At 39.8% G+C, this 242367-nt stretch overlaps 2 protein-coding genes across 2 annotated transcripts; one reads left to right on the forward strand and one right to left on the reverse strand.

Annotated features, from left to right (window-relative positions):
* Positions 1-7524: 7524 nt before the first annotated feature.
* On the reverse strand, positions 7525-51264 carry SHCBP1L (SHC binding and spindle associated 1 like). Its single transcript, XM_059074844.2, has 11 exons — positions 50866-51264; positions 50147-50566; positions 48458-48607; positions 39469-39683; positions 38462-38548; positions 38174-38392; positions 30262-30367; positions 11844-11997; positions 10155-10405; positions 8945-9067; positions 7525-7887 (listed from the first exon to the last, which is right to left on the reverse strand). The coding sequence occupies exons 1-11, from the start codon at positions 50911-50913 to the stop codon at positions 7636-7638; spliced, it is 2025 nt and encodes a 674-aa protein (XP_058930827.1). The 5' UTR covers positions 50914-51264; the 3' UTR covers positions 7525-7635.
* A 62000-nt stretch (positions 51265-113264) lies between these two features.
* On the forward strand, positions 113265-241578 carry LAMC1 (laminin subunit gamma 1). The gene is made up of 28 exons (XM_059074762.2): positions 113265-114890; positions 191586-191890; positions 196485-196615; positions 198454-198620; positions 201149-201337; positions 202164-202281; positions 202745-202843; positions 202935-203071; positions 203664-203786; positions 203878-204067; positions 204385-204497; positions 206607-206828; positions 206949-207137; positions 218496-218741; positions 219234-219387; positions 219993-220135; positions 221100-221278; positions 223192-223348; positions 226356-226561; positions 227226-227305; positions 228846-228983; positions 229530-229674; positions 230924-231073; positions 231340-231454; positions 232894-233093; positions 233929-234087; positions 236529-236628; positions 238539-241578. The coding sequence occupies exons 1-28, from the start codon at positions 114476-114478 to the stop codon at positions 238793-238795; spliced, it is 4827 nt and encodes a 1608-aa protein (XP_058930745.1). The 5' UTR covers positions 113265-114475; the 3' UTR covers positions 238796-241578.
* Positions 241579-242367: the final 789 nt, after the last annotated feature.

A 242367-nucleotide genomic window follows, 5' to 3' on the forward strand; every position in this document is an offset into this window, starting at 1 on the left:
CTGGTACGTATTCCTCCAACTTCTTTAACTAGAAATGGGAAATCAAAAATGGCCAAAAGGGATATCAAATTACATTCTGTGAAGCTTGGAAGAACCACTCAGGCAGGCATAGTTCTCAGAATTTAGCTAGAAACCTAAGGCAGTTGCTATGCAGATTTCTAGAACTCTTCTCTCTGCAGCTGTGTCCTGTATTCTGCCCCACAAATTTTAACTACCCTCCTCAAACTCCAGTGTCTTTTAACTCAGTGAGACTGCTCTTCTCCGCTTGTTCCTTTCTTCCTCTGTCATGATCCAGAGTGCCTCCACACAAAGTCAGGGTGGTCTTAGGCTCATCTAATTTTTCCCCTTATTTGGGGGATCACAGTTCTACATTGCCTGTTGTCCAATGTCTGAAAGCAGTTGACTCACATATATAATGTTTTGTTGTCATTTCAACAGTCTTCACAGCATCTTTACCAACCAGGTGTAGATTCCATCTTAAGAAACCACTTTCTTTGCTCATCCATAAGAAGCAGCTCCTCCTCTGTTCAAGTTTTATCATGAGATGGCAGCAGTCGAGTCACATCTTCAGGCTCCACTTCTAGTTCCCTTGCTGTTTTCACCGCAGCTGCAGTTACTTCCTTCACTGAAGTCTTGAGCCCTTCAAAGTCATCCATGAGGGTTGGAATGAACTTCTTCCAAACTCTTGTTAATGTTGATATTTTGGCCTCTTCCATTGAATCACAAATGGTTTTATATATATATATATATATATATAAATTTATTTTTTTGGTTGCGTTGGGTCTTTGTTGCTGTAGGCAGGCTTTCTCCAGTTGCGGCGAGTGGGGGCTACGCTTTGTTGCGGTGCACAGGCTTCTTGCCGTGGCTTCTCTTCATTGCAGAGCACAGGCTCTAGGCTCACGGGCTTCAGTAGTTGTGCCTCGCGGGCTCTAGAGTGCAAGCTCAGTAGTTGTGGCGCACGGGCTTAGTTGCTCCGTGGCATGTGGGATCTTACCGGACCAGGGCTTGAACCCGTGTCCCCTGCATTGGCAGGTAGATTCTTAACTACCGCACCACCAGAGAAGTCCCACAAATGTTCTTAATGACGTCTAGATTGGTGAATCCTTTGCAGAAGGATATCAACTTATTTTGCCCAGATCCATCAGACGAATCACTATCTGTAAGACTTGAAAGTTGAAATTACCCCTTGATCTGTGGTCTGGAGAATGGATGTTGTGTTAGCAGACATGAAAACAATATTAACAGCTTCCCTGGTGGTGCACTGGTTAAGAGTCCGCCTGCCGATGCAGGGGACACGGGTTCGTGCCCCGGTCTGGGAGGATCCCACATGCCGCAGAGCGGCTAGGCCCGTGAGCCATGGCCGCTAAGCCTGCGCGTCCAGAGCCTGTGCTCCGCAACGGGAGAGGCCACAACAGTGAGAGGCCCGCGTACCGAAAAAAAAAAAAAAAAAAAAAAAATTAACTTTTTGCACATCTCCATCAGAGATCTTGGTTGCCCAGGTGCGTTGTCAGTGAACAATAGTATTTTGAAAGGAATCTTTTTCTGAGCAGTAGGTCTCAAAACATTCAGTAGACCATTGTAAGCAGATGTGCTATCATCCAGGCTTTGTTCTGTTTTTAGAGCAGAGGCCAAGTAGATTTAGCGTAATTGTTAAGGGCCCTAGAATTTGCAGAATGGTAGATGAGCATTGTCTTCAACTGCATTATCCCCTAGCAAGAGAGTTAGTCAGTCCTTTGAAGCTTTGAAGGCAGGCATTGGCTCCTCCTCCTAGCATCTTCCTCCAACATAAGGCTGTTCTGTCTACTTTGAAAGTCTTGTTCAGCGTAGCCACCCTCATTATCTTAGCTAGACTTCTGGATAACTTGCTGCAGCTTCTATGTCAGCAGTTGCTGCTTCACCTTGCACTCTTATGGAGACGGCTGCTTTGCGTAAACCTTATGAACCAACCTCTGCTAGATTCACACTTTTCTTTAGCTCTCTCACCTCTCTCAATCTTCGTAGAATTGAAGAGACTTAGAGCCTTGCTGTTGATTAGGCTTTAGTTTGAGGGAATGTGGCTGGTTTGATCTTCTATCAAGACCAGTAAACTCTCCTTATCAGCAGTGAGGCTGTTTCAAGCATTCATTGGAGTAGCACTTTTAATTTCCTTCAAGAACTTTATCTTGGGGCTTCCCTGGTGGCTCAGTGGTGAAGAATCCGCCTGCCAATGCAGGGGACACGGATTCAAGCCCTGGTCCTGGAAGATCCCACATGCTGCAGAGCAGCTAAGCCCGTGCCCCACAACTACTGAGCATGCGCTCTAGAGCCCTCGAGCCACAACTACTTAAGCCCGTGAGCCTAGAGCCTGTGCACTACAAGAGAAGCCACTGCAGTGAGAAGCCTGCGCAATGCAATGAAGAGTAGCCCCCGCTCGCTGCAACTAAAGAAAGCCCAGAAAGCCCGTGCGCAGCAACGAAGACCCAATGCAGGCAAAAATTTCCATTGAATACATTCATATGTTAAGTAATCTGTTTTTAAAAAGAACTTTACATTCACAACTTGGCTAACAGGCGCTGGAAGCCTAGCTTTCGGCCTCTTGGTTTTTGACATGCCTTATTCACTAAGCTTAATCATTTCTAGCTTTTGATTTAAAGTGAGACATGTGACTCTTCCTTTCATTTGAACACTTAGAGGCAGGCCGTTTTAGCCTTATTAATTGCCCTCATTTCAATATTGTGTTTCAGAGGGGAATGGCCCATCAGTGGAGCATTTATCAGTTCACTTATTGAACTCATTATCAGTTCACCATTTTTTATGGGCATGGTTGGTGGTGCTCTAAAGCAATGAGAAACATAAAGATCACTGATCACAGATCTCCATAACAAATAGAATAATGAAAGAGTTTGTAGTGTTTCACGGCTTACCAAAATGTGACACAGAGACATGAAGTGAGCAAATGCTTTTGGAAAATGGTGGCAGTAGACTTGTTTGATGTAGATTTGCCACAAACCTTCAATTTGTATAAAATCCATCTGTGAAGTGTGTTTAAGCTAAGCGCAGTGAAAGGAGGTATGCCCACACTATTGAATCTCTCAGAATTAACTGATTGAGGTCACCTGAATTTATCAGACTACTTTAGTGATAATTTAATTTTTAAGAAAAGAATCTATTTCCTAGGAACTAATTAGGGTGACCAGATGTTCCCAGTTTACCCAGACTGGTTTTCTGAGACATGGGAAATGCTAGAACAAGGAAAGTTGTAGGCAAACTAGGATGAGTTGGTCACATTAACCTTAATGGGGGAATCTTTCAGAAATTTCAAGACTTTGAAATTGCATATTTCTTTCAAACACAGAAATAAACTTAAGGTAAAGGCAACAAAGGATTTGGCTACAAATCCAGTATTTTAATGTTTCTCAACTGGTAAACCTGTATAATACTTTCTGTGTTAACCTGTAAAAATGTGAAATACATACTTGGTGGTTATTTTTAATACTATAGTAATTTTAACTTAAATAATTGAAAGTTTGAGCTCTTTTTAAAATACCAGGAAGCATAGGAGGCGTAGATTAACCTGCTGACCTAAACAGAATCTAAGTTTTAGGGCATTAATAGTTCTGTTTCCAAATTAACCTAGTATTCTAATGATACCTGCCAATGGCTTCAGAATTTTATTAGGAAATAAAGTAAATTTATCTTGTGCAATTGCAAAATCTGAAAAATATCGAATTACCAAAAAACACATGGCATTAATATTTTTGTTTAGTATTAAAATAATGATATAAAGTTGCCTGAATTTTCTACAGAACAAAGCAGAGTATTCTGTAGACAAAGCAACACATTTCGTTAAAAGCTGTTTTAGGCCTCAATTGAGTAATAAGAAAGAATATGTAAAAGGAAACTTAAATACTACCTAGTTCAGTTGGCTTAAGCTTTGGGGGACTGAGAGGCTCCTTTGAGAGTGTGAAAGTTATGGACTCTTCTCCAGCAAAGGGCATGTACACAAAAGTTTTTTACTTAAAATTTCAGGTAGTTCACAGACTCTTGGAGCCTGTACTTCAGTTTAAGAATGGCTGATTTGGTTCAATCGCTGAAAATATAGTATATTTGTATAATCTTCTACTTTAATACTTTGGAAGAATTAGACCCCTGTCCTCAAGTTTATTGCTTTCTGATTATAACTGTTAAATCTATAAGATAACGTGCATCTTGGGTGTCTCACAGAGAATAGGAACTTGCTCCTTTTTTTTTTTTTTTTTTGTCTATGCCAGGCAGCATGTGGGATCTTAGTTCTCTGACCAGGGGTTGAACCCATGCCCCCTGCATGGAAGCACAGATTCTTAACCACTGAACCACCAGGGAAGTGCTCCTATTATATTAGCAATTTCTCTGTACCTTGTGCTGCTGAGGAGTGCCTCAGTCCCTTGGTTTGTAGCCACCTGCCACTTTCACTGCTTCTAATAAACTGACAAGAGGTTCTAGCATTATAGTTCCCATTCTTTTCTTCAATTGAGACTTTACCATAGCTGCTGCTGGCATTGCAGTGGGGCAAAGGAAATCACCACTCCTACTGCCAGTTCCTTACAAAAAGGCAGAAAGGGGTTCTAATTCATCCCTTTTCATTCCACACCAGGGCCACTCTTCTCATCTTGATTTGTCTAGTCCTCTCCTCCAGAATCCTAACATTTCCATCCCCAGCAACTGTGATGAAATATCCTTAAAAATCCTAGATTGTAAATCGCATTTCAGTCTTTTGCATAAGCAGAGACCCATTGGTAGCATTCTTTTAAAACTTTTAGCAGTTATTTCTTGGAATGCACAGCACAGGGAATGCACAGGGAATATAATGGTTACTAAGACCCAATGCCTATACTACAAAATTACTGTCCAGTAGGCAAGCCAGATATGTGCACGAATGGGAAAGGACAGCGGAAATATGGAACCACCTCTTCTCTAAGTTCTAAATTAGAATCTCTTATTTTTATACATCTTTATTGGAGTATAGTTGCCTCACAGTGCTGTGTTAGTTTCTGTTGGACAACAAAGTGAATCAGCCATATGCATACGTACATCCCCATATCCCCTCCATCTTGCGTCTCCCTCCCACCCTCCCTATCCCACCCCTCTAGTTTGTTGCAAAGCACCGAGCTGCTCTCCCTGTGCTATGTGGCTGCTTCCCACCAGCTATCTATTTTACATGTGGTAGCGTGTATACGTCCATGCCACTCTCACTTCACCCCAGCTCCCCCCCCACAACCCCCCCGCCAGTCCTCAAGTCCATTCTCTACATCTGTGTCTTTATTCCTGCCCTGCCACCACGTTCATCAGTACCATTTTTTAAAATTCCATATATATGCATTAGCATACAGTATTTGTTTTTCTCTTTCTGACTTCACTCTATATGACAGGTCCATCCACCTCACTACAGATAACTCAATTTCGTTTCTTTTTATGGCTGAGTAATATTCCATTGTACATATGTGCCACATCTTTATCCATTCATCTGTCGATGGGACATTTAGGTTGCTTCCATGTCCTGGCTATTGTAAATAGTGCTGCAGTGAACATGTGTGGTACATGTTTCTTTTTGAATTATGGTTTTCTCAGGGCATATGCCATTGTTCTAAATTAGAATCTCTTTTAAATGTATAAAAGCTATGCATTGGTTGGTCCTGGTGGAGGAAACTTCTTAAATCCCATTTGAGGAGTAGAATTAGGATTTGTCTTTCCTTGACCTAGAAAATTGGTTAAGACAAGTGGTAAGTAGAATAATGGCTCCTCAAAGATGTCCACATGTTAATTCCCAGAGCCTGTGAATGCATATCTTACATGGCAAAAGGGACTGCAGGTGTAATTCAAGTTAAGGACCTTGAGATGGGGAAATTATCCTGGATTATCCAAGTGGGTTCAGTGTAATCATGAGTCCCTAAATGTGGAAGGGAGGGCGCAGAAGAGTTGGCTCAGAGAGAGAAGATTGAAGACGAGGCAGAAGAAATTACAAAGCAGAAAATGGACTCAATCCATTTTTGCTGGCTTTGAAGATGGAGGAAGGAGGACATAACCCAAATGCAGTTAGTTGGTCACCAGAATCTGGGAACAGCCTTCAGCTGACAATCATCAAGAAAACAGTCCAACAACTGCAAGGAACTGAATTCTGCCAGCAACCCAAATGAGCAAGGAAACAAATCCTCCCCTAAAGCCTGCAGAAAGAAACAAACCCCTGTCAACACTGATTTTAGGCTGGTGGGACCTATGCCAAAACTGCAACCTACAGAACTGTTTGATGATAAATTGGTGATGTTCAAACCTCTAAATTTGTGGTAGTTCGTTATGATGGAGAGAAAAATATAAGGGTGGGAAGGTGAAGGAGGGAGAAAAATAACTAAGTTCAGATTTCTTAGAAAATCTTAAAAATGCTTTGTGCATGCTTTAGAGATATGAGATAGGAGGAAAAAAACAAAAAAAACCTATATTTTGAAGTAGGCCTGGGGAAAAAAGTAATTGGTTGGAAACCAATGGCAGCAACAGAAAGGAGGCAAATAACTAATGAATGAGAAGTTTGCTCCTGTGAGGCTATGCTTTCTGCTTACTCAAAAGAGCCTATCTTTGTCCATCACATACTCTTCCTAAAGCCAAAAGCAGGGAAATAGAGGAAGAGGATTGTGAAGGAAAATCCCCACTTTTACAGCTTATCAAATTCATTATAGAGAGATTGTTCTTGTTTAAGGCCTCTTCTCTGGAATTACATGTCACCTGGCTAAGAAGACCTTGTGTTTAAAAAAAAAAAAAAAAAAAAGCAATGAAACATTGAAGAACAGTTACTATATTCAATCTCAAGAGATTCTCTATAGCAACACAGGGTCACCTTTGCTAAGTTACAGATAACAAAGTATTGAATAAAAGTCAAATTGTGGAAGGAAAGATTAGGGGCTGAAGCCTGAGTGCTTATTTTCTTTTATATCCTAAAGTCAATGTAAGCTATGCTGTGTGAAAAAGACCAGTTGTTTCTTACAAAACAAACACCCTATTTTAGAGGACACCTGGCCATCCAATTTAAAGATTATATTTCCTAGCTTCATTTGCAGTTAAATATAGCCATGTGATCAGATCCTAGCTGGAGGGAGGCATGAAAGTTGAAATAATGTGTGTGACTTTGAGGGAGAAATACATTTCTTTGTTTTTTGCCTCTTATTTTGAATTTTCTTTTTCCTATAGTTAAGCCTAAACATAGTGCTATCTTATCTTATTCCAGTTACCTGCACAGATAAATGGGAATGAATCAGATATTGGCCATAAACATTTTTTTTCAATTCTCTACATAAAACACCCTAAAGCTTCTTATTGGACTAAGACTATATAAAACAATATTTAAAACCACAGTTGTTTTTGGAATTAGTGATGATGGTGTTACCATATACTAAAAATATACTAAATACCACAATTATATACTTTAAAGTGTGAATTTTATGATATGTGAATTATATCTTACAACTTATTTTAAAAAACATGTTAAAATGAATCATTCAATGAAAGAGCATTAAATAGTTAAATTTTAAAATTAAGTTTCAAATTTAATTAAAATTACCATTTCTGTGGGATATGGGAATTATTTATTAAATATCTGAAACATAAAACTTTAACATAGATCCAGATGCTTTAACTTGTTACTATTCTGATATCCCCCTTTAAGTTTGCTTCTATTTTATTATTATTCATTTCCAGATTCAGATTTTGCATTACTTTGGAGAGCATATTATCATCTTTTTTATCTCCTGAAGCAGCCCCTTTGCTGAGGGCTTCTTCTGCTACAATAAAAAACTGTTCAGTTGGTTGAAGAATGCTTACTCCATAGCCATTGTTGTTGTAAATATGATTATTGGTCATCTTCAACTTGGGTGCTGGAAGAACCTGTTAAATTATTCAAGGAAATTAGCTTTTCAATTTCTATGAAAATAAAATATGAACTAATGAACATCTCATAAACTCTAGAACTTATTCTTGAGTTTACACGTCTTTTTTTTTTTTTTTTTTTGCGGTACGCGGGCCTCTCACTGCTGTGGCCTCTCCCGTTGTGGAGCACAGGCTCCGGACGTGCAGGCTCAGCGGCCATGGCTAACGGGCCTAACCGCTCCGCGGCATGTGAGATATTCCCGGACCGGGGCACGAACCCATGTCCCCTGCATCCGCAGGCAGATTCTCAACCACTGCGCCACCAGGGAAGCCCTACACATTTTAGAACAACTGAATCTCTCGGTTTTGACCAAGTATTATTTTCCTCACTGGATTAATGTAATACAACAAAAAGTTGTAATATTAAATGGAGTTTTCAATTTTATCCATTCTTGATAAAGACAACTGATTCTAGATGGGGATACAGCAATATCCCATTAAGTTGACTTTTAATATAACATGATAAATATGAAAATTTCAGATAATGAAAATGCTAATGATGAAAATAATTTAAAATAATGATATGTAAGTTAGTGTTCTAGGGAAAACATTAACTGTATGAGTCTAGAGAGGGACCTAGAAAGGTAGAATTTATAGAAGTAGAAAGGAATGGGAAGGCATTTCACTTATAAATTATTGCTATTAATGTTTTAATTGGTTAGCTTAAATTATTTTACAAAGTTTGAAAGTAAGACTTAAAATATTTAATATATTTATCCTCTTAATTTGCTTTGCCTTGGAAAATGTATTACAAGTCTTCTCAGTGAAAAATTAAAACATTTATAAGAGAACATCCCTACTTTCTCATATTCAAAGTTATTTACGAAGAATTTAAGTTGAAATTATTAAATAAGACTAAACTTGTTTCCTATCAGCCATCATTTAAACCATATTTTAATTACTTGTACCATACTTTTCCAAATCAACAATAACATTTATACTAAAATTTAAGACTGAGGGTATCTTTCTAATATTTATAATTCTTAAAAATTCTATGTTAAAAATATGAAAATACCTTCATATTAACTCCACCTAAGGTGCTTTTTGAACTGTCAGTTGTTCTGAGGTTATTACAGTGATGAATTTCATTCCTTTCCAAAATAGCTATGCTTCCAGGATACAGTTCAACACCAGCACCCTGTAAATTAAAAGCAAATAAAACAATCTATAAAACACATGCACCTCTCCAAAATTTTCTTTAGATTGGAAAACTGTAATTCTGTATTACCAATCTAAACACACTAAGTTACATGAAAATACATGATAGTGCAAACAATTTTGTGGAGATAATGTTTAAAACAAACTATTTGTGTCAGAATCATTAGGCCTAGAAGGAAGGTTGAAGTCATATGCCATATAACATTGCTCTCCTACCCAAATCAAGTCTTAGAAGGGGGTCAAAGATCTCTTTAAGCGATTATTTTCAATAGTTACAAAAATTCATTTATATATACACTCTAAATCCCTCATAATTCTGCTTAAGTATTTCCTCATTTTAGTGGGAACTAAGAAAAAGTCATTCTATAAAAAGGTCTTATTTTTCTGCTTCCTTTTATCTTTTTTCATTCAATTTTCTAGTCCCTTACTGGTCTTTGTGATTGTTATCTTTAGACTCAAGCTGTCAGAACTAATCACAGTACATTATAGCAATGTCTGATAGCTTATAAGTATTTACATCTTTTTTTCTTTTCTTTTTTTTTTTTTTTTTTGCAGTACGCGGGCCTCTCACTGTTGTGGCCTCTCTCGTTGCGGAGCACAGGCTGCGGATGCGCAGGCTCAGTGGCCATGGCTCACGGGCCCAGCTGCTCTGCAGCATGTGGGATCTTCCCGGACCGGGGCACGAACCCATGTCCCCTGTATCAGCAGGTGGACTCTCAACCACTAAGCCACCGGAGAAGCCCAGTACTTATATCTTTTTAAGTAGACCATCAAGTAACTGACTTGTGATCTGTTTTACAGCCACTGATTCCTAGATTTTTTTTAAAATCACACATAAACCAAATCTAGTAACTTCGTACTTTGGACTTAGGCAGTTTACTTTTCCTAAATGTACTAAGTGTATAATGACACACTTAACACTTGTTCTCATTTTATTTACTTTTATCAGTTTCTAAGTTTAATTATAATTCAATTCAAAGATAAAATAATTGTTACCCTTTGTTTCCATATTAAGATCACTCAAAGTTATCAATAGCCACATCCATAAATTTTATAAAATAAAATACCTGGGCACCAGTTATTTCACTGTCTGTAATTGTCAAAGCAGCTCCTGTAAGAACACACACTCCTGTTCCTTCACATTTTAATACACAGTTTTCTAGAGTCATGTGACCAGACTCCACCACCACAATACCATCAACTGTCCCTTGTTGTATCAAAGATAGATGCATTAATTTCACATTATCAGCTTTGGACACCACAAAACTGTCATAAGAAGGTTCAGAAGTAATCATAATTTCCTCTCTCTTTCCAATTCCTGATGTATAAAGACAAAAATACATAATTAAATCACTACTCCCAAAGCTTAAAGCCCTTTAGTCATTCAATAATACTTGCTCTTACTAAGTTTTTCTTTTCACACATTTTAAATAAGTAACATCTGTAATTATTCAGTCAACTAAATAGGTACTTAACTATAATGTAGTCTTTTGTCCTTATTTTGATGCCATGATGGAAGAATCTGGGTTTATAATCGATCTAAATACCTATGGTACTTATTCAACATACTCCTTCCACTGTGTATTTCCCTATATTATATAGTAAGCAGTCATCTACAAAATGTAGAAGATACCAAAACCTCATTTCAAAGCCATTATAAATTACCATAATGAAAAAGACAGGCGGAGACTTGAATTAGGTTACAAGAGTAATTAATCATATCCATAATTTTGTTCTAGAGTAGTCTGAGCAATCATCTAAACATCAATCCCAAAATAAGAGGTTGAGGGCTTCCCTGGTGGCGCAATGGTTGAGAATCCGCCTGCCAATGCAGGAGACACGGGTTCGTGCCCTGGTCCGGGAAGATCCCACATGCCGCGGAGCAACTAAGCCCGTGAGCCATGGCCGCTGAGCCTGTGCGTCCGGAGCCTGTGCTCCGCAACGGGAGAGGCCACAACAGTGAGAGGCCCGCATACCGAAAAAAAAAAAAAAAAAAAAAAAATATACAAAAATAAGAGGTTGGATCTTTAAGAAGACTACCAATTTTTAGAATTATAAATATGATCCTTATTACCCATATAGTTCAGCAAAATATAACTGATTACAGTCATCAAAATCTAGTGAAAACTTTGCTCAATTTTTGAATCGATAGCAAAGTTTAAGTCATCTGTCTTTTGGCTAGACAAGGGGAATAACCTTACTTTAATGTAAAAGGGCAAAATTAAAGTCACTAAATATGTTCAGAACCTAAAAGAAATTAGTAAACACTGCTTTTTACTTCTATTTTAGTGAGTTTGCATGTGAATTAAACTTTTTGAGAAAATGCTGAGCATATTTTAATATAGCCTTACATTTAGGTTTTCCTACTAGAGTGCTATGAAGTGCTATGGAGACAGAGGAGACAAAAGTAGTTTAGGTAAAAATATAGAGCTAATAGAAGATATTGTGAACTGATTTTTTTTTTCTGATTTTGATTATTTATTTAGAATCTCTGCTTGTAGTGCTACATTATCATGGGGAAAAAGTAATCTCATTGATTGATTTGCTTTGGTACAGTATGTCCAAATGAGGTCACCTGTACAGATAATATACCACTGAACAGGTGAGAAAATCTTAATTGTAAAAGGCACATAAGGGATTTTTGTGAAACATAAAACCCTGTTCTAATTTCTAGTAATCTGATTAACTATGTTTATAATATACAGTTTGTCCAGCATACACTGCTGTTAAAAAATTGCAAAGGATGCCTTGCTAACCCTTTATAGTGATGTCATCAGTCAATAAAGCAAGATTTACAGCTTGATATTCTCCTGGAAAAATAACTACTGTATCTCCACTATAACAACTATCCAAAGCCAAATCCAAATCATCATGCTGTTGGAGAAGTGTGTCTGAAGATAAGTCCTTTACCTGAAAAACAGAAATAAAACAATAGATCAAGCTGAAACAGGTCATTTTAATCAGTTAACTCATTGGTAACATGTGCTTTTCCCAAAGACTGACTTTGTATAGGTAGTGCACTGTAAATACTGTATGTATTTATGTTCATTAAGTGCTCAAAGTATCAGTCCATCAATTAAGGAATGATGAAGAGATTTTCTCATTACAGTTACATTCACTAGTGAATGATTACAATCACTAGTAATTTTACAGCTATTAAATAGAGCCAGAAGTTAAAATTTAACCTTTACACATTACCTCCTTAAGCCTCACAACAGTTCTTTGGGGTAAAGTATTATTATACCCTTGTAATGTTAAGAAATTGAAACTCCGTGAGAGTAAATGATTTGCCCACGGACACAGAGTTAGTGAAGCTAAGTTTTAGATGTAGGTCTTGATGACACCAGATCTCTTTGCTACTGGAAACTACTACTTCGTTTTAACTCAAACTGACCCTAAAATTTTGCTAAACCAACAAAAATTTATATATTAAAGATTCTAGAACTAAAATAAAAAAAGTACCAGAAATTTGCACTGGGAGTAGGAAAGAACTTCATTATTAGTGCCATGAAGAATGAGGAACTTTAAAAATAAAATCTGGTAACTAAAAATATACTCTGAAAAACTGCCTACACTTTTATCCCAAAAGAAATGGCATCATCATTCATATATCATTTTTCTTATTATATAAGAGGCACTTATTATAAAAAACAAAATGAAACAAAGCATAACAAAAGTGGAAATTTTAACCTAAATTATATATATATATAGATATTTCCTTCTTGTCTTTTTCCCATGCATATATTCATTTATTCATAATACCAATATATCATACCATAGATGCATATGGTTTTGAATCCTGATTTTTCTCATTACATTATATCACATTTCCCCATGTCTTTAAATATTTTTTCAAAGCCTAGCCCCAATTTTTTTTTAATTGGGGATATAGTTTTACAATGTTGTGTTAGTTTCTACTGTACAGCAAAGTGAGGTGGAGTTCCCTGTGCTACATAGCAGGTTCTCATTAGTTATCTATTTTATACATATTAGTGTATATATGTCAATCCCAATCTCCCAATTCATCCCACCCACACCCCTTTACCCCCTTGGAGTCCATATGTTTTTTCTCTACGTCTGTGTCTCCAAAGCCTAATTTTTATGAGTTACATAATAATACATCATACAGATGTGTCATAATATGATTTTCTTACCCTCATTTAGATAGCTTACAGTTTTTTTCGATATTACAAAAATACTACCACAAATAAATCATTACACACATCTCTAGTTATTTCTTTAGGATAAACTAGATTGAGAATTACTAAGTCAAAAGGTATAAAACATTTTAAGCCTCTCGGATACAAATTGCTAAACCACCCTCCAAGAAAGTTTAACCAACTGAAACTTGGTCTGAGAACTCACTTTTCTGCAAGCTCATCAGCATGGGGTATGTTAAATGTATAAAAATATTTGCCATTTTAATAGGCTCACTGCCTCATTTTAATTTTCTTTGATAAGCAGGAGTGAACATTTTTTTCCAGCTATATATATGAAACTCAAAATCCTCACTAAATCAGCAAACCAATACAGTCATTTGTGCTTGTATTACATCTTACATACTCTAAATACTTCTGTAGCAGACAGTACGAGGACTACCTCTGTAAATACTTCGGAAGAACTCTAGAATACATCTCATTTATATATATATATATATATTTATTTTTTATTTATTTTTTTGGCCGTGCCATGTATGTGGCTTGCAGGATATTTGTTCCTCGACCAGGGATCAAACCCATGCCCCCTGCAGTGAAAGCGCAGAGTCCTAACCACTGGACTGCCAGGGAATTCCCATCATTTATATTTGCTTTATTCACTGAAACAGGAAACACGAGAAAAATGTTTGATAGGGGAAGATAATGAGTTTAATTTTGGTGCCAGTTAATTTGACGTACCAGTGGAGTCACTCAGAGATATCCAGCAGACCATCTATATAAGGATCTAGAATACAGGACTGAAATCTGACAAGGTATAAAGATCCTAGAATTGTTTACTTGTATGATAATTCAAGCATGGGAATGGGTGCGATTACCTATAAGAATGTATAAAAAGGAAAAGGTAGCACCCTTGTACAGAACACTGAGGAATAACATTTAAAAGGTAGGCAAAAACGATATTACAAAGAAAACTGAGGAGTGGCCAAAGAGGTGGTAAGAAAATCAGATCAAGATGTCAGGAAAGGAGAAGTAGTTGATCATATCAAATGCTGCTGAAAGATTAAAAGAGATGGTAATCCCTACTGCATTTAGCCATAGCTTGGTCCCACATGACCACAAGAGCATTTTCCTTGGTATTCTGGAGGCAGAAACCAGATCACTGAGTAGCGGCATGAATGGGAAAGAAGTAAAGACAAGTGCAGCCAAATATTTCAAGAAGTTTGGCTCTGCAAGGGAAGAGACAAAGATGTATTTAGGGTAGATATTGTTACTTAAGATAAAACAGTATTGAGCATCCCTCAATGCATTCAGAAAGGAGAGAGCAGAGAAAAAGGTACAAGAAAGAGGTGACATCCTGGAAATAGTGGAGTAAAGAGCTCCAAGAATTAGTTCTTCTAAAGCAAGCAAATTGGCAAAAAATTACAGAATCAATGTTTTTTGTAACTGAAATCTAATTAAACATAGCAGCCAAGGAACTCCTAGATGAAGAAGTTGTTAAAATTCAGTAAGAAAGTGTTTTGGTGTTTTTACTTACTTGCCTACCATACCCCATTCTCCAGACTGGCAGCAGTTGAGTGAATAGCGACAGCCCATATTTCTGATGTGGCTTGCTGGCACTGTGATGGGTGAGGGGTGGGGGAAATAGGGACCTTATTCTCAAAAAATTGTGACTGTGCATTTTGACCTGTCTGATGATCAGTATCTCAGGAGAGGGACTGGCAAAGAAACTGACCTTTGTTTCACCTCCCTCAGGATGGAGGAGCTTTATAAGTAGCATCTGATGAAAGCATTTAAAGACATACTCTACCCAAAGCTACCTGGGACAAAGGATGAAAGAAGGGCAAGGAAAAGCCTACAAATGAGGAGGAAGATTCTTGGGGAAATAAGAGCTACCTTATATACTGGGAAATCTACAGTAAAATGCACAGTCTCAGGGATGGATGCATACTCAAAAGAGATCTGTAAAGACCTTAAGCTTGTGCTTCTGGCTGATCACTGGGCCTTGTGGAAGCAGGAGGTGAAAACTAAGGCAGAGTTGTAGGCAGCCTGACTTAGTTTGAAGGAGTGCCTCAACTCAGAGCTAATCTGCAAAGACAAGGAGTTTTTTGTTTTTGTTTTTAGCTGCAGGTGTTTAGGGAAATTTCTGTCAGGTCACTGACTAACTGCTGAGATAACAGAGACTTCAGCAGCCACACACAAAAAAGAACAGAGCCTTTGCAAAAACAGTTTGGAAAATTCACTAAACATATGGACTACAGTCTTAAACAACCAATACAACGAACCCTGGGGATGGGGTAGAATCCTATTTCCAGAGTTACCACATTATAATATTAAAAATACCCAGTTTTTTGGGCTTCCCTGGTGGCGCAGTGGTTGAGAGTCCGCCTGCCGATGCAGGGGGCGCGGGTTCGTGCCCCGGTCCGGGAGGATCCCGCGTGCCGCGGAGCGGCTGGGCCCGTGGGCCATGGTCACTGAGCCTGCGCGTCTGGAGCCTGTGCTCCGCAACGGGAGAGGCCACAACAGTGAGAGGCCCGCGTACCACCAAAAAAAAAAAAAAAAAAAAAAAAAAAAAATACCCAGTTTTCAACAAAAATTATAAGACATACAAAGAGACAGGAAACTATGGCCCATTCACAGGAAAAAAAAAAAAAGAAATTGACAGAAACCATCTCTGAGGAAGTCCAGAAAAGACTTTGGACTTAACAGACAAAACTTTAAATCAACTGTCTTAAATAGCCTCAAAGAGCTCAAGGAAACCATGGATAAATAATTAAAGGAAACTAAGAGAACAACAGATGAATAAACAGAATATCCATAAAGGGATAAAACATAAAATGGAACCAAATAGAAATTCTATAGCTGTACAGTAAAAGTACAAAAAAGTACAATAGTTGAAATGAAGAACTCACTAGAGAGGTTCAATATCAGATCTGAGCAGGCAGAAGAAACTTGAAGATAGGACAATTGCAGTTACTGAATCTAAGGAGCAGGAAGAAAAATAAAGTTGAAAAGACCAGTGGTGTCCCATCAAGAACACCGATATTATGGGAATCCCAGAAGAAGACAGAAAGAAAAGAGCAGAATATTTGAAAAAAATAATGGTTGGAAACTTCAAATTTGTTGAAAGATGTGAATCAACACATCCAAGAAGCTTAATGGATGCAGAATAAATAACAAAGAGATCCACACCAACATACATTATAATCAAACTGTTGAAAGCCAAAACAGAGATTCTTGAAAGCAGCAAGAGAGAAGCAATTCAATGTGAACAAAGGATTGGCAATAAGATTAACATGATTTCTCATCAGAAACCATGGAAGCCAGAAACCAATGAGATGACATATTTAAAGTGCTGAAAGGGGGGAAAAAAAACTATCAACCAAGAATTCTATATCTGGCAAAACTATTCTTCAAAATAAAGAAAACCTTAAGACATTCCCAGATAAACAAAGGCTGGATCTTCCCTATGCTAAAGGGAGTCCTTCAGACTGAAGGAAAAGAACACTAGATAGTAACTCAAAGCCATATGAAGCAGCAACTACAGCAAAGGCAGCAAATACATGGGTAAATATAAAGCCAGTATTATTATAATCTTGGTTTGTAACTCCCTTTCTTTGTTTCCTGTACGATTTAAAAGAGCAATTCATAAAACAATTATAAATCCATGTTAATGGGCAGACAATGTATAAAGATGTAATTTGTGACAATAACAACATAAAGTAGGAACAGAGCTGTAAAAGACCAGAGTGTTTATGTGCTATTGAAGCTAAGTTGGTATCAGTCCAGACTAGATTGTTATATATTTAGAATGTTAATTGTAATCTCCATGGTAACCACTAAGACGATAACTAAAAATATACAGAAAGGAAATGAGTGAGTCAAACAAAATATTAGAAAAAAATTCATCAAATACAAAAGAATATGACATATAGAAATCAAATGGCAAATGGCAGAAGTCCTTTCTTATCAGTAATCACTTCAAATGTAAATGGATTAAGATCACCAATTAAAAGACTGGTAGAATGGATAAACATGATCCAATTATACAATGTCTACAAGGGACTCACTTTAGATCCAAAGACACAAATAATAGTAAAAGGGTAGAAAAAGACATTCCATACAAATAGTAACCAGAAGAGAACTGCCGTGACTATACTAATATTAAACAAAATAGACTTTAAGTCAAAAGATTTTACCAGAGACAAAGAAGGACATTATATATTGACCAAAAAGAATTTATTCATCAAGAAGATATAATAAGCACGTATTCAGGAAACAATGAGGCCCCAGAATATATGAAGCAAACACTGGCAGAGCTGAGGGGAGAACTAGACAGTATAGTTGAAGACTTCCATACTCCATTTGCAATGATGACTAGTACATCTACAGAAGATCAATAAGGAAACAGGATTTGAACAACACTATAATTCAGCTAGACCTAATACAAAACTCAACACAGAAGAATACATATTCTTCTTAATTGCACATGGGACATTCTCCAGGATACACCATATGATAAGTTACAAAACAAGTTTCAATAAATGTATCCTCTCTGACCACAATGGAATTGATTTAGAAATAAATAACAGCAGGAAAAACTGGAAAATTCACAAATATGTGGAAATTAAACAACATTCTTAAGCAACAAATGGGTCAAAGAAAACCCAAAGAAAAAATGAGAAAATGCTTTGAGGTGAATGAAAACAAAAACACAACATACCAAAATTTATGGGATGCTCAAAGCAGAGTTCAGAGTGAAATTTATAGTTATAAATGCTTACATTAAAAAAGAAAGATCTTGGGGACTTCCCTGTTGGTGCAGTGGTTGGGAATCCACCTGCCAATGCAGGGGACACAGGTTCGAGCCCTGGTCTGGGAAGATCCCACATGCCGCGGACCAGCTGGGCTCGTGCACCACAGCTGCTGAGCCTGCGCCCTACAGCCTGTGAGCCACAACTACTGAGCCCATGTGCCACAACTACTGAAGCCTTTGGGCCTAGAGCCTGTGCTCTGCAACAAGAGAAGCCACCGCAATGAGAAGCCCGCGCACCGCAATGAAGAGTAGCCCCCACTCACCACAACTAGAGAAAGCCCATGTGCAGCAATGACCCAATGCAGCCAAAAATAAAATAAATAAATTTTAAAAAAGAAAGAAATCAGTAACCTAACTTTATATCTTATGGAACTAGAAAAAGAAGAACAAACTAAATCCAAAGTCAGCAGAAGAAAGAAAATAATAAAGATTAGAGCAGAGATAAATGAAATGGAGAACAGAAAAACAATAGAATTAATGAAATCAAAAGTTGATTCTTTGAAATTATCTATGAAGTTGACAAACCTTTAGCTAAACTAAGAAAAAAGGGAGAAGGCAAAAAATAACATCAGAAATGAAAGTGGAGACATTACTACTGAACTTCTAGAAATAAAAAGGATTATAAGAGAATATTGTGAACAAATGTACACCAACAAATGCTCCAACAAAATGTACAACAAAATGAAGTGTACAAATTTCTAGAAATACACAAATTACCAAAACTGAGTTAAGAAGAAATAGAAAATCTGAACAGACCTAGAACAAGTAAAGAGATTGAATCAGTAATCAAAAATCTCCCAACAAAGAAAAATCTAGGACCAGATGGCTCCATTAGTAACTACTACAAAACATTTAAAGAATTAACATCAATTCTTCTCTCCAATTCTTCCAAAAACAGGAGAGAACAACTCTTAACTCCTTCTATGACGCCAGCATCCTCTGATAACAAAGCCAAAGACATCAGAAGAAAACTACAGGCCAATTTCCTTTATGAATATAAATGCAAAAATCCTCAACATATTCTAGCAAGCCAAACCGAACAGTATTTTAAGAGTTATACACCATGACCAAGTGGGATTTATCCCAGGAATTCAGGGGTAGTTTAACATATAAAAATCAATCAATGCTACATTAATAAAATGAAGGGGGGAAAGAAACTACAGGATCATCTCAATTGATGTATAAAAAGCATGACAAAATCCAATACCTTTTCATTATAAAAACCACTCAAAAACTAGGAATAGAGGGAAACTTCCTCAACACAATAAACGTAATTTACAAAAAGCTCACAGTTAACATCATAATCATAAAAGACTGAAAACTTTCTTCCTGTATTAGTTTCCTAGGGTAACAAAATACCACAAACTTAGTTAGCTAAACAACAGAAATTTATTTTCTCACAGTTCTGGAGGCTGCAAATCCTAGATCAAGGTGTCAGTAAGTTTGGTTTCTTCTGAGACCTCTCTCCTTGGCTTGCAGATGGCCACCCTCTTGCTTCCTCTTCACATGGTTGTCCCTCTGTGCATGTGCACCCTGGTACCTCTTTGTGTGTCTAAATTTTGTCTTCTTATAAGGACGTCAGGCAGTTTGGGTTAGGACCCACCATAAGGACTTCATTTTAATTTAATCTTTTCTTTAAATACCCATCTCCAAATACATGTAGTTATATTTTGAGGTATGGGGATTAAGACTTCAACATATGAATTCTGGAGAGACACAGTTCATCCTGTAACACTTCCCTATGATCAGGGACAAAACAAAGACACCCATTTTTACCACTACTATTCAACACTGTACTAGCCAGAAGAAATTCTAGCCTGAGCAACTAGGTAAAAATAAATAAAAGGCATCTAGACTGGAAAGGAAGAAGTAAAACTACTTTTATTTGCAGACAACATGATTCTACATATCATATACCTAGAAAATCCAAAAAAATTCACCAAAAAAGTATGATAGCTAATAAATTCAGCAAAGTTGCAGGACACAAGATCAACACACAAGTCAGTTTTGTTTCTATATACCAGCAGTGAACAATCTGAAAAGAAAATTAAGGAAATAATTCTATTTACAAGAGCATCCAAAACAATAAAATATCTAGGAATAATTTTTACATACATGTAAGGTGAAAGCCTTTATGTAAAAACTACAAAACTTTGCTGAAAGAAATTAAAGAATGCCTAAGTAAATTGAAAGGCTCCATGTTTATAGATTGGAAGATTTCCATATTGCTAAGATGGCAGTACTACCCTAATTGATCTACAGATTCAATGTAATTCCTGTCAAAATTCCAATAGCCTTTTTAGCAGAAATGGAAGACCTTATCCTCAAATTTATATGGAATTGCAAGGGACCCTGAATATCCAAGACAGTATTGAAAAAAAAGTTGGAGAACTCACACCTCTGATTTCAAAACTTACTACAAAGCTATAGTAATTGAACTGTGTGATACTGTCATAAGGATAGACAGTATCTGAAACAGAACTGAAAGCCCAGAAATAAACCCATACAACCAAGGCCAACTGATTTTCAACAAGGGTGCCAAGACTATTCAGTGGAGGAAAGAACAGTCTCTTCAACAATGGTGTTGGGACAACTGGATATCTACATGCAAAGAAATAGAATTGGAATCCTCACTCACACCATATACAAAAATTAACTCAAAATGGATCAATGACCTAAATATAAGAGCTAAAACTATAAAACTCTTAAAAGAAAACATAAGGTTAAATTTTTATCACCTTGGATTTGGCAATGGATTCTTTGGTATGATACCAAAAGTATGAGTAATAGAAGAAATAGGTAAACTGAACTTCACCAAACTTTAAAACTTCTGTGCATCAAAGAACATTATAAAGAAAGTGAAAAGACAACTATGAAATGGGAGAAAACATACATAAACATACATCTAATGTGGATCTAGTATCCAGAATATACAAGGAATTCATAATCAATAAGAAAAAGACAAACAACCCAGTCAAAAATGGGCATAGGACTTGAAGAGATATCTCTCCAAACCAGAGATATAAATGGCCAACAAGCACATGAAAAGATGAACTGAAAATCAAAATCACAATGAGATACCACTTCATATCCACTAGGATGACTGTAATGAAAGAGACAGATAAGTGTTGATAAAGATGTGGAAAATCAGAACCCTCAAACATTGCTGGTGGGAATGTAAAATGGTTCAGCCGCTGTGGAAAACAGTTTAGTGGTTCTTTAAAAAGTCAAACATATATGGTTTAACATATGTAGTTGACTGGAAGGATATTTAGGATATTAACTCAATAGAGAATACAGGAGGACTAGGGATAGGATTTATTAATAAGTTAAAAAAATTAATAAGTTCAGGTCGAGGAACCAACATGGCGGAGTAGAAGGACATGCTCTCACTCCCTCTTGTGAGAACACCAGAATCACAACTAGCTGGTGGACAATCGTCAACAGGAAGACACTGGAACTCACCAAAAAAGATACCCCACATCCAAAGACAAAGGAGAAGCCACAATGAGATGGTAGGAGGGGCGCAATCACAGCAAAATCAAATCCCATAACTGCTGGGTGGGTGACTCACAGACTGGAGCACACTTATACCACAGAAGTCCACCCAGTGGAGTGAAGGTTCTGAGCCCCACGTCAGGCTTCCCAACCTGGGGGTCGGGCAATGGGAGGAGGAATTCCTAGAGAATCAGACTTTGAAGCCTAGTGGGAATTGATTGCAGGACTTCTACAGGACTGGGGGAAACAGAGACTCCATTCTTGGAGGGCACACGGAAAGTAGTATGTGCATCAGGACCCAGGAGGAAGGAGCAGTGACCTCATAGGAGACTGAACCAGACCTACCTGCTAGTGTTGGAGAGTCTCCCGCAGAGGCAGGGGGTGGCTGTGGCTCATCGTGGGGACAAGGACACGGGCAACAGAAATTCTGGTAAGTACCCCTTGGTGTGAGCCCTCCAAGAGTCTGTCCTTAGCCCCACCAAAGAGCTCAGGTAGGCTCCAGTGTTGGGTTGCCTCAGGCCAAACAACCAACAGGGAGAGAACCCAGCACCACCCATCAACAGTCAAGTGGATTAAAGTTTTACTGAGCTCTGCCCACCAGAGAAACAGTCAGCTTTACCAACCAACAGTCCCTCCCATCAGGAAACTTACACAAGCCTCTTAGATAGCCTTATCCACCAGAGGGCAGACAGCAGAAGCAAGAAGAACTACAATCCTGCAGCCTGTGGAACAAAAACCACATTCACAGAAAGATAGACGAAAAGGCAGAGGGCTATGTACCAGATGAAGGAACAAGATAAAACCCCAGAAAAACAACTAAATGAACTGGAGATAGGCAACCTTCCAGAAAAAGAATTCAGAATAATGATAGTGAAGATGATCTAGGACCTCAGAAAAAGAATGGTGGCAAAGATCGAGAAGATGCAAGAAATGTTTAACAAAGACCTAAAAGAATCAAAGAACAAACAGAGATGAACAATACAATAACTGAAATGAAAACTACACTAGAAGGATTTATAGCAGAATAACTGAGGCAGAAGAACAGATAAGTGAAAGACAGAATGGTGGAATTCACTGCTGTGGAACAGAATAAAGAAAAAAGAATGAAAAGAAATGAAGACAGCCTAAGAGACCTCTGGGACAACGTTAAACGCAAAAACATTCTAATTATAAGGGTCCCAGAAAGAGAGAAAGGACCAGAGAAAATATTTGAAGAGATTATAGTTGAAAACTTCCCTAACATGGGAAAGGAAATAGCCACCCAAGTCCAGGAAGCACAGCGAGTCCCATACGGGATAAGCCCAAGGAGAAACACACCAATACACATAGTAATCAAATTGGCAAAATTAAAGACAAAGCAAAATTATTGAAAGCAGCAAGGGAAAAACAACAAATAACATACAAGGGAACTCCCATAGGTTAACAGCTAATTTCTCAGCAGAAACTCTACAAGCCAGAAGGGAGTGGCATGATATACTTAAAGTGATGAAAGGGAAGAACCTACAACCAAGATTACTGTACCCGGCAAGGATCTCATTCAGATTCGATGGAGAAATCAAAAGCTTTACAGACAAGCAAAAGCTAAGAGAATTCAGCACCACCAAACCAGCTCTACAACAAATGCTAAAGGAACTTCTCTAGGTGGGAAACACAAGAGAAGGAAAAGGACCTACAAAAACAAACCCAAAACAATTAAGAGAATGGTCATAGGAACATATATATCGATAATTACCTTAAACATGAATGGATTAAATACTCCAACCAAAAAACACAGGCTTGCTGAATGGATACAAAAACAAGACCCATATATATGCTGTCTACAAGAGACCCACACTTCAGACCTAGGGACACATACAGACTGAAAGTGAGGGGATGGAAAAAGATATTCCATGCAAATGGAAATCAAAAGAAAGCTGGAATAGCTACACTCATATCAGATAAAATGGACTTTAAAATAAAGAATGTTACAAGAGTCAAGGAAGGACACTACATAATGATCAAAGGGATCAATCCAAGAAGAAGATATAACAATTATATATGCACCCAACATAGGAGCACCTCAATACATAAGGCAACTGCTAACAGCTATAAAAGAGGAACTCGACAGTAACACAATAATAGAGGAGGACTTTAACACCTCACTTACACCAATGGACAGATCATCCAAAATGAAAATAAATAAGGAAACAGAAGCTTTAAATGACACAATACACCAGATAAATTTAATTGATATTTATAGGACATTCCATCCAAAAACAGCAGATTACACTTTCTTCTCAAGTGTGCACGGAACATTCTCCAGGATAGATCACATCTTGGGTCACAAATCAAGCCTCAGTAAATTTAAGAAAATTGAAATCATATCAAGCATCTTTTCTGACCACAATGCTATGAGATTAGAAATCAATTACAGGGAAAAAAAATGAAAGAAACACAAACACATGGAGGCTAAACAAAATGTTACTAAATAACCAAGAGATCACTGAAGAAATCAAAGAGGAAATCAAAAAATACCTAGAGACAAATGACAATGAAAACACGACAATCCAAAACCTATGGGATGCAGCATAGCAGTTCTAAGAGGGAAGTTTATAGCTATACAATCCTACATCAAGAAACAAAAATCTCAAATAAACAATCTAACCTTACACCTAAAGGAACTAGACAAAGAAGAACAAACAAAACCCAAAGTTAGCAGAAGGAAAGAAATCATAAAGATCAGAGCAGAAATAAATGAAATAGAAACAAAGAAAACAATAGCAAAGATCAATAAAACTAAAAGCTGGTTCTTTGAGAAGATAAACAAAATTGATAAACCTTTAGCCAGACTCATCAAGAAAAAGAGGGAGAGGACTCAAATCAATAAAATTAGAAATGAAAAAGGAGAAGTTACAACAGACACCGCAGAAATACAAAGCATCCTAAGCAACTACTACAAGCAACTCTATGCCAACAAAATGGACAACCTGGAAGAAATGGACAAATTCTTAGAAAGGTATAACCTTCCAAGACTGAACCAGGAAGAAACAGAAAATATGAACACACCAATCACAAGTAATGAAATTGAAACTGGGATTAAAAATCTCCCAACAAACAAAAGTCCAGGAGCAGATGGCTTCACAGGCAAATTCTATCAACCATTTAGAGAAGAGCTAACACCCATCCTTCTCAAATTCTTCCAAAAAATTGCGGAGGAAGGAACACTCCCAAACTCATTCTACAAGGCCACAATTACTCTGACACCAAAATCAGACAAAGATACTACAAAAAATAGAAAATTACAGACCAATATCACTGATGAATATAGATGCAAAAATCATCAGCAAAATACTAACAAACAGAATCCAACAACACATTAAAAGGATCATACACCATGATCAAGTGGGATTTATCCCAGGGATGCAAGGATTCTTCAATATATGCAAATCAATCAATGTGATACACCATATTAACAAACTGAAGAATAAAAACCATATGATCATCTCAATAGATGTAGAAAATACTTCTGACAAAATTCAACACCCATTTATGATAAAAAAAAAAAACCCTCCAGAAGAGGGCATAGAGGGAACCTATCTCATAATAAAGGCCATATACGACAAACCCACAGCAAACATCATTCTCAATGGTGAAAAACCAAAAGCATTTCCTCTAAGATCACGTACAAAACAAGGATGTCCACTCTCACCACAATTATTCAACATAGTTTTGGAAGTCATAGCCATGGCAATCAGAGAAGAAAAAGAAATAAAAGGAATACAAATAGGAAAAGAAGAAGTAAAGCTGTGACTGTTTGCAGATGACACGATACTAAACATAGATAATCCTAAAGATGCCACCAGAAAACTACTAGAGCTCTTCAATGAATCTGGTAAAGTTGCAGGATACAAAATTAATGCACAGAAAATCTCTTGCATTCCTATACACAAATAATAAGAGATCAGAAAGAGAAATTAAGGAAACAATCCTATTCACCATTGCAACAAAAGGAATAAAATACCAAGGAATAAACCTACCTAAGGAGGTAAAAGACCTGTACTCAGAAAATTATAAGACACTGATGAAAGAAATCAAAGATGACACAAACTGATGGAGAGATATACCATGTTCTTGGATTGGAAGAATCAATATTGTGAAAATGACTATACTACCCAAAGCAATCTACAGATTCAATGCAATCCCTATCAAATTACCAATGGTAGTTTTTACAGAACTAGAACGAAAACTCTTAAAATTTGTATGAAGGCATAAAAGACCCTGAATAGCCAAAGCAATCTTGAGAAAGAAAAACAGAGTTGGAGGAATTAGGCTCCCCAACTTCAGACTATACTACAAAGCTACAGTAATCAAGACAATACGGTACTGGCACAAAAACAGAAATATAGATCAATGGAACAAAATAGAAAGCCCAGAGGTAAACCCATGGACCTATGGTCAACTAATCTATGACAAAGGAGGCAAAAATATACAATCAAGAAAAGACAGTCTCTTCAATAGCTGGCAAAACTGGGCAGCTACATGTAAAAGAATGAAATTAGAACACTCCCTAACACCATATACAAAAATAAACTCAAAATGGATTCGAAACCTAAATGTAAGACCGGACACTATAAAACTCTTAGAGGAAAACACAGGAAGAACACTCTTTGACATAAATCACAGCAAGATCTTTTTTGATCCACCTCCTAGAGTAATGGAAATTTTTTAAAAAATAAATGGGATGTGATGAAACTTAAAAGCTTTTGCACAGCAAAGGAAACCATAACCAAGATGAAAAGACAATGCTCAGAATGGGAGAAAATATTTGCAAATGAATCAATGGACAAAGGATTGATCTCCAAAATATATAAACAGCTCATGCAGCTCAATATTAAAGAAACAAACAACCCAATCCAAAAATGGGCAGAAGAACTAAATAGTCATTTCTCCCAAGACATACGGATGGCCAAGAAGCACATGAAAAGCTGCTCAACATCACTAATCATTAGAGAAATGCAAATCAAAACTACAATGAGGTATCACTTCACACCAGTTAGAATGGGCATCAACAGAAAATCTACAAACAACAAATGCTGGAGAGGGTGTGGAGAAAAGGGAACCCTCTTGCACTGTTGGTGGGAATGTAAATTGATACAGCCACTATGGAGAACAGTATGGAGTTTCCTTAAAAACTAAAGATAGAATTACCATATGATCAGCAATCCCACTACTGGGCATATACCCAGAGAAAACCATAATTCAAAAAGACACATGCACCCCAATGTTCATTGCAGCACTATTTACAATAGCCAGGTCATGGAAGCAACCTAAATGCCCATCAACAGACAAATGGATAAAGAAGATGTGGTACATATATAAAATGGAATATTACTCAGCCATAAAAAGGAATGAAATTGAGTCATTTGTTGAGACGTGGATGGATCTAGAGACTGTCATACAGAGTGAAGTAAGTTGGAAAGAGAAAAACAAATGTATATTAACGCATGTATGTGGAACCTAGAAAAATGGTACAGATAAAGCAGTTTGCAGGGCAGAAGTTGAGACACAGATGTAGAGAACAAACGTATGGACACCAAGGGGGGAAAGCCACAGGGGGATGAGGATGGTGGTGTGCTGAATTGGGTGATTGGGATTGACATGTATACACTAATGTGTATAAAATTGATGACTAATAAGAACCTGCTGTATAAAAAAATAAATTAAAAAATTTTTAAATATTAGTAAGTTCAAATTTAGGATTGTTGTATGTTAATGAGACATAAGGTAAAGATGCTGAGAAGAACTTGTAGTAATGTTGGTCAGCAAAGAATACAAGCAAGGAAGGAAAGAGAAAAGGCAATGAATTTACTGAAAAACCACTCTGTGCCAGACACTGCTAGGTATTTTATACATAGCATCTCATTTCATTCTCAAAAAACTCTATAAGGTGTCAGTGGTGGTGGTAGTCGTAATAGTAGTAATAAAACATTTATTTAGTACTTACTATGTGCTGGCCATTATTCTAAGCACATCACAAATATGAACTCATTTAATCTTCATAGCTCTATAAATAAGGAACACTCATAGCTCTATAAATAAGGAAATAAGGTATTATCCCCATTTTACAAATGAGGAACTAAAGCACAAATGGGTAAATAACTTGTTGAAAATCACATAAGTAGTAAGTGCCAAAGCCAGAATCTGAATCCAGGCAGTTTGGCTCCAGAGATCATCCTCCTCATCAGCACAGTACACAGTTCTTTCTCTTTCTAAAGCACTCTGCAAATAGAAATTGAGGTTCAGAGGTTAGGCAGCTTGCTCAAGATAGGCTATTTACCTGACTACAAAGTCCATGCCTTTTCGCTATACTACTTGTGAAGATCACCAGCATAAAGATGATGGGCATGGATAACACTGTTTAAGGAGAGAGTATAGAGGACGAAAAACATCAAGTAAAGAATCTTCAAAGTTGAGAAAATTGTTAAAGGCTTATGTACATAGCTGCGACTACCACCAAATTAAAATATTTTGTCAACCTCAAAGGTAAATCTAAAATCAAAGATCTAAGCAAAGTGGAAGTTGATGACACTGCCTTCTCAGAGTAGCCTTCCTCTCATTATCCTGTCCTCTGAAGTTCATCGATATTTACTTACACAAATGAAGACAGGGTTGCAAAGCACTGAATAAAAATCAAAGAAATTTCTTACTGCCATATAGGAAAATAAAGCCAAAACAGATTTAAAAACAAACAAAAAAGATAAGTAAAAATAAAAATATTTTAAAAGGCTGGAGATAAAAGCAAAATCTATACCTTACTTTACAATGATGTTTTAAAAGATGTTTACAAATATAATTGGTGGAATAATTAATGTTATTGAAAATCTGATCTTATAAGCAAATCAAAGGAAAGTTAAATTTTGTTGAAAATAATAAAAATGGGTAGAATAGCAGATAAGACCAGTCTAATAGTCCAGCTTTATCTCTAACCACTCTCCTCCTAGGTATTAAACACCATCCTTGCTGGACTTCTTTTAGTTCTTCACATATACCCCATATTCTCTTGTCAAACATGCATTCATTTACTAATTCAACAAAAACTGCTCAGCACCTACCTCGTGCTAAGCATCATGCTAGGTGATTGGATGAATGGTAAACATACACCCCTTGCTCTCAAGAAGCTCATATTCTAGTAAAAGAGACAGACATGCAATAGATAGCCACAAAAGTATTTAATACAGTCATGATTATGAAATCATAATCATAATAATTTCATGATTATGAAATCATGATTTCCATGATTAGGAAAAGTGCCAATAAGGGAATGTTCAGGGTACATGGGTATATGTAGTATAATGTATTCTGGAAGGTTGAGAAAGCCTTTTTCTACGGAAATGACATGTAAATTGAGACCTAAAGGATGTGCAGTAGCTCTCTGAAACAATATGGTGTACACCAGGATATGGTATTAATTAGGAATAAAAGAGAGTACATGGGGCTTCCCTGGTGGCGCAGTGGTTGAGAATCCACCTGCCGATGCAGGGGACACGGGTTCGTGCCCCGGTCTGGGAAGATCCCACATGCCGCGGAGCGGCTGGGCCCGTGAGCCATGGCCGCTGAGCCTGCGCGTCCGGAGCCTGTGCTCCACCATGGGAGAGGCCACAACAGTGAGAGGCCCGCGTACCACAAAAAAAAAAAAAAAAAAAAAAAAAAAAAAAGAGAGTACATGAAAGTGATGAGGGATAGGATTAGGCTAACTCTCAGAAGATTGTAATTAACAACTGTGTAGATAGTGGTGCCATTTACTGAAAAAGAGAATTCTAGAATATAAACAAGTCAATGGATAAGATCATGAATTTAATTGTGGACATCTGAGTTGAAGTACTCATGAGGTAATCAAGGGGTGATGAGTAATAGGCAGCTAGACATATAGGTTTGGGTCTCAGAATGAAAATGTGGGCTGTGGATACACATTTTAGATTATCAGTGTATATAACTGAAGTCATGGGAAGAGATCAGATAAATCACTTAGGGATATTATAGTGAAGAAAAAAGATAAGTTCCAAGCATTTAGAGGACAGAAGGATAAAAAAACTAGAGAGACTGAAACCAGCAAAGTATTGTAACAGAAGACAATGAAAAAGAGTATTCCAAGGAGAGAGCTGTGAAATGCTACTGAGAGGTCAAATGAGATAGAAATATTTACTCTGACTTAGAACACTTTCACCTCTTGGGCTGGTTAAATTTACACTCACCCTTCAGGTTTCATCTGGTTATTTCTTCCAGTCAGCACTGCCAGAATTCCTAACTCTGGCTTATGTACCCATCTTATATGCCTTCTGTACATACTCCTATCATAGCATTTATCATTTTGTGTTGTAATTGTAATAGCCTATTTACTTGTCCATATCTCCACCATTATTCAAACTTGTCAAATGTATGGAAGGAGCAAGACTGTGGGTCTGGTTCAAAACTGTATCTCCCTGAAATGCAGTATTTCTCATGGTTGTCTCCCGTAGCTACTAGCTTAGCTCCTGGCAACAAGACTAGTACTCTGTAAGTAGTTGCTGACATATATTTATTTAGTACCTATTAATTGCCAATCTCTGAGCTGGACGTAATGGAGGAAATAAGGCATTGCTGTCAGATAAGAATCTAACCTTCAAAGAGCTTCTTTTCTGATTATATACAGCTATATAAATGAACAAATAATAATAGTGTATTTCTTACCATGTCAGTAGTCATCACTTTTGCTACGATATGTGTTATAGTCTTTCCAAAGTCTCTTTTTCCTTTCCTACGCCTCAGAATTCTTGGAAAGAAAGGCCCATGAACTCTGAAGTTGAAAACATTTATTTATGATTAAATTAACATGTAAAAGACTCAACATATACTTACTTAGAAAATTAAAACTTGGTACTAAGCATCTTTGAGAAATAGGTTTCACTAATTTTAAGCTTCTTGAGAGCAATGAGCAACTTCAGAGCAATGAAACAACTGAAATCTTTTAGATAACTGAGTGTTTAAAGCTTTGAATTCTAAAATCTTTTCATTTTAATGAAAATCTGTGTGCAACCCACTACAATCATCTCCACTTTTCAATACAGTAGAAATTTTTCTTGATTGTACTTTCATAATACACTGAATTGTAGACTCTTGAAGCAGCGATAGGTTATGCCTGTGATACTGAGGTATAAGAATGTTTTGGGACATGCCTAATTTGAGATACTATGTTCATTTAACAGATTGTTTTTGTTTCAAAGGTTAAGTTCTCCATAGATATAGTTGGCTGCTGGCCTCCCAGCAGAACAATTCTAGCTTCCCTCTTCATTGCTTTTTTTTTTTTTACTTCCATTTTTTTTAACATCTTTATTAGAGTATAATTGCTTTACAATGGTGTGTTTCTGCTTTATAACAAAGTGAATCAGTTATACATATGTTCCCAAATCTCTTCCCTCTTGTGTCTCCCTCCCTACCACACTCCCTATCCCACCCCTCTAGGTGGTCACAAAGCACCGAGCTGATCTCCCTGTGCCAAGCGATGTTCAGCACTTTTAGTTAATTCCATTCTTTATATTTTTTCTGCTTTTCTTTACAGTTCCTGTTTCCTATCAATCATTTAAGTGTCATCAAAAGAAAGAAAAAAAAATTGAGTATAACTTTTACCATTACTGTCAGCCAAAAGGGATACTCCTTTTTCAACATATTTACCAGTAGTCTCCTTAGGTGTAATCTTTTGGGTTCTCTGCAGCACTTTGATTATTGCTTGATGCTAATGGGATGCAGCATTAATACCAATATTTTTCAGCTTATATTTCAATTGTTAATATTTTTGTAAAGCTTAAAATTTCAGAAGACTGTTTCTAAGAATTTATGACACCAATTATTAAATTTTGAATTTTAAGATAGTAGCAATGTCCTCCAAAGCAAAAGTTTCATTTAACTTTTCAAAATCAAACCCATTCAGCATTTTTATACCTATTTAAGCAATTGGTTTTGATTTTGAGAGTACTCATACATTTTTTGCACTGTATAGCTAATTACTAGTTGCTCAAAGAATAAAGCATCTTACATGCAGGAAATAAGTAGTTCCTCACACAATCTTAGTTTTGAAATTAAAGGTATATGTGATTTCTTTTTTTTAGAAGATGTTGGGGGTAGGAGTTTATTAATTTATTTAATTTTGCTGTGTTGGGTCTTCGTTTCTGTGCGAGGGCTTTCTCTAGTTGTGGCAAGCAGGGGCCACTCTTCATCGCAGTGCGTGGGCCTCTCACTATCGCGGCCTCTCTTGTTGCGGAGCACAGGCTCCAGTATTTGTTTTTCTCTGTCTGACTTATTTCACTAAGCATAATACCCCCAGGTCCATCCATATTGTTGCAAATTGCAAAATTTCATTCTTTATATTGCTGAGTACTATTCCATTGAATCTATATGGACTTAGGTTGCTTACATATCTTGGCTATTATAAACAATGTTGCTATGAACATTGGGGTGGAAGAAATTGACTTTTGAATATTAACCTTGCATCCCGTGAACTTGCTATACTAATTTTTTTCCAGGCTTTTTTGTTATTGTGGTTGTTATTTAGGATTTCCTATGTAGACAGTCATGTCATCTGTAAAGAGTTTTATTTATTCCTTCCCAGCCTGTATATCTTTCATTTCTATTTCTTGTCCTATTGCACTATCTAAGACTTCTAGTATGATGGTGAATAGAAGTGATTAGAGAAAATATTCTTGCCTCATTTCTAGCGGGAAAGCATACAGTTTCTCACCAGTGAGTATGATGTTAGCTGTAGAGTTTTTGTAATGTTCTTTTTCAATAAGAGGAATTCTCCTCTAGATCTATTTTTATTATTGCTTGATCTATCAACTATTGAAAAAGGGAAGCTGAAGTCTCCAACTATAATACTGGATTTGTCTATTTGTCCTTGCATTTCTATCAGTTTTTGCCTCACATACTTTGATTCTCTGTTGTTGGGTGCATACACACATTAAGGATTGTCATGTCTTCTTGGAAAATCAAACCATTTATGATTATGCAATTCCTGATAATTTTACTGGTTCTGAAAGCCTACTTTGTCTGAAATGAATATAGCTACTCCAGCTTTTTAATGGTTGTGTGAGCATGAAGTATCTTTCTCTAACCTTTTCCTTTGAACATTTCTAAGCCTTTATGTTTAAAGTGGGTTTCTTGTAGATGACATATGGTTGAACCTTGTCTTTTTATCCACTTTGACAATCTCTTATCTTTTGATTTATGTATTTAGATCATTCACATTTAAAGTAATTATTGAGGGACTTCCCTGGTGATCCAGTGGCTAAGACTCCATGCTCCCAATGCCAGGGGCCTGGGTTCAATGCCAGGTCTTGGAACTAGATCCCACATGCTGCAACTAAGAGGTCACATGCCGCAACTAAAGACCCTGCATGCCACAACTAAAAAGATCCCGTGTGCCACAACTAGGATGCAGCACAGCCAAATAAATAAAAATAAATATTTTTTAAAATAAATTATTGATATCGTTAAATTAATATCTACTACACTTGCAACAGTTTTCTATTTGTTGTACTTCCTTTTTTGCCTCCTCTAGTTTTAGTTAAGCATTTAGTGATTCCATTTTATCTTCCCTCTTAACACATCAATTATTTTTTAAAGTTTTTTAGTGTTTGCCCTATAGATGGCAATATACATTTTAAACTAAGTCCACCATCAAATAACACTATACTACTTCATGTATAGTACAGGTACCTTTTAACAGAGTATTCCCATTTCTCCCCTCCCATCCCTTATGATATTACTGTCACTTATTTAACCAATCCATACACAATTACCACCAAATACCATCATAACTACTATTACTTTAAATAGTTATCTTTTAGATTGATAGAGATCTATTGAGAATAAGAAAAAAAAAGATTTTACCTTCATTTATTCCTCCTCCAAAGCTCTTCTTTTGTATAAGTAGATCTGACCTTTAATAATTTTTCTTCTTCCTGAAGAACTTCCTTTAGCCTTTCTTGCAAGGCCAATCTATTGGTGACAAGTTCCTTTGGTTTTTGTTAGTTTGCTCTTCTTTTTTTTTTTTTGATCTAAGGAAGCTATTCCCCTTCACTTTTTTTTTTTTTTTTTTTTTTGCAGTACACGGGCCTCTTACTGCTGTGGCCTCTCCCGTTGCAGAGCACAGCCTCCGGATGCACAGGCTCAGCGGCCATGGCTCACGGGCCCAGCCACTCCGCGGCATGTGGGATCTTCCTGGACCGGGGGCACGAACCCGTGTCCCCTGCATCAGCAGGCAGACTCTCCTGGGAAGCCCTCCCCTTCACTTTTGAAGGATAATTTCACTAGACATAGAATTCTTGGATGGTGGTTTTCTTTCAACACTTTGAATATTTCATTCCACCATCATCTTGTTTACATGGTTTCTCATAAGGAGCCCACTGTATTTCTCATTCTTGTTCACCTATAGGTAGGGTTTCCTTACCCCCCTAGGCTTCTTTCAAGATTCTTTCTTTATCTGTGGTTTTCTTCAGTTTAAATATAATATGCCTATTTATACAATTGGGGGTATTTATCCTGCTTGGTGTTCTCTAAGCTTCCTGAATCTGTGGTTTGGTGTCAGCATTTAATTTGGAAAATTTTCACCATTATTAATTTAAATTTTTTTTCTGCTGCATTTCCTTTTTCTCTTCTGGTATTCCAATTACACATATGCTATATTCTTTGAAACTGTTCCACAGTTTTTGGATGTTTTGTTGTTTTTTCATTAGTTTTTCTCTTTGCATTTCAGTTTGAGACAATGCAATTGACATATCTTCAAGTTTTCTGATTCTTTCCTCAGTTGTGTCCCATCTACTGGTGAGCCCTTCAAAGGCATTCTTCATTTCTATTTACAGTGTCTTTGATTTCTAGCATGATCTTTTAATTTGTTCTTACAGATTCCATCTTCTGCTTACATTATCCATCTGTTCTTGCAGGTTGTGTACTTTTTTTCCATTAAAGTCCTTAACATATTAATCATAGCTTCTTTTTTTTAATTTTTGGCTGTACTGCATGGCATGCGGGATCTTAATTCCCTGACCAGGGATTGAACCTGTGCCCCCTGCAGTGGAAGCACGCAGTCCTAACCACTGTACTGCCAGGGAAGTCCCAATCATAGCTATTTTAAATTTCCTGTTTGGTTAATTCCAAAATCATACTTGAGTCTGGTTCTGATGCTTGCTTTCCCTCTTCAGACTTAGTTTTTTCTTGCCTTTTAGCATATCTTATAATTTTTTGTTGAAACCCACGCATGATGTATTGGCTAATAGGAAGTGAGGTAGATAGGCTTTTTTTTTTTTTTTTTTTTTTTTTTTGGCGATACGCGGGCACAGGCTTCAGACGCGCAGGCCCAGCGGCCATGGCCCACGGACCCAGCCGCTCCGCGGCATGCGGGATCCTCCCCGACCGGGGCACGAACCCGCGTCCCCTGCATCGGCAGGTGGACTCTCAACCACTGCGCCACCAGGGAAGCCCTAGATAGGCTTTTAGTGTGAGGTTTTATATTAATCCAACCAGGAGGTAGCCTGTGTTTGTTTGTTGTAGTTTTAGGTGTCAGAGGCTTCAAATTCCTGTAGTTTCCATATTTCTGTCTCCTCTATATATCTTTGGGCCTCCTTTAAAACTACTCTTGGAAGAGTCTGTGTCTTACAGCTCTTTTAACTATAATCTAGTTATTATACTGGAATCCTGTTGGTGTGGTTTTAAGTTTTGGCAGAGAGGAAGTGTTCTATATTCTTATGATTGATTATCAGGCTTTTACTGAGTCTATATCGCCAAACTGTGACCTTCACAAGTGTTTCTTAGTCCCCTCTTTCCCCAGATAAGAAGGCTAGATGGGGCTAGAGTCAGGGAAATGCCCTTCATCTAGGTGGGAAAAAGCTCTGGTAAAGTCTTTTCCCCTGGAGAATAGATCTTTGTTATGGAGAATGCTCAGGGGTATATTTCACAATGGTTACTTTTCCCTTCACCCACAGTCTTAATGGGATCTTTCTTGGCTCTTAACCTGAGAATCTAGTGAGACTCCTAGAGGTAAAACCCCACAAAGGTATGAGGTCTCCCTAAGAACTGCAGCTCCCCAGGAGTTTCTCTCATACTCGTTAACATTCAGCTCCCAGCAATCTATCAAAATTACCATTTAAGTCTTTTACAATTTATGGCTCTAGTGGGTTCTGTTCAAGGTAAGCAGATCTTAGCTGTGACTCTTACCTTTCTCCAGATTTCAGGGTGGCAGTTTGTCCTGTGACCTCAGTTCTCTGATGGTTCCAAGAAAGTAATTTTCAAGTTTGTTCAGCTTTTTTCTTGTTGTAAGGATAGGAATGATAACTCACAAGCTCTTTGCATGTTAGAGCTGACTCTGGAAATCCTTGGTTCTATTTCGTAGTTTTCATTTCTCTGTTGAGATTCTCTGTATACTTATTAACACTATGCTTTCCTTTAGTTCTCTGATATAGTTATAACAGCTGCTTTGAAGTCTTTGTCTGACAAATCTAACATCTGGGCCCACCCAAAATCAGATTCTATTAACTTCTTTTTTTCTTGAGGATAGATCTAAAATTCTGGTTTCTTTGCATATCTATTAATTTGGGGTTGAACACTGGAGATTTTTTTTTTTTTTTTTTTTTTTTTTATGTGGTACGCGGGCCTCTCACTATCGCAGCCTCTCCCGTTGTGGGGCACAGGCTCCGGATGCGCAGGCTCAGCGGCCACGGCTTACGGGCCCAGCCGCTCTGCGGCATATGGGATCTTCCCGGACCGGGGCACAAACCTGCGTCCCCCGCATTGGCAGGCTGACTCTCAACCACTGCGCCACCAGGGAAGCCCTACACTGGAGATTTTGGATAATATATTCTGGTAACTCTTGTGTTATGTTCTTCTGAGGATTTGGTAGTCTTGTATTTTAGCAGGCAGTTAACTTGCCTGGCCTCAAAATGTTTTCCTTGAGGTATGTAGCAGCTGACCATCTCTGCTCAGTTCTCTTAACTTCCATGTTTCACTCTTATACTTCCTTATTTAGCAGAGTTCCCAGATTTCTCTCCCCTGCCATTGCTAGCAAAGTTTAGTGGACAGCCAAGGATCTGAGCAGAGTTTATGCTCAAATTTTGGGTCTCACTCCTTTTGCAGCTCTCTCACTTTCAGACTATCCCAACTAAATTTCCAGCAGCTCTGCCAGCACTGTCCTTTGTCACCTTGAAACAGTAAGATGCCATTTTTTTTGCTGCCTGAGCTATGAGAACTGGTGATGACCCTCAGACCAGAATGCCACAAGTTCCCATTTCTTACCCATTCCAAGGATAAACTTTTCTGGTTCCTGCTGCTTTTGGTCATTTCACAGTGCCTTAAAATATTTGGAGACTTTTAATATATTTTTCCAGATATTATAATTGTTATCTATGGAAGGGTTTGACCAATTAACTCACTCCACCACCCCTGGAATAAGATTCTCTGTAATTATAACTTTTAAGATGAGAGGACTCTGTGTTGCCCTATACCATTAGAATATAAAGTCTAGTGATGATAACTTGTATTAAAATTCAACTTTCATTGAATCTGGATTTCTAGATAAGTGGATTTCAAAAATCTTATCTATACTGATTCCCCAAAGTAATCCTAAGGTTTTGTTACACAGGAATCCCAATAACAATGAAACATCAAAAATGGGCACTAGAATGAGAATCTTAGTGATTTTTTAAAAGGGCAAACTTGGGGACTTCCCTGGTGGCACAGTGGTTAAGACTCCATGCTCCCAATGCAGGGGCCTGGGTTCAATCCCTGGTCAGGGAACTAGATCCCACACGCGCACCACAACTAAGAGTTCCCATGCAGCAACTAAGACCCAGCACAACCAAATAAATAATTTTTTTAAAAAAAAGGTCAAACGAAAGAAAATAGAAGAAGAATATATTTAGGCTAATAATTAATTGTTAGACAAGTAAAATATGGCTCAGAAGTCCCACGGCAAAGAATGAGTAAAGGTGGAGCACAAAGGAAGGAGCTTAACAACTTAGTATGAAATAGCCAAAAGTCCTGTGGCTCCAATCAAGATTTTCCATTAATTTTGGGGTCATGAGCAAGAATTCCTCTTTCCCCTCTATTTCAAACAAAGACAGAAATATATATTTTACTGCACAGTAATGTAAAAATATTTTATTACATTTTGAAGTATTCTGGAGAATGATGCTGGTTAAATCTGCATTATTTTATTTAAAACATCAAAAAACTTATCAAATTATTTTGGTTAGAAAAGAAATTATGAGGCAGCCAAATTAGTCAACTCTCTCTTTACTTTTCATTTTATATGTAGATGATGTCTACTTACTCTTTTCTTATGCTTTGGCCAAAATTAAGAAGGTAAAGAAGAAAGGTAAGGAAAGGTCTAGATTTATGAGATTTTTTTCCATCAAAAATACCCGAAACAATGATTTCAGTGAATTCAGCTAATATAAAAATAATTTTCCAATATTGGTAGTTGCACCTGTGCTTATAAATTGGACATCTACTTTTATAATCTATTTCAGTTAGGGTAACATATATGACAAGTGATATGATAAAAGAATGACTATGCAATCTTTTTGTTTCCATTTAAAATAGAACAAATTATTACCTGAGGCGTAAATCTTCCCACATTTTCAATAATCCACAGAGCATTACTATCTCGTAGTACTTTTTCCAGCATTCAACAGTCTCTGCTGCAGAAGGATCTTCTTTAATATTGCTCTGATACTCAATGAGCTCGATTCGCTTGTTTTTATACTTCTCCAAAGTTTTTTTGAAACGTTGTGCAATAGGACCAGGTATTGTTCCATCTTGTATATCACACCACCTGAAAAGTATCAGTATAGTTACAATGTTTATCTTACATAATGTGATGAATGCTTTTAACTATACTTACAAATTAATTCTTTCTTCAATCAAAGCAGTATAATTCTCACAACTTTCTTCATCATCCCAGTCCCTCCAAAGAAAGTCATAAAAAAACCTATGATAAATCAAATTGAGATGACAGTGATCAAAATCAGCCAGTACATGTTTAGAATTAAAAAGACATTCTGATGTCAGAAATCTTTATATGAATCTTAATTGTTAAGAAAAATATTTCAAAATGATCTTTCAGAGAACTAATATTAAAAGTAAAACTTTATACATTAGATGATCTGCATTCTATTTCAAGTTACTACAGATAAGATAATGTTTCTTGAAGTGGGATTGTAAAATTCATGCTCCACATTTCACAGATTGTGGCTATGATTTTGTTTACCAAAGAAATAATACTTGAGATATCATCATATTTTTATATTGGGGGAGCATTAGGAAAACAAAAACATGCCCCCAATATTCTGTATTATGCTTATGTATAGTTTCTCTCAAATTGTATCAACTTGTAAGAAGCAGTCACAATGGGGATGATGACATCAGGTATTTGTAATGCCTTTAAATGGGAAAAATGAAATCTAATATATTTAAGATGCTTAAATATGAACAGAATTTAGTGGTTTTGTTTTTTGGATTTTGGGTTTTTTTGGCTGTGCCATGCAGCTTCCCAGATCTTAGTTCCCCAACCAGGGATTGAACCTGGGCCCCGGCAATGAAAGCGCTGAGTCCTAACCACTGAACCGCCAGGGAATTGCCTAGAATTTAGCATTACTTATCTCTAGAACTGTTCAAAATTCAATTTTTGTAAAATGCAAGATCAAAAAACAGCTAACTTACTGCCCATATATAATACTTCCATAAGAGAGAATGTTTTGAGTAAAAGTTACAAGTATGTTCATTAAAAATAGAAAAATTGAATTCAGCAGTGAGTAAAAGTTAAAGTGCCTGTATGAACAAGACTTACATATTAAATTAACTTTTTGAATATGAGAACTTGAACTTTCAGAAGAAAAAAACCTCTAATACCTTACAACTTCCAAGGCCAAAGCAATATCATGTAAATCAGAATCTTGTCCTTCAACAGGGTACACTTCCAAGACAGGCACACTATGCTCTAGTTCTTCCAAAATCTCATCGACCAAATCCCTTGGAATATTTGCAATGTTAGAAGAAAAGGGCTCAGCAACAGAAACAGTAACTTTGAAACAAGATGATGCGCTTTGGCGTCGTTTACAAGTTACCTAAGATAAATATTATAAAATTTGTAATTATAAATGAAAGTAAAGCACAAGAATTCTTTCTCAAATATGAGCTACTTATAAAATTTCTTCTTTTAAATTTTTATGACTTCTTTAACAATCAACATACATAATAATAATAGATCAATATTGAATATCAACACAATTTTTCAAACTAATTCTTAAACAACATTAATTTTAAGGTTCATGAGAGGAATTGCCTATCTCCCACATTATTCTAAGTTTTGAGTTGCCAGACTTTGGGGTTTTATAAAACAGTAGTATTAAAAAAAGTTTTTGGACTAATTTTGCCATAAAAGTATGTTTTTAAAAATCCTACTATCTATATTACATTATTTTTAAAAGAAAGGCTAATAAAGTACCAAAAAAAGTAGAATGGACATAATCAAAAAATGAAGTCCTAAAAAACAAGGTAAAGTCCTTAGGTTGAATAAATTTAGTTTCATAAACGACACACTATATTGTGCTTACTTGTCTCATTTCACCACAATAGAGTGATAACCTCCAGCACGTCTGAAAATCAGTGCTTGAGAACCACTGAGTTGACAGTAGCTTTAAAAATTATTATGCTAAGTATTAACACAAAATTTAAAATTATAGAAGTTGGTAAAAGGGTACAAAGTTTCAGCTATAAGGTGAATGAGGTCTGAGGATCTAATGTCTAGCATAGTGACTATAGTTGATAACACTGTAGTATATATTTGAAATTTCCTAAGAGAGAACTTAAATGTTTTCACCAAATAAGGGGGGGTGGTAAATATGTGAGGTGATGGATATGTTAATTAACTTAATGAAGGGAATCCTTTCACAATGTATATGGGTATATATATATATAAAATCATGTTATACACCCTATCCTATAATTTTGTTAGTTATACCTCAATAAAGCTGAAAAAAATACACTTCCAATAATCAATTTTAAACATTTTCAAGTACATCTCCAATAAAATTGTTTATTTTTAAGTAGATTTTATTTACCTGATGCTACTTATAGCAGCTTTATTCATAATTGCCAAAACTTGGAAACAACCAAGATGCCCTTCAGTAGATGAATGGATAAATAAACTGTGGTACATCCAGGCAATGGAATATTACTCAGTGCTAAAAAGGAATGAGCCATCAAGCCATGAAAGGACATGGAGGAACCTTAAATGCATATTACTAAGTGAAAGAAACCAACCTGAAAAGGCTGTATACTATATGACATCCTTGAAAAGAGAAAATTTTTTCTACTCTTATACTTAACTGATAGTGTGACTGGGTATAGAATCTAGGTTAGGATATCACTTTTATTGACAATATACTTGCATAGCCTTTTAAAGTTAAGAACTTACTTTTGAGAAGTCCAATGCTATTCTGCCTCTTATATGAACTTATTGTTTTTCTCTCTGTAATACTGCTCAACCTTCTCTTTGGCTCTCGTGTTCTCAAATTTCACTATGTGCTAGACAATCAGTGGGCCTTTTCAATGTAGAAATTCATGTCCTTTTGTTCTAGGAAACTTTCACAACTTGACAATTTTCTTTCCTCTGTTTTTCTTGTTTTCTCCTCTTCCTATTTCTCTCTCTCTCTCCTTCTCCTCTTCCTTTCCTCCCTCCCTCCCTCCTTCCTTTTCTCTCTCTAGAACATTTAATTGGATGTTGGACCCAATCCCCTAACTACTCTCCTCTCTTTCCTTTCCATTTCTTAGTCCTTCAGCTCTACTTTATGGGAGATTTTACTCCACTTTATCTTCCAATGCTTCTAGTCCTTCTATTCAGTTTTTCACTTGCTGTTGTATTTTTATTTTCCCAAAGCTCTCTTTCTTTCTTGGAATTTTCCCATCATATAGGATCCAGTTCTTGTTTCATGAATGCTTTAGCTTGTCTCTTCTTTCTGAGAATATTAATAGTTTTATATATGCGTCTGTTTTTCTTCTCCCTGTAATCTGTTTCTTCCAAATGTCTTCTTTTCTGCTGTTTTAACCACTGTTTTGATATTAAAGTTTCATCAAATGTCTGGTGACCTTTGGCTGTCTGCTCATATTTAAGAGTTGAGCACTATAAAGGTAATTGGAAGGTCTGTGTGGAACAAGTCTACTATGGATCCACTGTAAGATGTTCTGCCCAGGCTCTTTCCACGGGAACTTCATATATCAGTATCTTTAGATCTTTTCTTTTGAACTGATCATAGAAGAATCTTTCAACTCTAATGTCTAGAGAGATATGCCTTAGCTGCCTGTGTTCTAGAAGGAGAATCAGGGTAGAAGGCAGATGATCCTAACATTCAGTACCAATCACAATCTTTTTTTCAGTGGGATACTCCCATCTTTAACCATGCTTCTCAAGCCAGCTACTTAAATCTGTAGGTTTATGTCTTTTGCCAAATTTGGGGAATTTCAGCCATTATTTCTTTGAATATTTTTTTCAGCCCAATCTTTTCTTGTAGGACTCTGAAGTCATGAATTGTTATAGTCTAACATGGCCCTGAGGCTCGGTTTTTTGTTTGTTTGTTTTTTGGTTTGGGGTTTTTTTTTCATCTATTTTCTCTTGGGTGTTCAGTTAGGTCATTTCTATTATTCTACCTTCAAGTTTACTGTTTCCTCTGTCTTCATTCTGTTGTTGAGCACATCCACTGAGTTTTTAATTGCAGTTACTATATATTTTTCAGTTTTAGTTCTAAAACTTTGTTTTGGTTTTTCTTTGCATCTTACATTTCATTTTCTTTATAACTTTCATTTACTTACTTTCTATTTCTTTGCCAAGACCAATTTTTTCATTTTGCATGTGTTCATAATTGCTCATTGATGCATTTTTAGGATGGCTGCTTTAAAATCCTTGTCAGATAATTCTATCACTTCTGTCATCTCAGTGTTGATGTCTATTGGTTTCTCATTCAAGTTGAGATCTTCCTGGGTCTTAGAAGTGATTGAGAGTGATGATAAGTAATTTTCTATTGAAACCTGGACATTTTGTGTATTACATTGTGAGAGTATTGATTTTATTTAAATCTTTTATTCTATCAGTCCTCTTCTGACACCAGTCTGGCATGGAAAAGGGGCTTTGTTACTGCCAGATAGGGATGGAAGTCCAGATTCTCTGCTCAGCCTCTGTTGAGCACTGAAGGGTGAGGGGGTTGTTCATTACTGCTATTGAGGGGTGGGAGTTCAGGTTCTCTATTATGCCTCCACTGATACCACCGTGGCTGAGAGAGGAGAGCACCTCATTACTGTTCCCTACGTTGTCTCCACTAACATCACGGGGGGTGGTAGTGAAAGTTCTGATTCTCCACTAGACCTTTTCTGACACCATCCTTGCAGGGAGTGGAAGGAGTGAGTCCCTTTACGAGTGGGGGTGGTAGTCCGGGCTTCCCATGTAGTCTACACTGACACCATGGGAGGTAGGGAAAGTTCCTTATCACCCAGCTCCCCATTTTCTTCCCACTAGATCTTCTCTAACACCACTCTAGGAGTGGGGTTAATGTGCCTTGTTACAACTTGGCAAGGGTGGAGGTGTAGGTTCTTCATTTTGTCTTTTCTTGCAAGATGGGAGTGAAGAGCAGCAGTTTGTCTTCTGTATTGTTTGGCTGTCCCCTTCCTGAATTTGACTAGAGAAAGAAGGCTTTTGAGGGGAAGTTTTTATTTTTTTTCCTACACCTGTTGGTGCTTCCAGATTTCCAGCTCCTCTGGTACACAGTCTAGGATATATGAAGCAAAGCCCAGAGAACTCATCATCATGTCATTCCTTGTGTCACAAGGTCCCTAGACAATCTGCCTTCTCTCCAAATTTCAGAGTCTTATGTTTATTTATACATATAATCCAGGGTTTTTAGCTGTACTTGATAGGAAGAATAGGGAAAAGTTTGTCTACTCCATCTTCCTGGAAGGGAAGTCTCTGTTTCTTAAATAGCTTTCAAGCAATTCTTCTTGAATTCAAGCTCCATCTTCAACGCAATTCAAGTTCTAAGTACAGTCAATTCCTAAGCCTTTGGGGTTATGCAGTGTAAATCAAGTGTTTGGTTTGTTTTTTTTTTTCCGGCTTTCCCTGCTGTAAACAGAATTCAACTTTCTTAGCTCTACTAAGTCAGTTGTCATTTATTTATATGTTTTACACCTTCTAAATTTGTTGCTATTGTCTCCTTTTCTATCTCTTTTCCTTGGGTACCTATTAAAAAATTCCTTTGCTATCATTTTGGTGGAGGACGCTGGGGACAATACTATAAGAGAAGATACTACAAGTTTTCAGACAGGAAAAAATATATCATTTGGACTTCCCTAGTGGCACAGTGATTAAGAGTCTGCCTGCCAATGCAGGGGACACGGGTTCGAGTGCTGGTCCAGGAAGATCCCACATGCCACAGAGCACCTAAGCCCATGTGCCACAACTACTGAGCCCACGCACCGCAACTACTGAAGCCCACAAGCCTAGAGCCTGTTGCTCCACAACAACAGAAGCCATTGCAATGAGAAGCCTGTGCACCATAATGAAGAACAGCCCCTGCTCGCTGCAACTACAGAAAGCCCATGTGCAGCAACGAAGGCTCAACACAGCCACAAAAATATATACATATATTTTATATCTATATCTATATCTATATTTTTATATATATATATATATATATAAAATCAAAGAATCAGTGGGCTTCCCTGGTGGCACAGTGTTTGAGAATCTGCCTGCCAATGCAGGGGACACAGGTTCAAGCCCTGGTCTGGGAAGATCCCACATGCCGCAGAGCAACTGGGCCTGTGAGCCACAACTACTGAGCCTGTGAGTCTGGAGCCCGTGCTCCACAACAAGAGAGGCCGTGATAGTGAGAGGCCCGTGCACCGCGATGAAGAGTGGCTCCTGCTCGCTGCAACTAGAGAAAGCCCTCGTACAGAAACGAAGACCCAACACAGCCATAAATAAATAAATAAATAAATAAATAAAATAAAAACTGTTGATTCGTTTATGTAATTTTTAAAAAAAAGAATCAGTGACACTGGATTCTCAACCAGCAACACTGGAAGTTTGAAGACAATGGAATAGAATTTTACAAATTCTGGGCATGAAATCAAACCTAGAATTTGTGTACCCAGTTAATCTGTCAAGTAAACTTGAAGATTTCAAGCACACAATATCACAAAAATTTTATCTACTTTGTGCCCTTACCCGTGAAGCTATTAGGATAAGATCCTTGGCCAAAATGAGAGAATAAACTAAGAAAAAAGGAATTTGGAGAAATAGGTTATTTACACAAGAATGATGAAAGAAATTTCTAGGATGATGATGGAGATCCCAAAAGCTGTCCAGCGGGTCTAGAGATCACCAAGTTTTCAAACAGGCTTTAAAACCAAGGAGCCTATTACTGGAGTTGGGAGTGTGTGGAAACAGCCACGATGCAAGCTGTGAATGTTGAGCACAGCTCAAAGTTACTATTTCCTCTTTACAACTATGATATAGCAGAATCAGGTAAATAACCAATTTCCAGAATCCACTGAGAATTCCCTTAAACATCTGCAAATTAAAGATTCTCTAAGCCTTCATCAAGGGATATAAACAAAATTTTAAAGCATGTTGTCCAAGAAAGCTTACTGATGGTGACTAGACATGCTTTTTTTACAAAATTTTTAAAAATCAACGAAAATTCTGTCATCAGAGATAATCACTGTTAACCTTTTGCTCTTTATCTTCCAGTTTTATTCCTATGTACTTCGTTGGATCATACTGTATATTTAGTTTTGTGTCTCCTGTTTTACTTTATGTACACAATGAGCACATTCCAAATCATTAAGAGTTTTTTTGTTATCATAAGTTCTATAACTCATGATATTCTATCTTATGAATATATTATCATTTATTTGACCCATATCCTATTATTAAACTTTTATGGTCTTCCCAATTTTTAATTTTATAAATATGACTTGATTACCTTAAATACATAAATCTTTTTCTACATTTATGATTTCTATACAATGAATTTCTAGAAAAAAAATGAACATTTAAATTTTTATTTATTTTTCTGTGCAGTGGGGTCTATTTATTTATTACTATTTTTATTTCTTCCAGCTTTATTGAGAAATAACTGACTTAAAACAAATAAACTGTTTTAAAGTTCTTAATATATTTTACCAAATTGCTTTTTACAGAGGTTATAAAAAAGTTTCCTTAATATTTGGCCCAGTTTTTAACAAAGATGATATGTTAGATTTCCTTCCAATCAAATATTATATTGCCAAGTTTTTTTCTTTTTTGTATGGATCTGTATTAGGCAGAAGAATGGCCCTCAAATGGTCCCCTAATACTTAGAACCTGTGAATATATTACTTTACAAGGCAACAGGGACTTTGCAGATGTAATTATGGTTAAGGAATTGAGATGGGAAAGTTCTCTTGGATTACCCAGTTTGGCCCATTCTAATCATGAGTCTTTTAAAATGGACTTAAAAAAACAAAAGATGCTTTTAAAAAAAGCATCTTTCTAGACTGTAGGGAACCAGAGAGATAGTGTGAGAAGGACTTTGAAAAGGATAAAGGGGGCCACAAGTCATGGAATGCAGGTACCTTATAAAGGCTAGAAAAGACAGGGAAACAGATTTTCCCCTAGAGCTTCCAGAAAGGAATGAGCCCTGTCTACTCCTTGATTTTAGCCCAATTAGTCCCATGTCAGATTTCTTTCCTATAGAATTGTAAAATAACAAATTTATATTAAGCCACCAAATTTGTGGTAATTTGTTGCAGCAGCAATAGAAAAACTAATATAGCATCTAAAGCTAAAGCCAGAGATTGAGGTCCATAGGAATAAATTATTGTGACTTCAGAACAAGGAGCATTATATAGCACTATTGGTATTTCAATCCAAGTAAGACTACAGAAGTAGAGGCAGACAAAACCACCAAATCTGAATTGTGCAGCACAATCTTAAGAGGTCCCAAGAGGTAGTCTCAATGCCTTGGAATGCAAAGAATTAGAATCTGCCAATATGTTACTCTGCTTTTCTTTTGTTCTCACCTTTCTTACCACCTTTCTAATGTTTAAAGGACGTTAGCATTTCCTAGAGAATTTTAAAGCAATCTAATTATGTGTAATCTTGTTTGTTATTTTTGGAATAAGGAAGAGAGCAAATATATTGCATGTAAAACCTTAGAACTTGCCAGAATTTTTGTATAACCTAATCCAGTGAGTTTCCATGTAACTTTAGGGATCTTGAAAAGTTTTATGGAATGTAGGGGCTATCATGTGATGTTGAGAGAGAAGCCAAGCAATTGCTATGATACCATCCCTCATTTCAATCAGAACTGTTCCACTTCAATATGTTGTATATGTGGGACTTCCTCATAAAACTTGACTGAAAAAACCCAAACTTATACTGTTAAAAAATTTGGGGGGGCTTCCCTGGTGGCGCAATGGTTGAGAGTCCGCCTGACGATGCAGGGGACACGGGTTTGTGCCCCAGTCTGGGAAGATCCCACATGCCGCAGAGCGGCTGGGCCCGTGAGCCATGGCCACTGAGCCTGCGCGTCCGGAGCCTGTGCTCCGCAACGGGAGAGGCCACAACAGTGAGAGGCTCACGTACCACCAAAAAAAAAAAAAAAAATTTAAGATACTATAGAGTCCACCTCCTCTTAGTTTAACCACATGAAAAAAGTCCAAAGAAGTTATGAAAGTTCTAGGCAAAATCTACTCAAAATCTGAAGTTGGTCAAACTTCAAAGAACCACTAAAAATAGGGTATTATTGGAAAATTAATCCCAAGACTTTCATATTCTTCTGTAGCATCTAAGACTGAAAATATGCCATCCTTTACTGTAAAAATACCACTAATTTACTTTTCCATATAACACAGAATTGAATTGTTTTCAGGCAGTGTGCAATGTAATAAGTTTCAAACACAAATTTTTCTTGTCACCGAAACCACAGATTTGAAATATCTATCTGAAACAGAGGTACCATTTGTGATTGTAAATATTGATTTCTATACAAGGATAATTAACATTTAAATGAATCGAATTTATGATGTCAAATATGCTACAATATTTAACGTATAGACCTATAAAAGCAAAATTGTATCAGCTGAAGGTTTGGAAGTGGATGTATTATACTAAAAGGGCACTTTTCATAGGAAGATATTTCAAATTTTACCAATAGTTTTCTGGTCTATTTTTTTCTTTCCTAATGTAACTAAACCTCATAATTCAGATAAATGAAGATTAAAGAGAAATGATGGGGAAAAAAGGCCCAAGTTAATTAAAGCCTAAGTTACTAAATTTTAAGAAATGCACTTCAGTTATTTTTATGTTATGTGAACAATTGAAACTAGGCTAATAAATATTATGTAATACTACTAGATTTGATTTAATGACAACTGTTTATAGGTAAATGGGTGCTAATATCCCTCCTTACCTTCTTTTTACACTATTAATTTGCTTAGAAACTTAAAATAGAAGTAAACTTTTGTCAATCTTTGTTTAAGTATCAAAGCCTCAAATTAATAAGGTTACATTTTGGTCTTAAAAAGAAATGATAGGGGCTTCCCTGGTGGCGCAGTGGTTGAGAATCCTCCTGCCGATGCAGGGGACACGGGTTCGTGCCCCGGTCCGGGAAGATCCCACATGCCGCGGAGCGGCTGGGCCCCTGAGCCATGGCCGCTGGGCCTGCGCGTCCGGAGCCTGTGCTCCGCAACGGGAGAGGCCACAACAGTGAGAGGCCCGCATATCAACAACAAAAAAAAAAAAAAAAAAAAAAAAAATAGGAACTGATAATTTCACTCAAAGAACAAGGATCAGGTGAAAATTATTTACCTCAACCAGTATACCAACAAAAGAAATAGAAGCTTCTTCATATTTCACAAAGAATAGCTCAGGATTAGTTTTCCAGACTCCAAGCCATTTGCCTTTCAACTTTAATTTTTCTGATAGGTATTTACTCATAGCATCATCAACATCTTCTGCCTAACAAAAGAAAAAATAGATACATATAAATATATGAAATTATAGATTTATATATATTTTTACTGATTTCTATTTAAATATGAAGCCAATATACCCTTAAATAATGAAAAACCTCGGAAATGATAGATTTTTAACTGAATCTATATTTAATGGAAAACAGAAACATTAAAAAATTAAAATAAATTGAAAAGAGATCTATTCACTCAATAGAGTAACTCAGAGATGAGACATCTACTTATTATGTTCTAAGTAATTTGTTTTATTAATCTACTGAGCAAAAAGTATACTGTAATTATACATATAAAAACATAGTTATTATCATGTTAAAAAACTTAGTAATGATTTTTTCTGAACTTTAAAGATTTATTGACTTTATTTAAAATTTATTCAGTACATAAAAATTTAAAATAGAAATCCACTCTATAAAACAAATGAGCATATTAAGCATTCAATAAATTACTGCCCATTTGATTTTCTACATTTCAATTCAGCAACCTCAGGATGATAAATAATATAAACTATTATGAAACTCAGTCATTAGACCCTGACTGATTAATGACACTGTGATTTATATAAATGTTTTTCAATTGCCTTTAAGAGGTCTAGCCTTCTCCAACCCCGAATATCAAATATAAGTTGGTCATTAAATACCATTCTAGTTTTACGGTAACAGTATTTTTAAATTTTTTCTTCCGATTATAAAATATGGTTAACCTACAGAAAATCTGCAAAATACAGATAATATAAGGAAAACAAAAACCACCCCTAATTCTGACAGCCAGAATAACCATTGTTGATATTTTGGTGCATTTCCTTCCAGTCTTTTTTCTATGCATATATTCATCCATACATATGAAGCATATGTTTTGTCTTCTGATTTTTTTTCCTTAACATTATAGTATAAGCATATCTATAGTTTCTGAAAACATAATTTTTACAGCTGCATGATTTTCCATTACATGAAGCCACCACAAGTTCTTTACAGCCCCCATAGTTGGAAATTTAGTTTCTAGTTTTTAAATTTTATAAACATCGGTGCAATGAAATCCTTGTACACAAATTCTTCTGCTATAACTTAAAAAAAAAAAAAAAAGGTTAGAAAAAACAATATTTGCTCTATTCAGTATTACCAGGTATGTATCTTCTTTACAAAACCTCATTCCACATCCTAGACTGATGGCTGGGAACCACTCTTAAAGTGTAAACGTTTTGAGTTATTGTAGTGTAAAAGTCAAGGCTAAGTAATCTCATCCTTATGCTTGGGCACAGTTAACGAAAACACTAAGATGCATACCTGGGCACTGATAACCTCTCAGAAAACCAGAAAACACGATCTGTGATCTGTTTGAAGGAAAATCGAATTGGAACTCCTTTAACAGGGCCTGGGAACCTCTAACAAGGTGGAAGCCCTGGAAGTGTGGAGTAAATTTGCTTTTTGAAATGCAGGGTCTCTTTGTGCCCTCTGTACCCCCATCTGCATAGGAGGAAGACCCGAGTCCCTCGGTGCTGGATTCCCATCCGTTTTCTTCTCCTCCTCACCTTGCAGCCCTGCAGCACCTCGTCGCAATACAGCGCCACCTTCTCCTCCCGCCACATCCCCCTCATGGGGGACACGCAGACTGGGGGCAGTGGCTGCGCCTTCTCGTCATCCTCCTCCGGCACTGAGAGAAGGGGCTCCTCTTCCTCCTCCTTGAGCCCTTGTCCCCGGCCCTCGGCCTGAGAGCCCGGCAGGAGCTGGAGCCGCCGCTGGGCCGCCTCCCGGCCGGCTTTCCGCTTCACGGGGCGAGGGGAGGCCACCACCGACCGCACGGCACACGCGGCGCTCTTCAGCGTCCCCGCCTCCACCGAGTCCCCGCTGAGCGCGGAGACAGCCTTCTCGCCTCGCCGGCCGGGGCTGACGGTTCGGACCAAGTCTTCAGGCACCGTGGCTCTGGATCCCGACGCCATCTCCTCAGCACCCTGCGGGCCAGCGGCAGCCGTTAGTCGCTTCTCCCGCCGGATCGCGCGGGCCAACGGGCGAGCAACGAGCGCGGCGGCTCGAGGGTATCCCTCTTGGAGGGAGTTGGGGGATGGGGTGGTGGGCGCGGGTCCGGGTGTCGCGGGTGGTTCTGGGGCTTGGAGGTGGGTGGGGATACTGTGGGGCGCGACGGGGCGGGGGAGGGGAGGAAGGTTCTGGGCCAGCTGTTGGCGGGCGGGGGAGGGGCACCACTAGATGATGCCCACTCCGCGGGCGCTGGCTCTGACCTCACCCTGCTCACCTCAGAACCATCCAGAGACAGAATTCTCTCCCCATGGCGGGTTTTCATAGGGTCCTCACACGTTTTCAGGGTGATTGTGTGTCACCCTCCGGGTCCTCATGACCTAACGAATGTAGGTGGTACCTAACCTTCTACACACACGTGTCTCTGCACAAACAGAGCCTGGAGGACCATTTATTTTTATACTGGGTGGTGATGATAACTATAACTTTCTGGTTATTACTAGAGGAAACTCCAGTGTCAAATCCGACGACCTAGGTTTCCTCCAACGTATTCACAGGGTTCCCAAAATAAAATTTATTTTGCATTTTAAGCAAGACACTTTCTGCCAAGAAAGGATAGGTTAGTCCATTTTCATGCCCCTATTGTGTTGCTCAAAGTTTTCACGCGAAAGATTATATTATGCAACTGTTAAACTGGGCGCAAATTTCCAGCTGGGAGTAATGTGTCAAACTATAAACACTTTCACAATAAAAGTCTGCTCAAGATAGTACTTGGGAGAACAGAGACCATTCGTTTCTGTGATTTTACTATTGAATGTACGTTGAGCCAACTGGAATAACTTTTGTTTACAGTCTAGCTGTGAAATACTGCATTGGGGCTGACAGCAGCCAGGGAGAGGAACGCCATTGGGAAAACACCTGCCCGCCCTCCCCTGATCTGGAAGGACACAATGTTAAATTTGGAGCTTATTTTGAGGAAAATATTAGTATTAATATCGTGTAACTATAGTTCAGGGAATAATTACAACATTCATCATGTTTAACTCTAAGTTTATTTCTTTTGTCAGAAGTCCTGGATTTTTTTAAAAAAATGATCCCACACTGTAGATTTTACTCACCAAAAGTAAAATCAGTTACACAAGCATCTCTTGAAAAAGTTTGTTTTTAATAACATTTGGGGTTTTTATTCTTAGGTTCAGAATAATAGAGACCACTTGTCTTAGTCAGAAGTTAGAAAACAACAACAACCTCCCACCAAAAAAAGAGAAAGAAAACAAGCATTTGTTAGGAACCTGCTATGTGCCAGGCAGTGCATAAATGCCAAGTCACAGAAATAAAAGACAAAATTCTTATCCTCATAATCCTAGTGAAGGGTGCAGATAGGTGAACAGATGATTGCATTTGGTAAGGACCATTATAAAAATATATATACATATATTTGTATACACATATATATGTATATACAAATATATGTATATATATATATTTTTTTCCACATTGTGAGAAAAAGGGACTTTTCTTCCCAGAAGTGATACTTAAGCTAAATCTTGATTATGAAAGCAGTATCTGTTCCCTGAGCCAATTTTGCAGTACAGAAAAGCATAAGAAAGAAGAAAATTTAAATAACTTTTTCTTCTTATTGCAAATGTAATGTAATGTAAATGAAAAGCCACTAAAATCGTGAATTTACAGCTTCAGCAGGTATCGGCCTCTTTCCAGGGGCTTCAACAAACTAAATCAAAGCCTTCAAACTCTAAAAAGGTCTGCCATTTTTGTAAGAAACATGGCCATTGGAAAAAGGATTGCCTTAAACTAAAGCACTTTAAACAATCTTCCCGTGTTAAACCTTCAGCTCCTCTTATGGAGTGAGCCTGCTCTGAGGACAAACAAGGGGTTTTTCCAATCCTTCCCTTTAGTCATCTGGACGAAACTTCCCTTATGATTGGAAATGAAGTCCTTACTGTCTTAATTGACACTGGAGCCACACTATTCGTACTCAACCACACCAACCTCAGACAACCCCTTCCTCAGAGCACTGAGAAAATTCAAATGGTGACAATATCTAACCCCTGATAGCTTATAAGTCCCTTAACTTTCCTTTCCAACTGGGCTCCCTCCAGGACAGCTATTTCTTCCTATTGGTCAATTCTGCGCCTGTCAACTTCCTAGCAAAAGACTTTTAAATACAATATCATGCTGCCATCGTTTTTCTCTAAAGAGGGACATTAGCCTCGAAATTGATTTAACCCCCTCAACAACTAATGGCATTCCAAGCTCCTCAATCCTATTAGCAGTTTTTGCCCTTAAGACAAGCTTCTAAAATGACATAAACTTAAAACTCCTCAAAGAAGTCCCTGAGAAACTCTGGGCAAGCAAAGTCCACAGCCAACATTGGGTGGATTCATTCAGCTTTCCCAATTCAAATTTAAATTGACCCTGGTAAGCCTTCTCCTAATATTGAACAATATCCTTTCAATCTTGAGGCCTTAGCAGGGATTAAACCAATCATAGAGGAATGTAAGACACAAGGCCCCGTAGTCCCTTGCACCAGTCCTTGTATTATACCCATCCTCCCTATTAAGAAACCCGAGGAAGAGGATAGAGATTTGTCCAAGATTTGAGGGCTATTAATAACATTGTTATCTCCTTCTTGTTATCCAGTTGTCTCCAACCCTCATACTGTTTTAACGGCAATGCCTCCAGAGAGTAAATTTTTCACCATAATAAATCTCTGTAGTGAATTTTTCAGCATTCCCTGTGGATCCTGAAAGTCAATTTTTATTCACTTTCATGTGGGAAGGATAATGGTACCCCTGACTATACTGAGAGCTTTTTCTACTTTTCACAGATCCTAAAAGCAGATTTAGCAGATGTCCTTTTTCCACAAGGGTCTACCATCTTTCAATATGTTGATGGACTTCTTTTCTGGTCCTCTTCCAAGGAAGCAAGTGAGCAAGATAGCATCCGTCTCCTCACGCTGTTAGTAACTAAAGGTCTTTAGGTCTCTAAAGAGATTACCGCTTACTCAAATTCAGATCAAATACCCAAGACACTTGATCTCAGATCAAGGACTCCTTTTAGACCCTAAAAAGATTCAAAATGTCTCAGATTTCCCACAGACCAAAAGACAACTTTAAGGATTTGGGGGTCTGGCCAGATACTGTAGGAACTGGATACCTAACTTTTTCCTAATTGCCCAGTCTCTTTATGCATTGCTCAAAGCTGAAAGACCAGATCCCTTAGAGTGGGAAGAAAACACCTTATGGCTTTCCAGAACCAAAAAAGCAGACTTCTCAGTCCCCCCTGCTTTAGGACATCCTAATTACCAGCTTCCTTTTTTTCACTTTGTGTAGGGAAGGGAAGAGAATGCCTTAGGAGTGCTTATTTAAAAGGCACAGAGGTCAACACCGACCCCTTGGCTATTGCAGTCAACAATTAGACCCTGTAGCCAGAGGTCTTCCCCCATGAATGAGAGCTACTTCAGCTGCAGCAGCCAGAGGTCTTCCCCCATGAATGAGAGCTATTTCAGCTGCAGCCGCGCTTACAAAATCAACTGAAGAAATAGATATGGGCTGTCCATTCATCATCTATGTTCCCCTTGCAATAAAAGCCTTGCTCAATTCTCATCACACTAAACACCTTTCTGCAAGCTGTCTTACCTCGCACGAAACATTGTGACTACTCCTCACAAAACTCTTTCCCACTGCAACAACCTTAACACTGCAAGCCGTGTCCCTTTACCTACTGACAAAACTCCTCATGACTGTCTGACCCTGACTGATCAAGAGCTGACTTACAAGAAACCACTATTGCTAATGCAGAGATTTTATGATTTATTGATGGTCCTTATTTGAAAAATGGCAAAGGAAAATATTGTGCTGGTTATGCAGTCACCTCATTTTGAAGCTGTTTTGAGGCAGCTCTGCTGATGACTGCTACTTCAGCACAACACATAGAACTCCATGTTTTAACTAGAGCTTGCACCTTAGCAGAAGGCAAAACTGTGAGTATCTATACAGATAGTCACTATGTCTTTGGGGTAGTTCATGATTTTGGCATGCTTTGGAAAGTATGGGGGCCGGGGGAAACCAGGTTAAGAATAGAAATTGGAATTATCCAAGTTCCATTTGTTCTAGCCATCATTTAGGTGCTTGTACGTTCAAAACTAAATTCTGATGAAACCAAAGGAAATAATTTGGCTGATCAGGATGCAAGGACAGCTGCCTTACAAGCCACCCAACCTGAAACTGTTATAGCAAACTTTAAATTAAAATTTAATTTAAAAAATTACTAGCATCAGACGACATCTGATGCTAACGGCTTTCCCAAGATTCAGGACCAGGCAGGTATATACATACAAACTGCTCTAACCTCATTACTGATCCTTTTCATATGAGATCTGCTCTATCACACTGAATAATTTACTGACTTTAATGATACTAATTCAACATTGTTGCTAAAAAAGGCTCACTCAATTGGCTGGTGGTTTCAGAATATCACTTAATGACTTCCTTTATTATGTCCAAGATGTTGACATTTTGTTGGAATCTATTTAATCTTAGCTGAAGTTTTTACCTTCACTGAGGGTGCTTCTTTTGAAAAATGGGAAAGATATTATTCTAGTGAACTATTCCCAAAATAGAGCAACTGGGGGACCTCTCTCTGAGTGCTTTGGTATGTCTCCAAAGACCACAAGCATCCAGATCTAAGGACTTTGTAGGTATACTCATCACCAATTAATTTCTCCTTGGTTTCCAACACTCTGGTAGATTTTAAGCATCCAGCCCCTAAAACTGTCTACAGAGTAAAACTATATGATAAGGTGTCTCCACCTTGCTTTCAGTTGACACAAAATATTTCTCTAAAGCCCTATTCATCTAACGTTCCTACCACCTGTACCCTCTTTTTCCTTTACCTCTGGCATCAAGCAAATGACTGACCAAAATTTGTAAGAAATGTGATCTCATCAGTGGATGCCAAGCCTTTTGTCATACTGGGATCAGATGGTCGTCAGCCGACCCCTTAATGGTCTGTAAAGGCCGCACTGATCCTTGGCTAGAATGTATCCCTAAGTTCACACCTGTCACTGAAAACATGAATAACCACACTCTTGGCAACATACTATGTGCCTCTTCTAGATACACCTCTGTATGTGGTTACAAAGGAGAGAACCATGGGCTTATGAATATCTAGAAGCTGGCATATGACAGGACAATACCTTTGGGAATACCATAAATTTAGTTTCAAGTTTTTGTTAAAGAAAAAATCCAAGGAGAGACTTGGCAGACCCTTTTTATACCCAATCTACTCTCCATTGATTACTGTTGCCAAAGGACTTGTTCCCTGGATTGGTGCAGTCCATAATGACCTGCTGATAAAGAACTTATCCCTAAGCATAGCTAAATTAGAAAATTCTACTGCTCGAGCCTTGGCCCAACGGCAATGATCCCTGGATTCCCTAGCAAGGGTTACATTTAGATAATCGAATAGCAGTCGATTATCTCCTTGCAGAACAGGTTGGTATCTGTGCCATGGCCAACACCTTCTGCTACACCCGAATCGATGCTCCTGGTGAAGTTGAATTAGAACTCAAAAAAATGAGAAAAATAGCACAAGACCTCTCTGGGCCAATATCCTCTGGTTCCCGATTGGTGTCTTCAGCTGGTTTCCTTCAGGTACAGGCTCTCGGCTAACAACAGGACTTCAAATTTTGCTCATTCTTTTGTTACTGGAATTTTGCTATGGGTGCTTGATTTAAACTTCTTATGCTACTCCTCGCTCTCTTCTGCTCCAAAACATCTATGAAAACCAAGATTACGGTTGCTCAACAGATTGAAATGATAGATAAGTCTTATTCACCTGAACCTTCACATAACTTGATGAAATTCCCAGACAAGGAAACTGCCTAAGAATCACTTCCTAAACATCTCCCTGTTGCTCAGATGTGGCCTAACCCTTAAGATACTGACTCCTTGAAATAACCACGGAAGATTAAAACTTCCCCCCAATGTAGGACATGACTTTCTGGGACAGGTCCATCCCAGCAATGTGAGACAAAGCAAATCTGTAAGTTGATTAGCAATGTTTTAGAGAAAGATCTTGATCAAGAGGGGGAAATGTGAAATGTGAAATAAAATGAAGCCACTTATGTTGAGGGATTTTTAAAAAATGGAGCCAGGGGGCCATTAAGGAGGTGGATCTTACGCATGTCCTCAACTGGTGGATCCATGAACTCTTGAACTGGCCCAAACAACAAATACTTTTGACCCTGAACAGTGTTGGGGGTTAGGGGCACCCACTCCCACACAGTCAAAAATCCTTTAACTTTATAGTAGGCCCGCTGTCTCTACAGTTCTGCTTCTGCAGATTTAACAAACCAATTAAAGTATTTGTAATGCAAAACTCCCTTCTTTGCCTTTAAAAGCCCCTGACGTTTACTCCCTAGTGGGACACCGAGTGGGTTGCAATTCTTTGCAACTTTTTGATCCCAAATAAATACTTTTTGCTTGATTATTGCCTCCTGGGTTAATTTAGGTCTACAGAGTCACCTTTCTTTCTTCCTAGTGATGACTCACCTGACTTTAGGCAAAAAGTTGGAACCAGAATTAAGAGGAACTGAGGGAGCCCTTGCTGCAAAATATTGTCTTCCAAAAAGGAGAGAGGAAAACAATTTATTTATTTTACAGGTATGTATTGAACATCTACCTTATGTTGGCATGGTATTAGATGCAGGGGATATAGCAAAATATTCAAAAATCTCTGACCTTGCATTCTTGTTGGGGAGACAGACAACAAACATGATTTTTTAAAAGGAAGTAAAATTCCCAAGAGAAACGAAAACATACATCCTCACAAAAACTTGTACATGAATGTTCATAGCAGCATTATTTACAATGGCCAAAAAGTGGAAAGAACCCAAATGTCCATCAGCTGATTAACAGAAAAGGAAAATGTGGCATGGCCATGCAAAGGAATATTATTTGGCCACTGAAAGAAATGAAGTCCTGATGCACGCTGCAACATGGAAGAACCTTGAAAACATGCTAAGTGAATAAAGTCAGTTACTAAGGTCCATATAACATATGATTCCATTTATACGAAATGCCCAGAACAGGCAAATCTATAGAGATAGAAAGTAAGTTAGTGGCTGCTTAGGAGTAGGGTCAGTGGGATGGTTTGAGGGGAAATGGGGACTGACTGCTAATGGGTTCAGGAGTTCTTTTGGGGACAGTGAGAATGTACTATTGTATGATTGTTATGTTAGTTGTACACCTCTGAAAATAATACTAAAAACCATTGAACTGTATGCTTTAAGTGAATGAATTGCATGGTATGTGAATTATACCTCAATTTGAAAAAGTTATAGTACATTCAGTGGTGGTAAGTACTATGGAGAATGTTAAAAAAATAAGGGGGAAGGGCAGGCCTAGCAGGGATGGGGGAGTTTTGGAGGGTGGAGCTGGGATACAATTTTTATACTGAGTTGGGAGGGTAGTCACCCATTGGTGACTTGAGTAAAGATCTAAAGGAGGTCAGAGGAAAACCTTCGACTCTGACAGCTGCAAGGGAAGGAAAGTTTTTTCCATCACTCAGTCATTCCCAGAGGGCAATTCAGATATAAAGAACACTAGTAAATAAGGAGTAACTACAGTTTTATAAAGTTCTTAATATTGCTAGCATATTATTTTCATTTTTCTACATGTTAAGCATTTAAATAAGGCTGGCATTGGTCAGAAAACACTAAGTGAGTGCATCTGAAGATTTAGGAATTTTAGAAGTTTTGTATGGTGGAGATTTGGTTTTTATTGTTTCGAAGGTACACACAGTAGGATGCTGTAAAATGTAGTTGTATTTTTTTTTCTTTTGACTTTCTCAATTGAAAAAAATAAATATTAATAAACACTGCAGTCAGCAATTTATTCCCAAATACTTTAATTTTTCTCTCTTAAAACACTGAATTTTCCCTCTTCCTTAACTCTTTGACGTTAACTTTGTAAACAAGTACTCTGAATGTTGGGACGATACAGCAAACGTTCTCCGGTTAGCATGTATCTCCTCATTTTGGCCAGAAGAGGGCACTAGAGAGCTTTGGGGCTGCTTAATCCCAAAGGGCTGGGTGGAGCCTGAAGCATTCTTTTAGCCCCGCCAGCTCCAGCCCTGACTCAGAAGCAGGCTACACACCACTTTGCTGAAGGACAAGCTCAGACACAGCTTTTTAACGTCTAACACTTCTTTAACCTCAAGCTTGATGTTCTGCGAAATCTTCAGATTCTGACAATATGTGCTTATCCCCTGACACTTGTTTTGTGTTCTGCTTTTGTTTTTAGCTCTTTTTGAGGTAAATACAGGATTTTAATTTCATTTTACATAAACCACACAAAAGAAGCACCAAACATGTTTCAGGGCACATGCGTTCCACTAAAGAGAGGCAATACAGGATATGGACAAAGCACTGCCTAAAACTGCTGACTATAGCTCCTCTGGTAAAAATCTGGTGGCCTAAACTTGCCTTGATACCCAACAGAAGTCTTACATTTCAGTCTTGACAGTAAAGGACACTGAGAATGACAATAGCTAATTAGCCTAAGTTTTGAAAAGTGCACAGATGTCTAATAGTAGAGCAAACATATTTAAAATTGATAGTGACCGATGTAATAAGATAGGCACTCTTTTTTTTTTAGAGCCTCTCACTGTTGTGGCCTCTCCCGTTGCGGAGCACAGGCTCCGGACGCACAGGCTCAGCGGCCATGGCTCACAGGCCTAGCCGTTCCGCGGCATATGGGATCTTCCCAGACCGAGGCACGAACCCGTGTCCCCTGCATCGGTAGGCGGATTCTCAACCACTGCGCCACCAGGAAAGTCCAAGATAGGCACTCTTAACCACTGTGGATTAAAGTATAAATCGTTAAAGACTTTTAGGAAGACAATTTGGCAAAACCTTTCAAAATTTTAAATGTGCTTAACTTCAACCCAGTAATTCCATCTTTAGAAATCAGTTCCCTTGTATATGTATGTGCACAAAGCTGTTATATATAATAATTATAATAACGATAATAGCGTTTAGCTCTTACTATATGCCAGACACAGTTGAAGAACTCTACATATGCTGACTAATTTAATTCTAAAAGTAGTCCCATAATCCCCACTTTATTAATGAGGAGACTGAGGCACAGAGAGGTTAAGTAACAGCTATGAAGTGGTGGAACCAGGATTCAAATGCATGTAGCCTGAGTCCAAAGTTCATGCTCTTAACCGCTATGACATGCAGTACAGGGTATTTGCCGTTGCACTGTTTACAATAGTGTAAAACTGGAAACAACCTGTGACGATTGCTGGTGGAATTGTTAAATAACTGATGGTAACAACCATTTTATCAAAATAAATTCAGTTTAGATATGCTGACTCAGAAAGAGCCCTAAAGATATATTGTAGGGAAAGGGGGGAGAAGCAATTCTCAGAATAATACACATAATATCCCATTTATGGGTTTTTAAATTACAAATTTGTATTTGGACATATATAAAAGCATAGTAAAAGGATGGAAGGACCTACAGACATCAAACTATACTAGTTGTAGCCTTTGGGGAGGAGAGTGGTACTGGGGATGGGGGTGGTTGTAAAATGGAAATTTCATGTTTTACTCTATATAATTCTGTATTACTTAAATGTTTAAAAAAAAATAGGGCTTCCCTGGTGGCGTCCTGGTTAAGAATCCACCTGCCGATGCAGGGGACACGGGTTTGAGCCCTGGTCTGGGAAGATCCCGCATGCCGTGGAGCAACTAAGCCCGTGTGCCACAACTACTGAGACTGTACTCTAGAGCCCGCGGGCCACAACTGCTGAGCCCGCATGCCACAACTACTGAAGCCCATGCGCCTAGAGCCCATGCTCCACAACAAGAGAAGACACTGCAATGAGAAGCCCGCGCACCACAAAGAAGAGTAACCCCCGCTCGCCTCAACTAGAGAAAGCCTGCACACAGCAACGGAGACCCAATGCAGCCAAAAATGAATTAAATAAATAAATTTTTAAAAATATATATATATGTTTATGTACTACAGTAACACCCTTTCAAAGAAAGAAAATGATATAGTGTAAAAATAGAAGTGAATCTTAGCGAGCAGTCCAATCAACCCCTTCATATCACAAATGAGGAAACCGAGGTATTAAGAAGTAAAATGGAGTGTGTACTGTTATATGTACAATGGCTGAGCAAAGCTAGAGCCTGCCAGCCTGACTCCTGCCCCAGGGTTCTTTGTGTTATATCATTTTGTCTTTCCCTGGTAAAACTTTAGAAAATGAGTTATGTACCATTTTAATGTGATTTCACAGTTACACTTTATTTCAGAGATTCATAATTATGTGGACTTGAAAAAGTTTTGGAAGGATATATAACGTCAGTCATTCAATCAACTAATATTTGTTAAATCAAATAATTAGACCTTACTAATTAGATGCTAATTGCTATATGCCAGGTACGGTGCTAGGCCCTGGAAATATAACGTTGATCCAAATAAACATAATTGTTGCCCTCAAGAATTATGAGAAAATGTTTACCACATTACCATACATGAAGAAAACAAAATGTGAAGCTGTATATGCTGGAAGAAAATGCACAGAAATGTTAACCGTGTTATCTCAGGAGTTACGTGGTTCTTTACATCTTTCCGTGTTTTCTTTTTCTTAAAAGTTTTCGCTTTGCATGTATTTCTGTCATAATCGGAAAAATATACTTTAAAGAATCAACTAGGGCTTCCCTGGTGGCGCAATGGTTGCGAGTCCGCCTCTCGATGCAGGGGACGCGAGTTCGTGCCCCGGTCCGGGAGGATCCCATGTGCCGCGGAGCGGCTGGGCCCGTGAGCCGTGGCCGCTGCGCCTGCGCGTCCGGAGCCTGTGCTCCGCGACGGAGGAGGAGGTGTTCTTTAAAAAAAAAAAAAAAAAAAAAAAAAAATCAACTAGTAACTCCTTGTCTAAGTTTTGAAACATGGAATTATATGAAAAGGGAAGAAGGCCATTGTACTAGAGGAAATCAAATGTTTCCTGGGGGAAAAAAGGCTCGGGCTAGCTCTTCTATTCCTGACTCTAAACCGTAAATCTATGGAATTCCCAGGCTTCTCAGAGGGCACAGCGTGGAGGTGGGAGACATCTTTTGTCGCATTACTAGGGAACATCAAGGGTAAACTTCAGAAGAAAGAGCACTGGGAACCACTTCAAGCTAGCAGCTTAGTCCTCAGGCTCTGGAGAAAGACAGCTCAGCTCGGCCCCTTTCCAGCTATGCAACTTCGAGAAATGTACTTGCCTTTCTGAACTTCGGTTTCTCCATCTGTAAATGTGAACAAGGTAGAAATTATATCATGGGGTGGTTATGAGAATTAAATGAGATAATGTCTATAAAATGCTCAAAACCATGATCGTCACATAATTGTGCTTAGTTTATTTTACCTGCTGCCAAGCTCAGCGGCAGGAGCTTATTCTCACTTCCCTGACTCTGACGTCCATACACAGTCCACACACATATATGGACCCATACACTGAAAAACACAGGCTAACCCATAGAGAAAATGTCATCAGTGCACTTTTAGGCCGTCATACAAATTAGCTCCTCTACTTAACAATTGGACTAGAAAGAGAATTGCCCTGAATATTAAAATATAATAATAAATAGAGAATGATCCATTAGAAGAAAATTTTCACATTATTGTTTAAGCTTCCTCTACGTCCATAGAAATAGGTCTTAATATTTTACAATATCCATTGCTTCATTTTCCAAGTCCCTTAAAAATCATGTTTTCTTTTTTTAAAAGCATATATATTTTTAACATTTATTTATTTATTTTATCTTTGGCCACGTTGGGTCTTCGTTGCTGCGCGTGGGCTTTCTCTAGTTGCAGCAAGCGGGGGCTGCTCTTCACTGCAGTGCACGGGTTTCTCACTGTGGTGGCTTCTCTTGCTGCGGAGCGCGGGCTCGAGATGCACGGGCTTCAGTAGCTGTGGCTCGCGGGCTCTGGAGCACAGGTTGTGGCGCACAGGCTTCGTTGCTCCGCAGCACGTGGGATCTTCCCAGACCAAGGCTCGAACCCATGTCCCCTGCATTATATTAGCAGGTGGATTCTTAACCACTGCACCACCAGGGAAGTCCCTAAGTCCCTTGAAAATAACCAGTAATGAAAGGACTCTGAAGAAAACTGGCCATATGGTAATGCAAGACGGCTTAGCCCTGAATTCCAGAGCGCCCAAATGTCCACAGCCCCCATGGTGACTTAACCCTCATTCATTGTCCAGAGCCAGAAGTTGGTGCTTCAGCGCTCTGACGCTTTGAAGAACCATTTGTCAAATACACAAATGCCATTTGTGTAATAAATGCAGCACCTGCTAGATGTTGAAGGAAAGTCAAAAAATTCAGTAAGCCTACAGTGAAATCATAAGATCATTTTCCAACATGTAGCCCTACTGCTGAGATCCCTCTTACAGCCACGAAGGAAGCCAACACCAATAAGGACAGAAAGAAAGAAAACCAGAGCCCTGAATCAACAATGCTTGGAGCTTGGAACTACCTCTGGACTCTTCAATTCTATGGGCCGATAAATCCTCATGCTTTAAAAGAAATAACCTATAATGGATAAATAGTGGTGAAACAAGTGAGTTTTTTTTTTTCTGGTTTTGAGTCGTAGAACCAAATTTTTTTTCTTCCAGTTTTATTGAGCTATAACTGACATACAGCCCTGTATAAATTTAAGGTGTACAGCATAATGATTTTACTTACATACATCATGAAATGATTATTACAATAAATTTAGTGAACATCCATCACCTCATACAGATACTGAATTAAATAAATTCTCGTGATTTACTCTCCTAACAGCCTTCATATATAACACACAGCAGGGTTAAATTATATTTATCATGTTGTACATTATATCCCTAGTACTTAGTTATCTTACATCTGGAAGTTTGTACCTTTTGCCTTCATCCAATCGCCCTCCCTTGCCCCCTGCCTCTGGTAACCACACATCTGACCTCTTTTTCTATATTTGTTTGTTTGTTTGGTTTTGAAGTATAATTGACCTACAACACCATGTTAGCCCCTGTTACACCACATAATGATTTGATATTTCTGTACATCTCAAAATGATCACCATGATTAAGTCTAGCTAAGATATGTCACCATACAAAGATATTGCATAGTTTTTAACTATAGTCCCCACATTGTACATTTCATACTCATGATTCATTTATTTTGCAACTAGAAGTTTCTCCCTCTTAATCTCCCTCACCTATTTCTTTCCTCTTCCCCCTCCCCACTGGGGCAACCCCCTATTTGTTCTCTGTATCTGTAACTCTATTTCTATTTTGCTATGTTTGTTCATTCATTTTATTTTTTAGATTTCCACATCTAAGTGAAATCATACAGTATTTGTCTTTCTCTGTCTGACATTTCACTTGTCATAATGTCCTCCATGTTCATACATGTTGCTGCAAATGGCAACATTTCATTCCTTTTTGTGCTGAGTAATATTCCACTGTGTGTGTATATATACAGACGTAGGGTGTGTGTGTGTGTATATATATATACACACACACACACCCTACGTCTGTCATACAACCAAATTTACGGAGCATGGACTTAGGTAGAGTCACACCATCGTTTTAACAGTAGTATGTTCATTCCCTAACACTAGGAATTCCAAATCCTATTCTTTTGGAATACTTTTTTTTTTTTTTTTTTTTTTTGGTACGCGGGCCTCTCACTGTTGTGGCCTCTCCCGTTGCGGAGCACAGGCTCCGGACGCGCAGGCGCAGCGGCCATGGCTCACGGGCCCAGCCGCTCCGCGGCACGTGGGATCTTCCCGGACCGGGGCACGAACCCGTGTCTCCTGCATCGGCAGGCGGATTCTCAACCACTGCGCCACCAGGGAAGCCCTGGAATACTTTTTAACTCAGATTCATCTCATATATATTGAAAGTTTAAGCCATAAGTATGTTTTACTGAGGAACACATTACGTAAGTCAACTTCCTGTTTGCACATTTGGAAGGCTGTGCGAGAGGTGCCGGCCGGAGTGCTGGGCTGACGGAGCGACTTACGGCCCGAGGCAAGTGCGTGAAGAAGTACTGTTCCAGGGAGTCACTCATCCATCTTTCTTCTGGGTTTGTCGCCGGCGGAAACATACCGAACACTGAGGCAAGGGGGAATGAGGTATCAATACGTTTTAGATAAGGAACTGCTTGACCTAAGCGGAATTTCTCCATTTCCTTCTCTTTGCTCTCAAAGGGAGTAAGAAGGAAATAATGTGCTAGTAAAGAGGTGAATGGGAGAGCGGTCATGTTTTTACCTTATAAATGCTGAAAAACTTGGGTCGCTTAATACCTTTAACTGGCTTTTGCCTGTTTAGATAACAAAAACCATATTCAGGCAGTCCAGGGAAGAATGGGGTAATGAGGATTTGGAAAACTCCAAGCAAGGCCAGTTCAAAGCAGGTTCCAATTTGACTTATAGATGTACTTCATTTTATCTTGTAGTCTTGAAAAGTTGATATCCTTCTAAAGAACTTGGAATCGGAGGGTAACTAACGAAGGAGAAGAAAACGGAATGGTCTGGGGCAGAATAATCTGGCATGGGTTGGGAACTCCATCTCACCCCACCCCACCAGACAAAACAGTTGAAGATTCCATTGCCTTCATAGTCAAGTGTATCTCCCTAGCCTAAAATTGAAAGCACTCCACAAATTGGTCCGTACTTGTTTCAAGCCTTGTTTCCTGCTAAACTTTATTTAACCCATACAAACACAGGTGACTCCTTTCATACCATTTCTTAGCTTTGTGCTTTTGTTCAAGTTGCTCCATTCCTGCTTGGAATGCCCTCTTCCTCTCCCTCCCCCCAGTACCTGCCCATCAAATTTAAACTCTTAAAGCATAGCTCAAAGCTGACATGCTCCAAAGTGCCTTGCAAGGGTCTTCCAGCAGGAAAGAATCTCACCGTTCTTAATATTTCCATAGTATTTTGTGTGTACCGATATTGTACACTTATTGCTATCTGTCTTGTATCACATTTATTTATGTGTTTATCTTCCACACTTGGTTTCCAGCTCAGAATGCAAAGGCCATGTGTCCCTTTCACCTTTGAGCCTCCATCCATGAGCTTTTTTTTTTTTTTGGCGGGTACAAGGGCCTCACTTTTGTGGCCTCTCCCGTTGCGGAGCTCAGGCTCCGGACATGCAGGCTCAGCGGCCATGGCTCACGGGCCCAGCCGCTCTGCGGCATGTGGGATCTTCCCGGACCGGGGCACGAACCCGTGTCCCCTCCATCGGCAGGCGGACTCTCAACCACTGCGCCACCAGGGAAGTCCCCATCTATGAGCTTTGCACATATTGTATAGCTCCTAGACTCAGTACTTTCCTATTTCCTTACAGTACATATGTTCTACCTATAATAATAACTCACTTGTACTCATTTAAGCACTGTTTTAAGAGTTCTACATATATTGACTCATTTAAAACACACAACACTGCTATGAGGTAGGTTACCATTATCATTGGCAGTATACAGTTGAAGATACTGAGATGTTACATAAATTGCCCAAGGTCACACAGCGAATTGATTGCAAAACTGGGATTTGAATCCAGTTAAGTCTGGTTCCACAGTCATACTCTTGGCTTCTAAGAGATGTATATATATATAACCGTTAATCTTTTTTTATTTTGAAGTCAGAACTTTATAAAAACTCAAGTTTTATATGTAACAGGGGCTGTGTTTGGGGTTTCTGTTCTTCTTCATTGACTGTTTATTCTTGTGCCATCATTGCTTTGGTAATTGTAGCTTTGCAATACATTTTAGTGACTGGTGGTGCCCATTACCTTTCATTAATCTACATTTTCAATTGTCCATGTCACAAGTATTTCATTCTTTCATGTGGACCTAACAATCATTTTTTTAAGTTTCAAAAATAAATTCATTGTTTTTTGTTAAACATTTTACCATAAAAATTTTCAAACACTCACACAAAAAAACAGTAAATACTTTTCTGAGGCCCTGTATACCTATCAGCCAGATTCAACAATCAACATTTTTCCCAGCTTTGTTGAGATATTAATTGACATACAACATTGTGTAAGTTTAAGGTGCAGAGTGCGATGACTTGGTACACATATATATTACCTATCACCATAAGGTTAGTTAACACATTCTTTTTTAAAAAATTTATTTCATTGACGTATAGTTGATTTACAATGTTGTGTTAGTTTCTGCTGTACAGCCAAGTGATTCAGTTATACATATATCTACATTCTTTCTCATATTCTTTTCCATTACAGTTTATCACAGAATATTGAATATAGTTCCCTGTGCTATATAGTAGGACCTTGTTGTTTATCCTTTCTATATATAATGTTTTGCATCTGCTAATCCCAAATTCCCAATCCATCCCTCCCCCGCTTTGCCTCCCAGCAACCATAAGTCTGTTCTCTATGTCTGCAAGTCTATTTCTATTTTGTAGATAAGTTCATTGGTGTCATTTTATTTATTTACTTATTTTAAATAAATTTATTTATTTTATTTATTTATTTTTGGCTGCATTGGGTCTTCGTTGCTGTATGTGGGCTTTCTCTAGTTGCGGTGAGTAGGGGCTACTCTTTGTTGCCGTGCGCAGGCTTCTCATTGCAGTGGCTTCTCTTGTTGCGGAGCACGGGCTCTAGGCATGTGGACTTCAGTAGTTGTGGCACGTGGGCTCAGGAGTTGTGGCTCGTGGGCTCTAGAGTGCAGGCTCAGTAGTTGTGGCGCATGGGCTTAGTTGCTCCATGACATGTGGGATCTTCCCAGACCAGGGCTCATACCCGTGTCCCCTGCATTGGCAAGCAGATTCTTAACCACTGTGCCACCAGGGAAGCCCCATTTGTGTCATTTTAGATTCCACATATAAGTGATAGCATATGGTATTTGCCTTTCTCTTTCTGATTTACTTCACTTAATATGATCATCTCTAGGCCCATCTATGTTGCTGCAAATGGCATTATTTCCCTCTTTTTTATGGCTGAGTAATATTCCATATATATATATATATATATCACATCTTCTTTGTCCATTCATCTGTCAATAGACATTTAGATTGTTTCCATGTCTTGGCTATTGTGAATAGTGCTGCTATGAACATAAGGGTGCATGTATCTTTTTGAATTAGAATTTTGTCCAGATATATGCCCAGGACTGGGATTGCTGGGTCATATGGAAACTATATTTTTAGGTTTTTGAGGAACCTCCATACTGTTTTCCATAGTGGCTGCACCAATTTACATTCCCACCAACAGGGAACACATTCTTTAACTCACAAAATTACCATTCTGTGGTAGTTATTGTTGTTAGGGTGAGAACATTCTTTTTTTCTTTTTTTGTTTTCTTTTGCATCTGGGATGATGAATGTTAACTAAACTTATTGTGGCAATCATATAATCACCTTTAATCTTAATTATTGTATTCTTTTGGATAATTCAGAGACTTTGATAAGCCACACATTGTATGTGGAATTCTAGAGGTCTGATATCATAAGTATTAGATTAGGAGAATTTGACTGAACATGGGTAAATCCACTGAAAATTAGAAGCTGTTGAAATGGACATTTCTTACATTTTCAGGCTGCCAGCATCTTTTGATCACTCTTGCTATGTCTAGCAAGAGTGGCTTTAGGAGTCCTGCTTCCCCAAGATAGAAACCCAGAAAACTCAATTCCTCAGGATCCTGTGCAGCTAGCGCATAGGCATTTGAGACTTTATTTCAGAAGCTGCATTAGGAGACAGGTTCTGTCTCCAAGGGCAGAAGCGGAGGATGGCTGTGGTCGTAAGGTTGAGTTCTGACCCAGGAGTTAGCCTGTGCTGCCAGTAGTATGGGCACAGTAAGGTCAATCCCTGGCAGAAGGGCCATGATGTGCCCTCCCACAGTGGGGAGAGCAGGGCCAGCAGCAGCAGGTTCCTCATCAGACCAGTTCTGCCCTGTGGTTTTCAGGGTTGTTCCTGGAAGTGTAGCCTTAAGTCTGTTTTCTCCAGTCCTTCTACTGATTCTGTGAGCCAACCTGTGATATTGTGATTTATAATAAGCAATATATATATCTGGTCTTTGTCTCAGTGATGACAGCAATATTTTATTATGTTAATGAGGTGACTTTTGGAAAGCCCCAAGATAACCTAAGGATGGGAGCTAGTTGCTAGGGGAACCAACAAAGTGATTAGAGGGTTGGTGGCCCTCCTAGTCCCCTCTCTACTTCCAGGGAGCGGAGAGGGGCTGGAGACAGACTTCCATCGCCAACAGCAAGTGAGTTAATCAATCATGCTTACGTAATGAAGCCTCCATAAAAACCCAAAAGGATGAGCTTTGAAGAGCTTCCGGGTTGGTGAATACTTGGAGCTGTGGGGAAAGTGGCATCTCAGAGAGCATGAAAGCTCTGTGCCACTTCTCTCATACCTTGCCCGTGTGTCTCTTCCACCTGGCTGTGCCTGAGTTATATAATAATATAATTCTTTTATAATAATCTAGTAAGGAAATTGTTTCTCTGAGTTCTGTGAGCCATTCTAGCAAATCTGTCGAACCCAAGGATGGGAGCTTGGGAACCTCTGATCTGTAGCTGGTTGGTCAGAAGCACAGGTGACAGCCTGGACTTGTGATTGCTGTCTGAAGTTGGGGGGGGGGATGAGACAGTCTTGTAGGACTGAGCCCTTAACCTGTGGAGTCTGATGCTAGCTCCAGGTAGACAGTGTCAGAATTGAGTTAATTGCTTGGTGGTGTTGAAAAACACACATTAGACACCCAGTATCCTCTTTTACAGCTTTATCAAGCCATGGTTTGCATACCATAAAATTCATCTGCTTTAGCCCGATATCTTTTCACAACTTCTTTTAATAAACTGCTTAAATATCCAGATTCAGTTTCTATTGTTTGTAACTGAAAACTCATTGAGTTTTCTATAATCATAAAATGATTATGGCATTTTCTTTGGGATGATTTATTGCCACTTTTATTATCATAATTCTTAAATTATTCATGAGTCTCTCTTTGTTCAATTGCATTTCTTTGGTACACTTTATCACACCCATGATATATTTGAAAAATAAGGACTATCATAAAAATGGCATAAGTCAACATTTAAGTAGACTCTCTTTTAAGGACCTCCACCTAACTGACTTACCAGGTGCTCACAACATTAACTCTTATGGCGAGGTGGCTGCTCTATTATGCTTGAGGTGTTTGTTCTCAGACCTTTTTTTTTTTTTTGGCGGTACCGCGGGCCTCTCACTGTTGTGGCCTCTCCCGTTGCGGGGCACAGGCTCCGGACGCGCAGGCCCAGCGGCCATGGCTCACGGGCCCAGCCGCTCCGTGGCATGTGGGATCTTCCCGGACCAGGGCACGATCCCGTGTCTCCTGCATCGGCAGGCGGATTCTCAACCACTGCGCCACCAGGGAAGCCCTCTCAGACCTTTTAATGTCAGTTATACTTTTTATTGTTTAACCTATATCTAATTTGACAACTAAACAGGTTTAAGTGATTCGATCTTATTGCGTGTTTCCAAGGTGTTCAATTTACATTTCACAGAAACAGTTTTCTTTCTTTTCATTCTTTATTATATTTTATTGATTTAGGTAACTTAAAAAATTAAACTGTGTACTTAAACACTAATGGAAATGTCAGAGTGAAATGTTACCAGTCAAGAAACCCATTCTTGGAGGCTGCTCCTGCCTAATGTCCTTGTGATATATTAGGTACTGCACACCTCATCAGAGAGCAAAGCCTGTCCCTGTATCTGTGTTGGAAGCTGGGTTGCTCAACGGACATACCTTGCTTATCACCAAAAGGGAAACTGAAGACCAACTTAGAAGCCTGAAGCGGTTTAGTCCTTTAATTAAAAAGTGACAGGTATCAATACAACAGAGGAATGAAGAGTCCCATCCAATAGAAGAGTCTGGTATCTAAACGATAACAAAATTAAATAAGAAATGACAAGCTGCTGGGTTTTCCTGTTGTGTTTTTTTTTTGGTAATCTGAGGTCTCAGGTCTGTTTTTTTTTTTTTTTTGCCGTACGCGGGCCTCTAACTGTTGTGGCCCCTCCCGCTGCGGAGCACAGGCTCCGGACGCGCAGGCTCAGCGGCCATGGCTCACGAGCCCAGCCGGTCCGCGGCACGTGGGATCCTCCCGGACCAGGGCACGAACCCGTGTTCCCTGCATCGGTAGGCGGACTCTCAACCATTGCACCACCAGGGAAGCCCTGTTTGTTTTTTTAACATCTTTATTGGAGTATAACTGTTTTACAATGGTGTGTTAGTTTCTGCTTTACAACAAAGTGAATCAGTTATACATATACATATGTTCCCATATCTCTTCCCTCTTGTGTCTCCCTCCCTCCCACCCTCCCCATGAGGTCTCAGGTCTTAAACATTAAATCAGTTTATCTAGAAATCTTGTGTAAAAATGGACTGGGATGAATTCAGTAAGACAATAAGATATGGATAGTATTTTCAAAAGGTATTTTTAAGATAAATCTAATCATCCCTTCTCAGCATTAGAAACTCAACCTACGTCCCACCACACAAAGCTATACCACAATAAACAAAGGTCCAGGGCCTAAAGAGATAGAGGAAATGAATACTCTTTGGAAGTTCTTTCTAGCCAGAAAGTAAATACGGCCAAACAATGGAGTATGGTTGTGGTATTTTTCAGATATGAGCCACATTCAGCGTGGTGTTTTACCAAGCACAATTTACTCAGCATGAAATGTTCCAATTCATAAGGACGTGTGAGGAGGAGCCCCAGTTTACCTGCCACCATACATTTTAGAGGAAGATCAAGTCTAAGGTTTACTTTTGGTTTCTAAGGACTCCATGTATCTCAGGGCACTGAGGCCATGAATATTTTGGTTTTCACTGTAAAGTTACAGTAACTAACTCTGGTGGTTTTTAGAAACACATAGAATAAGGTTGCCTTTGTCAGCAAGCTATTAGAAATAGACTGTTGATTAACCCCTGCACAATGTCTGATGTTGAACTTCTTGAAGTAAACACTTGCAGGTCACAGCAGTGACTTGGTAGGTTTTATATATCACTTCAGGTGGAGAGGTAAAGGTATTAATGGCAAACTACACATTTGATCAATGTATCTGTTCCCTGTGTTTAAGAGTTGAAAGTGAATTAAACTTATGAATGAAATCAATCTCTTAGATTCTAAACTATAAATTCATAACAATTTCAAGAAAAATGTTTATAACTTTACAATTTCAATACAAAACCATGATTTCTGAAATTAAAAAGCATAAAACTACAAAATCTTTTAAAAATATTTTAAGTGTATTGGTTAAATTTGTAGGACCATGGTAGGAATGGAAACATTCTAGTAGTTGCTAGATTTCTGGAAATAATTACCTGCAAGGAGATTAACACCTCTCAACTAGTTAGTGGCCCAGCTCTATGCTATTGTTCTTTGGTAAAGGGGCTATTCATTCATCAAGCTGGACCCAGCCAACCAAACAAAGAGACTCTTGGTGGCTGTTCAGGTGGACCCCAGGACAAGAAAAAGGACTGCTCATTTCCTCAAGATTGAACTTTTGATCAGTGCTGTGTGGCCAAGCTAAAAATTTTGATAGGATTTTAAACAAGGCTTTAATGGCTTTTCGGAAGCCACCACCAAATATCCTCCACTAAGGAAGCAAAGTAACGAGTTAGATGGAGCCAGACAGGAATTTATTAAGGAAATTCACCTCTGTTACTACAATGTGCATAGAATTCTTTTGGCATCTACAGTCATGGCTGATGAATATTTTACAAAAATATTATTCACTTTGGCAAATCTGAGGATGTGAAAGAGGTCTTATTCACAAATGTCAAGTTTTTAGTATCTAGAATGGGGTTGAGTTTCCAAGATGCCAGGGTACAACATAAAAATGACTGACAAAGCTTCCTTTCTCCTGAACCTTATATTCTAGTGGTGGAGACAGACTGTAAACATCTTTCTACAATATATTTTTACAAACTGTGATTAGTGTTTTGAAAGAAATAGGTACTGAGAAGAAAATAGCAGAGGGGAGCTAATTAAATAGGGTGTCAGAGAAGTCCTGAGTTGGGGACTTTCTTTTTTCTTGTATTTTATTTAGTTGAAGTATAATTGCTGTTCAACATTATATAAGTTACAGGTGTACAATATAGTGATTCATAATTTTAAAAAATTATACTCCATTTATAGTTATAGAATATTGGCTCTATTCCCTGTGTTGTACAATATATCCTTGTAGCTTATTTTATACATAATAGTTTGTGTCTGTTAATCCCCTACCCCTGTTTTGCCCCTCCCCCTTTCCTCTCCCTTCTGGTAACCACTAGTTTGCTCTCAATATTTGTGAGTCTGCTTCTTTTTTGTTACATTCACTAATTTGTTGTATTTTTTAGATTCCACATGTAAGTGCTATCATACAGTATTTGTGTTTCTCTGTCTGACTTATTTCACTTAGCATAATGCCCTCCAAGTCCATCTATGCTGCTGCAAATGGCAACATTTCATTCTTTTTTTACTACTGAGTAATATTCTGTTATATATTTACTACATCTTCTTTATCCATTCACCTGTTGATGGACACTTAGCTTGCTTCCATATCTTGGCAATTGTGAACATTGTGGGTGCATATATCTTTTCAAATTAGTGTTTTCATTTTTCTCAGATATATACCCAGGAGTGGAATTGCTGGATGATATGGTAGTTCTATTTTTAGTCTTTTTTTTTTTTTTTTTTTTTTTGCGGTACGCGGGCCTCTCACTGTTGTGGCCTCTCCCGTTGCAGAGCACAGGCTCCGGACATGCAGGCTCAGCGGCCATGGCTCACGGGCCTAGCCGTTTCGCGGCATGTGGCATCTTCCCAGACCGGGGCACGAACCTGTGTCCCCTGCATCGGCAGGCGAACTCTCAACCACTGCACCACCAGGGAAGCCCTATTTTTAGTCTTTTGAGAAACCTTCATACTGTTTTCCACAGTGGCTGCACCAATTTACAAGCCCACCAACAGTGAATGAGGGTTCCCTTTTCTTCATATCCTCGTCAACATTTGTTATTTGTGTTCTTTTCATTGATAACCATTCTGAGTTGGAGACTTGTAAAATGAGACCCAAATGATGAAAAGAAACCATTCATGGGAAAGCCAAGAGGATCAACACAGGCAGAGGCACTGCACGTGCAAAGGCCCTACAAGTCAAAAGGCTGGACATGTTGTAAAAAAACTGACAGAGGCCTGTGTGACTGAAGCATCAGGACCAGCTGCTGTAGGAAGAATGAAGTGAAGGGTTACAAAAATGGAAACGTTTATGATCAGTTATGGTATTATTGCAGAGGCCCAGGTTAAAGATGATAGTAGCTTGGGTAGGGTGGTGGCAATTAAGGTAGAGAAACATGTTCGGATTCAGGATATATTTTAGAGGTAGAACCAGCCGTTCATAGGCGTCAATGCTTCCGGTTGTAATAACTGAAAGACTGGTAACCTATTTATTAGGATGAGGAAGTCTGGAGTAGAATAGGATATATGGGAAAAGAAAAAATTCCATCTTAAACATATTAAATTTGAGATGACTGAGTAATCTAGGCAGTTAATCATACAACTGGAGTTCAGAGAAGAAAGCTGAGGACCAATAAAATCAGGGTCTAAAACAAATAAATAGCATTTAGAATCATGGAAATGGATGAGTTCACCTAGAGAAAGTATGGATAGAGAGGAAAAGAAGAAAGGGCTCAGGGAGGATTCCAAGGAACTCGAGTGCTGAGAGGTGGGGTAGAGGGTATTAGGAGGAGCTGGCAGAAGAGATCAGGAAGGAGCTACCATTGGAATGTGGGCAATGTCAGCGGACTGTGCTGTCCTGACCTGGGCGGAGCATTCCAAGGAAGGAAAAGCTGAGTTGAAAACTGTTGAGGAACCAAGCATAATGAGAACAGAAAATTACCCATCTGGCACTATGGAGGTCTCTGGTAAACTTAACAAGGGTGTTCAGTTTAGTTGAAGGAGCAAAAGAGAGAGTAGACCCTATAACCCAGAAATTTCACTTCTCAGTTATTGGAAACAAGAAACTCTTGCACGAGTGCACCAAGAGACTCATACACAAGATGGTTATAACTGCTTTGTTTGCTGGAGCAAATTACTGGGAAAGACCCACACTTGCATCCTTAGGAGAATAGATAAATTGTGCTATATTCATAGAATGGAATAGTATAGAGTAATGAAAGTGACTGCTTTAACATGGGTAAATCTCACAAACTTAATGTTGACCAAACAAACTCCCGAAAGACTCAAAACATCTGCAGTATAATGCCATTTATATAAAGTTTCCAAAAATGAAGAACTAAATAATACCTTGTTTAAAGATACATAAAAAAGGAAATGATAACACAAAATTCAGAAATCCTGTTACATAGGACATATAGGGATGCTCAAAGATTATATATGTGTTATATATACACTTTGGTGGCCTAAAGATAGCTACCTAGCTTTGTCCACTGTATAGGCCTGAATGCATGTATCAAGCCAGTAGCAATGAGCGCTGCTAGGACCCAGACTGTGATCCCCAAATAGTATCTCGTACTAAAAGTAACAAGGACACTTTGGGAAAAGAACTGATTTCGGGTATAGGACAGGGAATGTACAGGACAGGCTTGAAAATTTTGTCTTAGACTGCAAGGAATGTTTTGAGATTGCTAAGAGTGTGTCAGAAGAACACAGAAGCCTATCTGAAGAGGCTCCCACTGACAATGATAGGAAAGTTTAGGCATCCATAAGGATAAATACTGCACTGGACTGAAAAGCACATCAAATATATATGTTTACCTACTTTTCTTATGTCAACTACTACTGTTGGTTACCTAAATGGTAAATAAGGGAAGTTTCTCTTTATCGTATTCCAGGTAATAAATGAAAAAGAAAGAAGAAAATATAATGATTTTGTGATTTGTAATAAATTACTAGCACTGCTCGTCAACTGCTGCTAACATCACACAAAAAAAGAGAATCAGACATATATGCCTCCTGATAGAAGGACAAAACCCAAACTGTGATGTCTAGCCAAAAGAAATCAAACCTGACTTTGATCAAGCCTCTAGATCCAACTACCAATTTGCAGGAAATGCAGAGGACAAAGGAATATTTTAAACTACACTACAAGGATGCAATCGGCAAAATCCATACCATGAAAAATTCTTAAAGAAAAATAACTTGGTTTTTTCAAGAACAACCATAAACTGGCAAAGGAAATATGAGAGGTGGAGGAGGAAGCTATGGATTCAAGAGATTTAAAAGATATCTCAACCAATACCAGTGTGGAACTTAATTGGATTCTGATTTGCTTAATTAACAATTAAACATTTCCAAGAAATGTATGAGATTAATTAGAAATTTGAATACTGTGAGTAATTAGGATATTAGGAAATTACTAAATATTTTAATAGGTGATAGGGTATTATGGTTTTTTGAAAATTAATTTTACATCTAAAATGAGGTTAGTTTGGGGGTAAAATTAATTATAAAAAAGAGCTAACTTAGGTTAAATAAAGAAAAGAAACATAACATAGCTGATTGAATGTAGTTTTACAGCCATTTCCTCCCAAACAAGCTACAGTGATAGAAAAGTATATACAAACATGTATGAGCTTTAAAGTCCTAAATCCAGAAGGACAAAAGATAAAGGGAAAAAAACAACAGAATTTTGGACTTGGGGACACAAGGTCCATGTAAGTGTGGGATATACCAAAAAAGGGATTTAAGTGAAAGCTTCCTTGGCCCATTCAGCTTGGGGAATGTTGGTTTCATCACTTGAATTTGTATTTCCCTAATTAAGCGTGAAGTTGATCATCTTTGTTATTGACCACTTAGTTTCTTGTTTTGTGATTTGGTTGCTCATATATTTTGCATAATTTTCTGTTGGGTAGTTTGTTTTCAAATATTCTGAAAAATAATCCTTTACTGGTCATATATGCTGCAAATATCTTCTCTGAGGCTGTCACTTGTATTTTAACTTTGTTTATGATATCTTTTGTCATATAGGTATTTTTGATTTTTATGTAGTCAAATTATAGATATTTTCCTTTATGATTTATGGTTTTTATACCATGTTTAAGAAAACTTTCTCCTTCTGAGGTCATAAAGATTTTTCCTATATCTTCTCCTAAAAATTTTACCTTTTATATTTAAATCCTTGATCCATCTGGAACTGATTTTTGTATAAGATTTGAAGTAGAGATCTAATAGCTTTTTGAAAAAATGTGAATTATCCAATTGTCCCAAGATCATTTATTGAATAGTTCATAATTTCCCCATTAGTCTACATAGCTTCTTCTATCACATATCAATTTCCCAAATACTCATTAATCTGTTTTTGTTTTTTTCTATTCTGTTTCATTGACCTATTTGTCCCTTTGCCTATGCTTCTTTTACCTGTACCTATGTTTGAATTACTATAGCATGAGAATGAATCTTGATATAAGTTGGGGAAGTAAAAGAAGGCTTTATTTTTTAAAGTGAAATCAAAACATTAGAAGAGAACAGAATTAGATTGAGAAAGGGGGGGAAAGGCCATAAAATGCTACACTTTAAATCATTTATAACGTCTCATTGTCATTTTTAGTCTTTAGATAATTAACTTTGCAGAGTAGAATTTGTTCTGGAACAAACTGAAATTTGTGTTACAACTAAAAATGAACAAAGAATTCATACTAGACAGGAAATTGCCCTTTTGCACCTAACTGTTTATTTTTGTAGGAAGTAAACATATTATGAGTAAATGATCTGGGTGAGTTACTTAACTTTTTATCTTAATGCTTAAGTGCAACTTGCTACAATGAAGTATATCTCAAGCCATGATTAGGAGAAACAGATATTTTTGTTTTGAAAGATTTCAAAATTTAATAGAACTAATGATTTCCATTAGTGGTCTTTTAAAAATTGTCTCACAAATATCTCAAATCTGATCTCTACTTGAAAAAAAAATCACTTTTATAAGCATAATTTTTTAAACAATAGAGGCAGTTTTATGACAAATCAGTATATTATAAACTGATAACTGTAGTATGGAAAATTTGGAAAACTAAGGCCAAAAAATCACCCACAATTTCAGTGCCCTAACACTACTTTACTATTATTTTAGTGAACATTTTCAGTATATTTTTCACCTGAATATATTTTTACTAATAACTGCTTATTACATTATACATAGGCACATATAAATGAATTATTACAAAGTGAACACATCCTGTAACACCACCCAGAGGAAAAAAGCACCCAAGAACACACATATATGTCCTCCTCTTCCCACCGTTGACTGCTAATGCCTTCTTTCTCCTAAATGGGATCACTGTCCTGCCTTCTAGAGCCAAAGATTGTTTGTCTGTTTTAAAATTTTATGTAAATGTAACTAAACAGTGACTTTTCTTTTGTCTCTGGTTTCTTTTAGTCAATATTATGTTTGTTTCATCCATGTTGCTGCATGTAGAAATGGTTGGTTCTTTTTAACTGCTTGGTTCCTTATATTATATTTATATAATATTCTATTGTGTGATGAATATAATTTAGTATATTAAATATATTTAATATATATGTTGCAATGTATAATTATTATTATAATTTATTATCTTTGTGGACATCTGGATTGTTTACAGATTAGGGCTAAGAAGAATAATGGTGCTGTAAGTTTTCTTTTTTTAAATTTTTATTTATTTTATTTTTGGCTGCGTTGGGTCTTCATTGCCGTGTGCGGGCTTTCTCTAGTTGCGACGAGCGGGGGCTACTCTTCGTTGTGGCGCACAGGCTTCTCATTGCGGTGGCTTCTCTTGTTGCGGAGCACAGGCTCTAGGCACTCGGGCTTCGGTAGTTGTGGTTCGTGGGCTCAGAAGTTGTGGCTCAAGGGCTCTAGAGCGCACGCTCAGTAGCTGTGGCGCACGGGCTTATTTGCTCCGCGGCATGTGGGATCTTCCCGGGCCAGAGCTCGAACCGGTGTCCACTGCATTAGCAGTCGGATTCTTAACCACTGCGCCACCAGGGAAGCCCTATAAATTTTCTTATAGTTGTCTTTTTACTGTACATATCTATTTATTTCTATTGGTTATAGATCTAGGAGTGGATTTGCTAGGTCATGCATATGTTTAACCTTAGTAGAGAATGCAAAATAATTTTACAAAATAGTTGTACCAATTTACTCTCAGCAACGCATCCTCACCCAACTCTTGGTATTGTTGGTTCTTCTCATTTTAGTCATTCTGATGGGTGATAGTGGTATCTGATTATGGTTTTAATTTGCATTTCCGTGGTGATTAATGATGTTGAGCACTTTTTCACGTTTATTGCCCATTTGAATATCTTCATTTTGAAATCTTAAATCTTTTTCCAATTTTTCTATTAGGTTCTTCCTTTTTCTTACTGATGTATAGTTCTTCATATATTCTGGCTACAAGTTGGTATATCAGTTGCAAATATCTCCTCCCAGTTTGTGGCTTGCTTCCCGCCCCCCCCCCCCCGTCTTAATGCTGTCTTTGGTGATGAACACAGGTTCCTAATTTTAATGTATTCCGATTATAAATGGTTTCCTTTATCATTAGTGCACTTTTTGTCCCACTCAATAACTCTTTCTTTAAGGTTATGAAAATATTCTTCTAAGTTATTTTCTTGAAACTTTATTGTTTCACCTTTCATAGTTAGATTTTTAATCCACCTAGAATTAATTTTATATATAATGTGAGGTAGAAGTCAATATTTACTTTTTCCTAAATGACACTATCCTAGGATCATTTGTTGAAAATACTATTCTTTCCCTACTACTCTGCAGTGCTGCTTTGGCATAAATCAAGAATCTATAAATGTTTGAGTCTGTTTTTGAATTCCCTGTTCTGTGCAGTCTATTTGTCTATTCTGTGTCATTGCTACATTTAAAAAATATATATATTTATTTATTTGACTGCGTCAGGTCTTAGTTGCAGCACGCAGGATCTTTCACTGCGGTGTGCAGACTCTCTAACTGAGGTGCGCCAGCTTAGTTGCCCCGCGGCATGTGGGATCTTAGTTCCCCAACCAGGGATCGAACCTGCGTCCTCTGCGTTGGAAGGCAGATTTTTAACCACTGGACCACCAGGGAAACCGCTACATTGTTTTTATTATTGTAGCTTTATTTTGATATCCAAGGGTATATATCTTCCAAATGTGTCTTCAAGATTTTTTTGGTTATTATAGAATAGCCCTTTGCGTTCCTTCATATATTTTAGAATTGGCTCATCAATTTCCGTGAAATAACAAGCCATCGGTATTTCTGATAAGGGATTACACTGAATCTTTGGATTCTTTGGGAAAAAAATAACTTTGCAATGTTGATTCTTCTAACCCATGAACATGGCATATCTCTTCATTTATTTAGGTTTTCTTTAATTTCTCTCAAGAATATTTTATAGTTTTCTGTGTAAAAGTCTTTCCTTCATAGGATTTATTCCGTGTATTTGATGATATTCTTGGTATTGTGTCATTTTTAATATTCATTTTCTAATTGTTCTCATATGGAAATATAATTGATTTATGCATATTGACCTTGCATCCAGAGACCTTGTGAAATTCTTTTATTAATTGTAATAGTTTATCAGCAGTTTCTTTGGGATATTTTTACATACACAGTCATGGCATCTTTGAATTAAATGTGTTTTATTTTTATCTTTCCAAACTTTTGGCTTTTTATTTCTTTTCCTTGCCTTCCTCCACTGGTTATGGATTCAGGGCTATGCTAGATGGAAGTTGTGAGAATGGCTTCCTTATTTATTACAAACCTCAGGGGAAAAGCTTTGAACTTTTCACCATTAAGTTAGGTGTTTGCTATATGCTCTCGATAGATATCTTTTATCATATTAAGAAAATTCTGGGCTTCCCTGGTGGCACAGTGGTTGAGACTCTGTGCTTCCACTGCAGGGAGCATGAACAGGGACATGGGTTCGATCACTGGTCAAGGAACTAAGATCCCACATGCCTCGCAGTGCAGCCAAAAAAAAAAAAATTCTCTTCTAGTCTAGTTTGTAGGAGTTTCTCTTTTTTAAAATTGTGAGTGGGTATTGAATTTTGCCAAATGTTTATCTTTTACATCTATTGTCATGAACATCTGATTTTCTCCTATATTCTGTTAATATGGTAGATATAGATTTGGTAGATATATATATTTAGTAGATTTAATATGGTAGATATATATAGGTAGATTTATACATGGTACATATATAAATTTTCAAATGTGAAATCATTTTTGCATTCTTGGAATGACTCCAACTTGGTCATAATGTATTATCCTTTTTATATATTGCTGGATTCATTTGCTAATACTTTGTTTAGGATTTTGTTGTAGTTCATCAGAGACATTCTGTGGGCTGTTTTTTGTTTTCTTTATATGTCCTTCTCAGTTTGGATGTGAAAGTTTTCTGACCTCATAAAACAAGTTGGGAAGTGTATATACTGTTTTTGTTGTCTAGAAGTGTTTGTAAGATATGTTATCTCTTCTCCAAATGTTTCATAAAATTTACTGGTGAAATCAAAGGGGCTTAGAATTTTCTTTGTGGGAAGGTTTATAATTAAGAATTTAGCTTTTTTATTAGATGTAAAACTATCCATTTTTTAAAATTGTTTTTCTAGGAATTTGTTCATCTACATTTAAAATTTTATTATCATAAAATTATTCTTAATATTCTCTTGTTGCCTTTTTAATGTCCATAGCATATACTGGTATCATTTTTAGTTTTCTAGTCTTGGTAACTTTTAACTTTTGTCTTTTTTTCTTTGTCAGTCTTGCTGAGATTTATTAATTTTATTTATTGTTTAAACAACCAACTTTGGCTCTATTGATACTTCTCTATTCTGTGTTATTTTTTATTTCTCTAAAATTTGCTCTTATCTTTATTATTTTATCTCTGCTAATTTGGGGGGGATGTTAATTTGCTGTACTTAAATTCTTTTTGAGATGTTTACTCCAATAATTAACTCAGTTTTTCTTCATTTTCAATATATGCTTTGAGGAAACTATACTGTTTCCATAGCAGCTGCACCATTTTACATTCCTACCAACAATGCTCAGGGTTCCAATTTCTCCATATCCTTAATAATACTTGTTATTTTCTGTTTGTTTGTTTGTTTTGGTAATAGTCACATCTTAATGGGTGTGAAGTGGTACCTATTGTGGTTTTTGATTTGCATTTCTCTAATGATTAGTGATATTAAGCCATTGTTGACCTTTTAAAGTATCTGATACAAATCATAACTTTTACTTCTTCCCAAATCGTGGAAGGACCTTAGAATACTTGATCTCCATTGTCCCTCTTACTGCCTTATGGTGCTGCTATCATTATATAATTTAATTTTAGCTATATTTTAAAATCCCATGAAGCATTATTATTGGTTCATAAAGTCACTATTTATTTATTTTCCTGAAAATAAAAGCTAAGAAATGTGCTCTGTGCCACATTTGCTGTTTGTTCTCATATCCATTTTTCTCTGCTCCCCTGCTCTGTATCACAAGGAATTACATTTCCCAGGCTCCCTTGCTAACCGCTCCTGTTAGGTTCACCCAAAGGGGTGGCACTGGTAAGAGATTGGAAGGTAAGAGGAAGGGAGAAGCCAAAGTATTTTTCTCTTCTTTACTCTGCTTCAGGTGATATCTCCAGCAGTCACTGTGCCTTTCCTATAGCTGCAGCTCTTATGGAGCAACCCTGTCCTCTGGGGTCCTGGCCCTGGCCTCTAGGCCCTAGTAAGCCCTCCCCATCCCATTGCCTTTGCTAATACCTGTGCTGCCACCTTATCCCTGTGAGGCCTATCAGTGCCTCCATCACCTACATAACCAATGCCAATTGATTTGGAAGCTCCAAATCAATGTTTGCCAAATAGGAAAAAATTAAATACATTGGTATTTAGGGGAAGGAAATGTTATTTTTCAGAGTTTAAGTTAAAACAATAGAATGCTTAAAAAAGAAAATGCTAAGAATATATAAAAATAAGCCAGTTTCCTCTGAAATACTGCAGATCATTTTTTCCTTTATGAAAAAAAATCAGTCAATATCTATTTAGAAGATTAAAAATATTCAATCATGTTTTTAAAAACAAGTTTAAATTTATTGTTTTAAATTTTAAAAATAATAAAAATATATGGGGCACCTGCTTTGTGCTAGGTAAGTATTATGAAGCATACAAAGACAAGACAAAAATAATTTAAAAGATAAACTACAGGAAGAAAAAAATGTACATGTCTGATGATGTGTGAGTCCATGTATAAGATCTCTCTTCACTTAACTTAAATTTAACTAACTTTATATAATACCTATTATGTTTTATCATGGAATCAGAACAAAAATTTAATATTAGGATACTAGTGATATAGTGCTAATTTCATCTTCTACCATTTTGCCTTTTATTCTCCCATTTCTGCTCTACTGGATTTATTTCTATCCCCTGAACAAGCTAAGCATGCAGCAGAGGCAATGGGAGATAATACATAAAATACAAATATAATATGTAAAAATAATGAAATATATTATTGATGATGGGTGCCAGATTCTTCCATTTTTTTGGAGAAAGGAGTTACAGGTATGGAAAAGGAGTAAACTAGAATGAACACTGTAATGGATTGGAATTAGAAGTATTCGTGTGAACTTGTGGATTTCAATGTATATAGATGGTACGGAAATAAATATAGATATAAGAGACATACATGCCCTAATTCTGGCTGAGAGCAGCACCCCTTTCCCCAACACCCAATAGCAACAAGCACACCAATGGTGCAGAAGTTGGCTTTTACACACCATTCTCCACTAAAAGGAATCAGGACTCCTTATAAAAATGGCTGATTCCAGAGTTGGTGCAGCAAAAGTGAAAGATGAGCCTGGAATATTTTATTCTGCCAGACAGAAAGGAAATACTCAAAGAATGATGGGGACATGTTAAAAGGACACAGAAGTCAATTTAAAGAGAGTTCTCATTGGCCAAAACGGGGACTGCTTGAACAACAAAATAATGTTTGTAACAAGTTATGAATCCATAGTCCTTATTAACATAAATTAGTAAATGAATACATTGAAGGTTTGGTGAGACTTTACCTAGTTTTAAAGTACTGCTTTACAAACTATTTATTAATGACAAAGGGAAAAAGAGTAACTGTAAAGTGGAGAATTTTGGCAGACATCGCTTTAATCAAGTGATCAGAGTTAAACAGAACAAATCAAAATTCTGTACACTTGGATTAGATGAGATGAGAAGAACAGAGTAGTACGTCTGTGATGTTCCTGACAAAGGTGCAATACTTGAACTCATTAGGAATCTTGGACAAATCCAAGTTGAAGGACATCCTATGAAATAGCTTAAAAAATCAAGGTCATGAAAATCAAGGAAAGACTGAGGAACTGTTTGATATTGAAAAAGTCTAAGAAAACATCACCTGTAAATGTAATAGGTGATTCCAGATTGACTCTGTCTCCTATAAAGGAGATCATAAGTGTTAATTTCCTGATTGTAATGGTTGTATTGTGGATATGAATTCATAAAGTATTCCTAGTATTAGGACAACAAGTCAGCAACTTAACTCTCAAATGATTTGGGAAAAAGTTCTTTGTAGTGTATTTGCAACTTTTAAGTTTGAGATGACGTCAAAATAATATGATGTACGCAAACAAAAAGAATGCAACTCTCACAATTCTTTCAGTTAGGGATTCAGGCAGGACTCAGCTGGGCCTCTTTTGTGCTCCATGTAACAAAGGTTACGGTCACTCACTCAGCTGCATTGAGCTGTAGCTTGGGCTAGAAGTTCCAAGAAAGCTTCACTCACTGTCTGGCTCCTCTGTGCTTCTCCACATGGTTCCCTTTGCCTCCACATGGTGTCTCATCATTCAGGAGTGTAGCCCAAGCTTTATTCAGCATGATGGCAGGATTCCCAGAGTAACAGAAGAAACAATGAGGCCTCTTAAAGTCCTCTTCACCCGGCTGGTGGTTGCATAGGTGTGTTTGCTTCGTAAAACATCAGTCATGCTGTATACTTAAAATTTTGTGCACCTTCTAGTACGTAGGATATACTTCAACAAAAACAGTAGAAAGAAATTATGGTTACTGTTTTTCTAATTGCACATCCTCCTTTTTTACCTTTCCAATGAACACCATGTGGTAGGCAAATTCTTCCTGGGATGAAGCTAAGATAGTAATATAAGCATATGCATTTGATGACCTTACTTTTCAAACATCTACTAAAATAGTCTAGCAAATATAAAATGGATATATTTTGCCTAACCCTGGAAAGTAAAGACCTATCTCACTTACATATCTCAAGACTCAAGGAACTTTCACAGAGCTAACATAAAGCAGGAAAGGAGCACAAAGCTGTTGGCAGTTTCTTTTAACCATTCTCTCTAGGACAAGGTAGAGAATGGCTTTGATTCATCCTTTTTGCTTGCTAGGAGAACTGGCTGGTTCACAAATACTTATTAGCCTCCCACCCTGGAGGAAGCCTCTTTACAGGTTTGCCCCCAGGGAAAGACTTGCCTGACCCTGTTCTCTAAACCACTCAACAAAGAGGAAGCCTGCTTGGAGACTTGCCCCCCCCACCCCCGCCGGAGATTGCAATCACTGTAGCCAAGACGGCTCCTGCTCAGAGGAAGCAATCTGAGAATAAGCAAAATATATTTTAAACAAACCCAGTTAAGGTAGATTGTAACTGAATGAGCATCAAATTATGGAAAATTAAATGTGTGAATTAGGTCTTGGTCAGTTATCCCATAAAGGAGAACAAAAAGGCTGATGGAGATTATTAGATAAAAGGTAAGAACATGGAATGTAGATGTTAGTAAGCTAATGTTTTTACTGAATTGCAGAAAGAATAAAGGCAGAGAAATAAAAGAGAAAACAACAAAAAGACATTTATAAGTAGATATGTAATCAGGATCACTGAAAAAGATGTACACCTAGATATGTTCTGATAAAATTTAGAGTTCAAAAGTAAAGAAATGTTACATACATCAAGAAAGAAAAAAACTTTTCTACAAAGTAAAGATACTCAGATTGGATTATTCCAGATGTTCACAAAGATGGATGAAATATTAGAAACAAATTAAGTACTTCTTGATAGAATTAACAGGTTACTCTTTTGAAGGAATGAACACCTTCACAATATTTAGCCTTCCTATCCAGGAACATGATCAATCCCTCCACATGTCAGATTGTCTTTTGTGTCTTTGAGTAAAATTTTTAGTTTTTTCCATTTGGGTCTTGATCATGTTTTTTGTTTGTTTGTTTGTTTTAAATTAATGAATTAAGTTTTGGCTGCATTGGGTCTTCGTTGCTGCACACGGGCTTTCTCTAGTTGCAGTGGCGGTGGGAGGACTACTCTTCATTGTGCGTGGACTTCTCATTGCGATGGCTTCACTTGTTGTGGAGCATGGGCTCTAGGTGTGCAGGCTTCAGTAGTTGTGGCACGTGGGTTCAGTAGTTGTGGCTCACGGGCTCTAGAGCACAGGCTCAGTAGTTGTGGCGCACGGGCTTAGTTGCTCCACGGCATGTGGGATCTTCCTGGACCAGGGCTCGAACCCACGTCCCCTGCATTGGCAGGTGGATTCTTAACCACTGCACCAACAGGGAAGTCCCTTGCTCATGTTTAATAGATTTAATCTTTGGCATTATATGCATTTTTGTGTATTTATTTGTTTTTCTACTGTATCTTTTTTCATTATATTTTATAAGTGACTGTTACTGGTACATAAGGCTACAAATAAAGACCATTTGTCTGTTCCATTTCAAAATGTATACTTTATTTTTTCTTATCTTACTGCAGTGCTTAGCACCTCTAGTACAATGTTGATACTATCAATCTTTGCTTTTTCCTGACTTGAATGGGATTGCAATTAATGTTTGACCATTAAGTAAGATGTTTGCCATAGAGACTGGTAGGTCAGTTTTCTTAAGATATATTCCTAGTGTACTAAATGCGTTTATAGATTTTTACTTAATTCTTTTTTTGTCATCTTTTAGTATGATCACTTTTATTTAACTTTAATCTGTTAATATAGTGAATTTCATGCTTAGATTCTGTAAAGTTGATGCATATTTATATTCCTGTGATAAACCTAATTAAGCAAAGTATTCACTATTAACATACTGCAGGAGCTAATTTTCTAGTATTTATTTAGCATTTTTGCATCTTTGTTCATTATCTATAATTTTGGGGGGTGTGCTATAATTGTATTTTAGAACGAAAACCATGGTTATGTCTGATTCATAGAATGGGTTGGAAAGATTTTTTTAAACACATGTTCCTAGTTTCTACAACATAAAAAGTATTGAAACTACATGAAGAAATTGTATAAAACTGGTTAATTTTTTTAGAATGGTTCTTTGACAGATTCCAATGTCTTCTAAAGTTTTAGTGTATTTGTTGTTTTTACCCCTTCTTGACTCAGAAGTAATATTTATATTATGTTCTCTTAGAAAATCATTCATTTCAAATAGCTTGTCAAATTAATTTTGCATAATAGTTAACAATATTATCTAAGGATCTTTAATCTCACCATATGCATTTTTGTCCCTTTCTTGTTTTTAATGGTGTTTCATGATTTCTACTAATTTTTTTTTCTTGCTTAGTCTTACCAAAGGTTTTTATGTTTTATTGATATTTTCAATAAAGCAGCTTTTGGTTTTTTCAATTAACATTACATTTTATATTTGGTTTTGGTTTATCAGCTCATTTCTTTGTTCTTTTAATTATTTCTTTCTTTATTGGGATATTTTTTGTTATATTTTCCTCTAACTTCTTGAGTGGAATATTTAGTTCCTGTATTTTATTTTTAATTTAAAAATTTTCATCAAAGTAATATATACAAATAGATAAATTATGAAGTAGGACTAAAGGCTTAAATCTAGACTAGAAATACTAGTCTCCTCTTTCTACCACCAAATATAACTCCCTAGGGGCAGCCATTTTCAATTCTTTTAGCTGTGTCTTCTGCTACTTAACTCCATCTTTTTAAAATTATACCTATCAACTTATCAGTTTTAGACAGAACCTATAGATTACCTATTATGGTAGTAGAAGATTTACCTCTCTACCTCTTTTCTTCCATTCTCAAAGAAATTTGCTAAAGCAATAGCCAATGTATATATTCTTCTGATTATGTAACTATTGTTCACTATTGAGCCAAATAATATACCTTGATCATGCATGCTTTCTGTACACCTTTCTGGCTTTCCTGCAATTAATAATTGACTCCTTTTTTATTTGCTTAGGTTTTTTTCTGTACCTAACTTTAGTTTTTTTCCAAATGCTCCTACCATTTATTTTTCCAATACACCTTGCAATAATTTTTCCAAATGCTTAATCACATCAGATAATCTATGAGTTCCGTTTTTATTTTGCTGGATACCTTTTTCCCAAAGTCCTGACTCTAATATGAACTGATTGCCCTCTAGGCCTGGTGGATAGTTATTAAGATGGAACATTTCTTTATCATCCTCCTGTAGCATATCTCCTGTTTTCTAGCTCCCATGTATTGTTGTAGATTCTTAACAGTCTAGAGAATGTGCTCTAGCTAGTTTAAGTCCAAAGAAGTTTATTTATACAATCACTGAAAGAGCTAAAGGAAGAATCTCTTGTCTGAACTTTCAGGACCTCTCCCAAAGTAATACATAGAACTAGGTAGTGGCTGACTCTGTCATGATCAGGAAGCTGCTGAATCAGGAAGATGCTTCCACAATGGCTGGCACCAGAACCAGGCCACCTTTGCCACATCAAAAGCTGCTGAATCTAAAAGCCTCCTGTTAAAACAGGAGGATCCCTGGTCAGTGTGCCATAGCTGCCAGCTCTAGAACATCTCTCTTCTCCAACATCTGTATCAGTCTCTACCCTCACATAATTCAGTTCCAAATAAAATTCTTTCAGAGTGTATCTGCTTGGCTCAATCCAAATAACCTGAATCTGGAAACTTAGCTGCAACTGAAATCTAAATTCTGGTATAAATAGCTTTCAGCTTTCCAACCTCTGCATTTCATGAAGGCATTCTGGGACAAGGGTGAAATAGGCGTTGTGCTAACTATTCCACAATGTGTGCGCAAGTTCTCTTGGCTACCCAACATTTATACACACCCTTCTTCCCATACTTAAACTTCCAACAACCACATACTCCCACTTAACACAATGCAAATATACTTTGTACAAAGAAAAACATCCTTACCATCTTTCCAAGAGGAGACCCAAAATCTCAGTCAAAGCATTCATCTCTGGGTGATGCTCTTTCCTACTCTAGTTCAGTCACAACCCTCTTTTGAGAACCTGTGACGTGTGGACTAAATAAATTCACCACTACTGACACACTCTATATAAAATAGCAGAGGAAAAAAGAGGGAAAAGGAAGCAGGAAAGAATCTGAATCACCCAAACTGTTAAGCTGCCATACTAGCCTGGATCACCTACCAGGATTTTTATAGGAAAGAAAAATACGCTTTATTCATATTACTCTTGCCTTAAGTCTCTGTATTTTCAGCTTAACCTGTCATCTAACTTGTACAGTCACTCAAGAGTAGCAATCACTAAAGCAGCCTTGATAAGAGGAAGTACATTTTGATGAGCCCATACCTAATCTCCATTATTGCCACCATTGGTAATTTGTACTTGAGCCTATTACATATTCATTAGAGTGGTTGAAGAAAGGGACTGATTATATCCAAAGAGCAGGTCAATTAGTCCACCTGATTATTTAGAGCTTTCTCTAATGTGGGGTGGGGTGGAGAGTTGGATGATCATTTACATGGAACACAAATATCCTCACATTCTGAATCTAGGCTGAGAGCTTCACATGTATAGCTTAACCAAATCTCCTTGTTATCAATTCTCCCAATGGGCCTTCTGTCCAGTCCCTGATCGTTCATCTAAAGGGTAGTGCCATAAATCACTATTGATTTTAACCTTTGGCCACCTATCTTTCCAGGCAAAGCAGATAACCCATATTGCTTCCTAAAGCTCTTCCCACCAGGAGTGGAACTGTTTTTCCCTGGCCACTTCTGGCTGGAGTTCTAATTCTTTTTTTTTCTTTTGGTGCATTTATAAATTTATTATTATTATTTTTTGTTTAACAGTGTTTTCTTTTAAAATTTCCTTTTCTATCTTTTTCAGTTTTATTGAGATATAATTGACATACAGCCCTGTATGAGTTTAAGGTGTACAGCATAATAACTTGACTTACATATATGGTGAAATGAGTACCACAATAAGTTTCGTTAACATCCATAATCTTATTTAGATACAAAAAAAAGAGAGAGAGAAATTTTTCTTCCTTGTGACAAGAACTTTCAGGATTCACTCTCTTAGCAACATTCAAACATATCACACAGCAATGCTAACTATAGTCATCATGTTGTACATTTACATCCCTAGTACATTTTTTTTTTTGGCGCCATCGGGTCTTTGTTGCTGCGCACGGGCTTTCTCTAGTTGTGGCGAGCGGGGGCTACTCTTTGTTGCGGTGCACAGGCTTCTCCTTGCGGTGGCTTCTCTTGTGGATCACGGGCTCTAGGCGCGCGGGCTTCAGTAGTTGTGGCTCGTGGGCTCTAGAGCGCAGGCTCAGTAGTTGTGGCGCAACTAAGACCGTCTTAGTTGCTCCACGGCATGTAGGGTCTTCCCGGACCAGGGCTTGAGCCCGTGTCCCCTGCGTTGGCAGGTGGATTCTTATTATTCAATCCCTCCTATTCCCACCCCCACTTGGAGTTCTAATTCTGTGGCTGTCTGTTTCTTGCCAGTACCAGCACATACTCCAAAAGCTATTTAGATCAGGCTTGAATTTTTCTTCCTCAGTTAACTGACAATACTGGACTTCCATGAGGCCATATGTGTGGGTTCAGGGAGAGGAGCCAGTGTATAGCAGAAGTGCAATGGAAGAATGAGCCACCTGTTCACACAACTGACCTGTCCTGTAAGGACCTGCTTCAGACCAAACTCAACTGCTGCTTCCACTTAATGATGGAGTGCTCTGGTCATGCCCAGCTTTTCACTGTGATGGACAGATAAGAAAACACCCAGTTTGTGATGAGTAACCAGGCTAATCAATCATTTAATGTCCTGTGGTCAGGTGTTTAATCTTTATCAGGACCCAATAACAAATTAAGGGATATATATGAAAAGGAGAGTAGTTATTTGCTGAAGAGAGAATGACTTTGTGATAAAATCCAAAGGAGCTTTGATATGATTCTCTTATTTAGGCCTGCCACAGGTTTCTACACAGCACTCCAAAGTAGTCACAGATATGTCAGTTGCCATTTTATTTTCTGTATATTAAGGACCAGGTGCTTGCATTGAAGCCCGGAGCAGCTGACATCCTTCTCTTACTCTAGGTTTATTCAGTGTCAGTGGTTTTATAGGTTACTCAGGAAAGGTCAGAGATGTACACCCAACTATGGCACATATTACCTACAAAATGCAAACCATGCCACCGAGTGCTGTGCCTTTTTCTCAAAGTAGAATTGCAAGGTGAGTGATTGTATATTTCTTTTTGGAAAGAATATCCTCATGTGACTCAAGCAACTGGAATCTCAGGGACTTCCCTGGTGGTCCAGTGGTAAAGAATCCGCCTTCCAATGCAGAGGGCGTGGGTTTGATCCCTGGTCAGGGAACTGAGATCCCACATGCCACAGAGCAACTAAGCCCGCGTGCCACAACTACTGAGCTCGTGTGCCTCAACGAAAGATCCCGCATGCCTTAACGAAGATCCCAAGTACTGCCTCTAAGACCTGACACAGCCAAAAAAATAATAATAATAAATAAATATTTTAAAACAAACAAGCAAACAAAACAACTGGAATCTCAGAAACTTTATTGAGGTGGCAGGACCATGCACTTTTATGGGACTTATCTTCCATCCTTTGGCACACATGACATCTGCTTATCAAGATAGTGAAGGTGTACTGCTGTCCACATTAGTGAAAGCAAGGTGCTTCTAGTGTTCTCAGCTTATTAAGACAGAAAAAAATGCATTTATCAAATCAATAGCTGTATACAAGATGTGGTATTTTGTTGATTTGACTCAGTAAAGAGATCAAAGGTACAACTATATACTCTTCCTGATTAAGCTTATGATGCCAGAACCTATCTGTCTTCTGCACAGGCAAATGTCAAATTCAATGGAGATAAGATGAGGACTAGTACTCTTGTACTGGTTGTTTGTTTCAAGTCTTTTAAACCCTTTCAAGCACTAATTTCAACGATTCTGTCTGAAATTCAGTAGTGCTTTAGGTTTGCTGTTTTGATTGGGAAGGATGTTCTACTTGACCTTTTCTTTTTTTTTGGCTGCTTGGGAGATCTTAGTTCCCCAACCAGGGATTGAATCTGGGCCACGGCTGTCGAAGCACCTAGTCCTAACCACTGGACCGCCAGGGAATCCCCTACTTGGTATTTTCTATTGTAATAGCCTACTTGGATTGGGAACCAATACTAGAATTCTACCAATTGCTGAGTATACTATTCCAATTATATACTCTGGAATAGTGGAAGTAAACAAAGGGTGGGTTTGTAAATGTCAGGACCCACTGTAAGATGGACCTGAGCCCAACCGCGTTTATGACATGACCTGTGTAAGTCAAACTCAACTGAGTGACCATAGTTAAGTTCTGGGTTCCCAGGGGTTCATGGCAGCTCAGAGCTACATGTCCAATAATCCATGAAGAATATTTCTCTTTCCCCAGTGTACAGTTACCTCAGTAAATGGCACAGGGTCTTTTGGAAAAATCCAGGCGCTTTTGTGAGGTTTTAATATACACTAAATTTTCTGGAAAGCAAGAATCATGTCGATGAAGCTATTACTGTATTGTTTTGTTCAGAACTTCACCGATACTTGTTTCATTATTTTGGAAAAATTATATCACCAACTACAATACTGCCTGTGAACTTTTATCTTCAAAACAATACATCTGTTTCAGTCTACATTTAGAGCTGTTGTACTCAAGGCAATTCCACATATAGATGTAGACATATGATTACTTTGCTGCTGTGTCTTCTAGCAGAGTTGTGCTTAAGCATTCATACATCGAAATAATAATACTTTCCTTTTATTTGTTTGTGTTACAGTTAGAATATTATATTGATTTAAGAGAATAATATGTATAAGTAGGTTAAATTAAATATGAATTTCATTTGAGAACAAAGGGGATATTACCAAAAAATTATCATAAAGAGGGGGCATGAGGTCAAACAGAGCTGAGAATCACTGCTTCATATATACTATATATATATATATATATATACACCATATATATATACCATATATATACACCATATATATACCATATATATATACCATATATATACCATATATATATACCATATATATATACCATATATATATATATATATATACCAAGGAATTTCTGTTATCTCAACTTAACTCAGCATAGAATACCATTAAATCAAAGCCAACAATTAGAACTATTCTAAGCTGCTTGAGTTAGCTCACTGAATCCAGAATCTCTCCTGGATACATGCCAAGTTATAAATTCAGCCCAATCTAAAATTATGTTCCTGCCTTCTGATCTAACATCCTTAGAGTTCATTACCACACATATTCACTGTCCAGGGTTTGGACAATATAAATGAACATTTAGAAGCAGCCAGTCTGCCTGACAGTTTTTGACTCCTTGTACCCTCCACTCCTACCCCACACCTGCTTAAGATCTACTGCAGCAGATACGACATCTGCTAAGGCCTTGCCTTCAATAAACACTTTCAAAGTCATCACAGGTGGTAACAAGTGTTTTATCGCGGGTGCTTGGACTAGCAATGCCCCATTTTTTTCTCATTATGGTTTTTTGATACTGTTTCATAGAAAATATGTCTTCTTGTATTTTATGGAATAGATCAAAAATGGAAATTTTCTTCTGAATAATGCTAGATAATTTCAGAATTATGTTTTGCCCCCAACCCCCATTGGATTGTCAGTTAACAAATATTTATGGGGAATCTACTGTGTGCTAGACATTAGGTAGGTAGGCATCAGGGCTATTAGACTGGCATTGTCCCTGCTCCCATGACATGTGGTTTTTTCTTTTTTTTCTTTTTTTTTTTTGGCTGCACCTGCACAGCATGCAGGATCTTAGTTCCCTGACCAAGGACTGACCCCATGCCCACTGCAGTGGAAGAGCAGAGTCTTAACCACTGGACCACCAGGGAAGTCCCTCCCATGACATGTTAAAGATACTGTTCACTTCCTAAGTTCTGAAGAACTTTTTCATGGTCCACATTTAGTTTTCATCTCTTTCCTCATTTCTTCATGAGGTGAAATCTTTCCAGAATTTATATTTGTTTTTGTCAAGAACAGTGACAGTTGAATGGATACTTTTACCTAATTCTGGATTATGTCTAAGTGTCTGCTAGTTTAATCCAAAGAGCATATATCTGCTGTATGCAAAACATTATACTAGGAGGTGTGGCTAATAATAACAGCTAGCACTTACTGAATGCTTAATAAGTGCCAATTACTTTTAGGTACTTTGCATGTATAACTTGTTCAGTCCTCAACTACTCTATGAAGTTTTGCTGTTATTACTCCATTTTACAGATGAAGAAACTGAGGCATTAAGTGGAGTAGAAGCTTGCTCAAAGTCACACACCAGTAATTAAATTTAGGAGGTTCACATCCAGGATCAATTCTCTTCTCTACTTTCTTGTGATAAATAGGACACTAAGTTGAAAAATATGACTTGCTTCAAATAACTTGCCAACAAGTGGAAGCTTTGAAAATTACTGTAACTTATTATTAGTTAAAAAAGAGAGTCAATCAAGATTCTTGAAGTTTTTTAGGACAACTAGCTCAGATAACTTTTCTATTGATTTTTTTTCACTTTCACTTTTTTTTCCCCTCTAGTGATTCACTTGACCATTCATGAAATTGTACTTATCTGTGTTGACTCTTTGATGTTATGGTTTATCTTCTCTGCTAAAAGGAAGAATTCCTTGAAGGTAGGAACCATGTGTTATTTATCTTTTTATCCTCAGCACCAAATATATAATAGAAGATGGCTAAATATCAGGACTAAATAAATTACTGTATTCAAAATAAGTAGCAGTAATTATTCATACTTAGTATTTACAAATACATTTCACCTAAGGGCACAACAGTGTTTTAACACCTTTGATTGAATAAGTTTAAAAAATATTCTCATAGGAGAGTTGAACGCTATTATCCTGTATCACAGTCAAGGGCTTAATTGTCAAAAGGTCAAGTGCCTTACCACAAGTTACAGAGGAAAAAACAGCATCTAAGTGTTTCTCTTCTTATTACAAAAACGATTTCCCCCAACTTAAATGAATGCACATAAAAATACAAGAAAAAAAGCTTAACAAAGGTACTTTATCAAAACCAAGCAGTATTTAACCACAAAACATTAACTTACATTAACTTTATATGAGTAAGTTATTTTGAAAAGCAACTATAAAGATCGTGTTCTGAAACTCCTTTCTATGCTATTTTTGTTTTCTACACATTATTTTAATAATAAGGGCTATATCCTCCCATGAGATCTACAGGGCGGATATGAGATAAGCCACAGATGAGTTAACTTGTTTTGGCTTAAATAAGGAAGTGTGGTTGCTCCAGATGCTTCCATGCTCCAAGCACACTGAGATCTAGTAGGCAATAGAAACTGGGCTAAGACTCAAATAAGAGGGGTGGTTTTAGTCAATAACAAAGCCTCCTTCAGTGTTTCCATAAGCAAAAAAAAATTTTTTTAAAGAAAAATGTTATTGCAACATAGTTATAGAAAAATTCTTGGTAAACAAACTCCAGGAAAAGATGATCCTGGCATCTCAAATGTCTAACTGTAGAAACAATTATTTTACTCTTATATCTGTTCCAATGACTGTTTTCCCTACCTCTATTTGTGGCTTCACTATCCTTTGAAGTGACCAAGCTAGAAACCTCAAATTTCTTCTCCACAGCTCCTTCTCCCTCACCCTTACATATCAAAGGTTTTCCAAGTCCTACCCATTTTACCTTCTAAGTAGATTTATCTCTTCTTCTCTCTTGTGGACTATATGACAGTCTCCTAGATGGTTTTCCTGCCTCCAGTCTCTCCTCTTCCTAGTCGTTTTTCCTCACCAATCTGATAGTTATTTATTTACCTAAGAACTACCGATGGCTCACCCTTGCCTACAGATCAGAATACAACCTCCTTAGTATGATATACATGCCCTCCCCAATCTTTATCATCACCTTATTTTCTTTGACTTTCCTGAAACCCTGTACTCTAACAAATGTCTTCTTGCCATTCCCCAGATATCTGTAATGTCTCGAGCTTGTCCACACACATGTCGTTCCCTTAGCCTACAGTCTTTCCTCTGTACTCATCACTCCTAGACTTTCTTCAAATCTCAGCATAAATGTGACCTCCCTGTGAAGGATTTCTTGGCTCTCTCATATAGTTATTGAACCACTCTCATTTCAAACTCTTGTTCCTCACTGAGTAGTCCTTTGATGCCCTACATTTTCCAGCTCCCTTCTAATGAGGTAGGGCCATGTGACTTCTTCTGGTCAAACAGCCGTGAGTGGAAGGGAGGTATGCCACTTCTGGTCTAAAACACCTAAGAGCTGGTACATGACCTTCTAATGCTCTCTTCTGTTGGTAACTATGGAGGTCTTGTGATGAGATGGCAGAACCACAAGATGGAAATGGCCTAAACATACCACGTATTGGGGGAGGGGTGTTTTGCTCTGGATAGTCCTTTGAACCTGCATTAGAGTTCATATAAGCAAGAAATAAATTTTTGTTGGTTAAGTCACTGAGCTTTATTCATAACCTCATGTATCCTATTTCAACATTCTGTGTCTCTATTTAGTCTTTTTTTAAAAAAAATTATTTATTTATGGCTATGTTGGGTCTTCGTTTCTGTGCATGGGCTTTCTCTAGTTGTGGCGAGCGGGGGGCCTCTCTTCATTGTGGTGCGTGAGTCTCTCACTATCGTGGTCTCTCCCATTGCAGAGCACAGGCTCCAGACACGCAGGCTCAGTAGTTATGGCTCACGGGCCTAGTTGCTCTGAGGCATGTGGGATCTTCCCAGACCAGGGCTCGAACCCGTGTCCCCTGCATTGGCAGGCAGATTCCCAACCACTGCGCCACCAGGGAAGCCCTCTATTTAGTCTTTTATTATGCTGAATACAATAACGTGTTCATTATTTTCCTCTTATAGTATGAACCCTCAAGGTCAGACATTATGCTTTGTTTTGCATCTAACACAGTCATTGTGACCAAAACTGAACTTGTTGAAAATTGAACTAAGCATATTCAAACTTTACCCCCAAATGTACTCTTCTTCCAGCATTTCCTTCCAGCATTTCCTTAAATGACATCACCATTAACCCAGTCACTCAATCTAGAATCTAGAGATTTCTTTCCTATTGTCTTCGTAATCTTCTAAACTCAAGAAATAAACCCAGGAGGTACTTATTCTACCTCATATGTATGTCTTGAGTTTGCCATGTTTCTCCATCCCCTTATCCATCATTATCTATCTCCTATTGGGATGATAGCCACCAACTTTCTAAATGGCTCTCTTCCATTTGTGATTCATTTTTCAAATTTGCAAATATTTTCATGTTACTTCCATGCTTAGATAACTTCCAGTTATTTAATATTCCCCTTCAATGACTTCCAGTTACTTTTGTATTTCTTATGTCATATCCCATCTTACTTTATTGTAATTATTTATTCAAATTTTTGTCTTCCTCTTTTGGGTGTTCTGAGACCCAACTTCCAACATAGTGGTGAGGAGGGTAAATTCCCCACACCAACAAACAATTCTTGGACACCAGAAGAGTGTGTCCAGGAATTCAACTCAATTCTGTCACTATCTATCAGGAGATAGCATCAGATTCCACAGGTTAAGTGTTCAGTCCTATAAGAGTACCGCCCCCTTACACACACACACACACACACACACACACACACCACACCACACCACACCACACACACTTCAGACACCAGTCACAAACCCAGGCTGTTACCTGTGGTTCTGACCAAACAGCTAGATTGGAGGTTCCAGTGACTCCCTCCTTGGACTTCAGACTCCAGTCCCAAATCTAGGTGTTACCTGTACTTCTGACCAACTGGCCATAAAGTAGAGGTTCCCACGACCACCTCCTAGGTTTGATGAATTTTGCTAGAGTGGCTCAGAGAACTCAGAGAAACATTTTACTTACTAGATCACCAGTTTATCATAGAAGGATATAACTCAGAAACAGCCAGGTAGGAGACATGCATAATACAGGTATGGGGAAAGAGTGTGGAGTTTACATGCCCTCTCCCTGAGTGCCACTCTCCCAGCATCTCCATATGTTCACCATCTGGGAAGCTCCCTGAACCCCTTCCTTTTGAGTTTTATTGGAGGCTTCATTACATAGGCATGACTGATGAAATCGTTGACTACTGATGATTAAACTCCATCTCCATTCCCTCACCCCGGCTGGGGGTGGTGGGAGGGCAGAAGGTGGGACTGAAAGTTCTAACCCTCCAATCACAGGGCTGGCTCCACTGACAACCAGTGGAGCCCCCATCCTGGTATCAATATTTAAAACAAAATCAAAACAAAAATCCTTGGTCCTTAACTTCAGGTGATCTGGAATATAAAAGATACATCGCTTGGGCTTCCCTGGTGGTGCAGTGGTTGAGAGTCCGCCTGCCAATGCAGGGGACATGGGTTTGTGTCCCGGTCCGGGAAGATCCCACATGCCATGGAGCGGCTGGGCCCGTGAGCCATGGCCGCTGAGCCTGTGTGTCCAGAGCCTGTGCTCCGCAATGAGAGAGGCCACAACAGTGGGAGGCCCGCGTACCGCAAAAAAAAAAAAAAAAAAAAAAAAAAAAAAAAAAAGATACATTGCTTATGAATGAAATCAGGCACACATGTGAACTTATTCTTTGTATGTCACTGACCCTGCCTGTGTAAGAAGGACTCTTTCCTTGGCTGTACTGCCTCAGCAGGGGGAAACATTCTATTTTCTGTAGCTCCAGTGCTGCTGTGTAATTATATATCTCAGATGAAGGGATAAGATTGATCAGGACAGCAGCCTGATAACAATGATTCTTTCATGCACTCAGCAGACACTGATATGATGGTTTTTTGTTTTGTTTTGTTTTTTTGTAGTACGCGGGCCTCTCACTGTTGTGGCCTCTCCCGTTGTGGATCACAGGCTCCAGACGTGCAGGCTCAGCGGCCATGGCTCACGGGCCTAGCCGCTCCGTGGCATGTGGGATCTTCCTGGACCGGGGCACGAACCCATGTCCCCTGCATCGGCAGGCGGACTCTCAACCACTGCGCCACCAGGGAAGCCCCTGATATGATGTTTTTATAATGAGCGGTCTTAAGACAGAAGTTCCAGAAAAAGAAACTGGCTTGCAGCCAGGCACCTTCTCATTGCGCCTTCACATGGAAGAGAGAGAAACAGGGAGCCAGAGGGAGAGAAATATGGAGAGAGAAGGGTGGAAGCACTTGCTCTCCAGTGTCTCTTCCTGTAAGGACACTAATCCCATCAGACTAGGGCCCCACCATGACCACATCTAACCTTAATCATCTCCTAAAAGCCACAGTGCCAATTACCATCACACTGAGAATTAAGGCTCCAACATATAAAATTTGTGTGTGGGTGGCAGGGGAGAGCACAAACATTCAGTCCATAACAATAATTTAATGGTTTTTTTGTCTTGAAGCACTCTGGCTATTGGGAGTTACCATGGTGCCAATTTCCAAAGTATGTTACTTTCTTTCTTTTTTTTTTTTTTTTTTTTTTTTACATTTTGCTGTTTTTTTATTTCCCAAACTTTAGCAGTTTGCTTTGACCTTCATTTTGTGACATACTGAGAAGAATTCTTTAGAAGTGCTTATTTTCTTTTTCTACTTAGGAAGCCATGTGGAATATTTTCACTTATTTGCCTTATGCGGTGATTGTATTGCTACTCCTGCTTTATAGCCTGAAGTACTTTCATTGCTAAGATCTCAGTTATGTCACAGAGGTCCTTTGTATTCAGACTGTCCTTTCCACAACTCATTCCAGAATAAGTGACCAATGCTTCCATTAGCAAAAATGTTCAGATGCTATTAAAAACAAAACAAGGGTGCCTATGCCTAAGAAGTTCTACTGATGTGCATGTAAAACTGGACATCTAAAAGACCATCCAGCTCTTTGAAAGAAAATGTCATTCTTGTATTCAGTGAATACTCTAATGTCAAATTACTTCCTGGAATGGCTTTTCCATGAAATCCGTCTGAGTCAGTATTAATTCTTGCTTTGGAAAAGCATACCCTTTGTGGTTAACAAATGGGTATAGTGAACACACACCAAAGAACAAAAGTGAAAGGTTAGTAGAAAACTATTATTACTTCAGTCAAATATGACTGCATAAAGCATTGAAAGCTCTATACCTAAAATTGTGGCATGCTAACACTTAAAAGCAAGTTAAGGACTTCAATTCTGTATAATTTACCAGACAGCCAAAAGAATGTGATGTGTGGGGAGAGGATTGTTCAGCTTTGCAGTCGCTAAGTTTACCTGAATATTAGACAGGTGACCCTGTCTCTGGACTTGGATGAAAATGGACCCTTTCCCCTTCATGTGGAACTAACACCGAATAAGCCTTGTCACTACAGCATATTTATGAAGTCCTTGAGTGGTTTAACATTAAAGTTTAACTTTGAACTTTAATAATTCAGGTTGCAGCCATGGAAAAAATAACCTAGGTGCATAAATAACTTGGGGCAAATTGAAGTTTTCTTTCCCTCAGTTGATGTTATCTATAAGTCATTTCTTTTTGTCATAGAATTAAAACTAAGACTATAATGTATATATTTGTGTAATTATATTTGTCCTAAACACTATTATTTGTAGGTTATTTCTATTATGCCTATACATTGTTTTTAAATTTTAAAAATGGGAAAGAATTTATTTATGAGCAAAGCATTCATTCAGAAATAAGTGTAACCATTACTGACATAATTATCAAGTCTGGGTGAATGTTCATTTGAAAATATAATACAGCATGAACTGATGTGTTTGACAGGCCATGTCTTTGATAAGTCAATATGGTTTGAGGGGCAGTATTACATAATAGTGAAGACAAAGACTCTGCAGCCAGACTGCCCATGTTTGAATCTCAGCTCTGCCACTTACTAGCTGTGTGATCTTAAGTAAGTAACTGAACTTCCCTGTGCTTTTGTGTGCTCACCTATACGATAGAATGATAGTAAAACTACATACCTCATAGTGTTATTATAAAGATTAAATGAGTCAATATATACTGAGCAGTTAAAATGTCACTGCAACCTAGAAAACTCCAAATTAGCACTTATTATAGTATACACAATGGTTAGGGGCATCGGCTCTAGTGCCAGACATCCTGAGTTTAAATCCAGGCTCCAGCAGCAGCTGAATGACCTTGGACAAGTCACCTACTATTGCAGTGCCTTACTTTTTTCTTTTGAAAATGGGGATAACATGTATGAGGACTAACCGAAGTAACAGAGGCAAAATGCTTAGAAAAGTGCTTGAGACATAGTAAATATCAGCTATGGATATTATTAACACAGTAGGGAGACTAAGTTATATTTATGTCTCCTAAATATCAAGTGCAATATGATATCAAATGAAAAAATGTTATATCCTGTTTCTCCAGCTTGGAGAATAACTTAAGGTCACATAATTTTAGTAGTAATATGACACCAAACATCTATCCTGCTTTATTTTGAGAATGTTTTTCAATTTTCTGGGTCCCCATGTCATGGTAAGTCCAGAAATCCAATGGTTGTTACTCAGTCTAAAGGCCCCAGTTCTGATGACTGTTCTCTGCTGTTGAAAGGCCGTTGCTGCTCCTGTAGTGCACCCTCAGGGTACCAGGTCAGAGAGGTTGTGGTGCCAGCCAACCCCTCCTAAACTGATCAAACCACAGGGTCCTCTTTCTCACCTCCATTCATGGACATCCATGATCCAAGCAAAACAATCACAATAATAAACATTATATTTCCTAAGGTCTCATTAATTACATTTTAAATAACATTATAATACAGAACTGCATAGTGACAAACATCATTACAAAACCCCAAAATCTTTGGAAATTAAACACATACTTGTAAATAACCTATGGGACAAAGTAGAAATTACAATAGAAATTAGAAAATATTTTGAGCTGAATAATAATAATAATGATATGGCACATCAAAACTCATAGGATGTAGCTAAGGTGGTGTTTAGAGGGAAATTTATGTCCTTAAACATATATATTAGGGGGGAAATGGCTGAAATCAATTATCTAAGATTTTATATCAAAAAGTGGAACAGAATATCAAACTCAAAGTTGAAGGAAGAAAATAATAAAACATAAATAAATGACATTATAAACAAATAATAGAGAAAAACTACAAAGCCAAAAGCTGGTAATTTGTAACAATTAATTAAACTGACAGATCCTAGTAAGTAAAAAAAGAGAGAAAATACCAGTCTCAGGAATGAATAAAGTTCCTGCAATCATTAAAAAGAGAATAAGAGGTTATTATGAATAACTCGATGCCAATAAATTGGAAATTTAGATGAAATCAACAAGTTCCTTAAAAAACACAAGTTGCCAAAACTGACTATAAAAGAAACAGAAAATTTAAATAGTTCTATATTTATTTTAGATATTGAGTATGCTATTAAAATGTCTTCTCCTATCCTACCCACCCCCTCCACCCCCCAAAAATACCAGGTCCAAATGGCTTCACTAGTAGATTATTCCAAACATGTAAAGATGAAATAACACTTAAAACAATCCCTCCAGAGAATACTTCCCAACTTGTTTTCTAAATCCAGTATGCTCTTGATAATAAATCCTGACAAGGATGACATTAACATAGATGAAAAAATTCTAAATATAGTATTAGAAACTAAATTCAGTGATAGATAAAAAGATAATAGCACAACCAAATTGAGTTTATACCATGAATGCAAGGTTTGTTTAGTATTTAATAATTAATCAATGTAATGCAGCACACTAACAAAATAATATCATATGATGTGCAAAACAGAAAAGTCATATGAGCATTTCAAAAGATGCAGAAAAATCATGACCAATTCCAACATTTATTCATAATTTTAAAAAACACTTTTAACAAACTAAGAGTATAAAGGAAATTCCTTAATCTGATAAAAGGTAAACATAGAAAATGTACAACAAACATACTTAATGGTGAAATGTTGAAAAGAGTTCCTCTGAGATCAAGAACAAGATAACAATGTCTACTATCACCACTTCTATTTATCATTTAACAAGAAGTCCTAAACAATGCAGGCTGAGAAAAAAAAGAACTGAAAGCTATTTAAAAGGAAAAAAAAAACCCAAAAAACAAAACTCTTTTTGTGCACAAATGACCTTATTGTGTAGATGGGAAATCTAAAAGAAATTTCAAAGTATTAGAAATAATAAGTGAATTTAGCAAGGTTTTTGGATTGCTAGATACAAGGCCAATATAAAGCTATCAATGTATTTTTATATTTGAGTAACAAACAATAAGATAAAAAAAGAAAATACTTAGCAAAACATTTAATTAAAAAAATGTACAAGATTCTACATAGAAAAAATCAAAAATTACCAAGATAATCTAAAGAAGGACTAATTAGAGGGACATATCATATTAAGGGATGGAAGACTCAATAATGTATAGATGTTACTTCTTACCAAATTAATATATAGATTGAATGCAATCATAAGCAAAATTCTAGGTAGAATTTTTGTTGAAAATTGACAAGCAATTTTTAAATTGTTTGGAAAAGTAAAGGACAAAAATAATCAAATAATGGTCTTTAAGGAAAAAAAAAAGTGGGGACTTCTCTTGGCAGTCCAGTGGTTAAGACTCCATGCTTCCACTGCAGGGGTCACGAGTGAGATCCCTGGTCAGGGAATTAAGATCTCAAATGCCACGAGGCCAAAACAAAAAACAAAAAAAGTGCTGGAGAACCTACACTTCTGGTTATCAAGACTTACTACAGAGCTACAATAAAACAGATTACAGAAACCTGAATCAGATTATTGGGCATTCGATTAGTGATAAAGGCCATAGTGCAGAGTAATGTGGGAAAGAATAGTCTTTCCATTATTAGTGTTTACGCAGTAGGGCAGCCATATGAAAAAAATATATCTTGACCTCTATTTCACACCATATACAAAAATCAATTCCAGGTGCATTAAAGATTTAAATGTGAAAGATAAAACAAAATTTCCAGATTATAACATAGGAAGATATGTTAATAACTTTAAAGATTTTTAAATTTCATGGTTAGAGATTTTTTTAAGTGAGTGTACAAACAATACTTTTTTTTTTTTTTTTTTTTGGCCACACTGTGTTGCTTGAGGGATCTTAGTTCCCTGACCAGGGATTGAACCTGGGCCACAGCAGTAAAGCGCCAATTCCTAACCACTGAACTGCTAGGGAATTCCCGAAACAACACTAATGCTAAACTTCAAAATCAGGTTACATTAAAATGAAGAATTTCTTGCATCAGAGGACAGCATTAAATGAAATAGTATAGTGGGGGAGCGGCCAAGATGGTGGAATAGGAAGACCCTGAGCTCACCTCCCCGCTACTGATGAGGAAGACCTGAAGACTGGCAGAAAAGATCTTATACAACTAAAGATATAAAGAAGGAACCACAATAAGACTGGTAGGAGGGGTGGAGACACAGTATAGTCAAAACACATACCCCTGAGTGGGCAACCCACAAACGGGAGGATAATTACAGTGCAGAGGTTCTCCCCAAGAAGTGAGGGTTCTGAGCCCCACATCGGGCTTTCCCAGCCTGGGGGTCCTGCACCAGGAAGACTAGCCCACAGAACATTTGGCTTTGAAAGCACTTCATTTCAGGAGAGCCAGAGGGCTGTGGGAAATAGAGACTCCACTCTTAAAGGGTACACACAGGGCTTCCCTGGTGGCGCAGTGGTTAAGAATCCGCCTGCCAATGCAGGGGACAAGGGTTTGAGCCCTGGTCTGGGAAGATCCCACATGCTGCAGAGCAACTAAGCCCGTGCACCACAACTACTGAGCCTGCGCTCTAGAGTCCACGAGCCACAACGACTGAGCCCGCGTGCCACAACGACTGAAGCCCACGCTCCTAGAGCCCGTGCTCTGCAACAAGAGAAGCCACTACAGTGAGCAGCCCCCACTCACTGCAGCTACAGAAAGCTTGAGCAGAGCAACAAAGACCCAATGTAGACCCCCCCCCAAAAAAAGGGGATGCACACAAAAATCTCACACTCTGAGGCTCAGGGCAGAAGCAGTAATTTGACAAGATCCTGAATCAGACTCATGTGTTGATCCTGAAGAGCAACCTGGAGAGGCAGAAGGCAACTGAAGCTCACTCTAGGGACATAAACACTGGCAGCAGCCATTTTTCGGATCTCATTCTGTTACAAAGACACTGGTACTGGCAAGCACCATTTTGGAATCCTCTCTCTAGTTTCTTAGTGCTGGGGCTGGCATGCTCCCCGCACCAACCTGTTGGCAACACCAGCAGGCCTAAAGCCAAGCAGCTGGCTGGGCAGGAACACAGCCCCACCGACCAGCAGGCCTGCTTCCTTAGGACCCCCCCCGACCCTGCAGCAGTCCCAGGACCCAGTCCTGTTCAACAGAGGGCCCAGGACCCAGCCCTGCCCGCCAAGGCATCAGAACTAGCCCTGGGACACTCAGGGCTCTGCAGCCAGCCTTTGGGAACTGGCCCCACCAAGCAGCAGGCTGAGACCAACTCTGGGACCCCCAGGGCCCTGCAGGCAGAAATCCCAGGACCTGGCTTTACCCAGTAGTGGGCTGGCACTAGCTCCAAGACACCTTGGGCCTCTCAGCTAGTTGCCCCAGTATCTGGCCCCACTTACCAGTGAGCTGACACCAGCTTTGGGACACCCTGGACCCTGCAGCCAGCTGTAAGAGAAACTAGCCTCACCCACCTGCAAGCTGATGCTAGATCTAGGAACCTCAGCCCCTCAACCATCCATGCTGAGACCTGGCCCTGATTACCAGCAGCTGACACTCTCCATATAAGGCAGAGCCTGACAACCAAACAAACGAGGGGCCAGTCACACCTACCATACCACCCACAGTAGTCTGCCCCCTACAACAGAAGGGTCCATGCAGCCCACACAGGGGCACCCCTAGAGCATATACCTCTGGTGACTAGAGGGGAGTATGTGGCTGGGAAGTACAGGATGTTTTCTACAAAAGGTCACTTCATCAAGGTCAGGAAACATAACCAATCTACCAAACACACAGAAATAAAAACAGTGAATTAGGCAAAATGAGGTGACAGAGGAGTATGTTCCAAACAAGGAACAAGATAAAATCCCAGAATAACTAAGTGAAATGAAGATAAGCAATCTACCTGATAAAGAGTTCAAGATAATGGTCACAAAGATGCTCAAAGAACCAAAGAACTCAGGAGAAGAATGGATGAATAAAGTGAGAAGTTAGACGTTTTCAACAAAGAGTTAGAAAATATAAAGAAGAACCAAACAGAGCTGAAGAATACAATAATTGAAATAAGAAATACAGCAGAAGGAATCAACAGTAGATTAGATGATACAGAGGAATGGATCAGCAAACTGTAAGATAGAGTAGTGGAAATCACTGAAGCTGAAGACAAAAAAGAAAAAAAAATGTTTTTAATGAGGACAATTTAAGAGACCCCAGAGACAACATCAAACATACCAACATTTGCATTAAAGGGGTCCCAGAAGGAAAAGAGAGAGAGAAAGGTGTCGAGAGCATATTTGAAGACATGATAACTGAAAACTTCCCTAACCTGGGAAAGTAAACAGATATTCAGGTCCAGGAAGCACAGAGTCCTAAACAGAATCAACCCAAAGAGAACCACACTAGGACATTATGTCCAAAAACTTGGACATAATATATATACATGGCAAAAATTAAAGATAGAGAGTATTAAAAGCAGCAAGGGAAAAGCAACAAGTTATGTACAAGGGAACTCCCATAAGGCTATGAGCTGATTTTTCACCCAAAACTCTGTAGGCCAGAAGGGAGTGGCATGATATAAAGGAATGAAATGGAAAAATCTACGACCAGAAATACTCTACCCATCAAGGCTTTCATTCAGATTTGAAGGAGAGATCAACAGTTTTACAGATAAGCAAAAGCTAAAAGAGTTCAGCACCATGAAGCCAGCTTTACAAGAAATGTTAAAGGGAATTCTCTAGTCAGAAAAGACAAGCCCACAACTAGAAATATGAAAATTATGAAAAGAAAATTCTCATTGGTAAAGGCAAATCTACTATAAAGGTAGTAAACCAACAATGTACAAGGTTAATAGATTAAAAGATAAAGGTAGTAAAATCATCTATATCCACAAGAAGTAGGTAAGGGATACATTAAAATAAAAGGATGTAGAACATGATGTCACAAACAAACATGGGAAGGGGAGTACAAATGCAGGGTTGTTAAAATGCATTAAACTTAAGAGATAAGCAACTAAAAATAATCATGTATGTATATGTACATAGGTCAGTATATATATACTTCTTGGTAACCACAAAACAAAAATCTATACTAGATACACAAAAAAAGAGAAATGAATCTAAACATAACACTAAAGATAGTCATCCAATCACAAGGGAAGAGAGCAAAGAAGAAGAAAGGAACAACAAAGAACTACAAAACAACCCTAAAATAATTAACAAAATGGCAATAAGCACATACCTATCAATATTTTAAATGAAAGGGACTAAATGCTCCAATCAAATACAGAGTGGCTGCATGGATACAAACACAAGACTCATTATATATGCTGCCTATAAGAGACTCACAGTAGATCGAAAGACCCACACAAACTGAAAGTGAGAGTATGGAAAAAGGCACTCCATGCAAATGGAAATAAAAAGAAAGCTGGGGTAGCAAAACTTACATCAGAAAAAAGAGACTTTAAAACATAGAGTGTAACAAGAGACAAAGAAAGACATTACAGGGGCTTCCCTGGTGGCGCAGTGGTTGAGAGTCCGCCTGCTGATGCGGAGGACGCGGGTTCGTGCCCCGGTCCGGGAAGATCCCACATGCCGCGGAGCGGCTGGGCCCGTGAGCCATGGCCGCTGAGCCTGTGCATCCGGAGCCTGTGCTCCGCAACGGGAGAGGCCACAACAGTGAGAGGCCCGCGTAACGCAAAAAAAAAAAAAAAAAAAAAAAAGACATTACAAAACAATAAAGAGATCAATCCAAGAAGATATAATAATTGTGAGTATATATGCACCCATCATAAGAGCATCTAAATACAATATAATTAATAATATAATTAAAGCTTCTGTATGTTATAATGAAAGTTGTTAAGAGAAAAATCCTGAGTTTTCATCACAAAGAAAACATGTTTTTTTTCTATTTTTTTCATTTTGTATCTATGAGATGATGGATGTTCTCTCAACTTATTGTGGTCATCATTTCATAATGCATGTAAGTCAAATTATTATGCTGTACACCTTAAACTTATACAGTGCTCTATATCATTTTTATCTTAATAAAACTGGAAGAAAAAAATAGTATAGTATCTGTGATTTTGCTTCCAAATAATTAAGTGGTGATGGTAGTGGGGTTGGGGAGAAATGAGGAAACATAGCTGAAATAAGGTCGGTCTTAAATCAAAAAATCTTTTTTGAAGCTGGGGTTTCACTGCATAATTCTCTCCACTTTTGTTTATATTTGTATTTTTGATAATAAAAGTTTAAAAAGGAGAGACACTATTAACAAACCAGAGTGAAGGAAGATATTTGCAACACATGGAACCAGAAAAGGGGCCTATATTCAAATGTATAAAGAATATCTACATATCAATAGGAAGAAGACAGTCAACTCAACAGAATAATGAGCAAAAAAAGAAAAAATGTACAAAAAAGAATACCCAAATGGCTAATAAATATATGAAAAAGGTGTTGGTCTAATCAGTAATCAAGGAATTAGAAATTAAAGCCACAGTTCAATACTACACACCCAATGATACAAGTAAGTCATCATTTGTTCAAATACATATACAAACCAGAATGAGAGGCTCTCAAGCTCTGCACCAATACCATAATAATGTTAGCCTAGAATAGATTAAAAAGACTGACAATACCAAGTATTCCTGAGGATACGGTGCAACTACAACCCTCATACACAGTTGGTAGGAGGGAATATTGGCAAAACTAGTTTGGAAAACGGTTTGGGGATATCTACTAAATTTGAATATATGCCTAATCCTATGACCCAGGAATTCCATTTCTAGGTATGTATTCACAAAAGTGTGTGTATGTGTGTGTGTGTGTGTATATCCAAAGGACAAAAATGTTGATAGTAACATAATTCATAATAGCCCCAAATTGAAAATGACTGAAATGTCCACCAATTATAGAATGAACAAATTACAGTTTATTTATACAATATAATACCACACAACAAAGAAAAATAGTGAACTATTGCTACATACATGATGGATTCATATCAAGAACACAATATTGATCAAAGAAGCCACCCACACACAAAACACATACTGTGTGATTTAATTTAAATAGCATTCGAAAACAAGCAAAACTAATCTATGGTGACAGAGTAAGGATAGAATCTACATTTGGGGAGAAGGGAGGGATACTGATTGTCAGGGGACATGATGGAGCTTTTAGGTTAGGGCAATATTCTATTTCTGGACCTGGGTAGTGATGACACAAGTGTGTGCACTTCGTGATATGAACTATCGAACTATACCCTGGAATTTGTGTGTTTTTTGCATGTAAACTGTACATGAATAAAAGATGTCTATGAAAATAAAAGAATGATTAGGACTAGGAGAGGGAGTTCCGATAAAAGAAAAGTCATTTTAGTGTAGTATAATTATGGATGAAGTTTTTAAAATCTCGCTTCAATTTGGTTGTTACAATAAACAAAATTTGGGTGGATGGACAAAGTAATTTAGTATTTGTTCAAATGCATATGTAAACTAGAGATGGAGGCCTGTGAGCTCTTTATGAGGACCATAACAAATTCAATGAGAAAAAAATTTAAAGCTGGTATTATCATAACCCAAAGAAAGTTTCGCTCAAAGAGCTGTGAACTTCTAATTTTGAACAATAAAATTTCTAGGCACATCCTCCAAAAAATTGTTGCACTATATATCTAAGTAATTGAATGAGGTAATGAACTATAATGCGATTAAATGTTGGGAGAAAAGTACCAATAATAACTTTGGTTTTGAAAGAATTACCCTTTCTAACAGTATTTAACCACTATCGGTCAACAACTTATTAAAGACATTCTGAGTTCCCACAATAAAGCCATTTCATCTGTGTATAAAAGATTATTTATCCCTCTGTTCTCTACAGTAGGATGCATTCCACGTCTGGTTAGCAGAATAATACAATTTTTGAAATGTGAAGTTTTCTGTTCCTTTGATGGGAAGATTTTGGGTGGGGGAGGGGTTCGTCTTTGCTCCTAACTTTTGGAAATTTTTTTTTCCATAAATTTGTTTATTTATTTATTTTTGGCTGCGTTGGTCTTCGTTGCTGCGTGCGGGGTTTCTCTAGTTGTGGCGAGCGGGGGCTACTCTTCATTGCGGTGCGTGGGCTTCTCATTGCAGTGGCTTCTCTTGTTGTGGAGCATTGGGCTCTAAGGGCACAGGCTTCAGTAGTTGTGGCACACGGGCTCAGTAGTTGTGGCTTGTGGGCTCTAGAGCGCAGGCTCAGTAGTTGTGGCACAGGGGCTTAGTTGCACCGCAGCATGTGGGATCTTCCCGGACCAGGGCTCGAGCCCGTGCCCCCTGCATTGGCAGGAGGATTCTCAACCACTGCGCCACCAGGGAAGCCCCGGAAATATTTCTTTTTAAAATTGTCTTTATAATAAGAAAATTCTAGTTTAAATCTTATGTATTGTGTTTCCTTTTTTTTCTTTCTCTTCCTTTTAAAACTAGTATCACAATGTTAAGATGGTTTAAATTGGGTATGGGGTCTAGATGGGAAGGATGGGCTTTATCTCATATAAGAGGAATCCCGTCTTCACCTGAGCCTGGCCACAATGATATTATTATCTTGTTACGCTTGGACTTGTACCAAGGACCCAAGTAGGATCTATAAACCTAACACCAAGAATCATGGGTAGTTAGAGTAACTTTGAAGAGGGATATTGTAATTCTCTTCTAGTATCATATTAATTTTCACCTAATTAAAAATTCCCATTTTATAACCTCAAAACCTTGGAAGTTTGGGAAAGCTCTTCCTTTTCCCTCTTCTCTACGATGATCTTTACACACAGATAAGAAAACAACACCAGACAGGGGGCCACAAAGTGCAGGCTCCCATTTTGACTTTGCTGTAACTTATTCTCTTTGATCCTGTTTCCTCAACTCTACACAATTAATATTCTTTGCTTCAGAGTTATTACATTTTGAAAAGTATAAAACAATGTAAATATAGACTAACATCATTATATAATTAGTTGTAACTGTTATCTTTAAGTTGCATGCTAAATATAAAAGATAAAGCTTATAGTATAGTGGTGTTTAGGCTTGGGAAGGATATAGGGAAACGAGGTCAAAAAGACTAAGGAATGGAAAAATAAACACATTGGTAATTATAAAAGGATAAAAAAAGGGCCAAGTGGCAATCTGAAAAGGTCAATACAAAATTTTAAATTATTTTTCTAATTATATGACGTAGTCTCAGTCTTGATGTAGTGGGCATCTGGTGTGGTTTTTTCTGCCTTGCAACCTGCCCCCTTCTAGCAACAGCAACATGTTTCCTTGGAGAACTGCTTTTCCTAAACTCCATGGTTTTCTGGTGGGCTGCTTAATCACATTACTCTATTCCCCTCACTAGGGATGGGTATGCTCAGGAATTTGCAGTGACCCAAGTCAGGGAAATCAGCATCCTTCCTTGAAATTGAGTATACAGATCCTGATGGGGAAAGCTCTTTTCTCTGAAATTCTAAGTGGAATTAAAAAAAAAATTTTTGGAGGTCTTTTGTATGTACAATAAAATACTACATTCTCTTATCCTACCTATCTTTCAGCATAGAGGCACTGGTAATTGGGCACTAAAATAATCTTTTGAGGGATCTGAACCCATTTCTCCCACACCTTCACGTTTTTCTTCTAAACACCACATTTGTTCACCAAATAATGGAGCTTCCAGCAGCTAAGAACATGTATTTAGGGCTCCGGAATTTTTTGAAAAAAACAGGGCAACTTGAAGTAAAGAAAATCTCACACACTCTCACTTAAAAAAAAAACACCCAAGTCTATTTAGTCAACAGTGGCATCTCCAGATAAATACTTAATTTGTTATCATCAAAGATCTAATTAGTGTTTAAGTTTCCCAAATTGTCTTAAAATTGTTGTTTTAACCATTAGTTTGTTTAAATCAGGATTCAGACAATGGAGCAAAATTTTTTATCATCAAGCACACTGGTTACATTCTTATCTCGCTTCAAAATAGATATCTCCTTGTCACACTCTCATGATGAGCAATACAATTCAGAAATCAATTCAAAGTCTCTTTATGTGCTTTACAAATACCAGATGAGGTTCTGGTAATGAAACAGTGGGGTAGGTAAGCATAAATAAGAGCTTGTAGTTAACCCTTGGACATTAGAACCTAAAAGGGAGCAGCGACAAAGAAACATTTATGTTGATTCGCAGCCTTTGGGGTCCTTACCCAACTATTGACCTGGTGGAAAACAAAAGGAGACCCACTGTTTGGTTTGCCAGTACCTAATAAAATACTGAAAATTTATCAGGCAAATGTATTGATATATGCATTTAAATATAGTTATTAAAATATCTGTAGCTTTATTTATAGCTAACATCTTATCTTTGTCCTCTATGTATGCCCTTGTTTGTTCTCAAGAACAATCAAGGACTGAGAGAGAATAGCATCCCCTCTAGGTATAAATGAATAAATTTGCTTCCACTCACACGTGAAAGGATTAAAACATTGTTACCCACAGCTCCATAACTTTCCCAAAGAGTAGATGCCAGGGGGCGAGGAGTTAGAGACTCTGAGTCATGCATGATCTCCACCCATCTCATCAAATAAACTACCAATATAAGTGATCCTTGTATTTGCTAACCAAGCTCACCATTGGACAAGTCCCCTAATCTGCTCCCCTCCCCCAAACCATTACCCTTAAGGTCCTCCTAGAGTTAACACTGACCCCAACCATAGTAACCTAACATTTACTTATTTCATTATTTCACATCCTCACCACCCCTCTCTTAACGGGACTACTGGGTCCCAAACTAGGTATTCTCCACCCCCGCCTTCCGCCCCCAGTGTATTTATTATTCTCACTTTACTGTTAGGAGCTTGAATAGTTTAAAAAAAAGAAAAAGAAAAAAACTGCCTCAGGAGCATCCCCAACGTACACCCACTTTGCCTGGGGACTCCAAAGGTTTAAAAAACGCCGCCTTGGGTCATCCACTTTTACGGCACCCTCCCTTTGCGTCTTTGCTTGCCGTTATCAGCACTGGTTTAAGTGCCCAGGTTCTGATCTCGGACTAAACCTCATGATCTTCTGGCTCAGCTTCTGTGAACTGAGTCATCCTGGCACGGAGAATATTCCGTGACTCAGCAGGCCCGAAAAGGAGGATGTCAGATCCAGATAATTTCGAGTCTTTTAAAGGCAAGCTGGGGAACATAAACAACACAGTGGAAGAATTTCGCAGTGGGTCTGCGTACCCAAGGGAAAAATGTCATTCCATTCCCAGCCTTTTCACTTCCTTCCTTGCGCCTGTTATACTTTACTTCAGAGGCAGGAAATCGCTTCAGAAAACTCATTATGATGCTGTGACCAGGCCCTATATTCTCCGGAGACCATGTCAGCCCCCTGACACCCCGGGACCGCTCCTCGGAAAGAGCTGGAGCCGGCCCCGAGCGGCAGGGGGGCATTCCCGGGGCGGCCGGCTGGGGCGAAGAGCATGCGGGCAGCCCCCACCATCGGGTCCCTTTGGTCCCTGGCCCGGGGTGCGGCCGGCTGGACGCAAGGACTGACACCTGGCGGGGCGGGGATCCGCGCTCTTGCGGCCCAGACCGGTGTGAGGCCCAAAGGCCGACTCCGAGCGACCTCACCCCTCCGGCGTCGCCCCTTTAAGGCCCCCTCCGTTACCCCCTCCCCTAATCCCGAGTCTTCCGGGGACTCGGCGCCAGGGGATCCTGGCGTCCACCTCCCGGCTAGGAGCTGCCTCTCCGCTGCCTCCCTTTCCCTCCCGGCATGCACCGCCCCGCCGCCCCTCCTTCCCTCCCCACTCCTCCCGCTCTCCGCCCACCCCTCGAGCCCCTCAAGGCCCCTCCCCCGCCGATCGCGCGCCGCGGGCTCGAGCGCGAGATGTCACCGCCCCCGCCGCTGCCGCCGCTGCCGCCGCCGCCCCCGCCGCAGCGAGTTGCCGGGGCGGACGCGCAGTCCACCGCGCGTGGAGAGCGGGGGAGCGGCTACGGGGGCCGCGGGAGCTACTGAGAGAACGCCGGGGTTGGGCTTTCTCCTCGGCCAGACCCCACCCCACCCTGCCGATCCCCCTCCACCCTGCCGATCCCACCCCCTGCTCCTTCCTTCCCGGGGGCGCGCGCTCGGGTACGCGCTCGGAAGTCGGGGGTCGGTGGCGAGTGCCGGCTGTGTCCGGGGTGGGAGAGGGAGGCGCGGAGGCGGCGCGCGGGGCAGTGATTAGCGAGCCGCGCAGTTCTCTCCAGGGGCGCCCTCCGGACCGCCTCTCCGCCGCGAGCCGCCGCCACCGCCCGTCCGGAGAGTCCGGCCACTGGGCCCCGAGGCTTAGCCCGCTGAGCGGCCTCCGAGGGACGCCGCTGCGCGAGAGGAACGCTCCCGCGCTCTTACCTTTGCCGTGGCCCAGCGCGCGGGCGGCGGGATGAGGGGCAGCAAACCGGCCGCGCCGGCGCTGCGGCCGCGGGGCGGCCTCTGGCGGGTGTTGGTTCTGCTGGCGGCCGCCGCGGCTGGCTGCGCCCGGGCAGCCATGGACGAGTGCACGGACGAGGGCGGGCGGTCCCAGCGCTGCATGCCCGAATTCGTCAACGCCGCCTTCAACGTGACCGTGGTGGCCACCAACACGTGCGGGACTCCGCCCGAGGAGTACTGTGTGCAGACCGGGGTGACCGGGGTCACCAAGTCCTGTCACCTGTGCGACGCCGCGCAGCCCCACCTGCAGCACGGGGCAGCCTTCCTGACGGACTACAACAACCAGGCCGACACCACCTGGTGGCAGAGCCAGACCATGCTGGCCGGGGTGCAGTACCCCAACTCCATCAACCTCACGCTGCATCTGGGTAAGCGGTGACAGCCCCATCCCCTACTACTGCTCACGCCCTCACCCAGCCTGCGGGGCCCAAACAGCCGCGTGGTGGCTCTCTGCTCCCCAGCATGGGCAACACAGAAATTCCCTTTTCCAACTTCTAAACTAGATCTAGCACTTAACATCCCGCGAGCCAAGATGCTTCCCGCCAGCATCTCTCTCTGTTTGCTTTCCTAGTCTATCAATAACTTAGCCGGATTTTCGCCCCCTTGATTATTCGCCATTTCGGCTCTTTTGGTCCCTCTTTCCTGAAGCGTTAATCAGAAACCCCCCTCCTCGCTTGTGCACCTTTAGCACTTTTACCTGGTTTAAAAGTCTTTCCAGGATTGAGGGTGATTGCTGTTTGCTAGGCTGAATAAGCTAGAGAGGAAAGGGTCTAAGTTAAGGGGATTTGAGGGGAGCAAATGACTTTACTACCGCTGTTGCCTATGTGTAATTAAAATAGAAGTTCACTTTTAAAGTTATTGTTCTTTAAAGTTGTTCAGCTTTAATTAAGGGCCGCAGAGCGATTTCACTGATAATCCTGGTACAGACAAAAGGAAGTATCTGCACTCACTGTAATTGTTGGGTACAGTTTTGTCCCTGAGTAAAAAGGCTCTCCTCACTGTCTTTCCTTTGGCTTTGATTCAAAGCAAGTGTAGAAGCATGTGTAAGTGACCTTTTAGCAATCAGGAAAGGGATGTATAGAAGACTTCATTGCTGGGTGGTGAACGAGGATGGACATGTTTATCCCCAAGTATTAAAAATCATGTTTGATCTGGGTCAGTTTTTCTTCATCGTTGAAATATACAAACAAGCAGAATGATTCGTTATTGTGTTTAACAGAGTAACATGCCTGAGAAACTGGCACTGACGGGCAGAGCTTCAGTCCCGTTGCAGACCAGTAGCTGGTAGTAATGAACTTCCAGAACGAACAGCGTGCCAAGCCATTCTTCTATCAAAGCAGTATAATTCTATAAGGCTAGTAACATTATTTGGGGAATCTTTGAAAGGAACGTTTGGTAGGCACATGGTTCTTTTGGTCGTGGTTTTTGTATTTTTCTTTCCACTGCTCTCTGATACATTAAATTTTATGAAAGCGTCAAGATTCTAGAGAAAGTACTTTGAAAAGAGGAGTTAAATTACTGTGTGTGGAGCAAGTTTTAGAAAAACAGTATTTAGCACCTTTGTAGTAAATATCATTTTATTTGTAGACAAGTCATTAGGAAGATGAAACTTTTCAAAAATAAGTTCATAAACCGGAACTCTAAGGCACCTGTTTTTCAGAGATGGAAGAAATAAACTGAGTTCAGTTTTTCAAAGGTATTGGAAACATGGAACTAAGCAGTATCTTGGAACAGGTGCCTTTCTAAAGATACTGCAAGAGACCTAGGGCCTCCTAAGACTTTGTGGGGATGCTCTTTAGCACTTTTCTCCTAAGTGTTGTATTTTTAAATTAGTTTTGAAATTTGTATCCAATTATTAAAAAAAAAATTTTTTTGGTCTTTTTAAAGCTTCTGTGTTGAATTTTGAATGCCTATAACGTCTTATTTTATCTTTTGAAATATTAAAAATTTCAAAGCAAAAGCACAGCCTTGATGTCTCAAATGCCTGAGATTCAACTGAAAATTTCTGAATAAGAATCTCTTATTTAGGTAAAGATAGCGCTGTCAATCTGGAACTTCTGAATTTTCTGCTGTGAGCACTACGTAGCAAAAGGTTATTTCAGGTGATGGTAGAGGAAGGTAGATTACTCAGTGATTACTTCTCTATTACAAAGATAATGTGTTAGGTAAGATAGTATCCGTCAAGTTAGGTTGCTACTACTGGGAGGCCGATATATGAGCTTTGGGTCCTGCTGATTAAAAAGCTCGAAAGACTTTTTACTCTGAAAATGTTGTATATGCTCGAACTTGTTTTGCTGAAAAATTCTTCAGTTTTTGGTAACATTCTTGCTAAATGAAGTTCATAAAACTATAGATTTAAAACTTCTAAGTAAATAAAAGTTACTTAAAATAGTTTTCATACAAATACTGTAAGAACATTTACTTGAAGATTTTTAGATAGACAATTTCTAAAAACTTGACTAGAAGTTATTGTACTTGTTGTTGCATCAGAAATGCTGTCCTGGAGGAAACTGTGCGTGGAGAAGATGGGGAAGGGGAGGGAGATTTGTGTGTAGTGGCATTAATGTCTCAATCTCTCTCTCTCCCTCTCTTTTTTCATAACAAGGATGTATGTATTCATGAATGTTATGATCTATAACTTAATGACAGATAGGCAGGGCTTTATGTATTATTGTGTGTTTTGATATTCAGCATATTCACTCCCTAACGCCAGTTACTCCATGGGCTCTAGCTAACTAATTATTTCCCATGAATTCAAGGACCATGACTGTTTGTGCATCTATTAAATCTCCCATACAGTTCAAATTTCACATACCCTTAAACAAGTGATGCATATTGTGCTTTGCCCTTACAGAGCATGTGAAACTTGAAGGGAGCAGTGTGAAAGAACTAGGTCTAGCCACCACTTTTGTAGCCTTCTTTTTTTTTTTTTTTTCCCTTCGGTACTTCGGCCTCTCACTGTTGTGGCCTCTTCCGTTGCAGAGCACAGGCTCCGGACGCGCAGGCTCAGTGGCCATGGCTCACGGGCCCAGCCGTTCTGCGGCATGTGGGATCTTCCCGGACCGGGGCACGAACCTGTGTCCCCTGCATCGGCAGGCGGACTCTCAACCACTGCGCCACCAGGGAAACCCTGTAGCCTTCCTTTTGATGTTGAACTTTAAGCACAGTGAACTTTAAAATAAGCAAAGTCAAATTGCAGTTAAGTAGTCACAAGAAATATACATATTTTGCCAGTGATCCTAAGACGTTTTTTATTGTAAAAGTAAAACATGACATAGTGAATTAAGACAGTGTAATGACTAGTGAGTCTCTTCATCTCCATTTGCTAAGTTGCGCTAGAGACTATCGCTCACAATTTTTTATGTAACCTTCCAGAAACATTTCATGCATACACATGTATGTATCAAATTACACGATTTTAACTGGTACCTTTTTTGGGGGGTGAGGCATATTTTAACAGATGGCAAGTACAAATTAGGTGATTGTACCATTATCATCACTTGTACAAAAACCAGGAAAATCAGCATTGTTTCTGTAAGCAGCCATGTCTTAAGCACCATTTACAGTTATCCAGGGTACAGGGTGCAATGTATCCTTAGATATGATGAGTTAAAGTTGCTGTGGGCATCAGAACTGCATTTTCTGCCTATTGTGGAGAGAAATCTCAGCAAGGCGTCCTTTTCTAAAAAGAGGTCTTTCTTATTTTGCCTTTCACTTCCGGATCTTCTCTCCTAACTCCTTTATGAATTATTCAACTGCTTTTTAAAAGTTTGGCTTTTGTGTTTTATAATAAGTTATAATAAGTTTTATCCTTATCAGCGGAGTAGTTGATAGTAAGATTGTATCTGAGGATTTGCCTTTTATTAAACAGCCCCTTTAATTAACTTGATAGTCACTGTAGCTGAAAACTTGGCAGACTGGGTCTTGATCTTGGAGGAAGGTAGGTTACCCTCTTCCTAAAAACAATTAGATTAAGGAAGAGTGCTTATAAAACCAACTCGATTAAAGTTTATGGAACTCCTGAAATTTACACCAAGACCAGATTGGTGTCCAATCTCCTTATAAGCTTTAGGAACAAACAGTGATTAAATGACGCTTTTAAGCTGTATCTAAATATCATTTTTGTGTGTCTAAATCACAATAATTGCTGTATAAGGGTATTACATTTTATTCTGTTTGGTCCTCTTAGTGTGTATTTAACATGAAACAAACAGTAAATTTTTTTCCCCAGGAATATCTTTGTGAGGTAGGTTCTGACTCTGTTAGAACTCTGGTGACTTCACTGTGGTATTTGTGCACCCTGAGGGGACACTATTTTAGTTTGTCTTACAAAGGCCTGATTTACATTTTGCAGGTTTCAACTTGAGGAGTTAAGGAGCTCTTCTTTAGTGGCCAGCAGTTGGTGAGCACAGTTTTATAAAGTTGCTGTTGGCTGTTTTCCTGTTCTACAATTCACCGCTTTTTCCGTAAATACCTTTTTCATGTTTCTAAAGCATTCAGAAAAACAATTTACACATTAGGAGAAAATTTGGAACTCTGAGCTCCCCTCCCCCCATTATTTTGTCATTGGCCACATTTGTGGGAGGGATAAAGTTTGACTATTTCAATTCTAAATCCTTTTAGGAAGTTGGACATGCCTTTTGCTATGCACTCTTTTCCCTGTGCATACCTTCTCACGTTACTCCCACATATTCTGCAAACATATTTTAAATACCTACTAAGTACGTGGGGCAGTACCTGATAGAAAGATGTAGAAGATTGAAGGTCCATTCTTCAGAATTTTATACTCTGTTAGATGGAATTTTCATACCCAGATGTAATGCCATTGCAATAATAAATCAGGAGTTCCTTTATAATATTTTACAGTTTATAAAGCCTCCAGTTTATCACTGATTAGAGTTTCATAACTCAGTGAGGGAGGGCAAAGATGAGGGTCCTGAGGCTGTGATTTGCCAAAAATTATGGTGGAAGTAGGTTTTTGACTCAGTCTAACATACTAGCTCCTGCAGTTCTTCGTTTCTCTAACAAAACTCTCAAAAGAATGACTAGTTTATTCCAGGGCAACTTTAAAATATCAATACAAGTTCATGTACATACTGATACAGAGATAATAGACTCCCTTGGTTTTCCTCCTATTCCCTCTGTTCCTTTTCACTTATGTTTCTCGATTCCTTTTTTTTTTTTTTTTCATGCTACTCACTTTTCCTGAATGAAGTCCTCTAAATCTCAAGGCTTCCATTACTGTTTGCAAATCAATAAATTCTAAATTTGTATCTTCAGGACAGCTTTTTCTCCATGTGGGACATGGTCAGTTTGGTATTCCAGAGGCCATGTACAAAACTAATTTCATTCCTATTGTCTTATCCAGTTCAAAGCTGTATCTTAATGAACAGCACTACTGTTTATTCCTGAGGCTCTCAACCAACCTTTTGCTAAGAACCATGCTTGATAGGCTTTCATCAGTAAAGATTACTTTGTTTGGCCAGCAGATAGGATCCACTGCTGGGTCTCTGGGCAGCTGTAACTCCACCACTTTCTTTCCCACCCATCCTTACTACAATCTGCCCAAGACTCCGCTTTCACTTCCTGTATCCAGCTATATGTCTCTTGGATCCTTATCTTTCTATCTGCTTTACTGTCACCCCCCATGGAATTTCACCTTGATTACTGCAACAACTTGCTAACGAATTGGTAGTCTTTCTGCCTCCAGTTTTGCTCTTTCTATTCAGGCAGCCATCGCTTTGGACTGAGCAATGGTTTTAAAATGCAAATCTGATGGTATCGTTTCCCAGCTAAAAATTCTGCAGTGATTCCTCAGGCCTTTAGGATAAAGTCCAGATGCCTTGGCATGGTGTATAAGGTACTTTAGGATCTGGACCTTTATAACCTCTAGGCTTATCTTTTGTCATTTCATGTGTTTGAAGGGCTGTTTCTTTGGTTTGGAACACTTCTTCCAGGTGTCATCACCTTCAGGAATCCTTCCCCAGTTTCTTTCTCTCCCTGGCCTGGATTAGGTGTTCCACTCACACCACCCTGTAGGTGTCTACCACAGCACTTATCACATGGTATTGTCTTGTTTCTTTACTTGTCTATCTCCACTTCTAGACCATGAGGTCTTTGACTAAGTCGGGGACTTAGTCATCTTTTTAGTTTGAATATAACTAACATTAGTTAATTTTTTGCTATGCCTCAGCACCATACAGATTCCTGGGTGTATAATGATTCATTGGATGTTGCCCTGACCTCATGGAACTTGTGGCTTAGATGTGGAGACCTAGGTCTCTAGCCTGGGGGTAGGCAAATTATAGCCCACAGAGTAAATCCAGCCCTGGGCTGCCACCTATTTTTGTATGGGCAATGAGCTAAGAATGGTTTTTCCATATTTAATTGGTTGAAAAATCAGAAGAAGAAAAATACTTTATGACACGTGAAAATTATATGAAATTCAAATTTTAGTATCCATAAAGTTTTATTGAAACACAGTCAGGTTCATTTATTAACATATTGTCTCTGGCTGATTTTGCACTACAAAAGCAGAGTTGAGTAATTGTAACAATAAGTCCTGGCCCACAAAGCCTAAAATGTTTACTCTCTGACCCTCTACAGCACAAGTTGGGTGACCTCTGCTCTAGACCGATACGTTCAATGTTATATAATAAGCTTTTAGGTAAGAGGTGCACACACAGAAAGCATTCACTTAACTTACCGTTTAGAGGGAGGCTGGAGGGTTTGTATCTCCACTGCTTAACAATGTGTCTGGCATAGGGTTCAGTAAATATATGAAGAGTGAGTAAATAAATGCCTGAATTATAAGAAGTCCCAAAATACTGCACATTAATTTATATTCTTCTCAGTAACACTTTTGAACTTGAGTTTGTTTTTATCAGTGCCATCTCTCCACTTTCTTGAGATTTATGCCACTGTGAATGTGGTACCTGGTGGTTTTATTTCTGTAGCTTTATAAAAAAGTACTAAGTTGGGTATGGAACTGATATGGAATTGAAAGATCTGTGACTGTCCTTTTTTGATGTAAAAATTAGACTTTTATATGATTTGAAGTCAGCTGGATAAATTTTATGAGTAAACTATTTGCTCAGGTTTGAATCTCACATGTGAATATGTTTCTGAAATTTTAATGTTCATGTGTGTTTTTTCTTTAGAAATGGACATAAATTTTATTTTAAAATATATATTCACGTGTTTGTTGTTGAAAAAGACTCTAAAAGGGTATTATTAAGCAGTGGTGGAGAAGGGTTGCAGTGAAATATCTTATTTGCTTATTGTGTGTGGCATCATTTGTAGTTTATTTAATTCATTACGGGTACACTCAGGAGACCGGCATACTGAGGTCAGCCTTCTCTGCAGGATAGTGAAGAACCACATTAAAGTGGTTAGACAGATGAATAATAACCACTTATCTGTCTAGAGTTAACAGGCAGCAGAACCAACAGATGCTTCTTTCCTTGTTGCTTGTTTCAGCTGTACTTAATTGACCCGCTCTACTGCTGGTCTGTTTGAGTTTTAGGGAAAAGTGTCAAAGTTTAGAGCAGAACTGTTTGTTTATGTTTACTGCCCAAAATTCCAGAGAGGATTTTTTAAAATAAGGGATTAATCTGTCCCTTATCTTAAATTGTCAAAGGATAAAATTTCAAGATGACTGTGTGCCGGTTCTATTACTTTGCCTGTTTCTTGCCCTAAGATTTGTAAGAGGGCCTTGCTAAGATTTGCAAGCATCTCCTTTCTTGTAAAATGATGAAGTTAGATGTTTGCTCATTTGGGCCTAAAACGGACAGCTTGCTAAATGGGGTTAGGAGAAAGCTCATTTATAGAAATGTCACTGAGGTTTTAGAGTATTGTGCCAGACTGTGGTGACACTAATTAAGTACATCTGCTTTTCTTTCCATGGGCTCTTCCAGGAGGCCAGCCTAAAATAACTGGGTACAGTCAGCCTGGTGCCCTATGCAGCTACATATTCATGAAATAAAATAAAGCAGACTTATCTCTTTCTTAGACAGTGGCACTCTCAGATCTTTTGTGGCAAGGCTGAGAGATGAATTAGGGGATTTACATTATTTCTTTTAAAACTTTAGGAGTTTTAGTCCCTCAGCTCCCTTCTTTTCCTCTTTGTTTCCAACTGCATGGCTACTTCCTATTATATTGCAGTCAACATTGGATTTTTGCTGTATCTTTTTTTGGTGTTTGTTTTGTTATTTTATCTTCTTTTTGTTTTGAAAGTTTTTGGAAATAAGGATTCGGAATCAACCTCCTTCACATTTTTTTTTTTTTTTTTTTTTTTTTTTTTGCGGTACGCGGGCCTCTCACTGATGTGGCCTCTCCCGTTGCGGAGCACAGGCTCCGGACACGCAGGCCCAGCGGCCACGGCTCACGGGCTTAGTTGCTCCGCGGCATGTGGGATCCTCCCGGACCGGGGCACGAACCCGCGCCTCCTGCATCGGCAGGCGGACTCTCAACCACTGCGCCACCAGGGAAGCCCCTCCTTCACATTTTAAAAAAAATTTCTTGAAATAAAAAATACAGGGGGTCTTGTATAGAGTTAGGGACTCAATGAATTTTGTTCATGATGATAAATCACATTGTATGGGAAGGTTTCTGCTAACCAGAGCGATTGCCCAAGGCGGTGACTACAGAGATGGCTGTCAGTGTTTTCAGAGACACAACTAGTAATCAGGCTTTTTTTTTTTCCCTCCTTTATAGTTCCCACTTTACGTTCTGTATCTTGACCTGCGTGGAGGTTACAAAGGTGTATACATATGTACAGATTCAGAGCTGTACATTTAATATTTGTGTACTTTGGGGTATCTCAATTATTCTTCAAATTAGAAAAAAAGAATTAAAAGTTTCAACCTATTAAAATACAGAAAAATAAATAGGTGATTTTGTTAGTTTGGGGTACGATTTTGGTTTAAAATAGGAGAGCACAGAATCTAAGACGTAATCATCTAAGTTCTATTTCTCGTACTGTCTTTCTACCCTACCAGCAGTTGCTGGCATCAGTAGGCATTCAGAAATGTTTTTTTGAGTGAAGGGGACACAAAACAAGCCAACCAGCTGATTTGCATTGAGGTATCAGCTGATTTTACTTGAAGTACCTACAGAGTGCATTCAGAAAAGCATTCAGGTGAGCTTTGCGGTAAGTCTCAGGAAGCGGAGTGTGGGCAGGTGTGCCGGAAGAGCAAGTTCTCTTTGCTCTTCTCACGACTACCTTTAACCAGGTGATGGATTTGGTTGGTGCTTGGTGGTTTGAAGTGATAAATGGTAAGTTTGTGTTTGGGGGGGGCAGGTTTAGAGAGTTCTCTAAGAATGTCCCTGTGGCATGTGCTTTTGTTACAATGTCTGGTTTTTATAAAACTTGTTACTTAAATTCTACAGTGAAAACGACATATTCCACATATTACATAAAATGTATAATGTGAAGACCCCATCTTGCTTCCTTTGACATGTTCTAGGTAGTGGCTTCTTCTCATTGAGCCGTTTAGAAAGAATACATTTGGGACCTCCCTGATGGTGCAGTGGTTAAGAATCCGCCTGCCAACGCAGGGGACACGGGTTCGATCCCTGGTCTGGGAAGATCCCACATACTACGGAGCAACTAAGCCTGTGCACCACAACAGCTGAAGCCCGCGCACCTAGAGCCTGTGCTCTGCAACAAGAGAAGCCACCGCAATGAGAAGCCCGTGCAACACAACAAAGACCCAATGCAGCCAAACATAAATTTATTTTTTAAAAAAAGAAATGATAAGTCTGAAGCTTGAACTGTGTTGTGTGGTTTTCTTAGAGAAGTGTATGAAATTTTGTGAAGTATTTCCAAGTAAGTGAAAAGACTTACCCACTCAAAATGAGGTGAGCCTATTTGATTGTGATTTTAATTAGTTAGTGGGCAAAGTTCTTTTGTAAATAAAATTCTTATTTTGCTGAGAAAATTCTTCTCTTATGGGCATTGTAATATGGAATGTGTAGGTAATATTGTTGAAACACTTTCTTTATCCTCGGGTGATTTGTAATGTGTTTTGATGGGATAAGACAAAAACATTCATGTACAGAAAATCAGTGGGAGAATATAAGCACAGTAGACATAATTCAGTTGAAACTTTTTAAAGTGCTGAGGGAATACCTGCAAAGCACTTTGAAGAGTGTCGATGGCAGTCAACCAGGAAAAGCTTCTTGGGTTTCGAATAAGAGTGGTAGACATGAATGGAGGACTTTCCAGGAAGGGTGATTTGTTTGAATAAAGGTCTAAGAGTAACCAGGTAATGGTGAAGGCATTGTTTGCTTTTCATGGAGTAGTAGAGACTTGGAGGATGGGTTCTGAGGAGATGCGGATCATGAAAACTGGGCAACAGAAGAAAGTAGATTTCCTTTCATTGAGCACCCCTTGGTTGCCTCTTTGAATCCTTAAAACAATCTTGAGAACTACTGTTACCCCTGTGGATAGTAATATGACTGGTGACTGCTCTGAGGTAGAACAGGTTGAATTTAGGTTGGAATTCAGACCTGCTGTGGATAGGTTATGCTCTTGCCACTCTGCCATGTTAAAACAAGCCTGGTAAGTGACGGAGAACTGTAGAGGACCTTTAATTAGGAAGTGAAATGAAAGTATACCAAACCAAAGGACTGAGTCTGGTTTCTCTGACAGATCTCTGCTTGAGCTCTGGATTTGGAGTGCTTCTTTTAAAAAGATCTTTGCACTTATTTGTGAAGAACAGAGGATTGTTAGCAATGGGAAAATACTAGGTTTGGGGTACTTATACTAGTTTTATATTTAGCTGTTAAACGCTTCTAGGAATTTCTAAGGAATTTATTGAATTTCAGAATGAGATTCTGTGTTTTGTCAGTGTCTAATGATAGGAAAAATGTACCACATACCCTGTTTCCTGAAGGGTGGTCAGGGGAATGCCACCTTATCTCCCTTCTGCCTTATCCATGACTCCTTTCTGGTTGTTGAGAATGGCTGAGTTAGTTCAGTTGCTTACTTTATCTGACATCCTTAAAGATAAGGCTGTCAGGGCCATCTCCAGGTTCTACTTGGTTTCCTCTGCTTCAAGTAAATTCTAACTCTTACTTGGTGGCTTTTTTGTTGTTCAGGTTTGCTAACTGAAAGGTCTAACCACCTTTGATTGATTGATAAATAACTACTGTGGTCCCAGGAGATTTCTTTGTCACTGTTTCATCTTTCAGGTTCGGAAGTGACTTCATTCACTTTGATTGCTGTATATGTTAGTTTGTAAATCTACAACTCTGTCTATCTATCTTATCTGTGTATCTATCATTCACTCTTTATCTCCTTAGTTTCCCCAGAGCATTCCTGAGCTGAGGTTCAATCAGGGGACTCCTAGATATCTTAAAATTAAAAAAAAAAAATTTTTTTTTTTGCTTCCTCTCTGAAGAGAAGGGGGTTACATTTCCCATTTAGATTTTGTATTTTGGGTTTCTCCCCCACTGCATACTACCTCCACTTCTACAACTCAATATTAAGTATTATTGAATCACAATCCTGCTTTCTTTACAGACCTGCTTTGTCCACATTGCATTTCTGTGATACATGTGGTTACATCTTCACATCCTAATGACTGATGATATTTAAATTCACATGCTCAATTTTATTTCTTATGGGAAGAATGGCACCCATTGCTACATTTGAGGCCGAGTATTGGGCTTAAAATGCCTCCACCCCTTTTGCCAGTTGGTAAAATACAGAAGCATAAGTATTTTCTAAGGGCTTTTCCATCAACTTTCTTCTTCTTTTTTTTTTTTTTTTTTTTTTTTTTTTTTTTTTTTTTGTGGTACGTGGGCCTCTTACTGTTGTGGCCTCTCCCATTGCGGAGCACAGGCTCGGGACGCTCAGGCTCAGCGCACGGGCCTAGCCACTCCACGGCATGTGGGATCTTCCCAGACCAGGGCACGAACCCGCGTCCCCTGCATCAGCAGGCAGACTCTCAACCACTGCGCCACCAGGGAAGCCCCATCAACTTTCTTCAAAGAGAATAAAAGGATCTTAAGTATTTCCAAGAGAAGAGCTTCACAGTTTTTGAAAAGGGGGTCATGACAGCTCGATGAAAATGAGTTTTTTATTGAGCTTTCTGTTCATTGGCAGGGACTGGGAAATGATGTTTTCTTGCTCTGGCAGCACAAATCCTGATTAGAAACAGGAATGGTCTGCACAGATGTTCTCAAAATCTGAGATCATCTTATCAGAAACTATTAAGAAATAAGTTATAGTAGCTTGGCAATGTAAAATGATTAGATCTAGAAATGGATTTTGTTTTCTGACCCTATCCTGTACAACATTTAGACCTTTAGTTTTCTGGAATGTTGGCATCTCTGGACTTTTGAATATGTGGCTAACTAGAATAATTTTGGAGTTGGAAGGAAACTTAGGAAAGTTTAAGCTGTATAAAATATGTTTTAGGGATGAGTCCTGCTTTAATTTACTTAATCTCTTACCAAAGAAGTTAGGGTATAGTTGCCTTGGTTTAGCAGTTTATCTGTGCTTCATTCAGTGTTGCTGTTCCTCCCCTAGTGGTTCCTTCTCCTATGGACCTTATTCTGATAGGACTGGTGACTTGTCCTGTTGTTTTGGTGTCACTAAGTGTTTTTTTTTTTTTAATAAAAAATTTTTTTTTCATTAAAAATTTTTTTTAAATACGTTTATTTATTTTTAGCTGTGTTGGGTTTTTGTTGCTGCGTGCAGGCTTTCTCTAGCTGCGGTGAGCAGGGCCTACTCTTCGTTGCGGTGCGCGGGCTTCTCATCGCGGTGGCTTCTCTTGTTGTGAAGCACGGGCTCCAGGCACACAGGATTCAGTAGTTGTGGCATGAGGGCTCAGTAGTTGTGGCTCATGAGCTCCAGAGTGCAGGCTTAGTAGTTGTGGCACACGGGCTTAGTTGCTCTGTGGCATGTGGGATCTTCCCAGACCAGGGCTCGAACCAGTGTCCCCTGCATTGGCAGGCGGATTCTTAACCACTGTGCCACCAGGGAAGCGCTACGTTTTCAGATTATTACTATTATTTAAATTCCAGATCGTGATCTGGTAGAGATGAGCATCCTGAAGTTTTCATTGAAGTTGTGTTCTTTTTGGAGGTGGGAAGAAACATGAGTCTAAAGGTGAATATTGTGTGGGGGGAGACAGTTGGAAACCAAAGAGCAATTGTCTACTTTAATTGCTTTGGTCATGTGGTTACCCCTTCATGGTAAAGAGGTCACGTTCTGTGGGGCTGAGCGTCTAGGATTAACTTTCAGAGTGTCTCTATGCATAGTTGTGAATTTATAGTGAGTATTTTAGATAAGTTCATGGGATGGAAAGTCTATCGAATACCAAATTCTTACAACTCTATTACAGATTATGAAAGTTTGTGAGACCATATGTAATGCAGCTGTAATAAAGTTTGTTTACTTTATCAGGAGTGCTTTAGGGGCTCAAGCTGTTTTTTTTTTTTTTTTACTACTGTTTTCAGCATTTTTGCTGCTTGGCAAGAAACAAGTTAGCATCAACTCCTGGTGCAATTGGAATCATTCAGTTTTGTGGCCGTTCTGATGAAGCTTTGGTTTTATACTTATGCCCACTTTAAAGTTCTTATATCCTGACACAAGGCATGGATGGTAAATCTAGGGTATCAGAAATAGACTGATTCTGGATATTAACATACTTTCCAGATGTTTGGAGAATGTAGGCTTGTTTTCTTTGCCTCTTTTTTTTTTTTTTTTCTTTGCCTCTTTTTGTGTGTTCTGTCTGTATCTGTATTTCCCTGTGTTTTTATAGGAAAACCTCTTGGGGAAGGGGGAATCTGCTTTTGGGGCTGGGAAATAAGATAAGTATTAAATTTTTTTTGGTGAAACCCTTGAGTTGGTAGTGCCATTGCTGTGAGAGAAAGGAGAGGCAGCTTTGTTCCCATAAGGGAGACTGTTAGGAAGGCCGGTGTTGGGGTGAGACTCTGTGGAAGGAACTAAAAGACTTCTTCACATCTCCAGTGATTTTCAATTGTGAAATGGGCCACGAATGCTCTGAATCAGCAGCCTTTTAACCATGCCTGACTAAATAGACCTTGTTTTTGAAATTCACAGCAGTGTCAAGATCCCTGCTGTCTTTTTGTCCATCCTGCTAACACACAGCTGTTTTTGTTCATAGGTCATTTTGTGTTCAACTGCCTGGTTACTTCCTCAGGTCCCTTTTATGGTGAATAATGGACACATGGGAGTTTGAACACCCAAGTGTGTGGTTATTCAAACAGGAAGTCTTGAGGAAGCACAGTAACCTTGTCAGAGGGACAAAAGGTGGAACGGGAAAGGGCATTGATGATTGTAGGCTTAAAACATCTGCAGGGAAACATCTGACAATTTCTGAGATATGGACATTCTGCAGCTTACAAAAGGGATGGTTTATTTGGAACTTGTTTCATTTTTTTTCGAACATTTGGAGTCTTAAGCCCTAATCCATGACATAGAAATGGAGGTGAAAAAAGAAGCAATGTGGCGTCATTGGCATTAAAAACAGGAAGGAAGCTCTGTGGGTCTTGGAAAGAAGGTACAACAACTCATCTTTACCAGAGGTAACAATGAAGCTGTACACAGGAGCAAGCAAACGGGTTGGATTAGGCAGGCACTACAGGAGCTGATGTGGTTGGATTGGATTAAAAGATGATTTTATACAGAGCCTATGATTATTGAGCACTGGAAGAATATGAGATAAAGAAGAATGTGAGTTGTACATAAAAAGCGTGTAGTCTAGTGGGAGAGCGAGCATGTGTATATCAACAAATATACTCCGAGACAGAATATAAAGTGCTGTAAAAGAAGGATAAAACTTCCATGTGACTGCAAAGAACTGATTGTAGCTGGTCAAGATAAATGACTTCCCAGAACATTTATCTGGTGACCTTTCAGATTTCTACCAACCTTGAGATTCTTTGGTTATATGATGGAGGATTTGTTAGAACTAGTCACATAAATCCTGATTTGAGATTTGAAAATGAAGATTAAATCTGAAAGTTAAAGAAGGGTGTAGCACTGCATTGACAGCAGCAGTTCATATGATGCAAATGCTAAAGAAAAGAAGTCCGTTTTTGGCTTAATTAGTGGAAGCAGTGGTATTCAAAGGAGTACTAGATATGTTCATTGTGTGATTGGAACTCTGCCCTTAAGTCCCAGGCATAGTAAACGTGTTCCGACAGCATGGGCGCTACATCTTCTTGATTCCTTACTTTGTTTATTTGGTTACTTTCTAATTGTCCTTCAGAACTCATGGCAGATTTCAGTTTCTCTGGGAAGGTTTTGATTTCTAATTCCTCCTGCCCCTCCATAGCATTTGCTGTCATGTTGTTCAATGCCCATACGTTGCTTCATTTCTAAAAATCACTGACCATATTGCATGCCTATGATGTGAGGGATGCTGGATTGTATTGTCTTGTTTCCCCCCTTAGACTGAATTCATTGAGGATAAGATGAATTTATTGATTTCTTAATTCATTCACCTAACAGATATTTATTAAAGTGCCTGTTATGTAAAAGGCACTGCAAAGTGCTGGAGACAGGACAGACAGGAAGACCTAGAGCTTAACTTCTGGGTGAAAAGCATGCAGAGCAGAGGACCTGCCCAAGGAGGGTTCCCTTGGCTTTCTTTTTTACGTTGGCTTACGTATTCCTAGTGTATAGCATAATACCTTTCATGTAGTAGTAGGTGCTCAAAAGTTTGCTGAATGAATGAATTCCTATTTCCATGAGGCTACAGCCACAGAATGCAGATGAGGGTGAGAAATGGCAGTTTTGTTTAGATTTTCCCAAGATGGAGTTTGCCTGTTACATAGGGTTATTGAAATTGGACAGGTGGAGTGGGATGGCTAGTCCATGACGTAGCTTCCTCGCCAGTGCTGTTAGGTAAAAACTAAGCCATAGTAGTAAAGAGCCCCAGTGACAAAGTAGTTCAAGAAACGCAGAGGTTTCTCTTTCATGTGGTAGTCCTGAGTGAGCAGCAAGGTAGCTCCGATCCACACAGACATTCTGGAGCCCAGGGTCCTGTCACCTTCATGACTTGCCGTCCCTTAGGGTGCTGTCCTCATGCGTGTGGTTGAAGCTGAGTGACAGCTCCCTCTGTATTCCAAACGGGAAGATGCTGCTGAGGAGTGTATGCCTCACTTTGAAGACTGAGACCCGACAGAGTCCGCATCATTGTATCACCTGCCACTGGAGAGCATTTGGTCACCTGGCCGCTCATACGTGCAGTGGAGGCTGGGGAACGTAGTCTGGCTGGGCGACCTTGTGCCCCAAGCCACAGATCCGTTACAGTGATGGAGGGCGGCAGGGAGGGGGACGGGTGTTGGCGGACGGCTCTGGCCTGCCAACCCTCTATTGTGGTACTGTGCCTGCCAGTTCCTGTGCTGGAGAATCCTCTCTTCCCTGAGTTTTGGTCTTCCTGAAGTACCCTCTTCAGAGGATCCCATTCTGTGGCTAGCAGTTTTAGGAAGTGGATCTAGAAAAACTCGCAGACATGCTCTCTGTAGACCTTCACACCCTAGGACTTCAGGAGAAGAGCCTCTGAAGAAAAGGGGTGCGTGCTCGTCCTGCTCTTCTCAGTGTGCCCCAGTCACCCCCTACCTTTGCACAGTTCGTTTTATTCTGAGACTACCAGGTTTCGTTCCCGTGGTCCCCTCCTGACACTGTGATCTCACTGTGTTAGCGTTGGGTACTTACACCGAGCGGCCCTGTATCAGATTCATCTCGGAGGAGCACATCCTTGCAGAATCATTGAGTCTTGATTTACCTGACAGTAGTGATCATGTTTACCTTCAGCTGTGATGGATGAATCAAAGCTGTTCTAAAATCCAGATGTGTTTCAGAAACAAAAACTCCAGAAGTAGTAAAACAGTGCCTATTGTTTGTACCACTTACTGGTCACTTGAACAGACAGTCTTGTTCTGGAATCTTTTTTCATGTGTATTTATCTTTTCCTTCAACATGAGTTGAGTTCACTGAGGATAGGAGCCGTATTTTAACCATTAATTAGGCCAGAGACTTAACAGCCAGGTCCTCACTATCTCTGCGGTGAAATGTATTCATACTTTTATGAATTAAAGGCTGAGTAAAGGCTATAAGGGCCTCACACTAGTGTAAGTCACGTTTTGTTGTCAGATATTATGAAAATCCTCTGCTGTTTAGAAATTTTTGGATATAGAATCACAGATAAAGGATTATGGACTGTATCACATTTGATTATATGTTATACCACTTTTACAGATAGTGATAATAGAACTACTAAAGACTAAAAATTTGGCACATAATAGGCATTTGATAAATTGGTTGTTATCTAAATGATTGAATAAAAGTCCATTTAATAGGAACTTTTATTTCATTGAAAGGGTGCACTTTAACTGATGTATTTTAAGACGATTTGAGTGGATGGGTTATTAAATTATGGTAAGAGTATTTAGAATTCCAAATAGAGCATTACATAAGTGTTTCAAAGAAGTAGTTTATTTTTTTGTTTGTTTGATTGTTTTTTGTAGAAATGCAATTTCATCTTCAATGCCTCTGTTAGCAACCTGGCTGCATTAAAGCCATTTCATTCGAGATACTTTTTGAATTGGAAGTTAATTCTGATTTTCTTCTTCTTCCTAGAAGCATATGATTTCAGTGATGTCTGTGTCCTTACTCTCTCCACACTTTATGCATCTCCCTCCCTATCTACCTACTTATCACAACTTTTTTTTCTTTCTGTCCAGTTGCTTCAAATCAGCAATAAATCAGCGTCTCTGGGAATCTTTAAAGAATCACTTATATTGAGAATGGCTATATAAATGGTTATAGGTGATTGCTTTTGCCTCTAGGGTTCTCTCAGCTTGGATTTTGCTTTCTAAAAGATTGTGGTCTCCTTGAATTGACATCATTTTTCTTAGACTCATTGTCTTTATTTGCTCAGAGTCCTTTACCATCACCCTTTGCCTAAATATGTATCATGTTGTCCTCTGTGCTTTATCACCCCAGTTTCTTTTGGAAGGAAATTGCCTTCTCTAAAAATCCTTTTCCACATTCTAGAAGCGTGAGACAGTAGCGCTTATTGAATCACTCCTTGGTCACTTGAGCATATCATCTTGTTCTGGAGTCTTTTAAATGTGTACTTACTGTGTTTCTTCATATGAGCACATTGAGGACAGGAGCTACGGGTCAGCAACTTAGAGCTACTTGATTTGTGAAATCCTAGGCATTTGAATATTCTTCGATTGTCTTGAATCAGAAAACTCAGTTCTGAACACGTGAGAAGCATAGGGCTAAATTCAATCAATATGTCCAGACTTTTTGGAAAAGTGTTTGGAAGAGGTGTGTTTACTGATCTTTGGAGAAAGTCCACAGAGCTGTTTTCTCAAAATTTAAGACATCATCCTTGTCGTGGACAGTAAAAATAGAAGGCCTGTCTTTTTGTCCTGATGAACTTTCTTTTAAGAACCGAAGAATAGCTGAGACCAACCATAGTTTTGTTTCTTTTCGAGAAGCCTGGTGCTCCTTTCCAGGGTCCACGATGCCAAGTTAAATACCTTTCTTTTTTTAGGAGAGCAGAGTTTCTCAGACTGAAACTTTAAGAGTTTCTGTTTCGCTAAAGATAGAGCACTTTAAAGTAGGTGTTTGAATTCCTTCTTCGTATCGTTTGAAGGTTATTACAGTGTAATACTTCTTATAAATTCTTAATACTAATTGCCAGTGAATCCGGAGATTATTCCTCAAGGAGGAAATGCTGTTGTCATCTAGGCTCGTGGTCCTCAAGTACTCACCAATAACAAATTGAATCATCTGTGGAGATTTTTTTGTGTTTTATTTTGTTTGAAAATACATATGGTCAGCTGTGGATTACTGTGAGGTGTTGTTTTGCACTTACAGGTAAATGCAAGATAAAGTAGATAATTACGTTGTTTGTGCAGCAGATACTCTGTTTTAGTATGCAGAAATCTGGAGTAGAAGTGAACGCTTCTCTGTGAAGTATTTGAGTAGCTCTAGGAGCATTTCTGCCCCCCCTCCTGCCCTAGGTATCCACTACCCTGGGTTTTATGTTTTATTCCCTTGCTTTTAAAAGAGAGTAGTTTATCATCTCTAGACAATGTATCGCTTGCTTTTGAGCTTTATAAAAATGGTTTATATAGTCATCAGTACCTTGCTTTATTCACTCAATACATTTCTAAGGTGTAGTTGTAATTCACTGATTTCCATTCCTGTGTAGTATTCTGTTGTGATTATACTACAGATAATTTATGGATTATTCTGCTGATGGACTTATTTTGGTGGTTGTTATGATGAAAAGTATTCTGTGAATATTCTCACATGTGTCTCCTGTTGCTTATGTGGGAGTCTCTCTAACTGGGTTGCTGGATCATAATGAGTGTCTCCATTTTCATGCGATAATATGCAAATTGTCTCCCAGAGTGCTTGTTTAGATGCTCACCAGAAGTGTTAATAGACCGTTGATCCACGTTTTGTATTGTTAGAATTCTTAAATTTTGCCCATTTGATGGTGTAAAATTATATCTCAGTCATTTTATTTATAAGGGCTAATATCTTTTCATGTATTTATTGGTCTTCCATATTTCCTCTCCTGTAAAATGTCTCTTCATGTTTTTTTGCCCAGATATTGATTTGCCTGTTTACTGATTTGTAGAATTCTTCCTGTATTCTTGATCCTAATCCTTCATCAATTATGTATTATCCGTATCTTCTACCAGTGTGTGATTGTCTTTTTATATTCTCTATGATAGCTTTTGGACAGAATTTCTTAATTTTAATGTGTTAATTGATTTGTGTGTTGTCTTTATCTCCTAGGACAAGTCCCTTTCAAACTTATTCTTCCATTTTAGAAATATCCTAGCTGTCCTTGGGCCTTCGCTCTTACACATACATTTTAGAATGAGGTTGTCAGGTTCCTCAGTAACCTCTAGATCTTGATTGAAATTGCATTGACTTTAGGCATCCATTTGGGTTGAATTGACATCTTGAAAATTTCAAGTCTTTCTATTGACGAGCATAGTATAATTTAGGCCTTCTTTAATGAATCCCAGTAATGTTTTATAATTCTGTCCATGTGAACCTTGTCCTTTTTCTGTTATAATTATTCCTGGATACATTTTTGTTGTTATTTATTTTTTTGTTGTTGTTGTTATTTTAACATTTTTTTCTAAATTACATTTTCTGTGTCTTTGTTGCTGGCATATAAAAGTGTAACTGGTTTTTATATATTGATCTTATACCCCTTGCTTAATTCTCTTATTAATTCTAATTACTTGTGTTTAGACTCTTTTGGTTTTATATGTAGACAGTCATCATCTGTAAATAATAACAGTTTGGTTTCTTCCTACTGACCCTTAATTCTTTTATGTATTTTTTCTTTTCTTTGCTGTCTACAACAGTATCCAAAGTTCCTTTTTAAACATTCCCCTTAAGTACTATGAGTTTTACAAAGCTTTGCTAATTTGATAGATGAGAAATGTTTTTATTTTAGGTTGCATTTCTTTTGTAATTGTTGAGGCTATTTTTTATTCTGTTGCATAATGTTTATTTCTATAAGCTACCTCACTTCCTTTTTTTGTAAAGAGATACGGTATTAATACAAAATCTTTTTAGCTTAGTTTCTATTTTGGTATTTAACCACTTTAAGGAATGTTTTGGCTGCAGGTTACAGTGAATTAAAATAGTTCAAATTTGGGGATTCCCAGGCATCCCAGTGCTTAGGACTCTGCGCTTTCACTGCTGAGGGCCCAGGTTCAATCCCTGGTCAGGGAGCTAGGATCCCGCAAGCCACGCAGTACGGCCAAAAAAAAAAAAATTAGCTCAAATTTAGTAATCTACAGTTATTACTCACCTTTTTGGTAAAGCAGTCACCAAATTAGTTGTTATTCATACTCTTTGGCCTAAGTAGTATTTTGGATAATGAAAAACATTGCTACTTATAAAATTCACTGAAGACTTGATTAAAACATTTGTTTCTCTAAAAAACAAAGCAAACTGTCTCAGTGGCACCTCCAGGAAGCACTGATAAAGGGACCTGGGTTTTTTTTTTTTTTTTTTTTTTTTGCTGTATGTGGGCCTCTCACTGTTGTGGCCTCTCCCGTTGCGGAGCACAGGCTCCGGACGCACAGGCCCAGCGGCCATGGCTCACGGGCTTAGTTGCTCCGCGGCATGTGGGATCTTCCCGGACCAGGGCACGAACCCGTGTCCCCTGCATCGGCAGGCGGATTCCCAACCACTGCGCCACCAGGGAAGCCCGGGACCTGGGTTTTAATTTGTCTTCCTAACTGAATCACCTTTGACTTCAGAGTTTGATACATTTCTCAAGCTCCTGAGATGTGTTAGGCCAGTTGTCATGGTTTTGCTATATCATTAATGTGGGTCATATACTTTAAGCTCTTTTCCCCTCTTTAAAGCTGTCTCCATACACTTTGAAACCTTATTTATAATCTAAGAGGTGGATTGGATTTAGAGGTTTTGGAACAAAGAATGGTGAATCTATGGGAAGCCGTAGAAAGATTGTCTTGTACAATGTAAAATGTGATAAATCTGAAGTTTTTTTAAGTTCTTGGGATAGATAAGCCTCATGGATTCAGCTGTAAACCCCGGAGAGGTGGTCCTCAGAGAAGAGTGTGGTGCTGTGCCTTTAGGGGGTATGTCGTGGACGGGAGGCAGAGGGGATGAAGTGGGGAGGGGAGGCTGTCCCACACAGCAAAGAAGTGCCCAGATCTTGCCCAACTTTGTGATTTCTCATGGGACATTTATGCTATTAAAAACCCAGTTATAAATATCTGAGCCTAAAATGTAACTTTGTCTTTATACATAAACACAGTTTTTTTCCACATAACTTTATTGCACATAATTTTCCATGAATACAGCCACCATGTAAATAAATAGTTTTTGAGCTTAGCAAGAGGAAAGTCATTTCCCTGCCAAGAGTGCCTCGCTTGGTGTTCACGTTGCCCATTCGGCACACGCGCGGATCACACTACGTTCTAGCACTCACAGTCAGAGTGATTCTGTATGCATATTTGTATATTTAGCCTCTTTTTTTCTAAAATATCAAATGTCAAGAAAAGTGTTGACCTTATTCAGTTGAAATTTTGGAATTTGCTTTTACAGCTTTTCCTGCACATGAATAGTTACCAACCTGCCTATCCTGCCAACATGTCTTTTCTTCTGAAGCAATCAAATCATTAAGATTAAGCGAATATTTTACAAGGAAACATGCTGGTAAAGTTGGCTGAGATATATCATTCTAACTCGTGTTGTCTACTTTGACAGTCTGTAATTTGTCCTGACTTGTTATACCTATTCAGTTAAAGTGATATTTCTCTTTTTCTTAAAAGACACAGGTTAATCTGGTGTGTTATTACTTTTGCTAACACCAATTTTTACTGCAGTGTCCACCTATACCTCTGTCCCTTCATTTTCCGTATGTCTTATACAGAATGCCATCCAGTCCTATTTCTAAAAATGCAAATTTGGGACTTCCCTGGCGGTCCCGTGGTTAAGAGTCTGAGCTTCCACTGCAGGGGGCATGGGTTCGATCTCTGGTTGGGGAACTAAGATCCCGTATGCTGCCGGGTGGCATGGCCAAAAAATGAATAAATAAATAAATAAATGAAAAATGCAAACTTACATGTTATAAGTTGATAAAAGTGTCTGATGGCTTTGTTATGCCTTCTAGTAGTTATCAAGCTTTTATCTATCGAAATGCATATGTTTCCTTTTAGTTTCTGCTTTACATTATAGGTAGGGCTACACACACACACACACACACACACACGCAGTCACACACACACACAGAGACACACACACACCCAAACTTGGAAGTTACGTGTTGTAGATTATATAACCTATGGATTTCATTTTGGGATGTTGACGGGAAGGCATTACAGAATATTTGTTATAAAGTGGGGCTGGAGTCTGTAGGCTTGAGAATCATCTACAGCAATTCATCCTCACACAGATAGTCTTGTAACTGGTCTCCTGCCTCTGATTCCCTCTCCCTTTTTTTTTTTTTTTTTTTTTTGTGGTACGTGGGCCTCTCACTGTTGTGGCCTCTCCCATTGCAGAGCACAGGCTCCGGATGCGCAGGCGCAGTGGCCATGGCTCACGAGCCCAGCCGCTCTGCGGCACGTGGGATCTTCCCGGACCAGGGCACGAACCCGTGTCCCCTGCATCGGCAGGCAGACTCTCAACCACTGCACCACCAGGGAAGCCCCCCCTCTCCCATTTTTAAAATACCAGCTGTTACTTCCTCAAGTGCTATCTTGTACTGTTTTTTGGTATATGTATTGTCTCACCCTTTGGAGACATTGATAGGCAAGGGACTATATCTTAGATTTCTTTGCATCTCCAACATTGATATAGTTCTTTGTGCCTAGTGTATAATCCAGAAGTGTTTGCTGATATTTTTAATCTGCTTTTCCCCTGTTATAATAGAAACTGAATTTGGAGAAAGTTCTCCATGCTTCCTTACTCTTTTGTTGTTGTTGTTGTTAATTTGGTTTTTTTAATTAAGAAAAATTTTTTATTGAGGTACCATTGTTTTATAACATTATATAAGTTTTATGTGTACAGCATTACATTTCCACTTCTGTATACCCTACGGTGTGCTCACCATCAAAAATTTAGTTTCCATCCACCTAAGCTTTTTAGTCTTAAACTCTTGAGTAGTAGGGTCTGAGAGTATCTGTTGCTCTGGAAATTCTCTTTCCTTCTCTGCTTTTAATGTGAGGTAGTCAGATGAATTTTTCTTCACCTGGGTTTTAAAATTCCCTGTCTTGAGTAGTTAGCAAATCATGGCTGCCTAAGATGCAGCTCTGATTTTGGTGGTTAGGATGGATTAAAGATGAGCATGAGTGCTTTGACACTCCTCCCTCTGCATGTGGGCTGGCCTGTGACCCAGCAGTGGGATAGCAGATGTGGTGATATGCCAGTTCCAGACTAAGCCTTTAAGAAGAGTGGCGGCTTCCACCTTGGTCTCCTGGATCCTGCTCCGCCATGGAGAAGTCTGACTACTAAAACTGCTAGGCTGGAGAGGACATGGGTAGACACGCTGGTGGGTAGTCTCAGCAGTGTCCAGCCTTCCATCCATCCCCACCAAGGCACCAGGCATGACCAGCCCAGCCGAATACTACCAAGTGACTTCAGTCAATGCCTTGTGGACTCAAGAATCACCCAACCGAGCCTTTCCCAGATTCTTGACTCTCAAAATCATGAGATATAAAGATGGTGGTTGCTGTAAAGCACTGTGCATTGGAGTAGCCTGCTGTCAGCAATAGATAATTGGGCCGGTTATTGAGTCTCTGGGGTATCGACTTGGAAAGCCTAAGCTGTTTTTCCCCCAAGGGGAATCAGCCTTTATTCCTTCTTGGAATTGTTGCATAAAAATAGAAAAAAAACCTGTGGACTCTCAGCAGAAATTGCACTTCTGCTTGGCTTCAACTAGAGAGCAGTGGGAGAGGAGCCAGAAGTATCCCGAGGCTGTGCATTTTTTGTGTGAGAACTGAAGCTTGGCAAAAGTTTCAAACCAAGTTCCTATCACGGGAATCTTGTGTCTGAGAGAGCAGACTCTTTTATGGTCAGTATCCTTTTGTGGCTGCTGAATGAGAGGCAGGTGCAAGAACCCATCTTTAAGATGGTCTCAAGGAGAGCCATAAATGTGGCTAAAACTAAGAAAACAAGCTGTGTTCAGATTCTTGGTATCCGTAGGTTCCTGCCATTCCCCATGACCAAAAAGCTTCCCTTTCATTTCCGGGCAAAGAAAATGTGTATCTCCTGGTGCCATTAACCATAGCCTTAACTATCACTGCTTCCTTACAGGTGTCCAACTAGCTACCTATCCATTTTTTATGCAGCTCTCATGCCTTTTCTTTGCTGTTCCCGCCTCCTTCAAAGGCACCCTAGTTTCCACTCCTCATCCTGTCTCTCCCAAACTTTGTAGATTGATATTCTATTCATATTAAAAGGCCAATTTCAGTTGCCTTCTTTTTATTCCCATCTTTCATTTCATTTCTCCTACTCATGTCCCTCCCCCTCCCTCACCTTGAGCACAGTCAGCATGGCTTTTTGGGTGTTTGTCTTATATCCCTTCATATAATAGATTATAAGCAGTTTGAGGACAGAGAAGTTCTTATTCGTTCATGATACATAATAGTGTTCATTAAATTATTTGGATTAACTAGAAACCTTTTCTGTATTTGCATTTTCTTTCATACTCCAAGAAGCTACATAAAAGTTCTTGAGGGGTTTAGTGACTGGGAACTTAAGGAGTTATTGTCTTGAGAGCATGTGGGTTTCCTTATGCAAACGCAGGTAAATGAGGCAAGAGACTTACACAATGATGTCTCTGTTTTTCCTAGTGTTGGCTGGAGTTCTCTGTACTTCTGCGTCCTGTCCAGGGAGGGTAAAGAGCAGTCCTTTCTGAATTTATTTGTTTGAATTTATGTTGTGCTGTAAATCAAATCTCTTGTTAGGGTTTTACAGTGCATTAAATGTAAAAACTTGAAAAATGTGCTTAAAGACTCGAAAAACTTAGTTTCCTTGTCAATTTTTAATAGACAAGTTTTCGCAGATTTGTGTGTGTGTGTGTGTGTGTGTGTGTGTGTGTGGTACGCGGGCCTCTCACTGTTGTGGCCTCTCCCGTGGCGGGGCACAGGCTCCGGACGCGCAGGCTCAGCGGCCATGGCTCACGGGCCCAGCCGCCCCGCGGCACGTGGGATCTTCCCGGACCGGGGCACGAACCCGTGTCCCCTGCATCGGCAGGCGGACTCTCAACCACTGCGCCACCAGGGAAGCCCTTCGCAGGTATTTTTGACTGTAGCCCATTATAAGAAATATATTTTACATTGCCACCTAGTTAGTACATACAGCTGAGACAGGTGTCTTAAAACAAGGCTTACTCTGATATTTCCATTGTATTCTAATTATTATTATTTTTTTATGCTTACCTTGACCTACCAGCGTTTTTTTCATTTCAAACCAACGTATTGTTTGAAAAATACTGAGTTCAATAATAAGCTTGAATGGTAAGGGTCTGATTCTGAGACTAGTTAGCTTCCCTGAGAGAATTATCTGACACTTAAGGCTCCTCGTATTCTGGCTCATCTCTGTTTCCTGCTCGTATGAACACCTGACCTTGCCAAATCTGGTGTATTTGTTGTCCGCTGGACAAGGACCGCTGTCTTTGAAGCCCGACTCGAGCATCTTCGCTCCTGAGGGCTTCTTCACATTTCCCCGTCCCCCTCCCCACTGCTTTGCCCTCCCTCCTGAATTCTCGGGTGCCATTGGTTGGCACTTAACCAGCCTTGTGAGGCAGCATGAAGGCACCTCGGGGACCTCAGAAGTCATTTCACTGACCACACTCATTTTTACAGATGAAGAAACTGAAGTCCAGGGAAGATAGCGATCAGGTTTCCTGTTTCTAGAATAGTGCTCTCTCTCCACGATTCCATGCACCACCCCAGTTTGTGAGCTTATTTTTTTAAAAAAAGCAGAAATAGGAGGTTATGTATGCAGGCTGTACCTCATGGGACAGAGAGCCTCTTCCAAGCGTGCATCCTGCTCAGAGTCTGTGTACCTACTTTCTTAGATGGCAGCCATAATAGTTGAGTAATTCTCTCATTTAAAATCACAGCACAAGCATGAATAATCCTAAATTTACTAAGCACTTTGCGCTAAGCTTTGAGGACTGTGAGCTTTATAAGAAAGTCTGTGTCTTTGAAGGGCTCACAGCTTACTGGGCTGTTAAAAAACAGGAGGATTAGGAAGACTCTGGAGCAGGACTGAGTATTCTTAGGTCTGCTAAAGTGTTTCCCCACAATACAGATTCAGAGAAACACAGATCGGTACTCACCTGGTCTCTGCCCTCAGCTTCTCCAAGAGAGAAGGTATTTAGTAGTGACAGGTGCATTTGTTTCTATTTCAAAGCCACAGTTGTACCCACCTCATGGCCTTCTGAATGCTGCCAGGGACTTTCTTTGGTCAGCCACTCCCTTAGCCATCTTTTTGATGCGTAAACAGATTTCATGATACAGGCCAATCTCCAGAGAGACTGGGTTGCCTGTCTTTCTGGAAACTTCCTAGACCATCCCCAACCATGTAGAAATTTATTAAAAAATTCTAATAGCTGTCAACTATAGCCTAAGCTGGCAGGGTTGGGAAGTTGAAAATATAAATATATATATATCACCCTCATTTAGTCTCTATTGAAGCTTTTCTTTCCTTACATAAATATTATGTGCCCTAACTATAAACATATCAGATATTTTATTATGCCTAACACCTAAGAAGTAACTAAGTCATAGTCAAAAGTCATCTTTAGGATTTGCTTTTGTTTAGCAAATAATAACAGACCTCATCTCTTTCTAAAAATAAACTGTCAGTTTATGTCACTGAGTATATTTGACGCTTCTGAAAAGAGGCTCTCTCTCATTCTCTCTAACGTGGGAGGACATTTTTTTTTTTTTGCCTATGATGTAGTTTTCCAAAAGTTCATTGCTATTGACTGCTCCATTTCTGTTCTAAATTTAGTAAATTCTTGGAAGTATACTTCAAGGGTCAATTTAAGGATTTTATCTCAAGCTTGCTGATTGTGTGGTTTAGCGGACGTGAGTTTTGGTCAACTGCTGTATTTCATGTTGATAGCTTAGGGATATTGGGGGTGATGGAATTTTACAATGCATTGCTATTTTATACATCGTTATGTTTTTCTGCTTCTTGAAATGAATATACTGCTTTTTGTGGAGAAGATTCCTCTGTGGTTATTTTAATTTGCTTGGTAGGTATAAATTTAAGTCTGGTCCCGTTTTGTCTCTGTAGTTATTTGATAATATAGATCCATATTGTTTTTTTGTCCCCAGAAGATATTGATTGAAGTGAAGATGATGAATTTGGTGATTTGGGAGTTTTTTTGTTTGTTTGTTTGTTTCTTTTTTTAACATCTTTATTTGAGTATAACTGTTTTACAATAGTGTGTTAGTTTCTCCTCTACAACAAAGTGAATCAGTTATACATATACATATGTTCCCATATCTCTTCCCTCTTGCATCACCCTCCCTCCCACCCTCCCTATCCCACCCCTCTAGGTGGTCACAAAGCACAGAGGTGAACTCCCTGTGCTATGCGGCAGCTTCCCACTAGCTATCTAATTTACATTTGGTAGTGTATATATGTCCATGCCACTCTCTCACTTCGTCACAGCTTACCCTTCCCCCTCCCCATAGGTGATTTGGGAGTTTTGTGTGTGAATGAATCATTAGAAAACACACTTAAAGATTTAAGTTTTGTCCTTACACATCTTGCACATTTTTCTATAATATTTTCTTATGTCTCAACATGTAAATATTTTGTCTTTACTCATACTAATGTTTCTTGTTAACCAAATTATCTCCTAAGACTGTTTATCTAGACTTGAAGTATTTTTTATGTCTCTGGGTGTGGGTGTTCTCAGTATCTCCCAGAAAACCTCCAGGAATTTTTGCCCACCTACTTGGTTTTCCTGGAGGGTGAAAGATGATTAATGGAGGAGAAAAACTCACAAAAAGCCACCAACAAAAAGCTCCCTACATGTTTATTAAAGGTAAAATCCATCAACAGCAATCTCAATAGCCAAGTGTTCTTCAGGTAAGATAATATCTATATTTTCTGTTTTATAACATGTAAATTTTTCTTCTCCTGGAATAAAGTCTCAAAAGATTTCTCTTTTCTTTTTTTTTTTTTTTAATGGTACGCGGGCCTCTCACTGCTGTGGCTTCTCCCGTTGCGGAGCACAGGCTCCGGACACGCAGGCTCAGCGGCCATGGCTCACGGGCCCAGACGCTCTGCAGCATGTGGGATCTTCCCAGACCGGGGCACGAACCCGTGTCCCCTGCATCGGCAGGCAGACTCTCAACCACTGCGCCACCAGGGAAACCCGAAAGATTTTTCTTGAAAGATAGCTGTACTATGGCAGCATCTGCTTTTGCTGTGTGTCTCAGTTTACTGGAAGTTTAATGTAGGTAATTCCTTCCATTGTGTTCCATGGAGCTGTTTGTTGCCTGTCTTGTGATTTACTTAGAATCCCGTGGTAGTGAAGTGGTCTCTAATTCAAGGCTTCATACGCAAAGCATCCGTGCTCAACGGAGGCTGAGTTAGCAGAATAAGAAAGCTGCTCAGGTGTAAGAGGGGAGGCTTCATTGTTGATGATTTTGTTAACTCAGGTTTGGCTTCCTGGTTTGAGAGGTGTTCTGCATAAATGTTGGTGGATGGACTATTAATAAGTTATATCATGGTGGACCACGGCATCCCGGGTTTTAACAGTCCATTTGCCCTGTTATATATCAGCACTTGTAGTTTGTATTAACCCCAAGTGTGTGGCAGGAGAAAATGGAAGTAATCTGAGAGACCACCTGGTCTAATTCTCCATTTCAGCCAAGGAAACTAGTTAAGTTAAGGTAAGTGACTTGCCCAAGTCAACAAGTAATTTGTGGCAGCCCTGGGTATAGAGCCCAGGTCCTGCAGCAATTTACAAGATAGGGAAAAGAGAGGACACATAGATATGGAACAGCGAGAGGCCAAGGAGAGTGCGGTTCAGTGTAAGATTATGTGCCGCATGATGGATGGAGACCACAGAATCTGGAGTGAGGTTTGTCTTTTTTTTTTTTTTTTTTTGGTGGTATGCAGGCCTCTCACTGTTGTGGCCTCTCCCGTTGCGGAGCACAGGCTCCGGACGCGCAGGCTCAGTGGCCATGGCTCACGGGCCCAGCTGCTCCAGGGTATATGGGATCTTCCCGGACCGGGGCACGAACCCGCGTCCCCTGCATCGGCAGGCGGATTCCCAACCACTGCGCCACCAGGGAAGCCCTGGAGTGAGGTTTGAATGGCATCTACCACTTACAAGCTATGTGATATTTGGACAAGAAACTTAATTTTTCTGACTCTACGTTCCTTTATCTTAGAAATGTTGTAAGGATTAAATATAATGATGGTATTAAATGTCTGGCATAGTGTTCCATAATGACAGTTACTGTTGTTCTGTTTCAGGGGAGAGGGGAACAAGGAGAGAAATGTGAATGTTGTGATAGCAGGGAGATGTATTAGTCAGAGCCCTCCAGAGAAACAGAACCAATAGGAGAGATATCTTATTATATAAGGACCTTTATTATATGGAATTGGCTCATGCAGTTTTGGAGGCTGAGAAGTCCCACTATCTGCTGTCTGCAGGCTGGAGACCAAGTAAAGCTAGTGATGTAATTCCAGTCTGAATCCGGAGGCCTGAGAACCAGGGGAGCCAGTGGTGTAAATCCCAGTCCAAGGGCAGGAAAAGACAGATGTCTCAGCTCAGACAGACATGAAGCAAAAAGGGGTGAATTTTTCCTTTTCCCACTTTTCTATTCAGGCTCTCAATGCATTGTATGATGCCCACTCATGTTGGGGAGGGCAGAATACTTTACTGAGACCACTGGTTCAAATGCTAATCTCATCCAGAAATACCCTCACAGCCACACCTAGAAATAATGTTTAGTCTGAGCACCCCTTGGCCAAGTCAGGTTGGCCTAAAATGAACCGTAACAAGAAGACTCTGTCGATCCTGAAAGGAGAGTTTCTTCAGAGCAAGCTTTAAAAACCTGACCATGTCACTGCTTAAAAATCATCCTAGGTTCCTCATCATGTATCAAGAAGTTAAGCCTACGCAAATGTACTTTCCAGCTTAACCTCTTGTATTTTTAATGCTGCATCTTTTGCCGTTCCTGAAACATGATACGTATTTTCATTTTTTTCTTAGATAGCAGTTGCCCCTTTATCCTGTCCCACCACTCCCCATTAGTCATCCTTCATGACTTAATTCAAATTCCACTTCTTCCGTGCGGTCTCTCGGACCATGGTTTCTCCATCTCTTACCTTCTTCTGTGGTGAATCACTACTTCTGTTGTGTTTCCATAGTACCTTGTACACAGTATTACAACAGTTATTAAACTGTGTCCTAATGATTTGTTTACATGTCTGACTCACTAAATAATCATTACATCCCATGAGGACAAGGATCAGGCCTTGGTTATCTTTGTATCCCTAGCACTGCCGCTACTACCAAACACATAGTAGATGCTCATTAAATGGTTGTATGTATGAATACATGAATGAAAACAGAAATCCCGATTAGAGCTTATGCTGAGTTGATATAACAGCATAAGCAAAGGATGCAAAATTAGCATTATTTTGATGGGAAGAATTAAACAAACCGTTTAATTGGAAAGAAGGATTTGTATTGAGAAGTAGGCTTCTGTAAAAGAGAGAGGAAGATGTGATCACTTCATCTGGACGGCTTTGAACACGAAGCAGAATTGAGGTGCGTTACGGAAGGCGGTCATTTTAAGGTTTTTGTCAGAGGAGTGACATGGTTACGTAGCAGAGTTACTGGAAAATTAGTCTAGTGGCTGCATGGTTTGGAGTGAGGAAAAGTTTGGATCCTGGGATACTAGTTTAAATTATCGTAGCAATCCAGATGTGAGCTAATGATGACTGAGTCTAGGGTGATGTGCCAATCAGAAAGGCCAGAGGAGAGACATTTAAAACAACAAACCGCAAAACTCTGGCAGACCTAGTTCCCTTTTAGATTTCTCACATTTTGGTTTGCCAAGGTGGTTTTTTTTCTCCCCTTTCCCTCCCTTCAAAAGTAAAGTCCTTTCCATTCCAGTCTTTTGGTATCAGTGTCTAAAAACTCAACCTAAATCTGAAACTCTCTCCTCTGATTTTTTGAAGAGGAACAGAAGTTCTTTCTGTAATAACTGTTGGTTTTAGTTTTTTTGTTTTCTGCTTGTTCTTGGCTCATCTCTACTGGGCTGTGGGCCTAGAAGGAAGCTTGGGAAATAATTTGTCAGTTCTTTTTGGCATTTACAAGATGTTCCTATGGCTTCCTTATTGTAGTATCGCTTCCTGACATTTCGTTGCTGTTGATAAGTACTTACTGGGATACAGCACCTATATCCTTTTTCTTTCTTTTCTTAAGGTTCCTATGTCTTTTAAGTTTTATGTTTCTTTGAGATATTCCTATAAGGTCTTTTTTATGGATTATGAAAAATTATAAAAAAGAATTCTAATCAGAAGTCAATTTTGCTTTCTGAACATGTATGTTAAAAATACATGATCTAATTGATAAACTACTATCTCTCATTTTCATTTGCTATTGAGGTGAATGCACACAGACCTTATAAGAAGGTCAGGAAAACTGAGTGCCAACTCTTCCCCACTCTTGGAGCTAGTTGCTTCACAGACATTTTATTGAATGCTCACAACATCAGATAAAGTAAATATTAATAATTTACTTTATTAAGGAAACTAAAGCTTTGCGCAATTAAATTGTATCTGTGCATAATTGGGAAGTAGTGAAAAAGGAAGCCCGCATTTTTTTTAATATGCCCAGTTGGCCCTGAACATTTACATATAGCAGTTCTCAAACTTTCTTAGTAACAGGACCTTTTATTCAATGAAATCAAACTCCCAACACATAAAATGGATAAGAATAGTGCTGAGTTATATACATTTATTTTCTTTGGTACACAAAATTTCAGTTTGAGAGTTAGGTTTCAACCTTCAATCAGTTTTAGCTTATAACTTCTTTTTCAGGTAGACTGCCTATTTCCTCTTCATTTGTTTGGTCTGGTGGGATTTTACCTTGCTCCTTCATCTGCTGTGTGTTTCTCTGTCTTTTCATTTTGCTTGTCTTACTGTGTTTGGGGTCTCCTTTTCGCAGGTTGCAGGTTTGTAGTTCCCGTTGTTTTTGGTGTCTGTTCCCTGTGGCTGAGGTTGGTTCAGTGGGTTGAGTAGGTTTCCTGGTGGAGGGGACTAGTGCCTGTGTTATGGTGGATGAGGCTGGATCTTGTCTTTTTGGTGGGCAGGTCCACATCTGGTGGTGTGTTTTGGGGTGTCTGTAGCCTTATTATGATTTTAGGCAGCCTCTCTGCTAATGGATGGGGCTGTATTCCTGTCTTGCTAATTGTTTGGCATAGGGTGTCCAGCACTGTAGCTTGCTGGTCATTGAGTGGAGCTGGGTCTTGGTGTTGAGATGGAGATCTCCGGGAGATTTTCGCCGTTTGATATTACATGGAGCTGGGAGGTCTCTGGTGGACCAGTGTCCTGAAGTTGGCTCTCCCACCTCGGTGGCGCAGCCCTGACGCCTGGCTGGAGCACCAACAGCCTTTAATCTACACGGCCAGGTACGTGGGGAGTTTCCTGCCTTTTGGGAGGTCTGAGGTCTTCTGCCAGCGATCAGTGGGTGTTCTATAGGAGCAGTTCCACGTGTAGATGTATTTTGATGTATCTGTTGGGAGGAATGTGATCTCCGCGTCTTACTCTTCCGCCATCTTCTCCAGAATCCTAGGTACGATGATTCCTGTCCGCTGTCCTCAGGACTGTCGTGGCTTCGGCCGCCGGGGCCCCTCCAGAGCCGGCAGCCTCAGTGAGGCTGCCCTCCCCTCAGGCTCCGGGGCAGTTTGTGATGGCGGAGGGAAGAGACCCCGAGCTGGGAGTTCCAGCTCTGTGGAAACGCGGGCTCCGTTCTCCTGAGTCCAGTTTTATCTTATAACTTATTTCTACATTTTGTTTGTAAAATAAGAGTTCAAAGTCATGTGGATAAGATAATTCTAGTAGCTGTTTTGGGGCTGGATTAATATTATTTAATATTGTTTTTCTTGTCAGAAAGTGCTAAAAATTACAATGTGAATCTTTAATAGCTTTTAAAATGCTTGTCATGCAATTTCAGGGTAGTGTCTGATTACACTGATCCAGAAAACTTGAAGGAGAAATAGGAAATTTTGTTTTAAAGTTGAATTACTTATACTACAAAGCTACAGGAATCAAGACAGTATGGTACTGGCACAAAAATAGAAATATAGATCAATGGAACAGGGTAGAAAGCCCAGAAATAAACCCACACACATATGGTCACCTTATCTTTGGTAAAGGAGGCAAGAATATAAAATGGAGAAGAGGCAGCCTCTTCAGTAAGTGGTGCTGGGAAATCTGGACAGCTACATGTAAAAGAATGAAATTAGAACACTCCCTAACACCACACACGAAAATAAACTCAAAATGGATTAAAGACCTAAATGTAAGACCAGACACTATCAGACTCTTAGAGGAAGACATAGGCAGAACACTCTATGACATAAATCCCAGCAAGATCCTTTTTGACCCACCTCCTAGAGAAATGGAAATAAAAACAAACAAATGGGACCTAATGAAACTTAAAAGCTGTTGCACAGCAAAGGAAACCATAAACAAGACGAAAAGACGACCCTCAGAATCAGAGAAAATATTTGCAAATGAAGCAACTGACAAAGGATTAATCTCCAAAATTTACAAGCTGCTCATGCAGCTCAATATAAAAAAAACAAAAAACCCAATACCCAAATGGGCAGAAGACCTAAATAGACATTTCTCCAAAGGAGATATACAGATTGCCAACAGACACGTGAAAGAATGCTCCACATCAATAATCATTAGAGAAATGCAAATCAGAATTACAATGAGATATCATCTCACACTGGTCAGAATGGCCATCATCAAAAAAATCTACAAACAATAAATGCTGGAGAGGATGTGCAGAAACAGGAACCCTCTTGCACTGTTGGTGGGAATGTAAATTGATACAGCCACTATGGAGAACAGTATGGCGGTTCCTTAAAAAACTAAAAATAGATCTAGCATACGACCCAGCAATCCCACTACTGGGCATACACACTGAGAAAACCGTAATTCAAAAAGAGTCATGTACCACAATGTTCATTGCCGCTCTGTTTACAATAGCCAGGACATGGAAGCAACCTAAGTGTCCATCGGCAGATGAATGGATAAAGAAGATGTGGCACATATATACAATGGAATATTACTCAGCCATAAAAAGAAATGAAATTGAGTTATTTGTAGTGAGGTGGATGGACCTAGAGTCTGTCATACAAAGTGAAGTAAGTCAGAGAAAAACAAATACCGTATGCTAACACATACGGTATTATGACCTTTCTTTCTAAAAAGAAAGGTCATGAAGAACCTAGGGGCAGGATGGGAATAAAGACACAGACCTACTAGAGAATGGACTTGAGGACCCGGGGAGGGGGAAGGGTAAGCTGGGACAAAGTGAGAGAGTGGCATGGACATATATACACTACCAAATGTAAAATAGAGAGCTAGTGGGAAGCAGCCGCAGAGCACAGGGAGAGCAGCTTGGTGCTTTGTGACCACCTAGAGGGGTGGGAGGGAGGGAGATGCAAGAGGGAAGCGATATGGGAACATATGTATATGTATAACTGATTCACTTTGTTGTAAAGCAGAAACTGACACACCATTGTAAAGCAATTATACCCCAGTAAACATGTTTAAAAAAAAAAAAAAGTTGAATTACTAGTGATGTCTACATTCCGTATCAGTTAAATTCATTTTGGGGCACAGGCAGGGAATTAGTGAATACCTCTACATCCAGTTTCATTATTTGAATGATGAATAATGGCAGAAAATGGTTCTTGAATGTACACTGTAACATTTTAAGGTTTTCATGGTTACTTAAAAAAATCAAAAGACTGAGCTTTTCACTCAAAGTTTCAGGATGGTCAAATTTACTTTGGTTTACATGTTGAGTCCGAACTAACACTGGTCTGTAGGCCTGAAGTATGTATAGTAAGATTGGACCTTGTTCTGGAATACAGGCAAATTAATATATATTAAATGTTTTATTTCAGAGATAGTTAATTGATGGAATTTATCAACCTAAAAGTGAGTTTAAAAATCTCATTAGAAATATTTAAATCGGCACACTGCTCCAGAGCAAATAGCAAACTTAGGTATAAAAAAAAAAGTTGAAATTGCTGTGTATGGGTATTGATACCCTGGAAAACGAGCATTTCAAAGATGGCTTTAGTGAAATTGGCAGCCTTTATGTTTTTGTCCGGTACTGTTTGGAAGATGCAGACATCTGATGCTTATTATTGAACACATTATAGATTTGCTTTTGTAGGGGCCATGCTGTTCCTGAGGTCTTTTCTATCATTGCTTTAAACAGTGTAGCATAATGTCTTGTAAATCCTCTTCGTATTTTTTTTTTGCAGCAACATGTTAAAAAACAAAGAAGACAGAGGCATATCTGTCTCATCAAACTGAATTGTTAGCATGAGGTGAGCCAATTTCAGACATTGAATGAACTCATCATGTGCAAAGGATGCTCTTGCTTGGAATCTTCCCTGCGTGGTGTTATGAAATATGATATTAAATTTATTTCCGTAACTGCTTGCTCATACATCAAACTTGATACTGTTTTTTTTTACCTTTCTTTTTCTGGATAATGTTTGCCTCCCACACAGCTCATTCTGTGATATGGTAATTTATTTTTGAATGACAAAGTACTTCTATTTTTATTGTCAGGTTATAAGTATAAAAGACAGTAAGACCTGACACTTTATGTATTAAGATATTATGAAGCAAAGTGGGTAACATCTTTATTATTGAGAATTGACTCTTACACTGTGGCAGGTGCAGGCACTAGGGGTGCAGGTTTGTGTAGGCTTTCCCTGGCATTCGAGTGTGGCATACAACGGCAGTAACAGTGTGCGTGCTTATAAAATTTTACACAAGTGGACAAGCCCAAAACTGAATTTACATAAAAACAAAGTGGAACTATAACTGGCCTAATTAAAGGCACATGTATAAGTTCACATATACCACAGAGATGGGGAAGAGTTTTTCCAAAGTCTGCATAAAAACAGATTGACTTGTTTGCATGAGTTAATGCATTTGGTGGTTAAAATTTTATATATAATACGTTTAAGTGTATGTATAAGTCATGAATCTCCAGAGAAGCACAACCAACAGGAGAGAGAGAGAGGGGTGTGTGTGTGTGTGTGTGTGTGTGTGTGTGTGTGTGTGTGTGTGTGTGTGTGTGTGTGTGTATGTATAAATCAGTATATGCATACAAACGTATATCCATACGTATACGTACAAGTATACAGATATGTATGTATGTTTGTATGCATACAAATAACCGTATTTATTTTAAGGAATTGGCTCACATAATTGTGAGCCAGTATCAGGCAAGCCTGATACCTGTAGGGCAGACCAGCAGGCTGGAAACTCAAGTAAGAGTTTATATTGCAGTCTTGAGTTCAAAAGCTGGAAACTCAGCCAGAATTGATATGTTGCTGTTTGGAGGCAAAATTTCTTCTTTTTCAGGGAACTTCATTCTTGGCTTTTAAGGCCTTCAGTTGATTAGACCAGACCCACTCGTATTTTGGAGGTAACCTACTTTACTTAGAGTCTACTGACTTAAATGTTAATCACATCTAAAAAATAACTTCACAGCAACATCTAGACTGGTGTTTGACCAAACATCTGGGCACCATAACCTAGCCAAGATGACAATAAAATTAAGTATCATGGTGTGTATTTTTTAAAAATTAATTAATTTATTTATTTTTGGCTGTGTTGGGCTCCCGGGCCCCGCCGCTCTGCGGCATGTGGGATCGTCCCAGACCAGGGCTCGAACCCGTGTCCCCTGCATTGGCAGGCAGATTCTCAACCACTGTGCCACCAGGGAAGCCCTCATGGTGTGTATTTTTAATTATAAGTTTTGAAACATTAAAAATATTTTAAAAATTAAATTTAGTTCAATGTGAGTACCTCTTCGGACGCCCAGAGCTCTGAGAAGAATGAAAAGTACTTTACTCTGCGAGGCAGTATGGTATTGAAAGAGCCAAGGATTTAGAGCTGGACAACTTTGGTTTAAATCACAGCTCTGCCATTGACAATTTATATGACTTTGGTCAAGTTTCCTAAATTTGAGTTTTATAAAATAAGATGTTACTTCAGCAGGCTACTTTGATAATTAAAAGAAAGAATGCTAGTAAAACTCCCAGAATAGTGACTGGCATATAGTGGCATTCAATACATAATAACTTATCATTGTGATTATTATTATAGACTTACATTTATACTGCATTTTAAAGTTTTTAATTCCCCCTTATCTTTTCACTATAGGCTAATACAAATGTATGAGTACATGATTGGTATTGTTTATGGGGAAAAAGGGAATCAAACTCCAGCATCTCTCAATTTTATCATTCTTTTTAAAAAAAAAAGTGTTATAATTGAACAACCAATAAAGGTGAGCAGTATTATGATCTCAAAGAATTGTTTGAAGATTAAATGAAGTATCCTGTAAAGCATCTGCAAAGCTTGGGACAGTAAGCTTTGTTTATCGTAGTTTTAGTTATTAGTATACAGTTTTTCTAAAGTCACAGGTTAAGGCTAAGTACGTTCTGAGATTGCATCTGAAACTCAATTTCTTGTTTTGATACTAGTGTTCATTGAAATGGAACTATATTTTCTATAAAATCGTTAAAGCAGATCATATTCTTATAGATTTCATACCTAGGACCTTGTTTAACTACTGATGATGATTTACTGATCAGCTCTAGGATTTTGCTCGGAAATAAAAAGTAATCTTTGATTATAAGGTTTTTCAGTTTTGTTTGGAATTCTCTTTTTTGTTAAGTGTATTTTTAAAGTTATGAAAGCACTCTTATTTTAATAAAAAAAAAAGAAAAAATTAGGGTGCCTCCTCTTAAAGTTGACCACACAACTGCAAAATGTGTTTTTTGCATTTCTTTGTTGCTGTAGTTCTGTGCTGAGTGTTCTGTAGCTGGTCAGTATTGACCTTGATATTAATAGTGTTGGCAGTATCATGATAGCACAAGCAACTTGGGAAAGATCTGTTATTGGGGGCCTCACATGGGTGCTTCTGTACTAAAATGAATGGCAAAAAGAGATTAACTGTTTCTCCCTGTTGCTTCTGGTCAATCTCCTGAAAAATGAGTAGATTGGAGTCCATTAACCCGAGTTTCCTGTAGCATATGGAAGGTGCACTTAGGGTCTGTTTCCTAGTAACCTACTGAGAGGCTAAAGGCTACACTGAAAGTGCCTCCTAATACTTAGTTTCTTACTTGAAAGTGGACTTTAAAAAAAAGCGTTTGCTATTTATTTGCCCATTATTTACTGTGATATTACATTTTAGTGGGTTATCCATCTTGTTTTGTGGTTGGTTTCTTTCTGTGGAGAAGGATAGTGGATACAGTTGTCCCAAACTCAGATGCTTAAGTGAACTTGGAAGTGTAAGGTAATTATTTTTATGTAAATTGAAGTATGAAGTAACATCTGGGATGTTACCGTACAAAGTAAAAAATAGTAAGCCAGAACTCATATATATATATATATATATATATATATATATAAATATATAGTACATAAACAAGGAAGGGCAAGTACATCCACTGGGGTGGGAGTGGAGAGGTCAAAGTTAGAAAGGTTTTAGGGGTATTGGCGCTCTTCTTCCCCAAGTCGTCCCAGAAGGCTAGCAGTACCCACTGACTCCTAAAGAAGACCTGTGTGCAGGCACTGTGCTAGCGTTTGACATTCATCATCCTCAGCCTCTCTGTGAAGTAGGTACTAGATTATTGCAGGTCTGTAGTCCCACCTCCAGCACCCCTGGGGCAAAACGTGTTTCAGAATTCATGATTTTTAGAAACGTAACACAGTGTGTACACTTTATATTACGTACTCCTCCTCTCAGCAGTTTTTGGACAAGTACCCTATAATCAAATGCGGTGAAATAAAAATTCATGCGTATGTGGAATAATGACTATATATAATATATAGCCCGTGTCATTTCAGGTCAGATTTTGCTACAAATGCTAAATAGGCGAATTTTACAGTATGTGAATTATGTCTCCATTAAAAAGGTAGTGTTCTCAGAGAGCTTTCATTCGATATATTGTACTTGGCATCTTAATCCAAATCTCTTGGGCTTTGCACATTTTTAAATGTATATAATAAATACTGAATTAATTCAGTTGCCGTTTCCTAGGTACTTTAGGGCAGTGGTCCCCAACCTTTTTGGCACCGGGGACCGGTTTTGTGGAAGACAGTTTTTCCGTGGACAGGGTGTGGGGGGGGCGGTGATGGTGCAGGCGGTAATGCAGGCGATGGGGAGCGATGGGGGGCGGCAGATGAAGCTTCACTCGCTCGCCGGATGCTTGCCTCCCGCTATGCGGCCCGGTTCCGAGCAGGCCGTGGACCCATAGCCAGGGGTTGGGGACCCCTGCTCTAGGGAATAAAGAGACACGTGAAAACACAGATGCCATCTTATGTATTCTAGTCATAATGTAACCCATACTTGTGGAAGGATTTGTCATTTATAAAAACTATTTTCACATATCTTATCTCTTTTGATCTTTTACTACAGTTTTGTGATTTAAGTAGGACAGAATTAATTTGTTTCTTTTTTTTTTTTTTTTTGCGGTATGCGGGCCTCTCACTGTTGTGGCCTCTCCCATTGCGGAGCACAGGCTCCGGATGCGCAGGCCTAGCGGCCATGGCTCACGGGCTTAGTTGCTCCACGGCATGTGGGATCTTCCCGGACCAGGGCACGAACCCGTGTCTCCTGCATCTGCAGGCGGATTCTCAACCACTGCGCCACCAGGGAAGCCCCTTAATTTGTTTCTTATCTGTGTTTTCCAAAGCCTTTTCATACCTTTTACTATGATACCAGCTGTATATCTGTTTACATCTTCTTCGTAAAGCCTTATTTATCTTGTCTGTCAGCTAGTAGAAACTCAGTTAATGCTTTGTTACTAGAATCACTCATCCCCATTTTCTAGTTGAGGAGATCAAGACTCTGAAGGTTGAGGGGACACGCTCAAGTTCCCACATTGCGTAGGAGCATAGCTGTGGGGTAGAGCCTAAGTATGCTGGGGTCTTTCCATTTTTCCTCACTTGATCACCTACAAGAAAGAAGGTGATTATGAGCCATGAGGGAGGCTCTGCCAGAGGATTTCTGAGGCTTGGATGCAAAGATGGTGAGTTATGAATGAAGCCTTGAACGGAGGTGGTAAAGTAGGCATTTTTTTGTCTTGTTCTTAATTTTATATATGAGGATGATTTAATGTTTTACAGGTGATCACGATACTTGCTGAAGGCTTTTTGTAGATGCCCTATTAGGTTAAAGAAGTTATCTTCTCTTCCCACTTTGAGGTGCTGTCGGCCCTGGAGAAGAAGTGTGCTTATCAGATATTTGTTACTTTTTCGTCTGTTTTGCCAACCTGGTGCTTTAGAAATGTAACCTACCTAAAGTGGGAGATACACTTAAAGGCAGAAACTGGAAAATACTGTCTCAAAGCCATTTTGGTGACTAAAAATATTTGAGGGAAATAATGATACCAATATTATGTTTTTCCTACTTGGATGATGCCTGTTTGAAGTCTAGAGGTTTTCGAAATTGTATTTCAAGAGTTTGTCAGAATTTATAGCATAAACTCGAAACGTGGGTTTTGGTAATAGGCCAAAACTGAAGCGAGTAGGCTTCAGTTTGGGCCCATTTAGAGTGAAAAGAGTACTCTCTGGGGTGTTCGGCAAGGACTCAAATCTTTTCCTGTGTCGCTTAAGGATGGTATGACTTTGATTTTGAGCTCTTAACAGTTTTGAATTCGTTTCTTTAAACCCGCAAACAAGGTTCTTTCCAGAAGTAACCTTTCATTAATCTGATAATTAGTTAACCTTATGGTCCTGGGGTATTTGAAATGATTTCCAGGTGGTGGGCTGTACCTATAAATTTTGATAAATCAGATTACTAGAAACCATATCACTTATTGATTGAGCTTTAGGAAAAATAATTTTACCCTGAAGTAGTAGTGGAAATCTTAGTAATATTCCTGTTTTAGAGGGATTTAATAGGGAATGGCCTGATGGTAAGTTTTTTTGTATTGTTATTTGTTTTTAAAATTTTAAAAATCATGGGTGACCTCTGCCTGATTTGTATATCTTAAAATTTAATATGTACCCTCACAGTATAAACTGTACTGTACCTACTATACTACTCATTACAGCAACTTCAGAAGAACCCAGTGAGTAGCTTTAGGCTCATCGTCAGAGAGTGCTTTAGTTCATTTTATCCACTGGCAAATAGGCACTTCAGCTTGCTTTTCTTGCCAGATTTTCAAAACAGCCTTGTATGCATCTGGGAACAATAAATAATGCAGTTTCATTATCTCTGTTGTGCTAACGCTTGTTCAAAGTAAGACAGATGGGATCTACCCACCAAGATATAGAAAACCTAATCATTAAAAAATGCAGTTTAATGTCTTACTGTGTTTGTATACTTCGAAGTAGAAGTAGAAGATAGAGAGGGCATTCCAGGTAAAGACAGAGTATCATGGGCAAAGGCACTGAGTCCAAACAGAGAATGGACTACTTGAGTAATTTTAAGTAGTTTGGGATGGCACAGTACGTGGCACACAGTAGACTCTTCATGAATAATTACTCAAAGAATGATTGAGTGAAGGGACAGATGAATGAACGTGCTGGATTGCAGAGTGTATGTAGAATTAGGTAAGAGATACGTAGACGTAGCCATAAAAATCTTTCATGCCATATGTAAAGTCCAGAGTGCTTTGAGAAGTTATTGAAAGACCTGTACAAGGGAATGAAATGACTGGATTATATCTTCTAAAATTTGGGTATTTTTATTGCCTAATGAATCATCCTTCCATAGCCCCTTTATGAGCCAAATACATAGTTAGAGAGTTCAGTCTGTGATTCAGCAGTTCTATTAGCAAATCATTTAATCTTTGGGCTTATTTTCTCACCTATTAATGAGGCAGTTAGACTTGGGAACTCTTCTATTCCTTCCACCTTAGAACATCTATGATTTTAAGTAAAGGTACAGGGACTAGTGCTTTTGTTGGGGCTTCAGAGCTGAGTCCATTCTGTTGGGTTCTATGTCCTGACTTTCTAAGCATCACTCTGGTCTGTCATACAGTTTGGATGACTGAGATGCTTTGTGGGTGCTCAGATGTTCCTGGGATACTTCCAGTTTTGTGGGTGATGGTAACATCTGTGTGTTCTTCCTCTGTCGTCTCGGTCATGATCTCACTAGTATACTGCCATTTGTATCTATATGGCTCCTTTGATCTCTGGGGTAGTGAAGGAAAAGCTCCTATTAGGTTTTTATAACTGTAAGTGGAATAAATGCTATATCTAGTTGGTAATTAGGGAAACCTTAGTCTTTGGAGGTGGTCAGGTATAAAGGGTTTAATAATTTCTTGAGATATCAATGTTATATTTTAAAATCTGTGGCTTAAGGAGATTTGCTATTAATCTAGAGAATTAGGAATTGTTTTTTTTTTAGGAATTAGGAAATCTTTTTTCTACTTGAATTCAGTGTAATCCTCACAGTAATGTCACCTTTGGCAAATTTCTCATGTTAATATCGAAAGAATTGTCAGATAGGTGCAAAGGGTAGCTGAACAGTGGGTGAGCGTGAGTTAAAGGATGAGAAATTGTACAGATGTTGGCTGGTTGGATGATAAAGATGTGGAATTGTGTGCTGATGTATTCCCTGTGGTGGTCTGCAAATCTGTGTGTGGGAGACATTTGTTCTCATTTCCTGTTTCATCACACCCTGCCACCTGCTGTGTCGCTATACAGAGTAACAGTGCTTTTCAAGACTGCTGTTTAGGAAATCATGTTTTATATGTCAGGAAGCTGATTTTGTTGTTGTTGTTCCACAAAAGGCTGATCCAGGAAATGTCTTTCAAGGGTCTAAATTTGAAAGCTGGTATATGTGTGTGTGTGTGTGTGTGTGTGTGTGTGTATGTTGTCAAGTTAGGGAATTGGTGATTGATGCAGGAAGAGACATAATGAGTAACTTGGAATTGTGTGTGTATAGATGTTTTGTCTATACTTGGGTGGAGGAAAATACTTTATACTGTGTTCTGTAGCTGTTACCCTGTGGGATTTCTCACTTGAAAATTGAAACTGTATCCAGTTACAGCTGTAATTTAAAATAATAATAAAAGAATTCCCTGGTGGCACAGTGGTTAAGAATCCGCCTGCCAATGCAGGGGGCACGGGTTTGAGCCCTCGTCCGGGAAGATCCCACATGCCCCCGAGCTACTAAGCCCGTGTGCCACTACTACTGAGCCTGCGTGCCACAACTACTGAGCCTGTGCTCCAGAGCCCGTGAGCCTAGACCCCTTGCTCCGCGACAAGTGAAGCCACCTCAATGAGAAGCTCACACACTGCAACAAAGAGTAGCCCCCGCGCGCTGCAACTAGAGAAAAGCCCTCAAGCAGCAACAAAGACCCAATGCCGCCCAAAATAAATAAATAAATAATAAAGAGTAAGTCTGTATTTTTCTTTTTTTGGACACCAGGAAGACAGACTAAAATTGTGTTGCTGTTTGAGGTATATATGTAGACCCTGTACAGTCCATAATCATTATTCACAGATTTGGTATTTGCAAATTTGCCTCCTTACTAAACTTTATTTGTAACGCAAAAATAGTACTCATGGTACTTTTGCAGTTATTTTCACCACTCAGAGTGGTGAAAAACGTCACCTGACGTGTGTTCTTGGCTGACGTTGGAGAAGGTGATGCTCTGCCCTGTTGTTTCAGCTCTCATACTGTGAACATTTAGTGCCACATTTTTCACACTTTGGTGCTTTTTTCTTGGTGATTTTGCTATCTGAAATGGCCCTCAAGTGTCTAGTGTTTCTTGGTACAAGAAGGCTTTTATGTGCTTTAGGGAGAAAATACATGTGTTAGATAAACTTTGTTCAGGTGTGAGTTATAGTGCTATTGGCCGTGAGTTCAATGTTAATGAATCAAAAATATATGTTAAATAAGGTGTCCTAAAACAGAAATATACATGAAACAAGGTTATGTATTGATCTGTTGACAAAATGTTGTGACCAAAGGTTTGCAAGAATCTAATCCTGTATTTCCCCTGGGAGCAATGCTTCTGTATTTGCTAATTTAGTGTTCGCAGCAACCTTATAGAACAAAACTACCAGAATAATGAGAATTGACTGTATTTAATGTAAGCTTATTGGCCCTTCTCATGGTTCAGATCTCTGGATGAACATGGGAAATTTTTTTTTTAATTAAAATATAATTGATTTACAGTGTTGTGTCAGTTTCAGGTATACAGCAAAGTGATGTATACATATATATGTATATATGTGTGTATGTATCCTTTTCAGATTCTTTTCCATTATGGTTTATTACAAGATATTGAATATAGTTTCCTGTGCTATATAGTAGTCTTTGTTGTTTTATCTATTTTATATATAGTAGTTTGTATCTGCTAATTCCAAGCTCCTAATTTATCCCTCCCCCCTTTCCCCTTGGAAACTGTAGTTTGTTATCTATGTGTCTATTTCTGTTTTCTAAATAAGTTCATTTGTATCACTTTTTAAGATTCCACATATAAGCGATATCACATCATATTTGTCTTTCACTGTCTGATTTCACTTAGTATGATAATCTCTAGGTCCATCCATGTTACTGCAAATGGCATTATTTCATTCTTTTTTTGGCTGAGTAATATTCCACTGTGTGTGTGTTTGTGTGTGTGTGTGTGTGTGTGTGTGTGTGTGTGTGTGTATACCACATCTTCTTTATCCATTTATCTGTCGATGGACATTTAATTTAGGTTGCTTCTGTGTCTTAGTTAGTGTAAATAGTGCTGCTCTGAACAATGGGGTGCATGTATCTTTTTGAATTAGTTTTCTTTTCTGGGTATATGCCCAGGAGTGGATTGGTGGATCATATGGTAGCTCCATTTTTAGTTCTTTAAGGAACCTCCATACTGTTCTCCATAGTGGCTGCACCAATTACATTCCTACCAACAGTGTAAGAGGGTTTGAACATGGGCAGTTTTTATGCTTTTTAAAAGATTTTAAAAATCTCCTGAGAATTAAAGGAACTGTTTAATTTGGAGCTAAGAACAAAATAATAGCATATAGGTAAAGTTTGACTTTCTATAGTCTGTTACTTGGGGGACACCATCTGTGTCCCCATATTGACTGTGGTAAACTTCTGAGTGTAGATAAAATCTTGCTACAACACATTCCAAAGACTGAGGCTTGGGAACATGTAATTCAAGTGATCCTTGCAAAGTCTGCAGACAGCTCTTTGAATATCTTGGACTCCAAAAGTCCTGGCTGATTGTGTGTACATTTCTACTTCATTAGAGGTCCTAAGTTGACTGTCAGGGACTGGTTTTCAAACACTGTATTCCTTTTACAGAGACCATTCTTTATGGGTATGGACCTTCCAGAGTAAATGCCTGACTTGAATCTAGGAAATGGTGGGAGAGAATTTCCCCACATTTACTGTTATAGGAACGTACTTGGATGTGGTGAATGGATGACTCTTGGGTACAGCAAGTTAGAGGACAGAGTTAGCTGGACATCATTGCAGCATCATTGCTTGGTGTTTTCTTTTAATAGCATTAAAACTGAAGTTTTGCTTTTTAAATTCACCTATGATATTTAGTGTCCTTCCTCTTTATTTGACCTCATTTACTCTTGTCTGAAGAGGACTTCCTTAAACCAGTCTTTAGATCAAATATATATGAGAAGTTAAAAGAAGAAGAAAATACTAGGTAGGCAATGCCAAACTAAAAATACTATTTGTATAGTTTAATCTAGAAGACGTTCTTTTACCATATGACAACGGGAACCTAAAGAAGACACGCCCATTTTTATGTGAATCAAGTATCTAGGAGTCAGACTTTTGCATGAGCTGGATATATGCCAAATGTTCAACCATGATTTGCTTTGTAAAAATTTTTTTCCATAAAAGTTGTTTAATGTAAGTCAGCTTCCAAAATCTGTTTGAAATGATACTTGTTATGGGCTGAATGTTTGTGCCCCCTCTCCCCCATTTCATATGTTGAAGCCCTAACCCTCAATATCATGGTATTTGGAAGTGGGGCCTCTGAGAGGTAATTAGGTTTTGATGAGGTGATGAGGGTGGGGTCCTCATGGTGGGATTGGTGCCATCATACAAAGAGGAAGACAAGCTCTTTCTTCCTCTCTGTGCCATGTGAGGAAATGGTGGGAAGGCATCCCTCTGCAAGTCAGGAAGAGGGTTCCCACCGGGAACTAAATCTGCCAGCACCTTGATCTTCTACTTCCCAGCCTCCAGAAATGTAAGAAGGAAATATGGCTGTTGTTTAAGTAGTGCAGTCTATGGTGTTTTGTTATAGCAGCCTGAGCTTAAGACAGGCATGAGCTGTAATAAAGGGTTCATCTTATCTTGGGCCTTGGTACAGAGCCTCAAGCACTCTTTGAATTTCCTGAGTGTCAGGAGTGTTTGTTATGCTGTTGAGGTGACTCATGGCGGGTCCCTAGATAGCTTCAGGTAGGGGGCTGGTCACCAGAAAGCCCAACCATGTGGTTAGAGGGTTGGGACTTTGGGCCACCCTGACCTCCAGGGAGGGCATGGGGACTGGGGATTGAGCTCAGTCAGGTGGCCAATGATCTAATTAGTCATGCTTATGTAATGAGACTCCCAATAAAACTCTGGACACTGAGGCTCAGTGGAGCTTCCTGGTTGGTAAACACATTGATGTGCAAAAAGGATGAGATTCTTGGATTGCTTGAGGAGAGTGCACAGAAGCTCTGCATTCCCCTCTGCCCCCATCTCACCCTATGTGTCTATGTATCTCTCCATTTGGCTGTTTCTAGTCTGTAATTGAAACGATAGCACTTTCCTGAGTTATGTGAGTCATTCTAGCAGATTATCAAACCTGAGGGGGTTGTGAGAACCCCTGAATTTCTAGCCAGTTGTTCAGAAGTGTGGGTGACCTGGCGACTCCCGAAGTGCAGCTGGCATATGAAGCAAGAGAAGTGCTGTGGAGCACCAAGCCTTAACCTGTGGAGTCTAATGCTAACTCTGCAGGTGGTTGATGTCAGAGCTGCATTGCGGTGCACCCAGTTGGCTGGAAAGGGGACACTGCATTTATGATTTATGTCTGACATAGTGGAGAAAGCTCACTACTAGCTCATGTATTTTATAATACTTTATATTGACAGATCTTTTCATTTCTATCAATCTAATGGGTGTAAAATGGTATCTCGTGGTTTTATTTTTTATGTCCCTGATTTAAGAGCTTGAGCACCTTTTAATTTATTTATTGGCTATAAGTGCTTCCTCTAATTCTTATCCTTTTACCTTCTTTTTCTTTAGTGACGACTAGGTTTCTAGTATGATGTCCACGAGTTAGGAAGCTTTGTGTTTGCGGAACTCACTTTGCCATTGAGTATGATTTTGCTAAAGGATTTTTGGTGGGTTTTTTCTTGGTTAATGCCCTTTATAAGGTTAAGGAGATTCTCTTTTATTTATAGTTGGCTGATTTTTTTAAATCATGAAAGAATATTGAATTTAATCAAATGTGCTTTCTTTGCCTGTTGAAATGATTCGATTATTTTAATTTCTCAAGATGATAGATTACATTGACATGTTTTTAAAAGTTTTTAACCAACCTTGCACTCCCGAAATTAGCCCAAGTTGGACATAATGCAATATCTTTTTCATATGTTACTAGAGAGGACTTACTTCTGCCTCTGGTAACATTCAGCTAGGATTTTCAGCCTAGTCTTTGTGAGGGGCAAAAAACACCTCAAAGTGCTAACAAAATAGGTAGGAATTTCTGAGTATAAACCTAGAAAGAGGCAGGAATCACAGAGGTGAGCCTTGAGTGTGTTTTCTAATCAAAGAAATAGCTACAAAACAAACGTTTTGGCAGCCCCACAGGGCAAGGGAAATAGAGTCAAAGTCTAGGACTTATCTGGGTCCCTAAAAGGCTTTCATCTTCTGAGTAAGGGGAGAATAGAAATATACCATTCCACAGATAGACTTGAGCCAGCTTTGCATCACCTGGATAGTTCAGACACTCTAGGCTTGAATTCGGATTAAGGTTGAGCCAGTTTGGTGTCACTCCCAAGTGCTTGGCATAAGCAATTGAACATTCTTTTGTAGGATGATACTAGCTCTGAGTTTTTTCGTTTGTGTGTTTGTTTGTGTGTATAATATATGTATGAGTTACATGTTTTATTAGTGAAGAGGAGGCTAAGTACTTACCTAAGGAATGTACCTTACCTATACCTATGTGTATTTTAAAAATACAATGTCCAGCACATAGTGAAAGATAATAAGACATATAAGAAAACAAAGTATAATGAAAGAAAACCAGCAAAATAATAGACAAGAGAAGCAGACACACAAATTTCAGATATTGAAATTATTAGAGACAAAATAAGATAAATTTGATTTCTGTAGAGAAATTTAATTGAGATTATGAAATTATTCAAATCAGATACATGGTAACATCAGTCATATGTGTCTTTTATATAGACTTTTAGGTTAGTGTTATTGGATATGCATAAATTTCCTTCATATCGTATTTTAATTTAATTTAATTTTATTTTATTATTATTTTTTTTGCGGTACGCGGGCCTCTCACTGTTGTGACCTCTCCCGTTGCAGAGCACAGGCTCCAGACGCGCAGGCTCAGCAGCCATGGCTCACGGGCCTAGCTGCTCTGCGGCATGTGGGATCTTCCCGGACCGGGGCACAAACCCGCGTCCCCTGCATCGGCAGGCGGACTCTCAACCACTGCGCCACCAGGGAAGCCCATGTATTTTTATAAAGTTATGAATTTAATTGTTCTTATGCTCTTACCTGTTAAGCTCCATGAACCTATAACTTAGAAAAGGCTGAGTGTTCCAAGTCTAAGAAAGATATTTGCATGTGGAAAACAAGTGCTGTTGTCTAAAAAGTACATCCATACAAGTTTACCATATAGTGTGTGATTCACTCTTTGATCATGCATAGGAAGCAAAAAGATATAAAGCATGGTTTCTTAAGGATTCCCCTGGTCTTCACAGGATCCTGGTTTAAAGCTGGAACTGTCAGGTTGCAAAAGACCTCAGTCCATAGGGACGTTGACAAGATAGGGTATTTTCTGTATGGATATGATTTTATAATATTGAACTTGAGTCACATGTTTTATTAATGAAGAGGAGGCTGAGTACTTACCTAAGGAAGAGCTGGACGTAGAACACTATTCCCATCTACTTCATTACAGAGGATTTTTGACACTTTATGAGTTAGAAAAAATTATGTTTTTCATTCTGGCCTGTTGTTTTATAGTTTTAATCAATAATCTTAATGAAGTCTATAAGGAAAAAATCCTGGAAATTCTCTACTCACCGCTGCAAGAATGAAAGATGACACTCTACCTACATATCAGGTAACTGAATAGCAGTAATGGAAATCTCTTTCATTTATCTACCTTTGGATATACAGATTGGCCTTTATCTTATTTAGTTTTATAGAGAAAAAACTTATTTCCTCCCAAATTCAAACACAGCCTCAATCCCACTTAAGTCTAAAAGAATTGTCCTGAAATAAAAGTTTGTCCACTGCTTATAATTTTCTTGTCTAATGGAAAATATTTTCCAAAACAGGTTATTAAGATTATAGATATATGTAAGCAAGAATGAAAGGACGTTACATAAGATAGGAAGTAAATTCTCAGGTTATCTCAAAGTTTTACCCAGTGTTTGAGTCCCTTGACAAGCATGGGTTCTAAGCGACTATCTGGACCTATGGTCTCTAAACTTTTTGGATCAAGCACACTAGTAGTAAAATATTTCTGGGCATACACCCATACTATATGTATATTGATTTATTTATAAATAATATACATGTAGGCTGTAGTAATTATTATGTACATTACAAATACAGTAAATGGGAAGTTTAGAAGGGTAAGACAAAACTAAATACAAATAGAGTTTCTGATATTTTCTTCCCACACATCCCAATGGACCGTCTTGTTTTGGTTGCTCATTTTGGTTAGTGATGATCTGGCCTCCCCTGTCTTTCCCCAGAGACGGGCGATTTACTACAACTTTTAGAGTTAGCAGTTCCAGGTATGGTGTTAATGTGTGTAGTACATTTGAGCGAATAGCTACAAGCATTTGGTAGAGATCATTCTTATGTCCTTGGAGAGCTTTAAAAAATGTCATTTCCTTTCAAACAAATCCTCAGATTCTGGGTGCTTGAAAATGTTTTGGCTTATGACTCTCAGCTGTCTCCTGTGTGGAGAGGAAGGGTCAGAGGTAGTACGGTAACAGCTTCCTGACCTCTTCTTGGCACACTGGGACACGTGAAATCAGTGGATTCAACATTGTGTTGTCTGGCCAATTCCTATAAATGCTTCTGCAGCTGTCGTAAGCAATGTATCACAAAACCTCATTCTGTCATTTTACCAGATCTTATAACTATTATAAAGAGAGAACTAACTTTCCTTGGCAAGTTGTTTCCAACAGTGAATCTATAAATATGCCTCCACAGTAGTAAAGAAGGATGGAAATGAAGAATCTGTTCTGTTCATCCTTTGAAAGGCTCTGTGCTTACCAGACTTTTTTGTGATTGCTAGGCACGCTCCATGTTAACGCTTTCAGCTCCCTTTCATTTGCCTTTATCCCTGACTAGGGAAGGACATTTTGTCTAACCGAGCTTTATCATTTTTATTTTTTAGCAGTAAGGACCAAAATTGAATGCTGTCTTGGGATTTTTGATGTCAAATGAGAAACGCCTCAGTAGTTATATTTTATTCCATTAACATGTCCAGTGACTCTCTTCATCTGTTCATCACCCTTTGCCGTCTTTGTCCAACAGCCTGGGAGGAACCGTGGAACCAAGCTGGGGGTTGGAGTGGTAAGGCAGAAGGGGTTAACCTCTTTTCTCTCTTCCCTTGTTCTGCGATGGCTGAGAACCAGCCTTCATGCATCAGCAAACCCTACCTCAGGACCATTGGAGACCTTTAGGTTGAGAACAGTACCTGGGCCATACAATACTACATCTAATACGAGGTCAGAGCAAAGTCAGTCTCCACTTGTTTTCCTTGCTTTTCTCTTTCTCAATTGCCAACTCATCCTGTGAATGTACTCTCTAATTCACGTTATAGGTTTGATCACTGGTTATTGAAGGCTGGATATAAATGTTGGCAAATTCACTTGGCATTCGAAACATTTCTGCACAAACAAAAAATACATTATTTTTCTCCGAGATATCCCAGTTTGTCCCCCCTACCCCAGGCCCCACCCACCATCTAATGCCTTGTCATAAATATTTAAGCACAAAAATGTTTTAACTTCATGCCCAACTAGTTAAAGCAGGGCCTTTTGATTTTGTTACCTAGTGACTGACCTTTTCACTGCAGTTTTGTGAAGTAGCCCGAAAGGCCAAGGTTGTGCTTCATGAGTTCATTTTGGTAGTTGGTGTAATTAAGAGGTTCTCTGGAGAACAGTTTGGGTTGCTTCTTTCTAATTGAAAGAGAACAGAACAAAGGTACTAAAAATGCCAACAGTCTCAAACCTAAATTGCCCCTTCATTTCTCCTTTTTTTTGAAAAGCAGGTACGCTTGCTGAAAGTGTGTGGAGAAGTGGGGATTCCTTTGAAGGTACCTTGCCGAATAATTCTATAGCATTTTCTTTTTACACTGTGATCCCAGAGATAATCCTGTTGAGTCCTTTCGAATCAAATTACTCCATGAGGGGAGACTCATGTTGTGGACAGTACTGACTATTTGCAAGTCCCTCTTTCCTGTTCTGTCAAGACTTTTCTCAGTACTGTTGTTTGTGCTGACTGGTTCTTACCAGCTTTCTCTCTCATCTCTTCGGAGTTCCCTTGTTTTAGGCAATAAAGTTCTCTCTTAAAATTTATTCAAGTCTGGTGGTTTTCTTTTTCTTAACCTTTAAAGGTTGTGCTTTGCTTTTTGTTGGTTTGCTTGTGTGTACTTGTGTATTTTAGTGTTTACTTTTTCCTTTGATATTTTAGATATGGATTAAAATGATGAAAGGTGCTAGTTCAGAAAGATGATTCTTAACAGGAATTTATCATATTGGTTGTTTATTTTTGACTAGTTATGGGTCCTATGAATTTCTGCATCTGGAGATAAGGTGCTAACTGGAAAGATAGGTATCACATTGGAATGTTAATTGCTTTTTTAAATGCACTTAAACCTAAAAGCTCAAGTAATGATTAGATCCTCAAATCCCCAAATCTGGAGTCAGGGTGAGAAAATGAAACCTAATAGATGGAGTAATTTTAACTCATTTTTATGCTGTAGTTAAAGGCAACATTGTGAGATTAAGGGGATCATGATGTATAATTAATGTAAAAAACTATAATAACAGAAGTTTTAGTGACATATAAGGAATATTGAAAAGGGGGAAATAAAGAGTAAAAATATTAATCTCTGCCCCATTCTCTGGGGGAGAGAGTGCTCTAATTTTAGACTAGCCTGATTATTTTTAGAGAGAACTGTCTCTAGAATAGGGAGGGGCATTTTGCCATAATTTGATAGAACTCTTGCCCAAGAATGTTCAGCTCCCATTTGCTCTAGTTCTCTGCTTACCAAGCAACTTTATGATCTCTAATTTGGTCTGTGAGGACTTGCCCTGTGCAGCTATCTGCTCCTGTTGTTTTGACAAATACAGCTGTTATCCAGAATGAACCTGTGATTGTTTATGGATAAATCAGTTTGGTTGAGTTTGGTTAGCACAAGTCAGTTCCAAGAGCCTAATCCGCATTTAATGGACTGATAAAAATTAAATGTCTGAATTCGAACAGCTGAAGATCAGATGATTTTGCGTAAAATAACCAGACTGGTAACCAGTGTTACCAGTCTGTGTAAGAGAGTCCATAGAATTCTCTTGAATAGAAACATAAATGGTTTTCATTACTGTAGGCATAGTGAAGGGATGTCTTGTTGAGTAATGACAGTGCTATGAAAATGTAAAAAAATAAAAAGTAATATTATATTGGCTATTCTTTTCCCACAGATGATATTTAAGATACCAAGATAGTTTCTACAGTTTCTAGGTAGTATCCTTTATCTTTGATTATCCATTTCCAGAGAGCATTACACTAAACAATGATGAAATATACATGGGCACAAGTCAGAGTGTGGACAATCGTTTTAGCTGAGGGGGCCAGATAGGATGGAGAGTAAGCTTGGAGTTCTCAGGGGATTAACCCCACCTTCCTCCATCCTTGGTATTTTGCCCTGGTCCTACTTATGGAACCTAAGCCTTCCCTGTTCCCTCCCTTATCTTCTCAGACTTCAGCCTTGGGACTTAGGGCCATTGAGAATACCCCCAACTACACTTATGGTCAGTGGATTGAGTCAGACCTTTTGGGGATCAGAGATTTTGTTTCTTTCTGTTTTTCTTTCCAGACTCAGTAGCTAGTATGTTAAATCTTAACTGTTGTAATTTGATGCTAGTTTTTTTTTTTAATATTATGTTAAATAGAAAAATGCATATTGTTAGACTGTGTTATTTTATACATGTTGTTAGATTAGTAAGATTTTAGTTTTTAGTTGTTATTTCCCAACACAATCCTTTTTTTTTTTTTTTTTTTTGTGGTACGCGGGCCTCTCACTGTTGTGGCCTCTCCCGTTGCGGAGCACAGGCTCCGGACGCGCAGCCTCAGCGGCCATGGCTCACGGGCCCAGCCGCTCCGCGGCATGCGGGATCCTCCCGGACCGGGTCACGAACCCGTGACCCCTGCATCAGCAGGCGGACTCTCAACCACTGCGCCACCAGGGAAGCCCCCACAATCCTTTTTTGGACTTAAAAAACTGGCCATTAGACAACTTTTTGGCAGTACTAATGTTCTAAGTTTTTAATATTTTTGAATGGAAACTGCCTTGAAAGCCTATAACAAAGTTCATTTGGCTTCTAAAACAAGCCTTTTAAATGAAATTTAGTAACGTTCTTTTTAAAGTTAATAGACTTTATTTTTTGAGTAGTTTAAACAGCAAAATTGAGTTGAAAGTAGAGTACAGAGACAGACATCTGGTGGCATACTTCCTCCCCTCATTCATACACACAGCCTCTCCCACTGTCAACATCCTAAACCAGAGTGTACATTTGTTACAACTGATGAGACAACAGTGATCAATATCCTCCACTGTCCATAGTGTACTCTAGGGTTCACGCTTGGTGTTGTACATTCTGTGGGTTTGGACAGTGTTAAATGACATTATGGCCACCACTGGAGTATCAAACAGAATAGTTTCATTGGCCTAAAAATCCTTTGTGTTCCACCTATTCACCCCTCTCTCCTCTCAAATTCCTGGCAACCACTGATCTTTTTACTGTCACCATAGTTTTTCTCTTCCAGAATATCATATGGTTGGAATTAGCCTTTTCAAATTGGCTTCTTTAACTTAGTAATATGCATTTAAGGTTCCTCCATATCTTTTTGTGGTTTGATAGCTCATTTCATTTTATTGCTGAGTGATATTCCATTGTCTGGATGTACCACAGGTAATTTACCGGTTGAAGGACATCTTCATTGCTTCAAGTTTTGGCAATTATGAATAAAGCTGCTATAAATATCCATGTGCAGGTATTTGTGTGTGTGTAAGTTTTCATCTCATTTTGATTCAATATCAAGGAGCACAATTGCTGGATCGAATGGTAAGAGTATGTTTAGTTTTGTAAGAAACTGCCAAACTGTGTTCCAAAGTGACTGTACCATTTTGCATTCCCACCAGCAGTGAATGAGAGTACTGATGCTGTTAATTCTAAAGAGATTGGTACGCTAAATATTTCTGATGGCTTCCTTGTGAGGATATCATTTTGGTGAAGGAGGGCTGTGGAGTTTGAAGCGTTGGCAGGTTGACACGTGTGTGATGTGTGCATGTATGTGCATGTGCCTAAGTAAAGGGAGTTGAAGGGCAAGGACCTCCTATCATGTTCCCTTTTCCAAATTGCCACAGCTCATCCAGAAACTGTGTCTTACTTTTAGGAATCATTGTTGGAAATAGAGTCATGTTGTTAATGTGATTATAGCACTGATGCTCTTTCATTACCCAGGCATACCTCGGAGATACTGTGTGTTCGGTTTCAGACCACTGCAATAAAATGAATGTCACATTAAAGCAAGTCACACAAATTCTTTGTTTGCCCAGTGCATATAAAAGTTATGTTTACACTGTATTGTAGCCTATTAAGTGCGCAGTAATCTGTCTAAAAAAAATGTACGTACCTTAGTTTAAAAACACTTTATTGCTAAAAAATCTGTCATCTGAGTCTTCAGCAAGCAGTCATATCAAAGATCTCAGATCACCATAACAAATATAATAATAAGTAAAATATTTGAAATATCGCTAGGATTACCGAAGTGTGACACAGAGGCACAAAGTGCGCAAATGCTGTTGGAAAAATGGAGCCAATACACTTGCCCGATGCAGGGTTGCCACACACCTTCAACTTGTAAAAAATGCAACATTTGCAAAGAGTGATGAAGTGAACCACAATAAAACAAGGCATGCCTGTATTAGTACTGATGATGAAAATGTCTGTGGCGTTTTAGGCATGTGCCTGGATCTTTAAAGATGGTTTTTAAGTGGGGTTTTATTAGGATCAGTGCCAACCGTATCCCAGTGCTGGGAATTGAAGTGAGAACCGTGACTTTGGACAGTGTTCTTTAGAGTCAGGGTGGTTTCCTGGTCAGGTTTCCCCCAGCTTGAGCCTTGATGTGGACGATAGCATCATTTGGCCTGTTAGTGATACAGCGGAGCAAGGGCTCTGGCCTTAGCACAGCTCATGCAGCTAGTTGAGTGCTCACCTTCCTGCTGTCTGTGCTATGAACTCTTCCAGCATTTTTGCCCTTCACAGTGACTTGTGCAGGTGGGAGGACTTTGGAGGAAGCAAAGAAAGGTGATAATTTTTTGAATTAGTGGAAGGCAAATAAGAGAAAAAAAGATTTTTTTTTTTTCCTCATGCTATTCTGTTACCATCAAGGGTCTATCATACCAATGTACCTGTACTTATGCTCTTTCATGTATTAGTGTTGATGGTGGTTGATCTGCCTTTCAAGCTGATTTTCCTTTTTAAAGTAAGAATAAAATGGGAAGGGATGGAAGAGTCTCAAGCAGGGCATCCACCTGGAGAACTTGTATCTGTTATATGGAAACAATCAGAATCATACCCGGATGACTGGTAGCATGCCTGCCACCCACACACTTCCTGACTTGCGCTGGTTTCTTCTGGGACTGAAACTTTGGTATGGGTACTGCTCTGTTAAATACTGGACACTTCTCATACAGAATCCCTTTGAGCTACTGTCTTGTCTCTTTTGAGTCACAACACGAAATTTACCATACGAATATGCATAAAAGACAACCTCAAATATTAAGCTGTTTTCTCATTTTCCCTTTTAGAAGATTTGAAAAACAGGGTTTTGCCAACGTGAATATATTAAAAACTTAAGGGCTTCCCCGGTGGCGCCGTGGTTGAGAGTCCGCCTGCCGATGCAGGGGACACGGGTTCGTGCCCCGGTCCGGGAAGATCCCACGTGCCGCGGAGCGGCTGGGCCCGTGAGCCACGGCCGCTGAGCCTGCGCGTCCGGAGCCTGCGCTCCGCAACGGGAGAGGCCACGACAGTGAGAGGCCCGCGTGCCACGAAAAAAAAAAAAAAAAAAAAAAATTAAAGGATATAGGTGAAATAATCACCTGTCTATTTTAAATGTTTATTAATTTACGTATTTTAAATATATTTATAAATTAGTGTTGTTTTCCACATTTTCACATCTTATGGAACAGTTTTATTCCAGTTCTTTACATGCATCTTTGACATCAGTGATTGTTAAAGTCACTTTTTAGCCGTCGGCACAGGTTTACAGATCATATTATATTCATTTCCATGAATAAATTGTTTATGATACAGTGCTTTTACATTTGTATAAGATGGTTATCATTGGGAATTTTATCTTAAGCCATACATACTGATTAAATATAATACTAGCATATGTGTTTTTCCACTTCTTTTGGTTTGTATTTGCAGTCTTCATAGTATAACCATTTACTCTCCTGCCTAATAAAGTATTCTTTAAATGTTTTATTATTTATAATATTCAGCACTTTTAATTTTTAAAGCCATACCTCTCAAGGAAAATTACATAAATCTGAGTTAATTTCTTGCCTCTTATAAAACAAAAGAAAACAAGAAACTCTTCTATTATGTGTCTTATGTAAGTGTCCAAAACTTGTATTATATGAGGTCATTTCAAGCTAATTTGATTTCCTCACAGTAATTTGTGGTCTAAAATGAAATCATTGGGAGGGATTGTAAGAACTGAAATACAAAGCAGTTCTCCCTTTTCTGAAAGGATAATTTAGGGGGGAAATTCTTTTATTACGTTCAGGCATATGTGGTATTTAAAATCAGTCTCTGTCCTTATCTGTACATGTATTCATATAAATTCTCTGTGGGTTCCTTACAATGCTCCCTTTTTTATTCTGACAGTAAGGGTGACAATGCCAGGCATTCTGTTCAAGTAAGTATTCTTAAAACTCATACACTAAAACATCAGGAGAAGCACTGAAAGAAAACGCTGTTGAGAATATATATTATGTTGGTCTATTGTGTCAAAACCACCCACTTGTATTTTATCAGTTATTCAGAAGAAGAAATCTAAATTTGTCCATAACTGCTTTATAAAAGTTTATGAAATCATCCATTTGGAATCAGTCTGCCCTGTTTATGCTTTTGCTAAAGCTTAGCACATTCTTCTCTGGGTTGCACTTGGATTTGTGGATCTATTAGATCGTAAACTCTTTGAGGGCAGAGAGCATATCCATCCCTATATAATCTATTACTTTAGGCAGTCAGTATGTGCTTGGAAATTAAATTAGAAAGTGGGGACCACTAAAAGAAGTTTATAAACTTGCTTTATCAATTCCAAAGATATAGCAAACTGGTGAAAATTGGTTTCTGCTCATGCTATCCTTTTGCTCTTGTTTTCTACCAGTAGCCCGTTTCCCATTCTCATATTCCTTTCATTTTTCATAATAATATTTTTCTTTTTAAGTTCTCACTGGATATTTAAGAACTTGGAGTGTTTGACCCTTAGCATGTGTCCACTTATCTGGCCTTTTAAGAAGGAGAGCTCTACAAGGGTTGGAAATAGCACTGAATATGAGCAGGCAAATTAAAAAATGTAGTGCCTGTTTTCTATTTTAAAAGGTGCAGACAGGCTTGCTTTATGCTAAATCGCACATCTGTGTTACAGGGTAGACTTGAAATTATATTGCTGTGGAAAGAAGGAAAACAGGGAGAAATATCTAGAGAAGGCTCCCTTGACTTATCCCGGTTGAATCACTGAGCAGTAATGTGCTACATGGCTGCATTGCAATTCTAATCCGCCTACATGTGTAAGTCAATGGGGTCTTTGTTCCAAACTTGTGGAAGAATGCATGAGCCAAGTCTTGGTGGGAGTTCAGTTTAGTTCCACTGTTTTGTAGATTGGGCTAATTTTCAAAGGGATGCAGACATTTACTTTTTCAAGTGAGAGAAGCAAGAGCAGAAAATCCATTCTCTCCTGGTACTGAAGAAATTTTTCTAAAACATTATGTGTCATTTGTCCCTCATAACTATATGTGGATAGAGATGTTTGATTATTTGCTTATAGCCTGGAGATTGAACTGCTTCATATTTTATGGACCTAGAAACCAAGAGTTATTTTTTTTCTCATCCAAAGATGGAAGCAACTATTTGAGAACCCTTTGTTCAGTCATTAGAAAAGTTTTAACCTTAAAAGTAGAACCTTAATTTCTGTTATCCTTTGCAGATTATTCAGTATAAGCTCACCTGGGATTATAGGACTTGACAGATACAGTATTGCCAAAAGCATTATATAGGTTCAGAAAATTATTATTATTATTATTTGTGTGTGTGTGTGTGTGTGTGTGTGTGTGTGTGTGTGTGTGTGTGTGTGGTAGGCGGGCCTCTCACTCTTGTGGTCTCTCCCTTTGCGGAGCACAGGCTCCGGACGCGCAGGTTCAGCAGCCATGGCTCACGGGCCCAGCCGCTCCGCGGCATGCGGGATCCTCCCGGACCAGGGCACGAACCCGTGTCCCCTGCATCGGCAGGCGGATTCTCAACCACTGCGCCACCAGGGAAGCCCCAGAAAATTATTTAAGTCTTTAAAGAACTGAGGTTAATTGGAAACCCTGCTTTTGTCATTTGTCTTTGCAAAATCAGTTCCTGTGGCATTTTAACATTTCTCTAGAATGTTACTATAAGAAAAGAAGGCATTCATCTGGTGAGGGAAGTATCCTTAGAAATGTCTCTGACACATAGATTGTAGAATCAAGCTTTTGGGATCTGACTGTTAAATTCATCTTGTCAAAACTCTTTATTTTATGGATGAGAACGTATGTGGTTGCTCCTTACTCCCTAGTATAATACTTCTCTCACGTTGCATTTTAATTATTTCTGTCTTCCCTTGTGTATCATATGGAAGTCGTTTAGGGAAAGGACTGAGTCCTTTTTCCTCCTTGTGTCTTCAGTGCCTAACCAACTGCTTGGTACACAGTTAAGTTTTAGCATATCTTTGCAAAATGAATGAATCAGTGAACGAATGAACCAAACAACAAACCAGACTTACCTAGGTCACTGACTTTCTCCTGTAAGCTTGCTGCTTATTTTATAAGTCAGATATTTCTCTCTCTTTAAAAGGCAAGGACAAAAACATATCTCAAAGTAAAAGGGATAGCAGGGGACAAGACAAAAGTCCTGTCCTCAAAAGCTTACTCTCATGTGTGTGTATGGGGGTGGGGAGTGGTGACATATAAACAAGACATGCAAAAAATAAAAGAGATAATTCCAGGTACTGATAACCCAATGAGAAAAGTGCCATGAACATGAGACGTGGAGAACTGAGTTTCCCAATAAATATCAAAACGTCTTCTCTTTAGTAGAGTCTAATGCCCAGCACTGGGCATCACTCCATCTACCCCACAGAGAGGATATCCTTGCTGCTACCCTGAAGGCTTATCACAGGCTCATGGTTGAAGGACTTCTTCTGGAACCAGAGCTGCTAAAAAGAACTTCTTTGGAAGGATTAGTTCAGGCGGGGCTGGTGGCTTCTGGTCCTCTTAGGGATGCCATGTTGATGAATGGGATTTTGCCTTTTAGCTTTAGGAAAAGGTTTTTGTTTCGTTTTGTTTTGTTTTGATCTTGTTAAAGGCTGCCACATACAAAGGCTTTTAAAAATATCGTTCAGTTTTTTAAGTAATTGGAAGGTCTTGAAAGGCATCATCTTAAATTTTATGTCAGTAACTAGAAAACGTCATTTCATTGTGGAGTTCTGACCTGTTGTGTATAGTAGATGAGTCAACCCATAGTGAACAAATATTTATTGAATACCTGTTTCGTGCCAAGGACAGTGCCCAAGGGATTACAGAATAGTGTTTTCCAAATTGTAGGTTACAACTTCCTAATGTCATAAAATGAATTTTGTGAGCTGTGACTAGCGTTTTTCTAACAAATGAAATAGAGACTGGAATAGAATATCAGATTGCATAGATGGTATTTCATTGTTTTATCATGTGTGTGTTGAGAGTTGCAATGTAAAGTGCCCTTTTTACTGTCCGTCATGGTCAGAAAAACTTGAAAAATACCATTGCAGAGGATATCCAAAAAGTATAGGTAGATTACTTGCTTTTGAATAAGTTATACTTTGAAACTAATATATTTTTGGAAATCAACTATAATAAAAAAAAAGTTAAACTCTTTTAGGGGAAAGAAACTTATACAGAGGAGTGAATACTCAAGTTCTGCATTATGTGATTTGGATACTAAGAGCTGTGTGTTCCAATAAGTAAGATAACACAGGTTGGAAGTGTCGTGGAGACAGTGGCACGTGAACTAAACCTAGGAAGATAGGTAGGGTTTGGAAGGAGTGAAAGCTAGAGAATTACTTAGAAGTAAGAAATGTTATATATATAAAAGAGATGACAAGATGAGTCTTACATTGCAGAGTTTTAGGATATAGTTTGGAGGTATAAAATGAAGCACAACTGTTCAGATTTATGAATGCCTTTCAATAACATGCCTAAAGAGTTTGCACTGGATTAGATAACTTGCACAGATTCATAAAATGGGTAGCGATATGATGTAGGGTGGATTTATAGAATATTTTCCAGCTCCTTCCTGACTCTTCCTTAGTCATGGAGCTCCTGAGGGAATTTCTTCTAGGTGGGTGTTAGATACCAAGCCTCTGGCACCAGATCAAAGAGAACTAGAGAGGACTTTGGCTGTTCTCCAGAATGTAAATAGAAAGGTAGAACAAGTCCCATTGTGGTGCATGTTAAATACTCCCATGGATGAGAACTCAGCACTGTCTGTTTGAAATATGGTGAAGGATGGGTTAGAAGAACATTTCTTCTGATATCACTGCTAAATATTTGCTCTCAGTGTAGAAGGAAAGCCAGATAAGGAAGGCTCGTGTTTTTGAAGTACAGGGAATCTGACTGGCCTACCTGAGCATGTTATGTAAATAATTTGTCAGATGATCTTCTCTTCCCTTCACTGAATGTGGCATATACCTAATTTATAAAACAATTTTGGGAGTGATCACAAAACGTTTCTCCTCCCTGAAAAGCGTCATTAAAACTCTCTACTACTTTCCAATTGGAGAGAAATTTAAAACAAAGAAGCTTCTGAAATTATGACGTACATTAAAGGGAAGATGATTTAACTAGAAAAAGTGTATTTAAGCATGACTAATCTGTAACACTAAAATACACCAATAATTTTGATTGACTTCTGGCTGGAAGTTTTGATTCTTTGTTGTGGTAGATTATCAAATGTTCTAAATTGAGGCTCTGCTAGAGAGTATTCAGTGTTTAATCTAGATTATTAGAAAAAATAAGCAGGTGCTTGTATCTGGGAGCGCAAGGTTTTTTACAGATAATCTAGGGAGATTGCATACTTCTCAGATATTTGGTGGAGGGCACAACAGAGTCAGAAACGCAATGGCAAGTCCAAGCACGGCCCATGAGAGATGAAGGGATGTGAAGAACACAAACTTTGGTCTCTAAAAGATAGTGTGTAGAGCATGCATTTCCATTCCTCTGCCAAGAGGGGGGATGAATGAAAGATGGAGAAGGGGGTGTATCCGTTTACCCTTATCTTATGAAGGCATCTGCTCACAATCAGTCGCTTGTGGAGAGAGTGCCAGCTGGCAGAGTGTTTTCATGATGTAAATTGTCCATCCGCCCAGAAGAGCAGAAGTACAAGGAGGCCTGTGTGCAGGACTGAATTCCTACCCAGAGGACAAGGGAGGGAGGTTCTCGCAGAGATCTAAATGGAATCTGCTTGCATTTTCCACTCTATTTGCAGGTTTCAACATCATTTTTCCTGCCATCCTAGCGGTTGCTGTGGAGTTGATTCATCGGTTTTCCTCCGTTCACTGCTATTGCTTATTAAAGTCTCCATTTGGGGTGGGTCTGAGAGGGGGCACCACTGGAAACATGGTGCTACTTTTTCCAGTGGTGTTTTTTCCTTGTCTTTCTGCTTGACTGGTTCATGTTTGTGGGCTGTGTAAAAGAGCTAAAGCTTATTATTGTAGATTTGATTTGTGAAATGAGTTAAATCTCCCATTTCCTCTCAACTGCTAATCTTTTTGCTTGTTCATTTGAAATAATAATTTTCCTACAAAGTAGGAAAAGAAGTAAATCTAGGTATCAAATGGATTTGAATTGTTATCAATCGTGTAAAATTTCTGAATAGAATTCCTCTTGCCATATTTTATGTGACCATAGAGGAAAAATTCAGATGTCCTTGGGCCAAATTTTAAAATAGTTTGCCCTGCAGAAAAGAGGTAGACGAGGTTTCAGTATAATTTTATTGTTTTTATATTCTTTGATTTCTTAGATCAGGATCAGCAGATGTTTTCCATAAAGGGCCACACAGTAAATCCTTTAGGCATGCAGTCTCTCTCACAATTGCTCGACTCTGCCCCTTGTAGCCAGAAGTCAGCCATAGACAAAGTGCAATGTATGGGCATGGTTTTGTTCCATTAAAACTTTATTTACAATAAATAGGTGATGGGCTAGACTCAGTTTGTGGGCTACAGTTTGCCAACCTTAGATTCTGAACTACTCAGGGTGTGCCCTGAGGCTTGATTCTGGACAGAGATGGGATCAGTGACCTCAAAGTATTTTCAGAATGAAAAGAAAGCACGCCCTGTAGATCAGATGTGAATGTTGGGAGAGAATTTAAAAACCAGAATATCGAGTCTGAATTTTTGAAGTGTTCTTATAATTCTTCAATCAATCTCAGTCTCCCCCTGCCCCACTCCCCACCCCCCCATCTCTTTAATATCGATATGCATGTCTGGTACTTTGCTCTTGAGTATATATATTAAAAAAAAAAATACCTGAAATTTCTTCTCTGAAAAGTAAATATTTCTACATCGGTCTTTAACCAACAGAACGTAACACTCTCCCTGCAAATGCCAACACTACCCGACACAGACTGGGATTAAACAAGTCTAGGCTTCTAGACAAAGAAGAAAAAGTGTTTTCTTATCTTTTTGAGCGTACTGGAGCAGAAGTTAACTCTTCGCTTCCAGATTTGTTCTTGCCATTGAGAACTGTGGGTAGAGTTCTGTCGTTTTATTAACTATTGGTAATTGTTGGGAGGAGGAAGGAAGGATAGAAACCGGAGGGGGTGGGGAGTTTGGATTACAGGGAATCTTGACCAATATCTGCATGAAAAGAATAGCACTGTGAAACCCCCAGCAGTAGATAGGTTTTTCCGAAAGCAAACGTTTATTTCTATTTGCCTGGGAAATAGGGCCTTGAGGATACAAGTTGAATGACAGAGGAAATTGGCATGGAGAAAAGTGTTGCAGAGCTTGGGTCCAGCTGGTCCAGTCACCCCAAGCCTCCTCGAGTATGCAGTGAACAACCCCTGTGTAGTCGAACATCTGTCTGTGTCTTAAAGAAGATAGACCACTGTTATTCTGCACAGTTAACACCTGGAATAAATTTCACCTTAAAATGCATGATGTGAAAGTGGAAGTCCCCACCCGTGCGTGCCTGAGTTCATTCTGCGGTGCAGCACCACGGGCAGAGCCTTTCCCACCTGAATCTTCAAAGGATGAGAACCAGGATAAGGAGGAGTTTGCAGCAGGACAGTATTTTTCAAATGTAATTGTACGTGAAAATTACCTAGGGTGCTTTTAAAAATACAGATTTGGGGAACTCACCCAGAACCCACCAAAATGGAACTGCTGGGGAGGAGGCTCAACAGTTTGCACTTTTTTCAGAAGCTCTCTGGCTGATTCTAACAGCTAGTCTGGTACCTTGTTGTGGGCCGGATTATGTCTAGCAGGAAGGCCTAGATCTGGGCTGGCTCTACTGGGGAGGGCCTTCCAGAGCTCCTTGGGTTTTGAACTGTTTGGGTACCAGATAACTCTTTTTTTAAAGTGTGTGTTTTGTTTTGTTTTTTTAATTTATTGAAGTATAGTTGATTTACAATCTTGTGTTAATTTCTGTTGTACAGCAGAGTGAGTCAGTCATATATATATATATATATATATATATATATATTTACATTCTTTTTCATATCCTTTTCCATTATGGTTTATCACAGGATATTGAATATAGTTCCCTGTGCTATAGAGTAGGACCTTGTTGTTTATCCATGCTATATATGATACTATATATGATAGCTTGCACCAGATAACTCTCTTTAATCTGGATACTTACAGTGATCCTGTTAATTCCATTCTTTCTCCTTCCTTGAGGGAAATGTTTGGAAACGCTCAAAGAACTTTACAGTGCACCAGAGTGGGTCTCTTTTTCCCACTCTAATCCATCTGCAACACCAGAGATGGTCCTTACTGTTCAGTGTAAATTCAGCTGCTGCACTGGATCTTTCCCATCAACATAACACGGGCTGCCTTCCAGTCTTAGAAAGTAGTTTCTCCTTGAACCCCTTCTTCTCCCCTCTATCTACCACCTCATTTCTCTATAGCAAAATCACTTGGAAGAACGTCTTTATTAGCTGTCTCCCGCCTCTGTCCTCCCCACCCCCTCAGTACTCTCTGGCTTTCACCCCTGTCATTCTACCAAGCCATTTGCTGTCAAGCTTGTAGTAATCAGTTATATCCAGTGATCAACACTCAGTTTTCCTCTTTCTCACCTTTTCAGGAGCATTTGACTCAGTTGATCATTCTCTTCTTCTTGAAAAGTGTTTTTTTTAAAAACTTGGCTTCTGGAATTCTGCCCTGTGGATTCCCTTTCTGCTTCAGTGACTGTCCCTCTGGAGTCTCCTTGGTTGGATCCTCCCTATCTCCCCATCTCTGAAAGTTAGTTATGTCCCAGGCCCCAGTTCCGTACCTCTCAAGTCCGTTCTCTAGGTGTGTTCATCTAGTCTCATCACTTTGAATACTGTCTGTCTGCTCGTGACTTTCAGATTTCTCTCTCCTGCTTGGACCTCTCCCTGAAATCCAGACTTGTATATCTTAACGGCTGACTGGAAGTCTCCACTTGGATGTTTCATAAGCATCTCAAACTTCAAACATCCAGAGCTGAGCTCCCAGTTTCCTTGCTCTCCGTCCCCACACTCGTTCTTACCATGTACTTCGCTAATAACGACAGTTCGATCTGTGTAGTTGCCACAGCTTACGCACCACGTCCAGTCCATCAGTAACGGTCTGGTCTACCCTCAGAATATGGCCAGAATCTGATCACTGCTCACTGCTGCAACGCATGGACCAAGCTACCATTGTCTCCTACCTGGGAGATTGCAAAAAAAAAACAAAACAAAAAACCCTGACTAGCCTTCTTGTCTCTCTGTACTCCCCTCCGTAGTCTTTTGTCAATAAAGCAGCCAGAGTGATCCTTTTAAAATACTAGTGAGATCATGTTACTCCCTCGTACAAAATCTTCCAGTGGGTTTTCATCTCATTCAGAGGAGGAGCCGAAGTCTTACAATGGCCTAAAGGCCGGCAGGAGCCGCAGTCCCTCCCTCCCCTCAACTTCCCTGACCTGATCCCCTGTTCTTTCCTTCTTGTTCACTCGTATTCAGCCACACTGGCCTCTTCATCATTCCCTGGAACTGGCCAGCATACCTGCCTCAGAGTACTTGCCTGTGTCCTTCCTGGAATGCTCTTCCCCCACCACGCCTGGCTCACTTCTTCAGTGCTTTCCTCGAATGTCACGATCTTATCCACATCGGTGAGGCCATCTGTCATGTCACATTAAGTGGCACTCCATCCCCGTGCTTTCTGTCCCCACTTTGTTCTTTACCATGTCATCCATCATCTGACACACAAGATTTTTGTTTTTACTTTTGCTTTTTATCTATCCCTGACCCACCCCCCACTCCCTGCCACACTGTAAGCCCCATGAAGTTGGAACCTTGTCTGTCTTTTCTTCTGTAGCCCTAGTGTCTAGAATAGTGCTTGAGACAGTGACATAATAGGTGCTCAGTAAATATTTGATGAACGAGTGGAAGCATTTGGACTTGCAGTTATCAACACCAGTTATGGCTATTGACCTTGACCTAATGGGTGGCTGTGGTAAGAAATTACACAGTTGTGAAAACTGAGAAAGACATTTGAGCATTGAAGATACTTTGTGGTGTTTGTCATTGTTTCTTCTGTTGAGGACAGATTCAAATAGTTTATGATCTAGGGGACTAGCGGGCTGAGTTTATTAAGACTTAAACTGCAGGGTAAAAGGCATTCTAGCAAAATGAAGGGCTGGGTATTTTAAGTAGCGTGTCATGGTGGACTGTCACTTAAATTCACTTAGCAAATAGTTATTGAATGAATGAAAGTGCACTGTTGGTTAACTTCTTGGGACTTTGTGTGTGGGGGGAAGATTTATTAGAATTGATCTTAGTCTATGATTGTACTACTATGAGTGTATATTAGAATCTCTTGTTTTTTCCAATCAGATTTTCTCTCTGTTCTTTTACAATTCTTCGCTCTTCTGCTGCGGATGATAGCCAAAAAAAATAGTCAAATCTCAGTGGTGTATGGATGTCACAGAACAAGAAACAGCTTCCCGTAAAATTATGGTGTCTTTTTTCCTTTGCACATTTTAACAATTAGACATTTTTCAAGTGTGGGTTTTACTTATGGAGCTTACATTTCATTGTCTGTTGATTTCTTTATTTTATTTCCTTAGTATTATAATCGACTGCTTTCTTTATGTGACTCCATTAAGTCTTACACATCAGTCAGTGCCCCGTAGTTAGAACTCTGATGCTCAGCAGGGTGGAGTTTTTCGCCGCAGCTTGGGTGAGTGGGAGTAAATTCTGGCTGCATTCCTTCAGCTTGGCTCAAAGATTTCAGGCGTGCTTGTGACCTACTGGCCTGAATTAGGGCTGGTATTGAGTCTGCAAGCATGAGGTTTGGGTTAATAAAGCATACAGCCCAGTTCTTGTCTTGGAATTTCACTTGGGAATCTTGTCTCTCCTGGTGACAGTTTCACATAAAATGTCAAGATATACAAATTAGGATATATATGTCTTATGTTTTGATAATGGAAAGCATCTGTAAGCTCTAACAGTAATATGCACCCATTTGAAATTACCCTCCAGAAGTGTTTGATGTTCTGGTGTTCAGTTAAGAGTCCTCCGTGCTCACATGACAACTGTCTGCTGATCTCATATTTATTGATAGTGTGTAAAGCCCAATCAGTATTGACCCTTCAGTTTGCTGAAGAGTGTGTAGCATTTGGGGATATTACAGTTGGGCAACACAAGCAGGAGGGTTTTATTTTTTGAAAATTGCTACACTAGGTTAGTGCCATGGTCTTATTCAGCAGGTGCACCAAGTGGAGGTTTGGCAGGTGATAGGGAGAGAGGAGAACTGTTTTTTCTTTGGCTTAAACTTTAAATTTGGTACTTTATGGACACATCTACTTTCCCTAGGAGATTATGGGTTTATCTTCTCCGAAATCATACCAGTCAATTTTAAAACTTTTGTTTTCCCCTTAGCTTTATTGTCATAGCCATACCATCATTTTTTTTTTTTTTTTTTTCCAGTACACAGGCCTCTCATTGTTGTGGCCTCTCCCGTTGCGGAGCACAGGCTCCGGACGCGCAGGCTCAGCGGCCATGGCTCACGGGCACAGCCGCTCCGCGGCATGTGGGATCCTCCCGGACCGGGACACGAACCCGCATCCTCTGCATCAGCAGGCGGATTCTCAACCACTGCGCCACCAGGGAAGCCCCCATACCATCATTTTTATATATAGCCTTTGGTACAGAATTTTATTAGCTTCTTAAAAAATTCTAAAATGATTTTCTTCTCTTTGTCTGTTTTACCTGCCTCCTTTGTTTTGTTTCCCAATGGCAGCTTGGAATGGAAACTGTCCATATTCTAGCCCCACTCATCTCAGCACGTCTTTCTGTCCTGACAGGGGTTCGTGTGTGATGGGACGTGCTTATCGCATGTGCTCAGGAGATTTGAACCATTTTCTTTATTCATTTGAAAGGGATGCTTTCTCAAATTGTGAATGCTGTTGCATTTGTTTCCATAAATTCAGTGAAAAATGACTGCTTCATAGAAAGCTATAAAGGTAAAGGTCACTTGTCCTCATTCATAAGTCGTGCTGACTGACTTAGGGGCAGTTCCTATGGGATTGTCCCCTGACACTGTTGGCACTTAGCTGATTGACAAGAGAGAGGCCTTGAAAAAAGCGCACCAAAATTTAAGGGAAAGGAACGGGATAATAAGTTTTTTAAAACAATCTATTTTGAAGGTAAGTTTTGAGCCATAGAACCTAGCCTTTCAACAGGCAGTTAGCAAAGAGTCTTCTAACAGTTGGAATAACTCCGTGTACCCAGATCACCCCAACGCATTCTGTCTGTGCTTAACTGTTCCTCTCCACGCTTTCTGATCTCCCATCTGTGTCCACTTGAGGATCCCACATTCAGCATTAACTGGCCCTGGGTCATCTTGATTGGCGAGACCGTATTTGTACAATCTGTCTGCTGAGGTGGAACAATAACAGCTGGTATGCAGCTGTACACTTGGTCCTGGGAACTCCTATTGCAGCCAGCAGTTATACTAACAAAATTGGAAACATTTTCAAATAGTTGCTTTCTGTGACTACTGTTTGTGTTAACTGTTTGGAGACTCCCATTTAGTAACCTAAACATCTACCATCTCTAATTGACTTTCTGTGCTACAACCTCATTAAAGTTTCCTACTCCTCGGATCAAGTGTGACTGCAAAGGGAACAGTCATTTTCTGATTCTGAGGAGTGAGCACGTAAGAACAATAATGAATCAGTGACTCCTAATTTGATATTTCAGAATGAGCTAGTTCTCTTCTAATTCAGGCCATGGAAGGGCATTTGGAAGTTTTGTGAAATTCTGTATGGCCATTGTCGCTCGTTACTTCACTGTAAAGGAGGCTGTTTCACAACATCCTCACGGAATTCTTTTGAGCTGCACATAACAGAGAAGCATTTATGTTCCCCAGCAGTTAGTAGCTGAATCCAATTCTAAGACAGGAAGGGTTTCTCCCCTACTCAGAGAGATTAGACATACTTCACCACGTAGGAGGCTTAAGCAGAATTCCTTGGCTTGGCCCTGTGTGCACAAAGGCTGGATTCTCATTGTCCAGGTGGCCCCTCTCCTTCTCTTAGTCTCTCAGCCAGATTCACTGTAGGATTCCGAGCAGGAAGTATTAGTTAATTTTGTGTGCTTCGTTCTAAACATCTGCACTTGAGTCTTTTTGTTTATGGAAGGAATGTGGAAAGGGGAGGCGGGGGAGGCAGCAGAACATTCAGAAGCTAAATATTTTCTTGAGGGTGTGTATACCCATGGTTAGTATTTTTTTTAATTTTTAATTTATTTAATTTTGGCTGTGTTGGGTCGACGTTGCTGCGCATGGGCTTTCTCTAGTTGCGGCAGGCAGGGGCTACTCTTCTTTGCGGTCCGCGGGCTTCTCGCTGCGGTGGCTTTTCTCGTTGCGGAGCACTGGCTCTAGTCGTGCGGGCTTCAGTAGTTGCAGCACGCCGGCCCTAGAGTGCACGGGCTTCAGTAGTTGTGGCGCGCAGGCTCAGTAATTATGGCGCACGGGCTTAGTTGCTCCGTGGCATGTGAGATCTTCCCGGGCCAGGGATCGAACCCGTGTCCCCTGCGTTGGCAGGCGGATTCTTAACCGCCGCGCCGCCTGGGAAGTCCCATGGTTAGTCTTCATGTGAGTGAACGTGAGGTGAAGGGGAAAGACGCTCTAGCTGTAGAGTTGCTGGAATACCGTCCAGACGTGTACTGACTGGTTTTCTTAATTGTTTGGCTTGGCTCCTTTCCTTTAAAATCCTTCGTCTACTTTTGCATGCCCCCACAGTATGGAGATAGTGTCGTTGCTGTCATTGGAAAAACGGAGACCTAGTCCTCTTTTCTGTTCATTTGCCATTTAACTAGATCTTCTTACTCTGTCAACTGTGAAATGAGTCGGATGGACAGATAAGGAGTAGAGAAGTGTATTCAGAGAGAGAGAGTGTGTGAACAAGCACATGGAAGGAAGGTCTCAACTATAGCTGTTTAATGGAATGAAAACTAGCTCCTTAAGTTTTCAGTTCTTGATCATCCATGATTACAGGTAGTTCCAGATAACACAGGATATTCAAGCCATGGCTCTTACACTCTGTTTTCTGTGTTTGCTCCCTTATTGACTCAGGTTAGATTCTAAGTTCCCTGGAGTAACATCAGTGCCGCTACCTTATTGTCCTTCCATTGCCCCCGCACAGGAGGTGCTAAGTGCTGCTGTAGAAAATCACACCTCCACGAAGATGTCCGTACCCTCATCCTGGCAGCGTTGTCCCTGCCCAGCAAGCCTTCCTCTCTAGTCAGCTTCCTGCTAGTCTGTATCGTGGCTCTACACTCTCTTCAGATATTCCCCGCTGGCTTTGCCCTCAACCCCTTAGTAGCAGGTACCCTTGATTTTCCCTGCACAGAAAAAAAGAAAGTCATCAGTTAGAACTCTTTCAGCTTCCATCCTCTAAAACCTACTAAATCACTTACATTTGCACCCAGGGAGAAAGCAAGGGTGCATGTTTTCTCCTTTATGGAGCCAGTCCTTTCACCAGTGCTGAATCACATTCTTGTTTCCCTGCCTTGTTTCCACAGTCGTTCTTTCTCTTGCTGCTGACTGGAGCACAGCAGCATGTGATACAGCCTTGTAACTTCTATCACAAAAAAGGGGAAAAAATCTTCCCCTGGCCCTGTATCCCTCCAATTACCGTCATCTTCTCTTTCTCCTACCCTTTAGCCAGATGTCATACCAGGTTGGCTACACTCACAGTGTCTACCTTCCCACGTCCTGTCTACCATACGTGTTCAGTTCCAACCCAGCAAGACCCCTGCCGGTGGGACTGCTCTCAGTAAGCACCTCAGTGACCTCTTTGGGGCTTGAAGCCACTGGACACTTCTTGGTCATTATCTTACTTTATTCGCTTAGCAGATTTAAACACCATTGATTCTTTCCTTCGTCACCCTCTTGGCTTCTGTGATACTTGTTGTCTTTGACTTGCCCTCCTCCCTCTGGTCTTCATAGTCTCCTCTGTTGCCTCATCTTCTGGCTGGGCTTTAAATGTTGATGCTCCTCAGCGTGATCCTGAAAGTCAGCCCTCTCCTCGCCCGACACTCTCACCTCATTGGTCTCAACCATACCACACCTTCAACATCCATCCACAGGCTAATGAGTCCCAAATCTGTATCTCTGACTTAGACGTCTCTCTTGGGCCTTCAGACTACTCACGTCCAACTAACTCCCTACTAGACATCTTTTCTTGTCTAGATGACCACAGACACCTTAAATCTTGTGTATCCAAAATAGGCCTCATCTCCCCCTCCTGCCCTCCACTTCTGCCTCTAATTTTGCCTAACCTCCTCTGTTCTCTATTTCAGTGGATGGCATGTCTCTCCATTTGGCTGTTTTTAAGCTAGAAAACTGAATGTTATTCTCAACCCTTCCACCTTGTGGAATGCGTAAAGGAAGCTTTGGCAATGAAACAGAATGTCAATAGGGTAAAAGTAGAGAAGGCTTTCAGAAACGATTCCTGCTCCCCTCCGTCAGTTACAAATTATTATTGAAGTCTGCTAACTACATGTCACCCAAATCCGTCCATTTCTCTGTTCCAGCTATCCCTATTCTTAGTTCAGCCACTGTCAACCAGGATTACTGCCACATCCTCTTACATATTCTCTCTACCTTTAGTCCTGTCCCTTCTAACCTAATCTCCACACAGTGGCCAGAATGATCTTTCTAAAAATCAAACCTGATCATACATCTCCTGACGTAAATCCTTCAATGGCTTGCCATGAGCCTGAGGAAGTTGGAGTTGCTCTTTCGCATGGCCTCAGGCCTGGCGTGCTGTGCCTGCTAGCTGACTCATCTCCAGCCACTCTCTCCGCTTCTAGACGTACCGCACACCTCTGACTCCTGCAGTGGCCACTCCTCGGTGTTCTCTGGGCTTTCATACATCCTATTCCATCTGCCTGGATGACTGATCTCTGTTGGCCTAGCTAATTCCTCTGCATTCCTCAGGTCTTGGATTTAGATGTCACTTCCTCTGGAAAATTTCTTGACCTCATAGATGTGGGTTAGGTGACTTTCCTCAATGCTCCCCAAACCTCATGTCCTTCCCCTGTCATAGCACTCATCACGTGGAATTGCAGTGATCTGTATCCACTGCTGGGCTGGCTGCAATGTCGAAGGTCACGCACATGGCCATCTTGTTGTGTGGAATGTGTGAGCCTCCTGTACAGATTGCCACAGAGCCCTCTACCTCTTTCAACTGTAGCTATAAGTCAGAGTGAAAAAAGCAGCTCTGAAAATGAGGCGTGGTGAGGCAGCGCCAGCAGCAGCAAGCTAGGGTGCTTCAAATTTTAATGCTAGCGGAGTTGCTTTTCTGACGTTCTGGCACCCATCACTGTGTTTGTGCCGACGCTGAGTGACCACATATGCCTGTTTCTTTCAGTGTGTGGCTTTGTGGTGCAGATGTTTGTCTGGGACACAGGATACCCTGATCCATTTTACCTCCTCTCCTTTGATCCATTCTCCTGTAGGTTGGGTTGCTAAAGAACAATGAGGTGGCAGAAAGGTAGACAGAGAAAGTAGAAAAGCAAGGGTAATCTGTAATCCACAGATTAGTGAGTAAGCCTTTGAACATCCCAAGCCACATACTCAGGAGTAAAACTAAATTGTTTTACCGTTCCAGAATGTTTTGGATAGTCTCTGGAATGCCATCGATACTGTAGTATAACCTCACCTTCATTCAGAGGTGACGTCTTTACATTTTTGACACAGCAAAGAGATACACGTTAAATTTGCATTCTTTGAACAAGAAGGTTGTAAACTGTATTTGCATGACCTGTGTCCAGACAAAGTGTTATACTGCCTCCTAGGTAGAAGATCTGCATTTGTAAAATACTCTTTGGCAACTATACCAGCTAAGCCCTTGTATAATCAGGCTCTTGTGTGTGAACATCTCCAGGATCCTAGTTCACGAATTCTCTTCTGTACCGTATTATAATAATGCCTTATATTTGTATAGCGTTTTATAATGAATCAGGTATATGCAAGATCTTAGTTTGACCTTCCAACAACTCTTTGAGGTAGGAGGCTCAGGGATTATCACCCTCTTTTTTCTTTTTTTTTTTTTTTTTTTGTGGTACGCGTGCCTCTCACTGCTGTGGCCTCTCCCGTTGCAGAGCACAGGCTCCGGACGCGCAGGCTCCGCGGCATGTGGGATCTTCCTGGACCGGGGCACGAACCTGTGTCCCCTGCATCGGCAGGCAGACTCTAAACCACTGCGCCACCAGGGAAGCCCTATCACCCTCATTTAAAAAAAAAAGTTTTATTGAGGGGCTTCCCTGGTGGGGCAGTGGTTGAGAGTCCTCCTGCCGATGCAGGGGACACGGGTTCGTGCCCCGGTCCGGGAAGATCCCATCCCACATGCTGCAGAGCAGCTGGACCCGTGAGCCATGGTCGCTGAGCCTGCACGTCCGGAGCTTGTGCTCCGCAACGGGAGAGGCCACAACAGTGAGAGGCCTGCGTACCGTAAAAAAAAAAAAAAAAAAATTATTGAAGTATAGTTGATTTACAATGTTGTGTTAATTTCTGCTGTACAGCAAAGTGACTTAGTTTATATATATATATATATATATATATATATATATATATATATATATATTCTTTTTCATCTTCTTTTCCATTATGGTTTATCACAGGATACTGAATATAGTCCCCTGTGATATACAGTAGGACCTTGTTGTTTATCCATCCTATATATAATAGTTTGCATCTACTAATCCCAAACTCCCAATCCTTCCCTCCCCTACCCACCCCTCCTCCTTGGCAACCACAAGTCTGTTCCCTATGTCTGTATCACCCTCATTTTTACAGAGGAGAAAATGACGGAACAGAAATCACATAGCTAGTAAGTGAAGGAGCCAGGATCTGTACTCAGGTCTCATAATACCCAGTCCTGTGCTTTTTCCATCGTACCATACACCTTGATGCTCAAGATCTTATGCGTGTGAATGTTTCATTATATTGGGGGACAGTTAATCACGGTGATTTTTTTTTTTTTTTTTTTTTTTTTTGCGGTACACGGGCCTCTCCCGTTGCGGAGCACAGGCCCCGGACGTGCAGGCTCAGCGGCCACGGCTCACGGGCCCAGCCGCTCCGCGGCACGTGGGATCCTCCCGGACCGGGGCACGAACCCACGTCCCCTGCATCGGCTGGCGGATCCTCAACCACTGCGCCACCAGGGAAGCCCGGGGACAGTTAATCAAACCCCTCTTTTAAGATCTGAACCAGTTGGGAAATGGAGTCAGATGTGGCTCATCATATCAGTTTTATTACAGATAAAACTGGCTTGAAGAACGGAGCCTGAACATACAGCTTGCCTGGGCCTTTTGCCCCAGCTGAACTCATCCACTCAGTCCTACACGGAGCAGCAGGCCGGCAGCAGGCCTCCCCCGCACAGTGGCAGAGGTGCTATCTTGCACTGAGGAGTGAGGGAGGAGGGGCAAGAGGGACTCGGGTGGCAACTAGGAGAGAGCTGAGGAGATTCGGGGCCACCCGTGAGCACCCCTCTTTCTCCCCTGGGGGTGGCTGGGTGTGAGGAAGTGAGAGAATGGCAGAAGTCTCTCCTCGGCGCTGCTGAGAGTGCAGGAATTCCTCTTCTGTGAGCTTTGTAGGGTGGTTCTTCCCGTGAAGCTGATTCACTTGGACAGAAGAGACTGTAAGCTTCTCGAGTTCAAGGACCACTTATGTCTCGTGCACCCTGTCCCCCAAAGTATATAACATGGGACTGAGCACGTAGTTGTGCCCAATAAATACTTGTTGACAAACCGTGATCTCCATTGTAACATAGAAGGAGCAAAATATAGATATTGTCAGAGGTGGAAAGACCAGTTTGTGAATGGATGATGTTTAAAGACAGCTGCACATTATCTTTCTTACCCACCTGAAATCCTGCTGGCTGGCATCCAGGCCGCCCCAGCCATCAGGCTGTGTTCCGCCTGCTGCAGGGAGCTGCCCGACGCAGTGACTCTTCCTCCAGAGGGGTGACAGCCCGTTCGCTTGCTGTCCTTCCTTGCCCAGCACTCCTGTCTCATATATTCTCTTTTGAACGAGCACAGCTTCTTTAAACCGCCTTTCTCTTCTCTCTCTTTCTCTTTTTTTTTTTTGTCATCGCTTTGTCAGCTACTAGAGGAATTTTTTTTCTTCTTTCCTGCTGTAGTCCCTGCCCCATATCTCAATCACTGTCCTCCACTCTTTATCAGATTTCTCTTTCTTAACCTGGTAAGTAAGTAGAAGAATCGTGCTGATGATACTCTTCCTGCATCAAGAAGTAACATCAAAATTAATAAAGAACAAATATTTTAAAATCTTGAAAGTGCCCAGAAGACCCATTTAGAAAGCCAGCAAATATTTCCTTTTCTGTCTTTTAATTAAGCTTTTGTGGAAGCACCGGCATTAAGGATAAATGCTCATTTTCACTCAATTTTATTTCTGTTTAACAATATAAGTACGTAATACATGCTATCATTTTTTCATGGCAACTAAAATTTTAACAACTCACATCATAAATGGGCTTTTATGAGCCAACTGATGAGTGCAGCTATAACTTATTTCTGTGGGAAAACACGCACTGTTTCCAGGCGTAGAATAGCCTATTGGACACAGCCAATGTGTTGTGTGTTCTGGAACCCTCTTAGTGTAGTGGGCACAGGTTGCTTTGTATCCTCTTTCTTTGTCAAGTTCCAAAGCAAAGTGGGAATAGAGGGGGTTTCTTTGCTTCATACGTTATGACTTCTGGACATCGATGTGTTTGCCCCACAGGAAAAGCGTTTGACATCACATATGTGCGCCTCAAGTTCCACACCAGCCGCCCGGAGAGCTTCGCCATTTACAAGCGCACGCGGGAAGAGGGGCCCTGGGTCCCTTACCAGTACTACAGCGGCTCCTGCGAGAACACCTACTCGAAGGCAAACCGAGGCTTCATCAGGACGGGAGGGGACGAGCAGCAGGCCTTGTGCACAGATGAATTCAGTGACATTTCCCCTCTCACCGGGGGCAACGTGGCCTTTTCAACCCTGGAAGGAAGGCCCAGTGCCTACAACTTTGACAATAGCCCTGTGCTGCAGGTAGGCACCTAGCGGTCGGCTTGGTAGCCAGTCAGTTCTTCCATATGCAGGATGCAGGAAGATCATTGCAGTGGGGGGCCGTGGTCCCACTCTGAAGTAAGGGGTAGGAATAGCACCTACGCCACCAGGACAGACAGCTGGATTTTATTCTGCTCTCCTGTGTACTCTTTTTTTTTTTTTTTTTTTTTTTTTGCGGTACGCGGGCCTCTCACTGTTGTGGCCTCTCCCGTTGCGGAGCACAGGCTCCGCACGCGCAGGCTCAGCGGCCATGGCTCACGGGCCCAGCCGCCCCGCGGCACGTGGGATCCTCCCGGGCCGGGGCACGAACCCGTGTCCCCTGCATCGGCAGGCGGACTCCCAATCGCTGCGCCACCAGGGAAGCCCCTGTGTACTCTTAATAATTGAAGGAAAGTAGTTTTATTTCTGCTGCCCAGTTGATGTTTGTTCTTAGTTTTCATGCACGTGTATTCTGGGATGTAAATTTTACAGGTTTTTTAAAATGTTGAACAATTTTGACTTGAGTCTCTGTACTTGCAGCGGAAACAGTTTGCTTCTGCCTTCCTTTTGAAGGAGGGTATTTGAATGAATCTACCAAATTTTTTTGTACCCTGTCGTACCTCTTCTTTGATTTGACAAAATAAAAAAAGCTATTTTTTAATGTTAGCAAGAGGGAACAACTGAAGCAAGATGTTTAAGAGCTCTACCTTCCTTCGTTATTGTACAAGAAAATTTTGGTTGGGTTTGTCTGGCACTGTTGCCAATCATTATGAAAACTCTTCATCACCTAAAAGCACTGGTTTTTGTGACAAGATATGAATTTAGGTAACCCTGCTACAGTGCTTAAGGACGGTGACAGAAACCTTTCCCTATATGGCAATAGAAAGAATTAAAGATTTCTTTTTTCATAAATGCCGTGTGCATATTCCTTATACACTATAATTTGGAATATTTCTGTATTGCTTAGATGTCTGTGACCTTTTCTTATGTTCTGGCTGTTTGATTGTGGAGAGACAGATGCGTGCCATGCCATACTCAGCACGTTCACACAGACTGGAGATGCTTCTGTCACATGGCTGTAGTTAACATCTAAATGGGGACAGCCTGTATTAATTCGCTGAGACAAGAAAGACTGGATGTGGGTTTGCAAATGCTGTATATACTTTATGAAAAGCTGTTGTGACTTCTAAGTAGGGAGTCTCCCTGTTTTTCTGGGCCTTATGCCTTTGTGGTCCCTCATTCTTTCTCTTTGGAACTTTTTTTTTTTTTTTTTTTGCGGTATGCGGGCCTCTCACTGCTGTGGCCTCTCCCGTCGCGGAGCGCAGGCTCCGGATGTGCAGGCCCAGCAGCCATGGCTCACGCGCCCAGCTGCTCCGCGGCATGTGGGATCTTCCCAGACCGGGGCACGAACCCGTGTCCCCTGCATCGGCAGGCGGATTCTCAACCACTGCGCCACCAGGGAAGCCCATCTTTGGAACTTTTTATGTACAAGGACCCTTTGTCTAATTTGGCCTTGTGGCTTTGGACAGTGGCAAAAGGTGAGAATATATTCCCGCTGGGTCCAGTTCTTCCCTTCCATTGTATTTCTGTAGTTTGCTGGGAGATCATAAATCTTGATTTTGGTAAGCTCTGAGGGTTCTGGTGAGCAATGAGTGTGTTTGCAAAGGTCTTTCAGAAAATGTTTCTTTCAAAGGTGGTAAGTGTGTTCAAAATACATGGCAGAAAGAATAACTGACTTGGGTAGATGAAAAAGCAGGAGACAGATTACCTAGGGCAGAAGTGATCTGTAAAATACTCTTTAAGTTGGTCAACTGGCACACATTTTCTAACTTTGATTCTTCCTACACAAATTATTGTATTTTACTGTCCTGGGGAGGGAACAGTATAGTCAGTAGGGAAAAGCAGTGAGCTAATTATGTGACTGTGGTTTCCTGGCACCTTTGCTAACTGTATGCCTTGTCAGCCTGTCTTGAAGCAGTTCCCCCAGCTGTAGGAATTCTGATGTTTCTTAACTCTTCATGCCACAGAAACTTGTAAGACTAAATGTGGCAAAAGGCTGCGGGCATCTGCAGTAGATTTGGTCAGTCGGTATCATTATGCAAAAGCATTAATTATGCGTCTCTGGACGTAAGAGCTCTGGCTCTGATACACAGTTGCCAAGGAGGGTTAACTTTTAGGACTTGTAGCCGATCTGACAGTGAGGGGAGAGGCAGTTGGCTTCTGCCCTCGTTGCTTCCTTTGCCTCCCTCTAAAAGTTGTGATCTCCCGAAACCTTCCCGGTTTCAATGCATATGAATATTACTAAGCATGTAGTGATTTATAATAATAATTAGCACTTATTCTAGCACTCACTATAATGTGCCACAATGTGACAAGCATTGTTCTAAACCCTTTAGATATATTAAATGTATGAACACATTTAACCTTCCCAATAACTCTATAAGGTAGATACTTTTATTTTCTCCATTTTACAGATGAGGAATCAGAGGCCCAGAAAAGATCAAATCACTTGCCCCAAATCACACAGTTTTAAGTGTCAGAACTGGGATTCAAAACCTAGAAAGTCTAGTTCTAGAGTCTGTTCTTTTTAAGATGCCCATTATGGGAAAGAAAAAAAAAAATAATAAGGCTTAGATTCAACTCTTGAGAAGCTTTTATTCCAGGAGAGTTGTGATAAAGATGAAGCCTGTCGATGATATGATAAGCATTAAACACAGAGATATGTTTAGCTGTTTACACTACACACGACTAAGAGATTCCTAACATTGTGGCCATGAGTGGGCGTTGTTATTGGAGTTCCAAGTTTGGATATGGTGAAATCATCATCTCTTCTCCTTTCTAATTATACACGAAGGCTTCATGGAGATTAGCCTTGATGAGCTCTCTGTGTTGTTCTACATGCCAGGTGTTGGGCCTGGTGTAAGCAGTGATTCTTAATCAGGGGTGTGCTTCCCAGTCTCACGTGAAGCCTTCTGAAAACACAGACGCCTGCAGCTCTGCAGGCGTGCTTGTTAACGTGTCCGTAGGTGATGCTGATATGCAGTCCCAGGAGAGGACATAAAGTGGACACGGGGGACTTCCCTGGCAGTCCAGTGGTTAAGACTCCGTGCTTTCACTGCAGGGGGTGTGGTGGGTTCGATCCCTGGTTAGGGAACTAAGATCCCACATGCCGTGGGGTGTGGCCAAAAAATAAAATAAATAAGCAAGTAAGTGGATGTGGTATATCTGGGACGTTTTATGTAATATACTACTCTAAAGCTTAATGGTTTTAAACAACCATGATTTATTATTTTTCACGATTTTGTGTTGGCCTGGGCTCGCTCCCTGGCAGGTCAGCTGGGAGCTGGGTTTTTCTCTCCCTGTGGTCTTACATCCTCAAGGGGGCTAGACTAGGCTTCTTCATGTGATGGAGGAAGTATTCCAAGAGGGTAAGTCCCAGTGCACACATGCTTGTTAAACCTCTGCTTGTGTCACATTTGCTGATGTCTCCTTGGCCAAAGCAAGTCACATGCCCAAGCCTAGAATCAGCGTGGACAGGGACTACACAGGTTGTGGACACTGGCAGACATGATTCATTGGGATACTTAGTATAACTACTACAGATGTAAACATCTGACTAAAATTAGCTCAGTGAAAGGGCATTTATTATAAGCACTTGGATCTCATAAAACCGAGGGGAAAACTGTACAACCTTCATTCTTGTCCTCTGCCATTATGGTATACCTACCGACTTGATCAGTTGTATTTTCCTCAAATCTGTTCATTTGCTCGGTAAATGTTACCTGAGCACCAACTCTATGCTAAGCACTAGTGAAATGCAGTGAACAAAACAAAACAAATTCCTGCCCTGTGGGGCTTATAATCTGGTGGTGGCAATGGTGGGGTGGGCAGGTGGTGGTGATGGAAACAGGCAATTTAAATAAAATAGGGAAGGGAAATAGGGAGTTGCAGGGGGCTGGGGGTGGGTGGGTGGCGATTTTAGATAGGGTGGCCAGGGAAGGCCTCACGAGAAGTGACATTGGGGAAGGGTCAAGACAAAGAGTACGTCCGATTGATTCAGGCCAGCGTAATGATTGATTGCTTTGTGCTTGGATGTGTCTCCCAGATCTGTCCATAGTGGATTGGGTAAGAGGGAGGGGGAGATGGTACAAGATGGGCAGGAGAGGGCGGTGACCAGTATATCTGATATAGTGGTGGTACTACGTGAGTTCTGTGCTGGCTTCTCTTGACTGGCTTTGGGGTGTGGATACAGGACGGAGAGACGAGACATGTGCGTTGACTACCTAATGCATGCTGAGCGTTGAAAAGCATATTTCATTGAAGCCTCTGTACAGCCTTGTGAAGAAACTAATATTATTCCTGCCTCGAGAGACTCTGAGTGGTAAAGTAACAACTTAGATCAAAGAAGGGAAGAGTCAAGAAGGAAATTCAAGTATGAAGAAATGAAAGGAGTCCTTGAGTGTTATAATAGATTTAATGCCAGAAGAGGACATAAGTTAAAAAATGATACCTTGACTGTTTAGAAGATTTGGCCACATATATGTCTCTTATCTTCAGTGCCTTGACCTATCTTTTCTGTGCTTTTGTTTTCTGACAGGAATGGGTAACTGCCACTGACATCAGAGTAACACTCAATCGCCTGAACACTTTTGGGGATGAAGTGTTTAATGACCCCAAAGTTCTCAAATCCTATTATTATGCAATCTCTGATTTCGCTGTGGGTGGTAGGTGAGTAAACCATTAAATAACCTTGAAAGTGATTGGAGCTTCGGTGTAGAAGTGAATGTAGCAACTTGTTTACAACTGTATTAGTAATGTTTTTAGACCTCATTATCCTGGAAACAAAGTAATTAGGTTTTCTAAAACCGTGTCAAATCCACACATTAGTGAATTCTTACTGAGCATTTAAGTGCAAAGCTCTGTGGTAGACAGTGTGGAGCTACTGAGGAAGTGCAAGTCTGACATTCACTTCCTGAGAAGGACCCGACCACCTAGGATCCTACAGGTGAATGGGGCAGGCGATGTATGAATATGCGAAAAGTTAAATACTAGTACCATCAAGCGTTTTAGATAAAGAGATGTCATATGTCAGAGAATAGTTACAGGACTGTCAGGCTAGAGAAACAGATGGAATCTAAGCTGGGCGTCGAAGAATAGGTAGGGATTAGATAAGGAGAGGGGATGTCTGGGTTGGGTGCAGGAGGGTTGGGTGCGTGTCATGAGCAAAAGTGTAGAGTTGCAAGCGTTTAAACCTCCTTGACTTAAGGAAAATCTTATATGCATTTGTGGAGTTGTAAACCAGAGAGAGTTGGGTAGCCAGGAGACCTTAGACAGTGAGCCAAGAATCTTGGACTTAACCTCCCCTTGTGATAGACTATGAAGTCTCAAGAGCAGAAACATTATTTTTGTATGCAGTGTTCCTGGTATGGGATTGATGCTCAGTGAAAGTTGATGGAAGCTGTAACCAATGAGAAATCGTGTACTTTTTTGGTGTTAGGGCTATGATTTCAACACAGTAGATTAGGAAGATTAGCTGCAGGCAAGGTAACAGTAGAACATGATCGAGAGAATTTATATTCCTGTTATTATGCTGTCATCTAGGTGTTAGGTGACAAATACCTGACGTTAAGGTGGTGACAGCAGAATGGAAAGAAACATTTAGGTGCATTTTATGAAGGAAGAATTACCAGGATTTTAGTTTAGGTGTTTCAGAAGTGTTCGAGTGTATTATGAAGTGGTGCTTGACGCTGTGGAACTGATTGCTATCTTTAAAGAGCGAGTGAGGGTAACGGCTCTGCACCAGAGTGCGTGTTAGTATCCATGGGGATTTCCATGAGTCCTTAGTTCATGGCAGTACCTGCATCTAGAGGCTCCTTCAAGGATTCTTGCCCCTAACAACCCGAGGGAATGTCAGTCTACCAGAGATCCATATGGTGGTGTGGTATCCGTCTCTCACTGTCTTCAGATCAAATACTTTAAAATCACGATGGCAGATAACTGCTGAAATGTATTGACTTGTTATACGCCTGTACAGTCCTGGGCACATACATATAGCAACCTCTTGATCTTCTCAGTAACTCTATGAAATAGGTATTATCATCCTCCCTATTTTACAGGTAAGGCACCGAGTTTAAGTTACCTTGGTAAGTCACAGGGCAAAGGTTTCGAACCCAGGCAGCCTGGCCTCGGAGTCCATGTTCTTCTTAACCACTACACTTGGCTGCCTCTTGAGATGCACACGTTTCACTTCAGGAAATGGTCCTACAGATGTCCTCAGAAATTGTTGGGGACTTTCTTCTCATGTCCGGTTAATGCCCCATCCCCTGTTAAATAAAGCTACCCTTGTTTTTGTTTTTTTTTTTTTTTTTGTCTTGTTTAATTTTTCTTCATACCTGAAAACACACGGTCATGACTTAATCTTGCTCAGTTTCTCAGTTTACAGTGTTGAGTGGTACGCTCAAAAACATCCTGAGATGGTTTTTAGTTCTCTGTGTACATCCTTTTTCTGCACCCGTTTCAGGGCTTCAGAGGTGTTTCATTCTTTTGAGGGTCTCTTCTCTCCCCAGGTGTAAGTGTAACGGACATGCAAGCGAGTGCGTGAAGAATGAATTTGACAAGCTGGTGTGTAATTGCAAACATAATACTCACGGCGTAGACTGTGAGGAGTGCCTTCCTTTCTTCAATGACCGGCCGTGGAGGAGGGCGACTGCTGAGGGTGCCAGCGAATGCCTGCGTGAGTGCCCCTTGGTGTTCGTCTGCTAAATTGTCTTGAGGACTTCAGAGGTGGGAGAAGGAATGGGTGACTTCGTCTGATTCCTCCTTGAAAGGAAAAGCCTGCAAGGCAGAGCTTCTTCCCTAGCTTGAGAGTGTAGAACGGTAACCTGCGTGCACGTCCAAGGAAAATCATAGATGCGGGCAGTTGGCCGTAAACATAAAACTGTGCTGGTTCTGTGTTTCCTTCATGAACACACGTAACAGAATGGGAGCAGCATCTTCAAGGTTTGGCCTTTGCTTAGCTCTAAATACTGGGCCGGGGTTGCCTACTCTAAACTATGGTTTCTCCAGTCTTTTCTTTGTTGCCCTTTAAAATATTCTTCTTGCTTTCAATGCTTATTGATTTGAACAGCCAGGATTGTTGATTAACATTTGTCAGGTGTGATGGGTCCTAGACTAAGACTGCTATTCAATGGATTATTTATCAAAGTTATTTTTTCTTTGTCTCACTCACTAAAGAGCACAGTGCAGAGGATTTTCCTGCATCCGTCATGCAGAGGTGGGTGGCTCTGGGAAGAAGAGTAGATCCTAGTATTCTTAGGAAGAGGTAAAATGAAAAAGATTACACATTGTTGATTCCTCCGTAATGTCTTGGTTTATTCTGAAGAGATAGAGAAAGGAATCTCAGGAGAAAAATCCTGAAACTGTGTAATCATGATTTGCCAAGGACTTGAAAGTGAGAAACTTTTAAAGCAGCAACATTTTCTTATGTCCTTATAAATATTCCTTATCGTGTCCTCTTGGTGACAAAGGGAATAAGAAGGAAGACACTCTGAACTTGCAGGAATTATTGGCAGAAACCTTGAAAAAGGACCAGTATCTTGACTCATGACTGTTTCCATTAGCTGCCTACAGCAGATTTTCTTATTCACCTTTTCTTTTCTCAACAAATTCCTGATTTTCAGATAAATGTTACAGCCTCCTCTAGCATTCCTAAGCACCTGAACTTCTTTAATTCTTTTACTGGACTGTAATATCCAGTGTTGGAAACTACATGATAAAGGCTGATAAAAGGAAAAATGAAATACTCCTAAGATGTGACATCGAAATAAATGTACACGTGTGTTTGAAAAGTCATCTGCTTAATGATGTCCTATTTTGAGCCTATCCAGGAACATTATGGGAAAAAAACAAGTGTAACCTTATATCCAGCTTCTCACTAGCAAGTGAACAGAATGCAGTAGCTAACAGACTTTGATAAGGAGCGAAGTCAATTTGCTTTCCTCTTTGGCCCCTTCAGCACCATGGCCCGTCAAAGAGAGAAGTTTCTGGAGGTGTGACAGTACTACAGTATTGTCAGGGTGCTGGAGCTAGGGAAGGGAAAATGACAGCTGCCTTCTCTCTCACCAGCTGGTAGTGAGGGGGCCACGGCATCTGCTTGTAGCGGTGGGTTAGGACAGCATAGACGTGGGGGTTGTTCTGCCTCACAGTCTCTAAGCACCAGACCATTTAGGTGCTGTGAGCTGGGCTGATTGCGAGATAATCTAGGGAAACTTGAGGGAAGAGAAATAGCTGATGAGGAAGGGAATGGGAGCTTCCAAAGTTACTTAACTCTACTTCTTGGCGCCAGCGATTCAAGTTTCTAAAAAGTTTTCAAACATAGTACTATAAAAGAACTGATTGATTGTAAAGGCAGGGAGGAGGAAAAAAAAAGCATATATTCCAGTTTTTTAAAAAACAACCATCTCCTGCTCTATCTGTAATCAAATAAAATTTTATTTTTCTTTAGTGTCTGTACTTGGGGCAGCATCAATAATTTGGAAAAAATCGTCTTAGTATAAATATAATAAAGATTTTCAGTGACTACAGATACTCGTTCTGTAGGGAATATAGCTACTTAACAGATGACCCATTTGGCACCATGTCTTCCCGGCAGATGGAGGCATCTATGGATCTAGATTTCCCTTCTTGTGGGTTTACTTTCCTGTGGATCTATAGATTTCCTGCTTCTTTCGAAAGAGGCGCTAAGTTTTACCCATGTGTCTCAAGATTACTCCAGTCTGGGTATGCAAGTAATCTGGTAATTTTAGAAGTTGGTATCTAATGTATTTGAATTGTCTGAGCCCTGAAAAGTTAACATAAATCGAAGCCTGCCTGTAAATTGGCCCCTTGTGCTTGGACTTGGTATTAGAATGAAGGACAAAGATTCAGAAAAATTGTAATTTGACTTGGCTTTTGTTTGTATGTGCACAACTGTGCGGAGATTCCTAAGTACAAGGATTACTTATATTTTATGCTGGTACTATTTTTGATAAGGATGAACATTTTTCTTAGTAAGCTGTTAACCTGACTGTAGGAACCCTTTATAGACAGACATACCGTTTTCGTTTTTGTTTTTGAATGACCAGTGCATCTGGTGGTCCTTCTTAATCTGCCACCACCTGTCTGTCAGAGACGTGGGGAATTATGGTTTTGTTTTCTTTGAGTCTTTTAAAATGCTGTTTGTGAAGGAACATGGATCTGACTTAATAACGTTTTGGCCAACAGCCTGTGACTGCAATGGCCGATCGCAGGAATGCTACTTTGACCCTGAACTGTACCGTTCCACGGGCCACGGTGGCCACTGTACCAACTGCCAGGGTAACACGGACGGCGCCAACTGTGAGAGGTGCCGGGAGAACTTCTTCCGCCTCGGGAACAGAGAAGCCTGCTCTCCCTGCCTCTGTAGTCCTGTTGGTAAGTGACAGGCAGAGTCTGCTTCACTGTGATGGTTGGAAGACAAAACAAGCCTTCCCTGTACCCCCAGAAAATAAAGCTTTGTTTCCTAGGGGTTCGCACAGCTTCAGTATAGGAGAGTGTACATTGTTATAACGTGTAAATGATTTAGGATCTGCCTCTATCTACTCTCTTTAACCAAGTTGGGCCTTCAGATGACGTTCTGGTGTGTCTAAAAACGTGGGGTTGGCCTGAGTAAGGGTTTTGTAAATAATTAACCGTAAGATCATCAAGACCATTTGAACTTTGACTGTAAAAGGTTAGCTGCTTCGTGAGTTCTTCCTTGTTAATGATTTTGTTTAGTCTAACCTCCTTGGAGGGCTGAACTCTTTCAGCACATTGGTGTGTGTTCAGAGGAGCAGAGCGCTCTTAGTCCGTTGTACTTTTTCAGGAGTTTGAACTTTCTTCTTGTTATTCATGCCTGTATATACTTAAATTCTAGACACAGGCCATAAGGAGCCTGTGCTTGTCCACAGAGCAGTGACTGGTTCTGTGTACGGTTTACCATTGGGTACAGAGTGATTTGTTAGTGTTTTTCAACAGTTATGAGTAGATTCACCTTAGGGTGTATGTCTGGAAAGTTTAAACGTCATGGCTTAAAGGGGTATGATTTTGAGAGTGTTCTGATTTAAAATTTGATCTTTATTCTCTTGGTTACCATCTAGATACTGTAAAACAATCTGCATTCTGGTTTTCAGGCATTGTTTTTAGTTACCAACCTTCTTTCTTTGAGACGTTAATTTTACTTGCCTAACTGGTGGTTGACACTGAGCCTTTTACATTTCAGGTTCTCTCAGTACACAGTGCGATAGCTATGGCAGATGTAGCTGTAAGCCTGGAGTGATGGGGGACAAATGTGACCGTTGCCAGCCTGGGTACCATTCTCTTACTGAGGCTGGATGCAGGTAAGATTTTTCAAGGGGGCAGGTAAGATTTTTCAAGATTTTTCAAAAATTTTTCAAATTTTTCCTTTGAAAAATTCAAAGGAATTTTTCAATTCCTTTTCCAAATGCAGCTGATTCCTAATAATAGCTGTTGTAGCTAATCTGCAGCCATGTAAACATTTTCCCCCCATAATACTCGTAAGCCAAGACTTAAGGCTTCTAGCTGTAATGAGGGTCCAGGATTGCTCTGTACAGAGGTGAAGCACAGTTTTCAATGTCTACATGTGATGGTTTACCCTTGACTGAAGTCAAATCCAAATATGAAGATGACTTTAGGATTCATTTTGCTCTTTTTATTCCTTTTTAAAAAAACGAATTCCTTTTTAAAAAATCTGTTAACATATAAAACAAAAGATTGACTTTGAGTGGAATTTCTTTATCTTTTCTCTTATTTCATTGTTTTCCTCCATTTTCCATCCAATAGGCCATGCTCTTGTAATCCTTCTGGCAGCATAGACGAATGTAATTTTGAAACAGGAAGATGTGTTTGCAAAGGCAATGTCGAAGGCTTCAATTGTGAGAGGTAGCTCATTTTTTCTCTAGCCGTATTGTATTTTCTCTGTTATCGTATTTCAAGTACAATGAATACCTGATTGTATCTTAATCTCTTTCAGATGCAAACCTGGATTTTTTAATCTGGAATCATCTAATCCTATGGGTTGCACACCTTGCTTCTGCTTTGGGCATTCTTCTGTCTGTACAAATGCTGTCGGCTACAGTGTTTATTCTATAACCTCTACCTTTCAGATTGGTAAATAGACCTTTTCTTCTGTCCTCTAGAATCGTGAGACTAGACTTACAGTGTTAAAAAGTCGGTAGTTCTGGGGCTTCCCTGGTGGTGCAGTGGTTGAGAATCCGCCTGCCGATGCAGGGGACACGGGTTCATGCCCTGGTCCGGGAAGATCCCACATGCCGCGGAGCGGCTGGGCCCGTGAGCATGGCCACTGAGCCTGCGCGTCTGGAGCCTGCGCTCCGCAATGGGAGAGGCCACAACAGTGAGAGGCCCGCGTACCACAAAAAAAAAAAAAAGTCGGTAGTTCTTTGAGGATTTTTTTTGACGGTATCAGCACTTTGTTTTTTAATGTATGTGATTTTTGTTTGGCTTTTTAATTTAATGAAAGTATATATAAATGGTTTTAGAATTTACCAAATTAAGTATAAAATGTTATATCAAATAAAGAAAATTATAGCTTGAGGGGTATAGCATATATAGGTACTGTTATAGCCTCCATTTATTAAAAAACTTTCATTGATGACTTGCTGTATATTTGGTGGTATATAGAGGACCTGAATTCAGGACATTTACAAAGTGACGGCACTTGTGTTCCATCCTCTGCTTGCAGATGAGGATGGGTGGCGTGTGGAACAAAGAGATGGCTCTGAAGCATCATTTGAGTGGTCCTCTGAGAGGCAAGACATCGCTGTCATTTCAGATAGCTACTTTCCTAGGTACTTCATTGCCCCCGGTAAGTAAGGCTAGGAAGCAGTCTGGCTTGGCGTGTGCCCCTGTTTATTCATACTCTCACATTCTTGCTCACCATTGTGTCTGCCTTCCAGCAAAGTTCTTGGGCAAGCAGGTGTTGAGTTATGGTCAGAACTTCTCCTTCTCCTTTCGAGTGGACAGGCGAGACACTCGCCTCTCTGCAGAAGACCTGGTGCTTGAGGGAGCTGGCCTAAGAGTGTCTGTGCCCTTGATCGCTCAGGGCAATTCCTATCCGAGTGAGACCACTGTGAAATATGTCTTCAGGTAAGACAGTTTTGTTCGCAAAATCTGACTTGACCAGAATTATAAGAGCGCTTTCTTTGTCAAAGCTCATCAGGCCTCAGGGTGTGTGTCGAAGAAAAACTTCTGGCTTCTCAAGGCGACTTTGTAAAAGGGAACTTTCCCCTTTGTTTACGTGTACCTTTTCCAGTTGTACTATCAAACCAACAGACTCATCTCTGCCCTGGTTAGATTGGCAGAGCAGTGCATTGTTGGTGGCATAAATGAGTAAGAAATGCTTTCTCAGCACCCAGAATTGTCCTTACAGAGAGAGGTTAATGCGGCCCTTCCGTTTTCTCTAGGCTCCATGAAGCAACAGATTACCCTTGGAGGCCTCCTCTTACCCCTTTCGAATTTCAGAAACTCCTAAACAATTTGACCTCCATCAAGATACGTGGGACATATAGTGAGAGAAGTAAGTTATGATATAAGTTAAGATGATTAGATAAAAGGATCCATAATCAAAAGGTTATCTCTAAAGTCCTAATACTATAACACTGATCCTAAAGAAGTGGTATAAACTGCCTCATCATGCATGAATTATGTATAAAAATAATGCATTTTAAAACTACTTTTAAGGACCTGGAGAAACTTAGCCAAAATTAGTAAATAGTATTGTTTTATAATAAATAAGCCTATTGAGGCTACATTATATATAATTAGAATCGTCTAAGAATCCCAAATATAATTCTGCTGGCTCACATTGCTTAACCTTTGTTTCTTTTTATTTCTTGCTATGTAACTATCAAGCCCTTTTAACTAAATTGGCTAAATTATGAAAATTTTTAAATTACTGAATGAACGTTTGTTATAATTTTAAATTTAAAAAACTGTTTTTAAGCATTTCTTTACATTTTTTTCCTATAATTTTTTTTTTTTTTTTTTTTTTTTTAACGAGGACCTATTTCTATAGAAAGGTAAAGTTGTCTGGGGTTAGAGGAATCAGAGTGGTGGTGTGGCATTGAAAGTGGCATCAGCAGCTTGGATGTGTTGAGTTTTGAGGTGACTGCATGAATATCCAGATGAAAATGTCTTATGAGTAGTTAGAAATATGGATGGGGCTTATGGAGAAGTTGAGACTGGAGATCCAGAATCGAAGGGCTGTCAACGTATTGGGTAATCATTTTTAAACTTGGAAATACAACCAAAAAATATAGAAAGAGAAAAGAAGATGCAACCCTGGAAACATAGTTATTTAAGGACCATGACCTGAGACTTGAGAGAAAAAGAATTTTAAGGAAGGGGAACAATTAACAGGTTTAGGAAGATAGGACAGTTAGATTTTGGTATTGGGTAACTGAAGAATCATTGATGAGGGTTTCTGTTTGTTTGTTTGTTTGTTTGTTTTAAGAAGTGTTGAACCTGAAGTTAGATTGCAGTGATTTAATTAAGTAAATTAAATCACAAATTAAGTAAATTCAAAGGTGAAGAAGTAAAATACAGATTATTCTTTTGAGAAGTTCGGCTGTGAGGGAAGGAAAAGAGAGGGACTCTAATTTGGGAGTAGGGACAGATCTAAGAAAGTACTTTTAGGATGGGGAGGCTTAAGAATGTGTGGAGTTGGAAGCACATTAACGCTGGAGATGTCTCTCGTGATCTAATGTTGAAAAAACCCATAAATGTAGTAAAAGTTAACTAAATTCAAGGCAGAAGTAGAAGAGCTGTCCTTTAGCCTCAGGTCATCCGTTTCTAAGAATTATATAAAGAGCAACTGATATTTCATAGCATGGGGAAATACACTTGAAAGATAAGAGTGCAAGAGGCGGGAGTGGAATGGAAATTAAAGGGAAATATGATGATACAATCAAAACCTGCCTCTTCCATAGGATGTTCCTGCCGAGTCTGTCATGTGCACTGTTAGGTTGGATGAACCATTGGGCTAAGCCAATATAAGGCTTCCTCTCTCTTTATTTTCTTCTGGAAACGGGAAAGTATTATGATATACGGCATAACAGCTTTGGAATAATGACATATTTGTCAAAGTAGCCCTGATTATTAGAACTTGTTTACTTATTTTTTCTGTTTTATGCACGGCAAAAAATATAATTTGAGTGGTACTTGTCGACAGGTGCTTTCCCTGCTTTCTTATCCTTGAACTCTACGATCAGTGCCTGATTTTGTGGCAAAAGAACAAAAACACGGCTTAATGGCTGTAGCCTTAAACTCTTATTATTTCCGCATTCTTCCTTTTATCTTTTCTTGCCCCAGATTATTGCCCAGTGCTTTTCATTTTTCACATTGGTGATTGGGAGAACTGTAAAATCGAACAAATCTTCTGTGTGTGTGTGTGTGTGCGCTTAAAAAATGAAGTTTGCTCTACCGCCATTCCAGATACTTAGCACCAGGTAGCACATAATTGTTCTAAATGCTATTTTCTGGTTATTTTCTCCAACAGATGAATTAAACGGATGGTTGATTGTCTCTGAAATTTGGGGTGTGGTTACCCTTTAGCATTATTGACTTTGCAAGAAGTTTTGGACTACGAAAGCCAGTTCAATGATCCTCTTCTCCACATCATACACAGGTGCTGGATATTTGGATGATGTCACCCTGGCAAGCGCTCGTCCCGGGCCTGGGGTCCCTGCAACTTGGGTGGAGTCCTGCACCTGTCCTGTGGGATACGGAGGGCAGTTTTGTGAGATGTGCCTCTCAGGTTACAGAAGAGAAACTCCGAGTCTTGGACCATATAGTCCCTGTGTGCTCTGTACCTGCAATGGGCACAGTGAGACCTGTGACCCTGAGACAGGTGAGAAGGTGACCTTTGGGGACCGCTAGACCTAAACTCTCTTTAGCAGGTGGTTGGAAATGCTCATTGTCTTATTTGTTTATACACTCGCCTGTTTTCTCACACCTGCTCTCCAAATAGGTGTTTGTAACTGCAGAGAGAATACAGCCGGGCCCCACTGCGAGAAGTGTAGTGACGGGTACTATGGAGATTCAACCGTGGGCACCTCCTCTGATTGCCAGCCCTGTCCGTGTCCTGGGGGTTCCAGTTGTGCTGTTGTCCCTAAGACACAGGAGGTGGTGTGCACCAACTGTCCTACTGGCACCACTGGTGAGTCTGCTGTATCCATAGAAACACCTTGGGAAGAAGGACTTTGGAGGTTTTTGGATTTTCTTTGTTTGGTTCCATGATTAGTTTTCCTAGTAGGCAGAAGTTTTGTAGGAAACAGGTTTATTATGGATTTGTAAAATGCGTATCAGATACTCACAATAGCTAACATTTTTATGGCCGGGTGCTTTTCTAAGCACTTGAACATGTACTGCCTCATTAATCCTCACAACCCTCTGAGATAGCTTCTTGCATTATCCTCAGGTTACAGCTAAGAAAACTGAGGCACAGAGACATTAAGTTACATGTCCAAGGCCACATGGCTAGTCATTGGAGCAGCTGGAATTGCAAGCCAAGCATTCTGGCTCCAAAGATGATGATCACTACAATATACTCTCCCTTGTAAGATGCAAATCAAAACTTGATTGTTAGTTTGTGAGGCTGCCCTGGGATTCTTTGTAAAGTGGTAATTTTAAAATTCTTTAAATTCTTTATCTAAATCATCCTTTCGGTGTATCAGGGCCCATCGCATTTAGTTGGGGAAAAAAATATTTGTAGAGCTTTGGCTAAGACCTCTGTTCCCATTCTCTGAGTTTCTTTCTTTTTGATAAGAACATAAAACCAGATCTTTCCTAGCTACTCGAGGAGTTGCCTGTGCTGATTGACAGAGGAGACGGGGGCTCGCTGTTGACTGTTCCCCTTTCTTCCACTGACTTTAGCCTCCATGTAATGGAGAGGTTCTGGCCAGGCTTCTTTTTTTTTTTTTTTTTTTTTTTTTGTGGTACGCGGGCCTCTCACTGTTGTGGCCTCTCCCGTTGCGGAGCACAGGCTCCGGATGCACAGGCTCAGTGGCCATGGCTCACGGGCCCAGCTGCTCTGCGGCATGTGGGATATTCCCGGACCGGGGCACGAACCCGTGTCCCCTGCATCGGCAGGCGGATTCTCAACCACTGCGCCACCAGGGAAGCCCTGGCCAGGCTTCTGATACAGCCTTTGACTCCATTACAAGCTCTTTGTTCAAAAGATATTGCTAGAGAGCATGAACGTAAGTAGAAAAACCAAAACACTGAGCTCATAATCTGTATCTCTCGTGTCTCATCAAAACATTCTTTAATCATTGGGAAACATTAAAACACTCCACCTTCCTTCCAGTTCTCCCCTGACCGCACATCGAGCACAAGGGCAGTGCCACACAGGGAGAGCCAGTCATTTGCTTAAGGTAGTTGAAAAAATAAGGAGTAGAAGTTAGTGTAGAATTTCATATTTTTGACTCTTTTCTCTATCTCTCTCTCTTTTTTTTTTTTTTTTTTTAAAGAAAACAGTGGCCCAACAGAGTCTCTTAGACGTAGACTTCTCCAGCCTCGTTCCCCACCACCCACCACGGCCCTTGTACCCTCTGCTTCAGCCCTCCCGGGCTCAGGTGTGCCCGACTCTGGCCTGCCACGTGCTGTTCTTTTTCTTTAGAGTGCTTACGCGACTCTCTCACTTTTCTTAGCCAACTCCTGTCTGTTCTGTGGGTTGAGTTGAAACGTCACTTGCGCAGGATGGTTCTCCTCAATGAACCCTCCCTGCTGTACCCAGGTTCTTAGGACCCTTTACTCTGCTGCCACAGAGTATAGTAAGTATCCCTCATGCAGTGTCTACTCTCAGAAGTACTTCATAGAGCATTTTGATAAGAGATCCCTCTACTGATTCTGTTGTTTCACTGGACAGTAAACTCAACAGTTAGGCCTTGTGGAGTCGTTCTCATATCTATACTAAATAGTATCAAGGGTGAAGTAAAATTATTCAGGATGCTTCCGGAGAGATGGAGATTTTAGAAAATGTTATACACATATTAGTCACTCACCAGATGCTTCTCACGGAACATTTGTGAAATATACAGTTGACCCTTGAACAACACAGGTTTGAACTGAGTGGGTCCGCTTGCGTGAGATTTTTTTTCAGTAGTAAATACTACAGTACTACAGTCCACAGTTGGTTGAATCCATGGATGTGGAACTGCAAATTCAGAGGAGCCGCAGAAGGTGGGGGCGGGCTGACTATAAGCTGTATGAGGATTTCTGACTGTACAGAGGGATCAGTCCACCCCCGCATTGCTCAAGGGTCAGCTGTATTTGTTTTGTTAGTTATCACCTGGATTGAAGGAAATGATCTATAGCAGTTCTTGAGGATGTTAATTAGGATGTAGAAGTCTGCATGAAAATAGCACAGACCCTGTGAAAAATAATGCCATCAGTCTTTTTTTTTTTGGCTGTGTTGGGTCTTCGCTGCGTGCAGGCTTTCTCTCGTTGCGGTGCGTGGGCTTCTCATCGCGGTGGCTTCTCTTGTTGCGGAGCACAGGCTCTAGGTGCGCGGGCTTCAGTAGTTACAGCATGTGGGCTCTAAGGGCGCGTGGGCTTCAGTAGTTGTGGCTCACGGGCTCTAGAGCACAGTCTCAGTAGTTGTGGCGCACGGGCTTAGTTGCTCCGCAGCACGTGGGATCTTCCCAGACCAGGGATCGAACCCATGTCCCCTGCATTGGCAGGTGGATTCTTAACCACTGAGCCCACCAGGGAAGTCCAATACCATCACTCTTTATTTTCCTATATCCTGCTTTACTTCTTTTCATAGCACTTTTTAGCCACTTGATATTTTTATGTGTATTCATTTGTTGATTGCCTATCTTCCCCCTCCACCCCCAGTGTAAGCTCCTTGACAGCAGGAACTTTTGTCTGTTTAATTCACTTTTGTGTCCCTAACACCCAGAATAGTGTTTGGCACCTGTGTTTGTTGAATGAATGCAAGTATTTATTGAATAAATGAATAGAGGTTGCAGAAACAAAGTAAGATGTTCCTCATTTAGAAAATTGTTTAAGACTATGAATAACTGCTGATAGTCACTGAGATCTTCACGTGTGAGATGATTCTGCATTTAATTTAATACTTAAAACAATCTTTTCAGGTAAATTAAAAATAATAATCATTTTTTCAACAAAATGTTTTGAGTACATGGCTTTGGAACATGAAGATGAATAAAGGAGGGTCCCTAATCGTCAGGGTCTAAAAGTGTGGAGCAAAGCACAGATCATTTTAATACAGTGTGGTTAGTTCAGATAAAGGAACACACACAAGAGTGCTAAAGAAGAAGAAAGGAAGGCACCACTCCCAGTGTGGGAGGGATAATAAGGAAGACCAAGACTAAGAGAAGTCTATAACTTGCCTGAAGTCATATAAGTAGTACAGCCTGGACTTGAACCTACATCCTAGACTCTGAGACAGAGGGGTAGACTAGCTGTAGCTGTGGAAGATATTTTGCAATGAGAGCTTTTCATGGGCTATCATGTAGCTCTGTTTTAAGTTTTCTAGCAGATTTTTTCATTGACTTTTATCCAGAACAGGTTTTAAGACATTTTAAATATGGATCGTATCTAGACTAGCTAAATTATCTGATGAAAAAGCAGAACTGAAATGGTGTCTTAATCCTAATCTGGAGAAGGATCTTGGGTGTGGGTCTGGAAACTATTGCGTATTTGCCTAGAGGCAAGAAGGGCCCCTAGCTTTCTGTCCTCTCTTAACATCCTATTTCTTCGTGTCCTACCCTACCCCCGGCCACATTTTCTGTTACCTCTTCAGTGTCTCTGTTTGCCAGATGCAGTGGTCCGTTTTCAGTCCTTATCTGACCTGGTCTCTCAGCAGCACTGGACACTGTTCACTACTCACTTTGCTCCACACATGTTCTCCTCTTGCTTTTTGTGACACTTCCCTCACCTTGGTTTTCTTCTACTTTTCTTCCCTTCTCTTGGGTCTCCTCTGATCACTTCTGTTTCTCAACCTAGGGCTTTCATGTCAGCTTTATCTGTATTCTCTCCTTAGGTGAGCAAATCTCATCTTTAGGCTTCAAAAGCCCCTCTGTGCCTACAACTGCAAACTCCATGTCTTTAGCCCTGACCTCGCTCTCTTGAGTACCAGCTACCTACTTGCTGTCTCCACTTGGATGGTGGGCTGGAAGCCTTCCATCTGCCCCTCCATAGCCCTTCTTTATCCTCTCCGCCCTGATGAGACCTGCATGTACTACATCACATGGCCACCTCCATTTGAGTGCAGGTGGTGGGAAGCACACAGGAGATCAGAGAGAGAGGAAGGAGAGTGCAGGCAGAGCATGTATTCCAAGGCCCCCTCTGTAGGGTCCTTGTGGTTTGGTGACCTTAATCAAAGTTACCAGCTCTTGGCAGGTGACCTTCTCCAAACAGCCCTTTCTAAGAAAGTTGTAGAAACTATTAGGTTCCGGTAACTGCCCCCTCCACCCACCCTCTGAGGCCAGGGTTCTGGAGCCCTGCAGTTACTATCCCAGGTGCTATGCTCTACTTGTGGTTTCTCAATGCTATCCCTTTCCTTCTGTGGATAGTATAGTTTATTCACTCTCCTTAAGTCTTTTTTTTTTTTTTTCAATTATCTATCTTTTCTTTGATGTTTTGACATGCCATTTTTATCATGTTCTAATTTCTTAATATACAAATATCCCATGGATTTTTAATCACTGGAAAATTATTCTTGAAAAAATGCTCTCCAGTGTGTGACACTGCATAGGATGGTGCTGTATATAAACATTTTAGTCAACGTTCCCTACCATTTCTCAAAAAAGAATAGTTTGATATAAGGATATTAAACTAAATATTAATAGGGACATAATTTTCAATTTTGTCTTTGTTTTTTTTAATGTTTATTTTTTTCTTATTCATCATCCATTTTATACACATCAGTGTATATCAGTCACAATCTCCCAATTCATCACACCACCACCACCACCACCCTGCCGCTTTCCCTCCTTGGTGTCCATACGTTTGTTCTCTACAGCTGTGTCTCAACTTCTGCTCTGCAAACCAGATCATCTGTACCATATTATAGGTTCCACGTATATGCGTTAATATATGATATTTGCTTTTCTTTTCCTGACTTCCTTCACTCTGTATGACAGTCTCTAGATGCATTCACGTCTCTACAAATGACCCAATTTCGTTCATTTTTATGGCTGAGTAATATTCCATTGTATATATGTACCACATCTTCTTTATCCATTCGTCTGTCGATGGGCATTTAGGTTGCTTCCATGACCTGGCTATCATAAATAGTGCTGCAGTGAACATTGGGGTGCATGTGTCTTTTTTTTTTTTTTTTTTTTTTTTTTTTGTGGTACGCGGGCCTCTCACTGCTGTGGCCTCTCCCGTTGCGGAGCACAGGCTCCGGACACACAGGCTCAGCGGCCGTGGCTCACGGGACCAGCCGCTCCATGGCACATGGGATCTTCCCAGACCGGAGCACGAACCTGCACCCCCTGAATCGGCAGGTGGACTCTCAACCATTATGCCACCAGGGAAGCCCTGTTTTTTTAATATTGAGCTGCATGAGCTGTTTATATATTTTGGAGATTAATCCTTTGTCCGATGATTCATTTGCAAATATTTTCTCCCATTCTGAGGGTTGTCTTTTCGTATTGTTTATGGTTTCCTTTGCTGTGCAAAAGCTTTTAAGTTTCATTAGGTCCTATTTGTTTATTTTTGTTTTTTTTTTTTTTAATTTCCATTACTCTAGGAGGTGGATCAAAAAATATCTTGCTGTGATTTATGTCAAAGAATGTTCTTCCTGGGCTTCCCTGGTGGCGCAGTGGTTGAGAATCCGCCTGCCGATGCAGGGGTCACGGGTTCGTGCCCTGGTCCGGGAAGATCCCACATGCCGCGGAGCAACTAAGCCCGTGAGCCATGGCCGCTAGGCCTGCGCGTCCGGAGCCTGTGCTCCGCAACGGGAGAGGCCACAGCAGTGAGAGGCCCGCATACCACAAAAAAAAAAAAAAAAGAATGTTCTTCCTATGTTTTCCTCTAAGAGTTTTATAGTGCCCGGTCTCACATTTAGGTCTCTAATCCATTTGGAGTTTATTTTTGTGTATGGTGTTAGGGAGTGTTCTAATTTCATTCTTTTACATGTAGCTGTCCAGTTTTGCCAGCACCACTTATTGAAGAGACTGTCTTTTCTCCACTGTATATCCTTGCCTCCTTTGTCATAGATTAGTTGACCATATGTGCGTGGGTTTATCTCTGGGCTTTCTATTCTGTTCCATCGATCTATGTTTCTGGTTTTGTGCCAGTACCATATTGTCTTGATTACTGTAGCTTTGTAGTATAGTCTGAAGTCAGGGAGCCTGATTCCTCCAGCTCTGTTTTTTTCCCTCAAGACCGCTTTGACTATTCGGGGTCTTTTGTGTCTCCATACAAATTTTACGATTTTTTGTTCTAGTTCTGTAAAAAAATGCCATTAGTAATTTGATAGGCATTGCATTGAATCTGTAGACTGCTTTAGTATAGTCATTTTCACAATATTGATTTTTTCCAGTCCAAGAACATGGTATATCTCTCCATCTGTTGGTATCATCTTTAATTTCTTTCATCAGTGTCTTATAGTTTTCTGCATTCAGGTCTTTTGTCTCCCTAGGCAGGTTTATTCCTAGGTATTTTATTCTTTTTGTTGCAGTGGTAAACGGGAGTGTTTCCTTAATTTCTCTTTCAGATTTTTCATCATTAGTGTATAGGAATGCAAGCGATTTCTGTGCATTAATTTTGTATCCTGCAACTTTACCAAATTCATTGATTAGCTCTAGTAGTTTTCTGTTGGCATCTTTAGGATTATCTATGTTTAGTATCATGTCATCTGCAAACAGTGACAGTTTTACTTCTTTTCCAATTTGGATTCCTTTTATTTCTTTTTCTTCTCTGACTGCTGTGGCTAGGACTTCCAAAATTATGTTGAATGATAGTGGGGAGAGTGAACATCCTTGTCTTGTTCCTGATCTTACGGGAAATGCTTTCACTTTTTCACCATTTAGAATGATTTTTGCTGTGGGTTTGTCATATATGGCCTTTATTATGTTGAAGTAGGTTCCCTCTGTGCCCATGTTCTGGAGAGTTTTTATCATAAATGGATGTTGAATTTTGTCAAAAGCTTTTTCTGCATCTATTGAGATGATCATATGGTTTTTATTCTTCAGTTTGTTAATATGGTGTATCACATTGATTGATTTGCATATATTGAAGAATCCTTGCATCTCTGGGATAAATACCACTTGATCATGGTATATGATCCTTTTAATGTGTTGTTGGATTCTGTTTGCTAGTATTTTGTTGAGGATTTTTGCATCTATATTCATCAGTGATATTGGTCTGTAATTTTCTTTTTTTGTAGTATCTTTGTCTGTTTTTGCTATCAGGGTGATGGTGGCCTCATAGAATGAGTTTGGGAGTGTTCCTTCCTCCGCAATTTTTTTGGAAGAGTTTGAGAAGGATGCGTGTTAGCTCTTCTCTAAATGTTTGATAGAATTCACCTGTAAAGCCATCTGGTCCTGGGCTTTTGTTTGTTGTAAGGTTTTTAATCCCAGTTTCAATTTCAGTACTTGTGATTGGTCTGTTCATATTTTCTATTTCTTCCTGGTTCAGTCTTGGAAGGTTATACCTTTCTAAGAATTTGTCCATTTCTTCCAGGTTGTCCATTTTATTGGCATAGAGTTGCTTGTAGTAGTCTGTTAGGATGCTTTGTATTTCTGCGGTGTCTGTTGTAACTTCTCCTTTTTCATTTCTAATTTTATTGATTTGAGTCCTGTCCCTCTTTTTCTTGATGAGTCTGGCTAAAGGTTTATCAATTTTGTTTATCTTCTCAAAGAACCAGCTTTTAGTTTTATTGATCTTTGCTATTATTTTCTTTGTTTCTATTTCATTTATTTCTGCTCTGATCTTTATGATTTCTTTCCTTCTGCTAACTTTGGGTTTTTGTTCTTCTTTGTCTAGTTCCTTTAGGTGTAAGGTTAGATTGTTTATTTGAGATTTTTCTTGTTTCTTGAGGTAGGCTTGTATAGCTATAAACTTCCCTCTTAGAACTGCTTTTGCTGTATCCCATAGGTTTTGGATTGTCGTGTTTTCATTGTCATTTGTCTCTAGGTATTTTTTGATTTCCTCTTTGATTTCTTTAGTGATCTCTTGGTTATTTAGTAACGTATTGTTTAGCCTCCATGTGGTTGTGTTTTTTACTTTTTTTTTCCCCTGTAATTGATTTCTAATCTCATAGCGTTGTGGTCAGAAAAGATGTTTGATATGATTTCAATTTTCTTAAATTTACTGAGGCTTGATTTGTGACCCAAGATGTGATCTATCCTGGAGAATGTTCCATGCACACCTGAGAAGAAAGTGTAATCTGCTGTTTTTTGGATGGAATGTCCTACAAATATCAATTAAATCTATCTGTTCTATTGTGTCATTTAAACCTTGTGATTCCTTATTTTCTGTTTGGATGATCTGTCCGTTGGTATAAGTGAGGTGTTAAAGTCCCCCACTATTATTGTGTTAACTGTCAATTTCCTCTTTTAGAGCTGTTAGCATTTGCCTTATGTATTGAGGTGCACCTATGTTGGGTGCATATATATTTATAATTGTTATATCTTCTTGGATTGATCATTACATAGTGTCCTTTCTTGTCTCTTGTAACATTCTTTATTTTAAAGTCCATTTTATCTGATATGAGTATTACTATTCCAGCTTTCTTTTGATTTCCATTTGCATGGAATATCTTTTTCCATTCTCTCACTTTCAGTCTGTATGTGTCCCTAGGTCTGAAGTGGGTCTCTTGTAGGCAGCATACATATGGGTCTTGCTTTTGTATCCATTCAGCAAGCCTGTGTCTTTTGGTTGGAACATTTAATCCATTTATATTTAAGGTAATTATCGACATGTGTGTTCCTATTACCATTTTCTTAATTTGGGGGGGTTTGTTTTTGTAGGTCCTTTTCTTCTCTTGTGTTTCCCACTTAGAGAAGTTCCTTTAGCATTTCTTGTAGAGCTGGTTTGGTGGTTCTGAATTCTCTTAGCTTTTCCTTGTTTGTAAAGCTTTTGATTTCTCCATCGAATCTGAATGAGATCCTTGCTGGATAGAGTAATCTTGGTTGTAGGTTCTTCCTTTTCATCGCTTTAAGTATATCATGCCACTCCCTTCTGGCTTGTAGAGTTTCTGCTGAGAAATCAGCTGTTAACCTTATGGGATTTCCCTTGTATGTTATTTGTCATTTTTCCCTTGCTGCTTTCAGTAATTTTTCTTGTCTTTAATTTTTGCCAATTTGATTAGTATGTGTCTCGGTGTGTTTCTCCTTGGGTTTATCCTGTGTGGGACTCTGCCCTTCCTGGACTTGGGTGGCTATTTCCTTTCCCATGTTAGGGTAGTTTTCAACTATAATCTCTTCAAATACTTTCTCGGGTCCTTTCTCTCTGTCTTCTCCTTCTGGGACCCGTATAATGCAAATGTTGTCCCAGAGGTTTCTTAGGCTGTCTTCATTTCTTTTCATTCTTTTTTCTTATTCTGTTCTGCAGCAGTGAATTCCACCATTCTGTCTTCCAGGTCACTTATCCGTTCTTCTGCCTCAGTTATTCTGCTATTGATTCCTTCTAGTGTATTTTTCATTTCAGTTATTGTTCACCTTTGTTTGTTTGTTCTTTAATTCTTCTAGATCTTTGTTAAACATTTCTTGCATCTTCTTGATCTTTGCCTCCATTCTTTTTCCAAGGTCCTGGATCATCTTCACTATCATTATTCTGAATTCTTTTTCTGGTAGATTGCCTATCTCCATTTCATTTAGTTGTTTTTCTGGGGTTTTATCTTGTTCCTTCATCTGGTACATAGCCCTCTGCCTTTTCATCCTGTCTGTCTTTCTGTGAATGTCTCTCCTCAAGTCTCACTAGTTTGAATGTGCCAAATATTTTCTGGTCTGATCTTGAATCAGATGGCTAAAGGAGTGTCAGATTTAAGCAAATTCAAGCTAGATCTTTGACTTTCTCCAACCCTAACCCTGTTCCTTCCCCAGTCTTGTTCATCTCAGTAAAAACACTACCATCTACCTAGTTGCTTAAGCTAAAATCCGAGGCTTATCCTTGATTCTTCTCTCTTTCATTTCCCAGGAGCACAGTCAGCAGGTGTTGCTGGTTCTCAAATCTGAGCACTCTTTACCACTTTCACCGCCACCACCCTGGTCTACTCTGCCGTCATCTCTTACCTGAAATAGCCTCCTAATTTGTCTCCATGCTTCACTCTGCTCTCCAACAACCCATCTCCATATAGCAGCCAGGATAATACTTTTAAAATGTAAATCAGATCTCATCACTTAAAAAAAACCCTAATAGCATCCCACTGTACTTTAAACCCATTTTCCTTACTGTGACCTACATGGTTCTCTCTTACTGCTTCCACAAGCTTATCTTGCTTTTCTGGAACATTCTTCTCTTGGATGTTATCATGATTTGTTTCTTGTGTCTTTCCATTGTCATCCCAAATGTCTCCTCTTACAGAGGTTTTTCTCTAACCACCCAATATAAAGTAGCCCTCACCCTGTCTCTCTGTCATGGTTTCTGTTTTGTTTAACTTTTTTTATGTGTGTCGCTCTCCGAAGTGATCTTGTTTATTTATATGTCTGTGAACTGGTCTCCCTCAGTTGCTGCATAGGCTTTGTGAGAGCAGGGACCTCATCCACCCTGTTCAGCACATCACCCTGATAACCTAGAGCAGCGTCTGTAGATGCTCAGTTAGTATTTGTGGGATGAGTAAATGAAGAAATCTCTGTTTCTGCAAAAAGTTTAGGTAGTTCAGGCCCGGTTGGCTACAAAGATACCTAGAACACAGCTTGAGCTAATAATACTGGGAAAGTGGAAAAAGAAGGATGAGGAGCAGTGAGTTTAATACAGTGGAAAGAGCCCTGAATGCTACCTCTGTCTCTTACTATCAGCTGTTTGGTTGTGGGCAAGTTTCTCAACCTGTCTTCTGTTCCCTTAGTTGTAATAGAAGTGAGTGGCAAATGATGATCTCCAACGTCTCTCCTGTGCCAGCTGGCACTGCTCAAACAAGGATTAGCACATGCCTTTTATTGTTTAAGAGAATGATCCTGCCACCCTGTGGTATAAGAAATGTATGGTATCAAGAGTCATCTTTCATTTTTCTCAGTATCATCGGAAAAAACAAATATAGATGAATGTACCAGCCCTTGGGACTGGAAAGGTTGATAAACCTGAGGTGGACTCATTTACAAAGCGCTCCTAGTGAGTGATTTCAGTTAATCCTCAAAACAACTGAAGCAAAGGAGGCAAAACAGGTGCTATCTTTCTTGTAAGGAAATGGAGATGTGTCCAAGGTCACTCACCATGCCAGGACTGCAGCCCAGGTCCTCTGCTCTCCTAGGCTGGTGCCATGTCCACTGCCCCATGTTGCCTTGCATCTGATGGTTACTCCAGACTGTTTGTGACCAGTAGCACTAGAAACATCTAAGGGCTTTTCTTGCATAACATCAGATTGTCTCATGCGTAGGTAAAAGATGTGAGCTCTGTGATGATGGCTACTTTGGAGACCCTCTGGGTAGAAACGGCCCTGTGAGGCTTTGTCGCCTGTGCCAGTGCAATGACAACATCGATCCCAATGCAGTTGGAAATTGCAATCGCTTGACGGGAGAATGCCTGAAGTGCATCTATAACACAGCTGGCTTCTACTGTGACCGGTGCAAAGACGGATTTTTTGGAAATCCCCTGGCTCCGAATCCAGCAGACAAGTGCAAAGGTAATTGGCCATCGGCCAGATTCTGTCACAGTTATATTCATTCATTCTGAGAATCATTGCACGGCCTCTTTAAACATTTACAGTTGTTTGGTCGAATGCAGCACTGTTCAGTAGAAATATAGTGCAAACCACTTATGTAATTTAAATTTCTCTAGTAGACACAGTACAGTAAAGAGAAACAGGTGAAATTAATTTCAACACTATATTTTATTTAACCTAACCTATCTAACGTATTATCATCTCAACAAGTAATCAGTAAAAAATTTTTGAGATGTATGTTCTTTTCCACACCAAGTCTCTGAAGTCTAGTGTGTGTTTCACACTGACAGCACATCTCAATTCAGACCAGCCACATTTCAAGTGCTCAACAGCCACCGGTGACCAGTGGCTACTGTACTGGATAATGCAGATCTGAAGAATCTGTGTTCTTTATACTTGAGTATTTCTCTCAGATGATTTGCATCTTTTGCTGTCTCTGTCTTCCTGCCTTAGCCTGCGACTGCAACCCCTATGGGACCGTGAAGCAGCAGAGCAGCTGTAACCCTGTGACCGGGCAGTGTGAGTGTCTGCCTCACGTGACCGGCCGGGACTGTGGAGCTTGTGACCCTGGATTCTACAACCTGCAGAGCGGGCAGGGCTGTGAGAGGTAAGATGGCAGCTGCCTTTGGTTCAAGTGACCTTTGCTTTTTTATTGTCAGATGAATTTTTATAAGTTATGGCTCATAGTTGGCTTGGCTTTGTTCAGGAATTATCTGAGTGCCTAAAATAGGCAAGGCACCGTTTCGAGGCAATACTGGAGAGCTGTAATTAAGTAATGGGAGAAAAGAGTGGAATGCAGTGGCCCCAGCTGTGTCAGTGTCACAACATTTTTTTAACAATACAAATTATATGGTCCTTTCTGAGACGCTTAGAATCAGACCTTCAAGGGTTGCAGTTGCCTGGGAATTCCTGTTTTCAGACCTCCTATTCAGCGCCCATGTGGTGCCAGATTGGAGAGCCATGGGTAGTAGTTTTAGTAGTGAAATAAAAGTATTTGTGTGGGTTGGGTTAGAAAAAGAAGTTCTGAGTAGAACTCATGAAAATTACTTGAACCTCAGGTTTTAATAACCCTTAACGTCTGTCATAATGGCCCTTAACATTCTGTTTTCTAATACAAATTACATCAGTCCTAGGCTGAAAGGAACAAAAAGGAAAGGTTTGCTTAAAGTCTGTTTTTTTCTTACCTGAGAGATGTCTTGTGTTCATTTTCAGGTGCGACTGCCATGCTTTGGGTTCCACCAATGGACAGTGTGACACCCACACTGGCCAGTGTGAGTGCCAGCCTGGCATCACCGGTCAGCACTGCGAGCGCTGCGAGGTCCACCACTTCGGGTTTGGACCTGAAGGCTGTAAACGTAAGGGGCGTTGGTGGCAAAGTCTCGCCTCATTCCAGTTAGCAACTGTTAGTCCAGAAAGGACCTTGACAGCCTCAGTGTAGCCACACAGCTCCTAGGGCTGTGCCCAAATCATCATAGATGCTTTACTCAAGACATATTATCCATTTTTTGAAAGCTCAGAGGACCGAAAGCCTCTCTAGTTTCTTTTGCAACCACCCTATTGATGTCTTCTTTTACAGTGTTTCTGGTTCTTCCTTTTTCCAGGCTTTAATTTTTCCAGATGATTACCCTTTGGTTACCGAGCCTTCCCCGTGCTTAATGAAACGTTTTAATTGATCACCTTCTTAGTGCAGAAAATGAAACAGTGAGGCATTCTGCTCAAACGTGTTTGTTGTCTTACTGGCTCAGTTGCTTCCCACCCTTGGGGCCCTTTTGGTGCGGTTACATGTCCACATCTGCTGCTCCTTGGCATAAACACTTGCCTGGAATTAGGCCGCGGAACAATTTGGGTTTTTGCTTTCTGAATTCCTTCATTTCTCCTGTGGAATGTAGCATAAGTCATTGGCTCCGTTCAGAGAACAATAGGAGTAAACAAACTATAAAATAATGGAAAATAAGCATTAGCATTTGGGTTTTCTAGTTCCTTAGTGAGAGAAAAACAGTGGAGAGATGAAGGTAGAGATAAATTCTCCAAGTGCACAAAAAGGGCACTTTCTATAATAGACTAATTTCTATAATTATTCAGTCACATGAAATGTGCCCCCTCCAAAAGATGCTGACTTTAAAATTTACTGTTGTTTTAAAAATGTCTGGCTTCTCTGCTAAGCAGGCTTAACCATTTAAATTCTAAAGCAGCCTGTTTTTCACGAAGCATCTAATTCTAATGATAGGACAGTTGGCTTATTGATATCAATGTGAGTTAAAAGAAAATGCACTCTTCCTTTTTTTCCTTATCATGTACCCTTTTCCCTTTATTCTGCAGCCTGTGACTGTCATCCTGAGGGGTCTCTTTCCCTCCAGTGCAAAGATGATGGTCTCTGTGAATGCAAAGAAGGCTTTGTGGGGAATCGCTGTGACCAGTGTGAAGAGAACTATTTCTACAATCGGTCTTGGCCTGGCTGCCAGGAATGTCCAGCTTGTTACCGGCTGGTAAAGGATAAGGTCAGCTGCCAACAGTGCATGTGTTCATTCATTCAGCAGACGTTGAATGGGCACTTCCTATGCTCTAAGCTCTAGAGAAAAAATGGTGAACAAAATAGGCACAGTCCCTGTTCTCAAAGACTCAGGTTCCAGTTGGGAGACAAATAATAAAAACTAAAGAAATACTAACTGAGATAAGTGCAAGAAAGAATACAAACCGAGAATAACGGGGGAGAGCTACTTTATATAGAGCCTCTATGGAAACTCACTTAAGGTGAGATCTTAAGGACAAGAAAGAGCAAACCAAAGGAGGAGTGGTGGGTAGGCTGTTCCAGGCAGAGGGAACGTGGGGTACCAAGGCCTCAGAGCTGGAGGGTGTCTGGAGCCTGCTGAGTGAAGAGGGAGTGGTTTGTGATAAGACTGGAAAGGTTGGTAGAGGCAGCTTACGTTGCACCATGTTGACCAGAGTAAGGAATTCAGATTTTATTCCAAATCCAGTGGGAATGCACTAATGACTTTTAAGCTGGGAAATCCAGTTTATATTTTAAGAACAGCACTCTGCTGTGTGAAGATTGATGGTTAGGTGTGGGGCAAAAGGGGAAGCCTAGATTGAATTGGATAAATATTATATGTGTGTTCGGCAAGGCAGGGTATGAGAGAGGGTAAGGTTAGGGAAAGAGAAGAATCAAGGATGGATCTTGGGTTTTTTGCTTAAGGTAGTTGTAGGTATAACTTACTGAGATGGCGATGACTCAGAGAATACATATTTAAGACAAAAAAACCGAGGGTAGAATTTTGAATATTAAGTTGAGAATACCTGTCAGAGAGCCAAGTGGGGATATCAGTTACGTAATCTCAAACACAAGGGAGAGGTCAGAACTGGAGAATCATCAGCATGTAGAGTTTAACGTCAAAGGAATCAACCAGTTTTTCTTTTGAAGCCAGAGAAATGAGGAAAAACTACCCATGTCATCTACTTAAAAGTATACATACATGGAGTGTGTAGACCTCCATATTTATAGAGCAGCGGTCCCCAACCTTTTTGGCACCGGGGACTGGTTTCGTGGAAGACACTTTTTCCGTGGACAGGGTGTGTGTGTGGGGGCAGTGATGGTGCAGGCGGTAATGAGGGCGATAGGGAGCGATGGGGGGCGGTAATGGTGCAGGCGGTAATGAGGGCCGTGGAGAGCGATGGGGGGCGGTGATGGTGCAGGCGGTAACGCGGGCCGTGGAGAGCGATCGGGGGAGGTGATGGTGCAGGTGGTAATGCGGGCCGTGGAGAGCGATCGGGGGAGGTGATGGTGCAGGTGGTAATGCGGGCCGTGGAGAGCGATGGGGGGCGGTGATGGTGCAGGCGGTAATGCGGGCCGTGGAGAGCGATGGGGGGCGGTGATGGTGCAGGCGGTAATGCGGGCCGTGGAGAGCGATGGGGGGCGGTGATGGTGCAGGCGGTAATGCGGGCCGTGGAGAGCGATGGGGGGCAGTGATGGTGCAGGCGGTAATGCGGGCCGTGGAGAGCGATGGGGGGAGGTGATGGTGCAGGCGGTAATGCGGGCCGTGGAGAGCGATCGGGGGAGGTGATGGTGCAGGCGGTAATGCGGGCCATGGAGAGCGATGGGGGGCGGTGATGGTGCAGGCGGTAATGAGGGCGATGGGGAGCGATGGGGGGCGGTGATGGTGCAGGCGGTAATGCGGGCCGTGGAGAGCGATGGGGGGCAGCAGATGAAGCTTCACTCGCTCGCCCGCTGCTCGCCTCCTGCTGTGTGGCCCGGTTCCAAGCAGGCCGCGGACCGCTACCGGTCTACAGCCTGGGGGTTGGGCACCCCTGTTCTAGAGTACCCCCTTTGTTTATTGTTCCTGCAGGAAGCACAGTCGAGTTCTTCAGGAATGTCTGTACACCCTACCTTTCCCTTTTCTTCCTCCATCATGCTTAGGTTGCTGATCATCGAGCAAAACTCCAGGAATTAGAGAATCTCATTGCAAACCTTGGAACTGGGGATGAGATGGTGACGGATCAAGCCTTTGAGGATAGACTAAAGGAAGCAGAGAGAGAGGTGACTGACCTCCTTCGTGAGGCTCAGGATGTCAAAGGTATACACGATTAAACAAGTGGGTAATTTCTACAAGATGGTCCCGTCTTTAGATGTAGCTCCTAATGCAAGGTTAAGTAGTATGGTTTTATAAAATTCTTTCTCAATTTTTAAACTCTGTTTAGAATATGAATTATTTTATTTTTTAAACATGTAGAAAAGAACCTGTCAATGTTTTAAGATACACTAAGCAGAAATAATTCTCCCAACACATCAAAAACTGTTAGATGTTAAAATCCAAGCAATTTATAAATCCTTCTATCAAGGTGCTCACCACTGGGCTGAAGTCACTTTTGTTTTGGAGTTTTCCATCACTGAGACACAGATGCTCATCAGATACTCATAGTAAATGTGCATTAACGTTGATACACCCGGGACCACAGTGATCAACTTCCCTATTGATGATGTTTCCATCTGGAGTTAGAGAAGTCCTCTTGTCGGAGTACGGGTCAACAAAAACTAAATATATTGCTTATTTCTTGTTGTAAATGTCCCTAAGATTTTATAAAATTAATGAAGTCGAGAAGGAAGAAATTGGATGTATCTGGTTTGGGCCAGTTTGTTTAATTTTTATTAGGACAGTCCAAAAATGGTTCTATGAGGTAAATTTTTAGAAATTGAAAAACAAAATGAGAGGTCAAAACCGTATGTGTTTTGTTTCAGTTGTTGTTACATTTTAAGTCTTAAACATAGATTAAGAAGAATTTAGATGTTTCCTGTTCTGTGTAAACAATGGTGGTTTTTTTAGGCTGTTCATTTTCAAATTTGGACACACATTTTCTTTCCTTAATGTATTCTCTTGTAACAGCAAATTCGCACCTGTCCTGCCACATCCGTTGAAGAACTGAACATGGGCTGATCATTCTTAAGTGCCAATCAGTCAGCCTGAGAGGTGGGGCCTGGCAGGCAGCTCTGGTGCCAGCAGCACCAGCACATGGGCATGGCCAAGAGGCAGGAAGGGGAGGTCAGCCAGCACTGCCACTCCTCCAGGCTCCACACCTTGGTGCAGCCCCAGTTGCATCTGGCTCTTTTTGGCCACAGTGGCTACGTACTTTCCTCTGCCCAAGCCGGTGATTCTGTGGGACAGAAGCTCTGATAGGAGCCATGGCCACCATACCTTCCCTTGAGCCACCTGAAAGATGGGGGAGCATAACAGGCTGCTTCTGGTAGCTTGGGGAGTACCGCTGTGAGGCTGGAGTTAAAATCCACTCCCACCAAATCCTGATTCATGGAGTTCCTGGCTGACCTTTCCTACTTAGGTTCAAACTAGCCAAGAATAAAAATATCTTCAAAATGATTTACCCTTTCAGACTCTCCCTAAGTGTTCATTTGTAGTTAAACTTGTGTTTATTCTGCAGTTTGAAAGGAGATTATATGGTGCAATTAGGTCTTGCAGTTGGACACTTGGAATTTGAGGGCTTTGAAGTGATCTACTTAGGTTATTTGTTCCCTTTTTGGGATACTATTGTTTCTGTAAAGAACTGGCCAGAGAGATCGGTATCTGTTACCTTTTTGAAGTTCTAAAGGGAAGGGGCTTCTATAACTTCATTAGCCAATGAAGCCAATGCTTACACTTCCTAAATATAAATGATTTTCTATGATTTCAGCTTGTTTTTATACTTTGTGTTTTCTTAAAAATCTTTGGATTATCAAAGAATTGTTTTAAGTAATCATCCGCGCAGGGCCATTTTGTATAGTTGGATGAGATGTTTTGCAGGCCACCAGCTTTGCATGTGTGTTGGTTGGGTGGCCCTGCTTGTAAGTTGCTATTTTTCCAAACCTGTATTCATCTTTGTTGATCTTAACTTTGACTTCTCATCTCTTTTACATTCCTTGGAAAATTTAGATGCCAACATTAACACCATGCAGAAATAAGAACTGGTCAATTTTGAATAGGATTGACTTAATGATTCTTGTATATTAGAATATAACTTCATGACATTGAGAATTGTAATAATGTCAGAATTATCTTTGCATGGGCTTATATTGATTGATTGATTAGGACACAGGTATGAGGTTTAAATTGAATGGGCATAATTAATAGAGAACAATTTGAAGAACTTTTCAAAAGCAGAGATCAATTTGAAAGAAATTACATGGATGTGCCAGGCGGTGGGAGGTGGCAGCAAGAGTCTAGTTTAAAATACAAAATAATTTTAACGTTCCATATTTCAACATCAGTTTTTTTTTTCAGAAAGAATTTTTATTACTTATGTTATTTATTTATTTTTGTCTGTGTTGGGTCTTCGCCGCTGCGCGTGGGCTTTCTCTAGTTGCAGCAGGCGGGGGCTACTCTTCGTTGCCGTGCATGGGCTTCTCATTGCGGTGGCTTCTCTTGTTGCGGAGCACGGGCTCTAGGCACACGGGCTTCAGTAGTTGTGGCTCACGGGCTCTAGAGTGCAGGCTCAGTAGTTGTGGCTCACGGGCTTAGTTGCTCCATGGCATGTGGGATCTTCCTGGATCAGGGCTCGAACCCGTGTCCCCTGCCTTGGCAGGCAGATTCTTAACCACTCTGCCACCAGGGAAGTCCCTCAACATCAGTTTTGAACCGATTTTTTTCCTAGTTTAGAAAAATGTCCAGCTCTCAGGGCCGGTAGTGCTTTTAACAACACTGTATTTTTATGATTCAATCTTGCATGTGTGGAATATCAAAATCTTTCCTTCAGCCGACATGTCTCGAGTGTCTTCTCTTTACCAGTCACTGTGTAAGACTGGGGATACAGTGTTGAGTAAGAATGAGGGACTCATAGTCAAGTGGGAGAGACAGTGTGTTAATCTCCAGTTAACCCACTTGGAGACCGTAGGTGAATGTAACAGTGGCGCTACTGCTGGGCACAGTGAGGACTGACCAGCTCTGCCAATGGACTTAGGGAAACTTGTCAGAAAGTTGCTGTTTTTGGAAGAGTAAGGATAAGCAGCGCCTCAGATTTCACGTGAGATGATATGTGTTCCCCGGCCGAACCCCACTTGAGATAATTTATGGGCTTTCTTCTGCACTGTGATTGCAGATGTAGACCAAAATTTGATGGATCGCCTCCAGAGAGTGAATAACACCTTATTCAGCCAAATTAGCCGTTTACAGAATATCCGGAATACCATTGAAGAGACCGGAAACTTGGCTGAACAAGCATGTGCCCGGGTAGAAAGCACAGAGCAGTTGATTGAAATCGCATCCAGAGAACTTGAGAAGGCAAAAGTTGCCATCGCCAATGTGGTGAGTGACTGGGAAGGTCTGATGTGGGGCTGAGGGAGTGCCTTGGCTTTTACTGGTAGTGGAATGTTTCTTCAGCTAAATTGACTCCTTGTATCTTTTTATTTGTCTTCAGACATGGAGCAAGAAAGCCACATTGCTCATAGTTGCCATGAAATAGTTATCACAAACTGGATTAAAACCAAAGGACATCTGGGTCCTTTCTCTAGCTTTGTTCCTTCTGTGGCACTAGGCAATTTAATCTTCCTTTTTTAAAAAAAAAAATATATATATATATATTTATTTGGCTGTGCCGGGTCTTAGTTGCAGCACGCAGGATCTTCGCTGCCGCACGTGGGATCTTTTAGTTGCAGCATGTGGGCTCTTACCGGCAGCATGCAGGATCTAGTTCCCTAACCAGGGATCGAACCCAGGCCCCCTGCACTGGGAGCCTGGAATCTTAACCACTGGGCCACCAGGGAAGTCCCTAAGCTTCCTTAATTCTCTGCTGAAAATAGAAATAATAATCCGCAATCAAGGATGCTGACGTTACCTGAAGATCTCTGAAATTAAGAAGAGACGTTCTTTCTCTAAGTAGCACTAGGGAAAATTTAGTTTTGACACTTGCTTTATTAAATTTAAATAATTCATTCCTTTGAGATTAGTGCTTTGTTTATTTCCTCTCTAGTCAATCACTCAGCCAGAATCTACAGGGGACCCAAACAACATGACTCTTTTGGCGGATGAGGCACGAAAGCTTGCTGAACGGTAACCTCCAGCTCCCTCTTTAATGGTTAAGTTACGGCTTTCATCGCGGTGTGCACACGTGGTTTCATCCTATCCCCACACACACTTCCCATGTAACCCACTCGTGCAAAGTTTGCTCTCGTTTCTGAAATGCGATTAGCTACATGTACTCTTTGCTTCCCTTTACTTTGAAATTAGAATATTTACTTTGAACATTATAATATGGTGGTTTGGAGGGAAATTATATTTGCACATCTAAGGGAAACCATAACATTTTTTAGATTTTTAATTTTGAAACCTTAAAGTTAATAGATAATTAAGCTCAGTAGAATTTCGTTATTTTTTTAAATTTTTCAATTTTCAACAAAAATGTTTAATTTTCAAGTTTCAATAGAAAACTTTTACTAACCCATAGTACATGTGAAAATCAGAAACAAACCATTTCATTCCTGATTAAATGTAAGGTAATTTCTTAAGAAGACTTTAAATTGTAGAGGGCATCAAGTGAAAACATTTTTTTAAAAATAAAATTGCTAAAATGTAGGCTCCGTGAGGGCAGGTGTTTTTGTGTGCTTTATTCACTGCTGAAGTCCCAATGATTAAAACAATGTCTGGCATATAGTAAGTACTCAATAAATGTTTATCGAATGCATTGCAGAACAGCTAGTAGACCTCATAGGTACAGGGTGCTTAAATAAGCCTGATGTTAGAATTTTAGCCTCAATGTCTGAGCAGTTACATTGGCTTCTTGCTTTACCATATGTGCTCTCTTTCTGTTCTTTCTAAATGGGTGTGAACTGTTGTAATTTAGCTCATAGAACATTCATGGTTTCAGAGCTGAATTTTTTGATTAAAAGAAGACAGCTGAAAACATTATAGAAAACTCTCGAGAAAATTAGGTCTTGGAAATTAATTGTGGTGTACTTCATGCATGAATTTTGAAGGAAAGATTATCATATCAAAAAGAATGGCTATGTATTGCAGTGTGACAATGTAGTATGAAATTTTAGAGTTGAAAAAACCTTAGCATTTGCCCAGCTAAAATGCGTTATTTGTCTGGAGTCCATGTTGACATGTTCCTTGTTGAGTTGCTCTTCCTGGCCAGTAACTAGGTTGCATGTGAGAAATCTGAATAGTCAGAGTTGTTTCAAGACTATGCAGTAACAGAACCAGAGAAGCAATTAAAGATGAGGTCTGGGATTTGTGTTTATGACTAGAGAAATGAGTTCTTGCTGGTGTACACAGTTTCATATATAAATACCCTTAAATGATTATATTTAAAAGTAATTTTTAAGAAATATAAGCATTTGCCCCTATACATTTTATATCCTTAAGATCCTTGGGAAATATCATTTTCTCAGATTACAGAACGCTATTTATAAACTCAGCCCCACTGAAATGATAACAAAATTCCAAATTTATAAGATTTTTCTCAATATTTGTGGAACTCTGCCCACATTAGTTTATGTATATTAATAAGGTAAGCATTACCTAAATTCTCCTTCTTTCCCCTTTTAGACAGTTGTGTTTCATGGCTTGTTTTTCCTCTTATGTTATACAGCCATAAACAAGAAGCTGATGACATTGTACGAGTGGCAAAGGCAGCCAATGATACATCAACTGAGGCATATAATCTGCTTTTGAGGACACTGGCAGGAGAAAATCAAACAGCGTTTGAGATTGAAGAGCTTAATAGAAAGTAAGTGTAATTTAAAAGTGGTTTATAGCCCTTCATTTGTTCTTGTAAGTAACACCAGTTCAAGAAAAAATTAAATGCTATTGAGTTCAGGCCATGTATTCATACAGTAAGATTTCTTTTGTTAATCATGCTTTTGAAATGATGCAGTAATTAGAGCAGGGGATGTAGAGCCACAGAGATTTTATTTGATCCAGTTACTGTATCAGCAGAGAATGGTAACGACTAGCCATGATACTTACAATTCTGCATAAAGGAGAAGAGAAAAAATATCATTGAGTAAGCAGAGAAAATATATTTGAGCTACAAATATTTAACAGGTGTCTCTGAAATAAGAAAGCATATGGTAAACCATATGCTATAAATAGAAGTGATGAGATGAAATCTAAATGTAAGCTCTGTTGGTATTAAATAATAGCATTTTAATATAACATTTCTTTGAGGTTTTGGAAATACTATCACGGTGATTTAAACTGGATTGAATCTGGTGAACATTAAGATGGTAAAAGCAACTAGGGTTTTCATCAGATCACATCTTTTGTTCCTTAGGTACGAACAAGCGAAGAACATCTCACAGGATCTAGAGAAGCAAGCTGCCCGAGTACATGAGGAGGCCAAGAAGGCTGGTGAGAAAGCTGTGGAGATCTATGCCAGTGTTGCCCAGCTGACTCCCGTGGACTCAGAAGCCATGGAGGTATGGTGCTGACAGCCTGCGTGCACGGTCTTTGGCTGTCACTGCCGTCCCCCATTCACAGCTCCTACCCTCTTCCTACCAAACACACAGCCACAGACCCCCTCCGTCTGGGTAGGAGCTCTTCTGACTGCCCTGCAGCTGTCATCAGCACCCACCTCCTCCGTCCTCCCAGCAGCTCACTGGTAAAGTTGAGTTCTAGTTTAGATACGTTAATAGAACTTACTGAGGTTAAAAAAAAATCCTGTGGTTATAAACATTAAATAGCAAAGACTCCTTTAGTGATAGGAATAATCACTCCTAAATCTTGGATAGAAATCCAAATTATAATATATTTGGATTAATTAAAACAGACTACACCTAGGTCGTTACCCTGGTTTTGAACAAGAGAGAGATAAAAGAATGGTTTTAATGAAAGAACTATATCAGGATGCTTTGGGGCAGGTAAAATATGTAGGGATTGGTAGTATTTTATTTCTTCTGTACTCTAATCATGAATCCTCATACCAAGTTCTATATAAATGGTATATTTTTTACATTAAACTTGCAATTTATTAAGTTTCACTTTTTACATCTGAGGTGTTGACTTCGTTTTTACCATAAAGTTTTAGGTCTCCTCAGACGTGTACATACTGTATGATTCCATATATGTGGAATTTGACAGTAGGCAAAACTAATCTATGATGATAAAAACCAGACCAGTGGCAGCTGCACTGTTGGAAAGGTGGGCGTGGAAATTGACTGGAAAGAGATACAAGGGAATTTCCTGGGTAGAAATATTCTGTATCTTGATTGAGATGTTGGTTACACAGGTGGATATATTTGTCAAAACTCATCAAACTAAGTGCTGTGCATTTCACTTTGTGTAAGTATACCTCAATTTTTTTTAAAAGGTCCATAAAATCTTGATCTGTGCTGTTCTTTTATTTTTATTTATTTATTTATTTTTTGCCGTACGCGGGCCTCTCGCTGTTGTGGCCTCTCCCGTTGCGGAGCACAGGCTCCGGACGCGCAGGCTCAGCGGCCACGGCTCACGGGCCCAGCCGCTCCGCGGCACGTGGGATCTTCCTGGACCGGGGCACGAACCCGCGTCCCCTGCCTCGGCAGGCGGACTCTCAACCACTGCGCCACCAGGGAAGCCCCTGTGCTGTTCTTTTAAAAATATCCACTAAGTATAGAATTACTAAGCCTACCTTTTCGTCAGTTTAGTTGTTTTCGCCTAAAATATAATGATCTTACTTGCTTTTCATAGAATGAGGCAAATAAAATAAAGAAGGAAGCTGAGGAACTGGATCGTCTGATTGACCAGAAGTTAAAAGATTATGAGGACCTCAGACAGGACATGAGAGGGAAGGAATTTGAAGTAAAGAACCTTCTGGAAAAAGGAAAGACTGAACAGCAGGTTGGTTTGTTTTGCAAGTTGCTTCATTTCTTGAGGCAAAAATTGAAACTGCCTGACTGTAGGCTGTGTCTGTGATGTTACCACAATGGCAGAAGCAACAAAACACATGAAAAAGTATTCAGAGGAGGGCCTTATGCTGATGCCCAGGCCTAACCTGCTGTATACTGGCCAGTGTCAGGGTGGTGGCTTGTAGGTGCCTGGTCTGTTGGGAGAGAGAAGGGCTTTACCTTGGAGGGTTTGTCCTCTTATCTGCGATGTGTTTGCAGACTGCCGACCAACTCCTAGCCCGAGCTGATGCTGCCAAGGCTCTTGCGGAGGAAGCTGCTAAAAAGGGACGAAATACCTTACAAGAAGCCAATGACATTCTCAGCAACCTAAAAGGTACGAGAGGGTCAGATAACAGGGTAAATTTGTATGTATCCTTCATTAGGGTGATTCTCTCTCTTGTGTGAACAAATTTTTACTATGAGACTTTCTGAACACATACAGCATGAGAGAAAATAGTATAAGAAATCCCATATACCTGTCATTCAGATTCAGCAGTTAAGGTTTTTACTGCATTTACTTCATCCCCCAACACCTACCCTACCTTTTTAAAAAAATTTTTTTTATCAGTTAATGCATATAATTAAAGCCAGCAATTACTGTTTTATGCATCAGCTGATAGTGCTTTATTTTTTAATTGATTAATTAATTTATTTATTTTTGGCTGCGTTGGGTCTTCGTTGCTGCGTGCAGGCTTTCTCTTCTAGTTGCGGCGAGCGGGGGCTACTCTGTTGCGGTGTGCAGGCTTTTCATTGCAGTGGCTTCTCTTGTTGCGGAGCACGGGCTCTAGGTGCATGGGTTTCAGTAGTTGTGGCACTTGGGCTCAGTAGTTGTGGCTCATGGGCTCTAGAACACAGCCTCAGTAGTTGTGGCACACAGTCTTAGTTACTCCGCGGCCTGTGGGATCTTCCTGGACCAGGGATCAAACCCGTGTCCCCTACATTGGCAGGTGGATTCTTAACCACTGTGCCACCAGGGAAGTCCCTACCCTACCTTTTTTTATGGTAAAGTATTTCAAAGGAAAATCCCAGTGTTCATGTCATTTTACCCCAACATTCCGCAGTATGGAAGCCAAAAAAAAAGGGTATTTCCTGTAACCAAGATATGCCTATTTAGCTGACTTGTGTTGGTAAATGGAGATTATCTTTAATTTTCTCTGCCAGTTGCATCTCAGTCTTTATGTTTTCTTTCCTCACCCAAGATAAAAAAGAACTGTGCTCAATTCACTGTGAGTGTAGCCTTGGACTCACCTCTGATAAACAAGCTGTATATATACAGAAGCTTTATAGGATAATGGTTGAATGTATGGGCTTTGTGTCAGTGGGTTTGGTTTAGAGTCCCTGATCCACCTCTTACTTACTGTGAATCCTTGAAAAAAAATTACCTCTTTAATCCTCAATTTTCTCATGTATAAAAATGATACAATGCCTGTGTCACAAGCACAGAAAGCTCTTAACTTAGTACCTAACACTTAGTAAGCACTAAATAAACTGCAGCTTTCGATATTGGTTGAGGTGGAGGTGATGGCATACCCAGCTCTGCATGAAAATAAATGTCTCAAGTGAGAATTTGCCTTCCAGAAACAGGTGTTCATTCACATGAATCTTCCATGTAGATCTGTGTGCTTTGGTCTAACATTTCAGTCCATGCTGTTTTTCATTCTTTTCCCCTGACTTTTATTGTTCATGAAACAAAGTCCAGTGGCAGCTCCCTGAAAGGTTCCCTTTTGGCTTGTTGAGAGTTTAGTTTAATTGCATTCCTTGAACCTGTTTTAGATTTTGATAGGCGAGTAAATGATAACAAGACAGCTGCAGAGGAGGCACTAAGGAGAATCCCTGCCATCAACCAGACTATAATTGAAGCCAATGAAAAGACCAGGGAAGCACAGCTGGCTCTGGGCAACGCTGCCGCAGACGCCACCGAGGCCAAGAACAAGGCCCACGAGGCGGAGAGGATCGCCAGCGCTGTCCAAAAGGTGTGCTCTCCCCTCTTGTCCGAAACGAAGCCTTTGCTCATCTATTCTCTAGTCATTTTCCGGTTTCTTTCCAGACCCCCAAAAGCTCTTGCAAATTTTTTTCCTCAACTCCAGTAAAGTTACATTAAACCATCCTTGTCGTTCATTTTTTTTTTTTTTTTTACTAGGCATGCATTAGAGCAGGTAACCACACTGATTGAAGAGGGAGAGTCATTGAAAGGGTCCTTTACTCTAAAATTTCTGCTGTGTCTCAGTGGCAGGGTCTGAGTTGTTGAGGAGGGGGGTTGGCTTCAGTGACCCATCAAGCTCCTGCCCACGAAAAATCAGATTCTTTCTAAGTAAACACAGTTCCTTGACATGAACGATTAATATTTTGTCCATCTTATATACAGTGCCAAGTCAGTACAGTTTTTAAGACCCCCCTTTCAAGCATATTGCCATATCTAAGACCCACCTATTTAGAATTTTTGAAGTTACCAGTGCTCGGATTCTTTCCACTCATCTTAAAGAATAATTTCTCTAGGCTGGCTTTCTCCTACTTGAAGATAAATCTGTTTTATTTAAAGGAGAAATTGGAGCTGATTCTAAACTTCTGTGTTTGAAAATAAAGTGCTTTATAAAATATAAAGTGTTATGTTAGGTGGTAATGTTATTTTTTTCATTAAATTTGTAGCCCAAATAAATGATAACGTAATTCAACATATAGTACAAATTATGGCCCTGTTCTTTCTGTATCATATTTTTGAACCATTTTACAGATTATAAAAGGAGTGGCAGCGTACTTTAGAAAAAGGAAAACTTTTTTTTCATTGGGAATTGTTTACTTTGTGCCTAGAATGCTACCAGCACCAAGGCAGAAGCTGAGAGGACGTTTGCAGAAGTTACAGATCTGGATACCGAGGTGAATAATATGTTGAAACAGCTACAGGAAGCAGAAAAGGAGCTGAAGAAAAAACAAGATGATGCTGACCAGGATATGATGATGGCAGGGATGGTAAGTGATTTGGGCAGATTTGCTAATGGGCAGAAAGTGAAGGGTGTTTAATAATAAAGTTCCCTAACTTGTTGAGAAGAGTCTTTTTCATATTGACTTCTGTTTTTAATTGTGTTTTCTGGTCAAGAACTGGGTTAGTAACTTACATAGAAGACAAAGAATTTGGATCTTCTGCCAGATTGTTGCACAATAGTTCCTTCCCAAAGCTACTCTCAGTTAAAAGCAAAACATTGTTTTACACATTTGAGGTTTTAGGACATTTAAAAGTATGTCTTTATATTTTTGAATGGGTAATTCATAGGTGGTATAAAATCAAAAAAGAACAAAAGGCATGCAATGAAAAGTTAATTTCCGTCCTCCTCTTATTCTCCCAGCAACTCGCTGCCTAAAGACAAAGACCAGTTTCTTGTGTAAAAGGACATTTTTGAAGATGACAAAATATACCAAACTAGCATCCAATTTTATTATTATTATTATTATTTTGCGGTATGCGGGCCTCTCACTGTTGTGGTCTCTCCTGTTGCGGAGCACAGGCTCCAGACGCGCAGGCTCAGCGGCCATGGCTCACGGGCCCAGCTGCTCCACGGTATGTGGGATCTTCCCAGACCGGGGCCTGCATCGGCAGGCGGACTCTCAACCACTGCGCCACCAGGGAAGCCTCCCAATTTGATTTTTCACTTTTTGTGATGACGTGTAAACATAGCCCTGTTTGTAACAAAATTGACTCGTGAATCATGGCCCAACAAAGGACTAGGTTCTGTTTTGTGCTATATTTTGCTTTTGAAAGACTTTGATGGAGTCACAATGGAAATAGTCCTTTACAGTTCAATCTGATTATAACCACAGTAATGATGGACATGAACTTGTTTAATTGTGGACTTTCAGTGCAAAGAAGGGACCCTCTTCCACTCCTGCTAAAAATCACACCCTTCACTGTAGATCATTTTCACCTTGGGGTGGAGAGAAGAATACTAAGCCTGTTAATCAAGGTAAAGAAGTCCCTAGGGAAGTGATAACAGGAAGCATCCCTGTGCAAATACACCTTATTTTATTATGCATTTTTCTGTTGTTTTGAATTGTCCTCATTTTCTATAGCAAGGTATGGCTCAAGTGGAAATTCCCATATAGTAAAAATGTGTGTATTTCATATGTGCTGAGGGTCTCTGGATTTTATGTTTTAATACAGTTATAGAAACATTAGATTTAGAGCCTGTTGAAGGAAAGGAAAAGATATATGTTCTCTGTAAGCTTCAAAAAAGGGTACGGATTCAATTAAAAGGGTAGAAAGAAGATCCTTCTTTTGTTCCTTTTGGTAGGTAACTTCTAAGGAGCACAAGGTGCCCTCATATATACTGTCCCATTTATGTTTAAATATCAATCCTGAAAGGCCAACATTGCATCAGTACTGTTGCAGTCTGTAACCTGTTTTTTAAGGGAAAGAGTGAAGGCTCACAGTTGTTCCTGGAAGAGGAGGCTGCAGACAGCAGGTTAAATGTAATAGTATGGCCGTAGCAGAGTCCTTTACAGCTCAGCTAGAACACTCGCAGACGGCCTGGGAAGATGCAGTGAGAATGGCTGCAGTTTGAACAGAGGTTAATCGTTCATTTGTGAAGGTTTTTTCCGTTGCTTTCTTTTTCTTTTTAAAATTTTCACCTTGTTTCTGTCCAAAAATGTTGTATTCTCTTGACCCAAAAAAGCTAGGAAAAACAGTTCTGTGGTAGGAAGCTCAAAGCTACTCCTGTATATCCTGACCAGATTTATTTGTGAGAGCATCTGTTTTCTGATACTTAGACACTTCCTCTTCCATGCCATTTCCTGTGACTCATGCACAAGTGTATTTGTTCAGGTTTCATGGAATTTTCCCAAATATATTTACCTTTGGTTGATTTTTTAAATGTAAATTGTACTGCCCCAATTTGTATGTGTGTATTTGTGTGACTGCATGGGGAGAGGGAGTTTTAGAAGAATGTCACTTCGTTATGAAAAATTTCTGAGAATAGGACATTTCTGACAATCAAGTCCCTAAGATCATCCCAGAGGACATGTTTTGGTTCTAAAATGGTAGTTTTTATACTCATCCTTACAAAGTAACTTGTTTCTGCTTGATGGGTTTTATTATGAATACACCTCCATGTGTTCTTGAGTGAGAAAGTGAGAAAAGGAGGTGACATTGATCTTTGAAATACAAATACAGTCATTGTAGGCATACTGACTGCCTCCTCATGACTATTAAGTGAATTAAAAATAGCAACATCCTCCACATGAAGATAACGACCAGAAAAGAACATCTCTACAGTAAGAGATAATAGTTTCATGAGTTAGAAGAAGGGAAACCGTCTGAAAATTAGATTTGTTGACTCATTGAGGAAAAGATACTTCAAGAAGATAAAAATGTATCATCAAGACTACTACTGTGTCATTTACCCTTTTTCCTTGCACAGGCTTCACAGGCTGCTCAGGAAGCTGAGATCAATGCCAGAAAGGCCAAAAACTCTGTCACCAGCCTCCTCAACCTTATTAATGACCTCCTGGAGCAACTGGGTAAGTAACCATAGAGTCTTTATAGGCAGCCTTTGAATTCTTTGTACTGTTCTTGGGATCTGAGATAGTTGACCCAAAAGTAGATACTATAGTGCAAAGACCATATGAACTGAATCGTGACTTTAAGTTGTATTAATTCAGCATGTACTTAACTAGGTCCTTCCATGGAATCTGACTCATGTATTGGAGTCTGACCATGGTCTGAGGACTGGATAAAATTTTGAAGATATGCTTCCAGCTAGGGTGGCTCATTTATGGTCGACGTTTATGATACAATCGAACAGTGATTATTCTTAGTTCATCCTGCCGGCAGAATGTCTTTAAAGGATTTAAAGTGAAGGGTTTCAATGACAGAACAAGAGAACACTTTAAAGGATAATCGATTAAAGGCTAATCGGATGAGGTGACAGTTTTTATGCCAAAAGAGAGAAGGCTTTCTTTTTGAAGGAAATATAAGCATATTGAAATGTTCCTTTAATCCATTTTGATATAGGGAGCAGGCCTCATTATAGGGCAGATGTACTTTTGTCACCAGCCTCTATTATAAAGTTGTAATACTCTAGCCAGTACAGCTTTGTAAGCAAGGCACTCTATTTTAATGTGATAGCCTTTAAAGTCTGGTTTTGGTCAGTGTTTTTTTTTGGGGGGGTGATATTTTTATCTCTTAATTTTCAAGAATAATAAATTATGTGCCAGCAGATGGATTTTAAAATGAAAGTAAGCTGGAAGAGGTAGGTTTTGTGACAGAAAAGGTTGTATTTTAAAGTCAGTCAGACTTGGGTTGGAATCTTTGCCTTGTTGCCTGTAAGCTGTGCAAATTTGGGCAAATTTCTTAACAGCTGAGAATCATTGATGTCAAATGATCTGGTGAGAATTTAATCACGTACAGTATGCATAACGTGCTGGTCATTGTGCAGCTGGCAATCTGCTTTCGTTTAATATAGAGGTAGTTCCTTTTAAAAGGACCTCTTTTTCTTGCTAATTTTAAAGCGAAGCTTTGGGGCTTCCCTGGTGGCGCAGTGGTTGAGAATGCACCTGCCAATGCAGGGGGACACAGGTTTGAGTCCTGGTCTGGGAGGATCCCACATGCCGCGGAGCAACTAGGCCCGTGAGCCACAACTACTGAGCCTGCGCGTCTGGAGCCTGTGCTCCGCAACAAGAGAGGCCACGATAGCGAGAGGCCCGCGCACCGCGATGAAGAGTGGCCCCCCCCGCTCGCCGCAACTAGAGAAAGCCCTCGCACAGAAACGAAGCCCCAACACAGCCAAAAAATAAAAATTATTTATTTATTTATTTATTTATTTTAAAAAAGCGAAGCTTTGCTGAAATTATTTCAGCATTTCAACCCTGGCCATTTTCCATAGGAGGGCTCTAACTCAAGAGTTAGTGTCTAACTCTTGGGAGCAGGACATGACTCCCAAAACAACCCAGTTTCCCTGGAATCAAAGAGCTGAGGGCTTAGGGTTCTAGCGTAAAGATTTTTATGTTCATTAGAGGGCACTAAAAAGACACAAGGATTACATATATAAAGGTGAAAAAGGTGTTACACGTTACCAGATGACCTTCAAAACCACAAGTGAGGCTTAAGGTCTAGGACATGGTTGTTACATATCTAGAAAACATTTCACAAAAACCGTCTTCTCAGAAAAAAAAAAAAAAAAAAAAAAATCCAGCCCCAATATTCATTATTATAAGCTCTGACCCATCCCTGCTAGATTAGGTCAGTGATCGTCCTTGGTCTGCATTGTTAATGCCCTTGTATGACAGGCCTCAATTTCTCAGGCCGCTCTTTCATAGCGACAGCTGCTGGGCTTCCTTTATAAGAAACGCTGGTGGGGGTACTTGTGGAGTGATGTTACAATTCTCCCTGAATGTGTCTGTCCTCTTCTGTGTCCTTTCTGACTCAACAGGGCAGCTGGACACAGTGGACCTGAATAAGCTAAATGAGATCGAAGGTACCCTGAACAAAGCCAAAGATGAAATGAAAGTCAGTGATCTAGACAGGAAAGTGTCTAACCTGGAGAGTGAAGCCAGGAGGCAGGAGGCCGCCATCATGGAGTATAACAGAGACATTGAGGAGATCCTGAAGGACATCCGCAACCTGGAAGACATCAAGAAGACCTTGCCCTCCGGCTGCTTCAACACCCCGTCCATTGAAAAGCCCTAGCGTCTTCCTTTAGAGAGCCACCGCGAGACCACAGGGTGCCTTAACACAAAGATTACATTTCTCAGACCCCCACTCTCTGCTGCTCTCCACCACTGTCCTTTTGAGCCAGGAGAAGTCACAAAGTTTAAAGAGGAGCAAATTAAACACCGTGAATCAGGAACCAAGGGTTTTATCTAATAAAGTCTCTCTTCCACTTAATGGTGGTCCCTTAGACCCACCTGTCCCTTCTGAGTCGCATAAGGACGTGGCATCCTGCGTTGCTGTACGGTGGCTTAAACCCCTCGTGGGAACCATTGTGTGCCAGGGCTGAGCCAGTAGCCCTCCCCTTCTCGCTGATGCCAACAGAACCTCCTCAGTCTCAGCGCTCTTGTTTCTGTGACGGAGAAGTTTGGCTGCCCGGCAGTAGCATTGTGATGGCCAGTATATCCAGTCTATAGGTAAAGAAAACGCATCCACATCTCCTGCCCCTCCCCCTTTTAAGCAAAAGGAAATACACAGCCTGTGCCAAAGGTATCGGTCATTTAGAATGTCGAGAGCCGTCATCTGTTGTTTTAGCTATTTTGAGTTTAGGACACCGAGCCATCCCACGGGTAAGGATGCAATGATTTATGACCGTCTCCAGGAGAATGTGAGACTGCAGAAGGAGGCTGAACGTTTTCTCAGATGTTAATAATTGACTAGGAAGATAAGCTTTTTTCAGATCTTTGGGCAGCTGATAATTTAAATCTGGATGGGGCAGCTTGCACTCGCCAATAGACGTCTTCTGTTCCTATAGATGGAATTTATGCAGAAGAAATAGGGCTATGATGATAACCACTAAAGTTTTTTTCAAAATCAAACTAATTCTTAGAGCTTTTTTAGAATATTAGTCTTGGAACTAGTGTTGTTACCTGGCAGAGAACGGGTGGTCCTTACGATCTTGACAAACAAAACAAAAGAAAAGCCTCCTTGTCCCAGTCTTTTCTAGCAAAGTGATAGAACTTAGATGCAACTTGTATTGTCCGGATCCCACATACCCATTTTTCTTCCACTGGGGAGAGATGAAACGTTTGACCCTTAGCCTCAGTTTTCTCCTGATGTCCCCATCTTGTAGAACCCCTCAAAACCCATTGTTTGCCAAATCCTGGTGACAAAAACTTGCACTCAGTATTTCACACAGCTGCCAACACCATCTCGTTCCTGCACTTTGTGATTTAAAGCCACCTCTAAACCTTCCCTCTAAGCGTAGAGGGAAGACCCTTACATGGAGTTTCCTAGTGAGCTTCTCAACTTCTGACCCTCAGCTCTGTGGTTTTCTTCTGAGGTCACAGCGTGACGATTCTCTGCCACAAACCCCTTCCTCCTACCAACCCGCCTTCGAGATTCATATATAGCCTTTAACACTATGCAACTTTGTACTTTGCGTAGCGGGGGAAAGAAACTATTATCTGACACACTGGTGCTATTAATTATTTCAAATTTATATTTTTGTGTGAATGTTTTTTTTTTGTTTGTTTATCATGATTATAGAGTAAGGAGTTTATGTAAATATACTTGGTCCTGTTTCTAGAATGGCCCTGTCCGTTCACTTCTTCACTTCATTTTTCCTCTTCACGGGCACGATGTGTCTGTATACCTCCTTGCCGTCCATCTGCGGTTCTTTGGATCGGCTTTGTTCCCTGTTGCTTTGCTCTTTGCCCTGTGTTTGCAGCATGTCTGTTCTCTGACATTCACGTCCACCCGCTTTCCTCCACACACAGCCACGAGAAAGAGGTACCTCGAGCCCTCTTCCGTTGCAGTCCTGGTGGTCCTCAACCACAGCACGAGGCTGTTCTTAATGCCTGCCCCGGAGCAGGAGCGCCAGCTTGCCGGGGAAGGATGGAATTAGGAAAGTTTGCTGAAGGGCGTCTTTACCATCACTGTGGGCCGAGCCAGGAATGAGTGAGAAATGCCCTCTGGCAGTTGTTTGAGCTGGATGGGGTGGGTCATTTTTAGAAGGGGTGCATAATGACTTGAGTGCTGCTAGTGCATCAGGGATCATGCTGCAGATAGAGAGTGGGAGAGGTGTTCTGCCTTAGTTCTTCCCCTTTCCATCTCCTCCTTGCATCCCAGAGTTGACTTACTAGTGTTTTGACCTGGCATCCATCCTCCTAAGCTTCCACCCCACTCCTCTTCTCAGGCCTCTTCTCCTGTCGCAGGAGGCCTGGCTCTTTTCTTGCCAAGTATCAGTGTTTCCTAGCTAGTTCCTCTTTTTAAGTGGCCACATCCCATGAGACATTTTGGTCAAGGTTTCAGGGAAAGGACTGAAGATAGACCGCTAAGGTAGTTTACCCTCCAGCCTGTGGGTCAGGTTCACTCCAGTAAGTCTTAGGCCACAGTGAAATTTGGGGGATTTGTTGTTGTTTCTTTTCTCCTTTTCCATCTGTGTGGTATATTTTTAAACAGAATTTTATTTTTAAAATAAAAGTTCTTTATAAGACAATACCTTAATTACACACCTGCAATATAGCCATTATTTTATTGTCTAGTTCCAGTTATCTGTATTTTATGTAATAAAATTGACAGGATGGCTGCTGCAGAATGCTGGGTGTCACAGGGAACATACACAGCTGTTCCCTGGAATTTTCCCTCTTAATTCCAACCGTGGCCCTTTTCCATGTGCCTTCGCTTTAGCTGTTTACCTTAATCTCTACGGTCTTGCTCTCCAGGGTAGTAAATAAAATGCAACACTTGGCATTTTTTATGTTAAAAAAAAAAAAACAGTATTTTATTTATAATAAAATCTGAATATTTGTAACCCTTTATACTTGGTGTGGCCTGAGTGTGGTACTGGGGACGTAAGATGTTTTAAAAGGTATGATGAAGGGGAAGCGTCTCGTAATGTATTCTTTGGGTTGTTTCTTTTCCTGAGAACAATCCGGTACGTGTACGTGCGTGTGTGTGAGCATATAAATTTATTTATGTATATATTTATTTGTTTAACCCTTCTCAGATTGGAATACTTTGGTTGTGGTCCGGAGGTTGGCAAATTCTTCCTGTTAAGCTCTAGACAGTAAATGTCTTACATTTTGCAGGCCATGCAGTCTCTGTCACGACTGCTCTGCTGTTGCAGCAGGAAAGCAGCTGTGGACAGTCTGTAAACAAATGAACAGGGCTGTGGTCCATCCAGTACGACTGTTTACAGGAACAGGCCCAGGCTTGCAGGCTGGAGTTTGCCGGACCCCCTGGTGTAGTCTCCATATTTGATTAGTGACTACGGAGGGCTATTTTCAAATTATTTGGGCTTTCTAAATTAGCAGATGTATGTAAAGAGTTGTCTTTCCACCTTCTAAATACGCACACCTTCAGCTAAACTAAAGGTACTTTCGTACTTTCTTTTATATGATGAGAAACACTCTCAAACATAATGGAGGAAAAAGTAAGTAATGTGCTGGACCAGCAGGCCATCTGGAGGGCTGACCCAACTGGAGTAACTTAAGACCAGATGAAGGAGTTTGGAAGTACAGAGACGGCAGTGAGGCTTTGTGCTACTCTTTGGCTCTGTTTATAGCCCTGAGGCCCTGGGGATGACATGCCACCTTCCCAGTCATATA

The sequence above is a fragment of the Kogia breviceps genome, chromosome 1 (genome assembly GCF_026419965.1).
Source record: "Kogia breviceps isolate mKogBre1 chromosome 1, mKogBre1 haplotype 1, whole genome shotgun sequence".
In the NCBI taxonomy this organism is placed as follows: domain Eukaryota; kingdom Metazoa; phylum Chordata; class Mammalia; order Artiodactyla; family Physeteridae; genus Kogia; species Kogia breviceps.

Excerpts from the sequence above, each read along its gene's own strand:
- SHCBP1L (XM_059074844.2), bottom strand. The coding sequence starts at position 50,913 with ATGAAAACCCGCCATGGGGAGAGAATTCTGTCTCTGGATGGTTCTGAG. Across the intron at positions 30,368-38,173 it reads TGGGAAGATTTACGCCTCAG|AGTTCATGGGCCTTTCTTTC; the intron begins GTAATAATTTGT and ends TTTCAACTTCAG. Across the intron at positions 11,998-30,261 it reads AAGTGATGACTACTGACATG|GTAAAGGACTTATCTTCAGA; the intron begins GTAAGAAATACA and ends TCTGTTTTTCAG.
- LAMC1 (XM_059074762.2), top strand. The coding sequence starts at position 114,476 with ATGAGGGGCAGCAAACCGGCCGCGCCGGCGCTGCGGCCGCGGGGCGGC. Across the intron at positions 201,338-202,163 it reads CTGCCTCTGTAGTCCTGTTG|GTTCTCTCAGTACACAGTGC; the intron begins GTAAGTGACAGG and ends TTTACATTTCAG. Across the intron at positions 202,844-202,934 it reads GAAGGCTTCAATTGTGAGAG|ATGCAAACCTGGATTTTTTA; the intron begins GTAGCTCATTTT and ends AATCTCTTTCAG.